The 243,793-nt window shown below is 38.9% G+C and overlaps 3 protein-coding genes across 23 annotated transcripts; 1 reads left to right on the top strand and 2 right to left on the bottom strand.

Moving 5' to 3' along the window:
• Positions 1–2,073: 2,073 nt before the first annotated feature.
• On the bottom strand, positions 2,074–93,014 carry SMCHD1 (structural maintenance of chromosomes flexible hinge domain containing 1). 6 transcript variants are annotated; one of them, XM_037379086.1, is made up of 48 exons: positions 92,729–93,013; positions 81,111–81,186; positions 80,501–80,662; positions 71,332–71,414; positions 71,093–71,223; positions 69,160–69,274; positions 68,915–69,034; positions 65,873–66,039; positions 63,569–63,662; positions 63,138–63,348; positions 62,193–62,310; positions 61,906–62,089; positions 61,206–61,403; positions 60,962–61,075; positions 60,397–60,503; positions 60,078–60,160; positions 59,800–59,913; positions 55,413–55,490; positions 55,210–55,329; positions 46,160–46,304; positions 45,761–45,857; positions 42,574–42,646; positions 40,165–40,304; positions 38,959–39,093; positions 37,871–38,098; positions 37,027–37,175; positions 35,031–35,119; positions 33,796–33,914; positions 32,374–32,541; positions 30,971–31,096; positions 27,533–27,612; positions 25,835–25,992; positions 22,326–22,441; positions 21,869–21,930; positions 19,055–19,142; positions 18,550–18,681; positions 17,212–17,361; positions 13,640–13,766; positions 13,356–13,475; positions 11,905–11,990; positions 10,730–10,852; positions 10,285–10,475; positions 9,426–9,535; positions 8,040–8,110; positions 6,563–6,734; positions 4,383–4,541; positions 3,560–3,677; positions 2,074–2,470 (listed from the first exon to the last, which is right to left on the bottom strand). In XM_037379086.1, the coding sequence occupies exons 1-48, from the start codon at positions 92,906–92,908 to the stop codon at positions 2,362–2,364; spliced, it is 6,096 nt and encodes a 2,031-aa protein (XP_037234983.1). In that variant the 5' UTR covers positions 92,909–93,013; the 3' UTR covers positions 2,074–2,361. The 6 variants fall into 6 exon arrangements, 5 of the variants coding, with proteins under 5 accessions (XP_037234983.1, XP_037234984.1, XP_037234985.1 ...); XM_037379087.1 differs by lacking the exon at positions 92,729–93,013 and adding an exon at positions 82,797–82,946; XM_037379088.1 differs by lacking the exon at positions 92,729–93,013 and adding an exon at positions 82,673–82,775.
• Positions 93,015–107,958: 14,944 nt separating this feature from the next.
• NDC80 (NDC80 kinetochore complex component) lies at positions 107,959–124,895 on the bottom strand. Of its 3 annotated transcripts, XM_037382077.1 has the most exons (18): positions 124,807–124,847; positions 124,051–124,110; positions 123,506–123,611; positions 122,962–123,048; positions 122,072–122,195; positions 121,777–121,949; positions 119,257–119,359; positions 118,327–118,416; positions 117,492–117,585; positions 116,256–116,362; positions 115,267–115,411; positions 114,790–114,995; positions 113,462–113,611; positions 113,100–113,189; positions 112,817–112,909; positions 111,198–111,328; positions 110,573–110,675; positions 107,959–110,228 (listed from the first exon to the last, which is right to left on the bottom strand). In XM_037382077.1, exons 3-18 carry the CDS (start codon positions 123,604–123,606, stop codon positions 110,106–110,108), a joined length of 1,920 nt encoding a protein of 639 aa, XP_037237974.1. In that variant the 5' UTR covers positions 123,607–123,611; positions 124,051–124,110; positions 124,807–124,847; the 3' UTR covers positions 107,959–110,105. The 3 variants fall into 3 exon arrangements, with proteins under 3 accessions (XP_037237974.1, XP_037237972.1, XP_037237973.1); XM_037382075.1 differs by lacking the exon at positions 124,051–124,110 and having other exon boundaries at positions 124,807–124,895; XM_037382076.1 differs by lacking the exon at positions 124,051–124,110 and having other exon boundaries at positions 124,733–124,811.
• A 44-nt stretch (positions 124,896–124,939) lies between these two features.
• On the top strand, positions 124,940–171,202 carry METTL4 (methyltransferase like 4). Of its 14 annotated transcripts, XR_005103438.1 has the most exons (10): positions 125,011–126,149; positions 127,502–127,564; positions 129,943–130,309; positions 132,336–132,405; positions 134,189–134,363; positions 134,590–134,696; positions 135,317–135,405; positions 156,145–156,219; positions 158,914–159,065; positions 160,857–160,920. XR_005103438.1 is itself a non-coding variant. In XM_037382080.1 (9 exons), the coding sequence occupies exons 2-9, from the start codon at positions 125,718–125,720 to the stop codon at positions 141,423–141,425; spliced, it is 1,449 nt and encodes a 482-aa protein (XP_037237977.1). In that variant the 5' UTR covers positions 124,940–125,004; positions 125,641–125,717; the 3' UTR covers positions 141,426–142,542. The 14 variants fall into 14 exon arrangements, 10 of the variants coding, with proteins under 10 accessions (XP_037237977.1, XP_037237976.1, XP_037237979.1 ...); XM_037382080.1 differs by lacking the exons at positions 156,145–156,219; positions 158,914–159,065; positions 160,857–160,920 and adding exons at positions 124,940–125,004; positions 141,280–142,542 and having other exon boundaries at positions 125,641–126,149; XM_037382079.1 differs by lacking the exons at positions 156,145–156,219; positions 158,914–159,065; positions 160,857–160,920 and adding exons at positions 124,944–125,004; positions 141,280–142,542 and having other exon boundaries at positions 125,629–126,149.
• Positions 171,203–243,793: the final 72,591 nt, after the last annotated feature.

Genomic DNA, 243,793 nt, shown 5'->3' with positions numbered 1-243,793 from the left:
CTTGATCCCACTGTCATTGGTGAAGACACTTCACAGTACTCATCCCAATATGGACTCCTGAGGGACACCACTTGTCACCAGTCTCCATCTGGACATTGAACCGTCAACCACTACCCTCTGCATGTGACCATCCAACCAGTTCCTCATCCACCAAACAGTTCATTCATCAAAACTGTCTCTCTCCAGTTTAGAGAGAAGGATGTTGTGAGGGACCATGTCAAAGGCCTTACAGAAGTCCAGACAGACGACATCTGTAGCTCTTCCCTTATACACTGAGGTAGTCACTCCATCGCAGAAGGCCACTAGGTTCGTTAGGTAGGACCTGCCCTTGGGGAAGCCATGCTGGCTGTCTCAAATTGCCTCCCTGCCCACCATGTTGATACGTAAGGGTTAAAAGAATAAGAGACCGGTCAACTTTGGTGAGTTGGCAGTTAAGTAACCTTTGTACAATGTGCTAACGTACGTAGAATGTAGAGAAATACCTAGTTGCTACTTAATTGTGTCTGGGAGCTTAGACTGGGGGCTGTAGAACTGTAAGGGTATGTCAGAGATAACCTTGGACAATGGTAAACAAGCACTGCAAAGGAAGATACAAGTTTTCTGTCACTAGAGAACAGGATGGTGTGTTTCAGAAGAATAGGATAACAAGTTTTTAAACCAGTAGAAATGAGCCATGCTTATGCAAGAGACCCCAGCTTGACAGTTTATGCAGACAAAGACTCCAAGCCTTCACCAGAAGACCCTCAGAGGTGGCCGCACACATGCACGAGGTGGAAAAATATGTAAATAATTTTGGGGAAGTGGTTTGAATATGTATTAGTTTTCCAGGAAATGTTATGCATACGTATTAGATTGTAGCATAAGAACAGTGAGAACTGGAGCCAGGGTGTGCATACTAGGAGGCGTGATTCCTTATGCAACCAGCACTGCAAATAAAAAAATACCTGCTTAATAACGACTCATTATTGAGTTTTATCTTGGAAGCCTGGCCCAGCCACACCTAGCCTCCCGCCTTAGCAAGGAGTGCCAGAAAGCAAGGGGGATCGGAAACTCTGATTTTTTATATCAATGTAGCTTCTAGGACGATCTGTTCTGTGATCTTCCCAGGCACAGAGGTGAGGCTGACAGGGCTGTAGCTCCCAGGGTCCCCCTTTCTATTCTTTTTTTAAAATGTGTGTGATGTTTCCTATTTTCCAGTTAATAGAGTCTTTGCCTGACTGCCAGGACTTTTCAAATATCATGGAGCATTGCTGTTTCTGCATCACCAAACATACACACCTTAGTGAGCTAGACCTGCTCTGAATGCTCACAACTTCGTTCACCAAGGACAAGTTTGTTTCATTCTCCCTGCCCCCCTGTCAAATGACTGGACCAAGTCCCCTTGAATGCCTTCTCCAGTTATGTATTTACATAGCTTCAACTTACAGTTTTATACTGTCTCAAGTTTAGCTTTCTACTCTTCCCTATCTTTTTCATCCAATCAAGCCTATTTCCAGCTGCTCACTCTGACCCTGGCTGAAATTGTATCTTTAATCATGCCTGGCCCTTTTCTGCCCTGCACATTACTAAAATCCTTGTCATGCAGATCAGTAGAAGTGACTTGTGACTCTCCTTTCCTTTTGTTTGGCCTCATTTACCTGTTGACTACTTTCTCCAGCATTTTAAGATTATGTTTCTTAAGCCACAGAAGACTTAAATTTTCTTTAGGTATTTTTAGAAGGAAACAGAATCAAGATTTTTTTTTTTATATATATATATATATAAATTTTTTTTTTAAAGCTGGAGACAGCCTTATAAAGTAAAATTCTGTCCAGGGCCTCAGATGCTGGCTTGTTGTTAACTTCTAGACTCTACAAATGGCTGTGGTTAGAAGTCAGTATGTCACTGCTCGAACCTTCCCTTTTAAAGTGGTATTACCTCGACAGCTCATCCATCAAAAAAGAACAGTCCAGAATGTTCTCTTCCAAGACAGCCTGGGTTGCTTTTTAAGTTAAAATCTCATTTCATGGCACAATCTATTGATTTAATTATTACAATTGATGATGATATTGGCAGTGCTTTGCACTGAAACAGTTTTATTGAAAAGATTGGTTTTTTTCCATAAATAAAAAAGGATATATTTTAAACTTTTTTTTCACACATGAACATAAAAACTCTGAAAGCTTTTAGAAATGAAAATTAACTATACAAAAATTAGGCTATCATCGTTAAACATTTTTGTTACTACTAACTGAAATACATGTATATCTCCTATCAGTATAAAAATCTTCATAGTAATGGGTTATACAACATGAAAATTTTCTTTAACTGAATGTATTCACATTTTCAATACATAGCTATTTCCAACAAGTCTCATCAAGTCTATGCCTTTCTCTTTCGTGAAGTTCCATTAAGTTCTGAAGGGGCTACTGGCAGCAGTTGCTGTTGCAGCTGCTGCTTCTTTTGGGGAGAGGAGATCCATTCTTCTGAGCTAAAAAAAAAAAAAAAAAGCACGGTAGCTTATAAACCAGGCCCTTTTATATATACGTGTATATATAAAGACACACACTTTTGTTTAATTTTTATATTTTTTGGTATAACGGATATAATAGATGCAAAAGCACAGAGCTCCCACTAGTATAACTATTGTAAACCCTGTGTTTGTGTACAGCTTATTCTTGTAAATATTTAGTTAAAATGAGGAATAGCATCAGATTAATATTAAAGACATAATCACTTCAAAAAAACACAAAACCCCCCACACTTCATGTGTACTACATATGAATAAAAAAATGAAAATAAAAAATATAAATAATTGAGATACCTAGTAATATAGTGAAAACTCATTCTGAGATTTGCAGAATACAACAGAGTAAGATTTAAATAATCTAAAAAACACGACCATAGTTCAGCAAAGACAATGACGCAGTCATAAGGAGAGACATGAGAAATGGAAAAGTAAGCTCCATGTCATTTTAAAGATACAGACTTACAGATTTCCCTGATCATTTTGTGTGTGTGTGTGTGTACACAAATACTCAATAGCCACAGAGGCAATGTAGAAGCAGATTCACAGGTAAAGAGATAAATACTGGCGTAAAGTATTTAACACAGTATAGTTAACACAGTGTACTACAGCGTTAACTAGACTGTGTTACTTTACACCAGCTCACCTCATACAGTTCTTTCTCTGTTCATCTGCCCACTATCTGACACAGAACCTTAGAAAAGTTCACAGACTAAGCTATCTCAAGTATTTCTGGGGTGTAACAGAGTTGAATATACCAGAAAATACAGGGAACATGAATGCATAAAGATCCCCATCAATGACTTCATGAAGAGAAACAAAATTAGAATTAGCAAACAAATTTTTTTATCAAGCTTAAATAACAGCAGAAAATGTAATGGAAATAAAAATTACCTTGAAAATCAGCCTTATGCAAACTGTATTAGTTGTTAGTTGCTGTATACAAGTATGAATTAAAAGAAAAATCTCCAATGCAAAAAAACCCCACCAAACTAGTTTTTGCTTTGAATCCAAGACATGGTAAAGTAATGACCAGATTCGGAACAGACTCACCTATACAACTTTTTTACTGAGTCTCTTCGCATTCTTTTGGGAGGGATGGGGGTGTCAGACATATCTAACATTATAGGCTGAAGCAATGATTCAGTGACTTTATCTGATGGAGTCATACCTATGAAAAAGTTGTAAGAAAGAACAATTTTTTTTTTTAAAATATTAATCCTATTGGTTATAAATGAGCCCAACAACAGCAGTGTTGAACCTTTGAAGTTTTAGACATGCCACAAATTTTATCGTTACCTTATATCTGAAACCGAGTTCAAAGATGACAGGTAAAACCATTTGCTTTATTTATGGTTGTCACAGAATAAATAGTTTTTAAAATATATTCTGAAATATCATAAATTATTTGATATTGAAATAAAAACAATTTATAACTCAGAAACACTATCCTTGCAGAATTAGGGGTGCTTCTTTTGTAGTACAATGTTTTGATTGTGTTTCCTTAGCAAAAGCAATTCAGCGTTTTACTATGCTGTCATTTCAAAAAGAATGGCAATGTTGTGTAACACTGGGCCAGCCAGACCAATAGTTATATAATCTCCTATTAGTAAGATCATAGTTTCACGTTCACAAGACACTGACTACATTTTTATTATCTGATCACATTACAGGGCAGTGCTAGTCCAGGTAATATCCACAGCATCATACTACATATAATTTTTCTAGTCTTTCCCTAAAATGAGACATCTCTAAGCTCTTAATTTTAACAATCTTCCTTCATAGTTTGAACTTGTTAGTTTGTAATAGTAGAACACACCTGGATGCAGGTAACACCTCTCTTTTAGGTCACCAAAGCCATAATACAATAACCTACCCAATTTTTGTTCTATTAGCTTGAGGCTTTTCTCTTGTTCGGCAAGTTCCTGTTTTTTCTTTAGCATTTCTGGAGTGTTAAGTGACTGCAAATGTAAATCAAGGTCCTTATTCACACTATCAAGTTTCACCACTGCTGCACGGTATTGCTGAAGAAGATCTAATTGAGAATAAAATACAGAACTGTAAATAAGTGGTCACTTTGATTTAGAAGGCTACCCAATTACAATGCAGACAATGCATAAGATTCAGAAGAAAACATCTTTCAAAAGCAGTACTTAAAAAAAACCCCAAACACCCAAACTTATAGTGGACCAGTGGCTGTTCTTAAAATGACTGTAAAGACAGATTGGGGAAAAAAACCCCAAACTAACTCACATCCAATATTTTGCTTCCTCTTTTCTTTCTGAGCCCTTATCTTAGGTCACAGTAAAGTACCAGTGAACTCTGAAAATTATGTGGCAAACAGGTATTTCTTTACACATGTTGTCACTTGTGTGCGCTCCAAACTGAATTCTCTACTTTGATGCCATTGTGTGCTTGTAGGATGTTTTGCTTTTAGTGCTACAAAGCTGAAGCTTGTATTACTGACTTGAAACCTAGTCCATCCTGTGGACCAGAGAACATTTACTGAGTTTCACTTCATCCCATCTATGGAAATTTCCATAAGGAGACAGCAGCAGACCCAGGTAAACAAGAGCATATTTTGCTGACAAACTTTGTTCCTCTTTTAAGATGGGATCAAGAATTTTTCTTTGTCCAGGCACTAAATATATATGTCAAGAAAGGGTTCAAGCATATTAGCCCAGATTCATTTATTTTACTTTGTCGTGAAGATGAGGTAGCTTGCACAAAGCTTAACTGAACACTAAATTATCTTACGTTTGCCACGGGGTGAAAACATCCACACAGATTAGTTACTGCATACTGAAAAAAGGCACTGTAAATTCTTAGCACAGTTTATTTTAGAAATACCTTGTCAGTGTAATCACAGTTTAAGTAACCACTTTTCTTTTATGCTACAAACATAGAAGAAGAGCAAGTCAGAACTAATGTTACAGCTGGAATTCAGTTCAAAACAAGTCTTGTGCAATGAGGTGCTGTCCTTTATATGGAATTTCACTACTAATTGTTTAAATGCCTAGTAACTATCCAAGTGTAATTAAAACATGCCCTTCTCTACCATGGTTCTTCCTGTACTAAATTATAGACAATTCCAATATAATTCACGTTGGCTAATAATGGAGTTCAACAATGGAAAATGTGTTGATAGACGAACATGAAGTGTGCTAAAACCAACACATTTCAGCCTGTAGCTGAAACGCTTACTGTGTTTTTCCTCCATGTAATATATTTTTACTGAAATGCCTAGGGAAGATCTTTTTAGTCTTTTCTTCTCCTTCAAGGTCAAGGTTTAGTTGTTTGCTCATATATAAAAGCTACTCCAATAGGTGCATGTGTTCTCTTGTTCTCCCCCCACCTCTCTTCATTGCACAGTTCTAGGCATACTGTTACAGAAAAACTAATTTTAAGTACTGAAGAGCAACCTTCTTTGTGAATAAGACTTTTGAATGTTTTACAGATCAGTCAGGTCAGCCGTTACATGTCAGAAGCTGCCATCTTTTGACTTAATTTATAGCCTTTATTCTGAAAGGAAGAATCCAAACACATCATGAAATGTAAATGATCTCGCAGGAAATATAAGGTATCTTCATGCTATGGAAATAATGTAGACGTTGTGCACTACTGATGAGAACAGGAATTTTTCTACTACTGCTTCACAGAGCTTACTTGCACAGTAAGAAATTCTGAATTGATGTATGGTGTTTCTGGGGGAGAAAGACCTGAAATTTTGTTTTTCAAGGATGCTGGAATTTCATCAGCTCAAGCTTCTTATACCTGTTGTTTGAATGTTTACCACTGCTTATACTCTTTTTTTTAATAAGACTAAGAAAAAGGGGGAATATCTCATGATTATTATTTCTTCTTTCAGGAAATATAATAGCTATAAGCTTTTAAGAAAAGGGAAATTCATAAATAGGACACTGTACAGGTCATATTTCTTAAAATAACTTTATGCTAAACTGAAGTTTTCCTTTCTGTATTACAGAAGAGAATAACAAACATAGGAAAGCAATATAATTTTGGAAGTTTTGCATTTTCGTGACTTCATAAACCCACCTATCTGTCCAGAGAGAGTAGAGTAAAGTTTCGGCATGGGTGCTCCAAATACCATGCCTCTGAGTTTGTCCATTGGAGGAGCTTTATTCTGAAGGCCTCCAAATTTTCCATTGCTGCGAATCCTGTCTCCCTCTCTAGTCAGCAGAGTAGGGCAATGTGTAATTTTTACAACCTACACAAGTATAAAAAGAGATACTAAATTAGTAACTCCATGGAAAATCTGAAGTTTTCAACAACACTGTTGTGAAGCTTTGCATCTTTCAACTATGATGCAGCTTGTTCTCTAATGAGAATATCTTTTATAAAATCACATTTCATGTCTTTTACTTTCAAGTAATAGAATGCGTATATTAGAATTAGACAGTACTGTTGGCAATTATGAAATCTAGATTTTTTTTTTGGTTTTGTGTTCTCAGATTTTTAACAGAACTCTGGAGGCAGAATTTAGATCTATACTGCAAAAAAGCTCATTATCAACATACACTATGAAGTAATGGCAATAAACATCAATGATGATAAAAAAACCGTGAGCACTTAATTCAATTACTTGAGGAAGATGGCTTTTGTCTTTTTTTTTAAATGCACAATATCTAAAGCATCTGAATTCCAAGGGATTTATTTCTTATAACATATTCACTAAAACTTCCATATAGTTGATGAAATTTACCTGTAGTGGGTGACAGAAACAACCCGGGTGACAGACTAACCAAATGAAATGACCCAGACCTCATTTTGAGAAATGATGATATACAAACTCCTTTTCCTGAACAGACACAGATGGTTTGTCTCTGACACTAACAACCAAGATCTGACTCAAAACAGGCTACCAATCTGAGATGCCACCAGAGGTTCCTTATTGTTCTCTTAAGTACAAATCTGCACTACAATTTCTTACACTTCTGGGGGCAGGGGGAGAGAATATATAGCCCCAACAGCTTAATGTTTAATCAGCACAGTTCTGTATTCTTCTGCTGAATTATTATTTCGATTCTAGTAAACTCCTAAACTGAAACAAAGTGCCCAGTGTCAGGACTTTCTCAGGGACTCTTGCCTGCTAAAATATGTCCCATTAAACCTAAATAAAACGGGTCAGAAAAAGGTCTAGTAAATTTCACATCAAGATTTTAGTAATCTTAGTGGGTTTCAGTGGATCTGAGATTTCATCATGTGCCTCAGACTACTGTGTTGTATTATACATACAAGGGCTAGGCAAGTACTGAAGAACGTGCATTTAACAGCAAAACTAAAAATGTTTCTCTTTTAAAACATGGCCTCATGCTTCATGGCAACATTCACATAATGGAATTTGTTGAATAGAGAAAATTCACTGTTAAGTACATCAAGACCTACAGACAGTAAGCACACCTACAGCTAATGCAGCATTAAACTTACCAATTATTCTAAGTTAGTGATGTATTAAATATGTAGCTATGCAATGTATTTGTTTTAAAAAATATCAAGAATAATTGAAACATACCTCTTTTCTGTAATGGTTGGCAGCATCCAAGTTATCTATAATGATAGTGTCACCCAAGAGCATCCCAAACACTGAAAAATGTAATTTTTTGAACCATGAAATTTCTCCACAAGAAACTAACTTGAGTTTTGAAAAATCAATTCTAAGGTGTCATTATTACAGCTTTTTAGATAAGTGCAAGGGAAACAGATGTGCAGGATCTTTTTCCAATGAAATTTTATTCTGAGATTGAGATAAATATGCAATCTTCTGTTTTCATTAAATAATTCATAAAGAAAAATATTTAGTATGTTTAATTGCCTTATGGCACAATTGACTGTATTTTCCACCAAAGTACCCTCTTGATATCTTACATTTACATTTATGAAGACACACATAATAAAATTCCAAGTTTTAGGAAATTATATAAATGATCATTATTTTAAGTCCTCCTTGAATTCTGTTCTCAGTTTCTTAATATTCAGTGGGTATCAAAGAAAAAAAAACATTCACAGGCTGATAATCTGGTTGTGTTTAAGACTTTTCTTCTGCTAGTCAAAGACTGTTCTGTACAAAGTCTAACTTGATGTAGTCTTGCATGAGATATGTCAAGCAATGTGGTTTTTAAATTTCCCCAAAGGACATGAAGAATTTAGTCAAAGTCTCTGACAGTATCTAACTTTCTGCAAAGAAACTGGACTAAAAAAAATTTTTTTATTAACAGAAGAGAGGAATATTTCAATATTGAGAAGTTGTTAAATAAAATGAAAAACTTACTGAAGTTATCTCTATTATTATAGAGACTCCAAGACTCCATATAAAAGAGTAGGTCTACTTAATTTAAGAAAAAGTGTAGGAAAAGGTAGGTACTGCAACTTTATCAGGAAAAGTAAGAGGATGATGGTTCCCTAAGCTGAAATCTACACAAAAATTGAAAGCTTATTCTTCCTGTAACTATTTAAGCGTAATGTATTTAGTCATGTGCAGTTTGATCTGAGTGTACCTAAATCTATACGTTACACATTTTGAGAGGAATAGGACTGGAAAAACAGTCTAACAAAAGCAGTAACTTCTGCAATATGAAAATATAAAAACTAATACCATGATTGCCTGTTTCTGCTTATATGAGCTTGGGAATAAGATAACGCTGCTGTAATTTTAAAAAGAAAAGCAATCTAGTAAAGAAAAAAAGACAAAAAGCAGAAGACAGTGGTCATTGCTGAAGTTTTCACAACTGTTGTTTGCAAATACTTAACAGTCTTTGTACCAGCAGACTTCACAAGGAATGTAACATGGGTATTTGCACATTTCAATGAAGATTACTGAAAGGACTATGATTTGCGATATTTCTGTATTTTATTTATTAAAAAGAAAGAAGTTCTGAACAATTTCTTTAATACTATTTACCTGTTTGACAATGCTCTACATTATCTGGAAATGTTAACAGATCTCTGGCAAATACTGGATTTCCAATAGGTCTGAAGAAGATTTTTCCATTTCTTAAGTGAGGTAAAGGTCTGTTTAAAGAAAGGGGAGAGTAAGGGAGAAGAAAAGAGGAGAAAAAAAAGGTAATTTTCCCTTATTTCATTATTACTTCTGGCAATATAGTCAGAAATTTCAAAATTAATTGGATGCATCTTAACACTTCCACACCAGATGCTAAATCATTATCTAAAATGCCAGTTATATTAAAGATGCTTTGGAAACGCTAATTTGTAATAAGACATATACCCAACAAATCCATATGACTGATTTTATGGACAAGTTTTAGTTTTATAAAAACTGAGATTCTGGACCTTATAAGTGTACCTGCACGTCAGATCTTTTCTAAAAGGCATTTTCTAAAATGGTATTAGCAGTCATCTTCATAAGCAAATTATTTTCAGGCACATAAATACTGCATTTTCCTTTATTTTCCAGGAAACCAAACCAGCAGAATGAATTTCTATTACTACAGATTATTTTAGGGAAGGTACTCTGGAACTGGATTTAAGTTAGAATTTGAAGTGCTAGAATTATTTTTAAAAAGTTCCTGCTCTAGAAAACATGGAGAAGTAAAGGAAAAAAAATGGTAGATTGCCTACCTTTAACAGCAGTTAAAGACAAAGTTATGATTTCAGCTAACATTTCAAGTGACATCACTGTTGCTATGATTATGAAGCCAGAAATTTTTTTCTGTTAAAACTTTACTATAAAGTTTAAAAAGAGAAATGACATACGCCAAAAAAAGCTGAAGTAGTATGTAATACAAATGTGTTTTCTCTACCTGTTCCAATCGGGAAGTGTCTTCTTGTAAATAGAATCAAGAGGTAACACTTGTTGTCGACCTTGAGTTTCATCAAAAATAGAACGAGCAGCTTCAGTAGTCAATGTGACTACACAGTCCATGTCGCTTGCCAAATGCCAAGAGATAACTTTTGCTGCTTCGTTATCCTCAATTTGAGCTAAATGTGCAATCTGTACCACAGAAGTTAAAACAGTCAAAATAGAAGCCAAGACCACCTCCCCTTTTTATGCTAATCACAATTATCCTGCAACTTTGATCAGACATTTAATTCCCCTGTTGATGAATCTATTAGAAGAGCTGGTCATCTGATGGGTTGAGATTGCTATCTTCTTTTTAATACTCCTCAAAAATTACTTGCAAATTTTTCATCATTACCACTTCCTGGAACCAACAAAACTCATCTGAAGGCTGAGAGAAAACTCACCTTGCCTAAAATATCCTGGTTGCCTTTTGGATAGTTTGGGAGGGTACAAGTTCGCCTTGGCTGTTTCATTACTCCTTCTTGATCCAACATCTTTTGTTTTATAAGAGAATCCACATACTGAAGCTGAAAATTATAATTTGAAGTTAGTGAGTGTGTATCATTGGGCTGAGCTGCAGAAGTAGTTACTTTACCTGTTGTCAATCAAGTTCCTAACAAGAACCATTCAATAATCTGAAACAGACTCTTAATATATAGGGGACCACTGCAGATAAACTCAGAAAGCAAAAAGTGGCATACTTCAATTGTGACTACAGATTTTTTTATTGCTACTTCTTTTCTTTTCTTTTTTTTTTTTTTTAAGACTTCAGGGAGCTTTCCACAAAGAGCTACCAGAGCCAAAACTGAAGGAAGTTTAAATCAAAAGGAAGAGACAACCACAAATGTACACAAATAAACCATTTTAGAAGGGAATCATGTCCAAGGCCTGAAAAATTTAGCCAGCAGGAAGAACCTGGGTACAGTGATTGCAGAATATATATAATTTAATTCTACTGATTTGTGATTAATGAGTGTAACAATTGTTTTCACTTGATCTAAAGCTAACTTACTGTTTACATGTTTTTTTCCCCAAAAATGTTAGTAGGTTGAAAACTTTGTTTTAAAAGTTTCTTTAAAACATAATTGGATCTTTATGGAAAATTAGCAGTGGGGGTAATTGCCCTGAATCTCTCAAACTCACTTTTACATCAGCTTTAGTAGTAACATATTAAGTTATCTAATTCTCTGAAAGTAAGTGTTTTCCTTTGGTCTGCTTACACCAGAATACATCCAGTGTATATCGATCAGCCTACAAAAACCCATTATGAAAACCAGCAGTACCAGTTACACAACTGGTAACCTTAGCAGAAAGGCAAAACCAAGATCAGGATATAAACTTGAAGTTTTTCTTATACCTCTAGCAGTTTGTTTAAGGGACAGTCACACTACCAGAACAGTAATTTAAGTTTGGCATTGATCCACAAATTTTCCTTGTGGTTTAAATTTTCAGGGTTTTGGTAGTACGTGCTTGTGTATATACCAGTGTGATTCAATAATGTTATATAATTATATCAAATTCATATTAAGATTAATTTATTTTCAAGACATCATGGAGTTTAGGAAGAAATAAGTCATACCGTGTTTGTCTGTGGTAATTCAATTTGATGTTTTTTCAGTTCATTCTTCAGGTGAGTTTCTCTTGTTTCAGCTTCTTTAACCTGACCTGAAACCAATAATATCAACAGGGAGTAAGGAAATATTAGAAAGCAATGGAACACTTCAGATAATTTCTTTCCAGTTTTCAGAATTATGCCACCCTCAGCCAATGCTATCTACTTTTTAATTTCAGCACAGAGTATCAGGATTTGTCCACAAAAATCTTGTAATTTATCCAGTCTCTAAGCAATCTCAGCAGCTGCCATTTCTTTCAGCTTCACAAAGCTACAGGGCCAGTCCTTAGATCAGCTTGAGAATCTAAGCCCTTTCTTCTTTTCATCCTCAATTATCTTTCCAAGTGGTTCTCCAACAGGCAACATGGCAAGAGAGCGAAGGGAAGAGTGGTACCTGGCACTACTCTCTTTTGTCTCTTACACGGGACATAGTTTCCTGGACACCATTTCCTCAACTCTCATATCTGAACTGAAGCAATTTTGAAAACAAATGAGAAAACAGGTGAGTTGCTTTCCACCCTCTCTATTCAAACAGGTTTATATTTGCAAATGCTATTTAAGTATAAAGTGTAACGTTGTGCTCTAACTTACTCTCTAGAGATGTGCAAAAATCTGCAAATAGGAAACAAAATTTTTTGCCTTTCACACTGGAATTTAGGAATTTGCATCCATAACGGAAACATGCAGTAACAGAAACACAGCCCTGTACTAAAATTACAAGAAACATCTTACATTAGAAGCAGCATCTTCTAATTCCAGCCTGCTTTATTTACATTTAGCAATTAAAAGTAAAAATTCAAAATGCATCTATTAAAACAAACCTTCTGAGCAACAGACAGGATGATTCTAACAAAAAAAATACTGTGAAGAAAACATTTCCCTCATTTGTCCCATTTCCATAAACCACTGCACTTACCCGGCTCTGCTGTTTAAGACTTTATAAAGGATTACATTTGCTGAATAGCTACACAATACCTTCGAATAATGTACTTAAGAATCAAATATGGGGGGAAAAAGTAACATTTTGAAAATGTAAGACTAACTTTTTGAAAGAAGATTGGTTTTAGGCAACTGTTGACTTTCCAGATGGATAAGCATTCACACATCCATTCCAAAGCTCAGAGTACAAAGCAGTCATGGAAAAATGAACCAGACCATCAATTTCAATGTTTTATTCCTCCTTTTGACAGTTGCGACACAAAATGCTCTACCTCAAATCAACACCTTTTATAGGTAGGTCCATCCAAATAACTAGATGCTTCCCTTCTAATGCAAAGATATATTGCTTTCTGCTCCCCTCTACTGTATTTCATTATTTCAATACTGACTTTTCTCCCCCTGTCTATAGTCTCAAAATTATTAAAGGAAAAAAAGGTTTAATTCCCAGGAAATTTATTTCTATATTTTAATGAACTTACACTTCATTTCAGTTACAAGCTGATTGGTAATATCAAACCAATTTCTATAAACACCTATGGACTGAGATAACTGGTCTCTCTCCCTTGTAAGCGTTGCCATCTGTTGCTGCTTCTTGAAATCTACAGAAATAAACAAACATATTTAGAAGACAACAGAGTAACACACTTGGTTTAAATATCAGCAAAAATCTATTAAGCTATTACACAGTTCTTAAGAAGTATTATGGACCTAAAAATAGTTGGTTCTAAGGAAAAGCAAGCATTATAGAATAACTGAAACATACCATTGTAAAACATAAAGGACAGACAGTATGGTTCCAAAGGTTTCTTCAAAGCTGGCAGATCTGGCTCAAATACAAGAATATATTCAGTGCTATCTCTTCCAGGACTGTTTTCAGCCAACACTAGATTCTAATAAAACAAACAAGCAAACATACATACATAAGATTACAGTCACACTTCTGGTAACACATAAAACAGACAGACATTCTTAAAATACTAAATCTTATAAGTTATATAATAATATCTATACAATATTGCTACAGTTTTAATTATTGGCTTGCAAATGCCTTTTATAACTATTGAAGGCAAGTAAAATACAAAGATTTAGCAGTAACTACTTTATTATTTAAGAATTAAGATTGTCATTTTACCTGTTTAAAGAGACTTATTATTTATTATTTTTGGCTATAAATTTGAAGAGATACATGCTCAGAAAAAATATTTTCTGCACTGTCCCATAAGCAAAATCTCCCTGGATGTACTTCATTCAGCATGTGAACAAATGCAAACAGAACATTAAAAAGAAAGACCCAATGCATAAACACGGAAAAAGGAAACACAAACTATTCCCAGTGCTGAGTTCAAGTTACTGCTGTTACCATAGAAGTAGACAGCAGGTCCCAAATGAATGAACAATATGTATCCAAACACTTAACATGAACATCCCATTTTTTATCAATTCCTTTTCGAAAAGACAAACTAAATCCTTCACCTTTCTTTACAAACATGAGAAATATTATAAAACCATAAAGAACGGTAAACAGAAATAAAATTAGTATAGGTAATATCTAAATATGTTGTTACTTTGGGAAAGGTATCATGCATAAAATGAATAATGCTTATAATAAAACTCATACTGTTTCCACCTTTAACATGTAGAAATTGCTACTCAACTGGCCAAATCAAGAGAGGTGGTTGCAGCCTAAAAGAAGAGATAGATATATAACCTTCAAAGATAGTCTTCATGGCTTTCAAAAATATTGCAGCTACATATTTAATTAGGAGAAGTCTGCAGTGGAAATACCTTTTCCTTAGAAAATGTATACTAATAAAAATCTAAACATTCTTCTTCATTAAACAAGTTTAGTATTCCTGAACCTCAGCGTAAAAGTAAACCTGACAGATTATCAGTTTCATTACATTAATGCTAATTGCACATAATTATATTTACAAACTAGATGGAACAATTTCAAGATACTTGAAAAAACACTAGTGTGTCCCCTCCCCATTACCAATCATATGAAAAGTACATTGCATCACAACCAACAAATCCTTTTGACACAAGTTTTGTGAGTTTTCTGAAGTCAGGGAACTCAGTATAAGCTAGAAAACTGAAAACTGCCCCAAAGAGGGGAAGAGATTCACTGAAATGGTATTACTTTCTACAGAACAATCAGGAACACAAGTTACTGTCAAAAGCAGTAGGATCTTATCAGATCACAGTAATTAGAAAGCAGAAGAATGCAACCCCTCATCTTCCAACAAACCAGGGATATATAAGGAGAAAGAAAAAAAGAAAAAGAACCTGCTTACAAAATAAATAAATAAATATCCAAACCAAGCCAAAGAAAAAAACCAAAAACATCTCCCAAAAACATTGCATAGCTATTAGCTTAGTCACTGAAGCAAGACTGGAATATTTAGGTCACAGTGGCTCAACAGCAGGTTACTAGTACACAGAGATGAAAAAAAATTGTTACCTCTGCATCAGTGAGGAGCATGAGAAACCATCCAGTGATTTTATCTGAACTCTCAGAGTTCACCCTATGGGTTTACTATTCTCCCCAACAGTGTGAAGCTTTCAACATCTGTTCAAATTTTTATCACAGGTGTAAAAGAAAGATTTGTGGAGAAAAGCACTATTTTATCAGACCAGTGGTTATAGCTCACTCCTCACCTATACTTTTGCACTTTTTCCTACACCACCTGTCAGAGAAAAATGTGTTCACAAACCAATTAATTTATTACTCCTGAAACACGACTGGGGAACAAGAGAAACTCAGAGTGCTCCATAAATCAATTAGTATATTAATTTTATCTGATACTTCTATTCAGTCCATGCACTCTATTCTTGTTTTTCATACATATTTTGTCACTTTTCCTTAGGGATCAGAGTAAATCAGTTTGACAGATTGCTCAGTGAAAAACGTTTGCCCATGTTAACTGGATGTTTCCATCCTTGACTGCTACTGACAGAGGATTATTTATGCTGTGTGATTAAGTTTCCTCTATGTAGTTCCAATAAAAAGAGTTGATGTACTTAATAAAGTGTATTATGAAGAAGTGGGATATGTTGATTTTAGTGATTCTACTGGGGTTTTATTGTGGTGATTTCCAAGATGTACTGAGAAATTTTGTATTTGTTGCGAAGGCAGTGTCTGCCTCCACCTGGCACACACTGATGTTGGTCTACTGCAAAGCTGCTCCCAATGAACGCCCTAGAAAAGGTGGCTGAGAATTTCTTTAAGAAGTTGGATCCTCCTTCAGTACACCTTTCTAACTGTTTGAAGATTTCCATTGACTTCAAGCTAGTAAGATGTGACAACTAGAGGAACCAAATGAAACAGGGGTACACTTTTGCTCTGCAATTCTTATATGATAATTCTTATATTATCAGCAACTTAAATAAATGTATATATAACTATGTCACCATGTGAATAGTCCTACTGACTGAAGTTCTCTGTAGGCTTTCAAGAGAGACATTGTGACCATTCCACTCAAAACAAATGTGTGGCTCTGATCTGCTGGTTTTTTTTTGTGTGTTTTGAACAGTTTTCTGCTTTCGTGTGCATACACATTTTAACTTGTGTCTTTTATATTATATTTTGTAACAACTTACAAATGGAACTCATAGGTTTTAAAAATTCAATCTCTATTTGTTGAAGGAAAAAGTGATTGCCATGACATTACTACAATATGCAGTACCTTCAGAGGTATGCATGACACTACAGCCAGAGATTCAAACTGAAATAAGCTAAACATTTTTAACAGTCAAGGGCACTAATGACTGAAATAAATCATGGAGAGAAGTGGTAGTTCAATCTTTACTTCTTCAAACGAGGATAACATCTTTTCTGCAAAGTATATGTATGCCCAGTTAGCTTGACAAAATGTAAAGAGAACCTGGTAAAATTTAATTACATATATATGAAGAGATCAGGCTAAATGATCTTAAGATATAATAGCCAGACAGTATTATAAATCAAAATATAAAATACTGCTAATATTAATGGTTTAACCATACATCGGTGAAGTGTTATTTACATATGAAATTGCAGTGAGGACAAGACTTCTCCTGCATCCCTCTGTATGTCTCAGTCCTTAACTGAGTGTACTTGTAAACTTCCCTGGCTTGGCAGGGATGAACAGTTTAAAGAATGTCCTCCTTTCAGATTTTCTGAAAATCAGGAACCAGAGATGAAATAGTGTACCTACTTATCTGTAAGGGAAGGCTACAATATATGGTAACCCTCTACAAAACGGGAGGTGTAAGATCAACTTTGAAGCTGTAGGGAAACAGGTCTCATTAGATCCATTGCTCATGGAGCTAACTGTGTATTTCAGCCACACTTACAATTTCAGCTGAGCCTCTGTCAAATGGAAACTCAATTGTACTGACTTTCCCCTGAAACTGTGGGATCTCGATATCATCTTCATTGGGGCTCTTAATTTTTGCTATTATTCGGCCAACTAGATCAATTCCAGTGTGGTTGTTGTACTCATCCTGTAAGTAAAAAAAGACAAACCGGTTAGTTTGGAACCAAGTCATCGATTTACCTACTGCATCGGGTTTACGTGGCAAGGTGCTGGCAGTGGGGGGGGGGGGTGCAGGGGCGGCCTCAGCAAGGAGACGCCAGGGCTGGACACAGCCGGTGCCAGCCAGTTCCCACCGACCCTCAGCCAGAACGGTGGTTCCTCTGGGGAAATATATTTAAGAAGGGGCAAAAATGCACTGGCAGAGAAGAAGGGGAAAACCAAGAGAAACAGCAGAGGACACACCAGGGTAAGAGAAGGAGGTGGCAGGGGAGACGCTCCAGGCGCCAGAGCAGAGATTTCCCCACAGCCCACGGTGAGACCACAGCGCAGCAGGTACTCCCTGCCACCCACAAAGGACCATGGTGGAGCAGATATCCACACGGTGGAGCAGATATCCACAAGGCAGCTTGTGCACTACCCCAGGCTAGAGCAGGTGGGTATTTCCTGAAGGACAGCACCTGTGGAGAAGGCTCATGCTGGAGCGGTTCATGACAGACTGCAGCCCATGGAGGGCCCCACACTAGACCCACAAGCTGTGACGAGAAAGGAGCAGCAGAGAGGAGCTGTCATGGATTGACCACTGCCCCTGCTCCCCAACCCTTGCACTGCTCAGGAAAGGTCAAAGGAGCCTGGGGAATGGTGGGCTGGGAGGCTGCTTTACTCTTGTTGTTTTTGTTTCTCACTACTCAAGTCTTTCTTAAGTGGTGATAAAGTAATTTAATTTTGCACAAGCTGCGACTGTGTTGCCCACAGTGGTAACTGGTAAATGGTCTCCCTGTATCCCTGTGAATGTTCAAATTTCAAGAAACATTTTTTGTAATACAAGATTTCTAAGAGAAACTGTCTCCTGGAAGAAAAATAGCGGAGAGAAACATCTGCTGTATATATAAGCATATTCCCACTAGAATCTATTCTTAAAACATACTTTTCCTGTGGCAACAAGAAATGGGTTTCAATTAAGATGCCTAACAGCAAAGACTGCATGCTATATTTTTGATTATCTGTACGTAAATAAAACAAGATGCACCTGTCATATACTGGAAATCACTTTTTTGTGAAGTTAATCTGCAAAGAGATAGCAGCAATGCCCTACAGCAAAATTCAACATATTTTCAACAGTCCCTAATCACGTTTTTTTTTCTTGAAGTATAGTTACCATTACATGGAGGTATAAATCCTTGACCAGTGTACGGCTAGCAAGAGTTCGAACATTGGAAACTGCTGGAGTAGCTGGTAAAGAATCAGGTAACAAGCGTACAGGGTCATTAGGTACAACTTCAACAACAATCTAGCAGAAAAAGGAAGAAGAATAAAATAAAATAAAACAAAACAAAGACTGATATAATTCACTACAATTCACCTGCACACATGGGTTGCTCAAAAATACTGAAACAAATGCATGTAAAATTTACTGACAATCTTGAAATAAATTATCATGACCATAAAACCAGTTCTACTAGGTTGCAAATTACACAGGTCTTATTCCACAAAATTTCTGCTTAGTTATAAATGCTAACGAAAACATACTTTGAAATCAGTAACTATCAAAAACAAAAATACTTTTGGCAAAGCTTAAAAGTATTGCACTCTGAATTTACAAAGCATCATAATATTTCTCCCAGATGATTCTCTACTACATGTAATTAATTATAGATTCAAACCTGGTCACTGTTGAGCATATTTGTCTTATCCATTGCAAAGGTAAACTGGATACTGTAAGTGCCCACTCTCTCTGGAACCACTTTATCCCTAAATAAATAAATAATAATAAAAAAAAGCAAAAGCGAGTCAATATTGAAGTGACAAGTATGTAAGCATGCTAGCAATTCAAATTCTGAGTAGTCCTTCAAACTAGTTAGAAAGCCCTGTTAAGACCTGACATATTTAGAGTACTCCTCCATCGCACTCCTCTTTGAGCATGAACACCATGAAAGTTTTTCAAGAACTAGCATAAGGCTTTTGGAAGCTTGGATGAGGAAAGTCTCCTCCAAGAGTCTCTCTCTACTAGTTGGGAGGAAGTTTGTCGTGGCCCTATTTAGAAATCTGCAAGTCTACCTCATTTCACTTCCCGTTCAATGACTTTTCATAAAGCTACTGAAGCAGAGTGTAGATATCTGCAATAACAACAAATTATCTCCAAATTTAATCATCTGGCTTGAAGTTACAAAAAATCTGAGTAGCTGATTTCTTCTCTTACTCAGGAGGTGTAAAAATCTGGGTAACTTGGACCAGCTACCAAGGCTGAATATAGCGAGAGACAGAGAAGAGTTTTCATTTTACCTTGCAGCGTTCCAGAGTGCAGACTACTGGCAAAGAACCCCAATACCAAAATATGAAGGGAAGCCAGACCCTATGTGGTTGTGTTGCTATAAACAAAACTTCACTTAGCAAGGAAGGCCACATGGCATCCAGAAGACTGCTGCAGTGTTTAACAAGGGATAGTAGTGACTTACAAATGCTGAGAAACTTATGAGGAGATGCAAACAGTCTCTAACCAAGATTCAGATGTTTCTCTGAGAGCATAACTTGTGGCACTCTTGAACTGGTTTAATGATACTTTTGTTTTCAACATACAGCACTTTATCTGTTTTGTCAGTAACATAAAGCAATTTGTTTCCTCTTATTTTGTTTGGGAAGAAGAAAGATGCAAGATTCCCTGCAACGCTTCCAAAAAACAAAATCCTGAAGTTTTACTTATTTCTAGAACAGACCATGACTTTTCCTTTTTGTATTTTGAATAGAAAGGAAAGAATTCTACCTTTTCTGTATTTTATCTAGCTTAAGATTGAAAGTAGCATCTGCCTTATCAGGATGCATTAAAAAACTGAGCTGCAAATAATCTGCTGAGGATCTCGTGGCTGAAGACCATCTAACCAGACATATGTTTTAGAAAAAGAAGAAACTGCACAATTGTTATGAAAGTTGTAAGGCTGCATTAATAGCTTCTATGTTACTGATCCACATTTAATAGATGAAAATCATTGTAACAGTGACAAGGACAGGAAAACTTGAGAGAAACCAGGTGGTAGACTGTGATGCCGCAGACACTGGTAGGAATGAGTAATACACACTTTCCTACGAGGGCTACTAATGGGTAATCTTTACCATCTGTTCTTTCAAAATTTTCAATACGACTCCCTTTTATTTATTTGGGAGTCTCCTTGTGCTTAGCTGCCAAAACTCAGCCTTAGAAGGCTTCAGAACCTCAAGTGCCTTCAAGGTAAAAGTAGATCTTGGTAATGATAAAAAAAGCCATGCTTAAATAGCATTCTGAATTAGTTGTAAGCTCTTAAATGAAAAGGTTTTCAAATACATTACATTGCTATAGACTATCTGAGAAGCTAAAAAGACTGAATAAACAAAGGTTATATGAACTGCCCTCCCAGAAGGGATAGTTTCTTGGCTGGATATGCCAGAAGGACTTACAGATGGAGGTACATTTGTACTGTGTATTAAGCCGGGTCAGAACCCTGGATTTGAGCCTCCGTTTCCCAGGGGAAAAAAAGTGTTGAAGACTTAATACTACATCGAGGTCTTGAAAGCACACAGATCCCCACGGATTACAAATCGGATGCCTAGCTTCCTGAACTCTATTATGCACCATGAAAGGGAGAAGGGCCGCAGATGAGAGGCAAGTTAGGAAACTTAGAATCATAGAATCGTTTAGGTTGGAACATTGAATCCCCTATCACCTCCTGAAGTGCTGCCACTCAGATGGCTCCTGGAATCTTGAGATAGTTGAGCTGCAGCAGCCTCTGTTCCTCTGATGCAGGAACAAGAATCAGCTGTGCAACAGTGCTATCTGCTGCCAATAAGGTGATCCCAAAGTCTGCCATTCTAAAAGCAGAATGAAAGTCTGTTCCTAGGAGGCAAGATCTTCAATCAAGAGCCAGTACAACTATTTAACTGATCCCATGGCATGCCTGTCAGGAACAGATGTAGAAATGTGGCAGTCACACACCAGCTTATGATGAGCTCTAGTTCTGCTGCCTGTCATCTAAGACACCGTCTCTGAATAAGTAGTCCAAGGAAAGACCACTAAACTGACAGGGCCAAGGTCATGGTTCAGGATTAACACACAGCTACAGAAGGTATTAAATCAGAGTCAAGTCCATTTTGCCCAGCCTGCACTTCTACAGCAGCGATCGTAGCACTGAAAAGAATTAAAAAACGTTACTAGACAAGTGACAAGCAAGTGATGTAGTCCCTTCATTGCTAGCATGTCTCTTCATGTATTCTAATATATTATCTTAGACTCTTCTCCATTCTCAGATTAAACGTCATCTGTATCTAGGGAATAATTCAATCTTCATGTTCATTGCATCTTGCCAGTATCTTTTATCATTTTGTAGCACTGTAACACACTAATTCTGTAACAGATCATTATCAAAATCTAAACACCTTGTTTTCTATTTCAAATGATGTAATTTGTACAGTAAATTTTATCTGTAATTATAACATAAATGCTACTATACCTGAAGTAGAAGAAGCCATCTTCCTTGTCATCCTTCACTTTACTACAGCTAAATGTTGTAACCTGAAATGATGCAAAAAAATTAATGCAACATACTGACAAAATACCTTGCTTGTAACATGCTATCAAGTCTTAATGATTTGCAACCTAGTTCCATAGTCTTAATTGTTAGAGTCTTCGCAAAATTCAGGAGTAGCAACTTCGAATAGTCTTCCTGCTATTAGTTAGCTTCTGCAGAGCGGAAGCATTTTTGTCCTTACTATAGTCTTGATATTTGAACAGTCTGACAACTTGTAACAGGACAGATACTGATAAACAAATATGATTGATATGTAATACTTGTTAATCTAGAACAGGATATTGATCTAAATAAAATGAAGGAAAGTTTCTACTACAAATATGTTTGTCCTATGTCAGCATTTTGATACCCATTTTGAGAATGTATTTTGATGACTTACATCCATTGGTATCTTAGTTCCACTGGTCTGTGTTTCCCACATTTTCATACAAATCCGTGCTGGATTAATATTTTTAATAATGTTGTCATCTTCAGAAAGAACACTAACCATAAAATCTGTAGAATGAAATACAATATTTTTTTCAAGATTATTTTTATTCAGAATTAAGAAGATTGAACTCCATGAATTTGTCTTTCCTTGCATACCTAGAGGAAAAACACACAAAACCTGCATTCCGAACAGAACCCAAACAACCAAAAATCTAAACCAGATATGGAAAACCTTTTCTTCCTAGACCTGTAATTAGACCAGGTAACAATCCTTAGAAAAAAATGCCGTCTACTTTATCCAATGGCTGCTTTAAAAAAACACTGAAATTTCAAGACTGCCTTTCCCAGATTATCATTCTTATCTAAACAGCAAGCCAGGCTGCTTCTTGGTTTCAGGAAAGAACAATCATTAGTGAGTCAAGTAGCTGATTCCTTCCTTCAAAGACAGGAAATCCAGATCTCCCTCTTTCTTCACAAGTGCCTTAGTCGTTGAATTACTGGATAGAAAGGCACAGTAATTGGTAAAGAGACTATACCAACACCACTACCATTTTCCCCATCTATTAGCCACACTGTAATAAAAAGGATGACTCAGGCTATGCTGAGTTTGGCTATTTCTTACAGACTAACATCACATATTTAAATCTGTTAAAAGCAGGATACAGGGATATGTTTCACTCCTCTATTTGCTGTTGACTGGTTCTGCAGTCAAAATGCTTGCCATTTTATACTCTGATCCGAAAAATTTAGATTTTCCTATATATTCCATAGAAAGTTTAAGTGGTCTGAAGGAAACAGAATCCAAACTAAAATAAAAGCTACCCTTCTAGTTGAAAACCCGACCTAAAGACTTTGACACTATGGTTACAGGTGGATTTCACGCATGCAATTGAAACTGCACTGCTAATGTAGAACTGCATTCTGCACTGTAAGGAAGGATTGGGCTTTGATGTGTATGAAAAATTCAGGCATGACTTCCTCCGAGATTACAGTGCCTGCCCTCAGATGTACCTGAGTTCACCAGTAAATCCAATAATCAGGATGTTAATTGAATATGAGGCTGTCAATAAAGAATTTAATATCTTAACTCTGTATCAAAACTTAATGTCATTTATACTACATTACCTTCTGAAGAACCCATTTAATTCTCTTCCTCTCTCAAAACCTGGTTGATTTATACTACACACTACATTTGAAAAAGGTCTATTTGCAAGGAGGTTGGAGTTAGATGATCTTTACAGGTCCCTTCAACCCAAACCACTCTGTGATTCTACAGTATATTTCCTCTAGGCAAAACTAAAATACCTTGTGAATTTAGTCAAGTTCATAACACTGTATGGAGTATTTTAAAGAACAATAACCTCTTTCCATAAACGTGCTGGCTCATCAGGTTATGACAGTATGATTATTATCTTTGAGTATGAACCTTTTTTGGTCAAGAAACAAGGCCCCACACAATAGAGCTAATATTTGTGGGAGGTATTCTGCTTCTCAACTCCTAGTACTAAAAATAAAACCTTTTTGGTCTAGATTTTGAATAGGTGTTGTAGGTATTACATACAGGCTTGGGATACAACAAACGGATTTGTATGAAGCAGATTTTCCAGTTTTTTTGGTCACCTTTGAGATATTTATCATCTGGGAATCTAAAAGTATTTAAAACGGAATACAGAGAATAGGTGGGAAAAATTCAAATGCTTGTGCTGAATTCACACTGTAAAACAGCAACAGAATGGAAAATGTGCCTTAGACAATTTTTTGGTTTTAAGTCCACCTGAAGGCAACAGAAAGACTGATATATACAGGAAGGACAGGGTCCTGTAACAGCTTAAAGAGCCCTTGGTTAAGGAACCTGCCAAAAGCTAAGAATCCAAGTACATTATGTATTAGAGGATCACTCACATTCATTTATCAACTCCTTCTAACACATTTGCAAGACACCACTTTCCTGTACAAGTTACATAGTTCTCAACCTGCTCCCATTTCTACTTTTATCCATGTACTGACTTATATTCTTTGTATCCCTTCCAGCAACAGCCCAGTACTGAAAATGTATCTACTGATCAAAAGTTTCCCTGACCACTCCTAAAACCTTTTGAAAGCTGCAACAGATTTGCCACCTTAATTTATTCCTTTTAAATAAAAGCCAAATTAAATAGAAATTAGCATATTGGAGTTAGTAACTTAGCAATTTATTGCCTAAATTATTTAATAATTCTTAAATGATTAGTATTCAGTATAGAAATTTTGTTAATGTTTACTTCATCAAATAGATCTAAAAGTCATCTACTGAAGACTGAAATGTGATTTTTAAATGTTTTTTTTTTTTTAAAAAAAACAAACCAAGAATGAGATCAAACGGAAAAATAAAATTAGTTTGGAAACTACCTTAGTCTCCCTTCACAGGTACCGCTGACAAAATATAGCAGGCTTCCCAAGTCTCAAATATTATTTGTCTTTTAATTTCAGTAAATTGTTACTGAGTTTTTTTTTGGCCTTCCTTAACGTGGTATTGTATTTAAAGCTACAAAATCTACTTGCTTTCTGTTGAACTTATTTAGACAGGACTTCAGCTTTCTGAAGAATATCTTTATGTTATGGTTTCATAGTGCAAATCGTATTACTGCAAATTAAACAGGAAAATTTTCTGAAAGGGCTAGTAAATTTGTATACCTCACTGGCAAATTCAAGAACCTATCTCCCCTGGTTATCATGAAGATGACTTATTTCCTGAATTAATGGAATTAGTTAGTATAGGTCTCTTATTCATGCCAAAGTTTCCTTACAGGAAAAAGCAGCGGTTTCAAATTATGTTTTGCTTTTAGCAGAAGACATTTCCTTGTGGTCACATCTCACTTTTCTTTCTCTCTTTTCCTTATTGTGAATACTACTGGGATATAAAACATGAGACACTTTTCTTTTCTGACTTGGCAGCCTTAGTTAGAAAGCAAAGATTATACTTTTGTGACACAATACAGCAAGAAATAATATTTTGTATTGTCCCTGGTATATTTCTGCTCATTTTTTGGTTCTTCCTGGCTCACAGCTAGCCTACAATTTCATAGCTACCTTCTTTTTTACTATTCTGCAGAAAATGAGACAAGGGAAAGCATGCATGAACTAGCTCAGGTCATCATCTGGGAAGATCAAAAACTAAAATACGGTATTCCACTAAGGACAGAGATGAGATTCTGTAGTTTTACCATTTATTGACAGATAAAGCCAATAATTTGGAGCAAATAAATAAGAGGTCTTTTGAAATGCTTTCCAAAGATGATGTACATGAATTGTTTCCCCAAGTGTAACAGAGGTATCTCAGATACCGCTGTTACAAATAACTGAGACAAAACAAACCAAAAAAATTTAAGGAAGTATGCCAGGAGAGTCATCAAAATAGCTTTTCATAGGTTTAAAAAGCTCTTGAGTGACTGGTTTCCACCAAAGAATCCTTATACTTACCAGGAAAGGTACCTCCTGCTGGAAAACAAGCATCTTTGTCATATTTAACATTCAAGTGGACAGGTTTCTCAGGATCAGGCAGGACGTTTAATTTGATTATAGGATAATCTAACATGGTCTTGTTGTATGAGGCTTTAAGCTGTAAAAAGTGCTCTCCCCTGAAATATACAGAAATCATAAAAGCCGTTACAAAATATCTCTTCTGAAAAGACAATTTTCAACAGACTTCAAGTCTGAATCATGTACATGAAAGCATGATACACAACATCTGAAAGTTATCAGTAGGTAAAGGGTAGAAAAAAATGGAAGCATTAATGCAAAGTTAGACAAGAAAAATTGTAAGTTTAAGATGTTAAGATATTAGCTTATTAGATTTAATTCTGCTTTAGTATTTCATTAGCTTGATCACATTTCATTGCCTGTAACACACTAGCAACTACAGCCTTAAGTTCCAGAAGACACTAAGGTGGAAAACAAGCACAGCTAATTAAAAAGCTGTCTGACGAGCATCCTACTTTGACAGTTTCCAAAGAGCGAATCTGCACACAACGCACATCTAGCAAAGTGCTTTGCAAGCATATAATTACTTCACTGCTACAGAATAACTGATTTTCTTTACAGTATTAAACCCTTGAAGTCTAAGTATTTAAACAGGCCTGGGAATACAGTATTTAACTGCACAGAGGCTGTATTCTCCAGCCAGTTCTGATTATGCTATATAGATAGTATGATGTTACCACTGAGCACACCTGTTTCTAACCTCCAGTAAATATATTCTTAACTAATACTCATCATCCTTCTACCAAGATGAAGGCATTATAAAATACACTGAGCACCATCAATAGCATTTAAAACTGATCGTCTTCCAAATGCAAAATACTATTATGGGTCAAATCCTGTAGATTATGAATGCAAAGTTTAAGAACAAGTATTTATTGCTAAGCTTCTAAGCTACCTAAAGCCAACCTAGTCTTGCTAGAAAAGCTCAAGGATCCAAGGAGTGGGACTGTGAACATGAGGAAGATATAGAAATAATGAATTTGAAATGTCAGATGGGACATGGGAGTGTAAGGGGAGCCAGGGTGACTAACATGAAGAAGCAGGAGCCACAGGACACACATCTGCAGGAAATGAGACTTCATTAGTTCTATTGCAAATAAGGAAAATTAAACATATATATATATATTTGTATGTGCGTGCGTACATATATATATATGTATGTAAAAATCTTTTGGACACTTTACCTACTCCTTTAAAACAATGTCTAGCATCCAGAAGAAATGGGGTTTCAACACTGCTAAAATGTGTTCCTACTTTGGAAGTACAGTGTCTGGATGCGGTCACTCGAAGGATGTACACTTCAAATATTTTAAGTGGTTTGTGACACCACCTGCACTAGGTACAGGTTGACAATTACAAGCTGTGTTTTACCATGACCAGAAAAAACAGGATTCAGAAAATTAGAGCAGCAGCTTCTCAGAAGACCAAAAGAAGCAGCTATTTCATTTTATCTAGTTAAGCACTTAATTACTTAAAGCTCGCTATCTGGCCTTCCACCGGCATATAAATAATAAATGTTTGACCTTAGGTCTAGATTAATTCTTGGTAGGTACTTTATGAAATGCGCAGCTTAAACGCATCCAGCAAGCGACATTTCTGAATTAATTTTTTTTTCCCCGTATAGTTTTCACTACTTACCTACGTGCATGAATACTAATAACTCCCAGGTTAGCCCTACCATTTTCATCTGTTTTTTGTTGCAGGTTTGAAGGAATAATCTGTCAAAAAAAATATTTTTTATTCTTTCAATGACACAGAAGTAGTATCAAGTCTTAGAATAGAACGTATATCTTATTTGCCTGCATACTGTCTTTCCATTGAGCAATAGCTTCTTTGTACTTTTGCACTCTAAATTAGGGAAAGAGACACTGTTATGAATACAGTATTAGATTTCAGAATTCTCTCTGCCAGTTTTTGAAGACAATCACAAATCTGAAATAGAATATTTTTGTTCATTAATATGTTCAGATATTTTATTAAAGGTATTTCTTTAATTGTTTGAGTATATTTTCAAATTCTAACACCTTCTACAAACTATTTATTCCTTGTTACAGTGTTTCTCCAGTCTGCAGAGATTCCTGCATAGCAAAAATTAAAGAATTATACAACTGGAGTAAAAAACCACATCTGTGTCTCTCTTCCCTTTCGCCACTGTAGTCCCATTACGAAAAAAGTAAGACTGCTAGACAAGCTAGAGAAAAGTGTTATGACAAGTGATGAAGTACAGCATCTTATTTATCAAAAGGTAATAATGATAACTTCTTGTCAGTGTTGTTTTAGGATAACAACCCAAAAGTTTTACAGATCTCCCATTTACCTAGCATATTAATTAGGTCTGATTCCAAGACCTTTGAAGTCAATGGAAATTCTACTATTGACTTAAAGGAAGTCTTACTGAATCCCACTGTTAGAAAATAACTCTCCTTTAACTCACTGGTGTTTTTCAATGTGTGTTTTCTGTGTGCACTCTGTCTTTGCCACACTTAATTTCCTGGCACTTAAGTGAAATCTTACGATTGGCAGTACCATTAAGTCATACTTGCCTTTACACATTAAATGGCAGAGAAGCTATCACTTCACTTTCCTCATCAACCACAATTTTTTGGAACTATAGACTTCAGTGTAGCAGACAGAAAATGCCTATCCTCTCACAGAAACAGGTGTGAATCTTAAAGAATACCAATACGCTCTTAAACAGAAGCTATTTCTTCTGCAAATTTGTGTACATGCTGCCTTAGCCTTACCTAAGAAACATCTCGTCAATGTATCAAAAGAACCTCAGACAGTAGCTTTAAAGTTTGGAGGACAGCAAAGGAAGCCATGGATACATTCTGAATTCTTCTGTAATGAATTCCTCTGTAACGAGGGAAATCAACTTTTTCATTGATGATATAATGCAACAATGTGGTGCAAATGTTTGTCATTATCTGAATAGTGTTTTGAAATAAATTGCTTTCCCTTTGCTGTTTCAGGAGCTAAGTGTCTAGTGTCCACTTAAAACCAATGTTTCTGGAATACTTCAAGTGGGCAATCTTCTTCCAAAAATATTTTCTTTCCTAAATCTCACATAAGTTAAAAGAATGAAACTACTTTAAGAAAAAAAATGTGAAAGTTGATTCATAATGGATCGGCTATGGGGCATGGATTTATTTCACCATGCCACTAGAGAAAAGCAATGGCAAAAAAATGTGGGCTTAATGGTTCAAATGGAAGGCAGCATTGTAAAGATATACTAACAAAATTGCCAGACATTTCATAACATCTTTTGAAGAATATATTCAACTCAACAAAATAAGCCCATATTTGAAATTACTGTACATTGCAGAATGGAAACTTAATTTTTACAGGAACCAGTGCTTTCTGCATTTCAACTATTTATCTGCACACAAAAGTTTAGTGTTTCTGTTCAGCCATACTAATTTAGTTCTAGACCTGTAAGACAGAGAATGGAGTACAGGAAATGCATGCTGCAACTGCAGAATATCAGGCTTAGGAAACTTAAGAGAATGGGATATGAAATACAGACAGACAGATTATCTGAGAACTTCCCTTCCCAGAAGCTTCTCATTTCCTTTGGGAGACTGTGCATACAACCTATTTGAAATGCCAAGGCAAGACAGTTCTCTAAAGAGGTTCTCCAAGATACTCATGAATACTGACGTGACATGTGTTCAGCAAGTATGCAGTGGATTGCTCTGCTAACCTATGAAAGTAACTCTTAGAAACAATACTAGTTTCAGCTCTGGGAGACCACACCGCAATAAACACACTGTAAAAATGATCCACCTTGACTTTCAGAACACTTTCTCCTGGGCACATCCCACTTGGATAAAGAGCATGCAGAATTTCTAAAACATGCTGCTGGTCCTCCCTGGAGGAAGACATAATATCTGAAGAGACACACCATGCCACCACTGCATCTCTTTGATCAGGCAGCACAACCACACAGCGTTACTGTCAAGGCTGTATGATCTCTCAAGAACCACAGAACTGGAAGTCCTAAGAATTGCAGCTGCCACCATAAAGGCAGTAGTTAGGGCAAAAAAACCCCATCCCAAACTATGAGGCAGGCTTCTATGCAAGAGATTCAAGAAAGCCAGAAGAATGTTCAAGATATAAAGAAATTTCCTTAAAAAAAAAAATTCCAACAAAAATAAGTAATAGTAGCATAGTTAAATTGGGGGCAAAGGTGAGGCCGTGGCACAGCTCCTGACAGGTGAGCAAAATGAAGTTCTTGGCTGCTGTGTGTTTGGAGAGAACCGAGGGGCACAAATGCATGGCAAGCGGGAACAAGACCAGCCCTGCATGAAAAAATGTCATGTCCAGAGGTGGATGAATATATCTCGTACGATAATGTACACACTCAATATAACAGTGTCTGCACCAACAGGAATGTTTGACAGTTTGACTTTTTTTTTCCCCAGTAACAAGCACAAAAATTTTAATGAATGGAGTATTCTGTCAAACTCCTTTTCTTCACATAGACCAATACGTAAACCATCTGACACTCATACCTTACTATAGAAAGGCCAGTAACTACTTAAATCAGAGTTAATTTACATCCTCATAATTTTAATTTGGTTTATACTGCCAATGCTTTTCACAGGGATAATCAAGTACAGAGCAAACCTGCTGGCTACCTTTACATACAGAGCTAAGTCACACATTTAGGAACAACAATCAAAGAACCACCAGATAAAAATAATTTCATTGCCAGTTTGGACCATATCATCGTTATTATTATCATCCAGTAAATTACCTCAGATAAAGTGGGGGATGGACTGGGGTGGTATGGCATGAAGAATTTGGAGAAAGGTTCAGAAGAAGATCCAGAATGTGTACTAATTACACTTGGACACTGTACTACAGGAATTTGTTATATTTGTGGTTGTTTGATGAATGAGACCTGAGCAATCTGTCCTGGGAACAGTTTACATTACTTGTTGACACTACTATTATATGAGATTAATTATTCTTTTGTGCCCTTACAATATTTTATTTCAAAAAATGTGAAAATGAGATACAACAACAAAAATTTGTGTTAAACAAAGTTCACGTAGTAAGACCTATGCTTACCTTTAAGTTGTTACTCTTTGTGAGGCTGATTTTGACATTAGGTTCAGGAGATGGATTTCCCCACTGATCACATAGCTGAACAATAATGGGCTTCTGCAATTCTCTACCATTAATCACTGCAACAGGCTGGAAGAGATATAAATGCATTATACTAGTCTGTTCTAGGTATATCAAGACATTCATGGCAGGTCAGGAATCCCCCGCGCAATACTGTCCACCTCTTCCATACTATTTGTCTTCCGTAAAAGCTAGACCATGACAGAACTGTAAAACTCCAGGAAGGTATTTCTAGAGTTTTCCCATCTGCATTCTCTTGTCATTACAAAATGCACTACTTGAATTGAATTGTGTGCGTTACTTGTGTTGATGTAAGTAAAAGGAAGGATGTGCTTATGAAGAGGCTTATCAGTTTCCTTGTTGGAGAAAGAGCAAACGGCCTAGAACTTTAATCTTCTGATATACCCTGACAGCTTTCTAGAGACTGACAATAGTTGATACTCCCCAAGCCTTCTGTTTCACTTTTTCCTTCAGTAACTTCCTTCTCCATTTTCCCAACGTGCCAATCTTTATTCCTGTTCTCCATGCAGAGATCCAATTTTCTTTGACCTGCTTCCACTCCCCTATTTTGCTTTCTACTGCAGCTTCAGCACTATCATTTGAATAGCCTAAGTCAACATTGAAAAATTAAAAAAAAAAACCAAACCAGCAAATAAATAGATGGCATCAAAAATCTCCATCATTTTCATTTGATATATGTTTGATATATCAAGTATATATTTGATATATACTTTCTGACTGTAAACACTTGAAACTAAAGTTGATTTAGAACTGCCTTCCTACATCCTAAATATCAGAAAAACCCAGCAACAAATAAAGGAGAAATGAGCTGCCAACTATTACTACCAGTGAAGACAGTATCTTTGGTGAACAGCAGTGAAGATGGGTGTTAGGATCCAGCCCACAGTAAAATTGCTGCACCAAAGAAAAGAAAAATACATCATCTGTAGAAGGGCAAATGGGACAGAATAAACAACGTAAAACATTAAGGAATGCAGTGTTATAAACACACACATATGAGTTAGATTACACCAAAATAAGTTTACTTTTAAAAAACAAATATAGTTAGCTATTGCATGAAAAGTGTGTCACATCTACAGACCCACTTAAAACATGTCTATATAATTGGACAGATGCAAAACACTTAATTTTGCTTGTGTTATGTTGTCAGGTATAGAATAAAAAAAGTCTCTAGAGCTGTCACATTCTCAGAGATTTTAGAAGTATCAATACTAAGGAACCAGGGTTTTCATCTTAGTATCCTCTGCTCCAAAAAGCTCTGGAAATAGAAGACCTGCTGACTAGTGACCCCATTGCTTCTTTCAAACCAAACCCATTCAACTTACCTTTTCTAACTCTGGCCAATCCACAAGCTGCAATTTAGCAGGGGGTCCTGCAGTTAAATTTACTCTAAGAAAGTCAGAAAATTCTCGCCAAGCGAAGCACAATTCTTTGCTTCCAAGTACACAAGGTTTAAACCGAATACCTTTTACTCTCATTGTCAGAGTACTTTCCTATTGAGAAATAAAAAGATTTTATCAAGAACAAATACATATAATTTATTCGTCTTGATCAATATGGTATTTTAATATTTATGTCCACTAGACACTATTTGCTGTTTTTATTGTGAGACAGTGGACTAATAATTCAACTACAAGTTCTGTATCTTTCGTTAGATTTAAATGGACTTCTTGTGTGAGAAGTGATCAGGAACCTGTTTTTCAATGTATAATAGTTATGTACAACTTAGTTATATCCAACATGTTTGTCCTGGTTTCAGCTGGGACAGAGTTAATTTTCTTAGCAGCTGGTGCAGTGCTGTGTTTTGGATTTGGTGTGAGAACAATGTTGATAGGACACTGATGTTTTTAGTCATTGCTGGGTAATGTTTACAGTAAATCAAGAACCTACTGGAAGCTGGGAGGGGACACAGCCAGGACAGCTGACCCAAGCTAGCCAAAGGGATATTCCAAACCATGGGATGTCATGCAGGGTATATAAACTGGGGGGCTGGCCAATCGCTGCTCGGGGCCTGGCTGGGCATCGGTCAGTGGGTGGTGAGCCATTGTATTGTGCATCACTTGGCTTCTTTCCTCCCTTTCCTTTGGATTTCACTCCTTTCCCCCTTCCCTCCTTTTCATTATAATTGTTAGTGTTATTATTATTGTTGTTGTTCTTTCATTTTTAAAAAGTTTATTTCAATTATTAAATTGTTCTTATCTCAACCCTTGAGTTTTACATTCCTTTCTGATTCTCCACCCATCTCTCTGGATGAAGGGGGTCTGTGTGAGTGGCTGCATGGCACTTAATTACAGCCAGGGGTTAAACGACGACAATATTTTAAAAGCTATAGAATCCATTTTGTATTAAACTATGGCAGACAATATCATTAGTCTGTTCTACAAGGTTCTTCAAAAGATCATAAAATCAACTGTACCATCATAAATAAACACAGAAGACTAAAAATAAGTTAGAGGAAAAGATATAGAATGATGGACTAGAAACAAGGCAAACCTGACTCAAGCATGAACTGAACTGGTCCCCGTATTGTATATATGCAGCAGTGACAAGAGTTATAACAGATGCTGCTGTATTCCTTAGAACAGGATCATGTTTTTAATGCTTTAAGTCTCTATCTTCTCACAGCTTACCGATTAGTTTTTAATTTTACTACCTTTCCAGTTTTGGTTCAACTGTGTGTGACAGAATTGAGACAATTACCATACAAAGGCCACAGAGAAATAAACTATATGACATCTTATAAATACCTGCCAAGATATTTTCAAATTTGATTTATCAAGTCCAGGCCCAGAAACTCCAAGGGAATTTACACATGCAGACGTCACTGTCTGAACCTGATTTCCATACTGATCTGTAATCATTACATCTGTTAAAAAAAGGTGATCATTTAAATGATTATTAACATGATCATATCAGCAGCTGCTTAATGACTTTAACATACAGAATATACATGTATACAATATACACACCATATAGAGAAAATTTACCTGAGTATCACTGAATCACAGAATGGCTGAGGTTGGGAGGGACCTCTGGAGGTCACCTTGTACAATCGCCCTGCTCAAGCAGACCCACCTAAAGTCAGCTGCCCAGGACTGTGTCCACACAGCTTTTGAATATCCCAAGAATGGAAACTCCAAGATCTCTGGACAACCTGTGCCAGTGCTCAGTCACCCTCACAGTGAAAAAGTATTTCCTGGCGTTCAGAGGGAAGCTCCTGTGTTTCAGTGTGTGCCCACTGCCTCTAGTCCTGTCACTGAACACCACTGGAAAGAACCTGGCTTTATCTTCTTTACACTCTCTCTTCAGTTATTTATATACATTGATAAGATCCCCCTATCTTGTGGGTATCAAAAGGGGATAAAGTGTCTGTATAGTCATATCACATATTTGTGCTTCCCACTTTTTCTCAATAAAAACTCTTGCTATAAAGTTAAAAGAAAAACAAACCATAAAATTGAAAGCTGTTTTTCAACCTGTTAAGTTTGTCCTGTGTGCTTTTCTTTTGCTCACACACAAACTTTTAATGTCCCAGAATACTGTAAGAATTTTCAATTTCTTACTATGCCACGTAGCAACCGCCTACAGAAACTGAAGAATGAGAAGACTGATCCCTAACATGTCGTCTTCTTAGGTTAAAGTTAACCTTGAAATGTTTCACTTTGAATTCCATGCCTTTGAAATAGTCTGAACGCTGTTATGGCCTGTAAGATTTCAGAATATATGAACTAGAAAAAATTTACAAACAATTTGAACTCGGTGTGATGTTCAGACTAAGGCAAATTTTATCGAGAGTAACTACAGAATTGTAGAATGGCAATTAGAGAAGTCTGATCATCCTTCTATGAATGAGAATATAAACCTGCCTTTTATATTAAAACAGTTGAAGATAATTCACTCTTGATGACATCTGTATACATAAGAGGTTAAGAAACTACAAAGAAAAAGTATCTTACAAAAAATAGAATATGCAAATACTCACCGATTTCACTTTGTAGTTCTTCACCCACCTGCAGTGTGTTTGGTCCTTTCAATTTACATTTGATGTGCTTGGGTTCATCAGGACGTGGTCTAAGTCAGCATATGAAAATTGACTTATAATCATTCTCAAGAAGGTAATCATTTATAATAGCAGGCATGATAAAGCATAGAGCAGTTATCTCTTATTTGTGACTGGAATAATATTTTTTTTTTAATTTGATCCTTGCATATATTTACAGCATCAAGCCTTGTACGCACAAGTTACATAGCTTTCACCCCAACCTTATTCAGAGCGAGTTTATCAGACACTACTTACACAGCAAACCACAGCAACGCTATGAGATTTTACCTTATCTGTAATAACTTGCCAACCAGTATTTTACCAAAGATCAGATCATTAGCCAGATAAAGCAGAATTCAAGTTTTGAGTATTTTGTCTTGAAAAAACCCACCATCCCCAACACCTATAAGTCAAAGTAACATACAATTGCCTAAATACTAGAATACATCTACTACTGTAAAATCAATTATAATACCACATTAATCTTGATATGTACATACTAAGGTATCATAGTGTCTCTTGCTACAAAAATATTTGCTGACTTCTTAAGGACTTGATTACAACTAACATAGCTTAAATTTTTTGGTGATACAGTTTTTCCTTAAAAGCAAAACAAAACCAGAGCACATCACAAAAATTATGGATAAGATGAAGAACTGTAAAAAAAGAAAAATAAGATTTACATTTCCTCTTTTGCTACGACAAAGCAGAAGTCATCAGCCTAAACTATGCCTAACACCTGTCTCTTGAAAATATTTTCTGGGATGCTTTTAAACAATCTCAGCCTTGCCTTCCATTTACTTCATGAAGGTTAACATAAGTTATGTGCTGGCTCCCCAAATATTTGAGAATTATCTGGCATCTGTAAGATTCTTTTGTGTGTTCTAAGCTAAAAATGACATGAGATCTTTAAAAATCCCATTAGATTTAACCTCCAGTTAATTTTCATAACTGCAGTAGTATAATCCCTAAATAGAAGTTCCCTGATCTGAGACTGCTTTTCAAAGACAAGCAAAATTATATTAAAGATATTAAATCAATCAATCCATTTTTCTAATTCTTTTCAAGAAGGGAGGTATCAATTCAGCCTGCTTTTCTGCTCTTCTTAAATTAAAAAAATACTACTTAACTGAAAAATTTTCTGTCTCTGACAGTACTGCATCATGAACAGCATTTTACAATATTTTAAAGAATCTTAATGCTTGGTCATGTGATTATTCTTTTTTTTTTTCTACTGCAGATCTGTGAAAGGTCTAATTGCTGCAAATCTACCCCTGCATCAGTGTGCTGTGAACCAATTACTTAATTTTAACCTATTTAGAACACATGAAATACATCCAATTCTAAATGACTTTAGTGTATCTTAACAAACTTTACGAAGATACAGTAAGTAGAACTATCTGCCTGGACTCACGAAGAGTGATAAACAGGCAATTTTTAAAGTTCAGTTTACAGCCTGTCACTTTTGATGGACACGAGATGCAGGCATCCAGCATTTGTCTAGATAAATACTATCTTTAGCTTCAAAGTAATAATATCTGTAACGGTAACAATTAATTAATAGTGATATTTTTATTTGGTAACCAGTGAATGGACTCTTCAGTAAAATTAGTTATTCTATAAGCTAATGTTTATTGGAAGTTTTCAAAGATAGCAATAATCTTCGTCAGTGTATGTAGACTACTTACACTACTTACAGAAGTGATTGCAGGGCTGGATAAAAACAGATTGTAATTGACACTTTCACACAGCTAATGTTCTCATCTGTAAATGATTTGCATAAGAAAACCCCTACTCAACCACCCATACCTACGTTCTCCTGTTTGCCAACTGCTTATATTATTTCAGCTTCTGAAGAAAGATTTTTTTACCCCATAGTACAGATCTACAATCCTTTGCCAACAACATAATAAAGAATTATTTCAAATTAACAAACCTGACTGTAAATGCACTCTCCAAAGACACGTGGACATCAAGATAAGTAATTAGACAGTAACGTACATCTTTTACCGATGTTGGTACTTTCACATCAGGTAATAATCCCTGAATCAACTGTTCTCTGTTAATTCTAGGTGTCCAGTTAACCTAAAATTAAAATTTCTCAAATTAATCAAAAGCTAAATTATTAGTGACTAGCTACATAATACATTTGTGGGCATACTCAATATGCTGAATTAACATACAGGCAATAGAAGCTTCCAATGAAAGCCTGGGCATTTTCCAACAGTAACCAATGCTGTCTTCCCAGACACAGAAAACTACTCTAACCCCCCCCAAGCAAAACATATATTGAGTTTCCCTTGCTTAATCTTGAGTTAGGAAACATCCGATTCTGGAAAACCTCACCAAAAGAAGTGTTACGTCTGGTGAAGCTCTACCTTTGTATTATGTACACAAAGGGATAAGATAGGTAGGCAAATCTTTATGAAGAAACATGCCTATTCAAGGTTCTTGAATGTTGGGAAAACCCTACATCTGACGAATCGTAATTATGTCAGAATTATTTTCTTATGTTTAGGAGAAGCACTGGAAATTACTAACCTGCTTTTCATAATACTACCCTGAAGTGTTATTTAACCTTTAATTAAATGCCTTTATCTCATCAAGGACACAATTTTAATGAAATTATTATTAAAAATTTATTAAGCAGAGTGAAATTCCCATGTTTAATAATACAGTCTTGAGGAATATTATTTCATAGTCTGATGTCTATGGATTTTAGAGACTCAGCATTGTATCTCTCAGCCATATTATGCTGCTGTTTACTCAAAAGTACTTGCCTTGATTTTTTCTGCCACAGCTGGAGTTATATGTATCTCCCTTTCTCCTTCATCATACATCTGAAATATAAGGTTGCGCATGATATCACCAGCAACCCAACTAATTTCATCCTGATGTTTAATTTGAATAGCTTTTTGTCCGTCCATACTTAAGACCTGCAGTCTTGCAACACGACTGCTAGGAAGAAGTTTAATAATCTTTTCCACTGGTGGCACATCTTTACAACTCTATACATGAGGAGAAAAAAAATAATTAACATATTAAGTATACTTCTATGCATAAATATCACTCCATAATAACCTATGACACTACTCTGGATTATCAGGTGTGACCTGGTGTCCAAACATGAAATCAGCTTGAATTGTGAAAAGTAAATCAAAAGGACATGCAAGAATACTTACAACTTTTAACAGGTATTAGAATTGATGCTATTTAGAAAACATTTTCTGTTCCAAAAGTACTTTGCTATACAATTTACAATATATGTTTTAAGAGTACTCGTAAATATCCTTTCATATAGGTCGTCTTGCCATATTAGTATTTGTTTACACATTTTTCAGTACGTTTTCTCCAGCAGCATGGCTCTACAGACTACTCGAGAACCGGGATGTTCAACAACATTTAAAAAATTCAAAATTCCAAGAGCTTTAAGACTGAATTGCTACTCTTGCAAAACTTGATTTTTAACCTCTGAAAAAAATGTATCTCTTCTTCACTTAATTTTTGGGGAACCCATTGCCATACCTATTTGGGCTCTAAGTGTTTATGCAACGAAGGCATTTGTTAGAAGGATCCAGGGAGTAAAAAAGGGAAGAAAAATCCCAGAAATAATGCATATTTCTGAAATATGCTAGGGATTTTAGAAATAAAGAGTAAGATGTGAAGAAAAAAATGGAAGAAATACTTTGCTTTTTTATGATTACCCAGAGAGGAAAAAGGGCAGACACCGATTATCAGACTTATGGTAACTAGAACAGTAACTTTTGGAGGTTAAGTTCATTCATAAAAGACTTCAGCACACTAGCAAGACAGTACAATAAACTGTTTTCAATCTTTTGTTCAACCAAACATCCAAATCAATACTTACAGGTATTTCAATACTTGCTTTCAGTATCTGGTCTTTCTTGATATTCTGTACATGTATAACTGTACCAGTTAAAATGTTTGTTCCTGCATTACTGCAGTCCACAGAATACACAGGAAGGTCTGAAGCACCTGAAAACTAAAATGTAAAATTAAACTTCAGGTTTCCTTCACAGAACCAATAGGATTATTCCAGAAATTATTCTTTATATAAGTCCAAATATACATAAGATTATGTACAGATAATTTTGATAGATTTCAGTCTTCCAGAAGCCTGCAAGATCAACACCTATGGGTTTTTTTCCACAGGTTATAAGAGATGTGTGGGAGAACCGAAGAAGTTATAGAAGTAAGAATTAAAATCCACTCAACTATTTTGTATTAATTCATAAACACTAGTCTCTTAGCCTCTCATAAACATAAGACACCTATGAAATCTCTTTTGCCACTATGGCAATAAATTAACTTAAGTTGTCAAATAAACCTCCTTTTCATTAATTTTCAAAAAAAACCCACACACCTTAAACAGAATTTAAATATCAAGTTCAGTATGTCATCATACTACTGCAGATCCAGTCTACATGAAGAGTAGGTATGTGCATAAAGTGTAAATGGAATGCAGACTATTTTGCAGTGGGAAAAGCATTTTTTTATTTGTTTACCTGGTCTTGCTGGAAGATTGATTTCAGTAGAATTGGAAAAGTAATTTCCTTGACTTAAAAAAAAGCACCCTAGGTCCAAAAGGGTAAAAGTTTTTTTTACTTCTACAAGCCACAGTAACACCTGCATTCCCTTCTGAACTTAGGTAAATACTTATGATTAAGTCTTATCTGATATTATTTTTAGGCAATAGACTTGCATTTTCATCTTAAAAAAAAAAATAAAATCAAAAGCAAGCTGTATGAAGGTTTTTTTTTCCTGAACAGATGTCAGCATTGTATGTCACAAATCTGACCTAAAATACCTTAAAATTGTAGCTATATATGCTCACATAATTTTCTTTTCTATTTCTAAGGCCAGGTTCCTCTGATTCTGAAACTTACTGAATGACTCATAAAGCAAGAGTTAGTTATGTCTACCAAGCTATAGAAACTTCAAAAGCATTATTAAAGGTAATAAATTCTATCTAGATGCCAAAATAGGCTCTTTTGCCAGCCCTTTAAAAAGCAAGTATCAAAATTCTTGCGAGACATAATGAAATGCAGTTTACCTTACAATGAACTATCAGCTTGGGCTGTGCTGTTATATTCCCTGATTCATCCAGTACTTCAACCTGAAAGGGGAAGGCTGTACCATTTTCAATCTTTAGAATCTCAGAATCTGGTTTTACTTTCAATTGACAAGGAGGACCTGTTAAAATGCAGGATTGCAGAACAGTGGTTATATTTTAGATAACTTGTGAGACACTGAATTTCAGTTTTTGCTATCTCAAAAAGTTTTTAAAGCCAAGCTACCAAGATTTCTGGTAACAAACCATTTAGACTAATCCAAGTGCATTGCTTTATGCAGAGAATTTCTAGACACTTCCTGGCTTTCAATACATACTGCCTGCCAATCTTCTGAATTAATTCAGCAAGAGACAGTTAGACAAACATGATGAACTTCAGCACATACAAGGTGTAAACACGTAACACAGTGCTATTTACATAGTATACAGATCCATTCATCAAAAAGAAACTTGGGTGCTTTCTCCTGACCGGTTAAAACCAAATATATTAATGTTGAGACACCTGATCAATTGATGGGCAGCAGTTTAATTACCAAAGCCACCACAGCTACAACTTACATGGAAAGGAAACGAAAAGAAAATGTTGTTGGCATTATTTGGATAGTAAAGTGAACCTATTCAAGTAAGTCTACCCCTTGAACATGTAACTAACCACCTTAAAAATAGAGAAAGAAGTAACAGATTACTATTAAAGGAAGAGTTCTGAAGGAACAAAGAAGCCCATTTTTCAGAAACATCCTTTATGCATCATTCATTAAAACTTCCATTTCAAACTCACTGGCTGAAGAACAGGAAAAGACTGAAATAGCTTTCATTCACTCCTTCCTTAAAAAACAGCTTTAAGAGCCAAGGATAAGTCTAATGAGAAGAAAGAGGTAGCAAAGCATCTCTACATTGCCAAAAGCGAAAGATTCTAATGAAGGATGAAGTTGCCTCCAGCCCAAGGTAAATACTAAGCAATATAAAAGTCAGATCATTCCACTCCATTTTACACATGAAGCTGTAGCTCCTCAAGAGATAAAGAATAATGGAATAAACTGTGCATTGCTGCTCTTACAAAGCTTGAAGTACACAATTTGTCTGCAAAATGCATGGGAAAGCCTGTAATTTGTAATCTGGGAGACCAAAAATCAGCCTTCAAACTATACCTTATATCCGAAATCCAGAAAAACTCAGGTAATGAAGTAATATGATACCTGTTATCCCTCATAAGGGAATCCTTAGAACCAAGGCATCCACAAGACATAAAAACCTGGTAAGGGCAGTAGACTTGCATGGGTCAGGGCAATCCCAAGCACAAATACAAACTGGGCAGAGAATGGATTGAGAGCAGCCCTGAGGAGAAAGACCTGGGGGTGTTGGCTGACAAGAAGCTCAATATGAAGCATGTGTTTGCAGCCCAGAAAGCCAATCTTATCCTGGGCTGCATCAAAAGAAGCATGACCCGCAGGTCGAGGGAGGTCATTATCTCTCTCTGCCCTGCTCTTGTGAGACACCACCAGGAGTACAGCGTTCAGCTCTGGGTCCTTCAACATACTGACATGGACCTGTTGGAGCAGGTCCAGCAGAAGAGCCACGAGGATGATCAGAGAGCTGAAGCACCTCTCCTATGAAGTCAGGCTGAAAGAGCTGGGGCTGTTCAGCCTGGAGGAAGACTCCAGGGTACCTAAAGGGGGCCTACAAGAAAGCTGGAGAGGGACATTTTATAAGGGCATGCAGTGATAGCACAAGGGGTAATGGCTTTAAACCAAAAGAGGGTAGATTTAGGTTAGATATGAGGAAGAAATTCTTCACTATGAGGGAGCGAGGCACTGGAACAAGTTACCCAGAGAAGTTGTGGATGCCTCACCCCTGGAACCGCTCAAGGCCAGGCTGGATGGGGCTTTGAGAAATCTGGTCTAGTGGAAGGTGTCCCTGCCTATGGCAGCAGGGCTGGAACTAGATGATCTTTAAGGTCCCTTCCAACCCAAACCAATCTACAATCCTTAAGTCATTCACAAGATGTTCTCTACAGGAAGAACAGGTCAACAGAGATTACTACAGGTTAATGGGCTCAATTCTGAACAAAAATGAGAAGAAATTAATTCATTCAGTGGTCAAGGTTAGAAAAAGATCTCCAATAATTAAAACAAAGTGAAAATCAGTCTCAAGTAAGCAGACAAATTCCAGTTGCTAGAATGACAGACAAGACTGGGCTGTGAGTTTGATTTTATTCCCGCTAGGAAAGACATGCCCTTAGCTTTATTTAGCTTCACTCACTACCTGGATGAGCTACAATATCCTTTTTTATGCCTCAGTAAATGTTTTATCTTCTTGGGAGAAGAAGCATTTCATTAGTAGTGTCAGAATAATTGTCAACAGAAATTCACTAAATATTTTAAGGATGCTTACCAGGCTGCAATCTTATTTTAAAGATTTGTGTGTCTTCTTTCAAACCAGGAAGAGTAACCTTCAGGTTAAAGTTCTAATGAAAAGAATATTTAAAATATTAACCTTAAACAAAACAGATCATAAATCATCTCACATTGTCTGTCAATTCAAATACATTTAAATTTCAGAAGTCTGTCCAAATTTTATCATACTGCTACATAAATCAAGATTATTTTTTTTTCCTGTACTAAGATCTGTCTTTTTCATATTATTCCCAGAGATGTTCAATCCAGGATTTGCATGTTAAACTACACTGTTCTGAAACCATTAAAAGCAGCTATCATAACTAGTGGGTTTTAGAGAAAGGGTCTGCAAGTTCTGTGTTCATTATTCCTTAGCCAATTGCCTGAAGCAAGGCACCACAATTACTATCCATGTCACCTTTGAAATAAGGCCATAGGAAAAACAACTGCATCATTAAAACCAATTTTCACATTAAAATCAAGAGAATGAAGCAGTCTAATCCATGAGCTTAAAAGCTCCAATTGTAAAAGACTAGTTGCATTGCAGATATGAGAATTTCATATTTTATATATTTGAGAATATTTCATTGCAATTCATGAACTGTCATTTGTATGTGTTCAGAAACGCTGCCTCTGGAAAGGTTCAGTTCTGTAATCCTGGTTTATGCCCTTCCCATGCCTCACAGGGTATATGCAGCATTAACACCTTGTAGATTGGATGAAAACAATCAGGCAATTGTTTTGGCTTGCTGGGTAAGAGAAGCAGAAAGTACCATGAGGCCTGGGCAGGTGCATCACAACTGCAGCCACATCAAATAAACTCGCCAACTGATGGTTGGCCACACAAACGCATAAAAACTCTCCAGCTCCAACCAATCAGCCAACCATGCTGGTCTGCCTGCCAGCCAAGGAGCACAGATCAGCTGGAGTTTGATTAAAACAAACAGGTGAATCACAAGAAAAGGGGAAGGCAAAATACACTAAAGGTACATGTTGGGGGACTTGGGAAAAATAAGGTAGGGAATAAAAACATATGAAACCAGTATAGCTGACAGCTGACATTTAATGTCAACAAGTCAAATTCTTCAGTAATTCATTCAGTCAAGCTTTGTATTCAGTACTAGACACTCCTCCTATGCTCCCCTTCATTTAGTTTCAACCCCTTTACTGCAATACTCAATTTTACTTATTGCCTTCTTAATACTGCACTATCTTCTGCCTCTAATTAATCAGTTTACATCTTTAACTTCACTCCTTTTAATCTTAACATCTGTGTCATCTAGGTAAGTTCCTTCCCCTTATCCTTCATGACCCCTGTTATCTACTTTCCTTTGGCATTCAAGTCTGGTTCTATGTATATTTTAGTACTTTAAAATGTAAAGAATAAAGAGATACTATTTTCCTTTTTTAAACTCTCTTCTTCACCCTTCTCCTGACTATTAAAAATCCTACAAGGCAGCAGTCCGCTTGATATTGCTTACACACCAGACTTAAAATTTTCTCTTTGATTCCACCCACAATCAAAACATACTTATCTGTCTTGACTGGTTTGGGTGGAATTAAATCAATGACTACAGAAGTAAATGAAGTCTGCTTTCTTTTTCTTCTCCATCAGTGTTTCCTTCATTGACGACGGTGATATTTTTTATTTATCTCAAGTTTCTTGTCTCCATTTGACATGATTACTCCTTCAACATTTTCTCCTTAACTCTTCTGTCAGGAAAACATTAATTTTTCCCATGCTCTCAATTCCTCTTTTTGTTCTCTCATTCTCTTTCTCCTTCTAAATTCTCTCCAGAATCCTTATTACTAGCTGTCGCTCTGAGATACTTTAGCTGTTCTACTACAATTTCAAAATCAACTTTTAAGGTGCTGAAAATTTCTGTATTCTTCTTTGCTTCTCATTTTAAAGCACTGAAAATTACACTGTATTTATGATTTAAAATTATCTGCTGTTTTTACTCTGTTGTCCCACCACCCTGCTTTTTGTCATTATTTTTCATTACCATCTTAAACAGTCCTTTTTTCATATAAATTAGAACCACTACTTTCAGTGCCAGCTCCTGAACAGTCTCTGAAATTTTACACAATTAAGCAACATGAGAAAATAACACCTCTTCTTTTTCATTATTATATTATGGTATTATTTCTGTATGGCAAGCTCCTTAAATGAGTCTTGGTCTTAGCCCTCACCACATTTATGTCTTACTACAGCCTGGCGCTTTTACTCCTACATACCTCTCCCATGACCCACCTCTATCTTCTGTCATTATTCTTGTTCTTCACCTTAAAGGCTGAGCTTTGCCTACAAAACTTACTACATTGAACACCCTCCAGTTTTCAATAAACAGATATATGCTCCCTCTTCTCTTTACACACCTTTCCACCAGCAGCATTATTTGCTTTTTCCTAAACAACAATATCAACAGTGTAATAAGGTACATTCAGCTACCTCAGTTCCTAGCTTTGTCTTTACTACGCTAGACATCAAATCTAAATGAAAGGATTAAGACCTGGTTAAAATACGTGTAAATATACCATATACATGATTTTAAAATTATTTTTTAGGACTATTTTATCATGTAACATGGTTTTGGTTTTACAGTAAATTAGAAGCTTCAGTAGGTGCTGAGAATCCATCAGTAACAGGTTGCACTTGGATGACATATTTGCTACAGAAGTGAAAACAGCATTCTGGAAACATCTAGAGAAGTTTAAGCAGTTACCACGCATATTAACTATTACTACTTATTATCTCAAATACAAGAATGAAATACTTTAGTGCTCCCTATGCTATTTCAGCATGAAAGTCACCAGGATGATTTGGCTTAAACCAATTTGAGCACCAGTTTAAACTAAAACTGGCTGATTTAGCATGCTGGGTACACTACCACACACCCATGTGTTGCTCAGCTCCTTAACTCCAGTCCCCTCAGCTAACAGAGTGCAGCTGTGGGAAAGACGAATTGCTCCAGGTAGAGCTGCAAGAGATCAGTTGAAAATATCCCAAGAACTACCTGTAGTCATTAGCATAGACCAAACTTCGATAACACTATGTGACAACTCATTTTACACAAAAATCATTTGTTCTGTGGTTTGGTGGTGGTTTGTTTTTTTTTTTTCTTTTTTTTTTTTTTCTTTTTTCCCCCAAATATGCTACTTCAAGTTTAAATTCATAAGCCTACCTTGCCCTGGCAACTATTTACACAGCCTTTAGCAGTAACACCTTTAATGATGCACTTTGCTCCTGTAGTTACTTCTTCATACTGCAATGTCAATCCACTAGGAAAATATATAGAAAACAAAACAGAATCAATTTAAAAATAAACACATATACATTATTTTAAAAAAAATTTATTTTAAAAATAATAACACACACACCCCAAATTACCTTGTTTTAATATACAAGATAATTTCAGATACTCTTATGGAAATAAAAGCAACAATGTCAGTTCATTTATGTGAAATGTATCCAGTATATCACTCAAACAAACTCCAAAGAATTACTGTATTAATGTCACATGAGGAAAGGACAAAAAAAACCCAACGAAAAACCAAAAAAACAAATGAGATGGTTGAATTACCTAGCTTCAAGAATTGGTTTAATATCAGTTGTCAACTGTGTTGCATGACCAAATTCATCCTGCAGTTCCAAAGGAATATTAAAAGGTACTCCAACTCGAAAAGGAAGCTCCAAAAGACCCACTGAAAATTTCTCTGGTTTGCCCTCTAAGAGAAAAGAATAACACATTTTCAGAAGGAATTACATGTGTTTACTGGCTTTTTCTTAATTAAGGCTGCAATTGAATCATGTTGTTTTCAGTCTCAAAGTAAATAGGCTGTCCAGAATATTGTTGTAATCAAATTCATGGTTAAGTGACTGACCCTGCTTTTTTAACTTACACTAATACAAACCCAATAGTTGAAACATAACAGCAGTAGACTATGGTATAAGAAACATAACAGGACAGCTAAAACTTCCAGAGTAGTTAGAGCATCAATACAGCATCTGAAAGTGGATAAATTCCCTGTGGACAGCTTTTCTTAAACATTTAATTGCTTTAATTCTGTTAAAATAAGATCATTCTCGCAACAAAACATCTTTATTCTATAACTATTCCAAATTTGAGAGACAAAGATGAGTAATGATAGCATTTGAAGAAGAAACATGAGTGCATCCTTCCTGTGAAATCTGGTCCCATTAGACTGCCTCCTCCTTGAAAAATGAGACCACAGTGGTACAAATGGGAGCTTGTAAATCAAGAGTAATGTTCTCAAACTGTCTTGACCAAGTGGCCTTTGAAAAAAGAAGCAATACAGTGTTATGCTAAATGGTGGCTAAATATCCTAGCAAATAGTTTTGGACTCAAATTAACAGGTACTTTCACTACCTACAGGTAGTTATCATTATCAGGGAGTTTCTTTTGCACAAGGTATGTAAAAATCATGGGGGGTGGCGGTGGGGGGGTGGGGGGGAGAGAAGGAAGATATTACTTGTATTGGCCAAAATTTTGTTGTTGTTGTAACCAATACATAAAGACTTTAACCTTACAGTGTTTAAAATTTTATTTACAAGTGAACAATAAAATTATAAAATGATTTCACAAAATAACAGTAAAAGAACTTCTGCACTGTCAAAGTGAGTAACTACCAAAACAACACATCTAAACGAAACCCACAACACTTAAAAGATTGACTTGGGAAGTTCAGTTTTAACTGGCATTTATGGTGATTTTTTTAGCTTACCAATAACTGTAAACACTGAGCAACAACCTGCTGTTAGAGAAATAAAATAATTTGTTTCTCAGACAAAAAAAGCTGTTGATCTCAATTCAGATTTTAATCATTCTTTTCTGGATTTTTAGTATCTCTATACATAAAAGGTCTCACAAATGTTAATATTTTGAGATATCGAGTGTGAGGATTTATGGCTGCCTCTGAGACAAAACAAAACACTGCAAAAATAAAGACTTGAAATATTCACTTTTCAAGACTGAAGATATTAAAAATGGCAAATTATCTTCTGACTAGATAAAAGAAAAAGCAGCAACAGATAGCAAAAGTTGTTTTTGGTACCACTGTGTTAAAAGTACCAAACTATTAGTTCATTAGATTTTTAGAGTATATATTCCGTTCCAAGGAGAACTGTTAATTTCAATTGTTATAGCCAAAGGAACCTTTAACTGAAGGCTGCCATGCTGCGGAAAGTACAGTACTATTGAAAAATAATTTTAAAAATACAGAATGTAACTTTGCAACTCTTAAGATTGTCTTTTTGCTTTGATAAAAAGACTAAAGAAGCAGCAACACAAGGTTCATTTATGTATTAATTCAGAGAAAGATTTTATTTTTTTTCCTTTTCTTGGAACTTCACAGAAGTATCTTCAAACTTCCATGCCAGGTTTTCAGACATATGTTTAAATAATTACTCTTCTCAAGTAATGCCAAACACTTTTTCTGTGTTATCACACAAGAATACCTCTTTCTGTTCTGCCAATAGTACTTTTGCAGAAGCTTTTAGAAGAATATGCTACAAAGAACTCTTTTCTGCCTAAAGGGTTTGAATGCAAAGCCTCTAGTTTTGTGGAAAAAATAGGAGGCTTCTGAAAGCATTTACTTTTGTCTTCTTCTTCTGGACATTTTAGCTCTACCTTCTGAACTTGTGACAAAAATATCCATTTTAATATTAAATGCAAAGGAGCTAAGTATTTTTGCCTTCCCCCCAACACTCCCTGCCCCATCCTCCTTATAGATAAAGCTCAGAGAATGGCTGAGGTTGGAAGAGTTCTCTGGGGGTCATCTTATCCAATGCCCCTGGCTCAAGCAAGGCCATCTACAGCCAGTTGCCCAGGACCATGTCCAGATGTTTTTTGAATATCCTCAACAATGGATACTCTGCAGCCTCTTGGGCAACCTGTGCCAGTGCTCAGTCACCCTCACAGTGAAAAAATATTCCCTGGTGTCTGGAGGGAACCTCTTGTGTTTCAGTGTGTGCCCACTGCCTCTAGTCTTCGCACTGGGCAGCACTGAAAAGCACCTGGCCATATCTTCTTCACACTCTCTCTTCAGTTATTTACAGATCTCTTCGAATCTTCTCTTCTCCGAGTGGAGCAGCTCCAGCTCTCCGAGCCCTTCTTCACATAAGAGATCATAGAATGGTTTGGGTTGGAAGAGACCTTAAAGGTCATCTAGTTCTAACCCCCCTGCCATGGGCACAGACACCTTCCACTAGACCATGTTGCTCAAAGCCCCATCCAGCCTTGGCCTTGAACATTAATGGGGATAATGAAACACTAACCAGGGATGAGGTATCCACAACTTCTCTGGATAACCTGTTCCAATGCCTCACCACCCTCCAGCCCCTTCATCATCTTTGTAGCCCTTTACTGGACTCTCTCCAGTATGTCCATATTTCCGCGTTGTAATGTAATGTGCTCAGGACTGGACACAGTACTCCAGCTGTGGCCTCACCAGTGCTGAGTACACCACCTCCCTCTAACCTGCTGACAACTCTCCTCCTAATGCAGCCTAAAATGCTGCTGTTCTTTGCAGCAAGGGCACACAGCTGGCCCTTGCCCACCAGGAGGACCCCCAAGTCCTTTTCTGCAAAACTGGTCTCAAGCCTGTCAGGTGCCAGCCTGTACTGGTGCATGGGGTTGTTCTTCCCCAGGTACAGAACTTTGTACTTCCTCTTGTTGAACTTCCTGTCTGCATTTCTCCAGCCCACTGAGGTCCCTCTGGATAGCAGCACAGCTCTCTGGTCTCCAATCAGCCACTCTTCTCAGTTTTGTGTGATCAGCAAACTTGACCTCCAGCTAGACTTCGTGCCGCTGATCACCACTCTCTTGAGCCAAGCCTTCTGCCAGTTGTCAGCCCACCTCACTGTCCGCTCATCCAGCCCATACTTCATCATCTTGTCTATGAGGATCTTCCAGGAGACAGTGCTAAAAGCCTTACTGAAGTTTAGGTAGACAACATCTACTGCTCACACCTCGTCTACCAAGCTAGTCATTTCATCATAGAAGGTGAATCCATGCTAACTACTTCTGATAATGACCTTGTCCTTCATGTGCCTAGAAATGGTTTCCAGGATTAGTTGCTCCACCACCCTGCCAGGGATCAAGATGAAGCTCACTGGCCTGTAGTCCCTTAGGCCCTACTTGCCCTTTTTGAAGATAGAAGGGATATTCTTTCCTCCAGTCATTCAGGCAGTTCTTACAATTGCCATGATTATTCCATTACTGAGAGTGGCCTCACAATGAATCAGCCAGCTTTCTCTGCCTCTCCCCACCCAGATCCTCTTCCACCAAGGGTATATCTTCCTTGCTCCAGACCTTCCATTGGCCTCTGAGGCCTGGGATTCCTGAAGTTCTGCTCTGCTAGTAAATATTTAGGCAAAGAAAGTGTTCGGTATCTTGGCCTTTTCCACATCCTGTGTCCCCTGCCTCATTCAACAGTGGGCCCACGTTTACCCCAGTCATCCTTTTATCACCTCCGTATTTATAAAAAAGCTCATCTTGTTTCTGACATCCCTTGCCAGGGATTCCAGTTTCAATTCCAATTAGACACTGGCTTTCCTAACCTCATCCCTGCATGCTTGTATAGCATCCTTGTATTCCTCCCAGCTCATCTGTTTCCACTTTCTATACACTTATTTTTTGTGTTGAGTTTTGCCAGGAGCTCCTTGTTCATCCATACAGGCCTCCTGGCATTTTTGCCTGGCTTCCTACTCATTGGGATAGACTAGAATTGAGCTTGAAGAAGGTGGTCTGTGAATATTAACCAGTTTTCTTGGTCCCCTATTTCGATCCAGGGCCTTATCCCATGGAACTCCACCAAGCAGATCTTTGAGGAGGCCAAAGTCTTCTCTCCTGAAGTCCGGGGTTGTGAGCTTCCTTTTTTCAAGACTGCCTTGAAACCACATGCCGAAAAAGCCCCTCTTTGTTTGCAAGTATGAGGTCCAGCAGAGCACCTGTCCTTGTTGGTTCCTCTCTCACCCGAGTCAGGAAATTGTCATTGATGCACTCCAGGAATCTCCCAGATTGCTTATGCCCTGCTGTGCTGTCCCTCCAGCAGATATCGGGGTGGCTGAAGTCCCCCCCAAAGACCAGGGTCTGCAAATATCATACTGCTTCTGGGTGGCTGTAGAAGGTCTCATCCATTTGTGCTTCCTGATCAGGTGGCCTATAGGAGACACCCCACGACAGTGTCATCCGTAGCGGTTTGCTCTTTAATATTTACTCATAAGCTCTCAGTTGGTTCATCATCCAATCCCCAGGCAGAGCTCCATGTATTCCAGCTGTTCTCTTAAACAAAGGGCAACTTCACCTTCTTGTCTTCTTGGTCTGTCTTTCCTGTATCCATTGCAACATTCCAGTTACGTAAGCCATTCTACCACATCTCCATGACTCTAGGAAGATCAAAGCCCCATTGTCTTTAACTCATCATGTTTATTCTCCATGCTGCATGCACAAGAGAGGCACCAAAGCATTCTGATTTCCCAGAAAGGGTTTTGGTGATTTCTCCATAATGGTGCCTTGCATACATGCAAACGCTGCAGGTGAGCCCACTTCAGCACCATTTTGATTTTGTGATTTTTCTGTCACATCACTTCAGGCTCTTTGCTAGTCTGTCATGTCTATCACTCCCTCACAGGGCTGCTGGTAACACTCTTCCTCCCCCATCATTCCTAGTTTAATTGCAGCTTGGGTTTTTGCCACTGCAGAACAAGGCAAAGGCACAGCATGGCAAAAGGGTTGAACAAAACTTCCTTTTGAACTGGAGACTGACAGCCAGAGACTAAGAGAAGATCTATTTTTTTTTAATATATGTAGGACACATATTTCCATTCTTATGTACAAGCACACTTACATAAAAGGGTGAGTCCTGCTGATAAGAAACTGGAGGATGTATAATCTGTAATTAGCGTATATTTTAAATTAATTTAGTGAATAAATAACTACAGATTTTAAGATGAATTATGATTACAGAATCAGAAGTAGAGATTTTTTTAAAAAATCCTATGAAATCTCATTTACAGATAACATATTACTCCTTTATAATTTACAAACAAATCGTGGTTCATACTTCTGTACAGAAAGAGCAACTTCAAGCTAGTCTACAGATTTATTCTTTTCATAAATATACGCCTATTTTCCCTGGAAATGAAGTATATTCCAAAAAAAAACCAACCCACTTCTAGAATCATTTAGGTTGAAAAGAAGCCTTATGACCATTGAATCCAGCTGCTAACCTAACACTGCCAAGTCCATCGCTAAACCACGTCCCTAAGCACCGCATCTACAAGTCTTTTAAACATCTTCAGGGATAGTGACTCTGCCACCTCCCTGGGCAGCCTGTTCCAATGCTTCACCATCCTTTCAGTGAAGAAATTTTTCCTAGTATCCAATCTAAACCTCCCCTGGCACAACTCGAGGCCATTTCATCTTGCCCTATCACTTCTTACTTAGAAGAAGACACCAACACCCTCCTTGTTACAGCCTCCTTTCAGGTAGTTGTAGAGAGCAATAGGTCTCCCCTGCATCTCTTCTCCAGGGTAAACAACCCCAGTTCCCTCAGCCACTCCCCATAAGACTTGTGCTCCACACCCTTCACCAGCTTTGTTAACTGAACATGCTCCATCCAGCACCTCCACATGGACACACTCCAGCACTTCAACATCCCTCTTGAAGGGAGTGACCTAAAACTGAAAGTATTCAAGGTGCAGCCTCACCAGTGCTGTGTACAGGGGGACAATCACCTCCCTTGTCCTTCTTGGCCACGCTGCTGGCTCATGTTCAGCTGGGCATCAACCAGCACCCCCAGGTCCTTTTCTGCCAGGCAGCTTCCCAGCCACTCTTCCCCAAGCCTTAGTGTTACATGAGGTTGTTGTGACCCAAGCGCAGGGCCCAGCACTGAGCCTTGTGGAACCTCATGCAGCTGGCCTTGGCCCATCGGTCCAGCCCGTCCAGATCCCTCTGCAGAGCCTGCCTGCCCTCCGGCAGATCAACGCTCCCCCACAACTTGGTGTCACCTGCAAACTTACTGAGGGGGCACTTGGCCCCCTTGTCTAGATCATTGATAAAAGATACTAAACAGGACTGGAGCGAGCACTGAGCCCTGGGGAATACCACTTGTGACCAGTCCCCAGATGGATGTGACTCCTTTTAACCCAGTGTAGAGTACACCTGCCCAAGCCATGAGCAGCCAGTTTCTCCAGGAGAATGGTGTGGGAAATAGTGTCAAAGGCTTTACTAAGGTCTAGGTAGACACCATCCACAGCCTTTCCCTCATCCACTAAGCGGGTCACCTTTTAATGGAAAGAAATCAGGTTCATCAAGCAGGACCTGCCTTCAATAACCCCACGCTGGCTGGGCCTGATCCCCTGGTTTTCTTGTACATGCTGCATGATAGCGCTGAGGATGACCTACTCCATAATCTTCCCTGACACTGAGGTCAGGCTGACAACCCTGTAGTTCCCTGGATCCTCTTTCTGGCCCTTCTTGTAGACAGGCATCAAATTGGTTAACCTCCAGTGAACTGGGACCTCTTGGTTAACCAGGACTGCTGATAAATGGTGGGAAGTGGCTCGGTGAGCACCTCTGCCAGCTGCCTCAGCACTGTTGGATGGTGTAGCCAGTTACTGACCATTTCCCCTTGGATTTTGGGGGCTTCATTCTGCTCCCTGTCTTTCAGTTCAGGGGGCTGGGTACCGGAGAACAACTGGTCTTAGTATTAAAGATTGAGGCAAAGAAGGTATTAAGTACCTCAGCCTTTTTCCTCATCCTTTGTTACTACGCTTCCTCCCAGCATCCCATAAAGGATGGAGATTCTCCTTAGCCTGCTTTTTGCTGCCGATATATTTATAGAAACATTTTTAATTGTCTTTTACAGCAGTAGCCAGATTAAGTTCTAGCTGGGCTTTGGCCCTTCTAGTTTTCTCCCTGCATAACCTCACGACACCCTTGATAGTCCTTCTGAGTTGCCTGTCCCTTCTTCCAAAGGTGGTAAACTCTCCTTTTGTACCCGAGTTCCAGCCGAAACTCTCCGTTCAGCCAGGCCAGTCTTCCTCCCTGCCAGCTTGTCTTTCAGCACATGGGGATGGCCTGTTCCTGCACCTGTAAGATTTCCTTGTGGAAGAATGTCCAGACTTCCTGGACCCCTTTGCCCTTCAGAGTCGTCCCCCCCAAGGGACTCTGTCAACCAGGCTCCTAAACAGGCCACAGCTGGCCCTTCAAAGTCCAAGGTGGTGGTTCTGCTGATCCCACTTCTTACTTCTTCGTCAATCAAAAACTCTGTCATCTCATGACTGCTATGCCCAAGATGGCCTCCAACTGTCACATCACCCGCAAGTCCTTCTCTGCTCACAAACAGGTCCAGTGGTTCACCTTCCCCTACTTGGCTCAGCCATCAGTTCTGTCAGGAAGGTATCTTCCACACACTCCAGGAACCTCCTGGAATGTTTCCTCCTCGCTGTATTGTATTTCCAGTGGACATCTAGTAAGTTGAAGTCCCCCACAAGAACAAGGGCTAGTGATTTTGAGACTTGTCCCAGCTGCTTATAGAGTATTTCATCTGCCTCTTCATCCTGGTTGGGTGGTCTACAACAGACTCCTACCATATCTGCCTTGCTGGCCTTCCTTCCGCTGATGCTTAACCATAAACACTCAACCCTATTGTCACCATCATCAAGCTCTAGACAGTAAAAACACTCCCTAACATACAGGGCTACTCCACCGCCTCTCCCTCCTTGCCTAACGCTTCTGAAGAGTTTATAGCCATCAAGAAGGGCTTATAAACAAAAACTAACCAGCCACTAACAGATAAATGCACACAAATAAATTAGGAAATAAAATTAGTATCTTAAGAGGACTAGAGAAACAGGACCAGCAAGGCTGTACCAGAAATGTGATGTTAACCATACACTGTACGTGTTACAGTCTTCAACAGTGTCATTAAAATCAGAATCTATTAATTTTCTGGGGAAGGTATGACCAGTCACATACTATTTTAGGCCACATACATACATACAGGAATGTATGGCAACAAAGAGTAACATCAGACATATTTAACAGTATTATTTCTATTCTGGTATTCCAGTAAGTATTTTATGATGATTAATCCAAAGACACACATCCATTATAATTGAATATGAGTTTAGTTTTGCACAAGATTAGTCTTTTAATTAAAAAAACCCCAAACTTCAATCTCAACATGCATATTTTACATGCATAACCTGTTTTTGAATTACTTTCTGTGGTTTATGCATGAAAACTGGCCTAACAAATACTAGTTTTATGAAAGTATGCCAATCACAGAAGGAGAAAGGGTGGTTCTAGTTAAGTTTTTTTTCTTAAGTACATTTAGGAAAGTTCACATCAGAGAAAAGCTTTTCATTCCAACAACACTTCTTTTGTAAAACTGAATGTATAGCAAAGCCAAAACATTACAAGCTAGATAAAAACCTACTAGGCAAAAAAATACTTTTTTGTGAAAATACTTCATATTTGAAATGCAAATGCTACCTTTTCAGTGCTGAAAATTACCTCTCAACTAAAACATTAATAACTTTGTTATGCAATGAATCAAACAAATACTAGAAGTAGAAGAAAACTGGCATGACTGGAATTCTTACCTACGATAGTAAATTTAAATACTTTAGATGGTAGAGGCCTTCCTGCGTAAGTGTCTGCATTACTTTCATTCAATACTACTTGCAGTTTCAAGGTATAGTTCCCAAGCTTCTGAAGATTTTCTAAATAGAAACACAAATACAATCAGAAAAAAAAAAGAAGTAAAATTATAAATAAACTGAAAATACTGCATATGTGAACTTACCCATTTTCTTAAACCAGTATGGCCATTTGCCTCCATGCTGACTGATATGGGAAATTACTTCTTTATTCCCAGTAGGTGCTGCAAAACAAATAATTAGCTACATGTATTTAGATTTAACACCATAAATTGTTGATTTTTTTCAAGTATGACTATCACTTGTTATTAAGTACTATTATCACTTCTAAATCTAATAAACATAACTCAGCTTCACAATCAATCATGTTGATCATGGCTAAAAATATATATATATATATATAAAATTCCCTACCTTATCCCATTTTAATTAAAAATTGCTAGCCCCAAACACATTAAATTGAAAGCAGCAGGTTTGTTAAGTTGAATTTTATTAGCTCTTTTGTTATATGTCCCCTGTTAAGTCTGAGCACTTGTAGGCTGTGCACTCCACATTGGCAATTAGGCAACTTGACAAATGACAATAACAAGTTAGCTTAAATGGGAGCAATGGTTTAAAATACGCAGCTGACTGAAGGTATAATTGGGGAAAAAAGAACATTCCTTTTTTGCTCTAAATTATTGTATCTGTCTTTATAAACACTTCTGCAGCATTAACATATCCAAGAATAGAACACGCTGAAACTTTGAGGAAATTTTTTAGTGACTTTCTGTAACCTAAGATAAATACAGGAATAAGATTTATTGTTTGAAACTCCAAGAGACATTAATGTAGTATTTTAAATATAATTTAGAATAAATCCAGAATGTGACTGTAATACGACTATATACATAAAAAAACACTGCAGTACAAATATACATTGTTCTATAGCTAAGTACACCTGTTTCAGGCCTTATTCTTGCACCAAATTACCCATGTAAGATAAAGTAACAGTTGTACAATTTCATCGGTGTATCTTTTTGAATGTGTAATTCTGGAATATTGGGTTATTAAAATAAATTTTGATGGAGTTTTGTAGCAAGAACTTATAAAATTTTCTAAATCGGGGTGTGTGTGTGTGTGTGTGTCCACCTTTGCAATAGGAAAAACATGCTCACATGAGAAGTTGTTTTCTCACTATTATTAACTACCAGTGTCAACTGCCACCAAGTTAAACTGCAAGTCTGTATAATGCAAGATGCACACCTTTGTTCTTATATTGCCCCAATATAGATAATCTAAGGTGGAAATTTATCTATAGGAAGCGAAGAATGTCTAATACTTCTGTGCATGGTGATACACAAAAGATGACAATAAAACAAATAGGATGTTGGAAGAGAACAAACAAGAAAACATAACAGCCCTGCCTTTAAAAGCCAGAGTTCTGATGTTCTCTTCTGAAAGAGGAGACAATCCCAAGAGCAGTTCTGTGCAAGAAAGTTATCAGGTATGCCCAATGTTGTGGTCTCTGTGATGAAAAAACATCCTGAAGTTTTATTTGAACAACAGACTAAATTATTTCAGTGGAGCCACATGCAAAGATTTAGAACTTTCTTGGGAATTTCTCCAGTATTTCCTGTAGTAGAGGAAAAGACCTTCAAATACTTTGTATTAGTAGTGATTAACTAACTCTCCTCTGTTGTTTTGCTAGAAAGCACCATTAGGACTTCCTAACCACCATGTTCTTTTCTTGCACTTCCACAGAAACATATTTATTAATATTACCAGTATCCCTACAATCACTGCAATATTGAAGGCTGCACTTGGTGCAAACTGTGTACTGCAAATAGCACAGGAAACTAAGTTTTTATAGATGCTGTAAGGGTATTGGAAAAAATACAAACCTGAGGCTAAATTATTAAACTGTAGTTGTTTCTCCTCAAGCAGAAACAGAAAAGAATTCTCATTCATTGTTGCATTTATTTATTTATTTTTTTCACTACTGTTTGAAACCTTTTGGAAACAAATATTCTTCTAGAGATAAAAGGTACCTTTTATTCACAGAATTACTATGGCACCAATGGTTGCTTCTCAAAACGAACAAGGTTTCCATGTATAATATTCTGAAAACAACAGATAACTAAATGTCCCTGCTATGGTATAATATAAATCCATGGAGGGTACACAGACAGAGCAAAAACATCCATGATTTTGTTTCAAATGACACATTAATAGCCAATAGCCATAGCTTTCCAGAACTGAGAATTCAACGGTGCATGTGTGAAAGACACTCATCTGAACAGCATCTCCCATTGTGGTTTACAGGAGGGATGTGGCAAGGTAATTGTTTGGTCAGAATAGTCAACTAAGTTCTAAAACAAATACTTCAGTGATGAAAAGAGTTTGCTGAAGAGCTCAAAAACCTGTAGAGATGCCTCACTATTGCCACAGATTGTCTGCTTCAAGTATGTTAATAGAGGTACTTGCAACTTAAGTGAGTAAACAGGAGTGATTAAAAAATAATCTTCTAAGACAGAAATGCTTATTTCTCAGCCTCACCTTAGACAAGAACCACCCAGGCATGACTCTGGGGAAAAAAAAAAATTCCCAGAACCCAGCTTTCCTGACAGCCCCCTTGCATCAACCTTAACCTGAAATTTTACTGTGAGCCTTAGAGAAACAACCAGGAAAACACCCAACACATTGAAACCAGCAACTCCCGCAAAATCCTCACAGCCCTGTTCTGGCAGTCCGTGCCTCCCTTTGGCAGACACTTTATCCTACTCTTTCATTTGGTAGCCCCCTGATCCAACTACACCCTTCAGCTTTCTCTCTCAGCTCTAATCCATAACCCCAATCTTATTTTTTTGCCAAACCTTACAAGCCCAACCCCATCATGGTCCAGATAAATATTCCAGCTGTCTTTCCAGCTCTTGCTTCCCCTGGCCAAAGCCTGAGCGAGGCGCTCCTTCCACTGCCCAGACAAGAAGTTTCTCACATTCTAGCTCTCCTGATACCCCATCCCTTCCTTTAGCAGCTCCTTTTACCCTTAATGGACCCCTCACAGTTTTATCATTCTCTCAACCCTAATTCAAATTCTAGTTTTGAGTTGAACTTTGTATAAGGCTCCCCAGTAACAGGCCAGATAAAGTTTCTCATAGTTTAACTCTTGGCAGTCCACAGAGTATTTTGCCAGGTATTCCACTCTTCAGAAAAGAGGAGAAATTTCTTGTACTTTAAGATATTTGCTGTTGGCCTTGATACAGGTGTGAGCTTTACGATATAAGAATATGCCATGCCCAAACTGTCATTTACAGGACATATTCATTGTTCTGGTGAACAACAGGGGGATTACACTGGTGATTCCTCAATTGACTGGAGACAAAATTTAAGACAAAAAGCAGTAAAAACAGTTGTAAGTACAAATTTCTGTCAATGAATCAAAGTGGTCAGGAGACACGAAAGGTGTAATGATTTCACTGATCAAAGGCAAAGGGCAATTTTTTTTTTATTGCTCCTAGCAACAACAGAAACACCATGCCTCTTTCAAGTTTATACATCCTGAAGTCAGGATGGTCTACCTTAGTTAAGGTTGCAGAACACTGATCTGTCCCCCAGGCTGTTGGCAAATACAATCTAATAATCTGTATTATGTGAACATGTTTTTTTTCAATTCCAACTTCTTTATGTCCCAGCACACTGGACAGGCACAGCAGACAGTCCCATTAGAAGTGCCATTAAAATACCACGTGTAGTCTTACGACTTTTATACTAACTGAAGCTAAGATACTTTCATTTGATTTCTTTTGACGTGTATTCACTACAGTAAACTCAGTGCTTCAGAAAGGTATTTTTACAACTCTCATCAGATAAAGGAATTGGATTTTCCTATCGTATATGGAAAATAATAAACAAGATCTTAAGTTTCTACAAATTTCAGATGTATTTGACATATGCAAGACTGGAGTTTTCAGAGCATGTAGTGTTCTAATTCTGTGTTCCAACACACAACTGTGTAATTTCAGCTGCCTCAGACAGAATGTAATTCTTCAACAAATGCAATGTAAGAATATCAAGTGAGACTCCCATAAAATGGAAACCACAAAACAGTAACTCACAAGAAACTTGATTTTTTAAAATTCTGAAGTGTCTTTACATTAGATACTAAACGTACCTGGTCCCTACTTTTAGGCAGCTCACATGAATAGCTATGTTAAAGAAACATATCCATTTTAATCATGTTCTTATGCATATTAATGGATGGCCTGAAATTGATAGGCCCTCCTTACATGTGACAGAAGGTACAATCATAATGTAGCATTAAGACATTAAACATTTGCGATTGAAGCAGCCATCATTTCATGAAATGTGGCGTTGCAGTACTAAATATTCCGATGGGTTATTGTTCTTAATTTTATCAGCTATATCCAACTATATAGCAAGCTCTAAAATGTATTTTATACATACATACATATATATGTAAGAAAGAAATACATTACCCATTATGCATTTTTAAAATTATAAAGACTCTGTTAAATATACTGAAATACTTACAATGTAAAATAACCTTGAGTTCAACAAGAAGTTTCTTTGAACCTCCGTGGCTTGTACCTGGTAGTTTTTGCATTGCTTCTCCTTTTTTATTCAAAATTTCTATTCTTAACGCTCCTGTATTTAAAAGGAAAAATGATGGACTTTTGAAATATGCTGTGTATTATAAGTGATTGGATATTCCTGTATGCTTGGGGTGTTTTCTTTTAAAAAAAAACATAATTTATTTTTAAATTGACATTTCACTTTTTAGTATTTGGAAGGAAAAAAAGAAAACATACCTATTGGAGTACCAGCAAATCTTGTTTCATTTGGTAATAACTCATCTCCTTCAGGCCATGTTACTGATAATTTGTCAGGAAGCCTAGTGAAAAAAAAGCATGAACAGTATTTCTGTGAGTTTAAAAAAAACAGGGTAATTTTAGTAGATTTAGTAGAATGTACATGAAATTACTTTTTTTGGGTGTGGAGGGTAGGGGAAGGGCACGTGTGTGTGGGACCCAAACTACTACTTGGTTTAGAGTTCCTTTTTTTTTTTGTTTCTGAAGTAATACTAAAACTGTTAGGAACTCTATAGGTAAACAATGACTTATAGCTTACCTTGCCATTTCATCCTCTATGTATTTTTTAACAGCTTTATCAGACACTGTTCTGTCAAGTTTTGAGATTGGAATAGTTTTCATTTCAGCATACAATGCCTGAGGTTCCTGAAAAAAAACCACAAACCCAAACCTGAGTGCAGTTATAAACAGTCGGATTATAATACATCAGAGAAGAAATAGCTCTCTATCAAGGGACTAGACAAGTTGGATTAGACATAATGCAATATGCTAACAAATACTACCTGATGACACCACAAGAGACACTTCTAAAAATTGCTGAAATCACAAGGGTTAAGAATGGACACACAGCATAGTACTAGTACCGAATGTGACACTATTTTATATGCAAATGTAAATAAATCAGATTTATTTGTGAACAACAGTTTTAAGATAGTTACATTAGTTTTAATGTAACTGAGTAGTTTATTTCTAGATTGCTGAATCTCAAAAGAATACCATAATTTTCTAGTTATTTAAAAGTCGTTTAAGCAAGTCTAACCCAGGATTATGTTTAGATTCCTCAGGCATAGCAGGTGCACGAATCCTTTCCATGTTTGTCTTACCAAAGCAATTTGAACCTCTCCTCCAGTGGCAAATATATCCCCATCATGGTCTCCATACAAAAAAAATTTCTCAATACTTCCATAAAATATTGGAAGGGTCTTAATAGTTTTCACCTGTAAACAGAAGACAACAATTAACACCAATAAATTACTCCTGCATCAGATTTGCATTTTCCTTTTATAGGGTTCACATACTCTGTTACAAAACAAACAAAACCCCAACATCAGTGAGCAACTAACTTACCAGCTGTCCAGTTTTGTATGTTTTCCCATCCCACTCTATCGCAGCATACACTGTCCAAGGGCTCTGCATTCTTTTGGATGGCAAATCAGTACGTGTAGTTATTCCTTTAAAGACTGTGAACTTTATCTGTTTGTCATATTTTTCATGACAGTCTTTGAGCCACAAAGCAAACTCTCTGTCAATTTTCATTCGCTGCTCCTATAAAAGATTACAAAATAAATACATATTATTAATGTATTACAAAATTTAAATCTGAATTCAGAAGTATGAACAATTGTAAGAGTACAGTGGTATTATACTAACAAAAAAAAAAAAAAAAAAAAAGGATTCTTCAGCTTGGAAACATCACAAAATTCTAGTGAAGCTATACTTAAAGCCAGAGAAAGTGTTTCCCCCAGCACCCATACTTCTCTATGAAAAGGCCTTCCAGAAGAACTGTCATGTAAGAACTAGAAAAAATCATTGTTTAAGAAAACAAAAGGAAAAAGACTAAATCTTATTTTTTCAGATTTCAAGAGTCAGCTTTACTACTCACTAAAAGTGAGAGAAACATCTGCTACAAAGTCCTGCCCAAGATGAAAGTTCTTCAGCAACCAGGCAATATTCAGTGACATGAACAAATGACCGGTAAGTAAAGGTGTCTATATCATATCCATTAATTTTTTTCAAGAAGAAATACTTAACAGAATAAAATTATTACCTGTCCATTGAAGATTCTTGTGAACAAAGTATTCTTATCTTTCAGCTTCAGCTCCAGATCCATGAAAGTGAGTTTGTTCGTGCTGACCTGAAACTTATCATTGGTAAATAATGCACCAGAAATTCTGTTGTAGCATTCAATTGGTGCCAATCCTCTCTTCTTTGGAGGAGCACACCAGTCAAATCTTAAAACAAAAGGAAAAAGACATTAAAATTCCTTTTTCTTAAAGAGAGGTTTACATTATAGAAACAGCCTGGTTTACATTGTAGAAACAGACTACCACTTACTCTTCCACAGTTGTGTATGGTATTAATCTTCCATTCCAAAAACAATCAAAAATAGGTCTTTTTCCTCTGGCACCCTTTTCTACTATAAAGCAGTCTTCTTCATCATCATCACTTAATTCTTGATTAAAAAAAAAAGACATTCTCCATGAATAAATTTATTTTTAAAACTAATTTAATAACAAAAACCAGAGCAGCCTAAATACGGATTATCTGTATTCATTAAGTTAGGCACAGTAGCAGTACACAAACCTAGGTATATATAATAGGAAGACTAAGATTTTTTTTCCTATTTAAGAAATACCAAGCAGAAAACCAAATGAAAGCTAAGGAAAAATTTAAACCAGGGTTGAGCAACATTATAAAATCTACTAAATTTGAAAATATCAAATTTGAATAAATATTACTTTCTCCTCTTAGTTCTTCTAGTATCATAAAATCATAATTAAACTCAAGATTTCTTTTGTCAAAAAAAACGAAACATCACCACCAACATATATTACTTTAAAACTCTAGCATCTGAAAACTCATCAACACTGTATAAAACGAATTTTAAATTAAGGACTTGGACTACATGTTGTCCTCTGTGATATTCTGATGTTAGAATTTCTTGAACCAAACTGCTGGTGTTTCACTGCTTTCTTGAAGCAAAGATCTAAGAGTCAGGCAAGTGGAAATGTTTTAATCTGATAGCATTCCATAAGAGTTTATAGTTTGAAATCAAATGGCATTATGTCAAAGATGAGGTTTACATGAATGAGTTAGCACAACAGTCTACCTATTCACAGGATTTGTTCATCCAGAAGGATGTGAACTTTTCTGTTCTGCCGCAATGCAAATTAGATAATAATTTACACTTAAATTGTTCTAGTTTCTACTTCATTAAAACATTTCGAGTAGGACGATTGCCTATAATAGAACTGAAAAGCAGCAAAACATTTCACTCACTTGATGGAAAACATGGATCATCAGGGTATGTTTCTTTATCGTACAGGAAGGGATGATATCTGATGATGCCCTCCACTATAGCTTCTCCTTCAGCATGTGCCTTAAACTCAAAACTATCTGCTGCAGTATTTATATACAACGTCTGCATGTCATCTTTGATCTCCCTAAGATTTACAATCTTTGGTATTTTTCCTTTTTCGAACATTGAAATCTGGAAAAAAACAAAACAAGTTGATTTTCCTTAGACCAAAAACCATGCAGTAATCAGCATGCGTAACATGTATTTTAACTGTCAGCAAAATGAATTAGTTCCTATGTTGCAATGATAAAAGTATTACTTTTAAAAAACAAAATTACATTCCTATCTTAAAATGCACGATTAAAGAGAAACAGGCACATTATGAAATAAGTTGCAGTATAAAATATCTTACCTGAATGTCGATGTTGTTGAAGGGGCTTATGTCTTTTGTTACAGCATTAGTTTCATTTCCTTTTGGTCCATGAATATAATAGTGATAGATATGTCTGAAATACATTTTAAATTAAACATAAACATCAGAAAGTGAAATCTAAAATCTGTCCCTTATAATTTTTAAAAATCAAATAAATTTCTATTTTTATTAAAATGTAACTGACTCATTGCATTTTTATATACCAACTCCATGACAACACGTACACTTGGTACAGAAGATTTACTAATGGGAGCAAGTGACTCCTTTTCACTCCTTTCAACTCTTACCTCCTTCGTACACCATCATAATAGGATTTTTTGATAAAATAATTAGAAAGATTACAAATTGGAAAATAATACATAAACAAAAAACCCTGACTGTTACATGACTACAGATTCTTTATATCAAAGTGCAAGCTAATAAAATACTGTAATTTGTTCTGCACACTGGAGATTAAAAAGAACTAGAGCCAGAAAACTTTCCACACTGTTTCTGGTATCAGTTTAGTATTGATCATCTAATAGTGATGGAAGCATTTAGCAGACAATCACCATCCTTAAGTTATTTACCAAAAAAATACAAAGCCCACATTCAAATATAGGCAAATATAAATAGTCATGAATGTGACCTGCATATTAGAAATAATTTTCCTATTTTATAATGGCACTTTTGCTCATCTAAGAAACTCTGAAAAATCCACATGGTCAGATAAGATTGCTTCACAGAATATATAGTTTGAGAAAACTGAGGAACTTAACCCCATTTACTACAACTTTTCAGCAAGCTAACTAAGTCTTCTAACTTCAAAGACTGAGTCCTTAAACCTCAGGGTGGTAGTTTGCAGAAAAATAAGATTATACAAGTCAATGGGACTGAATGCATGAAGGAAGTTAAATGCACCGGCAAGTGTTTATAATTGCTTTGCTTCTGACATCCACTGCACTAAATGCACCCCAAGGACAAATCTTGGTTCCCAGACAGAAGTTCTTCACAGTCTCATTGCTCAGGACTTTAGAGCACACTGGTATGCCCAAACTGCTTAACATTTTGTCTGCATTTCTTTCAGACTTCAAAAGGTGCTCTCATGGCATTAAGACATAATTATTTTGGGGGTTTATCTCCCCTCCCTCCACTTCAAAGCATTCAAAACAATATTAGGGCTCTGCTGTAGCCTATTAAAGCAGAATGAAACTGGTATTATGCATGTGTGGCAAAAGGCATGGCAGAAGGGTATGTGGTGTTAGAGGGGAAAAGGCCATTACAGCTGAAATAGCGATGCAGGACTGCCTAGCACTAGGAAGGTAAATCTGATTGGTTTTACTGTAATAGCTACAGGGCATATAATTGAATAATTGCACCTGGGTTTAATCTCAAATGGAGGCAGTTCTTCCACTTCAAGAGATCGCTGGAATGAACTAACACACAACTAAGTGTGGGTGTTTACCGGAACAGCACCTAGAAGCTAATGAGGGGCTTAAGTTCTCTGTCAGTGTAGATGTACCCCTACGTTTTCATGAGGTTAAAAAGGGTTTCAGCCACCACAAGTTCCTACGTGCAACACTGAATGATGTTTCATATAATATGGTATTATCTAATCCTTATATTAATCCTCATATTAACTATTATCTATTATTATTAGATTACAGGTACCAAATATAAAATTATAGCTTGAAAAATCAAGTTCTACGGTTTGTCAGATTTCAATTCTTAACAGATAGACACACACAATTCACAGGTATCAGAGATTTTCATATCTCCAGGCTCTGCAGGCCCACTGATGATGCTACTATGGTACTGAGTGGACAGTATCATGTATTGTTCTCCCTCTTAAAATGGGATGAAGTAGCAGCTTTTTTGTTGTCATTTTAAGAAACTCAAAAAATCAAAACAAAACGCCTGCAAATACAAAGCTACATATCAACGTTAGGAGCGCAGCTTTGAGAAAAGTAACTTATCAAGTTATTAATAATTATGTATCTAATTATATTAATCATAACACTGTTAAATTTAATAGGTTATTAATAATTAGATCTAATAATTATGTGTCCGTTATCAAGTCACATTGAAACTGATGCTTGTCAACATCTTTCTTTGGATGGGGGGCTCCATTCAGTTGTGCTAGTTTCCATAAAATCAGTTAGCTAGGAAGACTAATCGTGGCATCAACAAAATATGTATCAATAGCCTTAACAGGGATAAAGCCAATGACTAAGTACAAAAAGGAAGTATTCTGACTTTGTTAGTAGTCCACTTTTAAATCAAATCTTTTAAATCACAACTTACGCCAGCTGCCTTGTCCAAAGATGAAAGTAGTTTTTCAAGTACTGCATGTGGTCTGGTTGTACACCTGTAATGACAACTGCTGTGAAACTCTCTTTATCCCTTTCTTCTAATATTAGATTATGAAGAAATCTTTCATCATCACTTGTGATGTGAGTAGAGTCAGATGGCTGCAAATAGTAAAATAAGCACATAAATAACAAGAGTTTTGAAAAGGATTGAAAAACAGAACAGGAAAATAATACAGAACACATGATGCTAAGTATCACAAAGGATTAATGCTTAAAATAAAAGCGTCCAAATTAAAGTCAACGAACTGAGAATCTGACATCCCTGATCCAGTTAATTTTCAACTCACTTTCATCACAGCATTTGAAGTGTTCAGTCTAGAAATGCATTTAATCATGTTTAAAAAAGCATTTAATCATGTTTAATGTGACACTGTGTGATATCCATGTTCCTGTGCATCAAATGTAACTATTATGTGTACAAGACGTATGTCTTTTCTAAGAAAACCAAGCCAGGTAAAAAAAAAAAAAAAAAAAAAAAGCTCTTAAATGGATAGGCTACTTTCTGTAACAGAAATTGAAGTGGAAAAAACATGCTTTTGCTATGAAAGAGAACAGGTGAATCCTCAGTTCTAGTTGAAATATCCAAGTAATCTCATAGAAAGAGGAACTCCTGATTCCAAAAAGTCCTGATTGTCTTTTCCTGGATACATGCACTTTGCTCTTATGATAGGTTTCTAAGCTGCATAGAAACACAGTGGTTGATGTCATGCTTCATTCTGGACCAGCAGACAATCCTTTACATTTGGTGCATCCAGAAAAGAAGCTACATTTAATATAAAGATTGAGATCTTATAGCAACTGCAGACAACTGAGAAGACATGCTTTTCCAAGCTGTAGTGAATGCAGCCTCATGCTTTATTTTGCAGGAAAGCAGGCAAAAAGGAAACACATCAGTAAGCTGTGAAAGGCTATACCTACTTAACTGCAGGTGGTGAAACAGTTAGTCAAGGGTGTTAAGACTTTCTCTCCCCAGGGAAGCAAAGAGCTCTCCTTAACCAACAGGATAAATTTAAGCAGTTGTGGGAATTTTCATCAAAACAGACTGCAACTCTTCAAATACTTTTACTGCCCAAGCATAGCCTCTTTTAAACCTACAGTCTTGCTGATTTCATCCAAGCAAGGGGCTGTTTCTATGCTAGTGATGAGATGGCAAGTAATAAAAGCCAGAGCTGCTCATTCCTCATCTCTATGATTTGACCAATGACCTAGAAGCTACACGTTGATGCTAAACAAGTGCTACAGATGACAAATTACCATGGCACTTGCCTCTACATTCCTAGCATCCACCTAAACTAGTAGTATTTACTTGTGTCAATATTGAACAGTCCAAGGAAGTGAGTGCAGTAAAGACAGGTGCTTATTATCATCCATCAACAGATTTTGATAGACTGGGATGCCATTTCCCTTCAGTGTTTTGGCCTTGTTCTAGAGTGTCTTAGGTTTGATATTTATTGAATCTTGATTTCTTTGCAAAAGTACCTTCCTTTACCAACTGAGTGCCTCCAAGATTCAGTTATTGTTCTCACACTGCAGTAATCCATTACAACTTCTATTTCTGCCATAGTATTCTCTTGCTCACTTATGTGCAATGCAGGCTATTTTTCAAGACATTAAATAAACAAATTAACACATTTAATTTCACATGAATATAACTAACTGGCCTAGCCATTTGAACCATTTGTAAAAATTTCCTAGACCTGAGCTGTCTATCCATTACCTCCACACTTTACTACTTCAGTGCTTCACATCATTTCTTCCCTCTTGGATATTTACAAGTTATTTTCTATCTCTAGTAGAACATCACTTGCATTTTTTTTTAACTGCATCAGCTTAACTTTCATTTTATACTATCAACACAATTTTTCAAGTACTTCATTGCACCACTCTTAAATTCTTTAGTAGCATATCTAAGCATCTCAGCTAGTTCTCTCCAACTAATGTCTGTAAGCTTATTTTCTACTTTTCTATCCCTCACCCCGTTTTTAACATCAAATGGGGGGGGGCAAACCATTTGTGCCCTCTACAAAAAACAGTCTGCTTTTATTTTCAGTTTCTATTTCTGTAACTCCACCTTCTCAACAATATTGCACAGAGATTAAAAACAGAATTTTTACATTCCTAGCAATTCATTCTTTGTCACATGTCACTTGACGCAAGACTTGATAAAACCGACTCAAGACTTGATAGAACTGACCCATGGTAAAAACCTTATTTACCTCCCATTCCTTTCTCACCCATACAAAAGGCAAAGAACACTCAAGATATAACACACAAGATATGGGCCATAATCAAGGTCTGATTACCTCGTCAGGTAATCAGCAGCCATTTATGCTCCCATCTGAACCCTTAGCTGTATCTGTGCCTTTTATATTCTTGCTCAAAAATGTCCAAAACAGTTCTTTTCAGTTTTCCTCCTTAACTTACAGCTTTATCTTGAGCTTTTCTTCTTCTTCATGAAAACCATTAGGACTGTTCATTTTAGTTTTCACTTAAGTAGTCCATTTCTTTACAAAATTAGTGAATAACTGTGAAACAACCGAGTTTTGTTGATTTGGCTGGACTTTTCTCCAATATACAGGTTAGTTCTTCTACATAAGCACAGCTTGCTTCCCTAATTTATTACTTACAGCTTCTAGGAATGGACATTTTATTTCACGTTTCATACATAACAAAACAATTCCTGTTCTTAAAAGGTATTTTGAAATATTTTTTCTTAACCTAGTATAACAAACTATATGGCATTTCTGTCCTTTAGGCTAAACTGAAAAGAGAAAAAAGAAGAATCACATACAAACAAACCTTTATGATATAGTGCCTTCAGGTTTCCCATTACTTCTTTTTACACACCAGGGTGCAAATGATTCAGTAAGATGAAGACATCCCAGTTAAGTATTACAAGTATATTACATAGTGAAATCATGTTAACCTAGGAAGGACTTCCAATTAAAAAAGAGAAAGTATTAAGGCTATTTACCTTTCTGTTTCGAATGTATCCGCTATATATTGCTTCTTTGTTTTTCTCCTTCTTTTCAAAATCCTCTTTAGAAAGGACAAGTTCATGAACATCCTGAGATTCTGCAGGTTTGCTTATCATCTGAGTTTATGAAAGAAATTGTTTAAAATCAAAATAGGATTTTAAATGGACGTAAAATAGTTTAATATTCTGATTAAAACTAGGGTAATAATAATCTGATAATGCAAAGACTGACGTTTACTTACTCTGGCAGACTGTCCAACGAAGAACACCGCTTGTTTGCCTCCAACTCCAAAATATGAGATATCACTGTTTAGACTACGAGGCAGTGGCATAGGCCGTACATATCCTGAATGATCACTGAGAGTAGAAGTGCCTTTACTAAATTTTCTCAAGACAAAAGTAATTTTAAGAACCGAAAGACATTTTTGACCTGAGCAGCTTGTGTTAAATTCTTCCTGCTGTCACTTTATTCAAAAATCCTTCACCTTACACCTACAATTGCAATGTTAAAATATATGTGCCTAAAATTCTTGATGTATTCTTTTTAAAGGAATGACAGAGTAACTCTTTTCCTAAGTTATCTTATAGGACTTTCTGTCCCTTCTAGCAAACCAAATATTACTCAGTCATACAAGTTAAAAATTTTCATCTGAATAACTCGTTTTGCTTATTACTATGTACTAGTTTTACACTGAAGTTCAGATCAAAGAAAGGAAAATATCTGGCAGGGAGAACCCAACAGAAAAAGAAATTATTACTCTCTAAACTTTTCTCCATTGTTAACTGCAACAGGAACATGGTCAACAGGTCTGCGCAAGAGATACTGTGGTAACAGCAATTATACACCATTTTAATGGTAGAAGGTAAAAGGTGAATCCCTCAGTGCTCTCCCTTGGACCATAGCAAGATACTAACTGTGAAGCTGCTGCAAATGAAAATGGCTTACAAAGCAAGCCTGATCTTTCTGACATCACCCTTTCACAGAAATACTTTCAAGTCAGAATGGGAAATAATGCCAACTAACTAATAAACACAGTTTTGGAGAGACTACATATACCATCAATAATTAAATTCCATGTCTTTTAAGTTAGCTTTGATGTATGAACAGTCTTACCTAGTTTAAGTAAATAGTAGGACAAACACGTTTTAAAATCATAGCAGTCCCAAATGAAAACAAAATGTAGATGTTATCCTGGTATAATTTACAGCTATGCTCCCATTGAATGGTATCAACCCATAGTTTATACAGGTAGCTTAAAAATACTATACATTTCTACTGTTCCTAAATTCACCTATAGCAATTTCAAGAAGTAGTGAATTTTTTTGCAAATTACTAGACGACCCAGAATCACTTTTTACACACTTATCTCCAGCTGTTCTACTTGGAGATGCTTCCAATATAAAAAACCATCCTCCTCAGCCATATTATCATTTTCCACTACCCTGTTACTTTTTACACTAGTTTTTTCATAGGATAAATCAGTTATGTTTGAGGCTGTGATCCTCATCTTCATTTACTGTCCTAGGCTTAAGGCATTTAAAAAGTGACTAAAGTTCAAGAACCGTACATAACTGTTTCTCTGGAATTTTCTGCACTATAGAGTTAAGTCTGACTGTGCAGGTAGAAGATTTCTTGGGAACAGACTCAAAACTGTAAAATGAATTCATACAAGTAGCAAAATCTACCATATACCTCCACTTCTTCTTTAAATGCAAAGCATTCATTCTGCCTAGCCTCCTTCAAAAAATACAGGCATCTTCAGGTATAGTTATGCACTACATTGTACATGATCAAGATACAAAAACCCACCCAAACCCAGCCCTAAACCAAAACCCTGTATCCATTATAAAACATTCTAAATGTTACAATCCATTATAAAAAAACCTCTGCAGAATATAATGTCCCTAACAATATGTAGGCAAGTGAAAGACAGCTTAGAAAAGGCCACAGGAGTAATAAAAAATGTTCTCAGAGTATCATAACATTAGAAAAGCAGTTTTGTGTTATGAAGCTTCTCTTATTTCCTACCTAAAGAAAGTACATGTCTATTTATAGGTAATCATAGAACGACAGGTTTTAGCAAAGTGTTGGAATAGAGATTTGCCTTAAAATGATATTCTGTGAGCCTTTGCATAGTTTGCTAATCATTGTAAAAATGATGAAAACTTTCTAACCTCTCGAAGTCACCTTGTCTTGTAAACTTTGACAATCTATATACAGCCCAGTTGTTAAGCTGTTTAGAAGTCATTCCTCTTCCATTATCAATCACAGCAACAGCTGGTTTTCCTTGGGAGTCATCAAATAACTGTTTGGGGGGAAAAAAACAACAAACAAAAAACCAAAAAGCAAGGAGCACCAGGAAAAAAAAAAATACTGCAAACTATGCCTGAAAAAAAGTAAAATTCCATCTTACCAATTTTATCTGTATGCTCCGAACACCAGTATTTTGGGACGTGGCTGACAGAGAATTGTCAACCAACTCAGCAAGGGCAAATGCTAAAGAAATTGAAGAAAAATAACTCTATTAACATCTTGTTCTCAAAAGACAGCACTCAAAAACCAGACACACACTCACAGTAGCTTCTTCTGAGCAACCAGGATAATACATTCCCTAAACACAGATAAGAACTAAGCACCATCATACCCATCAAAATTATACAACATCTTGATTTAAAAAAAAAATATATAATTTGCATATATACTTTATAAATTGTTTCATCACTTAATCTCCTATTTCTGTTGATGGCAATAACACAGTTACTGGATGGAACAGTGATGAACTAACAACAGGCTCCTTACCACAAAACAGACTTGTTCTTTTCCATGATTAGGAATAAATTTGTATAATTCATATGAAAGTCCAAAGTGTGTCAGAAACTGACTTTGACTTCTTAAAATACTATGGGGAGAATTAACTCACTGGAAAAAACTGAATGAAAATATTGCGCAACACTCCATTCCAAAATAATGGTTATTTATTTACAAACCCCCCACAAAATTCTAAAAATGGTTGAAGAATTTAGTGAATGGTAAATACAACCAAAATTCTGTCAGATATGTGGCATTACACAGCAGAAATAGTCAGCCAAACTACTTGCAAACTTTGCTGTTTCTAAACATTAACACTTGGAGCCCTTATGTAACTAAAGGTAGAACCACCAAACTTCAGTGAAAAAATGCATTTAATTTTGGACAATAGCATCAAACTGGAAAAAAAAATACAGCATGTTTGGATTAATTCACCATGATTGATCAGCCGTAGTCAAGAATGTTTCCATGCAGTCTCTCTGATAAGGAAGTTGTATTCCCTACAATGTGCAAAGTTCTTCAGAATGTTACAGTGCAAGTTACTCTGGCCATACACTTCAGACATGCAAAAGAAAACCCTTGGGTATTAATATTATACAGCAACACTGAAGCATTCGCCACTTCCCTCAAGTTGTTTTTGAAATGTAAGTACAGTTCTCAGTTTCTTTGCAAATTTCTTCACTGCTAACAACAGGAGTTGAGCATCAGTTATGTAATCCATACCTACTATTTATTCCACATCAAAGAACAATGGCCCTTCATCAACACGTGAAACTGGTTAAGCATGCCCTTAGATGATGTAAATAAAGAGCATCAGCTGCAGTACACTTACACTCAAAATTGTTATTTGTTCTTACAGTCAATTCTAGTACATAATAAACAAAAGTAAACCGTTTGATGTAGCCGTTTTGCGCATTTGAATTATTGGTGTGTTGCAGAATCTCATAAATTACTTCACTAGGGTCTCAAGGAGAGCATTAGTAACACATTCGGGAAAAAAATATAGCAGCAATGTCATTACAGAAATGGATGTAAACATTATTCTGTTTGTAGTCTTGAGGATTGTAGTCTCTTTAGGATTGAAGAGTTATGACCACAAATAGTACTAGAACTTTTGGACCATTTTAAAGGCTTTTGTGGTAGCAGTATGAACACATGTAGTACACTCAGAGCAGGAACCCTCCTTTTCTCTGTGTCACCTATTGCAGAGTACAGACAAGATCAAGAATTGACCTAAATGCTTATGAAAGATTTCTCACAAACACCTGAAGCTTGTTCACTCTCTTTTAGAGAGAATGATCATTGAAAACACTATAGCAAGCTGCTTTAGCAACAACATGACACAGTAAAATGTAGGAAGAAGTGTATTTTTCCCTTAGTAGTAGTAAGTAGCTCTACTACTAAAAAAAAATATCAATGGACTTCAAAAAGACAAGATCCCATATTTAAATCACTTATCTGACTCATCATTAAATATGCTTTAGGCTTTTGGGCAACAGTATGCAGAGAGAAAACAGCAAATCTATGTCAATGATACTGCCAGATTGACCCAAACAAATGTTTAAAGTGTTTTTAAACTACAGCAAGTTATAAAGAAACTTTGATAACTAGGCCCACTGATATTGACAGGCATGATCAAAGTCTTTTCCTCTCCTGTGGGTATACTTTCTTCCTGTTTCAATACTTCTGGAACACAAATAAATCTGTCAAAGATGCTGCTATCCTGTACATTCAAACCATATCGTAAAACACAGTATTTTTAAGTGTGGATGGCAGATTTGACCCTGAAACAAAATCTCTTGTGTTATTCAGAGGTCATCACTGAAGTTATGTAAAAGGAAATGATAATAATTTGAGGCAACAGAAGTGAAAAATGTCTTTTACGAAGAAAAGGAGGGGGAAAAAAAAGAAATTATGTGAGTGATGTAAGAATTATCTACTGTAGAAAAGAAAAAAGGGAAAAATGTAAATTTCTATAGTGAAAAACAAGAAAGAATTTGTAAAACTGGGGAGGTTAGTTAAATCCTTACAAACAGTTAATAAAATACAGCCTTGGGAGAAGGAACAGCACTATAAATAGGTCAAGGTGGGGCACAACAAGATAAGCTCAAGGAGAACCAAAACTGTTAACAAAACCAAACAGAAAATTACTTGAACTATGTATGAACTATCCTAATCAGCATACTAAAGATCCACCCCCGAGAAAAAAAGAGCCCCCACTAACAAAGTCCCCTCCCCACAGGACATGCACAGTGAAAAAAAAAAAAAAGAACACTGTACCTTTAAATGGAGACAAGGCTTGGAAGAACCAATGAGAATTAGTGTGACTAAACATAATTGTAAACAGTTTTTCAAAGTGTATAATAACTTTTACTGTGTGTTAAGAGGTGTGCTAGCTTTGCGGATTTAATACCTAGCACCCATATCTGCGCAGACATGCAACGAACAAATATCAAGACCATGTGTGGATTGGCTCTTGTACACTGGATGAAGAACCCAGAGTTGAGATAACATGAGGAACTAAAGGAAAAATTAGTATCTGCATGCATTATCCTTTTTCATCTCATATTATTATTCTGAAGCCTGTTGAGAGAAGGAAAAACAGGTTTTCCTACCAAGGGAATGCTCAGCATTTCATGGGAGATAAGTGGTAGCAACAAATTATGTGAACACTTATAAGAAGTGCATTATTAAATTACTTCATATTCATAAAAGTCTTATGAGATGTAACAGTTAATTCTGTTTGTCAAACTGTTTGATTGCAGTACTGTTTACTACCATGAAAAAGTGAGAGTCAAGATTGTGAGGCAAATACTGGGGAATTTCTGCAATGTAGAAGAGTTACAGTCCTCAGTGTATAGTAATTTTATTTCTTGATTTAGTAATTTAAATTTTGCTTTAAAAAAACCAAATACCAAAACAGCAACACCGAAGCCAAAACTCTTTAAATGTGTAAAATATTTATAAACCAAAAACATTTGTTTTCTTGGCATACGAAACCATAAAAACAGAAGGAACTTCTTCAAATTCTACTGTTGACCTTAATGACCATATATTAACTTGCATTTAACTCTCAAACCTGTTTGTTTAAATGCTACCATAAGTAAAGCTAAATGGATAATACTTGACTCTGACTCTAAAAATACTCTTTTTATTCAAAGATGAGACTTTTTTTTTTTTTTTTAAATAGAAGAATAGGGATTGGGTGCTTTGATAAAGTTATAGAAAAACAAATACAAGAAACACCTGACTACATATACCTCAAAGTTTAACAGTTTTAATACAAAGTGGTTATGGAAACTATAACTATGATAGAGGGCTAGATTTCTTCAGTTTTCTACCCTTCATTTCTCCATTCTTGCAGTATAGGCCCTTGCTCCCTGTATTTCAAGCTCTCATCATCTTCTTTGTTCCACTAGTTTTATTGTGCTAGTATTAGCAAAATAGTATTAACTCCTTGTCTAGCAATATTAGATATAAAAGAGAAACATGATGGAAAGTAGCAATATCCCTTGGTTTTGCAGCTAAATATCAAACAGCAGAAGGTTCTGTGTCCACACTGTTGCACTCAACACCTCACATCATCTTGACAACCCACAGAATGAAGTTTTCTTTCTGTTTGTTATTTTTCTGTCTCCATAGATGGGATGCATGTTTTTTGGTATATTTCCTACTTAAACCTTCAGGCTACTACTTACTCTGTGACTGAAAGGACGGAAATGGTTCCAGTTAACATGAATCTGGCAAAGCTAACCATATTTCTACCTGCAACTTTTGAAACATACGCATTTACCTAAAAATGCTACTACCATCACACTTTTCCCTCTATGAGTTAGCATTAATGTCTTGTAAACGAACAATAATCCATAGCATCATAGAACAATCCTGGTTGGAAGGGACCTCAAGAGGTCATCTGGTTCAACCTTTCATGGGAAAGGGAGCCTAGAAGAAATTATCCAGCACCCTGTCCAATTGCATCTTGAAAACCTGCAGTGACGGTTGTTCCATGAATGGTTGTTCTCACTGTATAAAGTTTCTTTCTTCCATTAAGATGAAACCTCTTCCCAGTGCAACTTGTATCCATTACCCCTTGTCTTCTTCATGTGGCTCCTTGTGAAGAAAGGGCCTCTGTTCTCTTTGTAGTTGCCCTTTAAGTACTGAAATACTGTGATGAAGTTTCCCCTGAGCCTTCCCTTTTCCAGGGAGAAAAGACCTAACTCCTTCAGTCTTTCCTCACCAGGCAGATTCTCCAACCCTTTGATCATCTCAGTGCTCTTCCTTTGGACCATTTCCAATCTGTCCCCATCTTTTTTAAACTGTGGGGACCCCAGAACTGGACACAGCACTCCAGGTGTGGCCTGACCAGTGCTAAGTGGGATGATGACATCTCCATCTCTGCTAGTAACACACCTGCAGATGCAGCCCGGGATCTGATTTGCCCTTGTTGCTGCAGCAGTGCTCTTGCTGACTCAACATTCAGCTTGCTGTCCACCAGGACCCCCCAAGCTGGCAAAGCTGCTGCCCAGCCACACAGACCCAAGCTTGTATTGGGCTCTTTGGTTATGTTGTCCCAGGTGCAAGACTTTGCACTTGTCTTTGTTAGAATTCATCAGTTCTTGCTTGCCCACTCTTCCAGCCTGTCCAGATCGCTTTGTAAGATGGTTTTCCCTTCCGATGTGTCCACCTCACCATCTAGTTTAGCATCAGCAGCGACACTGATAAAAGTCACACAAGAGAAGTATTTCATTCTACTATTTTTGTTCTTATTTCTCTTGTAGCCTCCATCATATATGGAAAACCACAGCTTTTTACAACAAATAACTTCAAAGTCCCTTGAACCTGAGATGAGAGTGGAGGAAGAAAAAATACATTTGCCAATAAAAAACAATCTGACAGGTAAAATTAGCAGAAAAGTCAAGCAGCTAGAGATCAGAGTAGCCTAAGATAAGATACTAACCAACTATCCCAGCTTAACCTCAGCATCCACAACATGCACCTCCCAGTAAGCCACAGCACATTTCAATGAAACACAACAGAGGAGCTAGGGGTATGATTTTACAGCATTTCATTTTCAGCAGAAAGAACTACTACTGCCCAGCTTGAAGATCTACCAGTGTGGCACAAATACAATGAGGAGGTATGGTATCTGCCAGCTTCATACGGTTACATTCTCCAAATAAACTGCCCCACTGTTGACAACTCTTTGCTATGAAATCAACAATCTTACGTGCATGAAGAGCAGAGGGAATAAAAAAGCTCTATATATCAAGAAAAGGAAAATGTAGGTTTGACACACACAAACCACCCTGATCCATCCACCAATCCTTATTTATCTACACCTTTGCAGCTTTCTCTTTTTTACTTTACACCCTTTTGGTACTTTGTTCCTCTGTTACAAGTTCTTGCCTTTGGTGAGCGTTTTCAGTAGTTGCCCTGGATGTCTCACAACAGCTGGTTGATCTCCAAAGACTACATCCTCAAAGAATAAAAGGAGTTCGCTCCACTGTGTAGAAACCCAAGTACATGTGGCAGAAGGCCAGAATTAACAAATAAGACTCCTGACCAAGTTCAAATGCTGATGGGAAGTGCACATAAGGCTGAAGAGGGGATGGGGTACCTAGGAGGAATACAGAGATACTGTCAAAAGTGCTGAACAACCAGTCAAGAGTAGTCATTATTCCTCTCTATCCAGTCCTTATGAGACTGCACTCTGAATACTGGGTCCACCATTAGGTTTCTCTGAAAGAGACACTGAAATACTGAAGTGTGTCCAGAGGAGTCCTCCACATCATCAGAGGTCTTGAGCACCCAACATGCAACGAGAGGCTTGCTGAGGGAACTGGGATTGTTCAGACTTTAGAAGAGAAGCCTAAGGGAGACCTTAGTGCTGTCTTATTGCTAGAAGGGTGCAAAGATAAAGCCAGATTCTTTTCAGAGGTGTACAGCGATAGAACAGGAAGCAACGGACAAAAGATGGAACATGGAAAAATTAATTAGACAAAGATGTATTTATTTTATAATCAAATAGTAGAACGGGCTACAGGTTGTGGAATTTCTGCTCCTTCGAGATACTCAAAACTCAACTGGACCTGTCCAGCCACCTGGACTTTGCTTTGAGCAGCAGTTAGATGGCATGACCTCCAGAGATGTCTTTTGACCTAAATTATTCTAGGATGCCATATAATAGTTCCACATGTCCAAGATCAACCAATATTTCCCTGGAAAGTCCTTGGATGGCTACTACAGATAACAGTTACCATACACAGGCCTTCATTTTCAACAACATCAGGTTCAGCCATCAATTCAGTGTCACAAGGAAATGAAGTAGTAATTAGCCTTCCTTTACAAAAGTCTTGAGCTGAGCTAGAGAGGCAGAAGCATCAAGCTCAATTTAAGAAACATACATAGACAAGGAATGCTTAGGCTAGTTTGCACTGCTATACCTCAGTTTTGTTTTTACTTTTTGAACAAAATTAATAACAGCCTTAGTCAAGCAGAACCAAATGTATATGCCTGGAAAAATGAACTCCTGAGATCCATGATTAGCATAGAAAAAGTGAACAAGAGATAACGGACTCCTAGAATGGTTTAGGTCAGAAGGGACCTTCAAAGTTCATGTAGTTCCAACCAACCTGCCATGGGCAGGGGCATCAAGTAGATCATGTTACTCAAAGCCCCATCTAACCTGACCTTGAATGTTTCCATGGATGGGAAATCTACCATCACTGGGCAACCTCTTCCAGTGCCTTACCACCCTCATAGTGAAGATTTTCTTCCTTTTGTCCAATCTAGACCTACCCTCTTTCCGTTTAAAACCATTACCCCATGTCCTCTTAACACAGCCTTTGATAAAAGTTTTCTCTCTACTGTTCTTATAAACGCCCTTTAGGTACTGAAAGGCCACCAAAAGGTTTCTCTGGAGTCTTGTCTTCTCCAGGCTGAACAACCTCAACTCTCTCAGCCTGTCTTCATAGGACAGATGTTCATGCACTCTGATCATTTTCATGGCACTCCTTTGGACTTGCTCTAATGGGTCCATGTCTGTTTTTTGCTGGGGATCCCAGAGCTGGATGCAGCACTCCAGGCGGGGTCTCACGAGAGTAGAAGGGAAGTATCACATCCTTCAACCCGCTGGTCACGCTACTTCCTATGCAGCCCAGGATATTATTTGGTTTCTGGTCTGCAAGTGCCTGTTGCTGACTCACATCCAATTTTTGATTGACCAGAATCCCCAAGTCGGCCTCTGCAGGGCTGCTCTCAAGCCATTCAGTCCCAGTCTGCACTGATACTGGTGATTGCTCTGAGCCAGCTGCATGATCTTGCACTTGGCCCTGTTGAACTTCATGAGGTTCACACTGGCCCACTTCTCAAGCCTGTGAAAGTCCCTCTGGATGGCATCCCTTCCCTCATGTGTATCAACTGCACCACTCTGCTTGGTGTCACCGGCAAACCCTCTGAGGATGCACTCAATCCCACTGTGTCATTGATGAAGATACTAAATAGTACTGGTCTCAGTACAGACCCTTGAGGAACACCACTTGTTAGTGTTCCTCATTTGGACATGGAGCCATTGACTGCAAGTCTCTGGATACACCCATCCAGCCAATTTCTTACCTGTTGAACAGTTCATCCGTCAAACCCGTAACTCTCCAATTTAGCTACAAAGATGTTGTGTGGGACCATACCAAAGGACTTACAGAAGGCCAGACAGATGACATCAGTTGTTCTTCCCTTATCCATGACAGTCACTCCATAGTAGAAGGCCACTGGTTTAGTCAGGCATGCTTTCCTCTTGGTGAAGCCATGCTGGATGTCTCTAAACACCTCCCTGTCCATATGACTTGACATAGCTTCCAGGAGGACCAGTTGCATGACCTTACTGGGTACTGAGTCAAGGCTGAGTCATCCACAGTACCCAGAGTCCTCCTTTTTAAGAATGGGTGTGACGTTACTCTCTTTCCAGCCACTGAAGATTTTGCCTGACTGACATGACTTTCCAAATATCATGGAAAGTGGCTTAGTGGCTACATCTGCCAGCTCCCTCTAGACCCAAGGATGCATCTCATCAGGTCCCAAGGGACTTGTACATTCAGGTTACTCAGACACTCTTGAACCTGATTGTCTTCTACGAAGAGAGGGACTTCATTCCCACAGTCCCTGCCTCTAGATTAAGGGACTTGAGATTAAGTGGGAAGAACAACTGCAGTGAAAACCGAGGAAAAAAAATTTAGTACTCCAGTCTTTCCCATGTCAGTTGTCACTAGGTCCCCCCCTTTCATTTATTGGGGTGGTGGTGTACAATTTATTTTGTCCTCCTTCTCTACCGTACCCATAGAAACCCTTGTTATTATTCTTCTCATCCCTTACCAAATTTAGCTCCAGCTGTGCCTTAGCTTTCCTGATCCCATTCCTACATTCCCAGGCAATATCCCTATATTATTCCCAAGATGTGTGCCCCTGCTTCCACTGCCTATGCATTTCCCTCTTGTGTTTTAGTTTGACCAAGAGTTCCTTTCTCAGCCACGCTAGTCTCCTGCCTTCCCTGCCTGATTTCTTGCACACAGGAATCAATAGTTCTTGTGCTCTAAGAAGAAAAAGTCTTTAAATAGCTGCCAGCTTGCTTCTGCTCCTTTATTCCTCAGGGCTGTTAATTTTTCTTTTCTAGGCAAGACTATGGGTTTTTTCACCAGCTGTAACTAAAAAGTTAAATTGCTCATAATCACATTGCATTCATATAGACATCATTTACACAAGATTATTTGGCAAGTACTTACGCAAAGGATTTTGCCCTTCACTGGCATAGTACTCATACATGCCGCTTTTAACAAGTGTATCATAGTGGGGCAGGAAGTCAATTCGCTCCTTGGTTGCCAAAAGCAGCATTTGGTCAACTGACTGTAGCAGATACAAAGTAACTCCATCTTGAACAAGTTGGCCTGTAGTGAACATGAAATACAAAGTATACTGAAGAGCATTGCACCAGGCAACTCCTGCTCTCAAAGCCAGTTCAGGTTTAGCCTCAAGTAATCTATTTTCCTAGACATGGACCAGTCAGCATCCCAGCAACATTTAATTTAAAATCTTTGCACATTTCCAAGCTTAGTAATGCAAGTTCTCCCAGGTGATATATATTTACATGTATTTTTCCCCTATCATTTACAGAATTTGTGATGGAAGATAAAAAAATAACCTTGTATAACTGTCATCATTACTAATGAGTTGTTGTTAAAAACTTGTTCGTGAAAGTCAAATTTGCACCAATTATTGGAAAACTACTCTAAGATTTGTACTACAAGTTAATTATTGCACATCATAAACAATCATGTGGTCTTTACAATCAATATAAGACATATCTGTATTTATTTTGCCATCTAAGATACTCACTGAAGGTGTGTTCTGTAATCTCCTTCCTGTTTGTTGTGGTGATAACAAAGTTTTCATCAGTAGCTATGCCAAATGCCTACAAAAAATTGGATGCGATTCAGTTACGATAATTAAGTACTCCATAAAGTATTCATATATATATATATATAAAACCCCTGTCTTTCTAGACATTTTGCCACAAACTACTGAGATTTAACCAAGTATTTTTCTTGTATTAACTCAGAACACAGTTAATTCTAGAACTTCACTTTACTTGCTTTCTCAACTCAGCCAAAACTGCCTGTATGAGAGCAGTTTGGTTTTTTACCTGCTTAAAATATATCCTAGAGAGAAATATCAATTTTAAGGAGGAGGAACCGTCTTATGGGTAATCACCCTGAGGGCTGAAGAATGAGACTGAACAGCACTTCAGACTGTGCAACTACAACAGCAATAGTCATGATTTAGAGGGTGTCCCATATTTAATCGCAGTCTTTTGACATGTTCAACCAACCAAAGCTTCTTAGTGTTGGATACACATTTAAGTCTTTCTTCTTCAATTATATGACATATTTAAAGAGAAAATAACAAAGATTTCTTTTAGAAAATTCATTACCATTAAAACACTTAAGTATATTCTTCTAAACCTAAACAATCTTCACCACTTTGCTGCCTCCAACTTTTCAGTAAGTTTCTGTAGCTTTGGAGTTTTTCTCCTGCTTTCTACATACATTTATATGCCCCTACACCTGCCCTTATTTTTGCATCCTGACATCTAACACTGACCTCTTTCTCAAAAAAATAAATATCTGTATTTTTCTTGTGCCTTTCCAGATCTTTGAAACTTAAGTAAAAGTCAACTCTGGTCATACCTAACTCCATCAACCCCTTCAGTCCTGCAGTCATGACTCCAACAGGTGCTTTCTGCACTTTTAGTCAAGATTCTTCCCTGAAGCTCCTGCATTCCCTGTTGCAGTCTGCCCTCATCATTTTCCACACCTCTTGCTCTCCATCCCTAGTACTCAGATTCACAAAAATATTTTTAAAACATTGCTTTAAGTTTCATTAGAAGTCTGCTTTCCATCCTTCAGTTACTTTCTCCCTATCCTTCAGTTACTTTCTCCCTAGCTGCAACTATGTTAAATAGACAGTAACTATCAACAAAATTGTCAAATTTCTCATAGCACTTGGTGCAAGTGAAACAAATGGAGATAGCAGGAAGAGACTAGTGTACAGACTTAAGAGTCTGGAGTAATTATTACTTTTTAACTTCTACATTCAGATTACTTCAATTTAAGCTCTCACATTACACAAATTTCCACATGGCAAACCTGCACAGAAAAAAAAATAAAATTGCTCAGAGCAAGAAAAATAAGCAATAAAAAACATGGCAACTAGAAAACTAACATCCTGCTGTACCATTCGAGGTTAACGGTCAATACAGAATAACTGGAGAGTTTCACACGTGAAAGCAAGGATAAGCATCTTCCCCCCCCCCCCAGGCATAATTACAGTTTCCCAGTTTTCTTTACCTCCCAAAAGCTCTTCCACCCTCAAAACCTTAGGAAGAATGCAGTATTTACTTTAAGGCAGCAAGAAGTTACGATGAAGTAGTGCATGCACAAGACAGCAGTCTGCTAACTGAGCGGAGGCAGCTCCTCCTTCTGGTCCTTCCCACATTCCAGGCTGAGCCTCAACTAAACCTACCACAACAGCCTTGCAGGCAGAGCTACACCTGCATTTCTTGGGGGAGCCCAGCATTACTGCGTCTACTTGCAGCAGGTCCTTTCCACTTAGCAACAAATGGCTGCCATTTCGAGATAAGCTACTGGGCAGGTTCATGGACCAAGTCTGGCAGTCCTAACTACAGATAACCTGTTTTTCTTGTCTGTGCCAGAATTTAAGAGGCAGCACCCCTTCTAAACTTTGGTCGACTTTTGGAAAATTTCTCAGTTTGAAAGCTTCACTTGTATATGAGACCTATTTGTTTTACTTCCTTCCTCTCTCTGTCCTACACTCTTAGTTATCCCAGCCCCTGCCTCTTCCTACTATGCCATGTAGAAGTGAGGTGGCAGCACAGTTGTCCCATTACATGGATGTGGTCTTCAGGAAGGTGAACTGGTCATTCCTGAATAAAAGTGAACCTAGTGGGTAATTTACTTGAACAGTTGATGATGTTTCATTTAATTCTGACAATGTTTGGTCAAGTTTTTAATTTCTCACTAAGATTCTTGCATGTAAGAGACATGGCATCTTCTGTTGATTTGATATAAAATTCAGGTTTCACTGGCATTGTGCCCTTTTTCAAATAAGCACTTAAGATGCACCCAATTCTTGACTTCAGAAAACTCACACAACATTCAGATTATAAATCTGTTGGTTATTCTTTTTCAAATTGTCTAGATGCACAATCATGTCTAGCTTCTGATGTCATCAAAATCTTGACAAGTACAATAGAATCACTATACTTAGAAAATGCCTCTGCACATTCACAGTGAAAGCACGTTCGAAGGTTATTGTGTTAAAACAGCTAGGCAGAAAGCTTTTGGTTTTTTGGATACAAAAGAACAAGACTTTGGGGAAAAAAGAGAGGCAACCTCCAAATTAATCCACAACCTAGGTGAAAAAAAATGAATAATAATTGTATGTTCTCTAAAAACAGACATCAAAAGTCTGTACCAAAAGTACATCAAAAGTCAAGGATTCCTACGCTATTGGTTACATATGACACTATGTGCAAACACAAAAGTCAAAATGTTACAAAGATGAACAGCTGTATGCACACCAAAAGAGAAAAAAGCTACCTAAAAGCTAAAAAGTATAGATGATGAACCAAATTTTTGAATAATCTGGGAAAACACCCATAGCTGTTTAGTAAAAGCCATTCAATTTGTTTGCTAAGGTACATTTGAAGGTGTGGTGAGTTACACTGCAGGGTTTTGGCGCCAGAGAGCTGTAGGGGTGACCAGTGCAGGAGGAGGCCATGAATTGCCCTGAGCAAGACACAGTCAGTGCCAGATAGTGCTCAAACTGATGGAGCAGCCCACTGCATGCCAAAATTTCAACCAGAAGGGCACATGGTGCTTCTGCTCAAACATACTGGGGAAGAAATAAATGAGATCATGGAGAAGCCACAGAGAAGACACTGCTTGTGACAGACAAATGGAAAGGATGTGCTCCATGCTAGCGCAGGGATGGCCCCGAAGGTGCTGGGGCCCATGGTAGATCCATGTCAGGGCAGGGAATTTCCCTGCTCTGTCCTCCTATTCCCACAGGGCTGTGACCTTTGGACAAGCCACCAGAGCAGAAGAAAACTGGTAAAGAGCAGCACAGGAAACCCTGCACGTGGCCACCCTGACCTCTTGTACTGCCTGTTGCCTAACCAAAGGAATTGGGCTTGACTGAGCGTTGTGCACAGGATGAACAAGGGAAGCTTAGACTAGGAATGGGGGGAGAGAGATGTATGACAGATTAGCTTCCCCCCCCAATCAATAATCAAAAGTTTGTGTTAATTTACAGTCAGTTAAATTAAGAAAAATTCCCTGAGTCAAGCCTGTTTTGCCACAGCAGGATGTCAGTCATCTTACCTATGAAGTGATACATTAGCCAAAAAGCTGTCTTTGTTCAAACAAAAGAAATGCATTCTTTATAAACTGGAGGCTCAGTCTGGAGCGCTGCCTATATTTCATGATACATAAATAAAGCTAATATCTCTCAATTTGTTGGTGGATGTTTATGACACGAGATCAAGATAATGCTATAAGAGCTTAAAACAGCCAAACAAATGCCAGATGCCCAAGAAGCTTTCAGTGAAACAATTTACAGGTACAATGTATGACAGCATGAATGAACTGTAATCTTTCTAACCCTGAAATCTGAACCAAGAAGCAAGGTTCAATTTATATACTTGCTTCAGTTGCAGGTTTTCTTTATAAACTAAAAAAACCCCAAAACTCTCAAAACAGAACACAAGCCCACAAATCACAGACAACTCCTCAGCAGCTAAGACTCCTTCCCAAGAGGCCTCAGTTTCTTTTCGCTTTCACATATGAGCACATAAGCACCAAAGCAAATTTTGCTGCTATTTGATGTGAACACACACTGTGAGGCTTACCTGGCTAGTAACCCAACTAGAACACTTCACATGAAGTCAGCATAGATTTCACCTCTAGATCTACCATCTATTTTTGTTCAACAACCAAACGTTCAACTTCACGTGCATACCACCACAGCTTGCAATAACATGGATAGGCTTGAAGTAGTAAGTGAAGTAACACAATGTAAGCACAGAATCACTGGTCTGCTTCCAGTGGTCCTCCAAGGCTATTACCATGAGCTAGTAATTTCTGGTGCTGACTTTTCAAACTGAAGGAATGAACAGTCTCACACGTGACTGACACAAAATAGTGAAACCAAAAAACAGTATCTTTAGAGAAAACATTTAACCCCTTGCAATCCAAACTTTTCCAACACAAACAGTTGATCCCTACAACAAGCAACTTCCATACGTTTAAAAATTCTCTGCCTCCTCCTCCTATAGTAACCGTTCCCAGCAGGCAGATGCACAAGAATGTTGTAAAGAATGTGCTTCAGAGCTTGGTGAGGTAACCAAGGGATAACAGAGAATTAACAGCCATGCAGCTGCCTTCCACAATGTGGCACCTAGCTCCGAAATAGTTTTCTGGCTAATATAACTGTATTGCCAGTGCAAACCTCTTAAACGGGACCTGAACTGTATTAGTTAAATGGACAGCATTGAAAATGCCATTGACAGATTTCTTTACATTACAGCTGCTCATTTTCACAAGACTTATCAACACAACTCAGCTACTTAATGTGATAAAAAGCAATACAGCTTTACTTGGAGTATTTCACTCCTTTGCAGGAACTTGTTCAGGAATCTAAAAAAGAAACCTAAATACCACATACAAACTCTAAGAGGCCTGCAGCCTTCTGTAACTTTGTATGTGATTAACTCAATGTCCCATGCTATTTGCTAATTTTTCACCTAAAGATACACATTTATCAGTTAGCTATACTGCTTTATGTCACATTTAAAATTATCAGTTCAGATTTAGAGAAAACCTCTTAGATCAACAAATTAATGAAACTATAAGGAAAAAGGATTTTATTCTCAAATCACAGATTTTCAAACCAAGAACTGTCTTTCAGTAGTGCTTGTGGATACTGAGATATTTGTATCATCTCAGTTATTCATACAACTACATAACACTAAAGTCATTCACACAAATCAGCAAATACAAAACCTAAGTTATAAGCAGATAGAGCGGAGACAAAAACTTTGCTGGAAGTTGAGAACAACCGAATGTAACTCATAAGAGTGCTAATTAAATAAACTTTTCCAGTCCACTGTTGGGTCAGCTAGCCTCAACATGACAATAACCTGCTGAGGATCTGGTAGCAAAGATCTGGTACTGAGCACTCATGGCAGCAGAGCAAGTATGATAACAATAATCTTTAATCATAATCTGAACGAGCTTGCCTAATGTCAGAGCACATGATATACACAGATATACACAGAGTATATGATCTTTGGACACCAACAGAAAGGGGATCCAAAAGTGTCTAGAAAAGCAGTTGTATTCGAAGAAACACAGAAATTATTTCTAAGCATTTCTTGGAGCTCAAAGCAAAGAGCTGTATATTACAGAAACAAAAGAACACCCAGTAGCCCTTTTCTTCTGGGCACATGGTCACTAGAGACAACCTACAAACAAAACCCGGTAGTGAACACCAGTGTTCTGAAACATTTTCCAGCCATCCTTTATTGATGGAGTCATCTCCATCTAATGAACTAATTACAGAAGATGACATTTGCAGAACTTTTATGTGTCATCTTCTCTTGTCCTACCTAAAAGCTTCACTACTTTCAGAAGTTCAGTTGATACACTTCTAAATATTTACAAAAAGATACCATGAAAAGGTGTTAGGATGTGAACAGATGGTTCAACAGAAACACTAAGAACACTGCTGCCTGTCACATGATCCAGTAATAGAAGAAGTTTTTATGCAGTACCTTAAAGTAAAGCTTTACGGTAATTTTGGTGGAAAAACGGGGACAAGAAGAGAGGGACATTGCATCACAAGAAGCCATATAACTCATTGTTCTGGACAAGATTTCATAGATCTAGGTAACTCACACATCTTTTCAAGATTTGCAAGACTTAACAAGTAGAAAGAAGCTGGGCACCCTAGAATTCATGCAAAGAGCACGCGGTCATCACTAGACTTGTTCGGAGTCTAGACAAATACTTTCACAGACCTTCATAAGCTACTGTGTCTAAAAGCACAACCACAAATATTAATGAGTGCAGCTATCAGCCAAAATTTTGACATCAACTCCATACAGTTTCCACCATGAAAATACTTTGTATGGCATCACTTTAGTTAAAATTACAAGAATTCCAAAGCCACTCTTCAAAAGCAAAAAGTATTTGGTCACACCTAAGAAGGTGCACCTGGGTAACTAATGCTGAGGGAATGCAGATACTCTGCATTTGACCATACTGCCAGCACTCAGATTTGAGCAGGAACTTAAGAACAACAAAGCTTCCAAATCAGTAAGCACATAGTAAGATAGTAACTAAGTGCACAAAGGTATGCAAACTGCATCTTTCTTCCCACAGAAATGTCAGTAACAAACATGACAATACACAAGCATTCCAGTGAAGCCTGAAATACAATACAAGTTTTGGAAAAAAACTCACAATATTGTTGCATCTTACACTTACCTTACAGTACCTCCAACAGTTTATTTAAGAATCAAGGAAAAACTTGTTTCCTGCACACATGTAATGTTTACAAATCTATTTTTACTTTCCAATTATACAGAATCTTGGGAAGTGAGTAAATGAACATAGGTTCATAATATAAAAATATAATTATTGCAAGATGGATTGATTTCATCATTAAGAATGGAAGTACTTTTATTGAGCAAATTTATCAGAACAGTTATCTCAGGAAATAATCTGAATACCTCAAATACATTTAAGAGTTACCCTCTGGTGCTACAAACACCAGAAGTTGCTAATATCTTTTCACTGATCTCAAATAATTTCATTAGACATTATTCATTAGGCACTGGCAAGCAAATATTCACAAAAAAAATATTTACACTTATTTCTTGAGTTTCCACCACAGCTATGCTTCTTCTCCATATTCCCTCAATGAACATCCTTTTTTGCTTCTTAGCTTACTGATATACTGGCAAGATCATCTGTTTAAATACTAGGTAGACTGTTAGGATACAATGGGAATCTCAACAAAAGATGTGACAAAAGATCAAAAGCAAAATATTTTGGTTTATTGCCATGTCTGAATTTTGAGTATTTACTTGAATTACAGTTATTTACTTTCCATACAAATTACAGATCTATACTTCCTATATATTTCTTCAAACAAGGAGGTCACAACAATGATGAAGTTTCATAAGAATTAAAGCAGCATTTAGCAACGCGTTCAATTCCCATTTAAGTAGTAACACCAGCTCTCCTCAGACTGGTACTTCACCTCAAAGCCTCCCAAAACCCCCTTCACACATAGCAAAACTTCTGTGCTGTTTTCAACACAGATACTTTTCTGCTTTAAAAGGACTATGACTTCTCTTAAGTGCCTGGAAGGATTCCTATGAGCTTAGCAGCAAACTGGAATGCACCAGCTTCACCGTGTACCTGGACAATGTGAGCAAAAGATCTAGGAAAAGCTGCCAACAAAGTTTAGCTCCATTCTGCTCACTGCAGGTAAGTATTTTCCAGTTATATGCTCAACATCAGGACAAGCAGTGGGGCATATATCTAATACAAGACAACAGCAAGGTGTACAAGCAATAGCAATCCCAAGAAGAGATAAAACTCCATATTTAATTCACTTATTCACTTAAACTTCATGGTTCTGTGGACTGAAGTTACATGACTGTGCCACATATGCTTGACAGTGCTCAAATGGAATAATCAAGCACATAGATCATTGTTTATTAGGAGGTTTCTGCTTTAATATTAAAAAAAAACCCACTAAAAAAACCCAACAACACAACTTACACACACACACACACACACTCAGAAGGAAAGGCTAATTTCTCAGTATATAAAGCTACATCCAACCACACTGCCATGCATGAACTTGTTAAGGGGCAGTGAAAAAATTTCACAAGGTGACAGCTATTTGCTTCCAAAACAAAAAACCCCAGTCTCAAAAATTAATAAAGACTATTTTAGTAATAATGGAGTAACATTTTATATGACTACAGAGAGGCCACGAATCACTCCTAGATCAACCTCTCAGTGGCCGAATCTCTTGTTCTCAAGAATCAGTTATTTTACTACACAAACAGGAAAACAGCACCCTAAGACCATGCCTTCAGGCATTCAAGTTATTTTCAGCTCAGAATCATCAGATACTGCCATCAGGTTTAACTTCATTATTTATTCACATTTACATTCTCCTTTGACTCCTACACATCTAGTTATATCCAAAGGAATTCTCTTACATCACAGGAAGTTGTTCACAGCAGGAACAGTTCCAATAGCTTAGTATTTCTGGCGCCCTTGCCAGAAATTACCACCCCCACAGCCTGCTGGCAGACAGGAAAACATACACACACCTTCGCTACTACAGTAGAATCATTCAGTCGCATGATGAACTGCCAGTGAAAGTTGATTTAAAGCTGAGCCTGTAGTGAGGCTGAGCCACCAGACAGGATACTCATGGAAACAACCCTACTAGATATGCAGCATTTGCCTGATCAAGCACTCAGATGGTATCTAGTAGCTTTAATTGGAAAAAAGCAAGTACAACATTCCACTTCATCTCTGAACAGTTCAAAACTTGCTTATTAAAATAATCTTTCTTCCTGAACTTTCATCACTTCTCTGACACATTTTCAGCACCATGAAGTGGGGAAAGGCTGTTCCACTCAGGTGCCTAATGCGTTCACCATGTTTTTTCCTGGAAGTAGTTAGCAGCAACTTTCAAGATACCAGAAATCCAGCACTTTGGAGTACAACACACTGAGAAACACAAATGCACAAAGCTCCCAGAGGTATCAAGATGCCAGATCATTCTTCAAGAAGCCTAATGAGAACCTGTACACTGCGGGTGTGGGAGACATCAAACTTCCTGGACCTCAGCCTGCATACTTTTCACTGTACCAGCACTTACTGGTCTTGTCAAACCGTCTGTCCCAGCACACTTTCAGAGTTAGATGCCCCACATATAATGAAATCTCTTAGGCACAGAGAGTCACCAACTGAAATTAGATGCCTCTGACTGAACTCACAGATAGTCAACACGATACCGGTGAAGGCCTTTCTCTAAGGGAATGATCATGTGAGCTTCATGTTGCACAAGTTCATAAAAGCACTGACTATTATCCTTAACACCCCAAAACAGCCACCAGGACTGGCAACAGAGATTATGGTGTCGACATGGTAAGAAACTATACTTAAAATTTTACTGTCACAGGCACCAAATCCAAACACATCAAGCTCTGCTTTGCAGTGCCAGACTTCTCAAATGCTATGTTGCACATCTGAGCACTCTGGCTACTGGCATTAAAGTACCGACCTCACAATGTCAGTATGTTTTTAAGATAAGAAAACTCTAAAGCTGTTTGTACCCAAGATTTGCTACATCTTGTGATTACGGCTTATTTCTGTACCAGACTGCAAATATGCCAAATGCTCAGTGAACTACTGAACACCATGAGGATGCGTAGAAACAGAAGTCACTGGAGTGCACAGCATATATAAAAAAAGCCACGAAAAGAAAGACTCCCTTGTCTGTGACAAGTTGCAAATCAGTGTTAACCTCAGCCCATCAATTAATTACAAAAGCTAAGAAAAAAGATGGGTTAATCATCAACGTATTTTCCCTGAATACTGAAAATATGAAGTATCTTTGCAATTCATCCACTAGACACAGTTGAGATGGGATCCATTAAGGCAACTCTTGGAGGAAATCACATAATACTCATATTTCCTCATAGGAGACACCAACCCTACAATGATGCACCATTAAATAGGAAGTTGGTTCTTACAAGGCCATGAACCCACCCCACTAACTTCTCAGAATGTTACACTGCACTGCATAGAGCAGGGGTCCTCAAACTACAACCTGCGGGCTGGATACGGCCCCCCAGCGTCCTCAATCCGGCCCCCGGTATTTACAGAACCCCCCTGCCCAGGGTTGGGCGGGGGGGGAGAAACCAAGCAGCCGCAGATGGTTGCCTGCCACTTCATCTGCGCGCTGGCCCCCTGGTTAAAAAGTTTGAGGACCCCTGGCACAGAGTGTACCGATTTCTTTATTTCACTCAGTTACTTGTTTCTTCCAGTCTTCTGAACTTTAGGGCTGCTGATCAGATCAATGGATGCGCTAACACTCCATAGCCATGTTACTGCCGAGTAACAGACTTGGCACCTCTAATGGAATATGAATATGCCATTTTGAAGACTGAAGCAGAACTGTGCAAGGAGGCAGTCATGTGTGACAGCTACTCCTGCGGACATTGATAACTCAAAGCTTACATGGCAGTAGGAAACCATTACATGAAACTCTATCCAGACATAGAACAAGTGAAGCAAATTCCCCCAAGAATTTACATCCTAGACAACAAAGTGCAAATTACACTGGATAAAGAAACTAAGACAGGATGTTTTATCAGACTAAATCAGCGCATAGTTGACAGCTGATTTTCCTGTGCGCTTCACAATATAAAACACACGCAGGCAACGAGCAGCTTTATAGCATTTATTACTCCCTCAGAAAACTAAACCATGGCGGGAAGTGAGCGATGCCTACTGGTATCACTAACAAACTAAAGCAAACCGCCGGCGCGCAGAAGGCGACCTCTACCGCCAGGAGGCCTGAAGACAGGGAAAGTTCTCGCTGCTCGTAACGAACGCAAAGGGGACTGACAGGGTACGCGAGCCCGCAAAGACCCGGCCAGGGAAAGCATTCGAACGGCTGCCACGGCCGCCGGCTCCGCAGAGAGGCAGTTACGGGGCTCAGGGCGGGAAGCGAACGGCGCTCATCGCCGCCGCCGCCAGCAGAGCCCCCGCCGGTCCGGCCCCCGCCGCGCTGCACCGTGCCCGAGGACGCGGCTCCGCGCCGCCGCCGCCAGCTCCCCGCGCGAGGGAGCTCGCGAGCCGCCCGCGCTCTTCCCGCCCGCCGCCAGGGGCAGCTCCCGCCGCCGCCCCGCACGGCCGTTGGCGGCGCGGCGGGCCCGGAGCCCGGGGGAAGGGGACGCCAAGGCAGCGGGCGCGACCCCTCCTCGACGTCCGTCCGCCCGTCCCGGCAAGAAAGTTCGGGGCAGGGCGGCGGGCGCGGCCCGCGCCCCCCGCCGGCAGGCGGAAGAGGCGGCCTCTCCCTTCCGCCCGCGGCCGCCCAACGGCCCCCGGCCGGGGCCGGGCCCCCCTCGCACGTGAGGCGGCGGCACGTGCCGGTCAACCCCCGGCGCCGCGAGGCCCGGCCGCGCACACGGGCGGGTGGAACGTCGGCGGCGACTGTTAGCGCCCCTCGGCCGCGCCTGCCCCCGCCGCCGGGGGGGAGCGTTAACGGCGCGGCCGGCCCCGCCGTCCCGCCCGCCGCCGTCGCCCTTGCCGCGACCCCCCCGCCCCCTGCACCTGGCAGACGGCATTGCGGAAGCCGCGGTAGCTGTCCTTGCCGTAGCTAAGCACTTTCTCGTCGGGGTCCGCCTGCTCCTGGCGCCGGTCGAAGAGAAACACGGTGCGGTCGCTGCTGCCGCGAGGCGTCAGCGACACCGGCCTGCAAGCTCCGCGGCTGCCTCCCGCCGCTGCTGCCATGTTGGGAAACCGCGGAGACGGGGAACCGTCCCGTAGTGATAATGGCGGCAACGGCGGTACCTACTGCCTGGCCCGCGAGCTCCCCCGCCTGGCGCTGCCCGGCGCGCGCGCGGAAGCCCCGGCTGGGGAAGGGGGGAGGAGCCAGGCGGGCGGCCCGGAAAGGGACGGCGGGGGCGGGGCGCGGGCTGCAAGCGAAAGCGCTCCTCAGCGCCGCGACCTCGGAACGAGTTCCCGCCCAACGTGTTACGTCACTTCCCTCGCCGCGGGGCGGGGCGGGGCGCATTTGGGGCGCGGCGCTGCAGCTGCAGGCGTGGCGCAGGCGTGGCGCAGGCGTGGCGCAGGCGTGGCGCAGGCGTGGCGCAGGCGTGGCGCAGGCGTGGCGCAGGCGTGGCGCAGGCGTGGCGCAGGCGTGGCGCAGGCGTGGCGCAGGCGTGGCGCAGGCGTGGCGCAGGCGTGGCGCAGGCGTGGCGCAGGCGTGGCGCAGGCGTGGCGCAGGCGTGGCGCAGGCGTGGCGCAGGCGAGTGGGGCCGCGTGCTGCGCCCGAGCCGGCTGCGACGGTTGACGCGCCTGAGGCCGCCGCCCGCTGCCGTTTCCGCGGGGCGCGGTGAGGGTGGCCGTCGCCTGGGGGGCGCTTGGAGGCCTAGTTCGTCTGCCTTAAAACAAACCGGGCGATCGAGATCCATGAGCCGTTGGTTATTCTTTTTGGTCTTTAATGCGTGAAGCACTTTCCTCCTCTGAAGGAATGAGTTGGTGTAGTGTCTTCAGTCTTAAATTTAAGACTTCAATTAAAAAATGTATTTAAAACGTGAAACGCGGTAAAGTTCTTGAGTATTTTTGTATGTGCAGGACCCAAATGACTTTTCTTGTGCCACTATAGAGGAGCAGTAGGAGTAGAGTAGCAGCAAAGCTGCCGTTGACATAAAATCATTCAAGAAATACAGTCTTTACCCTCTTTAAGCACCAGCAAAACATTGTTATCAGGAAACTCAGGATCTTTTGATGTGTTACTCAATGTAGGGTAAACTAACAACTTTTCCTCTGTCGTAATAGGGACATAATTGGGGCATACTTCATAAACGAGCTTGGAGAAAGAAATTCAAAAATTGTGATTTATGCGTTAGGGTTTTTGGAAGGTGCAGCTAATGCTCCTGAGGTGGTTAACTCAGAGGAACAATGTGTTCTCAGTTTTGTGTGTTCTTGTCATACTTGCAGTTCATTCTTCCCTGCTGTGTTCTTACATGGAGTTTATGCATAGTCTTCCAGTACTGTCAGTTGTGTGTAACAGTTAAAAGAGTTGCCTCAGTATTCGCTGTCATTTCTGAGAGACGCCTCTGGTCTAAGAATACATAAATGTTGTTAAGTGGCAACATTTTTATTTGTAGTCCCTCTTTAATTCGAGGGTGACATTTTCACTGTGATATAACTGCTTGTACAGCTTGAGATCTAGAAGACATATATGGCTGGACACTTTGATCTTTGACCTTCAGGCCCTCTAAAAAGATTATACACACGTACACCCCCCCAGTTGTAAATTAATTACTTTCAAGCTTTCTTGGTGCAAAATTGCATGTTCATTGAGCTCTCATTTAGTAGTGCTCAAGGGGTACATAGGGTGTAGTCTTCTTACCATATGAATACAAAACGAAACAGAAAACTGTCCAAAGGAATCCAGTCCTCCTCCTATGTACTCTGCCCTGCTTGTCTAGAAAAGGCATGAACAGGAATGCTCGGAAGAGTGCAGCTGCTTCTTTTTTAAGGACACTTAGCTTTGAAAGGGAAGAATTGCGATGGCATGTGGGGGAAGTTTGTACAACAGTCGAATTGGTGAATAGCAGAAAAAAACCCAAACAGAAAAAAAAATGCAAGAGCAGAGGTTCATGGTGACTTGTGGAAACATCTCACAACCCGTGGAAGGTTGTAAAGCAGGTCAGGGGGATCGTTCCTCCTAACTTGCACGCCTAGTTCAACTCACGGTGCACATTCGTACACTTAAGTTGGTTAGTTCTGCCCGAAGTCTGCGCCTCCTAACTCATTACTGGCCAGTTTCTTTCCCGCTCCGATGTAAAGGTACAGCTCTTTATTAATCATTATGCGTGCTCCCCGCGCGGGGCATCTGCTCCCCTCGCGGGGGCCACTTGACGAGGAGGTCGCGATCTCCCACTACCACAATTACCTTTACCCTTCTTTTACGCATACTCCTAGTATCCTTGAGTCTTACTTCTTCAACCATTCGTTTCTTTTCACAGTTAGCATGTCTTTGTCAGAAGGCTCCTTATCCCTGAGCTCATCTGCATCAGTGCTAACAGCCCCCTCCTCGGACAATGGGGCTCCTGCCTGCCTACTGATGGTTCCCATTGTCGGTGCCATTCCTACTTGCGGCAGAGTTTGAGGTCTTGTGACAGAGTTTTAGGTTTCTTGCTACATTATTTTCCGTATCGGTGCAGTTACACGATAAGAAAGGAAATTGCGTAGTGGAACTGAGCACTCTGGAGTTTTGTGAGAACAAAGAGCATTTCTACTACCCGGTTAACAGATGAAGGATCTCATGAGAGTTTTTATACAGGCTATGACTCAGAGCCCCTCTAAGCGGTGACTTGATGAAATTTGGAAGGATGTATCAAACCTCTTTAAGAGTTCGTTAAACAGATTTTTGTTTTCCAGCGTATTTGTAAAGTATTTCTGGACTTGAGATAGCACTTCCATTTTAGAATGCTAACTGCTTCGGGGAAAAAAACCTGGTGAATTATTGCATCTGATTTCAAAATGAATACACCAAGCGGGTGAGGATGGTTCTAACTGAAATGCAGGCACTTCACTTGCATGGAAATAAGGTCCTCGTTATTCAGCCCATCTGCAAGCTGGCTTAAAGAGTGCCTGCAGTTGCAAAGTTCTAATTCTGCATTATGAAGTATTTTGTTCTATATATACTCTATAACTGAGTAATCCATTTCAGTTCTTATGGAGAATAACTTCCTTTGCTGGAAAAAGGAAAATTGCTTATATTGATCTGCTGGATTTTAAAGTCATATATCATGTTATTTTTCAACAGTAATAGTAGCAGTCGAGTTACCAATAATTTGTTCATCTTGCCATTTGATATTTCAGATGATGCTTAGGAATGTGGATTTTTTGTGTGTGTGAGAATGTGTTTACTATTATGTCCTGCTGTTACCAAAAATCATAACCAAGAAAACTCTCTAGACCGAATGATAATTTAGAAAGCTGATTGGTTTATTGCAACACTGGGTGCATGGGGGATTTTTCCTCCTAACATGTACATTGCGCTACTTGAGGGTATACACTATATACCTATATATATATATAGTAGAGTATTTGCATATTCATAGAACATTGCATATTCATTTTCATTCACACAGGATTGGTTACACATTTCTTGCTTCTAATGCAAATTAGTGCACATCCTTGGAGACGGCGCTATTGAAGCTTTTTACTAACTATGCAGGTGGGATTTTGCCCTCTTTCGTGGGGGGGGGGGGAGTGGAGGTGGGGGGGAACTATTTGAGTTGCAAGTCATGATCTTCCACTACCACAATTACTTCTGTCGTGCTTTCAACTAATGTTCCATTAGTGTTTGTGGATAGCGACACTTTCTCAGCTCACCTCCTCTTGTGGCCAGAATTTCCTCACTTGAAAGCTTCTTTTGCATGACTTATCTTAGTGTTCTTTTCACTGTCTGTTGTTTCCCGACCTTGTGACATCAGCAAAAGAGTGGAGGATTGTTCTTTCTTCATTCTAACTAAATTGTTTAAGTCTTTGGTATCACTACTTGTATCTAATTTTTTCATTCGAGGAATAAATTAAGTATCTGCTTTCTTTGTATTAAGGGAGAATATGAACTAAGTTCCAGCACTGGACATTTTTAGGTGGTAAGTATTTTCTAGAAATGTAATGAAAATCGGTGTCTTCACTCGAATAAAGCACACAGCCCTTCTAGTAGGTGCAGTGGTACAGTCTATTGCGTGATGCTGGATGCTACTGCCTATGTATGCTTAGTAGGTACAAAACTACAAATTCAGAGTTCTCTAACAAAAAGTGCTGCTCTTCCTTAAGGTAATAAAGGTTTTGTATCTAAGAAGAGGAGGCTGTGGCATCTAGCATTTAGAACTCCACAGACCTTTAACATGGCCCCTTACAGAAAGTACCTCAGTGAGAACCCCAGAGGTATGAAACAAAGTGACATCACTAGAACTGCTGAGGTGCAAACCAGCAGCATCATTACTCATAAAACTGAGAGACAGAAATCATAGAATAGGAACAAACAGTAAATTGTCATCATAATGTGCAAGCAGAGGTAGATGTGGAGAAGTGGGTTACTGAAGTGCTGTCTAGTTTGGGGGGTGGTGTTTTTGTTGTTTTTTTCCATTTACTTCTCAGTAACTTGAAAAAAATGAATGAGCAACTAAAGTGACAAAATTTGTGAAACACAATCCAGATAATCAAGTTGAGAGGACTGTAAAGACAGTCCATGGTTCTGAGATATCTGACCAACGTGATAACAGATTATTTTTTTTTTTAAATCAAGGGCAATACAGGGAGGAGGGGGAGGGACAAAGAACCATTCATTCACCCTCCTATGGTCCAAATTAACTCTGTCAGCTGGGCTTTGTGAGTAAAACTCATGTAAATTCTTACTGTTCATTGTGTACTTTGTTAACAAAAATACAATCTGACATACTGATTTAAAATCTAATGAAATAATGTCTCCGATGACTACAGATAGCTAATTGTGGAAAGTGTGCCTAACATAATTGGGATTTCTGAACTAAGAAATTATGGTTAAAAGTATAAAAATAGGAAAGATAATCCAGAATTTCCAATCTATCTTATAAAGCAAGAAGAATAGACATGTAGTTGTATTAAAAAACATGCAGAACTAATAGGAAAATATACTTTTCATAAAAAATTTCACTGAACTGTGAAATGTTTTCACGTAATGAGATTTAATGATTCAGTGACATTTCAAAACCATTTTTTCTTTGTACGAATACAAAGGAGATAAAGAGCTAGAAAGAATAAATAAAGAAATTATTACCATGAGACATACAAAATCCAAATATTACTGAGTAGGAAGAGTTTAAGTTGGAAAACAAATAATCCCATATCTGATCATTGTTGAGTTTTTTGCATTGTTTTCCAGAGCCATATTTGGAAGGATATCAGACTAGATGTGTTACCAAAATCTCGGAATGAAGAACTTATCGACACCAATGTGATATAGTTAAGCAGACACTTCTTTATTGACGGCCGGGTGCATGAGTGAGTCCTCTCACAATCAACGCACACCAAGTCTCAAAATCAGACACCATATATAGAAGTTACTCATACATATTCATTAAATATTCATGCATAATCATAATATTTCCTCTAAATCATTAACATATTCTCCTCCCATATCCGATTCTGTGCAGTAGAGCTTAGAAAGGTCCAGAAATGGGTCTGGGGTATGATTTGGGTAGGTGGTATATGAGTCGGTGGTCGCGATCTCCCCCTGCTGGAATTACCTTTTACTAAAGTTCACGGTTTCTTGGCAGGTAACTACAAGCTGTTCCAGTCGACTCTCCCCAGTTTCCATTCATCTTATATTCTGACATTTCAATACACTTTCTACATACAGAAGACTAGTCAAATACAAAGAAACCTTTCAAACCCTAAATTTATTACCTAAGTTTTAACAATGATTCTAGCCCATTCTTCTGGCCTTGGTACGAGACTATACAGAGGATCTCATAGCAGCTTTTACTATATAAGTTTCATTAAAATATATTTCTTATCCTTCTGTATTTCTATTCTATAAAATGATTTTATAAAATAAAATAATCAATCAAATAAAGTCAATCAATCTTAACTTATTTGCAAATCTGTAACAGATGGATACTTGTAGGATTGAGCCTGGCAGCTCTCCTAGGACTGTTGCAGAACTCTTTGGGGGAAAATGTGGCAATACCAGGCCTCTGCGAAAAGCGAACTGCGAACTAGCAAGAAAAGCTTTCCATTCATCCACTAGGGACAAATGGCTGCAGCCAAAAGAGCAGTGGTCATGAAATAAGTTTGATAGCAATACACTGCATCTTGTGAATACCAGAGTCACATCTCTCATGGGAAATGAATGAGGACGGACCAAACCTTAAATATGTTCTTCCCCTGAAAGACGAAGAAACAGGAATGATTCTTGAATGAGTACATGAAAACATGTATCTGAGAAATACATGTTGGGAGAAAACAGTTCTTCATTTGTGGAAAAGCTGTTGGAGTATAAGATTAATGTCTTCAAGCATTAATATTTTAATAGAATACTGCTGCTGTTATGCTTGCAAAGTTTTTTTTTTTAAGACCATGTCTGAAGAACTCCCTCTAACCGCACTCTTACAAGTCATAAGACTAGTCATTTGGCTAACTGGGAGGTCCCAGATGACTGGAGGATAGCCAATGTGACATCCATCTACAACAATGGCAGGAAGGAGGATCCAGGGAACTACAGGCCTGTCAGCCTGACCTCGGTGCCAGGGCAGGTTATGGAGCAGGTCATCCTGAACACCATCACGTGGCATGTCAGGACACCCAGGGGATCAGGCCCAGCCAGCGTGGGGTTATGAAAGGCAGGTCCTGCTTGATGAACCTGATCTCCTTCTATTAAAAGGTGACCTACCTATAGCGGATGAGGGAAAGGCCGTGGATGTGTCTCCCTGGACCTTAGTAAAGCCCTTGACACCGTCTCCCACAGCATCCTCCTGGAGAAACTGGGTGCCCATGGCTTGGGCAGGTGTACTCTGTGCTGGGTTAAAAGCTGGCTGGCTGGCCGAGCCCAGCTGGTGGTGAATGGAGTCACATCCAGCCGGGGACTGGTCACAAGTGGTGTTCCCCAGGGCTCAGTGCTGGGGCCAGTGCTGTTTAGTATCTTTATCGATGATCTGGACAAGGGGTTCGAGTGCCCCCTCAGTAAGTTTGCAGGTGACACCAAGTTGTGGGGGAGGGTTGATCTGCCGGAGGGCAGGCAGGCTCTGCAGAGGGATCTGGACGGGCTGGACCGATGGGCCGAGGCCAGTTGTATGAGGTTCCACAAGGCTCAGTGCCGGGTCCTGGCCTTGGGTTACAACAACTTCATGTAGCACTAAGGCTTGGGGCAGAGCGGCTGGGAAGCTGCCTGGGGGGTGGGAAAGGACCTGAACATGAGCCAGCAGCGTGTCCAGGTGGCCAAGAAGGCCAACAGCATCCTGGCTTGTATCCAAAATAGTGTGGCCAGCAGGACTAGGGCAGTGATCGTCAGTCCGTCCCCCTCCCCGTCCCCCCCGCCCCGTACTGGTGAGGCCACACCTCAAATACTGGGTTCAGTTTTGGGCCCCTCACTATGAGAAAGACATTGCGGTACTGGAGTGTGTCCAGAGAAGGGCAACAAAGCTGGTGAAGGGTGTGGAGCACAAGTCTTATGGGGAGTGGCTGAGGGAACTGGGGTTGTTTACCCTGGAGAAGAGATGCAGGGGAGACCTATTGCTCTCTACAACTACCTGAAAGGAGGCTGTAACAAGGAGGGTGTTGGTGTCTTCTTCTAAGTAAGAAGTGATAGGGCAAGATGAAATGGCCTCGAGTTGTGCCAGGGGAGGTTTAGATTGGATATAGGAAAAATTTCTTCACTGAAAGGATGGTGAAGCATTGGAACAGGCTGCCCAGGGAGGTGGCAGAGTCACTATCCCTGGAGGTGTTTAAAACGTGTAGATGCGGTGATTAGGGACATGGTTTAGTGATGGGACTTGGCAGTGCTGGGTTAACAGACTTGATGCTTTTAAAGGTCTTTTCCAACCTAAATGATTCTGTAAAGAATCATTCTGTCCTGTAAGAGGTGTAAGAAATAGGAAAACATCGTAAGTATGTTGTCACAGAAGAAGTCCTACTACATATGTGGGACATTACACTTTTCAATTCAAGTTGATATTGATTCGATATTACTTGCTTTTTCTCTGGAAGACTGCTTCCTCCTTTTACTCTTCCTATCACCTTGGCTTTTAGCACTTTCCCCTTACCCTGGCTGCTTTCTCCTGAACCATCAGGGAGCGCCTTCATCACCAGCTCAAGTAGCAGTGGCACCATGGAGTCCAAGCCAATCGGGCCAGGCAAGACCAGTTGACTGCTTAGTCATTTAGATGTCTAAATGGCAAGGCATCGCCCCATACTCCAGATTTTGAGATGGTGTCACAGTAACCAATTGGCCTGTTTTTCACACTGTGGGCAACTTTTTCTGTAAGCATGCGTCACAATTTCTGCTGTAGCACATGCAGAAGAGCTAGGGTTTAAAGAGCTTTTAGGCTAAGCATTTGTGTGCTCAGCACCTACTATAAAATGCCTGAAGAATATCTTCTGGGTAATCAGGCAGGTGAGATGTAGTAGCATAGGGATGTGGCGATGCGGAAGATCACGTGTTGTGACGGAAACGTAGGAACTAAGTAGAAAACCACCCACGAAGGGGCTGGCTCTGTTACTTGTATATAAGTGCCTGTATCTTTCAATAAACTGCCATTTAGCCTTCCTCTCCATGAGAGTCTGAGAGCTGATGGTCCCTCAGGTGCGGCGCTGAGGTTTGGACATGTCATAAGCTACATCAAGTGGTGACCCTGACGTCATCCTGGGAGGCAGCGCGCTGGATGACACTGGACCTCCGGAGGGGCAATGAAGCCAGAAAAAGATGTTGATGTTGATTCCGTGGTACAGGTATTGAGAAAAGGGGTGAAGGAGGCAGGGGGAAAATGCCCGCGGAAAGATATAACGGAAATCATCCTATGGATGAAGGGCAGAGGGTTGATTGTTAACCCACAAGATATTATGTGTTGTGAACTGTGGGAAAAATTTGAACAAGAAATTTGGGAATCTGAGAAAACGGGCACGACGGCGTGGGGTTCAACCTGGGGTAAGATATGTTGTGCTATGAAAAAACCCCGTGAACAGGCTCAAATATGGGCTGCGAAATATGGGAGCATCTATGTTTGGTACGGAGCGTCCTCGGCTTCCGGGAATACGTCGGGAATCGCAGGTGGGCACTTCAATAGCAGGGGACTCTAAACCTCCTAGTCCTCCTCCTAGTCCACCGGGTAATCTACCGGACAGCCAACCATCAGAAAGAAAGACGGAATGCTATCCGGTAGAAAATAAGAATGCAAAGCGGGAACAAAAGAACTTATACCCAACAGATGACTTGGCAAATTTAATGCGGAGATTAAAAGTTGAGGAACAAGAACAGCAGGAAAGGGGTAAGGCAAAAGAAAGTAGCGTGCGGGATAGAGAACATAAAGGACGGTTGGCAGAGTTAGAAAAGGAGCAAGGACAGAAGGAAAAGGATTGGATATCAGCAAAATGGTTACAGGAGGCTATTAGGCAAGGCGAAGACAGATTGCGCAGAATAGACAAAGCAGGGAATAACACCCAAACATGGTGCCAGCGAGAACAGCCGCTGAGTTATTTGGACGTGGCAATTCCCCCTTCATCTAGTTCAGATGAAGAGGAGGACTCAAAAAAGTGTGATAACGCAGCCAGCAATGAACTACCTGACGTAGACTGGTTGCCTAGGCACATCAGCCCAAGGGGAGCGAGATCAAGGACACACTCAGCACTGCTAGATAAGGAAGACAAGGGTACAGTCTATCGAACTAACAAAGGGAGGACTTTAACCGACATACAACAGGGAAAAGGAGGGATCCGAAGTTTTTTAGCACTGCTACTGGTTTTGGTGTCCTTGGTCAACGGTGACTGCCTGTACAACTGGACACTGATACAACTTCAAGAATCGCAAATACTACAATCTATAGTGACTCTGGGTGCTCCCTCCTTCAATGTCACGGTCTGTCAGCTGATGGGCCCAGATCTACTGGACGGTTGGCGAGCCCCAAATTGTGCTAGTAACAGTAGCAGATGGGACACTGGGGGTAGGAATACATATTGGTGCCCAAGTTCAAATCCCGGTAGAAGTTATTGTAATTCCCGTGGTTATTTTTATTGTGCCTACTGGGGTTGCAAAACTATTGCCACAGCATGGACTTCGAGTCAACCTGATAGATTTCTTATGGTAATGTGAGGTCCCTTTGGCTGTAAGACCCCTTCTAAAACTGATGGTGGGACGGTATGGCATCGTGGGAATTGTAGGTACCTCTGGATAAACATCACTAACCCGTCCAATCCAGCTTGGTTTATTGGCAAAACTTGGGGAGTAATGCTTTGGACATCAGGTACTGATAGGGGCACCCTTATTAAAATCATAAAAGAACCCCCACGGTACACCCCTCAATCTCAGCCCCTAGGCCCCAACGTAGTAATCTCAGGGCTTCTACCCCCACAGACCTGCACCCCTGACACAACACCCGAAGCGACTGACCCTTATCCCCTTTGGTCCATGATGCAGATGATGTACTTGACCTTGAATGAATCTAATCCAAACCTCACTAACCCCTGTTGGCTCTGCTATGACATCAAATCCCCATTTTATGAAGGTATTGCTTGGAATGGCACCTATAATTTATCTACGGAGGATGACCCCAGTTCATCTAAGTGGGAGAAGTCTAGTATCGGCCTCATGATGTCAGCGGTCAGGGGGGAGGGAACCTGTCTGGGCCAGGTGAAAAGGAGCTGGGTCTCGTTGTGTGCTTATAACATCTCTCAACAGTCCTTTAGTGGAAACGTCAAATGGATTATTCCCGGAGAAGGAGGGTGGTGGATTTGTTCCAGGAAGGGCCTCGTACCGTGTGTATCACTTGAACTTTTTAATAACATCACTGATTTTTGTATCCAAGTCTTAGTTATGCCAAGGATTCTGTATCATCCCTCGGAGGACATATATGCACACTGGGAAAAACAACCATCACCTGTCCGGGTCAAGAGGGAGCCGATAACAGCCATAACGGTAGCAACCCTCATGGCACTTGGAATCACCGGAACAGCGACTGGCATCACCTCCCTAGCTCAACAATGGAACGGCTGGAGCTCCTTGCGTGCAGCAGTTGATGAGGATTTAGAAAGACTTGAACGATCTATCTCAGCCCTAGAGAAATCCCTATCCTTGTTATTGGAGGTGGTCGTACAGAATAGGCGGGGCCTAGACCTTCTTTTCTTACAACAAGGAGGCTTCTGTGCAGCCCTGCAGGAAGAGTGCTTTTATGCGGACCACACACGCATAGCTAGAGATTCACTAGCAAAATTGCGTGAAGGTTTGCTACAGCGCAAACGAGAACGTGAGGCGCAGCAAGCAGGGTATGAATCCTGGTTTAACCAATCACCCTGGCTAACCACTTTATTACCTAGTCTTGCTGGTCCTCTTATTCTGATGTTGCTTTTAACTTTTGGACCTTGCATTTTTAATAGACTAGTAGCATTTATTAAGTCTCGCTTAGACACAGTAGAGGCACAGTATGTTTTGCTGGCTCACATGACTGACCATCATCACCAATGCACTTAATGTTGTATCTTTGCTAGCATGGAAGGGGGGAATTGTAGTAGCATAGGGATGTGGTGATGCTGAAGATCATGTGTTGTGACAGAAACGTAGGAACTAAGTAGAAAACTGCCCACGAAGGGGCTGGCTCTGCTACTTGTATATAAGTGCCTGCGCCTTTCAATAAACTGCCATTTAGCCTTCCTCTCCATGAGAGTCTGAGAGCTGATGGTCCCTCAGGTGCGGCGCTGAGGTTTGGACATGTCATAAGCTGCACCAGTGAGAAAGTTTGGGTTTTGCTGGTTGCTGGAAGAGAGCCTCAGCAATGCTGAATTGCCATTCTCTGGTTTCTTGTTTATTCCTGTACAATTTTATATCTTTCAAGGTGGTAGTTTTCCTCTTAAAAACCTACACTTGCCTGAACAGTGCAACCTCTCACTGTAGTTCTCCTTGTCTCGTGTGACTCTACTCTGCAGCTTTCCCTATGGCTTCCTTACAGCTGAGGGCCAAATCCCTGGGAGGGGGAAAAGGACAGTAAGTCACTATACATTATTAGTCAAGTGAAGCCCATTACTTTGGTGCCCTCTCTGCACTTCAAATGTCACGTAATGCCCCTTGCTGAACTCGTGACTCCAGACGCTCTTTTCCAGGCAGAATAGCAAAGCACTTTCATCTGGGTGCACAGTCACCTGTGTGTGCTAGCGCTGTGTTCTCAGAAGGGCCATGTGTTTCCTACTAATACAAAGGCATTCACTATTCTAAATAAATATGAATTCATTCATATGAATTGTATGAAGAGTGAAACAAAATTCCATACATCTTGCTTCTTCCAAAATATTTCTACACATTCCATCACCACCTGTCTTTCCATCTGCTTTGGACTCTTGCCAAACTGGTAAATATTTCAATGAAGGTGAAACTGGAATGACAGGCAATTTCATTTGCCTTTTAAATCTTAGCCCTGTGCAAAGGGTTCTTAAGACTGAAGTGCTGATCAGGTAAGACACTGCCAATTACAACTGATCTCATGCATGAGGTGCTAGGGAAAACACTATACAGACCACACATCACAAAGACTCCTTGTTATCATGAAGCTGTTGATGAGGACTTTTGGAATGGAGGGACAAGACAGTCGATGATCCTGTAGACAGACATGTGATCCGATCTGCTTCAGGCAAATACTGGAACTGGGAGACCCTTATGAACTGGAGTTCACAAGAGGTCCACTCTCTGGAGGCGAGTAGGGCACAACAGACCTCGCACCTGTAATGTTTTATATAGTACCCTACGGCCAGACTAGTACTAAGGACAGTCTCAAGTATGAATAAATCATCTAAAGCATTTTCTTTGCTTGGCATTTATTACTGTTTCCTGACCTGTGGTAAGTAACAGTTGCCTTTTATTCCTCTTGTAATTTTTTAATCTGGAAATCTGAAAAAAAACCAGCAAAACTGCACACAGATACTCTTTTGCCAGATCTTGCTGTTGTACTGATGCGAACTGACATCTTGAAAAATCCTGTAAACAAGTTCTACAGAAAAAGCCTGCAAAATTAAGAATTTTCTCATGCTGACTGAGCAGCCTCTGCCAACCTCCTGATACAGGACTGAAGATGTCAGTGCACTTCCCCGAGATATGACATTGACTAAGGCATCAACAGTCCCTCATCCAGTGAGAACACAGGGGCTCCTTTTTAAGGAGTGGATACAATCAAAAACATTCAACAAGCACCTAAAATATAAAACTCCAATGAAGATACAATAGTCCTATATGGAATATTGCAATATGGAGATCTTTGCAAGGTAAAAGGCCTCAACAATACATTATTTCATCATGCCAGGACCTTTTCACAGCCAAAAATCTGGAGAGCAAATGTTGAAAAAACACGGGTCAATTCCCTATTCTATACTAGTGCCAAAAGAGGAAGGTTAACTGACTTGAAAGGAGACATTAAGGTTTCCAAGTTATTAGGAAGTGACAGTGCTCCCCAGAGAAGAGTGGAAAGAATATATCTAGTCTTTTCAGGTTCTTTGCAGTGTTCAAAATACTTACATACCAAATAATCTGTGGAGCAGAGATAGGCAAGTAGTAGTCAGTACCCTTGTTCACAAAATCTGTTGCTTCACCTAGAGTCACTTGGCGTGAAAGACCATGGACTTCCTTTTTACTGTAAAGCATTGCTGCAGGGAGTTTCCCTTCTTACTGAAAAGGGAATGTCCTCAGCTGTTGGCCTTTTCTATTGTAGTCTTTCCAGAAAGAAGAAAAAAATATATATATGGTTTTTCGATTCTACCACAAAAGGTGGAGCAGGGATGAGAACTCACCTTAAAAGTCAAAGTACACAATATTAGAACTATTACAGAACCAACAAAGATCAACAAATTGTTATCCAGCTTGGAACTACAGACTTGCATAGGACATGCGGTACTGTACCTTGGCAAAACCAGCAAGAAGGGTCCTAGTAGCCTCATACACGAGCTGAATGGTCAGTGCAAAGTTAAAAAAAAAGCCTTACCAGGCTCACATGATGCACTCAAGGAGTACTCCAAAAACAACTACCCAGTTCATGACAGTAATATGAGTTTCTGACAAGAGAATTTGAAAAATAACACACTCTAGGGAAGAGAACAAAGCTATACACAGAGTTCTATCATGCTTCTACAGCATCAAGTATTATTTTTTTAGAAGCAGGTAAAAAAAAATAATCAGATAGAGTGGTCATGTGGAGTAGTACCCTTTAATGCTTAAGCTAGCAAATGGTTGCTTGGGAAGATTAACGCCAAAGGCAAAATGCGCATAAATCAGTTATCAAAGTAGCCTGGACCTTGGTTTCTTAGAGTTTTTAAAAAGCCACCTATTTTGAAAAAGTTTAAAACTATTTTTATTCCTTTCAGTTTATAGGAAATAGATGTTTCTATGTTTACATCTATTTTTCCTTTATACTATGCACATTTAACAGCAAGGATAGTAAGGGGATTAGTATTTGCTGCTAAGATAATTACCTAGTTCCTCCAGGAAAAAATCACATTAATTGTAGTTTTTATGTCATGTTTCTATACTTGCAGCAATAATCTATCTTTCAGAGAAACAGGTTTAAGAAATTTTATTGAGTATAAAAATGACATAAATATGAGGCATATTAACTAAACTGTACAAAAGATGCTCTAGCAGGAAATAAGGGAACTGTATCCATATAAAAGCCAAAAAATTTACAAACTACTCTTACTACTGAAATGTGTAGGTGCCAATGGTACATTCTCATTAAGATTTTACAGTCTGGTAAAAAGAAACAAACCCAAAATCAATAGCAGTAATTATTGTTCTAGTGCCTATTGTCTAAATTTAAAAGCCAGAATACAAATAAAAAAATGGCTACCTGACTTCTGGTATCATACAAGAGGAGGTATATTCAAGAAGCATTGAAAAATTCCCTCAATTTTAAAATGTCAAGATGCACTACCTAGTAAAAAATTGACTGATGTTAATCTATGTTATATTACAACATAAAAATCCCCATTGTATTTTATAGGACCTAGGTCAAGGCCCAAGCTGGTTCTAAAGTCAATTCAGTTTAACTGACACACAGACCAATAGTTCAGCCCAATAACAAAAACACATTGCCAACATTACAAATGTGAACTTTTCATTACTCAGACTACTTCAATTTCAAAATATCACATTTGCCAGTACATGAAGGAAGGTCTTTGTGAACCTTGATTCTTTAACCCATTCCCACTGGGTTAGTATTGGTCCTTGGAAATTAAATTTATTTTGCTTTCATTTACTCAAGTCAAGTGACTAGTCCACATGGCAAAGAACCTGCAGATACTAATAAACACAAGAACAGCTAGTTACAGAAGCAGAAACAAACAGGTATCAGGCAGCCAAGAGAGCATAACCCATAAATAAGCACATATTTAAAAATAAAGTGATTATTTTGTATGGTTCACAGTTTTGCTTTATTAGAATATTGCTTTAGATAACAAAAATATTAGAAAGATCACAAAAAAGCTTCTAAAGAGAAGGAACACATTTGATAATGACTAGGCTGTAACAGAAAAAAATGTAAGAGTTTGTACAAAAGAGGACAACAGAAGAAAGCAGAAGTACTATCCACCTGTTAGAAAACTTTCATAGCTGTCATATTAAACTTCTGGAGTACAACACAAAAGAACAGAAAGTTAGAAGCTATGATAATAATGGCTTTAATTAAGTATCTGAAATAAAATACTCATACCAGAGCCAGAAGGTTCACACACTACGTTAAGAACAACTGAGTTTTATATATGCTCTGCAAAAATAGCCTAGAATTAAAGACAATCCAGTTTTTATTTGCAGCCTCTGTTCAGATGGTTCAACTTAAGTTTGTTGTAGGGGTCTGCGTTTCATTCCAATTCTATAGTTATACGCAATATTAAGGACAACTTCATTTAGCTATCAGCTACTAAGAACTTTTGAACAGACTGCAAAGTTGTTTTTATCATTGTATATTTGAATCAGTGATACTCATCACTGAACTCTTTAAAAACACTCACATACTTCAATACTTTTATTAGGAAATACCTCATAAACTAAACTATCCAAGACTTAAGTGTCTTTTTTTTTTTTTAAAGACAAGGTATATACAGAGTAGATAAGAAGGTACTACTTCCACATAGCACTGAACAAGGGAGTACAAGTTCAAGAGATAGTGTATGGGGAGCTTCATTGCAAATACTTTGAAAAAAATGTAAACCTAATTTTACTGCTACTTTCCTGAAGGAGAAAAAAAATAAAATCAAATAGAGTCTGTTCAACTGGTCTAACAAGAATGCAGACTCATTGTAGACCATTTTGATGTAGATTTGGCTAATGTTGGATACAAGTGATTAGCTTAATTCCCAGAATTTATATGTTGTTCTACTTAGAGCTATCTCTGATATACATATTTAACAAGTACAGTGAGTTTCATCTGGGCCTGTGAGCAGTTAAGTTAGAGGCAGGACTTTGCTTTCAAACTGTATAACTACTGCTAGACTACTGTATAACTGCTGCTCATCTTTTCAGATAGGTTTTTGTTAAAAAAATTCTTAACTCATGTAAGAGCGGTCTCTGGGCAGTTTCATAGATTCATGGAACAAGCAGAAGACTGAGACGTTTATATTTGGTGTTGCTACTAAAAGAAAGGCTTGGGGAAGGATGTGCACTGTCATGCATGTGCACTAAATAGGTACATATATTACGAAATACACAAACTGTACTCCAGAAAGGAAAGTGTAACTTCTTCAGCAAATCTTACCTGTTTACAGAAGTGTTTAGCAATCTTAATGTTTACAAAACCCACTGGTTATTTTTAAGTAGCAGTATTTCAGGTTGTCAGTACCCTCTGCATTTGTGCTGTCACTTGCAGTTCTGTTTTTAAGTCCACTGTCTTGTTTTTTTTTTAACAGGTTAACTGTAGTCTTGTCTTACTAATATTCTTAGAAGAGCACAAATTATTTGATTATAAAGAAAAAATGAGATTCAGCTTTTCCCACAGTTGTCTTGTCACAAATGTAATTATATGTAATGTATTGCAAGGAGGAAGTGTAAGCAAAGCCTTTTTTAGAAAAATGCAAATATATAGTTTAATTCTTAAATGTATTTGTGTCAAAACAAAAGGAAGTTTATAAACATTTCCTTACACTTAAAATCAGTTTCACTGCTAAATGCAGGAAGTACCCATCTTTTTAGAAGGCACTATACCAGAGCTTCAGAAATGCAAAATTTTCATTTTCACCCTTTTGGTAATCACAGACTTTCAGCCTTCTTTGTATAACTGTCTAGAATTCTGGTCAAGGTTGACAATAGATCTTCAGACATGAATTCTTCATAGTCTCTGTCAATTTTTGCATTCTGTTCATCTAGATATTTCTAGAAAAGAGTTACCAAAAGTTCATTAGAACTATCATGGTCTCTACTGTACTGGTTCTGTTAAAGCATTTTAAGCAGTCATTGCACATGTTAAGTGATTTCAGTTAAACACTTCTCCAAAAGATGTCTACCAGAAGCAGATTAAATCTGACAGGATGTTACTGCTGAAATTTAACAATCAGTTCTGATTATTTATACCAAAGGTTTTGTCCCACAGACTCAGTGCAGCAGCACTAAATAACTGATACTTTATTGGAAGGAATAAGTTCTAATTTCCATGTGTTTAACTGCAGTTGCAAATACGTCTAGAAAGATTTCATTCTGAATATCAAATTTTAGCTTACCTCTATAGATACTACATGAGTAGCAATCACTTCTAAAAGACGATTCAAGTTATCACCAGCTTTTCTGCTCTCTTCTGTTGTTGTTTGCATAACAACTTGGTATCTAAAAAGTAAAGACATTCAGAAAGTCATGTCTGTAATTATAAAATTCCTGACATCTAAAACAATCACTTCACCAAGTCTGATATATCATGTTTAACATAATATTTTCATTAGTATTAAGCTGAACCAAGTTAGATTTGTATATTAATACTCAGCTTAGAAGAAAAAGGAGCATATGGTGCTAACTGGTAAGAAACAAAGTACCTTAGAGTCCAAATAGAGTCAGTATAGTCTTTCCAGAGTTTAGAGTGTAAAATGTAGCTGTCACATACGTTTGGAAACAAACTAATTTCCTTATTACAACCACATATATGAAAAAATTATGTGGAAAACTATTCTGATGCAGCAGATGTATTCTAGCAAAATATAAAGTGTCAAAGAGAAACATCTTTCAATTGCGAATTTGTATAACTAATATACTCAGATACATACCTGCTCACCAAAGAATTTTATGTTAGAATTCAAGAAAATGCTTTTGTCCTTAAAACACAAAAAACCTAAAACTTGAAGTTATGGGCCTTACTGTCGTTGAAGATCATGTAATTCATTTGTGGCTTCACTGAGACCTTCATTGACACCACTCTCAAGTAATTGTTTATGCTTCTCTAACAATTCCTGTTCATTTGCACATTTTTGCTCTTCCTCTTCTGCCTCCTGTAAACATCAGAGGAAACAAATAAAAATAAATTGCATAAGTCAGGAATAATTAGGATTTTTTTCTCCTTTATATTACCTTATTACATCCTAATACTTGAATTCAGAATTCACACAAGTAACTCCAAACTCAGAACTAAAAAACCCCCAAGGACACCCCCTCAGACCTAATATTTCAGTCATTTTCTGTATCTTCCACCCAAAACTAGCCTAATCTTCCCTTCAATTCTCTAACCATATTTCAAGGTCTGTGTTACAGCTATTTTCCCTCCAAAATTCATCTCAAAGTGTTATTTACATATTTTAAATAGCTTAGAAATGGAACATCAAGAACAACTGTTTCTAGCTTTAAAAAATACAATCACATTTGAGTAAGAAAATTGTTTTTCCTTTTTGTGTCTGAAAGATAAGGACAAAATGTAAGTAAACATCTCTCAGAGGAGAATGACACTGTTAACACTACACTTAACACAATTAAATGCACAAAACCAAACTAAATTCCACCATCAAATAAAAAAGAAATTCTGGCAAATTACTGAAACATCGTAATTTAAAAATAATTTTAATACTGAAGTCTTATGGATAGCATTTTAACGATCATGTCTTCTTATAATCATCCAGTTGCAACTGGATATTCTATGAGCTCATCTTAAGAGAAAAGCCTATGCAACAGCCCAGATCAAAAGCTAAATTTCAGGTGTTTTTGAAAGCAATAAACGAAATGAATTGCTTTCAGCCACCTAAGCAGGTATTAGCAATGAAGTAACCCTTCATGGTTATATATAACCATTCATGGTTATAGCAAAGGAGTTTGGATTTGAAAGAGCAGATCTATTAAATACAAGCTTAGTTCAAAAAGCATTTTTCTCCTGGGCACCACAGCCCCACCAAAACCATGGTGTTAGAGAAGCCGGGAGGTACTGAAGCAGCCACTTAGTTGTTAACTGAGAGAGCCGTATTTTGTTGTTAAACTAGAAGTGAGGAAAAAGACAGGGTCAGCTCCTGCACTGGGGAAAAAACCCAAAGAAAACAACAGTTTTATAGCTTTAAAACATTTAATGTGCTTTTAGTTAAATAATGTTTTCCTTAGTTTTTAATGTGATTAAACATTAAACTGTAAGTGTATTTATTATATATGAACTGAACAAACAGGGCAAATTCTGTTAATTTAAGACCTCCTTCAAGCCCATGCTTTGAGACATCCCGAGGTAAGGAGATGATTGCCACTGCTTTTATTACTGGATATAGTAGCTTATGATTTACAGGATTTGCCAAGGTATGATGCCAGATTGTCTTAAGAGAAACTGAAGACTGACTCACTTAAGGTAGCACTCATATTTCTGAAAAGAATGAGAATCCTGCAAAAGAAATGAAAGGAAGCAAGGGCAGAGGTCCAAAAAAATGAAAATACAAACCAAAAATTTATGTATATATACAAAGATCAATATAATTAAGAATTAATTGTCATCAAACTGAAAGAAGTTCTACCTTAAGCTTCTGATGGTAAAGATCATCCAGTTTTTCAGCTTCCTCTTTCAGCATTTTCACGCTGCTTTTCTTGTCCGCTACCATTACATTCACCTAGAATGAAAACATGTCCAAGAAAATACAATTCAAAAAGAATTCAAACGTAAATCCGTACTGTCACAAACAACACCTGGTAGCCCAGAAATATTTAAACTGGGCCAAGCTGGGATAGCATTCACTTTCTTCATAGCAGCCATTGGTCACATTGTGGTATCTTAGTCCTAATCTTCCTTTACTAACACACCTGTTCCAAGGTTTCTTCCAAAGACATTTTCCGTTGAGTAGCTTTCCCAATTTCTTCCTCAGTCTGGTTTAGGATCTCCGTAAGGGAAGTCTGTAATACACATACAAGAAAATCTGGCTAATGCAGTTTGTTAGTTTGAACTAAGATGTACCCCAGTACGCCTTTTCCCTCTCCCATTTTTATTTAGGCTGCTGTACCTTCCAATACTGAATTTCCTTCCTATACTATAATGTAGTTATGATAATGAATCAAGCTTTTCAATGAAGTTTCATGGGAAGGTTGAGAGACCTTTCCAACATTTCTAAGGAAACACATTTTTTTAATGAGTGGTAACAGAAACATTCAGTGTTAAATCTGCTTACCTTGATCTGAGTGCATTTGACTAGGCAATTTGGTCCTGCCTCCGGATTAAACTGAATCTCAAAGTCATGGCCTTTGGAATTCTCTGCACTTACTGGAATTAATTTCAGCTTCCGAGCCAGTTTATGATACTCTGCTAGCTGCATTTCGATCTGTTCAGAGAAAAGGGCAAAAATCATAGAGGAACTAAAGTGAAAAGCTTTGCCAAAAGTATTCATATAGTACTTTAAACAGGTTTGAGTTACATGATTCCATGTCATGCCACAGTATGCAACAGCTGTATGTATTGACAGTCCAGCAGTTTGCATTGTTGGATTAAGTGTTGGTTTATGATTCTTTCAGAGTTTGCTCTGCAAGGTTTCTCAGTGTGAATGGGTGAGACTGAATGGTTTCACCTGTGGTTTTCCCTACTCATCTGCCATATTTTTTCCTGCCTTAACTTTTTGAGGATTAGTTGATAGGGAAAGAAAAACATGCTTGGAAAGAATACAAATAATTTAAATGATCAGTCATCATGTTGATATGCATTCTCTCATTAGTTTTGACAGGAAATGCCACATAGCCACACATCCTAATACAAACTAACTTGAACATACCTCTAAACAAAGTTTATTAAATGCTCTATTTTCTAATTAATGAGTGTCAGTTATATGCAAACACAAAAAATATAAGTATTTTTTCAAGTTTTTTTGTGCTTCAAACTTGCACAGTATAAGGAATTTAATATTAAGTGCTTGGTAAAGGGTAAACCTATCAAATGCAAAACATATTTGAAACCTCTTTAGTTTTCCATCTAGCAAAGCAGAAGCTTTTAAATCCCACTACTTACAGGACCACATCTTTTAATTCTGTTTGAGGGAATAGAATTTGACCTTAAAATCTGTTAGAACTACATAAGGACCAAGCTGGCCCCAAATGCATGCAGAGATACTGATTCAAAGCACTAGTGTTGCATTGCTTCCTTGCTATGAAATTTTAACACAGGTAATTTCAGGCTAATGTTATCAAAGTAATTTCAAAGCTAATGTTATCAAAGCTCTTGATGCTCTAACAGTGAGAGCTGATAGTGGTGCTGTCAGCTGTCCCCCTTATGATGCAGAAAAAAACCCGAACACATTTATATTATGATTATATCAGAAAAGGGGCAACTTCCCCCATTTTTTCAGAGACTGTAAACAGAAGACATGCTTGTCACTTTAGCCTGCTAAGACATATCTATACTGTTGTTAAATTATTTAGGAAAGAAGTTAACAATAATCCAAATGCCAGGTTTAAGCTTGCATCATGAAAACTGATAGCCATCTCTCGGTGTTGTAGGGTTTTCACATACCGTCTCTTTATTTCTGGCATATTTTAGCTCTTCATTCCACAGCTGATGTTCTTCTTCTTCCACTTCCTTAGTCAGCTTGTTAATGGTTTGCTGTAATTCATTTCTCTCATGATTTATTCTCTCTATGTCCGCAACAGAGTACTTTTGGTTATCGAAGACGTGCTGGAGCCGGGCATTCTCCTGCTTCATTGCTTCCACTTCCATTTCTAAGTTCACAAAACATTTATATAACATATATAGCTAAACTTAATATCTCTGTACTTTTAGAAGTAAATGATGTGTGGTTCATTACTCTGGTGTACAAACAGCTATCAACCAAAAAAAAATAAAATCTCTTCACTAGCAATCCATTTTGGAAAGTTTACTTGCAGCACGATAATACACTAAGTATGTCACTCTGTCCTGAATCGGAGAATTACAATTATTTTAAACCTATTTCTAGTTTCACTATGCCATTTGCGACTGAGGCCTTCTTACCTGCTCTCTCAACTTCTTCATTAACACCTTCCATTTTTTGATCAAGGTTGGCTATAAGAGATGCCAGATTAGCCAAATAAGCCTGGTATTTCTGGACATCTCCTTGAAGAGATGATTTCAGCTTTCGTAATGATACTCTACGATCCTAGTAAATGGTGGAAAGAACAACCACTATTATATTAATCTAAAATAATGATCTTACCTTCCAGACAAAACAATAAGGTAATTTATTAACTTCAATGATATAAATATAAAATTAAAGAACATTATTAAATGTTTATCTCTGTGAGAGCTAAATCAAGTTAAGCATCTTTAAAATAACAAAAAAGGCTAAAGGATGGTTTGTACCTTAATTCTTGCATTTCAGCATTAAGTCTTTGATTTACATTAGGTATTGCATTAAGAAAGTTCTTACTACAGGTAATTAATAACTTCAGTATAGTAATACACAAAAAGTAGTTAAAACTAAGGGCAAGGAAAGCTGGGAATACAAGCAGCACATTTTGCACAGTAGGCAGGAGTCTCAATTTGTCAGCTGCACAGCCACTAAACCATTTTTAAACTTATGATATATTAAAAGCAGAATCCATCTTCTACAAAAATTTTTTTTCTAAAATACATTGTTACCACTGAACTCCATGCTTTCATGCCCTATGAAGTTCTCATACCACCTTTGGAAAGATAATGTTGAAGTTCAGAGAAAAAAAAAGTGTTTCAAGTATTTTATTAATATTTCTGTCAATGCAAGATCTCACTACCTGAAAATACCTTCATGATATCAGTGCTTAAGACTCCACAGTAAAAGCCTTGTACTGTAACAGTACAGAGTCTGCAATAACCCGGCTTAATTAAAATATCATAGAGCACTGGAAATAATTTTCCATTTGTTGTAATGTATCATCAGTATGTTCATGTAATAATGACAATTATGGTCAAGAATAGAAAATTCAACTCGCCATATAAACAAAGCATAGACACAATTTACTAACCGGCTCGCTTTCCTTTTCTTTTTCTAGTCTTGCGATTTCTTCATGAAGTCTTTTGTTGTCAGCTACTAAACCTTCTATCTGGAATTCATCTATATGAAATAAATCCTCTGGGGGAGGGGGAATATAAAAAAAAAGGGTGTGTGTTTACAAATTAATCTCATTGAATATCATCACCTAATCTGAATATCTGCGCTTTAGCTTCACCATAGTAAATACCCATTATCTGGACAATTATTTTAAACTAAAAAAACAACACCCCTCCACCCCCCCACCCCCCCACCCCCCAACAAACCCATAAAACACTCACTTTCATTACAAAGAAAAACAAGCAAAAAAAAATAGTTTTTTCAGTCCTTGTATCATAAAAGAGCTCAAAATCACTCCTGCAAGGTCAGTTTCTAAACTGTCATACAGTCCACACTACAGGGTAGTGATTGTTAGGTAAGTGTCATCTGTTCCAGCTTCACAAGGTAGTCTGATTTATGTACTCCTTTCTCATCCACATACTTCCATGCCTCTTGAGACATCTTTTCCCTCACTTCCCTCAGTTTTTGCCAAACATTAGTAGGAAAAAGTAATCACGCCAGTCTCTAGTAACAGTCATAGTTATGTTTCATCTCCAGCTGATGGCTCCAGCTTGCAACAGAAGTCTCCTTAGTCTGGCTTTTTACAGAAGGGCACAAAAAGCAAGAACTACTTTTCCTCCTTGTTCTCATATTCTGTTTGTATTTCTGTGGGTGATGGAAATGAATGACTCAAAGATTTGTAATTTTCCACCTGCCTGAAGACAAACACAGGTGCATGCCAAACCCTATGTGGGAACCTTCACAACAGAGTTTGGAACTCTTGCAGACTGTTTTCAGACCTTGTAGAAGCTGAACTTTCTTACTCATCAGATGTGCATTCTCTGGTAATACTTTTCTTTTTCTAATGGCTAACTTTGTCAGACACAGACAAGAGTCACCTGCATAGATGGAATTTCTGTCTGAAAAACTCTGTACTGCTTTTCTATCAAAGCACCACTTAAAACAATAAGGTTGCACAGGTACAGCTCATAGAGCTTGACCCATCTGTCTACTAGTAATAACGCATAAAAAATAAAGTCAAAGTAACAGAGATACTTGAGAATTTCAGGTTTCTTACCTTAGATCACTTTCACTTGTAAACTGAGCAAAACTGATGCTAGGAGAAAAGAAACCAGTAACACAAATACTTTATTAAAACAGGAAAACTTACTTAATTTTGACTGCACTTCTGCATCAAATTCTTCAAAAGTATCATTCCCTTTCATGAAGTGCTCATAGCACTTCACAGAGTAGTCCATGAAAAGCTGAAAACAATTTTAAAAGTATCAGTGTAAAAGCACACATTTACCTTAAAACCATTTTTACTTGTTAACTGTCAGGTTTGTAACCTTAGTTCAAAATTCTGATTTAGTTTGATTTTTGCAATTATCCGATTAAATATTCTGGCACATCATACAACTCATTCCAAACATCTGTTGTGGGTTAAATCTGAATAGTACTAATAATCTATGATAAATTAGAAAAAAAGAAATCCGCTGGATTTTTAAGTACCTGAATTACATTGCCACCCTGTTTTGTGGGTTGGAAATTAAACGTAATGACCAATTTTCAAATGGTAAACTGAGTAGATATTGGCAGGAGCCACCACGTTTATAATTAAGTCAGTCTTTACACTTTACTGCTATTAACCTTAGAAGACTCAAATGCTAAAGAGAAATATACCTGATACCCTACCAAATCAATAAACAAACAGCATAATGACTCTTTCTCCACAAAGAACAGAAACAGTAGCAGCTCAGAGAATAAGGCATTTCAGTTTAATACCCAGTCTTCACCAATGGACTGGCCATGATGCCTACGCAGGAAACAATTTGATCAGGCTTTTTATGTAATGCTACTGTACTTCCTAGAGAACTCTGTGAATATACAACTGAACAGAACATACAAATACACTTAAAATTGTGTTGTATATTTAAATTCTTTTGTTACAGCATACAGCAATATTCAGTTGAACAAGTCTGATGATAGTTTACTTTCTATGGTACCTTATTATGTATAATTCCATCATCCGTCTCACCTCCCCAGTTCTGGCCATCATCAAATGATGGTGAATTTTCCTTCATGGCAACATACAACTGAAAGGAACAGGTGTACATACAAAGAACAAGTGTGAAGATCTCCATTAGTTTTCATATTAGTTTAATGCTAATGATAAACAGCAGAGCAACATGGGATTAGGATTTCAGCAAGCATTGTGCAATGGTGCTGCTTCAGAATGTGACCAATCACCATCAGGGTAATAAGCTTGTGTTAAATTGACTAAAAGCACAGATGAAGAGGCATTAACTGGACATTCAACACTGCCAAACTGCCTTGCTGAGCCCAATGTGTCTCTTCAGTATAAAGGATGGGATTTTCATGTGTGCCCTATTCAGCAGTGGTGAACTTCTGTCACAGATTCCAAACTTTGCTCAGACCTGAGCTGGCAGCAACAAAGAGTTACCACTATTAAAAAAAAACCCCAACCAAACAAAAAAAACCCAAACACAACCCTCCCCACTCTGTACAATTACAGGACTCTTGAATGATTGCTATTGAAAATTCCATCCTTAGACTTCAAATTTATGAGAAAATAGTAGATGTCACAAGAAGATCTGCACTGAAAAAAATACATGATTACACCCTTTAACATTTCATATTTTTATGTGTGTATAAGTCATCATTTCCCCCCCCTTTCTCATACACAAATTTATCCAGTGCACGGTTTTTTAAAAAAATTACCATAATGTAATATTAAAAACTCAGTTTAAAAGTTGCTAAAAGTAAGGCTAAGGGCTAGCTACCAGATGGCAGGTAAGAACACACACCTTTCTTCACATAAACATCAAAGATTTTTAAGCATTTGAGATATGTATTGAAACTAACATTCCAGCCTGAAAAGTGGAAATGCATGGCTTAAAGAAGACAAATGCTACCTTGACACAATCGATTAACCAAACCAAAGCTGTCACAATCTGAGGCCACGTGTGTGGTGCTCCCACTGTGTACATGGAGCTTTTTGACAAAGGAAAGGGGTACCTACAAGGGCAAAGAAAACACATTTTTAATAGCTGTGGCAAACAGTGATGAAAAACCAGCATGTTTTTACACACAGATCAAGGCATAGAAGGAAGAACAAACTCAATTGTACTTTATCCTGTACATCAAAGGAGATCAGCTGAGTTCTTATAGCACTATTGTATTGAATTATCATGGGTTTCTCATTTTGTGATTCATAGAATATCTCAAGTTGCAAGGGACCATAAGGATCATCATGTCCAACTCCCAGCCCCTCACAGGACTACCTAAAACTAAACCATATGACTAAGAGCATAATCCAGATGCTCCCTGAACTCTGACAGGCTTGGTGCCATGGCTACTTCCCTGGCAAGCCTGCTCCAGTGACCAACCACCTGCTTGGTGAAGAGCCTTTCCCTAATGTCCAAACTGAACTTCCCCTGACACAGCTTTATTCCATTTCCTCATATCCTACCACTGGTCATCAGCAAGAGATCAGCACCTCCCCCTCCACTGCCCTCCTTGAGGAAGTTGTACACTTCGATAAGGTCATCCCCTAGCCTTCTCTTCTCCAGGCTAAACAAACCAAGTGACATCAGCCACTCCTCATTATTCCTGCCCTCAAGACCTTTCACTATCTTCGTCACCCTCTGGACACATTCTAATAGTTTGATGTCCTCCTTATATTGAGATGCCCAAAACTGGACACAGTACTTGAGATGAGGCCACACCAGAGCAGCACAGAGTGGAACAATCACCTCCCTCAACCAGCTAGCTATTGAAGAAATGATTAAAAGAAAGGTACTGGTTTTTTTGCATATCCAAAGATGAGGAACAATGAAGGTCTCATGCAAAAAAAAGCACAAACTATCCCTTCATATGCTCCTTAGCCCCGTCCTATTCAGCTTAGTATGTTGCCTTGGTTTTGGTAGCAGCCAGATCGGTCTTTCTCTTTCTGAAGCTACTATAGGGGGAGAGATGAGCACTGCAGTACTAAGGAAAAGAAGTGGGTGCCCTGCTACCATGAGGTGATGCATGGTAAGGGGAAGACCTCAAAGGCAAAGCAAATACAAAAGAGGGAGTAATAGTCCAACGGATCATTTTTAGACATCCAAACTGGGTGTGCGAGCCTGAAGGATTTCTTAACACATGAAAACAAACTGATACATAGGGGTTTTGTTCTTAGAGGGCAAGAATCTTGCTTATTGGGTCAAATGCACTTTGAAAACAGAAAAGCAGCTGATAATCAGCTTAATGTCATGCAATTACAGAAAATAATTTCAGAACAGCTGCATATCAAAGTATTAACACTACCTATAAATATTGAACACACAAAGGCTATAAAAGTCTATACTGCTATTTAAAGATGTTCTCTCAAAATCTTTTACAGATCAAGGAAGACGTAAGTGCAGATTTTATTCCATCTTTAGACTGACAGCTGCCCAAAGTTAATTTAAGTACATAGGACAAGAAGCTACCAATAAACTAATAGTTCTAAATAAGTACTCATGAGCCATTTGGCCTAAGAATTTTTTAAAATTAATGATTTGGATACATTTTCTAGCTCTCAAAAGACAATTTAAAGAGAGTTCTCAAAATAAGTCTTTTTATCCAGGGTTACATTATTGGTACAGCAGAGTAAAGTCTCTTGAGAGCAAATTCCTTTTCAACATTTTGGCTAGGTGGCTAGGTCAGCAGCTTCAAATGTCATAGATTAAAATACAATTTTATTAAGTTCTGAGAAGTCAACAAAACAGATTTATACCTACATATAAGGAGCCCTAGCACTTTGACACTATCATGGGCTCAAATCTACAGAAGCAACACACTTTCCTTTAATGAGATTGAAAATCACTGTTATCAACAGGCAAAGGATTTTCTTTCTTGGGAAGTGTAGGTGCATTAATGATTTCAAACACTTACTGAACACGAGAAAAGTAAAGCAAGCAGCTAGTTTGTGTTTTTTGCACCTTAGTGGTAATTTTTGTTATTTCCACCCCTGCTTTGAAAGCAGAAAGAAAGAAATCACAGGAAAAATGATTTTTAACTAAATGAACTGGATCCATCATCCTGAAATTGGTTTTTAGTTCTTGGATTTTAACAGATTGAATCAGAACAGTCTGTCAAAAAAAATATGTGTCTGTCTTTCAAAGTTTAACAGAAATAAAGATAATCAATTAGATTTTACATTACAAAGCAAGCTTCCAACAGCCCATGGTTCTGGAAGTTCAAATATAAAGTGTATAGTAGAGTCTGAGAATCAGAGAGTGAACTTAACAGCTAAACAAAAGTGAAACAATAATCACAACATCGCAACTTCAGAGTCTTATCTGAATAAAGAAGCCTATTCGTTCTCCTCAGGTATCATGCAGAATTCTTAGCTTTTAAATTCCTAACTGTACCCATTTAGCACAACAGTCTAACAATAATGATCTTACCCAAGCTCTTTAAAAACTCTAGGAATTTCCTCTTCAAATTTTGAGTTAGGCAGTTCATAAGAAGGGCAAAGAAATCCATAGATAAAAGTGAAGATTTTTAAGAAGTCCTTAACTGATGGAGACTGTAGTGATTTCATCGAAATATTATGGACGTAACCATTCTCAGCAAGAAACTAAGGAAAAGAAACATGGCATATTAGTCACTAAAAACACAACGTTGAAATAATGGAAAAAAATATTTCAATTAGTATCTTTATGCCTTACAACATACGTTTAGAATATGTTAATAAGTTACCTCACAAAGCTGCTTGATACACTGTTGGATGAATGCCTTGTCATGAAGTGGCCTGGGGTCCTTGATCTTTTCTGTACCAAACACACCATACTGACTGTTGCGTGAACCTCCAGCCCCACTAGTTCTAAGAACAAAAAATAAATACAGTTTTTATAACAATATGTATAAAGAAAAACTCTCAATGTTTAAGTGACTACAATTGCTATTTTTATGTTTCTTTTGCGTTTGTCATGCAAAGAGATGCCTGAAGGCTTCTTTTTATTTAGGATGATAGGAAAACCAACATCAACCTGGAAACCATGATGCACACATACAGAGGGATTTTACTGCAACCTAGATAGCATTTTCTTGAGTTTATTGAAAGAAATGGAGTTTTACAGAGCAGAATAATGCCCCAAAGATGAAGAAACATAATGATATAGGTGACTGAAAATAAGGACTAAAATATTTAAGGAATATTTAAAAGGAATAGATTGCTGCAACAGCCGGGTCCTAGGAAAGAAGATAACCTGCAAGACATCAGAACACAGAAAGTCATGAACTCAGCTGAAAGACTGCAGAATTTTGGAAGGTTTGCATCTCAGTGAGAAGAGGAAACTAAGGCAGAATGTACTGGAGATATTGTTCTTCCTTAAACAGGCAAATGTATTGAGGAGCATTTAAGGTCTGCAGTGCATATCATTCCCAAGACGAAGAACAGCTCTCAAAGCAATTCCTACTCCACAGCATTATTGTTGAGTAATCAGAGTGGCGAAAGGCAGACCTGAAGGTCTACTGGCCTCAAAACCATCACTCCCTATAATGAAACTCTGTCAAGAGAGAAAAATTAAAAATTATGCAGGACTGTTATTGTTTTAATTTACAGTACAGAGATCTAAAGTTACCAATACCTCTTCCCAAAAAAGCTGACTTTTCTTTCTGAAGTTCCAGATGTAGGTTTGCTCATGCTCAGCTTCCCAAACGTACCTCTGTCCTTCCTGAGGGATAGGGAGAATGATTCAAGTGACTATTTCTATAATTTCATCTTTTGGTCATGTAAGAAAACTATAAGCACAAGCACGTAAGCCTTATAGCCAGATCTTCAGCATAGCAGTGTCTTAGAAAAGTCAACTGATTTTAATGTATTTGCCCATTATCAAAACTATTTCTGCAAGAAGCTAAGTATACACTTCATACACACATACACTCACTCACCTCCTAAGAAATACGTAAAAAACCAAAGCGTTAGAATTTGGAATGTGTCACAGGTATACAAACAGATTAAGGAAGTTATTTGGCAGAACCGAAGCACTTGTGCAAATATCCTTTAGCGCAAATTTTCTTCTCGCTTTTCCCATTTTTTTCCAGCTGCTACTCATACACTCAAACACACTACAGTCTCTTCAGAATTAGATTTACATACTTATTCTTAGCAAGATGATCAGCAGCACTTACATCTGAGGTGTTTGAAGGCCCATCTTGTTGCTGTCCTGCACTCTCAGTGCCATCATAGATTGACGACCGCTGCTTCCGGCAATAATTGAGCTTCGTCTCATTGTGACTAAACCATAAATCACAATCTGTCAGTATTGGAAAATCCAGGATCCAAGGGTATTTGGTTTTTTTTAAACAATACAATGACTTTTTAAAGGGTCAGAATAGGCAACAGGGCTGTACTTTGGACCAACCAGTGTGACAGACAGTATCCAGAAATATTGGATAGCGAAAAAAAGTGAATAGAAAAAAAAAGTTGTATGTCAGACTCCAGAACTATGTAGCAACAGCTACAGCCTTTCAAATTAACAGTTTTATTGATGAAATTGCCAGTGCTTGTTGCAAACTTAATGTTTTGCCTTTATTTATACCTGGTCATTTCTAACCTACAGGTTCCAAAAGCAAAACAGCTTGACAAGTTTTTCAGCCCAGTCAGCTACAAGGAAGGTCACACCAAAATGACGACTGTTTCTAACACTTCAGCCACCCGCCTGGTCCTTACTCACTAATTCTGAGCCTGCTTGTTGACTTTGCAAATGATGTGTCACAGTACCATAGCACAATAACTGGAATAACACAATAATAATCACCTATTCTGAGATGCTATAGCTTCAAACTATACACACAAAATATAAATCAGTCTGGAAGTACTGAACTGTTACCACAGTGGTATCAAGTAGGATTTTGAAGCAAATACAATCAACTCTGCAAAAAATTCCAGCTTTTGCCCTCTACAGAAGATCTATTTTATTTGTGGGGTGGGCTCAAGTAACTAGATTATAGCTAACCAAAAAACCTTTAGTACAAATGTTACCAAAACACATTATCAATATGAATTGCGTTTCAAGACCACGCTTCTAGTTCCACTTCTTGCAGACCACGACAGAAGTTTAGTTCTGGCCCAACTCACTAGGCAGTTTATCCAAGGCCTCATTTTCCCTGGGGAAGATGCCACGTTCTTCCATTACTTTACCAGGAACCCACCGCAGAGGGAATTCTTGTTATAAATATGCCAAAATTTTAGTTTAAAAGCAGAGTTTGCTAGAGTCAACGCGCCAGCAGAAAAAGAGAAAAAGGTAGGAGCGCGGCAGACCTGGGCACAACTACATCCCCCCGCATTCAAAGCGCGTTTGAACAGTCAGTTTTCAGCCCAGCGCCCCTCACAGCTCCGGCTCTGCCCCGACCCACCTCACAGCCGCCCGACCCCTCGGCGGGAACGCCCCGCGCCACGGAGAGCACCATCCCAACAGCCCACCCCTCACCGTTAACGGCGCCGCCACCTTCCTCTCAATTTCAAATCCGCCCGCCGACTACGTCACGCAGCGCGACCGTCACAGCGGAGCGACGAAGGAGCAGGATGAGGAGTGAAGGGGCACGGGGGCCTGTCGTCACTTCCGCCCGCCCGCCGCCCCGCGGGCCCTTAGGCGCTGAGCTTGGGGCTGGGCAGCAAGATGGCGGTGGTAAGTGTGTGAGGTGGTGCCGCGCTGTGGCAAGCCCTGGGGTTTTTCCCTGCCCGTAGCGAGGGAAGGTCGGAGGACAGCCCCCGGCCTGCCCGGCTCTGTAACGGCTTGGGGCCGCCGTGCCGAGCCCCGCGCACCGGGTTCAGAGCAGCCCCTTCGCTGCGGCTCGGCGGGCCGCGGCGGTGAGGAGGCTGCTCCCCCCTCAGGCTGCTCGTCCCGCCGAGCAGCGCAGGGCCGTGGGACGGGGACGGGGAGGAACCCGAGCTCCCAGGCCCTGCGTGCTTGCGGGCACCGGGGCTCGGCCTCTGCCGGCTGGTGGTGCGGCTGCGCCTGTGTTTGTGTTGCTGCTCCTGGGTGCTGTGGTATCAGGCCTTGTTTTATACAGTTGCAGTGGCGTCGTGCCATTTTCTAACTTGTTAAATGGGTCAGCTTAAAGTGTACTATATGAAATTATAGAACCTTAGTTAAAACTTGCTTACTATAAGTAAGTGAAATAGAGATGGAACAAGTCATAATGGGGAAAACAGCTGAAGTCAGAAGGGTTTTCAGTGTGTCCTGCATGTGCATGGAACTGCCTGTGGAAACATAGGTGCGATAATTCTGAAAATTGAACTCTTAAACAAGTTTGCACAGCAGGTGTTTGCTCCAGGAAGTGCATACGGTTGTCAGCAACAGTTTCAGGGAGTTGATTTTTCTTCCTGAAAAGAGGACCCATGATGTCTGTGGTACATCGGCTGACAGCCGGGTGGCTCGTGGATCATCTCTCTTTCATCAACCAGTGTGGCTATGAGATCTGTGACTCCTTTGCATACCCTGATGATGCCAGGCACAAGAATACTTCTGGCACATCTACTGGAGATTGTCGTGCTACTTCTACCGTTGCTACCACCTCATCAAGAAATGGTCCTATTCCTGGACCTGGAGATCCAACAGAAACAGAAATTAAAACTGTAAAAATGAAATATGTGTTTCGGGAGGAGTTCTTTGATATTTCTAAGCCCCATATAGCTTCAGCTCTTGAGGAGCAGCTGTGGCAGGGGTGTCCTGAGTTGAGTCTCACAAATATTAAGGCCAACAGCAACAGAGAGGAACACCAAGAAGGAACCAAGAGTGGCATTGGAGATTCTGTTGCCAGTGCTAGGAAGGTATGTTCTCTCTAATGCAGTAAACTGCAGTAATCCCCTGGTAAATAATATACTGCTAACATTTTCTTGCTTATTTCAATGTCCAGAGGTTATGTAGGAGAGCAGGAACTTCACCGCAGTAGATTTAAAGATGCACCGAAAATGTAAGCACTGGTGAGGATATTCTTGTGTCACTTGTATCAATAACATGCATCCCATTGTTACCCCAAATCTGGGTTCTTCACCCAGTGTGCAAGAGCTGGGCCACACGCAGAGTCTAGATGCTTGTTTTCTGCATAGAGATGGGTGCTAGGTATTAAAACCACAAAGCTAGCGCACCTCTTAACACATAGTAAAACATTTTATAGGCTTTGAACAATTGTTTACAATTGTGTTTAGTCACACTGTTTCTCATTGGTTCTTACAAGCCTTGTCTCCATTTAAAGATACAGTGTTGTTTTTTTTTTTTTTTGTTCACTGTGCATGTCCTGTGGGGAGGGGGCTTTGTTAGTAGGGGCTCTCTTTGCTCAGGGATGGATCTTTCAGTATGCTGATTAGGATAGTTCATACATAGATCAAGTAATTTTTTGTTTGGTCTTGTTAACTGTTTTGGTTCTCATTGAGCTTATCTTGTTATTTCTTAGCTTGATTTATTTGTGGTGTCTGTTCCTTCTCCCAAGGCCATGTCTTATTAACTGTTTGTAAGGATTAACTAGCATTCTGTTTTTCGAATTCTTTCTTGTTTTTCACTATAGATGCTTACTTTTTTTTCTTTTTAAAAGTAAATAGCTCTTGTATCACCAAGACTTGAAAGCAGTGATTTGCTCACAAAATCTTCTGACATTGGTTGTGGTCAGGGGTTTAGGCTGAAACTGTGGTAGCTGTCAAGATTGTACAGATTAAGGAGGAGTGAAGGACAGTATGAATTTACTTTCAATATGTTGATTGTTCAGTACTGTTTCTTATGGACCAAAATAGGAGTTGCAGGTCTAAACCAACAAATGTAATTGTGAAGACATAGTTAATTTTCTCCTGTTATTGGTAAACTGCACTTGACAGCTGAACAAACACTTTCTAGTATAGGCCTGAAGGAGGCATGAATGTGAACTGTGGTGTGCACTAGATACCATCAGATCCCAGTGCCATGAGTGACATAGCACAGCTTTAAGCCTGTGTACCTTGAGTATGCCTACAGCAGTCTTGGCATTTGAGATCATCTTTTTACTTATTGGACTTGTGATAGAAAAGAGATGGAAAGCTTCTTCTGCTTTTAAAAAAGTTAATTTTTAAGTTAGGCATGTTTCATTTTTTTTCCCCTTTAATCATGGAGTAATATGGGTTATTTTTTTTTTCATTGTTTGCTCATTCTGCAGAAACGTAAAAGGAAAAGTGTATTCAACCAAGGTGAACTGGATGCTTTAGAATACCATTCAAAGGTAAGTGAACTAAGGTATTATTTTGTGAGTACGTGATACCTGAATTTGGGCACATACAGAGTGCAAGATGTGGTTGCAAACAACAATTTGTGTTTTTGTACCTTGTTCAGCTAACAGGAAAGCCATTTCTCCAGTTCTTAAATGACTAAGTGTATACAGAGAATGTATAATCCGTGTAGATACATGTGACACAAAGTAGACCTAAAACTGCAGGTGAGACATTTCAAAGAGCTGGAAACTGCGTTCACAAAACATCTTTTACTGTTATGGATAACTGAGTGTCGTATAGTGAGGAGCTATTAGTTGAACAGGAGGTGACTGATTTGAAATAAGCAGTGTAACCTGTTCTGAAGACAAACTCATCTTTAGTATATCAGGATACTGTACTGAAGTTGTTCAAAGCTTCTCTGACCAAATGTGCTCCAAGATGTCTTCTGCTAACAAGAGTGAGTTTTTCCTCTAACATTTTATATTGTCATACTTAAAGCATCATGAATGATTTAGAATTCAAGCCTCTATTTAGGCTCACACCAGTGATGTACTGGTAAAGCTGTGACTGAATTAAACTGGGGCATGCTAGTCAATCCTAGAAGTGTAATCTTCGGATGGTGTTTGATATATTCTTATTCATTTCCTAAATAGTGACATGAACCCGAACTATGGCTTAAACTTGCTTTCTTCCCTGATGGCGTTAGTCATTTTGGACTTCTTGTTTAATTCTATTCCTCTTGGACTATATTTAAATGACTAAATTTTCCTTCTTTTACACGACAGCAGTTTTGTAGTAAACATGTACAATTTGCTATGATACAGTGTAGAGATCCTGTAATTATTGTTGTGAATAAGCTATGCATGTGCAGAATCGTGCTGAAGGAGAGAAGTTTGAAATTCAACATCAAACAGGTTTATGAGTATGAAAATATTTAAGCCAAAATACAGGCATTCAACAGTAGGAATGTTGGAAGAAATGAAGATAAATTTGACGTCTTAGAGGCCTGTGTAATTCTAAATTATTTTTGGTGAATATGCAAAAAAGACATAGTTTTGAAAAATCTGTCATCCCAGTTAGCCTCTGATACCATTCACAGATTAGAATGTATCGGGTTTTTTATTGTATTTGTAGTGTTAAAGGTTGTAGTTCTGCAAGTCAATTCAGATTATTTTGGCAGTTATTTGTATCTTTAGAATAGTTTACAGAAAAAACCCAAATTTGTGTTTGCCAGTGAAAGCAGGTGTTATATCCACTTATGAATAGGGAGCACTACAAAATATACTGAATTCCTTCAGCAGCCATTGTTAAAACTACTGTTTAAATTACTTGACAGTCAAGAGGCTTTGTCCACCTGCAAATTAACACATGGGTGTAGGAAGAAAAGCTTTCTGCATTAATTCGACTGTACGACTTCTAGCATTTCTAAAGGTATCTTTATTAATTCTGTTAAAGCAGTATAAACTTTTACTGTCACAAACCTAGGTAGTAAAAAATCTCAGATATGTAGATGGTGGCACTGTTAAGGAAATTATTACAACTTCAAAATTAATAGGGGTGCAGGGTGCAGTGCATGTAACAATTATAGAGTATTTTGTAAAAACATCTTGTAAAGTTGAGGATTCCATAATCAGGAGTTTTAGAAACCGTGATAAGTATTTGAAATCTTTGATAAAGCCACTGTAACTGTCAGTATTGCTATTGTGAATGAACAAAATTGCCTGATAATTAAAACTCACAGAGGCTCAATAATTTAGGAATGAACTAGGTCTCTAAATTTTGCAAAGGGAGGGTGTGGAAGTGAATGAGTGTGTATATAGATCCAAGAATCTTGTCTTCCTGGTCTCACTGGCAGATTGTTTGAGGGCTGTGTCACTTATAAAAGTTTCAAAACCAAATTCTAATTTAATTTGATTTACTGATTGTACTTCTGTAGTACTTTTAAAATGCACAAACTACTGTTTTTTTGAAGTGAACTAAAATGTGGGAAAATACTGATTTTTGAATTCCAATATATGTCTCAATTAAAAGTACAGTAACTTGAAATTGGATTAGAATTTTAACTTCAAATTATTGCTTTGAAATTTATGTTTGTTTGGAACAACAATAATATTCTACCTCTATTGGTAGAATATTGGTTTATTTGGTAGTCTCTCTTTCTTTCTCCAGGTATCTAATTTTTATTTTTTTTACAAAAAAAACCCCAACAACGAAAGTTAGCATACCCTTATTGTCATGCCCTTGTAGATTTTGTCAGTGATCTCAGTGTCTGGAAAGCATCCTTTTCCCACTCTGCAGATTGAAAAGTTTTGGTTTCTCTTGCATTCCTTGATCAAGAAGATACTTGAAAGATCATTTCTTTTTCTCTTGATTCTGTATGACCATACAGGTCAGGAAGCTCATTTGGGAAGGCACTTTGCATTTAGTCCAAGAAGGACTCAAAAGTGGTTTTCTTCACCACACTACGGCAGAACTGAATTGCAGGAAGAATGTTGTTCCTGGACACATTGGCTGTGGGTTGGCTGAATTATGTGAAATGGCAAAGCAGTTTCCAGATGTGAATGAAAGTGACCATCAAGCTGTACATGTGCTAGATGATGAAATCTCGATTCCAGAGCAGGACCTGCTTTCGTGTGTTACAGAAAACAGCTCAAACTGTGCAAAGATAGTTGTGTTAATGGGGCAGAAGTACTTGGTGCCACCAAAAAGCAGTTTCCTCTTATCTGATATTTCATGTTTACAGCCCCTGCTGAACTGTAAGTATCTTTAGGCATTGGAATTGACCACTTCTCTCATGCCTGAGAAGGGCAGTTAATGTCAAGATGGCTAAGGACTCTGTGAACAGATTTTAATATACAGCATCAAACTCATAGGAAATGCTGCTGCAAGCTTTCAGTTGTGCAAATAGGTGAGTTTTCAAAGGAATCTTGAGTGGTTAGGAGCTCAGGAAGCTCCTTTAAAAATCTCAGCCAAAATATGACAGTTTGTGAACATGTTCTGAGTCCCTGTTAGTATAGAAGCCATGTAAATGCATAACATTGGGGCTTGCTATGCTGCTGGGTCTCTCCACAGGGTGAGGCTTTAACATGGGTAAATCCATGCATGCTGCTGGGGTGGTGTTCCTGCTGTCTTGGTTTTTAGCTAGATTAGTCCATGGAAGAGGGATGCTATTATGTGCCTTAAAGCAAGGGGTCCCTTAGAGATCCATCCTGTTCAGTGGCAGGGTCTATTTAGATTGGCATAAACTGATGGTGAAACCAAATTCAGTGTCCCCCAGAGAAGATAATAATTTGAGAGGCTGCTGCACCCAGCTGAAGGTTAGTGACACTTGAGCAAGGCCATGAGTAGCAAATGTGAGTTGACTTCTTAGCTGCTACGTTTCACAGCTGAGAGTACTGGCTTAAGCCAAAATCAGTGACAAGGAAATAGTGGGATTTTTTAGAGTTAATGATTACTCTGTAAAAGTAAATCAAAAGTTATCCAAGCCAGTATCCCTACCCTTAACGGACCATACAGAAAGCTTTAAGCTGACAATATGTGGCAGTCTTTGCTGTACTTCACAATTTCATTAGCTTTCAATTTGACCTTTGTTGTTATTAACAGCAGCAGCTAATCTGCATCAGACAGTCTTACAGGAAAGATGTTGCCTGTGAAAAAGAGCTGAGGATTACTGCTTTGCTCTCTAATCAGTAATTTTAGATTTGCTGCTTACATGTGTTTCCTCCCTTCTAATATGCAACTTGTATATTCACTTATTTTTTTAAATTTTTTTTATTAAGGTGACATGCAGAAGGTGGAATCTTATTATCCAAATAATAATTTTATATTTGAAGTCTGGAATTTAAGCAGTTAGCTGTTTTCAACGGTATGAAAGAAGGAAGATCACCATCCTGTGCTATCGCTATGCACAGCTTGCATACAGCAAGTTTGGATTCTTCCAGAGGTCAGAGAGCAGTCCAAGAAATCTGAGAAAATGTTTTTGAAGTAACCAACAGTGAGAGTTAATATAATGCCATGACTTTAGACTTTTGTTTTTGAGGAATTCTACTGTTGGATTTTAATATAATTTTTCTTCTTTCCTTTTACCTGCCAAAAGATAGGTATTTCTTGCTGGTCAACCCACCGTGAGGATATCACCTCCAATGTTAATAAAGGAATAAGACGTAGAAAGCACATTAACAGGCATTAAATATTAAGCTGTTGTATTTACTAGCTATTTAAATATTTAGCATCAGACTCAATGAAGGAACAAATATGTTCTGTAGAAAAAATAAAATTGGAGAGTCCTGTTTTTTCGTGGATATGTCCTGTATCTTACTACTTCCAACTTAAGTAAACCCATCTTCTTCCATGAAAACTTCCAGTTCTCTTCTCCATTAATTTCCATTTCATATGCTGGATCTTGCTCTGTCTCTCTTCACCACCAATAGAGTAAAACAGTTTCCCAGGGCTGGTATGGAGCTCTGTGTGTACCAGCTGGCCTGCTGAAAGATCAAACAGGGCAGGATCAGCCTTTCACTCAGCTGGGTGCCTTGTTACATTGCTTACGTTAGGAACCTCGGAGAAATTTTCGTCTTTGAGGCTTGCACTGTTACCAGTTTTTTTCTGAAAGTCCCCAAGATGTTCAAATTCTGAATTAAAACAAGCATGCTAGAAGCCTTTTAAGTTCTTATTTGGAAAGAACAGAAAAAAGTGGCCGTTCTGCTGCATATCAGTTTTAACTAGTAGATTTATTTTAAAACTAACTTACTGGCTGCTTTTTTTTTTAATTTTAATTCTCAGACAAGAAAAAATATGACGTAATTGTGATTGATCCACCATGGGAGAACAAGTCCATTAAAAGGAGTAACAGGTAAATTTTGTAGTAAAATAAAATGTCATCTTAGCTTATAAGGGGTGATTAATATTAATACAATCCAGGATCGATATAACTGTGAGACTGTAGGTTAAACTACCAAATATTTTGTCATGTGGCTACCTTCAGGTCTATGAAATGATTTTTCACTGAAATGGCTTGGATACTTTGCATACAAAATATTTGCAAGAGTAGATCTTAAATTACCTAGCCGGTGAGAGAATGTTAGTCCTTGAGACTTATAAGGAAAGTCTGGAGTCAACTGTTTTGTAAGGCCCAGATGGTGCAGGTATTAATTTGAAATTAATATGGTTCGTCTAGTGGGGATAAAGCTAGATAAATGAAAGTATTTCCAGGACTCGGGTCCTATCAGAAAGTTTTAGGTTTTAAATTTTTTTAGTTTGAGCTTCAGTCTGATGGGTAGAAGAAAGTGATAATGCAGCAGTAAAATCCTCAAGTGCAATAGGAACTTTGAGTACTGTACTTTATGAAGTCATTAACTTAAAATTTTATGGGCTTTCTTCTCCACTGAGTAACATCAGGCTTATGCCAGTGGAGCTCTCTTGATTACCACAGAATTGTATCCATGTGAAAGAAGGGCAGACAGGAAATGCAGCCTTACAACTTTCTAGAATAATGTCTTTGGAAGCTTGTTATGAAGACTTAATTTGAGGATGCAGAGACTGATTAGTAGGTTCTACTTTGAAAGCCCTACAGAAACCTTTAGAAACCCCTGAGTTAAACTCATTCTTAGTGTCTTAAGTGTCTTAACTACGTTAAGTTACCTAGAGGAAAATTCTAGTTATTCGCAAGCATGAATTAGCTAGAAAGACCCTCTCTCCCTTACAAAATAAAGGCAAAATGTGGAAGATCTATCTCTGCTGTTGGTTACCTTGTTGATGGCTAATCTTTGTTAAGCCTTTCGCATCTGTGCTGTGCATCTTGTTTTCTCTGGGCATTCTAGTCCAGGAGGTATTTTTAATTTTATCCTTGTTACCTGTTTCTTGCTGTTGCATGGTACAGGGATCCCAGGTACACAGATGGTGGCTGTTGATTCCAGGAGCATACCAATGTTTTTGATGCTGCAACATGTACGTTGTAAGAATTGCAGCTCACTAACAGTGTAAAGTAGCATCATAAGAAAAATGGTAGAACAGAGCAGAATCTGGAAAACATACTGTATTCACCAGTGTAGCATACAGTTAGCTCAAAAATGTGCACAACTGTTCTGAATAACCTAGAGAACTTTTACCATAAATGGTAATTTAAAAATACTGTATAACTTCTGCAAATAATTCAAGAGTGATAACTCTTTTATGACCTTTTAACTTGCCAGTGAAATTATTGTTGCACTTGTAAATGACTCACTTGTAATTTTCATTCAGAAGAGAGATTGCTTTCTATGAAAAGCAAATAATGTTACATAGACTACAGAGCTACTTTTCACTAAATAGCTCTGTTCTGGTTTAAAGATGAGAGTGTTGAATTACATATGATAGTTCTTAAACTAAATGTGAGCTTTTAGACTTCTTCAGAATCACAACTCATAATACTTTATTTGGGGGAACAGTAGAAATGTAGTGAAATTTTCTGCTCAGTAAAACTTAAGTACACTAATAATTTTATATCAGAACCCATCAGATTCGGCCACTGGGTGTCAGTCTTGATGCATTTTTATTTTTCCTTGAAACATCTTGCCTGTGTAACTTCTGTATGTGTGTTGCTTTTCAATTTTTGTTTGGTATATGCTAACTTGCTTTCTCACTGTATTGCCATATAGATACAGCCACTTACCTTCATGGCAAATCAAGCAGATTCCTGTACCAGCACTAGCTGTTCCAAATTGTCTTGTAGTCACATGGGTGACTAATAGACAGAAGCACTTACGTTTTGTTAAGGATGAACTTTATCCTCATTGGTCTGTGAAAACGCTTGCTGAGTGGCACTGGGTAAAAGTAAGTTCTCGGTTTCTCAGTTTGGTTTTGTTGCTTTTTTGGAGACTGAGAGGGCTTGCACTATGATGCTTTGTATTCTTATAATTTGTCTGCTTACTACCGTGTGCTTTTGTGTTTGAAAGGTATAGTGTCATCAGTATCTTCCTTTTTATAAAAAAAAAAAAAAGTCTTGAAAAAATTGGATATGAAAATCTTCCACTGTGTATTTTTAACTCCTTTGTGTCAGATCACTAGAGCTGGAGAATTTGTATTGCCTTTGGATTCTTTACACAAAAAGCCGTATGAAGTTCTTGTATTGGGGAGAGTTGAAGGAGATACAGAAGAAGGTTTAAGGTATGCCAGGATATTTATGGTAAATGTTTTGGGTTTGGTTGTTGTTTTTTTTTTTTTTTTTTTTTTTTTTAGGCTGCTAGGTTTGTAATACAATATAATTGTCCCCAGATCTTCTCTTGGCATCATTTTTTGGCTGATCACGGACTTAAGAAAAAAAAGCCTTAGTAGCTTTGGGATAAGGGAGTGCTTTAATGAGATTAAAGATGGAAACCTTTGCGTGTTTTTTATATCTGTCTGTGTTGAGGAACTGGCTCAGAGAAAAGTGTGGACAGGGCTTCCTTAGCTGACAGGTTCTCTTGGACCATGAGTCCTTGGTGTAGGCTGATGCCATTTTGGGGATGCTGGTGCTTTTATACCCAACAAAGCATTCAGGACTATATGTATTGAGTTTGTTCTCAATGGCTTTGTATGGCTGTTGTTAACTGTGTTTTTTCTAAAGCCTCAGTGGTTTCATAAACTGTCCTTTTATATATTATGGCCAAGCAACATTTAACTTCCCTTAGGCAAACTGTAAACATTGTGTGTTAGCTCCCATCTGAAGTAGCCCTGTGAGAGCTGCAGCATTGCATTTGCTGGTATTCATTCTCATACTTCTCTCCTTGTTTTGATTTGTACAACAGGAAACCTGAAGATGTACTTCCAATTCCAGAGCATAAGTTAATTGTCAGCATACCCAGCAGCCTGCATTCACATAAACCCCCTCTTACTGGTATGTTTTGTTGTGTAATGTTTCTGTAGGTCCTTGGACTTGGATGTCTGAAATGATGTACCAAAAATGGGATACCTTTATATATAAAAATGCCTTAATTTCACATATGCTAAGCAGTTTGGCTCAACAGGACTTGTGGTTCCTCAACGTTTTTAAAAACGTTGTCAGGCACCTAAGTTGTGGTCTATAAAAATAAATATGAAAAGTAGAACTTCAAGCATTATTCTGTGAGTATTTTGGGTAGACATGTAAAAAAAAAGTTGCATTTTTAAACTTTGCTTTTTAAATGCTGCAAGAACAGTTTACAGATACTTAGGTATAGTTATGCCAAATGACCTAAAGTACCTCTTAATTATGACATCCTGAAATAGATGTGTTTATTTCTGCATGAGTTGCTTATGCACCTGCAGCACAGTTGTGCCTTTACACCAAAAAACTTGCTTATTGTTAAAATTTTCAAAATAACTAACAGATAAGGCAGCTTCTTTCTGAGAAGATACTTAATTTACTGAAATTAATACAGTAATGCCAGCCAGTCAGTGTGGGCATGAATTCAACTTTTCAGAGTTTAGTCCAAAGGATTTGAAGATTTCTGTGTGATACGTTACCTTTTGCATGTTGTTCTGGAGCACCCTGACTAATTTCATCAGTAGAAAGTTGTACTGCTTTCATTGTTATAGCACCTGAATACCTTACAGTGCTATGGGAAGAAACATATTTTACCGCTTATTCATTCTCTGCCAAGGGGAAAACTCATGATGAATCTGCAAATATTCCAGGTGCACATGGTGCTATGTAGTCGCATCAGAAAAGGCTTGTAGAAGAAATACATGTTGCTGTTGGAGAGGAGAGGCATCACAGGGTGCTTCAGTGACAGGCTTTCTTTCCTCTTTCTGTTCTCAAGGAACAGAACAACTTCAGTTAGGAAGCTGATCTGGACAGTTACACAAATTCTGGAGCATCCCTGAATGCATTTTGGGCTTGTATATGTATGTATGTTAATTTAATAAATACCTGTTCAAATAGTAGAAGACACACACTTTGGTTAGCTAAAAAAAAGGGGCAATTTTAGAAGGACCCTTTTGCAGTTCTGAAGCCACATCTTTAAGAATTAGGGTAACAGCAGAGGGAAATACGTGTTGATTTTAAGTTAGGATAGTGATTTGTGAGGCAGCCACCTAGGGCCTCTTCAGAAAACCAATATTTAGCAGTGCACTCAAACACAAACAGGAAACTTGTGAGGTATCCAAGGGTGCAAACGCGCAGTTTGTATGTATTACACAGAATTCTCATGCCAGAATGGCCCTCCAGAACAATTCTTTTATAGGGCAGAATCTAGAAACCATATTAGGGATTCCTTTATAAATGATGATCCTGAATGGGTTTTGAAAGAAGTTGTTTGTGCTAGTTCTTGTGTCTCTTTAGTCTTTTGAATGCTGGGATTTGATACTATTGTGCAGCATTTATGTTTCTACTCAAAAATTGAATTTGCTGTCAAGCAATATCAGTGCTTTACAGCATTTTTATAAAAATCCACGTGTATCCTACAGTTTTGGCAGCTCCATTCAGAACATGGTTATGGAATGGAAAGGTAGACCGTAATACAAAAGCTGATTGCTGATGCTTTGACTTCAGTGTTGTAAAAGGGTATTGCTTTCACAACCGGACAGTATTCTCAGGTGGCCAGTAGAGAGCAGCTGAGCCATGCCTTGGAGTAATTCAGAAGAAATTTGAACAGAAGCAGAGATTTGGCAGTGGGGGTGAAGGACACTTGATGAGTCACACGCATTCTTTATGCTTTGTTTAAGTAGTTACAAAGCCAAAAATATTAGTATTTACTGATGCTCTCTGGCACTTTATTTCTTATTACTACTATAAAAGTTGTGCGCTGGTACATATATAACCACTTAATGACTGATTATAACAGTTTATCTCTCTGGGGGAAGAGAAAAATGTAAATTAAAGTAAGCCATTGTAAAGAGACATTTGGGTTCCTATGGTGCATTTAACCATGAAATTGTGACTGTAGGGGCTTTTGGTGATGCATGTGCTGTGTTCAGTGCTTAGAGCTTTCATATGTCATTGTAAATGTACTTAAGCTTCTTTATGTAAATGTGTTAAAATGAAATTTTATTACTCCTAGTTTTGATTCAAATAACAGCAGGTTTTCTTCCTAATTCAATTCAGTGTTGCTCCTAGAAGACATGGAAGGTATTCTGTTACACAGATGAAGTAATGTAGAACTTCAAACACCTTTTTTACTTTTCCTGTTTTATAGATTCTTCTTGTTATAGCTATTTCTCCTTCAGTTTTTAACTATGTATGTTTATTGTTAGAAAATAATATTGTCTTATAGGAGTATGCCTAAAAACATTGACATTAATTCTTGGCTATGTTCTACCCGCTTTGCGTATCTCCTGCAGAAGAGTGGAGTGGGGGATCTTGGGAACTTCTTCCTCCTGTAGCAACACAGGCTTGTTAGGCCATGTTATAAAAGTGTTCTTGGAAGTAAAAAAAGGCCTTTTGTTTCCTTGTGCACCTTGTGAGCCCTTACTGTCAAACTAATTGATGGTACATCAACATCTAGGTTTAACTAGAATCTTGGGGAAGATGCAGAGATGTAAAGCCAACTTTGTGCTGAATTTCAGATGTTTTTCTGGTCCTACTCTGTTCAGGGATGAGACAAACTGGGCAATAAGGACCTTTACATTGCAAACTCTTTGAAAGGTTACCATGAAATAAGTTCCGACATGTGCTTTGTGCTTTGCATGGCTCACAAATCAGGCAGTGAAAAGCTGACAGTCATTTTCACTTTCATGTATCCAATTTGCCCTCCAGGACTCACCATTTAGGTAATGGAAGTTCAAAAGATATGGAGAAACTGTTACTTGTTTAAAAAATGATACCTCCTTTTGCTTATTTAAACATTTTTAGCAGCATGCATCTTCAATAGATGTTTGGGATTAAGAGTAGGCAGGCATGGCATGACTGCTGGATTGTGCTTCAGAAGGAAGTGAGTTTTCTGGAAGGCTAGTGCCAAATGTACCAGCCAGCTTTGTGCTAGCCTCATGTGTCCTAAGGCATCAGATGTTCAAGTATAGGTGCCTGAGTTGGTGTCATAGTGTTTGACACCTGCAAATGATAAAGAACAACCTATTTATTTTCTGTTTAAACTTTATTGTCAGTGGTATCTGTAAGTGGATAGTCATAATTGTCTGGTGGTTTTTTGTTTAAATCTATTCCTATAGTAGAAAAACTTAAATATTTAATCTTTCTACTGATGTAGATCCTGTAACCTGTTTTCAGAGAAAAGATCCCAGAGTTTGCTTAAGGACTGCAAATCAGATCCATATGTGCTGAGATAGCCTTCTGGTGACATGAAATCCTAACAAAGAAGCTATAATTTCTAACTTGAACATTGACTTTCTGATTTTAAGGAAACCAGTGTAATGAGATTTCATGCCAACAAAACACAGCCACATTATTGCCCTCTTGATATGGTAATTTCCATTGCAGTGCAAGTTACTGCCTGATGTGATTATGTAAATACCTGTAACCTAGCAAGAAAAATTATGTTATGATGTGATCTTGAATTAGATGTAACCTGTCTCTGTGTTTTAAAAAAAACCCTCTGACTTTAAAATAAAGATCCTCTGTCTGGCAGCAGGAGAGAGGGAGATTCCCGAGACCTCCTTTTTAAGTTCTTCAACCAAATTGATTGAAAGATTGGCACAAGCTTCCTGCTTCTGATGAACTGATGTGGTTTTTGGCTATCTCTTTTTTGCTTTCTGGTGATGCAGTCTTTTGAGGTTGGTTGAATCTCCTATGTGTGCTTTTAAAATCGGTTCTTTTAGGCATGGAAGTTTTTCGTGCTTAGTAAAACCACTTTTGATTGGACTTAGTGCTGTAATGATAATTTTAATCGATACTTTTTAAGAAAAAATGTCAACATTAGCAATGTGCTTTTAATGAAATTTTGTCACCTAAATAATGGCTTCCTTTATTTGGAAGCCTATGTAAAGCATAAAATGGTTCATTCTTGTTTTCACGTAGAAGTTGGGGGAAGGTCATATGAAGTCTGACTCTGCAGTAAGCTCTGCATGCTCTTTTGCCCATTAGGGTCAAAAAGATACCCTACAGGTGGCAGGGTCTGCTCCCAGAGAGCTTATTGAAAGCTTTGGAGCTTTGCTTTGCACAGTCTCTCTTCTGTGGAAAAAGTGCAGCCTCCTACAACATGGGTTTTCTTAGATGATCAGCAAATAGATTTTTGGAAGACCTTTGTTAGTCATAGAATCATAGAATGGTTTGGCTTGGAAGGGACCTTCAAATATCATCTAGTGCAACCCCCCTGCAATGAGCAGAGACTTCTTCAACTTGGTCAGGTTGCTCAGAGCCCCGTCCAGGCTGACCTTGAACATTATCAGAGGTGAGGCATCTACCACCTCCCTGGGCAACCTCTTCAGTGCCTCACCACCCTCATTGTAAAGAATTTCTTCCTTATATGTAGTCTAAATCTACCCTCTTGTAGTTTAAAATGGTTACCTCTTGCCCTGTTGTAACATGTTAGTAAGAAGTCTGTTCCAGTCTTTCTTACAAGCCCCCTTTAGGTACTGAAAGGCCACAGTAAGGTCTCCCCAGAGCTGCCTTTTCTCCAGGTTGAACAACCCCAACCCCCTCAGCCTGTCCTCATAGAAGAGGTTTTCCAGCACTCTGATCATTGGCAGCAAATTGTGCACCTTACTTAAATAGCGCATGGAAAAAGAACAATAAATTTTGCCACATTTTTTTAATATGGTGGCTTTGCAAAATTGTATAAAAGCAGTTACTCATAAGTGATGTCTAAATAGATAAACTGACGCCAAACAGCAGTGTTCAATGCAGCAAGTTTTCTGTTGATGTACGTTTTCCTCTAAACCTCCCAGAGTCTTCTCTGCAAATGTTAGATTTGTTTAAACGTTTTAGCTTGCCTCTAAAAGAAGCAGGTTTTTAGAATAAAATTCCTGCTGGTAGCAGTATTTTTTAGATTAAAAGCTGCCTTGGTGGTAACCCATCTGAGACATTAATTTGACATTTGTTAAAGAGTGGGGGAAGGAGAATAGATGTATATGCCGTGCCAAAATACAAGAAAGTCTGGAAACACCTATTACAAAATATTTATGAAAAAGTTTTGAATGGATTGAAGCTTCGGACGAGGTGGCCATGTAGGTAGGAAATGCATCTGGGGTTGTTTAACACTACTAGAAAGTGAAGTGGATGATCATCTTTCTGCAACAGGAGCAATCCATGACAGGATGATCTGGGGTCTCACACAGGGGATCTGTGACTGGCAAATTTGATGTAAAAAGTCAGAACTTGGATTGCATCAAGAAATGCTTTTACCCCTTTAAGATGAAGAGGAAAAGAGTATGGTCTTAATTAAGGAAAGGTTTTTATTTATTTTTAGGAATGTTGCCTCTGTGTTATAGGAGCAAAGTGACTCTTTAGGAGGTATTTGGTTGATATTAGTGAAATATTCAGACCTCATTGATGTGGAGGCTGAAATAAATCCTCATTCCCTTTTTCTAAATGAAAACCAATAAATCAAGGCTATTGAAAGCCTCAACAGTATTGTTCAGAATCTCAAGGGCATTTATTTTAAATGACTTTCTCACTATAAATAGTCCAGCTGTTTGATGAAACCCCTGAAATTAATTTGCTGTCTTTCCCTTTTTTAATGAAACATTTTGTTTTTTCATCCACTAGCAGCACTGGGGAGGCTTTATTTGTTTACTGGTGTTGCTTGTACCTTTGTTGCTGACTTTTTTTTTTTTTTTTTTTTCTCCCCCCCCCCCCCTCTCGGCACCCCCCCCCCCCCCCCCCCCGCCCTTACCACAGCAGTTCTAGCAGAGTTCGTCAAGCCAGATGTGGAATGCTTGGAGCTGTTTGCTCGGAACCTACAGCCTGGCTGGACCAGCTGGGGAAACGAGGTTTTGAAGTTCCAGCACACTGATTATTTCACTCTTCTGCAGAATGAAAACTAAGTTGAGTCTTGTGGAATTTCAGAATTAAACTACACCTTCCCAGGAGGCTCACAAACTTGTCTTTATTACTGATGGTGCACTCAGAAGGTAACGGAAGTAAAACCAATTGCACATCAGTTAAAATTCTTGAAGTGACAGGATATCTGTTTAATGGTATCTCCATTTGTACAGGCTGATCCTTTGTTTTGATGATCTTGAGATACATAGATAGTGATGTTAGAGTGTAAGTCCACCCCCGTTTGGTTTGTTTTTTTCAAACCACAAGAAAAGAAAGCTGTTTTAAAGTATTCTCACTGCAGCTATCAGATCTGAGCATCATAAGTGGTACAGTGTTGCTCTTGTATTATTTTAAAAGAATGATAATGTATTTGTAAAGAGTGGCAATGGAAGTAAACAGTTCTGAATTACTCATTTCCTTAAGGAAGATTGGGTTTTGCAAAACCTTGGATTTTGAGCTAAAATAACAGTGAAGGCAGTGTATCCTACCTGTTTGTATCTGTCTACGTCAGGAAATAAAAAGCAGTGCTTGTGTTAATTGACAAATGCATTGTTCATTGACCACATTCTATGTAAAATTATACTTTTAAAATACTTGGTAATTCCATCTTTCTCTATATGGTATTCTTTGAATACTTTGTAAATATCTGTCTCACCATCTTATGAATTCTATATATGAAGTTGTTATATTTGACTGAAATTTTATCAGATAAGTATTGTAGAAATTCCCTTAAGTTCCTGGAACATGAAAAAGTTGTGTTGGTGAGCTGTATTTTTCAGGTAGCATTAAAATTCTCTGGGGTTTTGTTTGTTTTTAAGAATGATACAGTTTGTGTGTCCTTTGCTGTCTTTAGATTTGCTTTGAAAAATAAAAACCAGGAGGCTTAATGAAGCCTCTGCCACTTATTTGAGGCAGTAGAGGCAGAGCTGCTGGACAAGCTGATTTGCCTGATGGCAAGCTCCTGAGCTCTTGCTGTTCATAATGGAGAACAAAATACATAACTTCCTTACATTCATTTCCCTTTTGTAGTCTGTTCTGAGCTGTGAAGGTTTTTAAATGAAACTTTAAATGTTAGCAGTTTATTTTTTTAAATAATTTTGTAATAAAAAATAAAAACTTGCCAGTGTCCTATTTGCAGACCTAGTTTCTATATGACTGTTTAATTTCATGTTTTGCTTATCGGAGCAGTGGAGTTAACAGAAGGGGGAAGATGGTTTTTGCTTACCCCTCTTGCCCCCAACATACACTTAAAATAAGTAAATAATGTAACAGTGAAAGCAGTTACCAGGCAAAACACTTCTTGCTGTGTGATTTCATTTAGCCTACATTTTAAACTCTGTATGTAATCAACCTTACCTACAACTATAAGGGGATAAGAAGTTTCTTTATTTGCTTTCAGTTTTACAAGACATTCCCTACCTGGAGCTTCTCGGTTCCCAGGCAGAATACCATTGCCCTTCCAGGATGGTCTCATCCAGCGCCAAATCAGTGTATGAGACTTAAATATGGAATAAATCATAACTGGTGCACCTATCTTGTTTTCCTTTGTACTCTGTAAAACAGCAAGAACTGATGATATAGTCTGTTCCACATCCAGTACTATGAGTGGCTCTAGGTTATCTTTTAATTGCAAATAAAGGAAGGTGTTGAACACAGAGATCAGGAAACCACCTTTCTCCTCCCTTGAGCTGGGCAGCAGAACCCTTCTAAGGGAATGACCCTTGAGCTGTTTAAGAATTGATGACTTAATCTGTCTTTTCTGTGGAGTCTCTTTGCAAGGTGTGGCCTTCTAGCCCTGCCTGTCTTCTGAGCTACTGCGCTCAGAAGCTGAGCAGCTAATTCCAGCACCTGGGAATCCAGCCTCCTGACTATGGTTTGTATGTGGAGGGCATGTGCAGGCAGGCTGTAAACTTCTCAGATTGGAAATCAAAAGTTGGAGATTGGAGTCTAAATAATACCTGATCCTGTCATAAACAGTTACAAAACATTGCCTTGGATAGCGGTTTGCTCTCCTACTTTTCCAGTACTCTGGCTATGAAGAAAACCTTGAGAGTATGACATAAGTGATGTTCTTTATCTGCAGCCACCCTGGAACTATTGGGTTTTCTTAGGAGGAGGTTTAGTATCTCAGTTTGTGGCTAACTCAGAAATCTCATAGTATTAGCAGTTGGTAAGAGTCATCTTTTAAACATAATTATTGGCCCGTTATGCTTAATTCATAATTTGAATAGCCTTTTACACATTTCTCGCTGTCCGAAATCCCAGCTGTCCCCAACCAGCCATCAGATCTTTCAGTGTGAGTCAGATGATTCCTCTGAGGCAGAATCTGAAGCATACTGAAAAATCAGTGACGAGTGAAGCCAGCTGATATAAAAGGACAATTTAAGATCCACTTCCTTTTTATAAAAGAAAGTATCTATATCAATTGTTCTGTATTAGTTTTGTGGTGGAATGATGCCCTCTGTTGTGTCAAGCCTCAGATAAAGAAAATTGTTCTGCTCTGAAGAGTTTATGGACTTGCTAAGAAAGGGAAGAACAAAGGAGAAGGTAAGGATGGAGGAACAGTAATGAGATGTTGAGGTGAATAGAGTAAGCAGCAGTCTAGGATACGTGCATCTTCAGTGTTCATAAGAAAGGTAGGTTGTTTCCCCCCCATTTTTCAAGAGATTTTCTGCTTTTCTATTTTGTTATGTTAAAATTCACGTATTCTAAGGAAGAATAGGTGAAATATATATTTTATTAACAACATTGACAAAAGTTTTTTTCAGTTTTAAATTATTTTTGTGGGAGTTTGGTGAAGTAAGAACTGTGTGCGAAAAATTTTTGAGAATACTTTATTTGGTACATCTGCTGTTATTTTAGCAGGACAGTGATAAAAATTATTTGTCTAGGTGTTTTCCGTTACTTAAGCATTTCAAACTTATGTCTCATTGCAAAAAAAATCAGTTCATAAAGCAGTAAGAAGTAATTTTAAGCTGCTCCTATATGTAGAGTACATCAAGTGTCATAATCATACTTACTTTTATGAAGCTTCAGGTTTGACTATGATTTTGAAATGTCAAATTAGCATATGACCTTTAGTTGTATTTTTAAACTTCTATAAAGTAAAAAGAATTATACCAGTAAGATATGTTTTTGGAATAGTGATAGCTAGGCGTGAACTCCTGTGGAAACAGAAAAGTTTCTTTTGCAAGATTAAACATTATTTAAAAAGTGAAGTGAGCATCTCTTGCCTCTTTATAGGATTCATTTCAGGTAGGTGTCAGCAGCAGCAAAGATTTGACTTTGAAAATCCATTTCCAAACTACATAAACAACTGTAAAATTACAGGAGAAAAACGCTATTATGCCTTGAGAATTATGGTCATTAGCCTCAATGTACCATTTAAGACTTACCTATGGCTTATTTTGAGTTGTACATAATAGTAAAGGAATGGAAAATGGCTAATAGCCAAGGGACGAGGTGATGAGGTTTGTTCAAGTTGCTGAAAGAACTCTTGTGGTGTCCCAGCTGGGAGGTGTTTTCATAAAATGAGAATAGTTTGGGTTGGAAGGGACCTTAAAAGGTCGTTCAGTGCAACCCTCCCTGCAATGAGCAGGGCCATCTTCAACTTGATCAGGTTGCTCAGAGCCCCATCCAGCCTGACCTTGAATGTTCCCAGATATGGGGCATCTACCACCTCCCTGGGTAATGTCTTCCAGTGTTTCACCACCCTTTGTTGCATTAACAAAGCTTGAGCCTGCAGTTATTAAACACTTAAACCCCACCATGCTGGGAGGGGTGAGTGGAGATTTTGGTTGTCAGAAGCAACTTGGCATGGACCAGTCTAGAGACTTTTGGGAGGGGATGCTCCTGCAAGACGGTGTTCCTAAACTGGGTCTTACAGGATGTTCCCAAGGGGAGAAGTGAGCCTCATACAGAACAGTACGATGGAAATGATCTCACCCAGAAAGCTGTTTCTGTGGTTCAGCCACAAGTGCGCTTTGCTGCTGGAGAAGGCATCTTGGGTACTCCAAACTAAATGGTGATCACCTGAGAAGAGCACAGGTACAATCTTGTTTGTGGCCCGCTGTCAGATGTGGGAGGGCATGGCTACAGATGCCAAGAGTATGGCCTGGTTTGAGAGAAAGCGTTTTTAAGGCTGTGATCGGGCAGCGCTGGAGGGGTGACTGCTCTGCCAGTATTTTGTAGAGAGAATTGCGTGTGTGTGTGCATATTTGTGTGTGCATGCAAAGCTGGTCTGTTGGAGTAGTGTGAGTCAGGGGTATACTGTCCTTTGAATAACAAGCAGAGTTATGCATTGCTAGAAATCTAATACCTTTGCATTTTTACTTGTCGGTGCCCTATGTTACTATTTTGTGGGGGAACAATATTTTTTGTTTGTTTAGAGATGCCCTGATAACACACATGGTTAAAAGCTTGCCTGGGGACTACATGACGGTTATATTTTTGCTTGATGTTTTCCTGAAGGCCTAACATTGACACTGATAAGTGAACAGCAGAGCAGCTGTCAAGGTGGGTTCCCATGGCCCTGGCCATGTCTTGACAGTGCCAGAAGCACACAGACGGTTGGGCAGGTGGGTGGTTTCACTTGTCCTATGGCAGCTGCAGTTCACCTTAGCATCACTAAAATGCCATCAAAGCAGCTCTGACTTGGCTGGGTCACCTTGCTGGGCCTAGCTATAAGGATTTTCATTGCTGGCATAAAGGAGGTGAGGCTATGACCTCATCAGGTTTTTCTTTGGGTGGATTGTAAATTTTATGGAAAAAAAAAATTGTTTTAGCTTGCAAACATTTTTTATTAAACTTGTTGAACTCCACTGGTGTGCTGCAGAGCCTGGGCTTTTAGCTTTGAATGTGAGCCTGCCACATGGGCTGTCCTGGGATTAAGGAGTTATGGCCCTGCTCCATGGGGCTGAGACCCAAAATGCTCACAGTTTCCAGGCATCCTCTTGGAAGCGCTCTGGCTGCCAAACCGCAAGTGGTCCCCCTCAGAGGTCCTCCCTTCCGGCTTTTTAGGTTTTCAGCTCCCTCTCGGTTCTATGAGAAGAAGGGCTGGGAGACACAGTTGACACTGTGGTCTTGGCACTGGAATCCCTGTGGTTTTTTTCTTAAGAAATGTTGCGTTTTTAATCTTTTCCTTGTGATGAGAAAATCTGAAATTTATATTACTTATTTCAGCATATTTACATATTTCAGTTAGTAGTTTGCCATTTACTTATGACAAAATAAGTTTGACTTTCCATAAGCTCTGGTTATTGCTGTGTAGTTCTGCTTCCTTTCTCCTTTGCTGTCTTCTGTTTCTCAACTGATTTGCTTCGAACAAACATCCATTTACACATCAGTAACTTTATTTTGTTACATCAGTCTCATTAGTGTTATTGGAATCGCCTTAGATTTCATGTAACTGTTGGGAAGGCTTGGCCATAAAATTGTGTGGTTTAGGAAAACCCAATTTGAATTGATCTGTTACCTGTTCACTCTAAGAACTGTATGTAACTGAGTGTAGCATGGGGTTGGAAACAAGTAGGTGGAGGTGAGAGAAGAAAGAGGGGCTGCTTAGTAAACACAAGCAACAGCATCATTGATTATGCAGCAAGAGCCATCTTGAGACATCTGAAGTACCACGTGGTCACACTCTTGGAGTTTAGGATTTGAAATTGTAGCAATAGTGAAATTAGCGGCTGTCACAGGGACATAAAGGTGTGCAAACCACGTGAGAGAGATCTGTGATTTCTCTGTTAATCATTGTGTCGCCTAATTCGTAGGTATGAAGATAGAAATGAATCAGCAGTAGGTGAGATAAACAGAACAACAGTACCATAGCAGGATTGTTTTCAACAATTGGAATTTTATTTACCAGTTTTCTGGTGCTACCTGTTTGATAACAAAAGAACAAAATGAGGCCTTATTTGGTGACACTAATGGAAATGATAGCCCTGCCTCTGAATACAGATGACTTTTTTCAGCCCAGCTAGGGAGATCATATTCATGATTAACATACTATTAATAAAATGCTATGAAGGCAAATATTTGAGTAAGATTTTTCCCTGACATTCAATACACAGTGCTATGTCTTCTTTTTTCCCCTGTCAGTAAGTAAATTGTCTTAAAATAAAACAGTGTATTGCTTATCACTAGTTGGAATATTGGGCATCCTTATCCAGTTTTCCTTTTCTTTTGTAAAAACCAAAAATTTTCTGCTGAGGGAAAGGGAGGTCAGTCATTCTCGGTTTATCTGTAACATTGCCTCTATTTGCCTCAGATTAAACCTTGTGAAGCTGACAGTCCCATAAGCATCTGGAACTGGTAGGATATTCCTCACCTTGGCCTGTCTTAGACCTCCTCTTTTTTCCATTCTCTTTCCTTCCTTAAACAGCATTTCTGTTAATGTGTGAGAAAATGAGGGACTGTAGAGAGGAAATATTGCAGTGGAATAATGGGAAGAGAACTGTGCACTTCCATAGTCTAGTCCACAGCTAGCGCCACTGCAATACTCACGACTCTCTAAGCCACCGTTGTGGACTAGCTCATACATACGTTTGAGACTTTACAATCTGTAATGATCCATCTCTTAGCCTTTTTGGAGATGGTGTCATTTTTCAATACAGAAGCGTGAGTGTAGTTCCACTGGCCAGCATCTTTAGCACAGTGGACATTGCATGGTGCTGGTTACAGGTCAATTGCAGAAAGTACAAAAATGTGCATTTAATTTCTGACCTTGTTTTGTCTATTATGTTTTCCTTTTTAAAAAACTATTTTGCTTAAAGGAGGACCCAGGTAAACAATTGTGTTATTCGTACAAATTGCAAGATGAGGGTCAAAATGTGAAAAATGTCATTGTTTTCTCATCTGCCTAAAGGACTGTAGCGGTTTAACCCCAGCTGACAGCTGAGCACCACACAGCCGCTTGCTCACTACCCCCCCGCAGTGGGCTGGGGAGACAAGCAGAAACACCATGGATACTTCAAGATGTACCTGCTCTGGTGTGGACATACCCATGGCCACAGATGCTTCGGAGTCTCCTGCTCCCACGTGGACTCAACCGCAGGTCACAGTCCCTTCAACTCGAGCTCACACTGGAGTTCCAGCCTGTCCAGTACAGAAGCCCAGAAACAGCAGCGATGCCCTGGCCACCTGCCAGCCCCAGCGCATCGCCATGGCTGCTATCGAAATGTTCCCAGACACAGCACAAGATGAGAACCAGTACTGCCGTATGGCAAGCAGTGAAAGCAAAAAGCAGCCACTAGCAACCACTAGACTAATAGACACTAAGGCAAACAAGCCCCATGGCAAGCACAGAAGCCTGCCGATTAATAGCTAAACAGCAATAACAGCTATAAATCTGAACTAGCACATTCCAAACAAACCTATCATTATCTTGAACCCTTTGAGCCCCATGTTGGGTGCCAAAAAGGACCGTTGTGGTTTAACCCCAGCTGGCAGCTGAGCCCCACACAGCTGCTCACTCATCTTCCCCCTGTGGAATGGGGGAGAGAATGCAAAGAGTAAAAGTGAGAAAACTCATGGGTTGAGGTACAGACAGTTTAATAAGTAAAGCAAAAGCCACACACACAAGCAAAGCAAAACAAGGAATTTGTTCACCACTTCCCATTGGTGTTCAGCCATCTCCAGGAGAGCAGGGCTCCATCACATGTAACTGTTACTTGGGAAGACAACATCACTCTGAACACCTCCCTTCTTCTTCCCCCAGCTCTATACACTGAGCATGACGTCATATGGCATGGAATATCCCTTTGGTCAGTTGGGTTTGGCTGTCCCAACTCTGTCCCCTCCCAACTCCTTATGCCCCTGCCCCAGGCTGCTCGCTGGTGGGGTGGGGTGAGAGGCAGAGAAGACCTTAGTTCCGTGTAAGCACTGCTCAGCAGTAAGTAAAACATCTCTCTGATACCAACACTGTTTCCAGCACAAATGCAAACCATAGCCCCATACTAGCCACCATGAAAACAATTAGCTCTACCCCAGCCAAGCCCAGCACAATGAGGCAGAAATTATTATATACGTCAGTAACTGAAATAATTGCTAACAATTAATAGGCTAAAAATACCAAGCAATGTGGATCATGATTTTACAGGATCATTAACTGAAGTTTGTAGCTAAATTTTACTGTTTTGTTTAATAGTACTTGTGGCAGTTATACACTATTAATTCAGGAGACAGCTTATTGAAAATATTTTTATGACACTGTTACTGCACTCAAACTTTTCAATGTGTGGTTTTAACTATGTGACCTTTGTATCTTTCATTACTCTGTGCACTCCAAAACTTAGGCTGAGTTCAGAAAATATGTGTCTTTTCCTAAGGTTCATGGTTCACCTGTCAGTTCACATAACTTCAAAGAGACAGTTCTGACATAGATATACTTTTTCCCACATTAAAGTGACCCAGTCAAAACTCTCATCTAAAATTTTATAAGGCCTGCAGCCTAGCTCATTAAAAAACAACAAACCCCCCCCCCCCCAAAAAAAAACCCCAACACAACAAGAGGGTTTAGATTGCAAAGAACTATTTCTGATCAACTAATGGGCAGGAAAAGTTATAAGGATTTCTAAATTTCTAATAAGGTCAAGGAAGTGCAGAACATAAGAGCAATTTGAATAATGTTATAATTTTCACCGTGTGATGCAACTCACACATATAATTCTTTGGTCCTGTGATCTTCAAGGTTAATTGTGATAACCCTCAACTAAAAAATGCAACAGGAATCAACAATGTTAACATTCCTCCTAACATTACAGGAGGAGACTTCCTGGTTTTCTAGTGCTGAAAAGCCTCTTTTACAGAGACTGGGAACTGTCTTGCACGACAATTTCACAATTTCATTTTGTTGATACAATCATAGCTTTGTATAGCCATTTACATAATGACATTATAGGTCTGTAAAAGAAACAGGACTGCATTATTCCATAACAAAGTTACTGAGGTTTTGGTATTATAATAATACTAAGACTTTGTTTTTACATAGGATTTTAATGAGAATGCTTTTTAAAGGAAATGATTTAACCATTATCACATTGCTTTTTTTGAGGTCTTAAGGCGACCTCAAAAGCCTAGGCTTTTTGCAGGCTGTCTGCTGGCAATAGCTGGCAATTTCACTCCAAATCACTAGGGGGAATGAACTATTATTTTAAATTAGTGGCTTGTCTATTCTTGTCCTCTGCATACAGGTGTGAGAAGGTGAAGCACAATAAAATTGCATATGTCTTTGTCACACGTGTTTCTTTACAGGAGGATTTGATTATTGTACTAAGCTGTGTGTGCAAAAGAAGAAGATATCCCACAGATTTGGAGAGGAATGATGGGCAGTCAGTAGTGACCAGACAGTGGGATTGGTCCTCTCTGTGGGGTATGCACTTCCTTGTAGTTGATCTCTCCATAGTGGCGAGTACTCTGCTTGGAAAGGTTGCGTCAATAACAGGGGATTCACTTAAAATGAAGGTGTTGCCTCTGAGTTGTTAAGTCATAAGTCTTTACCGGAAATCTAAATTAGCACTCTGAGTTTTCCAGATCTGAATGTTATGCAAAACCTCTTTGTTGACAGTCGTAGCAAAACCAAGTAAAAATAAATCCAGATGCGCCGGTAGAGTTAAGACTCCCTTTGCAGCCCAGAGATGTGAGACTATATCTGTTGTCTTCATCATTTTTTACTGTCTAGCCATTTATGAAATGCTTACCCAGTGAAGATGTAATAGTTTTAATTTAAAATCTTGGTACTAGATATTTAGTCTGAGACCAGCTGTGACACTTAAGTATTTCCTGCTTTGATGAACCAGATGATGAAATAATCTAATTAGTCTCCTCATGAGAAGCAGTCAGAAGTATGATAGCTTTCCTATTTAAGAATCAATAAAATGGCAAGATGGTAAAATCTGTCAGGGCATCTGTAACATGAATGTTTTATTATGAAAAGATGGAAGCTTCATACAGATCTGATTACAGAACATGGCTTATCTTCCTTTGCAATAGCCAGAGATTAGCAAACAGTCCTTATCCTTTTACATACTCCATGTATTTGTGTGTGTGAGAGAGAAGGGAGTATTTTACAGATACAAGTCCTTAGTTTTCTTTCTCCCAGTGGGTACTGCAGATGATTACTTCATTTTTGCAAGACCTGTATTCTTCCTCATCTTTCTGTATAGCAGTTATTGGAGGTACATGTGTTGATCCTCAGCTCGTATGCACTTGGGAAGTTACACTGAAGTTGGTGAAATTGTGCTAGTTTACACCAGCAAAGCCATAGCCCTTTACCTGACCGTTCCCGGTGTCCACTTTCCCCATTGCTGATGAACCCTTCTGTGAATTTCTCAGCTTATTCAGACTGTAGAAAACAACAGACAGCTCCCTATAAGGCAGGCGTAGTGTTTTCTAAACCATCTGTGACTATTTTTTGACTCATCTTTTTCCACATGACCCCAGCCTTTTCACTCCCTGCAGCAGAAGTAGCTCCTTCCATGTCTCTTGCAGGGGCATCAAACCAAGCCATAATTACAGGCTGCATGTGTTTAGACTTAATCCTTTGCCTGGAAGGAACTGAGCTGCTGCTAGCAGTTACGGGTACTTGCAGTTCCCTGTCCTGTGAACGTTGCAGCCTCGTGTTATAATCTCCATTCGTATCCCACCTGCTGTAGAAATGAACTACAGCTGCTCTTGCTATCTATCATTTTTAACATCTTTTATGTCTTTTATTGACCTTTAGAAACATCACAAACTACAGCCTTAGAAACACTGAGCTAAGTATCTAGCAATTCTCACTTCTAGGTCACACGGTGTGTTGGAGCTATGCTTTCTCTTTTATGGTAACACTTTCACCTGCAGACATTTCCCTTTTATCTGCTTGTCCTAGTATAGCTTGTTCATGTGGAAATATAAATCTGTTTAATCTGTTTAGATAGAAAAAAGACCAAATATTTCAGGAGTCTTTCTAAAAGCAGCCAAAGCATTTATCTACTTCAGTTACAAGTATTCCAGCTATACCCAACTGAGCTCTATGTCTGGGGAGAGCTTAGTATCATACAGAGTTCTCCAACTGGATGGGGATCTTTACTGTATCATTTGTGAGTAGTAAGTCTCTTCTTTGACATTTACAGATGGTGTTGCCATTTCTTACCTTCTAACTTTTCCAGGCAGTGAGTCTTCCAGGAGGGCCTGAGCTGTCTCAGGCTGAGGCTCACTCGCCTCCTAAGGGAAATTGTTTTGCAGTTTCAAATACCTCAGCTATTCATAAAAAGGCAATGCGACTTTGCTAGCCTGAAGAGTACATCTGTCTCAGTGACTCACCACAGAGATGCTGAAAACAAATCCACTTGCCAGTCCTGATAGCGGTGCTTGGTTAGTTGGTGATTTCATCCAGTTGGAAGGACAAAGGTAAGCCTTCTCAGGAAGGGCTTTGGGCAGATGGGTCAGGCAGAGGCACCCAGCCAGGACAGCAGCTCAAGGGGAGAGAGAGCTGAGGGGTGCATCATCTGGTTCATTAGAGGAGGAAGCACTTACCTGTTACGGGTGGTGTCAGACTGAATCTCTAGCACCTAGGAGAAGAAAGAGAACTGTTGGGTATAACCAACAGGGACTCTAGGAAGAGGTGACTGGTAGCATGTAATGGGGAAGCTTTGTGAGGACCTCCAAGAGAAAAGTAAGAAGTCTACGTAAAGTCTGAATTCCAAAATAAAGGGTCAGTATAAAGGTTAGGATTCCTAGTGAAAACTTGCAATGCGCTACTAGCCTTTAAAATATTTAATGAACTTTTCACTTATTTCTTGAAAATTTTACCTGTGACGAAGATTCTGTTTAGCTTGTGTGGCCTGAGCTTGTTTCTGAGTTAGTTTCTCCTCCCGGTTTATGTTGGCAGTACGCTCAGCTGTGCATGATGCAAAATGCTTAGCCGTGTATAATGGAAAAGATTGGAAAGGCAACTCAGGCCTTCAGCTGTGTTTTTTAAAGAATCACTTTTCACATGCTCATTACTGAGTAAGAAGCTCAGTTTCATATATGCTAAGTCACTTAGCATGGTTTACTAAGTCACAAAGATGGTTTACTTACTCCGTCTTTGGCAGCAGGATAGTAGGTGAAAAATGAAAATGGAGGGTCTGGAATAAGATGAGAAAAAGCAGAATCAATGGTTTCAGAACATTGTAATGAGGGATAATGTGTAAAATAATGTAATGTAAAGGGTCAGCATTCTATTAGACAATGTTGTGGTACGTTGTGGTGTTCACAGCAATTGATCTCATGTCATGCTAGACCTAGATCTGCTTGACATTTATTTATGCTTTCACATGATTTTGAATGTCACAAAACAGTCACCTGACTCTTGAAAATCCAGCTGAGACAAGAGTATTTTATTTCTTTAGCTCTGAATAATAGAAATGCTTAGCAGGTACAGTTGGTACTTCCTCAGCCAACTAATAGAATAGCATAAGACTTACTTTGAGAACTTTATTTTGTTCAACAGGTAATATAGCCATCAGTCACTCATTGCCAGTCTAAGTGTGTATTTGCAGTGTGCATGGGTTTTTAAATGTGCTCTCTGTCTGGGATAGGTTTTGTTTTGCCAGACAACCAAAATGGATGCATAGTCTATTATTGCTCAGTTCAAATCTGACTATTGCTTACAACGACAACAAAAAGATCACAGCAGAGAAAATGGTCCACAGTTGTGTAAAAGAAGATGTGCTAGTTACTGAATGAACTGAAAGCAGAGCTAGATGTCACTGCCAGTTCTTTTCCTGTGTGCTAGAGGTGAATATCCCGTGGTCTCCGGTCTTACCTAGCATGTTCTTCTACAAACCCTCTGTTGCGGAAAAGCTGGTTGTCAACTGAAGAAAAGCAGCAAATACTGAAAACCACTGATGGTGGCACTAGAGGCCTATCCCTGTATTCTCCTCTCCAGAAAGCTAATAAAGAACATCAAAAATAGATGTTATCAGGCCATCAAGAATTAACAACATGCAGCAGATGGTAACACCTACCCTTTGCTATATACCTAATTTTAGCCCAGACTATTTACCAGCAAGCTGTGGCAAAGGTTAAGGAATCCAGCTCTGAGGAGTGGGAAGCGAGTAGAAGACAGGAGGGAGCGGAGAGGTTCTCTGTCACTTCTGGCCCTCTTTTAGGTTACCATTTTAATCAGTGGCTTTGCACACTATTATTACTCTCAGTGAAATGAATGAAGGTGGTTCCTTCAAACCCAAACTATCAACTGATAGTTTACAGCCCACAAAATCTATGACACACCCAAGAAACTGGAGCTATATGTTATGGCTGAAATTGAATGATCTTCCTGAAGGTCTTGTCAAGGGAAATGCAATTACATTACGCAGTGTACGTGTATGTGCATGTGCTTATGGATGTACATATGTATTTTCACTCATCGTGTTGTGTCCTTACCTGGCATTTTCCCTCTGCTTTATTCATTTTTCTTTCCTGACACTATCAACGCTGTGATTTAGGACAGTAAATGTGCATTGATGCATGTTGGATGCGCCACCTTTGTGATGGATCATCTAGACTGAGAGCATGTTTTCACTGCCGGCTTAACTCAGGTTCCCACCCACATTTTAGTACAAATCTGTCTGTCAGCAGTGCACTTAAACTTTTCACCTGGGCTTATCTGAACTCTGAAAAGATGTCTGCTGGCCCAGCAAAGGGCACAGGCTAAAGGCAAGGTGCTGCTGAAAGGCAGTCTCTGAATGTCCAACTCATCAGTGCAGCTCTGCTGTGCCCAGTCCGGCACAGGGAATGAAAGATGTCGAGAATTCTCCCCCTAGGATGAAGGATGCCACTGGTGGGGTCAGCAGGGCCCGCAGCAGATAGGTTTGATACCCAGGTGGTCTGGTTTCTCAACTAGAGGAGAAGCTGGTGCCACTGCTGGAGGTGTCCACCCTGGAGGCTGCAGCCCCCTGGCAAGTGACAATTGGCATTTAACAGCCTCACCTGTGTGCTCTGCACCACCGAGGCCAAACTGTACCGACTTTGCTACAGACTTAGCTCATGGGTGTGCATGCTCACATCCTGCAGTGCAAGACCATCGTCGTTATGCTATCCAAGGGACTGACTGGATGCTCTGTCCTAACCTGCACCCTTTTATGGACCTTTTCTTGCTCAGTCCCTGCTAGGTGTCTTGGCCATAGGCTTAAATTTGCCCTGAGTCTGTACTGGGAAGTTGCAGGGAGGTCTACAGATTAGAAGAGCTGAAAACTTCTGAAGGAACATGTAAGCAATGGCAGGGTTTTCCCCCAAACATCAGAAGAAAAAAACCTTCCTTTGCTCCTCCTTTGAGAGGCTTATGTATAGATTTAATTTCTTTTTTTGTTTAATTGCCATATCACAAGCTGTGTTTCCTAATGGGAAGTTCGGTGCACAAGATGTTTTTCTCTGCTTTGGATGCTTTGTGTGAATAGCACTTCAGTGAGAAACTGCTCTGAGTTGCACAAGTGAAAAAAAAATGTCTCAAATCCCTGGTTCTGATATACTGACTAACTACTGTGAATTGTCTGTATTTTGTGCCTGGTTTGAAGTGCCTGAAAGTTATTGGGTTTTATATTTATTATTTAACAGACTTCTCCTGGGAAGACAGTTCTGGCCTCTCTAGTTGGTTCAGCCATGCTTTTGAAGACTAAAAAGCTTACAAACCTGTTCATTTTGAAAGTTACATTAATGGAAAAAGGACTTGATTTTTTTAAGGTTCTGTTTTCACATTTACAGTTGGAGAGATCATTCATAAGGAATTGTTTGAAGAGTTTTGCCTTTACATTTATAGACCTGCTGGAAATTTCACAGGTACCTGCATTAAATTTCTGTGAGTACTTCAGCACGAATATTTTTTGAGAGATGCAGATAGCCTTTTGTGAGTAGTCAAAATGTGAAATGCTGGTTGTATTAGTTAGGTAAAGCACAATTTGTTATCCCTGAGTGAATCTGATAGCACTGGTGATTACAAAGTACGCAGGAAGCCCCAGTGATGCCAGTAATTCTTGCGTGAGTAAATGCTAACCCATAAGAGCATTTAAGAAGGAAAATTATTAAAGTAACATAACTGTGTATCCCTGGACTCCCAGGGCTTCAATGTCTCTTCAACTTGTATTTGCATAACATCAAGTAAAATCAGTTGCTGGCAAATGCTGCTGTTACAACCAAGCTTTTTGTTGTTTTTTTTTTTTCTTGTTACTTAGTTAATGCAAAAAGTTGAGAAAACAAAGAAGAAAAAAAACCTTTAATGTTTCTTATTCCCATGCCCCTTTAATTAAGATCTCAAGAAGTTAATAACTTGTAATAAATTCTACCAAAAACACCCAGAGAACATCTGGCATTTGACTTCATAGCAAACCTGGAAAACAAAAAGACACATTTTTGTCATTATCCAGCTGACTGCACCATCCTTGGGCAATAAGCAAGAAGCCAGAGTCTGATCTGCTTCCTCTGCTGCCTTAAACTGCAACAGGCCTTAAAAAGAGACTTTCTAGTACTAATAGTGTTGAAATTAAACTTTCAGAGGATTCATTCAAGTTGAAAGTTCGATTATGTTGACACACAAAAGACAAATGTCCTTTCTCTAAAGGACTTTATTCTGCGGCATGCTCAGGAGCTAGCAACAGCCTTGAGTTAATTGAATGCAGTATACGAGAGAAGTATAACATAGAATCCAGATGCAATACAATATATTCAAGTATTTGTCCATATGTAACCAGTTAATTGATTGTGTTGCTAGGAAGCACGATTCAAGGTTATTTTATTATCTTTAGCACAAAGCTGTACAATCACAACATCATACAGGTTGCAAAATACATTTAAGGGCAAGGTAGGCTTAGCTACAATGTTGAAAATGACAATGAATATTTTTGCTTGTTTCTATCTTACTGTACCCTTCATAGCTCAGGGACAGCATCTGGTGCTCAGTGAAATCCTCATTCTATTTAGTTTTTCTGCTAGGAGGAATGACGGTGACAGAAATTGTGTGTGGCTTCCAAGGGCATGCATTCTTGCTAAAAATGGTTCACATTTAGAGTCCTGATTCTTGACCAGTCCCAACCATTCATGTATTATGATTTAAGCCTCTCAAAAATACAGAGATGTTAAAAAAACCATAGAAAAAAATCCTACACAGGAGTTAGTTTCTTTGTCCTCTCTTTCTAAACCTTTTAAACACCTTTTTCTCCATTACCATGAAGTCTAGAAACTTATATAAAAGCTGAGATTCTCCTGGAAATCGTCCAAAGGTCTGGGGAAGTGCTGAAATTTCCAGACTTTTAATGAAAGTGTGGGAGCTATATACTCCTATTTCTTCTGCCCAAGTAATCATCTGGACTCTGTGAAGCTGATGTGAAGACAAATGTGAAAGTAACACTGCATCTTACGTTGCCTTTCTTTAGGTCCAAATACACCAAATCAGAGGGGTCTTGCTGGGTTAGAAAATTTTGCATTTTTGGGCTGGATTTCCTATTTTTTCTCCTGTCAGCCACCAGTGCAGCTGCAGGCAATGCTGCCCTGGATGAGGAGCAAGCTGGGGCAGTAGGTGGAGGGCAGTCAGCACCACAGGGCATGTGGATATTGCACCAGCCTATGTCACCCTTGAGGTACAGTGGTGAGGAAGGAATGAAAGGGTCAAGGTGAAGGTTTTTTAAGTTCAGGAAAAAGCTAAACCTCATTAAAGGCGTATGACATCTACTGGCCAAGTGAACAGCACAAGCTTACTTTACCACCATTCCTGTGCAAGCACATGTACACTTCAAATTGTACAGTTTTTGTGTGTAGCTGGGGGAAATGACATAATGTAAAATTTATAACTAGCTCTAACTGAAAATGATGAGGTAGCTATAAATGCTGTTACACAGTATCTGACATCTTAATTCCTTGCTATTTAAGGGAGACAAAATGTTTGTGAAACATCTGAAAAAGCTGTTATTTTTAACAAGTGACAGGCTGATCCTAGAACATAATGGCCAGGAGCTTTTTAGCAAATTAAATAGTATGATGTTCTTAGGATGAGTGTTAGCTAGAAAAAACTTCCCAGAAACAATTATTTGAGGGCTAAAAATGGGATTTTATTGGGGATGTCAAATTATTGTAAATTATGGGTAGCTTTGGAAAAGGGATTTCCATGCAGAAGTGTTACCTTACGTATCTTATCTATACATTAGATGTAGTCTGATTGTATCCAAGAGAATGAAAGCACACCCTCTATATCTTCAGTTACAGTGTCTGTGTCAGCTTATCTCCTTGAGAGTGCTAGTCATGGTTTCCTCTAATACATTTAAAAAAGAATATGGATTGCATATTACTGTATATATTCTTGGATTTCTTTGAATTTAGTAGAAAGTTAGAAGTTAGCGTTGAGACCCTGAAGCACTGTACACAAACTAAGAAGTGATGATATCTAATAAGAAAGGAAATTGACAAGTTGAAACAGAATAATAAAGGAAGGAAAACATTGATGCCTGCATGATCCTGGAAGATGATTGTTATGTTCTGTTACAGAAATTAAAATAACTTCAGCAAGGATTTATTACTGAAGAAAAGTAGATGTGGGAATAAAACCCAGGAAAAAAAGCAAAACCAAAACACCACTGCAAACAAAAAGCCTTTGGCAGAGAAAGGACACCAATCAAGACACAAACTGAGTTTTGAAAGTATTGGTAATTAAAATGCTTCATTTAGTATGGACAATAATAAAAGAGAAGTATATTTGAAATCCAAAGCAGGTTTATTACTATAGCAGATCTTCTAGATGCTAGTTAAGAAGTTATGATTTATAATATCCAAAATTAACCCAGCTATAAAGAAATCTATCTGTTAATAGTTTTGCTACTGCATCTGCCATTTTGGTGCCTGAGCACCATTTGCTCTTTTTATCCGGGCTAAAAAACAGCAATCAAAAACCTGTGGAGAGTTTGCGTTTTTTAAGGATGTTCTAGCCCAAGCTGGTTTGATACAGCCACCTGCAGTAATTGCCCAGCTTGGTGATTCATTAACCAGTTGTTGAATTTTGTTTCCATGACAACTTCCTATATTGTATTATCTTATAAACTCAGTAGAATTCAACCATCAACTTAAAACACCTAAATGTTTCTCCGAGATGCATCTCTTGTTTCCTTGGCAACTTCCTTTCAAGTCACCCTAGGATATTTCAAGGCACCCAAGACAAATTCCATCACATTGATCTTTTTAATGAATTTACACTGACCTGCAGTATACTCATTGTACCAAACTTAAAATATTAGATGACAGAATCTTTATTGATTTCATTCAAATGCTGCTTCTCAGATGAAATCCAATTACTTTGACCCAGTGCGTACATTTTCCCCATTAAGGCTGCAAAAACAATGCTGTAAGGCACTATCTATATATATATACAGACCAATTTGAAGATTAAAACCAACTTTGCATACTAAGTGCAATATTTATGACAGAAACAAGGACACGTTTTTCTGCTCCAGAGTAATGTATAATTATTAAGATAAATTTGAATGAGACAAGGTGAATGCAGAAGAAAACACAAGAAGCATTAACGCTTGCATTCTTTCTGGTACATTGAAAATGCAGTAGTTAAAAAAATCATAACAGAAGCAGAACATCCCAGATGCTAAATCCCCACCCCCCAAAGAAAAGAAAAAGAAAAAAAAGGAAAGATGTAACACTGATGTCATCCTGGTCACAAAATATGGCAAAAGTTGGTGATTCAGTAGGTCTTCCCTTAGTTCTGCACATGCTATAAATTGTGCTGCCTTGGAGCAGCGTAAGATGCTGAAACAAACCAGATGAATCTTGCATCTTTGCTGCAGTCTCTTCCTCCAAAGTCCCTTAAGGAAACAGTGACCAGTTCTGAGCCAATATTTAGTCTCTACAGTGGGTAAAGGCTATTTTCATCTCCCACTTTTCTCCTTCCAGAGACTGGTCCCACAGCTTAAAGAAGTGAGAGCTGGATCTGTGACAATTGAATGAAAAAGCGGAAAGCAGATCAGACCGTGAAAATTAATCTCTTCTGGAGATAAGAAAGAGCTAAAAGTCTAAGATCCAGGCGCTTTAGTCTTATTACCCATCTACATTATTTATTCCTACCATCTCGGTATTCCCAGTGTAAATCCATATCCTATTATTTCTGAAACTGGCCTACCTTCTTACATCAGCATCTGTACTTTGCTGACCTCAGCCCTGGTTTAGCATCTTCCTGTTTTTCTCATGGCTTGCTTTCATCTGGTTTATTAAGTATGCTTCACTCTAAAGTGACCCAGACAACACAAGTGCACAGGCTGATTTAGCCTCTGTGCAGATGGATGCAGAAACCATTAAAGTTAGCACCTGCAGCATCCTTTGCTGACATGTTTTTCAGATCTCTCCTGCAAGGGTAATTTGCTGCTTTCAGAGATGTTCTGGAAGCTTTTGCATCTCAGTTTGAATGTCTCCAATTCACTGTTTTTCAGAGGAAGAGAGATGTGAAGTCGAGAGAGTGCTCCGCAGCGCCCGTGCTTGCTGCTTTGCCAACCTTTAGGAGCATCTGCTTTTGGAGCCGGAAGAAAATTTATGTTTGTGCTCATATTCGCAGAAGCTCAAGGTTTAGGAACAGGTGTTGACTCTGGTAGGATATTTCAAACTTGTTCTTAAAATTTCTTCACAAGGATGAAATAACCCTTCTTACATGACAAGAACAACTTCCTTTTCTGAATCTGTGTTACCGAGATGAGCTGGCTCAAGCAAGAGCAACTTTCTGAGTATGTTTGAATCTGAGGTTTTAATCTGAACCAGGTAGCCTTACCCAGGAAAGACTTGGGGGTAGTCTCTTTTGGTGAAGATCCTTTGAGTCTAGTTCTGTCTGGTGCACATGAGATCAGAAGGGAGGGAAGAAGCAGTGGAAGATGAGAAGGACCATGTTTTTACGGCTGTGGGAACTGGCTGTCATGGTGTCAAGAAATACAAATATTTATGTAAAAGAAATAGAATTGCTGCTGGCAAAGAGATGAATGAAGGATGTTTTAAGAGAGAGAAGAGTAATTTTACTGATTTGAAGTTAGGCTTGGTACCAAGGAGAAACCTAGACAAAATTAACTACTTTAAGCTTTTAAAAAGCCGATCAAGCAAACAGACCTTAGCAAAGCCTTGAATCACATTAATGCTAATCGACAGATGTGCAACACTTGAGAAGAAGATGAGACATAGAGTTATATATAAAAACTAAGTAACAATAGTTTTGTAAGAGGTAACTGGAGATGATTAATTCACACCTTAAAAAAAGAATTAGCGAGTTCTTTGTCTAAGCCAGAACGATCATTCCTCTACCTTGTATCTGCTGCTTTCTTACTTTCGCCTGGCAGGAAATGATCCTTTGAAGACATAATGACTTGTCTAATTTTCTGCATGTTAGAAGTCTCATTAAGTATAATAAATTATTAATGCCAAAGAGATTATGGTGGAGAGCGTTTGTTGGATCAAAGATACAAGTGTTAAGCCCTTCTGGCAAAAGCTGTGTTTGTCTATGTCTGTACAGTACCAGTTTACTGGGACCCCAAGCTTGATAGCCTGATAGCTTTGGGTAGGATAAATAATAACAACATTTATAGGGACCAGATTATATGATGAATGTGTCATTTCAGGCAAACTTCAAATGCTGGGCAAGTCAAATGCTATTAAACTTCCTTGTCTCTTAAGCTATATTATATCTTTTTTTTAAAAGAATTGCACATGCTCTTTCCAAATCTCCAATGCATTTCATAGTGTTTGGTAGATGACTTGCACTGCCAAGACTTGCTGTTATGCAGAATGCACTTTAATTAGGATTTTAATGGATTTCTTATGTCACCATTCAGGGTTATAATATGCTGTTTTCTCTGGTGTTTTAGCCTAGTGGTAAAATATTAATATAAAATTTTCAGTAGAAACTGCTCTTTGAAAGTATTTTTTTGTTCTTGCTTTTCTCAACTAATTGTTCTCTGTTACACAAGTATTTCGACTTTATTTAGGTGGGTGTATCAATACACGATAGACTGATTGCTGGAGGAGATTAAAGGACTAGGGTCAGGAAACACAGTAAAAGTCTTCCCAATGATTTCAATTCACTTTGGATTGTGCTGGAGCAAATACTTTAAAATACTACAGTTCCATATTGACACTAATGTTATGGCAGGTTCTTAGTAAACTAAGGTATTTTCTTTCTGAAAATACATGATGCCAAGACTAGAAAGAATATTTCCTGAAAGTGATCATCTGTTTGTTTTAGTCATAATGTAGCTCTGAGCAAGAAACACAAATGTATGTGTGTTTGAAATAAAGAGCATTTGTTGTACATATGGAATCTGTTTTTTGAGGTAATACCTTACTATACCACTGCTTTCAAATCATTGACAGAACTGTGGATATTTTTGAAGAGAAGGAACAATAGCAACAGCAGCTATATTTACTCTGGAGACAGCAAAAAATCCCACAAGGTCAGAGATAGGATGCTGATCTGTGCGTGTACTTTGGGTGTAAAGGAATGTAAAATATACGGCCTTTGTTCCATTTAGTTGAATTCCTGACTTTAATACAGGAGGATTGCCCGAAACAACAAAATGCTGCATGACATGGTGGTACCTCTTTTGCAGCTGGGCATGTGCCAATGACCTGAGGGTTACATCTGCTTTGCATATGAATTTGCACAGTATATTCATCAGAGCCTAATGGCAGGGTTAGCCTTTATATATTTGTATGAATAATAAAGCAACTGCATAAAATATGTTTCAAAGGCTGCAGGGGAAAAGGGTATAAAAAGGAAAACTGACACTTCTTGTGTCCATCCCTCTCTTCATGCATTATTTAACACGCTTTCCACTGCCAATATCCATCAAGCTGAAATTCTTCAGAAAAAAAAAAAAGCTAAAGCTTTGTTTGGAAGACAAAGAACCTCTCAAGGCAGATAATATTTGTCCTGAAGCTGAATGTTCACTTTGCTAGGTGCAAAGCAACATCAGAATAAAACAAGAAGATTTTGGTGCCAGCAGCACCCTCAAGTATATGTAGGAGTGTTGGAATCTCGTCCAAAACTGCCCAGCCAGTGAAGTGCACCATTCACCCTTATTCCCCATTTACTTTTGATTTCCCTGGGTGAAGTCTTAAAGCAGTGAAGACTTTGGAGTGCAGTTTTCAAATGATATTTGGCCTTATAAGGCCCAAGTTTGGGCTTCTCTCATGCCTGTAAAACCAGAAGGGTTTTCCACCAAGAAGTTCCTGGTAGCTGAGGACCCTTCTTCTCTGCCCATTACTTTGGACAGGGACTGTATGAGAAGTTATGTTGAGGAAGAAGTGGCTATGACCATTTCAAGTTGTGTTTTGGTCATTTGAGGCTTCTGCTAAGATTTATTTAGAGAACTTTCTTCTTCCCCATAGCATCTTTTTCTGTGCTCAGAATTGGCACTAGGGATTCCTCAGGGAAAGTCTGTTCTTTGACTAGGAAGCTCAACAACATCTAATCACTTTATAGAGAATTTCACTTCAGAGGCAGAAAATGTAGGCATTTCCCTCTTATGTGGTTTTTTTTTGTTTGTTTTGTTTTGCTTCTCTTAATTTCTTTTAAATAAAACTTAAATCTGCCTCGGCTGGTGAGGTCATCATAGACAACATGGGAAACAAATGAAGTATTTTCCAATAGCACATTTTAAGGCCAACAACCAGACAGACCAAGGGCCGTGCAGTCTAACAACATGTTAACAGAGAGGGACTGAATCTTCCATTGCACTGGTACAGCTAAGGTCAGCAGAAAGTAGCGTGCTGTCCTCACATATAGTCTCTTTTGTTAAGAAATGGCAACAAAAGTAAGGTTGAAGTGTCAGATTCTGTGCTTGCATCTGTGTTAGAGCCCCCCTTATCTTTGTCACAGACAGCTGGTGGGTGTGCGAACGTTCACTCTTGGTTGTAAATCAGACTTCAGCCCCAGCTGAGATCTCAGCTTAAGACCAGCACCCCTACCTCAGGCCCACCATAGTCATGAGGCCTGAAGAAATGGATAGATATATTCACTACAACAGAGTCCTGCTGACGTTAAGGCTGCACGTGGTATGGGTTTGGAGAGTTCTATCTGAGTCTATTATGACCTTGTCAAATATTTGCCTTTCACTTTGAAATAGTGCATGCCCGCTGTCAGCCAAGGTCACTTTTTTTTTGTTAGCCAGGAGGTTCGAGCCGTAGCAGATCTCCTTTTCTGCGGAGAAAATATCATTCCCCTAAACCACCCATATTATTGCTGTGCTAAATGTAAAGCCCTAGCAATTTAAACAGGAAAGTGCCTCATGGTTTGGAACAGACACTGTAAATCTGATGGGAACCAAGGGGCTTGGGTTACAGGTGTGTGACCCAATAGCCTGGTGAAAATCCATTTTAATTTGTCTACTTGTAAGGGTTTTTACATCACACTTCCAACACAGGTGTTCTTTTTTAGAAGACAGAAAACCTCTTTCTCTTTTAAACCAGTGATGTACCAATATTGAATGAATGTGAGCTCTATCTATATTTGACTGAAGCGCTTTTGTCATGGTCTGATCAATCTTTCCTGAAGCTCACAGAAGCCTTTGAGCTGGCTTTACTGAACTTTGCACTGTCTTTACTATATGACTGTAGTTTGTACGGGAAGGATCCAGAAGGCTTTGCTTACCTTAGATATTAATCTGCCATTTAGATACCTTAAGAGTTATTTATTCACATGACTGTTATGTCATTTTTTTTTAAATCCTTGCAAAGATTATGATTTATTATAGGTATGGTAACAGGACAATTTTTTATAATATAACTAACAAAATTGTTGAAATTGAGTGCCTTATTTTTGCAAATACTCTTGACAGATAATTCTGTGCTTGCTATACTTTTTATTACATAAATTAACAGCATGTACAATGATGGAGGATATAATCTAGTGACTCCAAATGAATATTTGCTTAATCAGGGACTCTAATCAATGTAAAAGTCAGAGGGTTTTATCATGAAAAGTTACAAGTAACTTCTGAATTTTATCTGTTTCTATTCCATGACTGTATTTGGAAAGTATCTATTTGCTATAGAACAATTATAACTGTATAGTCACAAAATTCTGTTGTAATAGGTGGTAGACTGAGGTGCTGCATTTACCTTCTCATGTGCCAAACAACTCCATGTTTTAAATCTCAGCAGTATATTTTTATTTGTCTGTCCAATGTAGATGTGGATGTGTAACTAATATCACTGAAATATATGCATACATTTCCATAATCAGAGTCTTGTGAGGATAGATTTGGATTTAATGGGGGGTTCAAGTCTTAAATGTCTTGCAAACGGCAATATATTGATTAATACTGTCCTCTCAACCAGCACTTAGTTTAACCTGTTTCCAAAATTAATTAACCTGTTTCCAAAAAATCCAGAAATCCACAACTGGAGTAGCCTAGCATTTAAATCTGAAAGATAAATAAAGTTAGATGGGCATACGGCAATTACACTATCCTTCTAAAAGAATATTATTGAATCTGTGGTTGGTAAACGTTTGGGAATAATTCTAAATATTTTTATGCAGAATGTATTCAGTAATTAGAATTGGCCCTTCAGGTAACCTTTCATACAGCAGCGATATTATTTCAAAGTGGAAAAGTGGAATTATTAAATGACTTAAGGGCACAATATTTACCAGATGTAATCAAAGTTTAAGAATGAAGAACAACCAAGACTTGGTTTTCTGTATAACTGCTTCCTGCAGAAATCACTTGAGCTGAAACTGAAACTGAACTGAAATCAGAGTACATGTGCTGGGCAGGGGAAGGTTTGCTTCCATTGGTCCTCCTTAATGAAATTCTCCATGTATGCTACACTGAAACTGTAGTCACCCAGAAGGAGCAAACATAGACAAAAGGAAAGTAAGAACGCTGTGGAATTTGATACCAATTCTGTTTCTATTGGGCTTGCCTTTGCACAGCGTGCTTGGAGCCCCATCTCTTTCTTAGGGAGAATCCATCAGCAATTATCAGAGGATTATCACTTCTGAAAGAGGTATACAAGAGGAAGAAGAATGAATGTTAATAGCCAGAGATTGTTTGTTTTTTGTTGTGAGAATGTCAGTCAAATGTTAGTAGCCTGTTACTCTGTAATGAAGCAGCTGCCCAGCTTTCTTACTATCACTTTGGCTATGTATCTCTGTGTCTCAGTTTGATTTTTTGGGTGGAAGATTTTACTCACCTATTATTTCATAAGGTGTGAAGAAAGTCAGAAGAAAATAATTACAGAGCTAGTGCCCTGCCAGGCAATAACCAGTTGATTTATTGATCAGGCTTGTGAGGGCTCCACTGGACCAGAAGACTTTTTATGCCTGAGTTTGCTGCCGGAGGACAGTGTCTGGAACAACTTCTGTCTGCAATAGAAGACAACATTACTCACTTCTTTTAGCAAGGTGCCTGCCACTCAAAGGCTCTGTGAGAGGCATGTCTACAAAGTTTACCCATGTCCTTGAACCGGCATTATTTGTTCTAAAGTGACTGAGTATGAATGACCAAAATTTCAGAAGTAGAAACATTAAGCGCTTTTCTTCTGTTTTGTGAAAAGCACACCAGAAAGAAGTCTGAAAACAAAGTTGTAGAATTCCATTTGAAAATACTTTCCTATCAAAGTAGGATAAAGAAGCAAACATGTGGTGTATACAAAGTCTGCAGGAATTGGCTCAGACCAGTGATTGTCCTTAAGCAGCAACTGAGCCCCCCTTTTGAGGGCCGCAGAGCAGTGATTGATTGCCTTCCCCTTCCAGACAGCTGGCTTCCCACACTTTATCTGATTGTCAGGATTGAAAGAAAAGGAGAAAGGATTGCAAGGGAAAACTAATATTTCTCAGATCTAGAGGTTTCTGTGTTCTTTCATGCCTTGAACTTTCTTTAACTTTATGGCTACACCATCTGTGGTCCTGTTGCTAACTGCTGCCCATCAAAGTTCATGTGTGGTCACAGCTCTCAGACTGTCTCACCTCACACAGGGAAATGCCTTCTCCTGTTCTGCTGTCGACCAACTCTGAACTTTATTGAAAATCATTCTTCAGGATCTTTGTGCTTTTTCCAGAACTTCAGAAGACAAATATTGGTATCTTTCTGCACATTTTGCAATTTACCCAGAAACCCACAGTTTTATGTCTTTGCATCTGCAGTTCAGGAATCCAGGACACTGACAACAATTGAAAAGTGTCTCAGGTGGTGTGGTAAGTGTGGAATGAAAAAAAGTCATTGCCCCAACCACGAAGATCCTTCTGGTATTGTTACAGAGAAGATTAAACTAAACTGAAAACATTGCCCAAACTGCAGACATTTGTGAATCTGCTTGGGCATTACCATTACATGTGGAGGTGACATTGCTCGGGTTGTAGAGGTAGGGAAAAAAGAGAAACAGCACAGGACACTCCAGTCAGACCCTTCACAAACATTGGTACAGCCCTGAGCCAGACGTGAAGAGAGGGAATACTTTTTGTTCAGACAGAGCTTGAGAGATGCTGGGAGCTCAAGGAGAAAATCTCTCCCACCTGATTCCTCTTGCAGCTCAGGAGCCAGGCTTTGTCCCCCTGTCACAGAGAAAAGCTCTGTGTTGGCAAGATCGAACTCCACCCGAAGCTGTTTCTCCTGGTGAAAAAGGAAACTTGGTCCAACAGTTGCTTTAAGTGGAAAATATTACCATTTTACATGTCTAGTCCTAAATATGTACATGCAATTAAACTTTTTTTGGGTGTATATTCTACAGTGATACCGAAACAGCCTCTGGCATTATGGGAATGTAATGGCAAAGAACTAAAGCCTATTTCATAGTGCTGGGCAGGACTGCTATTAGCCAAAACCATCCCTGGCACTAACCTGCATCTCTCTACCTCTTTGCTGAGTCTCAGCTCTGAACTTTGCTTTTGACCCTTCCTATCTGGTCCTCATACAAGTGTGAAGACAATGTACAAACTTAGTTTTTCTTAGGCCTATAACAGGAACCTACTATTTTCAAGTGAAACATTATGGCCCCCACCCCTTATATAAGAATTTTTTTTTTTTTTTGGCTTGTATATGATCAGCCAGGGGAACTTCATCCATAAAAAAGTAATAAATCTGCTAGGAAAGCTCATTAGTTTAATTTATTCTGATTAAATGCAAGGATTGATCACTTCTCTGTTTCATCAAGGATTATAATCAAGATTTTAAATGTGGCCAGAAGGGACATTTCAGCTAGTGATTCAGTCTGTAAGATAGAAAGCACAGTTAAATATGTAAGCACAGTGTGTCTGTGTGTGAATTTGAAATACAGTTGCATAAGAATCTCAACATTTAACATGAAAAAATTCTAGGAGGGATTCATTTGGGAGTGGGAGTTGAGCACCATTATTTTTCCTCTTATTAGTACTGACTTTAACATATAAACTTTGAATATGAATATGAGGAAAATAAACAGTTAATTCTTTGCAATTCAGAACTCACTGGACAGAGAGGTAGGTTTTAGGGAAGACTTTTTTGTATATTTCTTGAAAGACCTAAAATACTTCCAAAAGCAAATTAATGTTTTGAGGGACCTTTCACATAGCAGTTCAACTAGCTAATAATCATCTCTTCTAAAATTACTGCTTATAGTGCCTGTGACTCAGCATGTGTTTTCTAGCAGTGACTCGTGAGAGAAATGATCTTTTGCATCCTTCTTCCTTACACTGTCCTTATCTATTCCCTGAACCTGTGCGTTGAATTCACTCATGGTTTTGTCCTATCTTCGGTTTTTTTTCTTTTCATCTTTTCCATAAAACTTTCCCCAAGTCATTTGTATTCCCCGCCTCCCCTGCGGGAGGAAGGTATCAGCGAGGCAGCTGTACGCCAAGGGCTGGTGTTTTACCGATTGCCTGTGCATTTCTGTAGAATAACAGAGGAAATACAGGAATTGCCAGAACGAATCAGACCTGTGATTTCTCTAATCTGCTGTCCTCTGACATCATATATATATTCCTCTGAACCATATAAATTCTCTGTACTGGTTTTCTGTTTTCTCCCCCTTTATAGAGGTCAATTTTGCATAGTCTGTGGGTACGAAAACAAAGATATAGTAGCAGAATAGAATAGGGTTTCAGTTGAAGGAGAAACGTATTTCTGGGCTGTTCCATCTTCATAATAAATGTATGAAAAGGGATATCTGCTGAAGCCTGAACTGTATAATGAATAGTGCACAACACTCCTTCCACTTTACAAAGCTAGTTTGGGCACTTACTGCTGGTGAGTGTGTGAGCACAAAGTCATTCAGGAAACACAAAGTGGAAGCAGCATGGAAAGCAACATTACTATGGGATTTGAGGCAAACACTCTGACCTGTAAAACTCAAAGCATGTTTCCAAAATGGAAAATCATATTTAACCATATTTAAATAGAGGGAAATATGGTAGAGAAAAATGTAGTTATTTGTTGAATGTCACTTAAGAGGACTTAAGACTGAAAACGAGCAAAACTTGAAGAGAATACCCATATGGGAAGAAGGGAGATATTACATTTATTATCAAATGGAGCACATCAAACATCGTTTGTGTTGCAGAGGAGAGCTGGCAGACCAAAATCCCAGAAAACAAAAGTTTGCTGGAAAATGCAAAAATTTAGTTTGTGAAAACTAAAATTTGGAGGGCGTAACTTAAACCTCCACTTCATCAAAGCTGAAATTTTTGTTCTAAACTCAACTGATATCCCCAGATACCTATTAACTTGGTGATTAGGCTACCTGGGAATGGGACTTCAGGAGTCAATCTCTCTGCTGGATGCTTCAGGCTGGTGGCTTCAGTGTCACAGTCTGAGGAAACCATTTTCTGTGGAGGTCTGGGGCAGGAATGAAGTGGCCACTGCTGCAGAGATGACTTCTGGGCAGCCAAGAGCCGTATGATTGCACCGCTCCCTGCGTCACCAGGCACCTGTGTCCTGCGACAGTGCATAGTGTAGCCTGCCATAGGGTACAGAGACATGCTGCCCATCCTTCCTTGTGAACAGCTGTACTATGTCTTTCTGCTTAGACTATACAACTTCAGTAGCAGGACCTGTGCTCAGCCATCTGTCTCAAGCCCCTAGGACTGGGAAATGCGGCTGCATTACTGTAGGCTTTTTAATCACATGGAGCCAGGTGGCATACCTTCTATTTCCATTAAAATGCAATTCTTTTCAATGAACCCTTGCATACATGCAGGGGCTACCACACTAGATCATTTGCAATTCCTGCCACCATCTGGGATTTATGTTGAGTGTTATTCAAATGGTACACGGTGGAGCTTCAGGAAAATAACAGCAGTGAAGAGAACGTACATTGAATGCATTCATCTACCCTATTCTATCTGAAGAAATGTGGTCATTCCCAGACATTTTCTAATGCTAGGAGGAAAAAGAGAATCCCTTAGACTCTTTTGATTATAGATTTTTAAGATAATGATTGCTGAAAAGGAATTATGTGCATTAAAGTTCATTTTACAAGAAAGACAGAAAGTGTCATGAATATATCGGTGAATTATTTTCAGGTTTGGCCCATGCATCTGACTGGTTAAAGAAAGCTTGAGTTTTTCAGGCAGTCTCACATGTGATGAGGTGGTTGTTATGGAAACAATACATTTTTTATGAGTTATAATAATGACAGAGCAACATCTTTTAAATTACCAGGATTTAAAGTTACAGCTGCTTTGTTTTGTCTTTCATGCAACCCTTGAAAATACTGAAATATTTTCATGACCGTGTGGCACCATCTGTATACTTTTCTTGAGTATGTAAATAAAGAGCTTTAATAAGGGGCAAATAACATCTCAATAAATGAATAACAACTTTCATTGTGCCTCATGAATATTCCTTTTTTTATCCCCTCTGTGATTACTTTTTACTATTTTTCTAAACAGGCAAGTTTCTCACTTGCAGTGTGACAGTCTTAAGTGTAGCCAAAGGGCTGGAAAGATTGCTAAGTGTTCCCAGAATTAATATTGCTGCTACAGTAACTTTCAGTTAAGCTTGAAGGTAGTAGTTTTTTGGGATACTTATGGGAAGTTCAAGAAGCATTGGACTTCAGTGATCCTCGTGACTCTCCTAGATATCCCTGCTGGAAAGATCTGATCTGAGGTGTATTCCTCACTGCAGCCTGCAAGCATGTGGTGCATGAACACCAGCCCTGACCATGACCACTGCTCTCACCAGAAGTCCTGATGATACTGAAGGAGTGCAAAGACAGACTTTTTTTCTAAGAGAAGAAGGATTTTTGTCCTCTTCAACAGAGAGAGAACAGGAATGACATTCACACATAAGTTGCATTTATCACTGCTCATGCATTAACTAGAAATATCAAGATATTTCAGTCTTTAGGCTTCTTTCAGGCCCAGTTGTCCTTAACACATTGAAGTCATCCATTTGAACAGGCCATCCTGCTGTTGTTATTGACCAGCCTTTGGATGAGCTAGACTGTACTAGAGAGAAATTGTGAGTAGTAGCTTCAAATTAACCATGGTTAGGATATTTCTGGAGTCAATTTTTGAGACATTATTATCTGTTCTGGAGTGTACTCCATTCACAAGCAGGACCATGCTGAATGCGGGGCTCCTCTACTTACAGCTTGAGAAGCAAATGTTTCAGCTCAGTGCTTCTTCTACTAATGTTATCGGTATACCAGAAAAAAGGGTTGTGGAGGAATAACACAAATGTGGATTGTCTGTAGAACTGTAGAAAGAACAGAAGTGGGATCCAGGAAGAATTTATTCATCCCTCACTGTTAAGGAAGGCACATGCCTAAATTGTAAAAAAATACAGTGCATCATTTGCTTTCTGTACATGTCTTGTGTGTCTAAGAAAATATTTTGTTTATTTCTGAAAGTGTTTGCAATAATACTTGGTCGTCTGTAACTGTCAAGCTTCTTTACCTTCTTGCTGACATCTGCCTTAGGCCATTTGCTGACAAACATCTATGTATCATTGCTTCTAAACACCTAAGAGACCATTTTAAATGTTAAAAAAGCCCTTGCCCATCTGTCCTTTGAATACTTTTCAATCAAAAAAAAAGACATTTTCATGTAGAATTTGACAATCAGTAGATGGTGCTTTGTCCAGTGCTAATAATTAGCTTTTCTCTTTTTTTGCCCCATTTGAAAGTGAGGTCATCCTCTGTACTCACCCCCCTCTTGGCATCTAAAGAAAAGAATTGCTCTTAAATTGAATGAGAGGTGACTGAAAGATTACTTTTACAACATGAGATCAATCATCATATGAATGAAAAAACATCCATTACATGTTTTTATTATGGAAGTTTTTCTTTTCTTGTACTTTAGAACAGCTACTGCAGCAGCACATAAACTGCTTGAAAATAACCATTTTCTCATTGACTTCAAGAGACTATCCTTCTGACTGGAAAATATCAGGAAAGACTTTTCTTTATATGCAGTTTGGCGGTGGAACAAAATATGTCTTTGTCTACATAGCTCTGGTTTTAGATTAGTTGTCAGAACGGGATCAATAAATATCATTCTAGCATGCCTGATTATTTAATTTGGTATATATATATATGTCATATTATACACACATGCAACATCATCAGTTTGGGATTTTTTTCTCCTTCCTAGACATTTTTGAAGAAGGACTGCTCAAAATACGAGACTAAGATCTGGAAGGACTGCAAAGGGTTATCTTCGGAGGAGCGCCGCATAAACTTAGGAGTTTACTAAATCTAGAGTTCCTAAGGATTTCAGACTTGTTGAAGGATAGGATTAGAGTTTTTTTTAATTTTTTTCCAAATTAAAGGAATGATTTAGAGGAAACCAGAATTCAATTTAACAAAGAGATGCAAACATAACTAGGGATAGTCATGTACAGACGCAGAATGGAGAGTGATGGCTATGCAGAAGTACTGCGGAGAAGGCCCTTGGTTACAGTGGCTCAGAAGCTGAACATGAGTCATGGTGTTGTGGCAAAGCAAACAGCACATTATGATGTATATAAACTAATGCATTACCCCTAAGATATATGCAGTAATACCATCCCATAGTGTACGGGCACAGCCTCCGCTGCAGAGCTGTGGCTTGTATGAGTGTTGAATTTAGTAAGAATATGAATGACAAAAAAATTAAAAAGACATATATATATGTAAACTGTAGAATCAGGCAGATGTAAGACTGACCAGATAAAGACATGAAAATTAATATTTCTCCTTTCTTACAATCTTCATTTTTTTCATGTTCCCACAGGTCACCATTTCAAAACTGCAAAAAGTAGCTACAAAGAGGAACTTAAATTCTTTTCTACATCTCTTGTTCTTCTAAGATGGGGAATACTAAATTGAGGATTTGACTTCAGGATGAGGAATATTCTTTTAACAAAGCAGTGAAGCGCTAAAGTAGATTGCCAGGAGAAATGCTGGAATCTGTCAGGTTGCCTTTAAGAACAGGTTGGGATATCTGTCAGAAAAGACAGTTGATCCTTAGGGTGAAGAAATAACCTAGATAACCTCTTCAGCTCTGTTTTATAGATCTCTCAGAGTTTTGCAGTGTTGTGGTTTAACTCTAGCTGATAATTAAGTACCAAGCAGCTGCTTGCTCACTCACACTCACCCAGAGAGATGGGAGAAGAATTGGAATGGAATGTAAAACTCGAGGGTTGAGATAAGAGCAACTTAATAATTTTAATCAAAGAAAAATGAAAAGGCAATAATAATAATAACAAAATTATAATGAAAAGAGAGAGGAAGAGAGGAATGCAATCCAAAGGGAAGGGAGGAAAGAAACCAAGTGATGCACAATACAACCACTCACCACCCACTGACCGATGCCCAGCCAGTCCCCGAGCAGCGATCGGCCCACCCCAGCCAGCCCCCCAGTTTATATACCCTGCATGACGTCCCATGGTATGGAATATCCCTTTGGTCAGTTCAGGTCAGCTGTCCTGGCTGTGTCCCCTCCCGGTTTTTTGTGCCCCTCCAGCCCTCTCGCTAAGCTAAACTTTAAGTCCTAAACTTAAACTTAAAAGTCCTTGATTTAGTATAAACATTACCCAGCAACAACTAAAAACATCAGTGTCTTATCAACATTGTTCTCACACCAAATCCAAAACCCAGCACTGCACCAGCTGCTAAGAAGAACATTAACCCTGTCCCAGCTGGAATCAGGATGTGCAGGATGCTGTTTTGACCTACAACACAATGCCATTCATTGCCTGTATAAAGCTAAGAAGTTTGTGTGTTTTGATATTCTTCCACTCTCCTTTCGTGTGAGTGTTCCAAAACAGCTAGTACACTCTGTAGCTGGTATTTCAAAAGACTGGGTAAGCAAACTTTCAACAAAACACTGTTTGAAAAAATTGTACTCATTAAATCATACTAAGAGTTTTGCAATGTGGTGATGCAATATAACTACAATAAAATATTCCAGTATACAGGTATATTAGCTTTAAACTGTAGCACCTTGGCTACTCCATGGAGGGCATTAGTTAAGCATTTTTTGGCTGATTTCAAGACTCCACATTTCTTAGCATCCAGGCATGCGTAAACACGCAAGCTCCTATCCCACAGTTGGAATGCAATAATTTGCAATAAGGGTTTCTCTAGAGTGCTGAAGATGTGATGTGAAAAGTCCTTAAGGTGAGTGGAAATACCTTATTTCAATTTTGTCTATAGTGCCTGTCAGATAGGGCCAGTGCTCTGTATGATTTCGTGAACTTTCACTCACTCTCTTTGGTGACCAGTTAATCAATTCCACACCATTTATTTTAGTAGCACTACTTTGTCAAGTAGCTCTTCAATGGTTTGGGCAGATATTAAAAATCTGGCTCCTGCAGCACCTGGAGGGCCAGATGCTGATACCTTTTTCCAGCAGAACACACGCTTTCCTTCACCATCATCCTCCTTGGAATCTGTGAAACCAGGCACGCTGCAAAATCAGTGAGTTGATCTTCACATTTTGGAGCCAGGGCACAGGCTGATGCCCTGAGATAACTGTGCGTCCACCCTAACAGGTGTAGGTCTGTGCAGAAGACTAAGGCGTTGGCTTGCTGGCTTGACATCAGTCCCACATTTGCACACTATACAGATGACTGTAGAGGATGGCAGAAGGCTGTACAGGAGCATCTGGTTGCTGATTTCCTGGACTGGAAGTGAAAATCTTTTGGGTATCTGCCAGGTGGGAATAGCATCAAGTGGCAGTTTCCACAGACTCCCAAGTGCAAAGGTTTGCTCAAATGTGGTGGGAGTGTGATGGCAATCGGCCCCTTCTTGGAGGGCAGTGTGGCCATAGGTGTGCCTGTGTCTGGCCAAAGCTGCTTCTTTTTTCTTCACCTATTTTGTATTTATTTGTCATCTGTTTTTCCTCTCCATCTTTCTGATTATGTATAGAGGTACTTTACTCCACCTTGGTGTTTGTATTTTCCTGCAAAAAAAATCTTTCTGCTTTGATTTGTATCTCTATAGCAGATATTGTTTATAATTTCTATCCTTTCACTTTTCTGTTGTTTTTCCAGTTACCTCCTAGTATTTAATAAGATCCTGGGAAATTCAGACCATAACTTTCATTTTTTATGGCAAAACTTTTGTTCCTAGCTTAATATAAATGTTTTTCAATGTTTTTTTGTCAGTGGTAATGATATAAATGCATGGGTTTATGAAAATACTGGTTCATCTCAATGAAGGTAATGTGGAAAAGTTTAAAAAAAATGTTGCTCACTGTGAAATTATTAGTAAGAGACTGTTTACAGATGGTGATACATATCTGTTCTCCTTCAGTGATCAGGAAATCCAGCTCATACTGCTACCTGATAAAAAGTGTGTACAGAGGTTTCTTCTTATCTAAGTTATGTGTCAAAAGGGATCAAAACTGACTTGTTCATTACTCCCAGCATTTAATAGTCAATAATGTCTTGGTTTTAGGTTTATCTTTTTTGAAACCATATGTAACAGAATTTAGAATCTCTCAAAAATCTTCTTTCATTAGTAAAATAAAGATGCTATCTGAAAACAACTTTTCTCAAAAGCCTGGAAAACATTTCTATAGTCCTAAAAGTTCTGATGTTAATCCAGCTTCTTAAGTATTTTCCTCCTACCAGGGAACACTTTTTCAAAGTAGCTACAAAATAATGAGTCAGCCAATGGCACATGATTTCTCACGCACACTGAACTGAAAATCTCAAAAAAAGTTTCATGTTCCTGAAAAACAGCAAAACCACAATGTTCTTTTCAAATTGTATAATTTATCGCTCTCATTTTTTAGCCCGCAGGCAAATGATTAAAAAGTCAAGTTCTGTGTACTGCTGCCTAGGAACTACAACTTGCAATTTGTACTGTTTCTAACATCTGTTTTACCTGCATAGGTAACATGTTTTGTAGAAACTTCTTATTTAAAAAGCTCTTTCTGCTTGAAAGAGCTTTGTGCTTGTAGGCTCCTGGTCACTAGTATTTGCAGACGTATAAACAAAAGGGAGATTTTCATCTGTAAGCCCATGAGGCGACTGCAGTTACAAATGACTGGCTGAGGAAAAGGAAGACTAAAATCCAATCTGATAGTCAAGAAGTAATGCCTCTGGGAAAATTAATCTGAGCTATCATTGGCAGTGATGGATATATTAGTAGCTACCACTCAGGAAAAAAAATCTTTGAACTGCTGTGAATAATTTTCTGAAGGTGTCTATTAAGCCACATGGCCTAAGTGCAAAGAGTTTTTCAGGAAGACCTTAAAGCTCTGATTGCCAATGGTTAAGAGCATATCAGAGGACAAAACATTCAGTATTTACTTTAGTTTTTATACACATTTCCTTAACGACTGCAATTAACCACTTACAGATTCAAGGCCAAATGATTTGATAATCCACCTCCAGACATAATCAATTTCTATGAGAAAACTTGCAATAATGTTTTACATTGCTTGTAATTACATTCAGGTTTTGTTTTTTATTGCTGCCTTTGACTTCTGAAGGTGGAAGATGTCTTCATATATTTTAACCCTACATAATATGACAAGAGAATAATGAAGAGTAACACTAAGAAACTGCTGTGGCTTATAAGGGATGCCACTTCCTAGGGTTACACAGGTATCAAAACAGCAGATTGCAGCCTGTTGGGGGTCAATGTTCCAATGTGAGTATACAAACACTTATTTAGGAGAATAGGTGTGTATTTAGCCACATATTACGATGTGTAAATGTCATTTTTTGCAAATGTCCATACATTTGGCATACACACCTCCAATCTCTTTTCAAAACTCAAACAGGGTGGTGTCATTTGTGAAGAATTTTAGCCCTAAGTGCATGAAGACACTAGAATTCAGTGTGTACACCTGAGGTTTTCCACAGCCCTGAGGATGAGATGAGTGGTCATGCAAATAATCTATGTACTGTTACACCTTTGGCTGCTGCTGGGTCTGCTCAAAACATTGTCCTCCAGTCATTACTGCCTACATCTGAACTGCTCTTTTTTTGAGGATGACTGCATATGTGTTTTCATTACTGTAGCCACCATATATTAGTTTTCCTCTTTCTGGTTGAGGGATTCAAGAGAGATGTCAGTTTTTCATTAACCTTCAGTTTGACACTAGTTTTTGCACTATTTCAGGTTATTCTAGTGGGCCTGTCTGGACTGCACCACGGTGATGCAATGGGCACAGCAGCCTCAGCCTAAGGTAACCAGGTTACTGAGAGTTCATTACACCTGCCAGCCAGTCCAGGTCTCTCCGTATGACTTGAAATAACCTCTGCCTGCCATATATATTACTGAAGATCCTGGGACTGACCTGATGAGGCAGCAGTCCTTTCTTAATTCTTAGTGTTTTGATTTGATTTGACTGCTCTCTTCCTAGAAATACATTAGTTTCTATCCTTTCTCTTGCATGAATAAAACCTTCTACCACAATTATTGAATTCTGGCTCTTATATAGTATTTGTCTTTGGAAGATAGTCAAATATTCTATCAACTTCATTGAACGAAGCGTGAATGTTCCTCTGTGAAGCACCAGATCTACTTTGGTAACGATACTTAGAAAACCTAAAGTGCTGCAAACTATAATTTGAATGAAACTGTAAAATGAGTTTGTAGCAAAGCGAGAAAGAATGTTTGTAAATCCTGACTTGTAAACCCCTTCTTGGGTTAGTGGATAATGTTTCTTCCGAGCTGGTGGCAGCTACCAGCTTCAGTTAAGGTGTAGTTAGATGTGCTCTTGTAACATGATCCATGGGTTTAGGAAATTATTATCCTGACTTCCATTTAATTCTTTTTGTTACCAGCTACCACTGCATCAAGTTAAGTCTACTAACTGAGTGTGTTAAGTCCTCCTTAATACTAGGCTCACAACTTCTACTTCGTACTGTCATGTTCCATCTCTGGACTTGAGCTTCTCCCAGAAAATCAAAGCAAACCTCACCAGCAATAAACAGTTCCTCCCAAACACCTCTGTTGACAAAAGGCCATTTACATGCGGTTGCCCACTGCTGTTTGCATAAATACTTGGTGTGCCCTGCTTAGCAGTTTAAGTCCATACGTATCTATTTTTCCCAGCCGTGTTTGTGCATAAAAAAGAGGTGAAGTTTTAAAACTTCTTCAAAATAATAAAACCCGTTGACTTGAGTGTGATACGGGGGCACAATCCCTGGAAGATTCAGTGTTCATTTTCATTTTGATCACATATAGCAGTGTGTAGAGATGCGCAATGCATGGTACATGATGAAAATTTCAGATGACTTGTTCAAGGTGATCATATAGGCAATATCAGAGAAATGGTTTTTAGGGAGAGTAGTCATCAAAACTCTGGCCAGTAAGTCTGTAGACATTTCACTCTGTCCTCCACTGTCATGTGGTTATCAAATTGGTGAAGGGTTGTGGGTAGCCACAGAACAGCTGCTCTTCCCATTGTCCAGTGTGGATGTTCTGAGTTTCCTGAGTAGACCTGCCATCTCACATCACTGCTGCAGCTGTAAAAACACATCTAGATACAAAGAAATGTTCTAGTGCAAGAAACAGGGACTGACTTTCAAAGGTGCTGTGTAGCTGAAAGTCAGGCACTGATGAGGAATCATGAAATTAAAAATATAAAATATTAACCTAAATCAATTGTCATAAGAAGCTTTTTTTTCTGAAACTGAAAATGTGGTGGTAGTCCCAGTGTGCTGGAATAATGCAACATTTGAAAACTGCTGTACTGAGACATTACTTGTGGTATGGAAGCTGGGATTATGCTATGGTATTAGTTTTCTAAGCATTTCTTTGATGATTTGTCAGCTACTGAAGCTGTGGGCAACCCAAAGGACACTTCTTGGTGACCTTAGAGGCATGGAAAGGTAATTAATGAAAATCTCCAAGTGCTGAAACAATACAGCTAATGAGATTTTGAAAGTTTGAATGCCTGGGGTCAATACAGGTTGTTTTGACCTTTTTCAGAAAGCTAAGAAGACAAAAAGGATTAAAGCTGTAAGGAGTGAGAGCACCTGACCCAAGCAGACATGAGGATTTGCCTGCCCATATCTCCTAGGGGACCAAAGAGAGCAAACTAGCAGTATCAGGTTTTAAGAAAGGCTTTTCTGTAAGATACTGGCACTATGCTTTGCATCAAATCTGGCTGGTGGCTGAATAACAACTGACACTGAAAGAATAGGCCAGGTCTGAGCTAGTGTCAGATCTCTTGCAAAGATCCTTGCTGCAAACCCTGGGGCAGCTGCATCTCAAAAATTCTGTTATCTGGCAGGAGTGGATCATGGGGCTTCATTCCTCGTCCTTCCACCAGCAGCAAGAAGGAAAATGGCCACAGCCTGGGAAATGAGTGGGATGCTTTGCACAGGCCATGCGTAAAAATACATATTTTGCTGTCCTGCGGTTCATTTAGATGTTGGGCACTTGTGCTACAAAATTACAATGATTTGCTTGAATGTCATGATAAGAATATGTTTTAATCATAAAAGTGACCATAAAAACTACTTATGATAAAAGAAAAACTCTACAAAAAGGTCAGATAATCACTCACTAGAAAAGAAGTGTGACAGCCATAAAGTCAGATGTTGAAAAAGTAGATATATTTTAAGAAAAAATATTAGTTTTAGCATAATTTGTTATACAGAGCTCTTAGCCAAAGATAAAGGGTAACTTATCCATAGATGAGTGTACCTTCATAACTCACGCAGCAAAATCAAAGTGATTAATGTATGTATGAATTCAGAATGCTTTGGATTCCAAATATTAGGACCTTAAGTAATAGCTGAAACACATTTTTATTTTTTACAGAAGTGCATTGACTCAAGAGAATAGCATGACATTGTCACCACAGGTACTCTGGTGTTCTGAAAATCTGAAGGGACATAATTTTCAGTCATCAGATAACTTGGATTTGTGGATTCTGTTTATGTCTAGGTTGTTTCCACCCCTTCATACCCTGGGGGTACTGAGAGTCCTGTACAGTACTGAGGACAGCCTGCGATTCCTGACAAATACCTGCTAGTGCCAACAGCTGGAACAGGCAAAATGTGAACTCCTTGAAATGGAAAGTCACCCAAAACCATGCTTCCTGCATCCCAACTCTCCTTTACTTCCTAGAAGCTAATTAAATACTTGCCAACAAAGTGAATTTGTAAAAGGAAGTTAAAAGTTAATGTTGATGATGTGCTTCACATACTCCTCTATGCAGGCTTTTAAATCTGTCCCTTATGGGCAAGAAACAGCTGGACCAGATATTATTTCCACAGTAATTTTTGATGTATTTTTGTTATATGACAAATATTCGTTGACAGTTTGTAACAGGTTGCCATTGTGGTCCTGTTGACTTCCCATGGAACTGCAGAAGAGCACCTGAGGAAGGAAACTGGAGATCTAGAAAATGTAACTGCTGTGGAAAGATTGAATAAACTTGGTTAGTTTACATGGAAGGCTTGGATGGAGATTGTAAAGGTCTTCAAGTATATGAAGAGTCCTTGCTAAGAAAATAAGCATTTTCTGGTACAGAATTTAAGCTACAGCCATGTGTGGTGATGCACTTTTCCCCCTTCTCTGGACTATGCTATGAACCCAGGAGTATTGACTAATCCTCAGCACCTTGAGTAATGAGTCGGGCAGTTATGCACCCCTTAACTGTACCAGCATCTCTTACTCAGCTAAGGCAGAGAATGGCACTGTCCGTACTGAAACTCCTGTTGACTGATCAAAACAGGGAAGAAGAATGGAAACAGTTATTCCCTGACAACTCCAGAATGCTCCTGCTGAATCATAGCCTGAGTGGTAACCTAATGATACATTGTTCCTGGAATTTTTGAGAAAATTGCCAACTCAGGTTGCAGTCAGGATGGAAATTTGCCGATCATCTCACCACCTTATAAGCAGTGGTCCTAAAGTGAGATCCTTTTGAGCTCTCCTGGACTGCAGCGAGCTGTGACCAGCATCTCTGTTTGAACGGAATGCCACTCAGAGTTCACAAACCACTAAATCTGTGATACATTGACTGTCATGGAAGGTTGATGATGGGGTCTGGGGTGATACCCCTGCTCCTCAAGGCTCAACCCTTCACCCACTGAGGAATGCAAAGGCATTAGATGTGAGTATTTCACTGAACTCGAGAGGAACTTTCAATAGGTATACCTTTGCTGTAATATACATTGCAAACTTGAATTAGGTTAATTGCGTAAATTTTGTGATTTAAAACAAATTGTATTGATTTGCTGCTAAAATCTTATGAGTAATCTTGAATTGTGAACAAACTCTCTGTCTCTGTCTCCCCCCTTTAGATCTAATCTGTTGTCCGAGTCTGAGACTAGAAATAGATCTAGCTGCACCTAAACTCTGAGAGTTTAGAAAGGAGGGGGTCTATTCTGAACCTTGTGACTCAGCAGAAGGGTCTCCCTTATTATTTACTCTATATTTCTCTCCTTAGACATAAACCATTGACTAAGTCTGCGCCTAAGATTGGATATGGCCACACCTAAACTGTGAGAGTTTAGAAAGTAAGGGGGTCTATTCCAAACCTCATGACTCAACAGGAGGATCGACTTTATCCTCTTACGCCTTTGATCTTCATAAACTATCTCCAACTCCATTCTGACTCATTTCAACTTGATTTATCTCTGTGCATTTACTCCATGTAATAAGTAATGGAGTGAACCTTGCCATCAAATCTTGTGAAGTTGCATTCCCACAAATTCATATTGAACTATTTCACTCAAACACTTTGGTAGTAATTCTTGAAGTGACCTGACCTAAATCACCCCTTTCACGACTCTATGGTGATTCAGTTTAGGCATTGATAAGACTTACATTTATTAAGTATATTTAAATCTAACAATAAAATGCTTAGCAGACCTGGAAAACCTCCATTTGAGGAGTTTAAGGAGCAGTTTAGATGATGTGTTGCTAAGACTTCCATAGATGATTTGAACTAGGTAACTTCTCAGATTCACTTTGAGCCCCAAGTTTATGTGCCTGTGATTTTCCTCTGTGATGTCCACTGAGCGGTTATGTGTTATCAATATTAATTAATGAACTGAAGGATTCGGGGAATACTTTCTTGTAAGTAGCAGCAGATCAACATCAGATGAGAACTTCTCAATCTCTTCAACTGTTAGTCTCATCAATGGGCTGCTTACCATGGTATTAAAAGCACTAAAGAAAAATGCAGAATAGTATGGGACAAGGGATATTTCACGGAAGACCTGCAATTTTCCATTGTTTTGCTACTTGGCACCTTACAAACCAGAGCCTTTAAGCTGTAGGAGAAAAAATATGTTCAATCATTTTTATAGAAAGAGAAATGTGTAAGTTAGAATCAAGGGTTTTGCTGTTATGTTTACTCAAGAAGAGAATATATGGACATAGGTTTTCTTCCTTCAGTGGTAAGAGATCAGCTTGGTTTGTGGCAACTAATTCTCTCCCCATCTAACAATATGAAAAATTCCACATTACTTTCACTGTTAGATTCACTGAACTCATCAGAGCCAATGGCTCCTTTCAGGCCAATGTCATAATTAAAGAACAGCCTTATGTTATAATTTTATTTTAATCTTGTGAAGAGCTGAAGCAAATATATATCCAAGGCTGATTAGGCCTGCAAAATTCTTTAATGAAATGCGGAGTAGAAAAGTATATATATTTGCAATATATTTCAACAGAAGCTATATGTTCCAATGCGATTTAGATTAAGTTTTTTAAAAATGTATTACTATTCATTTTAATAAAGAAAACAGTACAGTCTCTTAGTCATTTAATCATTAGTAGTTCATCATTTACAGAAAGGAGAGTATAAAGGAAGAAAACAATGATATCAGAAAGCTGACTCATCTCTTTTACACTGATACAGAGGCAAGAGTCCATGGAACTCAATGGAAATGTCTAGCAAAAAACTTGTGGAAGACATAAGAAAATCAGACCTCAACTTATTTGGGAGTGCTTGTTGACCTAAGCACTCATGCAGCTATTTGTCAGCTTATGCAAATGGCTGTACTTGATTTTCCCACAAGGACAATTCATTTATGTGGCAAATCTTGTGCTCAACAGACTAAGTGTTCTAAATTCACTGCATGTATTAATTATGTACTTACCTATTCACAAACAGTCCATAATGAATTTTAAATTGTTAGGATACTCTGGGGAAATGGGAGATGGTAAAGTTTGCTCCTGGAACCCTAGGGAAGATTTCTGTCTCTTCTACTTGAAGTAGCACCACGGTTTGTTCCTGAGAAATGGTAAACAGCACTCTGCATTGCTGAGAACCCTTTTCTTTCATCAGGTCTTAACTGGAGCTCTTCACATTTCAGCAGTCCTAAATAAGTGGAATGGATTTATCAGCTTCCAAAAGACAGGAAGCAAATGAATCCTGCAGATAACTCCACGTTTCTTGTAGCCTGTGAGCACCAATATATTGAAGAGTCCAACTGGGGTGTTTTAATTGAGTAGAACATCCCAAAAGTGGAAACCCTGGATTTATTTCCTCTTTGGATGTGACATTTAACCACAATTTACTCCCTGTGCTGTTTTGTGTTGTCATAAAGACAACTGGGTTTTTTGTTTGTTTGCTTGTTTTTTCCCCCAAGAGCCAACACTGCGTAGTTAAGTTATTGGTATACTGAGTACTTCTAACTGCAGCCTTCAGCATGGGCTACCTCTATCAAATAGCCTTAGTAGCATTACAGAGTAAAAAACTCTTCAGAATTTTTTAATGGTTGAAGTCATGCAAAAGACTTTGTCATTTGTCATTATAATCCAATACAGCAAAACAGTTACCTTATAGGGATGAGGATGGGAAAGGCTTTTATATGATTACATCACAAGATGATAAATGAGAGCAATTTGTGTTCATTATGAGAACAGCATCCCAAAGAGAATGTTGTTATAAATTTTGTCCTGCCCTCCCTTCCTCGAACAAAACTAGAATACCAGCTTAGAAATAAGCATGCAGGCTCTGACAATGATCCAGACTGGAGAAAAACAATGCCAGTGAAGATCTGTCTGCATTTTACTTTAGCAAGTACATTAAGAATTAAAAAAGTAATAGAGAAACACAGAAGTATACTTAGGACAAATTCTAAAAATATAATTCCCCCTTTTTCTTAAATAAATAATATTTATTATTTTTTTTTTTTAGTAAAACGTTTATCCTGTGGAAAAAAACTGACTTGCTTGAGAAGTGGAACAAAATTATGTTTTGCAAAGAAGTCAATGAAAACATTTAATTTGATAAACTGGAATTACATCAATTTGTGCTGGTTTTGGCTGGGATAGAGCTAATTGTTTTCATGGTGGCTAGTATGGGGCTATGGTTTGCATTTGTGCTGGAAACAGTGTTGGTATCAGAGACATGTTTTAGTTACTGCTGAGCAGCTTACACAGCGCCAGGGCCTTTTCTGCCTCTCACCCCATCCCACCAGTGAGCAGCCTGGGGGGGCACAAGGAGCTGGGAGGGGACACAGCCGGGACAGCTGACCCCAACTGACCAAAGGGATATTCCATACCATATGACGTCGTGCGCAGCATATAGAGCTGGGGGAAGAAGGAAGGGGGGATGTTTGGAAGGACGGTGTTTGTCTTCTCAAGTAACTGTTAGGCATGATGGAGCCCTGCTCTCCTGGAGATGGCTGAACACCTGCCTAATGATGGGAAGTGGTGAATGAATTCCTTGTTTTGCTTTGCTTGCACATGCAGCTTGTGCTTAACCTATTAACTTGTCTTTATCTCAACCCATGAGTTTTCTCACTTTCAGTCTTCTGATTCTCTTCCCCATCCCACTGGTGGGGAGTGAGTGAGGGGCTGTATGGGGCTTAGTTGCTGCCTGGGGTTAAGCATAGAAACTGAACATTTTAGTATGTTACTTACAAATTTGAATGAAAAATAAGTTTAAAGTATTATTATTTCTATTTTTATTTTTTTTTTAATCCAGAGATGTCAGTCTCCCCCAAGCAACTATGGGTTGACCAATCTGAATTTTCAAAAGAAAAAACATTTCATATTTAGAGGGAAGAGGGAAGTTTCTAACCCACTGTGTAACTGAATGAGTAACAAGGTCAGCAACTAGGTAGTCCTTCCTTCCTTTCCCCATATGCATCACTGCAGCAGCAACAGGCTGGAATGAAATCTGATGCATTTGTTTTCTGTGGCCTGGTAATTGCCAACTATTCAGCCATGCTGCCTTAGTTTGTGTCTATGCAGCCTGGATTCTAGGATTAAGGTCAGTGGAATTCAGTCTTACATCTTTATGTACATTTAAAAAGACATTAGCAGATCTGCTTTCCTCTTCCCTCCCTTCTTTTTCTTCTCTCCACCACTTTAACAACATCTCCAACCTCCCTGTATTACCTGTGATATTTAACAAGCTGAGCATGGAAAAAGCAATGCAAACACTCTGTGCTGACAAAGAAAAGATGAAGGGTGAGCTCAAACACCTGTGTATGTGTGACTGTGTATATGTGACATGTATGTGTATATGTCCACACAAAAATTGTTCAACTTTAATTTTAAGAAACAGAGTTGCAGGATACAACCTACCAATTATTGACACATTTCATGCAATGTTATTTCATGCCAGTAATGATGATGATATACCAGTATTAATGAAATCAATCCCTTCATTGACTTGATTGTATGGGTGCAAGAATGATGTCTAGAATGGGCTTGATAAAAGTAAAGCTCTTCCAGTGTCTTCCTAATAGCTGCCAAATACCATGATTGGTATTTGGAGAGGTGACTCCTGATATATAACAAAGAATAAAAAAGATGTTAAGGGCAGCAGGAGACTGTCTTGTATTATGTTACAGATCAACATGGGATATCTACTTTAAATGACACTTTCAAGAGATGAACTTTTGAGAATGGGTTTTATTTCTATTATTATTCTAGTAATCACTGTCTCATCCTTTGCATATTTGGAGAGGTGTGCTGGGGAAGTGATGCTTTTCCCTCTAAATATCTTGGACTAGAGGAGGATAGTTTGTTTTCCTGAAAGTATTGAGAAAGAGGAGGAATTACCTAAACTGGAGTGAGTTATGGTGAGTTATGGAAAGACAAATACTTGTTATGGTGAAGAAGAGCTAGTAACAACCACAGAATCTGAGATGATCTCTCTAACCAACTTTGCTCCTATCTTAGAGGACTTGCATGTAGTATTTAGATGATGAATATTTAGGATGTAATTGAGATTTTTGGGAAAACAGTTACTATTAATAGTTTTGATTTTGTTGATTGTTGGAGAGACTGGAGATCCCAGATATACTTTCTACAGAAACTGCAATACAACAGCATATTTGAGTGTCTGTGGCAAGGTGCTGGCTGCAGAGGTGGCCTCTGTGAGGAGAGGCTGGGGCTGCTGTGTGCTGGACACAGCTGGTTCTAGATGGTTCCAACCAACCCACCACAGGGCATAGCTCCACCCCTCACCAAAGTGGTGGTGCCTCTCAGAAAACATAGTTAAGAAAGGGCAAAAAATGCTGGACAGGAGGAGGAGAGGAAAAAAAGTGTGAGAAACAGCCCTGCAGGCACCAAGGCCAGAGAAGAAGGAGGGAGAGGAAGTGCTCCAGGTGTTGGAATGCTAGAACAGATTGACCCACAGCTCTTGAGGAAGACAATTGGTGAAGCAGGTAGATGTTTTCTGAAGGAAGCTGCAGCTTGTGGAGAGCTGATACTGGAGCAGGGTAAAAGTGTGAGAATGAAAGAGCAGCATAGAGGACTGACCTTTGGACTGATCACAACCCCCGATTCCCCATCCCTCTGCACTGCTTGACAGGAGAGAGGGGCTAGGAGTGGAAGAGTGAAGTTCAGCCTGGGAAAGGGGGGACAAAAGATGTCATTTTAACATTTAGCTTTGTTGGTAACTGCTAAGCAATTTCCCTGTCTTGGCCCCAAATTTTCTCATCCTAGTGCCTCCCTAGCCCACTAAGGCAGGGGGCGAGCGAGCAGCTGTGTGGGTATTTGGCTCTTAGCCAAGGTTAATCCACCACACAAAGTCAGCTGCTGAAGTTTATTCATTCCTCTAACATATGGAAGTGAAGCTGGAAAAAAAGAAACATTTGAAAACTCTTCAGTATGAAGTGGCTTCAGCATTAGATACTTCAGGTTTCCATTTTTTCCAGGCTTTTTCTCCTTCTAGCCAAATACTTTGACAAATTACAATAGGTGGTTTTTACACCTGCAGTCAGAGTAGGTGCTGTGAATTTTAATAGCAGTTGAAACACTGGTAGCTGACAACAGCTGTTTTTTATTTTAATCTTGCTTTTGTGTGTAGGTTGAAACTGCCTACACAGCATAGTTTATTAAACATCTACTTGTGAGAAAACTCTAACATCATAACTTTATGCCAGACTTTGTAGACCTAGCCAAGCAAACCTACTCTAATCATATGCATCACTATTGGCCTAAGTGAGTAAGTTCACTTTTCTATTGCCAGCAATATATTCGCTTGTAACTAAACATTTTATTTATTAGTACTTAACATTTTCCAGTGTTTCTCAACATTGGAAGGAGTTCATGTATAATCAAATGATTTCTTCTCATTGTAGTTTTAGTTAAACTCACTAAGCCTAGCAATATGTCACACCGAAGGTTTTTCCTGTGCTGTTACTGCATACACCCATGTATATTATGAGCTATCCTTCTCATAGCAACATTATTATATCTTCTATTTGGTGGGTAGCAAGCAGCAAATTGTATCGATTATACAGCTGTGAATTCTTCCAAGCCTCCCATCTTGGTCTGTTTTCTTTTACCTTCGTTTTTCAACAGAGTTCTGCTGAAGGACTTCCCACTTCTCTGTTCCTTTCTTCAGTAGAGTCCTCAGCTTTGCTATTTTAGTTAACACTTTATTACCATTACAGTATTAGGCACTCAGCTAAAATATGTTCTCTGAAACATCTACCTTTCTTCTAACCTTTGGTGAATGGAAATTAGTTAACCCTTCTGTTCCCTGTCAAGCTAACCTATTGGTGAAGATGGAGAACAAAGAAGGTGGGAGAACCTTCAGTTAAGGCTGATGGTTGAAATCTGGAGATACAAAAATTTGTGGATCCCTTAGGAAAATAGGCTATTTGTAATCAAATTTAGTTGCTTTTTATTCTTCTTTGAAGCTATTTCTAGAGCTCACATTTTCAGTAAATTGTGTCTAGGTTTATTCTTTCATGCAGTGGAATAATTAAACTTCCGTTTTCTAACTTGTTCTTAACTGTATGGAGGGGAAGAAGAGAAGATTTGAATCTTGGTCAATACTTCCAGATTACTGAGGCATAATCTACTGATGTTAAAAAAGGTAAAAATTGGGAACCACATCAATATGACAACTTCAGAGATGGTAATTCATCAATTTTACTATGGTGAGCTCTGTGAAAACTTGGTGCTGCTCTGGATTACAGACATATGAAATGCGAGTGCTGTAAGAGTTTGGGCATCCAGTTTGTTCAGGCTTGTGCAGTTTTTGATAAAACCAGAAATCCTTCCCATATAGCTACTAAAATTATTCTTGTGTTACATTAAATGTATTGCTGTAAAAGCAGTATCATAATTTATGATACCCAAGTTGTTTCAGGTTTGTTCCAGTTTTCCTTTAAGTATTCATCTCTAGTATTCATCCTTCCTTATTTTACCTGCCACTCACGTCTCTGCCTTTATCTTTCTAAATATAGACATTCATATTCTTAATATTATAAAAACATGATTTTGGAATGTGCCTTGGAGGTAGAAGTTGGGGATCAGTAATCCCAAAATGTTAACACTGTTATGTCTGGCTTCAATCAACAGCCAGTAATAAGTGACAGGTAAGTCTTTTTTGCTGTTTTTAACCTGTATTATTTTGATCTGTAAGTTGATATAAACTCCAGTAAAGGTGCCTCCTACGCTGAAGAATACCAAGTAGTCATCAAAATCTGACAGGAGACTTTTACATCTTACTGATGAAACACAGCAATCATTTATGAACAGGTTAGGGATGTAAAATGGCTCTAAGTCCAGCCGTGGCTTTCACATTCATAAGTAAAAGAAAAACTTTCAATTAAGATGATGGCCGAACCATTTCTTGGTTTTTTTGTTGCTTGAAAGAACAGAACAGATTTTCAGGATAAAAATTAAACTGGTCTAAGCCTTCCCAGAGGTCTCAAAAGGGGAAACTGATAGGAGATGTGATTATAGGAGAGATGAGGCAGTGCAGCAACTGAAACCCACCTTGTCAGAAAAGAAACATGAAGTCAGCTGGTTGAGGGAAAGAAATCTTTCTTACCTAGTCAGGGTCTGCAGATTCAGCACAATTCTTCTATTTCTTCTTCTGTGTCTTTTATAAACATTTATTAGTCTCTCCTGTAAATTGTATGAAAATGTTTGGTTTTTTTGTCTTAACCTGGATGGGATCAAATATGAATTGAGGTATAAAAGCAAAATTTTCTTCACCCAATGTAGTGGTGAGACTGTCACTGGGTCCCTGAAACACCTGGCTCCTAGGCTGTCCATGGCTGAAGCCAAGGGGCAGCAGCGTAGGTCCCCACGGGAGGGGAGCTAAGAACGCACAGGTTAGTTGAATGAGAGTCCTCTCACACCAGTTTCAGCTCTCAGGTGTGTGATAGGAGGCACATGCTTGAATTTCAGTGGTCAAGAGGAGAATGCAGTGTTTGTGTATTGGGTAAGAAGGCACCACTGAGAGGACCAGATTCAACACTAGAGAGGAGCTTTTGTACATTAAGCCTCCAGCTTTAGGTCTTGTAAAAGTAAAACATAAATTGTTTTGAAAAGACAAGCAAAAAGAAATAGCTCTATTCAGTGCAAGTTGTAAAGCATATTTATAGCATGTTATTTACCCTGGAGTAGTACCTGGTAGTAATGGAGCTACCCCAGGAGCAAGGCAGCCTTCTCCTTGATGTGTTCCTACAGTCTAAGAGCAAAATGTAACTTGGATGGTGGGAAGAGTCTTGTGACTGACAGGTGAATGAAGAAAACCATGGTTTGTGATTATAACTGATAGTAGGCTAGCTGTGATACTCATGATATATATTTTAAGTAATTATACAATATTCACAATATAAGGTAAATATATTATATATGGTTATATACAGTATAATATATATGTTGTTACCACCATTGTCTTCTTGCAGTCCCAATCTCTTTCTTACCTCTTTGTTTCATCCATAAAAGCCTGTTTTTGTCTGCACTTGTGGGCTGCTGCTTATTACATCTGTGTAGTGCTCTGCACAAGACTTGCCATGACCTGTTGGGAAGCCTCAAGGCTTTATTGCAATTTGTAATATGATAGAATTGGATTCAAAAAATAAAATCAACCAGAAACTATCTGTAAAAGTAAAACGGACTAGTCTAGTTTAATAGTGCAAGCTGGAGGAAGTAAACATCTTAGACAGGGGAGAGTAAATTAGATTCTTTAAACACTTTCAATTTTAATAATCTCCTTACAACATAGGCAGACCAGTTTGTTAGAAAGTGTGATATTTAATCTGTCAGTGTGCCTTTAATAGTCTACCTATACTTGCTGTTGCTGCCACCGTCTCTTTGCTACTCTTAAATGTCACTGTCCTAAACATGCCTTGCTCTCTCGGCTGTATTGGGGGTGTTGCTTCCCCAAAGTCCATTTGCTGCAATTTTGGCTGCAAAGCTCCCACTTCTCTCCCTCTTTTTCTAGAAAAGAAAATGGCTAGGCTAGGGACTGGGCAAAGCCAATCTGCATTGGGAATTCATGGCCGCCTGTCAGTAGCAGCAGACTCGGGTCATCTGTCAAGGGCACTGATGGGCCCAGAGCTTCAGCTGCCTCTCCTGTCAGATCCGTCTCTCTCATGGGGCAGAGGCTCCTCCCTGGGTCCTGTTGGCTCTTTAAAATGCTCATGAGTTTCCTGGGGTGCCGTGTTATCAGCCAGCCATTTCACCTCTCCATTTCCTAAAAGCTGCTGTATATACGTCCATTCGAAAACCTTAAACTATGTAGACTCAAGCTCTTGTTTGTCTTATAACGACCCCAGATTTTTCTCCAGAAATGTTTGTACATTACAGGAAGAGTTAATCTCCTGCTTTCCTTCCATTCTTCACTCTTTGAGTTTGAGTATCTTTTGTCCTGTTACCACTGTCACTCATAATGTTACACAAGGAGAGAAACTCAGGCTGAAAAATGTAAGAGGGCTACAAGGCTCTGTGTGTGACCTTACACAGGGTAAGAGATGCTCACCGGATCAATAAAATTTCAATGGGAAAGCTCACTGGGCAGAAGGGAAAGGTGGAAGACCTGGCCTTGAATATACAGCCCCATGGGCAAAGCAGCATTTCTGGGAGTTTCCCTGTCTAAACTGGGTGACAAGTGCCCCTCAGGTGGGCCTTCATCCTTGGGGATTGCTGCTGCTTTGTGTAGACTTGGTCTGCCTTTTTTCTAGCTCATCAGACCTTTTGAAGTATTCTGTCAGCTGTGTTCTTTAAAAGCTGCTGGGGATGTTTTACAGCAGGACCTCATTCATTCAGTGCAGCTTACATCTTTCTTTCTCATTTCTGCAGTATCTTGACAACACAGCTGTCGGAACAAATCACTCAGCAGATCCACTGTATGCATACACACAGATAGTTACAGTTTTTGTAAGTATCCCCCAAGAGCTTATTAATAATATGACAAAAGAATATGTGGTAAAGCAGCAAATACAGAGCTAGGAGAGAAACAATGCCCATAATGAGAATATATGTCTGTTTTCATAAGGGAGGGAACAGAAGGGAGAAATAGAAGAACCCTCATCTCATGCAAACATTAGGAATAGACCTAAGCACCAGTTCAATTCAGCTGTCAAGCACGTACAATGTGTGTAATGGTTTTTTTTCTCTATTATTTTTAATGAACAAAGTATTTTTAGAAAGGTGACAGATTTACTATTTGAGTGTCATTTATTAGGAGATTAAGGTCCCACTGTGTGAAGCACTGTAAACATGTATCATAAAAGGCAATTTCTGCTCTGCCCTGAGGCCTTTGCTGCCTACAGAGATGAACAAAGGGCTGCAGAAGGGAAATGCAAGGTTCAAAAAGGAAAGCAGAAATGCAAAACTGAGGCAAAGAGAGATATCTTAGAATCCTACTCCCATTACAGGACTTTGGCAACAGCCGTATTTCAGAATTTCTCCGATCTAAGCCTTTTATCTGAGTCGCTAATGAATTCTTCAGTCTTTCACATTTCCCACATGAATTCTTTCAGAAATGTGAGCAAATGTCCTGTTACAATGTGGTGAACTTATGACATGTAATGAATGATTGAAAGACTGGTCGGTAAGGTGGCTTCTGGTCATTGGAAGACAGAACTCCTTCACTGGACCAAACCAGATTTTGGTGACTGAGAAGCATCTGGGAAAATGTACCTAGGTCATGCATAGTAACACCTTGTAGTTCTGTAAATTTTGTAATAATCTCTTGGAATTCTAATGGAGAGGCTATTTTGGGGCCATTGGTTTGTCTAAATGTTTCATCACTTCACAGGGAGCTGCCAGTATAAAGCAATCCAAACTGCTAAAGGGACCTTGTGACATTGCCAAATTTTGTTGACCAGGCCAAGATTTACGGTAGTTCAGGGCCTTTATTAGATCCAAAGTATTTAAGGAAAAGATGTTTTGAAATTTATGGGAATTTTCACACAGAAGCATGCAAAAGACATTTGTTTTCCAAGTAGGAGGTCGGGAAATGTCACCATCATTTTATGAGATCCTCTTCCATGCAGCAATGTCCTTCCTTAGTGCTGGCTGTTTAAGGAAAGTCAGTGCTGCTGGAAGATAATTAGCCTTGTAAATCTTTGTATGGAGTAGGTGAGACATGATGTCTCCACCGAAACCAGTGGTGGCTTGTTGCAGCACTCTCCAAACTATCAAGCTGCAGCAAGGTCTTTTACCATCTCATACCAACATACTCTTCATGCCAGTCCCTCTGCTGCCTTCTCCTCACCCAGGGCACACGTTCTCTCTGCTTCTTCCTCATCTCTTCATTGGCTGCCCAACCACTTAACAGAACAGGCCCCCCCCCTTGAAGCCAGCCCACAGCTGTATATTATCAATGCTAATTAACCCAGCTTCATCTCTCTAGAGTGGCTTGTCTGCTGACTGTGTGCATTTTTGTCCTGAGTGCAGCCTATTATCTGAAAGAATTTGATCTGTAGACAGAAAGAATCTAGAAGAACAAAACCAGAACAAAATTTGAGAAAGAAAAAAATCCAAACCCAAATCCACTGAGATCCACAAGGAAATGGCCTTTCAGTAAGTTTCCTTTCTCCTTCCCTATTAATATTACATAGTTTTATTTGCTGTACTTTGTACAGTCTGAGAAAGCTTGTACTACGAAATATTTTACACATCCTTTACTTTCCTCTCCCCCACTGCTAATGCCTCTTCTACTGCCTCACAGAAAATATTCAAATTATTTAAATATTTCATGTTGTAGGGCCTAGTAGGACAGTGCAATATATGTAGATACCATTGGGAAATGGATTTTAATATTACTTTTAGAATCATAAATTATTCATACAGTGCAAATAAACTGGTGGAGAGCACAATCTGTGATAAAAGCACTTGCATTTTTTTAACATTTTCTGGGGTAGTTGGAGTTGACAGATCATCAGATGTTTAGTGCATTATTTATTAAATGTTTTAACATAACTTTAAAACATTCAGTGAACACTGAGCCCACAAAAGACATGGCTGACTGAAGACGCAGTGATGCTGATGATGGAAGCATGTTGCATAGTTTCCACTAGTGCAATACGCAGTTTGTGTTTTATAAGGGACTATTTTTGTCTTGCTTGTTTTACTCATACCATCCAGTTGGGGGGCTGTGGTTTATGCTTCTCTGTTGACAACACAAACCAATATTTTATGGAGCACTATGCATGGCTTTACTGTATTTAACTGTGAAGACTAGAAAACATTCAAAGAGTTGCACTGGTTAATGTACCAAAACTAAAGTTGAAGGAAATGCATTTTCTAGTCTAATTTATGGTTTTCTAGGAAAGCAAAATGTGAAGAGCCAACAACTTAAGTAATTTAAGACAATGAAAAAATACACAAGAAAGTAAGATAAAGTGGAACATGTCTTTCAGTATAGAAACGTGCTCTGCTCATTAGTTTGTGCTGGCACACTGAAATGAATAGACTGTATACTTTTGAGAACATAATCTTTTTAATTTAATCTGTCTCTGAGTTCTTCAGTATTTTATGGCATTTGGAAATTGTGCCAGAGCAATGTTTAAGAACTACTTCAATATTTTAGGAAGCCCAGATCCCAACTGTACTGTTCACTCTTTGTTAAATTAAATCCCTTTTCCCACCAGATTCCTTGTTTGAGGAAGAAAAATAAGCATTGTACTTCAGGTTTATTTCTGGCGCTAATATGATCTGTATTGTGTGACCATCGAACTATGACAAGCCCAAAAGTTTGGTAGGGAACATTAGAGAGGAGATGCAACCAAAAACAGCAGAAGAGGAATCCCAGGGTTATGGGTTTTGCTCCTTTTGTGAGTACAAGCATTGTTGTAACCGGAGCCTCCAGCGATCACTAATTCAATTCCTAGTGCTGACCAGACAATGATACCGGAACTGCGTAGGACAGAAGGAAGCTTTGGTCTGAAATGGTTATGTGCGTAATAGTGATGCATGTCTGAGAGATGCATGCCCACATCAAAGTTGCTTATTACATCAGTCACATTGAGTTACATTCTACCAGGGAACCTCCTACAATCATGACTAGTACATTTAGATGTGGTGCGCTGCAGCCTAGGAAATTAAGAGCCCTGAATCTGAAGAACTAGTTACTTTATTTAACAGTTAGTAGAGAAAGCATTAGATAGAATTCTCTGTATCCAAGGCATTTTTTTGGTTTTGCCTCAAGAACAATCAGCTTTAAATTATCTTTACCTGGCCAGCATAACCATATAAAGAATAATGAATAAATGAACTCCCTCAGAGAAGCAATAGCCGCAGCAATGCTATAAAACACTGCCGTAGGTCTTCTCTTACTATAAAATTTGCAATTTGTGAATTGAGTTCAAAGACTCATTTCCAAGGGGATATAGGCATAAAGCAAGGCACAAAATACTTACCAATAGTTGAACTTCACCTAAAGCTAGCCTTCTCCTTCTCCCTCCCCTCCCCCCCTCCCCCTCCCCTCCCCCCCTCCCCCTCCCCTCCCCCCCTCCCCCTCCCCTCCCCCTCCCCTCCCCTCCCCCTCCCCTCCCCCTCCCCCCTCCCCCTCCCCCCTCCCCCTCCCCTTTCCCCCTCCCCTTTCCCCCTCCCCTTTCCCCCTCCCCTTTCCCCCTCCCCTTTCCCCCTCCCCTTTCCCCCTCCCCTTTCCCCCTCCCCTTTCCCCTTTCCCTTTCCCCTTTCCCCTTTCCCCTTTCCCCTTTCCCCTTTCCCCTTTCCCCTTTCCCCTTTCCCCTTTCCCCTTTCCCCTTTCCCCTTTCCCCTTTCCCCTTTCCCCTTTCCCCTTTCCCCTTTCCCCTTTCCCTTCTTGACAGATGTCAAGTCCTCACAAGGCTGATTCTCTGTTAAAAGAAAAAGTCTCAGTGATTCAGATGGATGCTTTGTTAGCATAACCTGCATAATTTCGCCTGTTGAAAGAGTCCTTGAAGTGTGGTTGTCATACAATGTATAAACCAATCCCAGTTTAAATACATTCAGCGAAAATGCCACGATTTTATTATCAAGAAAAATTCTATGACTAATCATAGCATGGAAATAAAAATGAAAAGTATGAGAATGGAAGGTTTCAACAGGTCACTTAGTCCATACCCTGTAAAAAGATGATAAAAATTATAAAGAATGTCCCTAACAAATGTCAACCTAATCATTCTTAAAATCTCCAAAGGAGAAAATTCCTCAATCCTGTTGCATGCATATATATGTATCTGTGTGTGCATGTGTATGTATTGCAGTATATAATTGTATTTATCATTAAAAAATGTTTTGCAGCAGCTAATCTAAACCTCCTTTGTTTTAAATCCAATTAGTTTCTTCCTGTCACATCTCCAGTAAATCCGAAAAAAAACCCCCTCTGACATTTTTTTTCACAGAGGCTTTTCCAACGTTGGAATGAAATTAGTGTTCTTTCCTTCCCCTTCTCTTTCCGAGGCTGAGCAAGTCCAGCTCCTTCGGCCTTTTCTCCTGAGCTGTGCTTTTGAAGTCTGTTATCATTCTTCCTTTCCTCCTAGATAACAGGCCCTAGAGGTGGGTCCTAAATAGCACCAAGTAGAGCAAAATGATGACTTCCACTGTGTTTTGGGTGTGCCAGCTCTGTTAATGCAGCAGAGCATTTGATGCTTTGACTCTTGTGCTGTGGAAGAAGAGACAATGTTGTTGCTTTCTGCAGCTCCCACATCTTCTGCAGATCTGCTGCCCGCCTGGCCATACCATGCTCTATGCTTGGGCATTTGGAATGTGAATGAAACTGAGTCAGCCAGATCTGTTTGGTTCTTGAGAACCCCTGATGGGTGAATTTCTGTAACTTTATTATTGTCTAGAGGCTTTCAGGCCTCATGGTTTCTAGTATCTTGTATCTAGAAACTTGGAGTTAGACTGACTAGCATATTACTTCTTTTGCTCTCTATTTCACTGTGCTCTGATTTAAGTGTGTAATATTTAAGTGTTCTCTGATCAGTGCCTGTAATAATCAAGCCCCTAATGGTATTTGCTAACATCAGCTTTGGTAGCATTTTAAGCAGGAGTGTATTTGAACAGCCCATGCCATGCTGAACACATCTGGCGTTCTTGTTGTTGGGTTTTTTTTAATACTTTCAAACCCATTTCAAAACCTGTTTTAGTCTGTACGACATTAAAATTAAGTGCACTCACAATCGGTATATATAGTGAATATAGAAGAAAAGAAGACATGGTCTATGTTGCTTTAAGCTCTTTAGCAAGTTATTTACTCTCATTTTCTCTTTTGTATGAGTCCATTAACATCTGCAGGTGCTTAGGAAGTTCCTAATACAGTCATTTTGCTCTCCTATGATGACTTCCATCTTTTCTCCACATTGGAATGATTTAGCCTTATAATTGTCTTATAGTCTATTTCTGGGTCTTCACCCCCCCCCCCCCCCCCCCTTTTTTTCTGTCACATCTCTCAGGTTATCTTTCCATCTCTTCCTGCTCCCTCAGTTGTTGAAGTCTGCTTTCTTGGAAGCCCATTATTTTAGTTGTCTATTCTGGCTTCTTCCCATATTTAGCCTTTTGACAGAAAGCAGCCCCCAGCCCCCACCACGGCTGCTTGAGACAGCTTGTCAATAATCCTTTTCAAAAGAGTAGCAACAACAAAAACAGGTTCTTATTTCTCCAACAAGAACAGTACTAGCCTAATTAAAAAAAAACAACCCACCTATAAGTCTATGTGTGGTTTTGCCCCTAGTCATTTCTGCCCTAAAATTTTACTTCCTTTTATCTTCCAAATTCTGTGTGGTGCAAGGGTCTCTGCTAACAATCTACATGTATTTTGTAGATGCTTCCAGACATTTCTGGGAGTTTTGATGACCAGGTTCGAATACCTGGAACCTTTGTGCAGACTGATATTTTGATTTGGATTTTTTGACTTGGAAGGCAGTTGGGACTCAAGAGGGATGCAAAGGGGAAGACGACATAAAAAATGAGAGAAATTAATGCCAGCAATCCTTGAGTGTTACTTCTGCTGCTCATTCCTCTCTCCGTATCTCCCACTACGTCCAATAGCAATCAAGGACCTGATCTGATATTTCAAGCCCTGACCAGCAGGTAAGATGATGCACATGGAAGGTAGGAACTAGCATCAGAGTCTGGGCAATGTCATGGGACCCAGAGCCAGCCAGACCCTTGAGGTGACTCTGAACAATTAATTTAAAGCAACATGTTAGCAGCACCAGATGGCCTTTGAACAACAGGAAGAGGGTTTTACTGGAGCACACACTGGAACACTGAGCACTTTAATCCAGAGAAAGATCTGGCTGAAACAGAATTTGAATAGGAGGGGGCTGCACAGAAAACAACCGCTATGCCTTTGTGAGATAGATCCACAACTCCAGGTGGTTCCCAGGCTGGTGACTGCATGAGTGTCTGCAATGCAGCAGCTGTTTGTTGCTACAAATGCTACAGAGCTCATACTCCGGGTCACAAGGACACGGCTTTCCTCCCATACCCAGGATCTGCATGTGTGCTGTCTCCCTGCTCTGCCTAGCAGGCTTCCAGTCCCTGCCTCTGCCTCCCCTGCTCCCTCTCCCTGCCTGCCTCACCCTTGCTTGAGAGGGGTGTGGGTGGGTGTGTTTCTCCACCAAAGGGAGGAAAAGAGGAATCGCTCCTGTCCGGCAAGGCAAAGGCAGCTTTCCTCCCTTCTGCCCATGCATGGCATTTTGGCAGAAAGGATGCAGAGCAAATGCTCTCCTAAGCTTAACAGGGTGTAGGACATAGAGCAGACATTGTCCACCTTATCCAGCAGCAAATATCTTGTGCTCACAGCAAGACAGATGTTGATGTACAGCTATGTACCAAGTAAACAGTCAGTTACAGACTTGATATGTCACACTAACAAGTATTCTGCTAGTGGATGAAGAGGCACAGATGTCTTACACATCACCTGTGCAATGTCTCCAGCCTCTCCTGCCTGGTGGCCTGTGCAAGGGGTGCCTTGCTTTCTGGCTAGTTTGGAGCACTGTGACTGGCCAGACAGCATTCACATGCTGCTTGGTCAGCTGGCTGCTGCCATCCCCTCAGTGGGTGCTCTAATTTGGTACCCACTACTGGTTTTATGATGCCGTTTGTCAAATTTGACTGAAAGAGGCTAGTGGGCTCAAAAAACAGTTGAGGAGGAGGGACTGAGAGGCAGCTCAACAGATGAACGGGCAGATGGACGGTAAGTGTCACTGCTTAAGCCTCTCTTTTGTAGGAAGTCAGTCTGAAAGTAGTACAAAGTGAGATAAATGATTCCTTTTCCCCCTCCCAAAGATATTACATAAAAATGAACAACTATGAAAACCTGTCTCTTTTTATGCTAAAGAAACAGATATTTCAAGCCAGAACAGTACATTCATTTACAATGAAGTTGATGAGTTGGCTTTGAGTTGCCACAAATGATACCTTTGCTCTGTGTGATCACAGTGTAAACTACTGAGAAAACTACCTTTCTTACCACTGTATCACATGCCACTCTACTTCTGCCTGGGAGAACTTCAGTGAAGCCTTGACATTGAGGCAGAGAGTAGAGAGGAGGGACAGGTGAATGATCAGGAAGTATCTGGAGCTCTCTCCAGTATAGAAATATAATTTAAATGGAAACCCTCAGATTTCTTGAAGGTTCAATGAAAATTTCTGTGACCTAACAGCATGAGTTTGGTACTCCAGCATGTAGGTAGCCTGATTGTATTCCTGTTTTAGATTTTTGTGCAGTGCCTAAATGCCAAAAGCAGTAATTAAAATTCATATAAAGATTCTGGTCTTATCTAACAGGGATGATTCACCAGCAACTGTGGGACCTGTCAGAGAAGATTGATAGAGAACTTTCAAAGACCCTGAAGTATCCTGAGCATTGTACAAAGGATAGACTAAGACCTTTCATCTGAGGCAAAAAGAAATACATTACGTGCTGCACATTTATTTCAATTGAATGCTTTAATCTATGGGAGTTCTAGGCCAGTTTTGAGCTCCAGGATTAAAAATATCTGCATTTATCAAAGATCAAGGTTTATCAGATACCAAAAATGCTGTCTGTTCAGCCTGTATGCTTAATTTCACATCACTTTTCTTTCCTCCAGTGACTTACCTGCAATTCAATGAAGTCAGTAAAGACATAAACGTCTTTTGTTTCAGTATATCCTTCAGCAGCACCAGGTTAGGAACCTGCTGCTCAGCCCTGGGAGAGGTGAATGCACCAGCTCTCTGCTTGGCAAAACGAGGAACGTTAGTAACGCTGACTACTCGCAATATCAAATCTCCAGTATAACAATAATCATACGAAGGAAGACATAGTAGCACCTGGCTTTTTTTTTTTTTTTTTTTTTTCCACAGAAACCCACATGAATAAGCATAAGCTGCTTATACATGGGATCAAAGGTAAGTGAAAATTGATTGTGGCAATGTAATTGATTGACACTATCTTTACACAGATCTTTCACTGGTGTTTTCTGTGTAACCTCTAGACAACAAAGACTGGTCACACATGGAAGTGGGCTGGCACAGATTCTTTATATAGCTCTGTTAGGATAAAATTTATAACCCTGCAGGAAGCTTTGGTGGTATCTAACTGAAACATAGGATGGGAAAAAGAAGTTACTTTTGAGGATCTTTCAAAAAAATATCTTTGCTAATATATGCTATTGCCTAGGGGACCACTGAACCAAGGTCGTTAGCCTGTCAAAGACAACATTACTTCAGTTAAAGTTGCTCATAATTCTTTGCTAAGGAGAGATTTTTGTGCAGTATGCCCAGGTAGCTAATACCAGTGGTATTTACAAAAATTAGTTTCTTCCTTGAACTCCACCTGTCTTTTATCATATTTATTTCCATCCCCTTTCTTTAATTTTCCTTTACCATCACCTCTTCTAATTTTCCCAAGTCACTTGATTTATGGCATTTCAATAAATCTTTGCTGAAATGAGTGTATTCACAGTGCCTCAGATTCCTGCTGCAGTTTGCAGGGCCTGCATTTTGCAAGCACAAACACGGTGATCGAATGGGTCACTGTGTATCATATGCCATTGCTCCTGGGCTAGGAGAGAGGGCATGGTTTGACTGGTACTTCTTGCTGTACCTGCCAGAGACCTGCTCAGCTCTTCTGGTAACACCGTTTCCAGGTCTCTTCATGGCATGTGAGACACTCAGAATTGTCTGTTCAGTCATTTGTGTGGAGACTTCATGACAACAGATGACAAAGAAGATGTATGAGAATTCCTTCCTTCCCTCTTTCCCTCCCTCCCTCCTTCCTGAGCCAAATGTTGCAGAAATACCATGCTGATGATGAAACTTCACATTTTTTATCAGCGTGACTCAATTTGACCTCCTGAACTTTCAGAATGGTTATAGAAAATACATAAAATGGCTTCAGACACCTGGCAGAGATTTTAAGTCAGGAAGGATGGAAGAGGTATATTGTTTTACTTACAATTTGAGCGTATTTCATGTGGGAATCATTGAGAGGCAATAAACATAGAAGCTCCTGTGGTTATCGTCAGTCACTTTTTGGGCCAGAACAACAGTCTGAGCCTGATGCAAAGGCTATTGACTTTATTTGAAGGAGTATTATAGATCTCAATGAGCTTTCAATCAGACATATGCAGTGTTATGACAAGAGGGGTTTGTTTGGAAGTTCCTCATGCAGGTCACCCAGTGTTAGCTCCAGAGGGGGAATAATAATGGTACAAACTCAGACAATATGTAACATGGAGGATGAGTAAAAGCAGGATTGTTTCTCATTTACTTCCCTTGCAAAGCCTACAAACTGTAAGAGGAAGAAAGAGAGAGAGAGAGAGGGAGAGAGTGTGTGTGTCTGTGTGTGTGTGTCTCTGTGTGTGTGTGTCTGTGTGAAACGATGCCAAACTACATTCCCTTATCTTTGCTCCCATGTTTGCAAACCCCCCAAAAAGTAGAAAGAAACTCCTGAAATGTTCAGTGAAGGAAATCAATTAACATTCAGAAATTTGAAATGGACTTTTTTAACAAGATGGTTTGTAATCTCAAGGTTTCAGAAAAAAATTACTTTTCATCATGAAATTCAGCCATAACTAGAAAACACCTCTTGCGGAAAAAACCTGGAAGCAAGAACAGGCTAGTTAATTGTCCTGCAGTTTTAAAGAAAATTAAGTCTGTGCAACAAGAAGGGTTAGTGAAGGAAAGTGAAAGTTCCTGTAGAAAGCTGAAAGAGAAAGAAAGGCTTCTTATCTTTTTGTCAGAGTTGGATCTGTTTAAGGATGAAGGAAGCAATCCACAAAACAAACAGTGTCTTCTAGAGTTCTTTGCGCACGGTTCTGCAGACTAAGTTATTTGAATCTGGGATATATATTTTTTAATATGTATTTTTCTCAATGGAATCAGTTTTACACTGTTACCATTATTCATGCAGTATTATTGCCATGAGCCATTTATCTATTAGACCAATTGCAGTCACCTACGTAACCTGTTAAGCAGTTCTTAAGCTTTACTGTCCCCTGGGGTACTCTGCTTGTGGTGGTGTCATACTTCTGGACACCTGTCCACTTGGATTGCAGCTGTGTGGACTCTTAGGTCTGAGCCAAGCCAGGTGGTCTGGGTATGGACATTATCTTGTGAGCCACAGACTGGAGACTATTAAAGTAAGTAGATTCAAAACAAGATAGATTTGGAGCCAACGTGACATTTCCACATTGTGACACTGTTCAAGCTTTGTGTTTAAGAACGCCCCACCCCTGCAGCAGTCTGTGAGACCCAGCTTTTTAGACATTGAGTTTTTCAGGACAGGGAATTTCTCTTTGGCTAAGCCTGTTTGGAAATTAAATTTGCTGAGAATTGCTTTGTTGTCTGAAGCCAAACCATCAAGAAAAGGTGTTGACCCATACTTGAAAACCCTCAGCATCCACAGCAATCTGGCTGCTGGTGGCTGCCTCTTGGGACAGCCCTCACCAGTCCTCATCTGCCTTTCTTTACCAGTTCAGATGTAGCCACAGTATTTCTTACAGCAAAGCCCAGGGCTTTTATTTAGCTGTGTTTGTTCCTGTAGGTCACAGTCTTGCCATAGCACGTGGCTGGTATTATATCAGCTTAAAGTATGGCTTATTGTACGAGTTTTACACCAAAGTCTTCTCAAATATATTTAAATGTACTTTGAAAGTGTAATTATCACAAAGGGGCATTGCCAGTATGAGTAGTTGTTTCTGCACCTGTATAGATATTGTAAATGCTACTGGAAATGAGTTGTTGTTCACAACTGCTTTTGTGGTTCACACACATCACATCCATTCATTTAAGCTGTAGTAGCTGGGGTAAAGGGATGGAGCAGGTTGGAGAGATTTTACAAAGTGACCAACATAATCTGTATGTAGTGGTTTTTTATACTTATGCTTCTAAGTTATTTTGCATGGTTTAAAATAAGAGACCTGATTGAAGATCTGGATTTTCAGAGCTTTCTAAAGAAACAAAGACGAAAACAAAAGGGACACCCCAAAGGTTAATTTTGCTGACTTGATCACAAAAAAGGAGACTTCCAATATCATCTTACAGATGTGGTTGTTTTGGGGACTATACATCTGTACTAACTTCGAGCCTCTCACATGGGTGTCCCAGTTTGGAGGTGAGTGTCTATGGGCACTGAAGGCAATAGAGGGAGGGAAACAGTCTCTCCTTTAGAGTGGCCCAGAGACTTGTGTACCTACCTGGGATCCCTGCTTCTCTGGGGAAGCCTTTTCTCCTTTCCCAGAAAGACATTGAGGAAACTAACCTGAGGACTTCAGATAAATATTTAATAGCCACTGTCACAAATGCTTCTTATGCTGCTTATTAGCAGTGCAAATCCAACACAGCCCCCAAGTTTAAAATCTTCCATGGACTTGCCCTTGCTTGTCATCCGCATCACTTCTCTCTCCCAGCCCTTGCCCTGTCCCACTCCAAACTTTGCTGTGCTGCAGTGGGGCTGCCTTTCCCTGCAGCTTGGGCTGCATGGAGCAGCTTCATACATTGCTTTAGCATCTCACTGATGTGCCACTTGCTGTGGGGTCCCTGGCATCTTTCCTGCTGTGCTTGTGCCTGGGTGACTCTGAGTCTACGCTATTATTAATTTTTTAACTTGGGAAATCAGTCTGAGCAAGTTTACATATCAGATAAAATGGCACTGTATTGCCCAAATATTAATATATTTTCCTATTTGGTTTAAGAGGCAAATCTGTTTGAACGATCTGATGAAATGTACATAGAAGGAGGTCTGAATGCAAAATTGAAACTGCACGTAGGATAATATCTTAAAAGAAAGAAAAAGAAGGAAATCTCAGCGCAGGAGGAAAAGATTTTAAAAGAACTGCTTAGACCAGGTCATTTGATACTAGATGTAATAAAGCACAAGAAACAAATTCTTACAGTATATTATTTTAAATTACAATGGTGGGAGACAAAGAAAGCATGTATGTTGACTGGAGGAAGGATGAACAGTTCATAGAGGACAATAACTGACACAGAGTTTTGGCTACATCTTGACCTAACTTATTAGCACTTCCTTTTTATTCTTAAGACGTGAAAATAAAATCAGATGCTTCGATTCCAGACCCACCGTGCCCAGGTCTGGCCCTGGAAATTTGTCTGAAATCCTATTTCCCTTCTGAAACTTCAGTCTTTGTTTTTCACACTGTATTTCTAAGGAGGGTCTAGGGTGCGTGCTTTTGGCAAGCCAGTATTTCCAGCTGTAGTATGAAGAAACCGTAGCCACCACATCTAATGTTAGAGAGCTGCACAAGGAGGAAGAGCACCGGGAGGAAGAGATATTGTTTGCTTAAAGTCAGGAATTGGCATTTGGGAAATGAAGAGACAAAGCCTGTGCCTTTTGTTTTAACCTTTCCTTTTGCAGGAGAAACCTTATCATGCAATGGAGCTCCTAGAGCTGGGCTTCAAATGGAACAACATATACCCTGGGGCCCTCAGCTGATTTTAACTTCCTTTGTTATCCATTACTTCGACTTTTAATATACAGATGCAAACTTTAGGATGAAAATCCAACATACCCCTCAAATTTTATTACACTTGGGGTCTTCCTTTCAACGTTATGAATTCCCAGAGAGTTTTCCTTTTGCTACTTTTTAAAGATTTTGATTACTTCTCCTTATGTGTGTTCAATAATGATTGCATGTTTTACTAAGGGCTTGACTAGAAGATGTGTAGGGGTTTTATAGGAAGAGTGGAGGAGCTACGATTTAGTAATGTTTTAGAAGATCTAATTTTTTTTCCCCAAGGACTTGCAGAAAATTTTTGTATAACCTGCTGAAAGACCGTTAATGTTCTGGAACACAGGATGGAAAAATATGCTTTAATTGTGGAACAGGAGACACTAGCAAAACCAGTTTTGCTGTAATTTTTTGTTGTGCAGGGTTATGAAACTGTGCTGAGAGACAAGCTGATGCAGCTGAATTTTGGGCCTAACTGATGCAATTTTTTACCTGTAGCACTACAGATTATCGTAGGAGATTATACCTTGTTGGTTGTCATGTTTCTGTTTCATGCATTTTCACATCCTGCAGCATTTTTGCTCATAAATTAAACACCAGACTGGTGTTTGTCTAGCAATTGAAACATGATCAAGAGTAAATGATTGTTTTGGGTGGCCAAGCATCCAGAGAAAAGAGAATAGACAGCTTCAGGCATAGCTACAATCAAAAACCTGATTGTCTAGAAATGACGTCATTTCAAATGAAGCTCAGTTACCTGCACTCAGTGCGAATTATTTTGTTCACAACATCCCAGTTCCTACTACTTTGTAAAGCAATAGTATTGCTGAATCAGCAGTGTTTTGAAAGGCAAGCTGAAAACTTCACTGGCTCATATTTCTTTGACAACATTGGCTTCCAGCTGGAGGGATCTGGTCATGATGTGCGCAGAAGGGAAAGCTTGTGGATTCTTCTTGTGTCCTGCCTGGAGAAGCCACCCATGGCTGGGCCACCAGCGTGGAAATTACTACTGGTCAGGCCAGTGGTGTTTTCCATCCAAGTCCAGAGAAATTATATTAGCTCTGCTCTGGCCCAAGTGGTCTAAAGTCAGCTATGGACATGGCTGTAGGTGATGAAACTGCTCTGAGTTGCACAGATGTATTCTGTCTCAAACAGAACCTGTGTTTTATAGGTAGAGAAGTAGACGCCTGGGTTTTGCTGCTGAAAAAGCTATCTAAAGAAATGTGTGTTATTTTAATATATTATACTAACAAATCACTGGAAGTGTGGAGCCATCAGAATTTTCCGGCAGCCTTGAGCTAACATTGATTGCTCCCTGGTTATGAACATACATTGCATCCCAGCATGATATGGAGGGTACTGCAACTTCCCTGTGCCAAACCAGAGGCGCGGGAAGTTTAAGCATAGAAGAGCTGTCTTTGTCATCCTCCTGTGTTCTCAGATCTAGCAGTGAGTCCATGGAGCTATGACAGTGCTGGGAAGCAAACACCTCTGTCTCGTCGGGGCTGTTTGCATCTCATCAAACCCCCAAGAGTTTTATTCCTTTGACAGCCTCGGAGTGGGATGGTCTGCCTGGGTCTGGATGTCTGGCCAGGCCTTTTGGGCTGCTTTATTCCCTTTACCACGCAATATATGTCTGGCTTTTCTGATAAGTGAATAATGGCTGTTACAGTGATCCTTGCTGAATAGCAGAAAGGCTTTTCACTGCGTCAAGCAGCTGTAGAAATACGGCATTAAAGTAAGAGAGAAAACTACGAACTCTAAAAGTGTAAACTGATAGTGATAGCCTTTATTATCCCTTCAGACACTAATGGCAATTTTTTTAACAGCTTCTTCAGTTGGCTGATTGCATGAAGTAAAGCAATTACGAGCTAGGTAGCATTCATGGCACAAACAAAAATCTCAGGGAAATGGTTTGTTTACTGCTTTCAGCTTCTTTACAGAACATAGCAATATACTCAGTAGAGGTGAAAGGTGTAGTACTAAAACCAGAATCAGGGAGAAAACAAGTTCACACTGTCTTGAATATGCATGTTATTGTAACAGAAAATATAGTCAAGCTAATTTTTAATTTGTAGGCATCTGTGCAAGGCTTGTGGTTGCCAAGAAAGAAAATATAATCAAAGTGTGAGCACACCTAAAGAGCACTGACAAGGAGAATGTCATGTAGATATGAAAACAAAGCTCCTAACATCTCACTTCAATTCACAGTAAACAAGATTTAAAAAACAAAACCAGAAAGAGGTCTGAACTGGAGATGTACTGCTATGAATAATGAGAACGGTTTTGTCCAGCCGTGGTTTAAACTCCCCTGCACTGAACTGACCTATGAGTACTCACATGTCATTGTGGAGAAACAGCTTCCAGGAGGAGCTGCAGCCAGCAGCAGGAGGTGGTAAGTGCTTAAACCTGACCCACAAGAGCAGGTGGCCTCGTCCAGCTCACTTTACCCACATGTGCCGGCGGCGGGCAGGGCGCATTACCCCTATGTGCTGCCATCAGATAGGCCACGCTTTGCTTTTCACCCATCCTGTGTCTATCAAGCCTGTATCAATTTTAAGCTGGCTGAGCACCAGTGTGTTTGGTCCCGTTAGACCAGTGCCTATCATGCTGGTGTTCGTTCTTCACCTGCCCCAGGTATGAGTGGCATAAACTCCAGCGGTGATAGAGGCACAATGGGGTTTGTGGCAATGGAGCTGAGAGAGGCTCTGCAAGAAAACGGCTTTGAAAGTGAGCAGAGGGAAATCCAGACTGAGGGTTAGTTTGGTGATGGGGGAAAACAGGCTTCTATAATTACTTCTAATGAATTATAATAAACATAGAACAATATCTCCCCAGCTTCTGGTACTGAAGGAGTAATTAAATCTGGAATAAGCCACAGTTGAAATTCTGACTTAAATGCAAAGGATTATTTATTTTGTGAAGGTTGAGCTATGTCAGACTGTGCAGCTGTCTTAGTGACCAAGGAAATGGTCATTAAATGAGCTAATACTAGCAGAAAGGGCAAGGGAATCAAATGTCATATTTCCTTTCAAAATATATTAGGAATAATATGTTGGTGAGTCTTAGGTTAGCACCAAGTAAATAAGGAGAAATGATGATTAAGAATAAAACAACTAAAGAGCATGATATCTTGGAGGATATTGGTAGGATTTCCATGGTAGAAATTTATGCCTGGGTAATGTCTTTTAATTCTTTGGACTGCTCAGCAAATAATCAAGAACAGAGAATTAAGCTTTCAAAAATCCTTGGCCAAAGGCTTTCATAAGAGATCATTAAAGACACTAATGATTCATAAGGTGAGATGTAAAGTTTTCCTGCTGGATTAACTACCTCTACTAAGCTGCTGAATTTAAGTGGACTTTTGAGGAAAAACTGAAGCAATGGTTATACAGACAACACTAACCAGAAGAGAAGCAACTTGTATCAGCCCCTCCCCTGAATTGCATCATATCCCTGTTACATTGGGGAAATTTATTATACCTGTCCTGTAATTACTTGCAATATTTGCAACTATCATGCTTTCAATTATCAAACTATGTACAGCTGCTTTTATCTTAGCTAAACTCTACCTGTCTGAACTGAATTTCTTCATGCTAGTTATCTACCTGAGGCAACATCTTACTGGAAGGTTTGAGCTGTAATGTTTTTTGCTGAGAGAAGAGTTGAGGAAGAAATATCTCCTTTCTCTGATTTTTAGCATACTCATTCCTGTAAAATTCTGGAAACCCAATGCTTTAGCACCAGTAATTACAACTTGTCTCAGTGGGGGGTTCTTCTTGGTCAGGTGTTGCTCAGTTTTGAACAAACTGTAGCTTTTCGAGGGTAAAGATGTGAATACTAATTGTTGCAGAGACCAGACTGGTGTACTTGGAGCCCAGCCCTTCTGCTCCCTTGGGCCTGTGCTGGGGTGAAAATATAGATAGAGCTACTTTGGCATGGTTAACCTAAAATATCTTGTAAAATTGTAATACTGCTGTGACAACTCTGCTTTTATTTTTCTGGAACACTGTAAATATATTAAATTTTTAAAAAATCAATGCAAAATTTTAACACACTCTCCTCTTATGATGAGTTGTCTACTTTTTCTTACTCTTTATTTTCTACCATCTGGTCAAATTCTAATCCAATTCCAGTGAGTATTGATATTTCTTTTTTTGACATCAGTTTTGTGTACTTTGTTTATGGAAACAAAGCCCAAACCAAACATCACTGAACCTCCACTTCAAAAAGTATAGTTGTAAGCTTTCCTTGCGGTAAGTTTAGAGTGGATCTTTTTTATTTTAAGGAAGCTTCTTTCACAAGTTCTTGGAAAAGCTAATAAAACTAATAAACTGTCTGCAGTGAATTTCTAGAGAATCATTAACCAGCGATTTGTTGCCGTAGATACTGAGACAGGTAGGTAGCCTACTTAAAAAAGAAAAAGAAAAAAAAACCAACCCAAACAGTCCCACAGACACAAAACCAACCCAAAACAATTTGACCTCATCTCAAAAGTAAGCTGCAGCAAATTTTTCCTCTTCTAACAGCAGATGTTGCAGTTACAGAGGAGGTGAAGAAATACGAAGAAGAAAAGTGGTAGTGAAGTAATTCTTAAGGGTTGCTTCTATGCTAATATAACGGCTATAACACAATCCGTGCCAAAAAAACTCTAGCAATGAAGTAAACCATAAGTAATGAATCAATCTTTTACAAGTCCAGAGGTTTTGTGTTTGTCACTGTTGAGGGGAAAGGCCTTCATGTATGCTGTGTTATACAAATTTAAAAGTAACTCTGACAATTTAAGGGGGTTCCTTTTATTTTTTTGTTTGATGTTTTATGGTTTTCTCTGCTAGGGATTTTTAAGCCATCGTCAATATGAAAATGCAAAGCAATGCACAAGAAAAGAAAAGACCTTGTAGAACCAATTTCAGTGACAAATACACACAAATTGCAGATGGCTCCCGAGCTCTGTCTGCATCGAGGTTCAGCTCCTGGAATCAGTGGGACCTGCTCTGACAGCGGTGATGGCCCGAGTTATTTCTCACCACAAGTGCAAGGTGGGATGGAGAGAGAGGGTGGCATGTCCACTTTGGGCAGGCTCTTTCAGGTCACCGCAGAAAGCTGTGGTCCTGGAAGTGGGGTCTGCATTCATCCCTGAGGAGGATGAAGTGGAACCAGGAGAGGCATTTTTTGCTTGCTGGCTGCCTCTAATGAAGGGCAAGCCATCAGTGAGCCAGCTGGGGACCGGGCTGCTCCCCTCCCAGTGGGGACAGGCAGGTTCCCTCTATGTGTTGTTGCAGGTTTCCTTAAAAGTCTTTTCCATTTCCAGCTCTTACTTGAAGAGTTAATTAGGGAGACAACCACATTTCTTCTTCTGGTAGCACTTAATGATCCCCAAAATGCAAATAAAAGAGAGAGGTGCAGCTGTTTAAAATATTCCTGCTGCTGCATTATGAAGTACAAGGGGACAAACGTAAGGTCAGGAAGCCTCTGATTAAGAGCAGGTTTGTATGGCTATATGGATGTGACTCAAATATCAATGTTTTTGGAGCTCAGTGCTGGTTCAGTTTTACCCCTACCGATGAGGCCAAGCTTGTGCCTGAATGTTTCATACGCCTGTGCTCTTTGAATCAAACAGGATGCAAAATACCTCTGATGTAAAGTTTTTAAGGCTGGTATTTATTCTATTGACATAAAACTGTGTTCGCTGGGAAAGACCACATGGTGCCATAGACTCAAGAGAGTATGGATGAGCGAGTGATACTGTTTGGGACTGAGAAGAAATGGAATGAACTTACTGTCTCCTCTGTATTTGCTGTATGTCACATTGAATGAAGAAGCAGACTAGGAAAAAAAGTATTTTTCTTTTTTGAACACAGGTCTTTTTTAAGTGTCTTCTTGGTTACCGCTAATTAATGACAGTAACACGGCTAGCACCTTGGAAAAGAGGTTTAGTATTCCTGTTTAAAAAAGAGAAATGGAAATGGAAAGAGCTTAAGTGGTACAGGAGCTTGCCTTGGGCAACTGTGTTTTATGACTCATGTTTGGATGCCTATGTGCTATCAGACTACAAATACTGTAAATCCCATGTTTTCGATCATCTTGGCCTTTCTGCTCACATAAAATATATCTAACTTTGTTAACAATGAAATAACGTCAAATTCAGTCAGCCACAAGCAATAAAGGTGAGAAAGGGAGACTTTGCCTTTAGCTAATTCGTATATGAAGGCCTGGAGAAAAAGATGCCACGTTTCCTCTTCCTAAGGCTAGTCTGTACTGTAATATTAAAATATAATTTCCTATGACACTCCAGGTTAGCCTGGGAGACTTGAGCCTTAAAAGACTCAACTCCCAAAAGACACAGGCAAAAAGTGAAGTGTTTTGAGGAACGAGGTGCTGGGGGACCGTGGCTCCTCTCCCGGATCTGCTTGGCTGGTCTGTCCTTTGGCATTATCAGTATTTATTGCCATTGCAAGAAAAGCACCTCCTGCTGCTGGGATTTATACAGAGAGTTTGGTATCCTTTCAAGGCTTTGCTACTTACTTACAAGGCTTAATAACAAGGGTAGCGTGCCTACACTTCTTTTTTTTATTGTAATAAACAATGAGTCTCATCCTGCTGAGACGGCACTCAGACCCTGAGAGGCAGAGCTGATGCGGGTGGTGTGTGCTGTGGTTGTTATGTACATGTTTCGTGTTGTTCTGTGTCACAGGTATGACAACATGGTGGGTTACAACTGCTGTCCAGGAAAGTGGCAGCTACCTGTCAATATAGCTAAATGTGATCTAATCAACAGCTTTCTGATGAAACTTGGATTTACATTGTGAAAAAGGCTGACAGCCAGTTTTCTGCACAGCTTTCTGTGCTATTCCTGTGAGTGCTCCACAAAGTTTGTTGGAGTAAGAAATGAGCATGTTTTGCAGTGTTAAAGTCAATATTAATGTAGAAGCCTTTATTAAAAGTAACAGTTCCACGAGGAGTGCACCTTTTGGTCAAAGTGGTTTTGGGAAGGCAGCTCCTGGAGGGGTTTCTACAACAGCTGGAAGCAGGTTCCAGCAACCACTGGGCATGGCTTGGTCATGCAATAACAGCTGCTGTCCCGGTCAGCGCTACCCCTGTTCATCCAGGCTGTAGCGCCCCACGGCACACTGCAGCACCCCATAGAAGTGCTGGCTTGTACCTGAGCACGTTGCAGTGTGCCGATGGGGTTCTCCCAGCGTGGCTTCTGCCTGGGGCATCGTGCTGCACAGCTGCAGCAAAGTCACTTGGGCTGCTGTGGTCTTTCACCTTTCCATCTCAAGCGTTGCTGCGCAGGGTGGACGCATCTGTCTTAGTCCTCCTTTTAGAATCATGTAGCTGTGAATCAGAACACATTACAGCAGATAACTAAAGTCACTGTTGTCAAGTTGTGAATAACAAATTCCTAACAGCAAAATCTCTGTGCAAAAGTCACAGCAAGTCATACTGAGGCCATTAAAAGGACACAATATGCTAGCATAAAATGTCACTCTATAATATATATTAGATCATGAAATTACAGGTTCATAAAAACTCTGACGAAAAAGGACTAAAGCAGTCTTGTGTTACTCTCTGGAAGTTTTTTCCTCCTTATGCTGCTTTCATCCAGACTAATTTCATGTGCTCTTTAACACTTTTTCCTTGGTGCTGTAAGTCTAAAATTTCAGTACAAAAAAATAAACCAAAGGAAAATACATCCCTTGGTAGCCTGACACACAAAAACACAGAAAAAACTTCTCTGGAGATTTGTTTCGCTGCTGGGCTGTTAATTTAAAGCCAGTCCAACCTATAATTACTCTTCTTTGTCCAGTTCCAAAGCTCACTGAAATCCGTGGCAAGGCAGGAGCTAATGTCTGACAAGGCTGAAAAGCAGTTTGATGGTTCATCTGGAATTAATGTGATGGTCTTAATCAAGGTTTTGGGTGACAAGCATTCAAATTGCAGAGACGGCTCATATCTTGTGTTGACCAGACCCACTGGCCCATTACACAGGCAGTGCAGATACTCACCAAGGAGGCTTTGCAGTGGGGAGCACATGCATTCTTCTGGGACTTCCTGATGAGATCTAGTCTGGGACCATTACCCCTTCTTGAAACACTGTGGAAAACATGGAAGTGCATGAATATATCTTGTGCCTGATCTCCTATATCTGACATACATTAGCTTTTGTTCCTTGATAGGTATTGGGCCTCTTCCACCTTGGACTGTCTATTTACGGTGGCAGAGAGCTGTGAGGACCGAAGTTGCTGTGTGGAAGCAGTTCCTACCTGTCTTGGAATCACTCTGGTGGGTGCTTCGAGGGCAAGGCATAAGGTCCAGGGGTTTTCTGTATGTCATTCAGGACTTTTGTCATACCTGGAAACATCTCCATCTTTTGATGTTGTTGCAGTGGGGCCAGCAATCTCCATGGCCTGGTGAGTTTACCTTCTGTTTTGGAGAAATTATCACTATGGTCTTGCTTCTTGTCCATGCTTTTGCTCTGCTAATTTAGCTCAGAGTTCAAACACGCTATGAGGCTGCAATGAATTTTTATAATTGCTTTGCGGGGATGAGGGTCATCCTTTTTGTCAAGAAGGGTGATGTGGTGGGAAATCTGAATTTAACTCACAAGGCATGACAACCACTACCTCAGCACTGCTGATACCAAAGTGAGTCTGAGGCCAAGCAGGAATTGATGGCTGCTCCAGCCTTGTCTCCAGCATGTCCAGGAGGAAACACTGCTAAAAAGGCGCTAGACAGGGTGGGGTAAGAACAGGCACTGTAAAACATTATTGCACAAGCCGATAAAAACTCTCTGGTTTTGACTGAACCTGAAATGCATCTCCTTGCTGCATCCGAGTCTGCTGTTGAGCAGTCTGCTCAATAGCAGACCCTCCTGCAGCCTAAATGGATGAAGCCATTCAGTCATATATAGGGTGCGGCCAGCCTTGCCTGTGTGGCAAGATTTTGTGTTGCAGCAGATCTTTCCCTTTCCTACTCTCACTTAAGATGGACCATAGTACAAGCCATTTGTCTGTGAACCTGAAAGCCATGGAGACTGAGAGAGCAAGGAAACCGTCTATCTGATCACACTGACATCTTTTGATACAGCAACTGGGGAAAAAAAATAATCCTCACTGCAGGTTAACTTCTGACAATGGGGAGGATTGGTTTGCTGAAGACTAAGAGTAAAAGCAACTAATAAAGGACAAGAGCCCTTACATAGTTCCATTATCCCATCCATCAAAATGCATCTCGTGGGCATTAATGAATCATACTATAACATTTTACAGCCATCAAAGACTTCAGCAATGCTAAATAAGGAACTGTTGAAGGGTCAGTCTTGGGGCATTTGGAGAGGCCAGTCTGGGCACTTACGTAAGACAAGATGATGAATATGTGAGCAGCAAGAGCTCGCACTGAGTCCTAGGCTTATTCCAGGCTATGACTTCAACAGCCACTGCCTAAGTGGCATTTCTGAACGGTTTCTACACATCTGTCCTGCCATAAGGGATGGAGCTGAATGGCTTTTCTCTTGTGAAGGAAAGAAATATGAATGTGTCACAGCTGGTATAGCAGTTACTGAAAATATGTATTTTACCTCTGCTTTTGTAATTTTGGCACAGCCTTCTGCAGCTGATTCTTCCTGGAGGTTTAAGACACAGAAATTTCTGAATAAGGGTGGACTGAAGGAACTGTGTAGCTCAACAGGGTGCATGAGCAGAAGAATCATATGTGACCAAAGTTTCTGCTGAATCTGGTTGCTAGCAGGGAAAGCATACCAAACTGCATCCTGGGTGGCTCTCTAGAAGATTTAGCACTAGTTTTGTCCCCACTGGGGCAGGTATGACAGATAGTCACGCTGTTACTCCCCCACACTGGATGTCAGGGGGGAGGCTCCTGTGTGGGGAGTCTGAGGGTGAGCACTCCATCTGCCCCCTGCTCCGATGCCCAGGAGTGTCACAGCTCTTCTCTGGCTTGCAGTGGTCTTACTTGGCTCATAGCCTGAATGCTGTGAGAACATTTACTTCTGTGGGGCAGGGAGGGAGAAACTTGTGTAGGCATGAGCATGGCAAAGTCATTTTCGCTGCCCGAGATGCTGGTCCTGCTCCTTGCAGCACGCTGCACGGAGGATTTGTTTGCTTGGCAACTGACTGGTTTGACTCTTTTTAGTACATGCCTGCCCAGAGCCTCAGCTCCTCAGGTTGTCATACTGAACCACGGTAGCCTCAGAAACCTTCCTCTGAAGCAGCTTAGGAACAAAACCTTAGGGGAATTTCTTTCACAAAAGTTCTCTGAGTGTCTAGAGGGGACTGGCTGGAAAGCGAGCTAAAGATCCTTTTGAAGAAGAACAAATCATGACCTCCCCACTGCACAGTGTAGGCACAGTTAACTTATGTTTTAGGTAAAACATCAGCACATCCTCACAATGTGAGGCATGAATCCTGTGAATCTCTCCTGCAGATCCTGATACAATGCTCCAAGCATCCTGCCCAGAGCCCTCGGTAAGGCCTGTGATGCTGCAGTAACTTGTATCACCTGGGAAGACCTCATTAGTAGTGAGTAGAAGTCCACTGATATCACCTTGACACAACATTTTTCTTTCAGGGAAAAAACCTCTCAGGTAAAGCAGCTAGTCCATCACTGGACCTGATTCAGACCAGCCACTTGAACCTGCGTTTCTCATCATTAGCTTCATGTGAGAACCTCATTAGTGAGATCCCTAAGTTAACAAGCTTATTTTCTCTCTCCCCCCCAGCCCAGTGATTGTTCCCTGTGTTTAGAGCTGCTTCTATGAGTTCATGATCCTTTGCACTTGAAGTCACAGGCTGGTAGGAAAGTATCTCATTTACTTAACAATCTAATTTCTTCCTTTTTAGTCCAACAAATTGAATACCTTCATGAAAATGCCAAAAGTAAACAAAAGAAAACCAAACAAAAAAACCTCCCCAAAACCCCAGCTCACGTTTTCATAATGATGCTGGTTTAAAGCATACATGGGATTCTGTATTTTATTTTAATTACAGGTGCACCAGAAGAATAAAATATTTATATTTGTGTGCACTTCCTTCCTTTCTGACAGCAGAGTGAATATGATAAGCTTTTCTGAGACTGTAACATTTTTCATCTTATGTTTATATGCATATGATACATATTCATCAATACCTTCTTATTATAGTCACTGAAGATCCATCAAAAGTGAAGGAAGTAGAAACAAGTATAGGTCTCAAGCATTTCTCATGCTAATGGACATGTCTGCAAAATATACATAGACACATTGCCTAAGAAAAAAGGGTGCTTCAGAAAAGCAGAATTTCTCTGGCTTTTTCACTAAATCCAGTCATCTTGGGCAACATAGCCATATAATTTCTCTTCCAAATGGAAAAAAAAAATTAACTCTCAAAATTCTGTGTAAAGTCTCATTTTCTTCTTCCTAACATCATCACTGTCTGGAAAGACAGATATATTTAATTGTCATTCATTTTCAGTGTTGCATCTCACTACTGGTAAACAGGAGAAAGTCCCCTGAAGTTTGGACTTTCACCACATTGTCTCCTTGATTGCAAAGGAATGGATTCTCTGCAGCAGAGGGTAGTACTGAGAATCATTAAAGAGACAGCAATGCAGTGCACAGTGCCATTTAATCTGTGTACAATTTCCTTATTCAGTTTAGAGTAAAGATCAGATTAGAGAGAAAAAGCTCTAAAACCTTTGTACTAGCATGTTAGAACTATAATCTTGCACCCAGTCCCCTGGAGTAAATACATGTATTTGCAATGATTTCATTTGAGCCTTGTTGACTTATACGGAGTAGAGCTCTGAATTCTTTTATTCCAATTGTTGTTATTTTTCATAAGACTATCAGATCCACTGAAATAATTTAGGGCATCAGAACCATGTAGCCCTGACTATACTTTCAGAGCCACGTGGTGCAAATGAGAAATATCAATCAGTTAGGAGTAATGGTGAAAGGGAGTGAAAATCAGTTTGGCATGCTTACCGATAGCCTTGCATGTTTTCAGGAAAAATCAACCATATTTTCCCTTTTTAATAACTGTGATTACTTGCAGATTTATGACCTTTTTCCCAAGGCGAAATCAGAGGAAGAATATAGAAAAGGCACCCCCCCCCCAAAAAAAAAAAAAAAAAAAAAAAAAAATTCTGAGTGCTGGAAAAAGGCAAAGGGATACTTTTTGAATCCTTGAGCTGGTCAGCTGAACTCCAACCTGATCTGTCTCCTTTCTCGTCTGGCTGTGTGTCTATTTCTGAGTCCTAACCTGCCACTAGTACCTAAATTAAAACACCCATGTTGAAGGGAGTACAGGCTCTGAATCTCTGATAAAGCTGCCACCAGTCTAGCTAAGGCTGTCTCCTGCACAAAAATGATGTAGATATATATTCTGCCTTTGATGTGGCTGGGTTGAAAATTACAATTCTGTCATTATTCAGATGAAGTGTATTTCTAGTCCACTTGTGCCCATTATTCATTGACAATAGTTATTTATTTTCCTCACATGAACTATATTCCTCCATCCAAAGACTGTAGAGTGTAGCAGTTTTTCCCAGACACAGCAAATGGCAAGAGCCAAATGCACAAGGCTTCCCACCAAACTCCCTCTCTATTACTAAAGACACTTGTTTAGGCCTATTTTATCTCTCCAGGGCCTTCCTCTCCAAGTTACGCCATTCCAAGGCTGTCAGGCTTCTTGTTACTATATTATTTCCAATACAGAGTGCTTTCAGTTTCCTGGCTTCCTCAGCAGTTGAATCGGTTGCCATCTGTCAAGCAGTCAAATGTGTACATTTCAGCAGTAATATAAATAAATCAAAAAGCAACAAGCAAGGGGGAAAAAAGGAAATAGCAATTCTTTTTTCTTGCTCGTAGAACATCCTTAAACATTTCTCCTAGGTATTTTTGTAAGTGAGATAATTAAATTGGCTAATGTGCAGTTAATACCTGTGTTGCTAGAAATGTGTATAGAGCTGATTCAGGCACAGGAATTTTACAGGAATAAAACCTACAAAATTTAACCACACTGTAATATGTTTAATACAATAAGGATGTTTAATGTCTTAGCCACTACGTAAGCTATACTATTTCACAGATGATAAAATAGAATTGCTGCTCCCTTGGCTGATCCCCACAGATAGGGGAATTTTAAACCATATCATAGCTATCTATTATTTTCAATTGGTAATTTTAAGCTTTGTGATTACCTGCAGCCTCCTAAGAACTTGCTGCAGGAGGCACAACAAGCATAACTGCGTAACTGCTGAGGTCCACCAGAAACAGTACATGGACTCCAGGAGTCCACCTTACCACAAGCTGAAAACCACAAAGCAAATAGGACTAACCATGGCAATGAATTAATAAGAAAGAAAAAAATGCAGGCATCAGCAACAAGGAAACACCAGCCTGATCAGAGTGGGTGATCTTTAATTCAATGGCTTCCTCCTACCTGTGATAACTGGCAAGATTTTCAGAAGACAATGTCAAATGAATCATAAGGGAATGCTGTTCAGGGGAGTTTCCTAAAACTCCTTATTTTATGCACTGAAGTAAAAATGTTTCCTCCGTTTTTAATTTTTTTTTTTGTTATTTTTTTCACTGTAACAACGTGTGCATACATCACCAAAATAGCCTGAGCCTTCTAAATCTTTAAGAAGGCTGCTGCACCTGAGCTAAGTAAAATTTTGTGGTAAATGAGTTTGACAGTCCAGTCACACATTTTAATGGGGAAGGTTCTTTGCGATACATATACATTTATTACCTTTCACTTTAGGGAACGGCTTCATACTGTTACATTGTGAGAAAGGAAAAAAATCTCAGTGGACATCCAGTTTTGGTTTGCGCTGGAAGTCAGGTTATATATATATCAGGTATATTTTGAAAATCTATATCAAATACTTTCCATCTTTCACCTGTAGGTCAGGGACAGCAAAAGCCTGACTGAGAAGAGATTTAGCTAGGATTCTGCTCTTCTAATTTCCATTCAAATCAGAAGTTATTCTTTCTGGTTATTTCCACGTTTTCCCAAACATTCAAGGAAAAACACAACAGGCACAGGAAAATAACAACCTCTTTTAAATTCTCCTTGGCATGACAGTACTGAAAGTTTCATGTCTATGTCTTATGACTTTATTATCCTAAGCACAAACTGTTGACCTTGGTTACCAATGCACCGAATGCACTTGATTTGCTGAACAGAATAATAATTAATCCTTGACTTGCAATGTGGAAATTCAGGCACCTATTCAACAACTGCGTGACTACAGTTTAATAAGACAAACTTTAGTCAGAGGAAATTAATTCAGCTTCAGTTTAATTGGTTTACTCAGGTGCTGGAACTCAGCATGTCATGAAGGGTTAAAAAAAGAGAATGAAAACATTAATTAAAACATACTATGCAACTGTGCTTCAGCACAATGTGCATTATAAAAGAAAATATGTGTTTCTGTGCATCATCTGTGTCTCAAACAAGCACATGCTTAGGAATGGGCAAATATGATTTACAGCTAGAGTGAAGTTAGAGTACCGTTAGTTTCTTTAACATCTCAAATTCTGGGCAAGAAGAACAGATGAGACTTTTTATATATCATCCATTCAAATTCTACATCCTACATAAGCTCACAATGGGAACTAATGCTGTTTTCAATCAGAAAAGGGCCTACTGGCTTGATTCATGCATGCCTGATGTGTGTTTTGTTAGGTTTGTGAAATTGTAATTTCAATGGGAGTAGACAATCTGCTAGAATAAGCATGAGAAAATTCCTTTTTTAGCAGTATTTTTGGCATTAGAACCGATCCCGAAAGTACTAACAAAGACAGGTCAGAGCTTGTCAGGAATTTTCCCTAGAGAGTGCTGATTCATCAAAGCTGAACTGTTTCAAAGTTCACCTGTTTTGACAAACCTGGTGAGAATTGTGGTTGGTTATGTCCTGGGTGTCTGAACATTTCTGTGGCTCTGATGTTGCTTTTGTCAGCACAATGGTCCCAGGTCTGACAACTCTGGAGTTTCCTGGGGTCTGGAGTGTCTCTGACATCCAAATACAGTTGCTCTCCAATGCTTGGCCCTGTAACAGGGAACCCGGAGGGTACTTGTGTATCTAATACTATAGCATCTTGTAAGTAAGAGTTATGAATACATCTGCATACACTCCGGTATGCTGCTCAAAAGGGTTTATGGAGAGGTTCACAGAGAAAAGAAATCAGTAACCACCAGGGTGCAAAGGATTTATCCTGTTTCCAGGTAATAAGACCCCAGCTCAGTGGTGAACACAGTTTTATCTTTGGCTTCAGTCAGGGTTGAGTATGATCCACAGTGAAGCAGAAGCCAAATCGAGGAAGAGTAAACAGAGATATGGCCTCAACCTTAAATAAGAATACATTCTGGTTTTTATTCCAGTGAGGCGTCCCTTGAAACAGATGGGACTAACTGTGAAGGAACGGTGGTATGGGCTCCTTTGCTTCCCCTGGGCCCTTTAAGCTCTGCTTGTCAGTGTTCTGAGATGTCTGAAAAATCACATAGAAATCTTTACAATGGCCAAAAAAAAAAAAAAAATAGGCAAAATTTGGAACCTTATTTTTTAACAACCATAACTACTAGGGATATCAACTGGGAAAAAAAAAGTGAAAAAAATAGAAGAAAGAAAAAATATCAAAAGCTGAGAAATCAGAGAACAAGATAACAGCTTGAGAGAGGTGCTGGTTTGTTATGCTGCCACAAAACAGATCAATCCACGCCTTGAAGTGAACACCCATGTGTACATCCTTTTCCACTGAGGTGTCTGCAAAACTTAAATAGATCTTCTGCCACATTCTGCTATCACTGATCTCTAGCCTCTCTCTAGCTGCTTGTGATTATATTAGAAATATTTTTCAGGTCCTAGTCTTACTTAACTGCCTACAGAGCTAACAGAGAGTTCACAAACACATGTTCAACAATTACAGAAGTAAGGCTGCACCACTAACTGCTAAACATAGGTGTCAGGACTTCCAGAAGTTGAGATACGGCTGCTGCTGAAAACACAAGTATGCTCCGGCAGGAGAAATCATGAGCACCTCCCAGTGCTTTTGTGGTCCTGCTATTGACATGTCATCCATGCTGTGAGCACATAAGGGGAAAGAACTTTATGTTCACACCCTGTTAGTTCAACTGACAGGTGCAGTGCACGCACCCTGTAACGACTGATGAATGTGATATCCAGCACAGTACTATTCTGAAAACTGGCTTGGTAGGAAAGGCTCCACCTTAACACTGTGATTAATACTACCATTTGGCTTATCTATAAAAGTGAGTCACCCACCCCTCTGAGTGGTGGAAATCTACCAGATTACCTGATACCCAGCAGCTAGACCTCTGGTAACAACATGATACATCCTGCTGTGGGCCTTCTACCCTGAAACTTCTGCTTTTGAATGTGCCATTTTTGGTGAGTCTGAGGCATAACCTAATCCTCCTTTCAAAAGATGAATAAAGTGGGATTTTGGACTTTTGTGTTACTGAGTGGCAGGTCTGTTGTCTGAGTGCTATCTGTTTCTTTCAGCACGCTTCTGGAAGTGTGGGAACAACTGTTTTCCAGCAAGTGCTGCAGGAATGTCATATGCATGCGCTAGAGTTTATATAATCTCTAAGTATGTTTTATATTCCAATGCTTATTGAGTTCTTTTGACCAAAGAGTCTTCCTGGGAGCTTCTCACACCTGAGTATCAGCTATATAACCCCCAAGAATTCCCCAGAGGCACAGACTGTGGCTCAGGAGGGCACCCTCTGTCTTCCCAGCCTCCTCTATTTTGGAGCTAGAGGTAAAGCAAGTCATCCTGATGTGACAGCATCTTGATATGTGCAGAGGCCTGCGCCTTTCTGAGATTATTTGGTGTGTAAGGCAGGAGAGATACCTCCCTTGATTTTTGTACTGCTTCAAGTACCTAATAATACTGCCTACTAGTGTCTAAGAAATAAACTTCCTAGGCAGGTATTTTTGAGAGAGAGACACACACACACACCTGCCCCAAATTCACTTTTTATATCTCAGTGTCATACTTCTGCAACAGCAAAAGCAGAGTTCAGTTTTGTCTTGCAGGCACAAGAAAGATATGTTTAATATACATTATGCTGCTTATGCTAAGGCAGAGTACTGGAAAGAAGGTGTATGGCAGAGATCTAGCTCTATTTGCTAGATATGACTAAACTCCCACTGAAGAAACGTTACTACATTGAACAGCCCAGATTCTCCTGGAGGTAACCAAATTCATTTTCATGGTTAGTCAATATTCCTGAATATTTAATATATGGCTTCTTGTTCTTAACAAGGATTTTCATAGAATCATTTAAGTTAGAAAAGACCTTTAAGACCATCAAGCCCAACTGTTAACCCAGGACTGCCAAGCCCACAACTAAACCATGCTTCTAAGCACCACATCTGCACATTTTTGAACATTATAAATACAAACTTCTAAAGAGACAGATACCATTTTGATAACAGCACATAATTTTTTGAGGGTTGCTGCCAAAGTTGCTGCTAGGAGCAGTGAAAGATTATTTTAGGGAAAAATCCCTGGTTTTCTTTTTCCGGTCAGAAAGGGATAAAAGTGCTTGCCCTACAAGGCTGTCCATGTTCTCTTTTGATCTTCTTCGACCTTTTTGAAATCTTTGAGCTGTATGTAGTTCCAGTGAGTCAATGCTACTGTTGATGTGCTGTCTGTATATTTTATGTAAAATACGATTTTATGCTTCAGGTAAGATTCTGGTGCTATTTAGACCCGCAGAAAGTTTTGGCTTCTGTGAAGATTTTCCTTGGAGTGTTTTCTTAAAATTTTGGAATAGTAAAAGGCTTTCAATGAAGACATAAATGCTTATGTTGTGAGAAAAGTATGTTACATCTTTAAATCTCAGTCTTTCTCTGTGTTTGCACATGCACAAATACACATATGATTTATACATTTCAAACATGAAAAAGAAAGGCTAGTGCCTCTACTGGAGTACATAATATCATTGCAGGAGCATAATGGCATTTTTTTTCCTTGTACCGGTTTATGTCATGATCTGATGAATTCCTCTTGACTGCAAATGTTAAGCTGGGCTCCTCTTGAGCAACTTTAGTTCACAATATTTGAACCAGCATTGGGAGAAAGTAGAAATGGCATTTATAACAAAAACCATAACTGAGAAAACTCTTTTGAAAGTACAAAGGAAGTTCTGAGGAATAATGACTGCTTGTCTCAGAAGTCTAAAAATGTCATCAGTTACAGCTGTTGTAAAATAAGGTACAGGCAGGGTGGGTTTGATCCTGTAACAAGGGTGAAAAGGAATTGATTGAAATTGACATGAAAGAAATTCCTTAACGGTTCAATTGGTATTGTTTTCCAAGAAATCTGTGATAAAACCGTTGAAAATCCATTAAGAGTCAGTTGTTACAATTTATAACACAAAACCAAGAAGGAGATTGAGAGAACTAATTAGAGCATAATAGTGATAGCAAAACACTTTAGGTAACATCCTGTAATTGATGTTGACAATTAAATTAATGCTTTAGGCATGGTATGCTACTTGAAGAGGAAAATTCAGTCTTCTTAGAGATGTTCTGAAAGAAAATAAGGGAACTCTGTCTACATCTGATAATTAACACTTTAAAACTCTGTACAGTGTTTGTTTGATAATGTTTTTATCTCCTATATATTTGGTTACTTCTAATCCTAAACTTGTTTCTTTGCTCACTGAGCATTTTTAAAGGCATAAAGGCAAAACATACAAGTACGTGATTAGAGCTCTTGCTTAATGAGTCTTATACACTTAACTTTATGTAGACGCTTAAATGCTTTGCTGGCTTCAATCCACAAGGCAAGTTAATGTGGTCAGGAAACCAATCCATTCAGACTATTGGACTTGTTGATTATTCTTTTATGCAGAAAAACACTGGCAGTTGGTACAGAATTCACTCTAGTCTCTTCAGGCTGCTGAGACTGTTAAAGGAAACAACACATATTTTCAGAAATTAGTTTGACATTGTAAAAGTTCACCTTGACAAACTGGGAGCCAATTAGATGTGTGGCAATAGACAGCTACATGAAGAGACAGACCAAACTGGGTGTTTCTGAAAAGAGCAAGCATGATGTGTAGAATATAAAAATGCTGTTCTTCACGATGGTACTACAACTAAGAAAAAACACAAAACCATATTGGTGCAAAATCAAATACATGAAAACTCAGAAAGGACTGTCTAATTTTGGTCAAAAAATGGTTAAAGGGGGACAAATTTTTGATAAAGCCAAATTACAAGCTAAAATGGAAAGAGAAAAAAAAAAAGAAATTATCACTTATATTAAAACTAGTAACATACTCCAGCAGAATTCAAGTAATACCAACAGTAAATCAGATTCCTAACGTTATAAAAGTCAATGTATGAGTCCAATCACAAAATGACAGTACAGTTTTGTGAGGTTCTGTTACCTTGCAAGGTCCCTCTGGACTGAAGCTCTGTGCTTTGGGGTCTCAGCTACTCCCTGTAATGAAGGAAGGCATTTTCTGGGACCTCCTTTCCGTCTCATCATGTACCTCATCAATGAATATATTGAACAATACTGGTCCAGGTTTTGATGTCTGAAAAAAAGATTGCTCATCTCCAGCCACCAAATGCATGTTGCCATCTTTGTGCCTGGTGGTCTGGCCAGATTTGCAGCCCATCTAGCAGTCTGTCCAGCCCAGGATTGCTTGGCTGCCTGCTGGTGAAACTGCTGAAGACCAGGTCAAAAGTGGTTGAAAGTTAAGCCATATGACATGCATCACTCTCCCTGTGCCCTCAGGCTGACCAACCATGATTTGCCTTTGGTAAACCCACCCTGACTGTTTCTGATTGCCTTTTTGTCCTTTTGTGTTTAAAGGGCTAGGATAAGGCTGATCAGTCTACAGTTTTCTGGATTCTCATTTTTCTTAAAGATGGGTGTATTGTTTACCTTTTTCCAAACATCAGAGACCTCACCCAATAGCCATTTTTTTCAGAGATGGTGGACAGTACACCAGTCATCTTTCAGCACCCTTGGCTGGATCCCACTTGGCCCCATGGATCTGAACACATCCAGCTTCCTTACACTGTCACTAACCATGTTGCCCTCCACTACCAGCTGCCCCTCTGCTTCCCAGACTGGACTGGGAAATAAGATGTTTGACAACAGGCTTTGGCTGTGAACACTAAGGCAAAAAAGACATCAGACATTTATTCATTTCTGTATCAGCCATTATTAAGTTGGTTTTCCGTGTTTCTCAATGGACGAATATCTTCTCTAAATTTTTCTTGTGAGCACTCCATTGGAATCTCTTCCTGTTACCCAATATGTCCCTACCTATTTTTAGCTTCAACTGCATGCTGGCTTTTCTGATGTTGTCCCTAAGTGCTGGAACAATGCTTTTACATCTTCCTTTGTTGTTTGTCCTCATTTCCGTGGCCTGTATGCTCCTTTTTTGCATCTTAATTCACAGAGGCGTTCTGTAGTCAGGCAAGCAGACTTTTCAGTGAAATTCCCAATATTTTTGTCCAATAGGATTTTTTTTTCCAGTTCTCTCAGTAAGTTTTCTTTATAAAATCAACCCAATTCTCTAAGGCATCTATGTCCTTCATGGCTACTTTCCAGGGAATTCTGCTTAGAAAATCTCTAACAAATTCAAATGTTACAAGTTCAGACTCCAAACTGTTGTCTATAGCCGCATCTGCCATCAGTTCTTCCTTGTCTGTGAGCAGCAGGTCAAGTACAGCCTTAATGCTGATGACTCTGCTGACATTTGTCTTAGGAAATTGTTACTGATATACCCTAGGAACTCCTTGGACAAAAAGTTTCAAATATTTTCTTATTAAATTTACTTGGCATTGGCCTTCCAAAGTTACATCTTTCATCTTTCCTCATCATCTTTTTTTAAAAAAAGTAAGATTTTTTTTTAAGATAAGGAGTAAGAAACAACTAAAGCAGCAAACCCTGATTATAACTTTTTTCTTCTTTTTTAGTTTAACAATATTATTCCAGTCTTGGCATATCTGAGGACAACAACTAAATCTTGGGAGTCAGTGAGCTTGCTGATATTTTGAAATTCCTGCTGTCTCTGTTTACAGACTTACTATTATAGATTGTTAAGCTTGAGTGAGATATTCAGAAATGCATTCAACATGAGTAAAGACATTTCTTGCCATGGGGAGAATTAAGTGTGAAAAACCACACAGATGAAATAAGATGCCTTGGGAAATCTTGAGGAAGGAATTAATACAAAGGTTTCTGTAGCTTTATTTTGCCTTTTCTGTTCTCCATTTTCTTAATCCCACTCTCAGAAGTGGGATTGTTGATCGATTTTTTGATCAACAATTTTGACTGTTGATCAACAGAAGCATGTTGATACTGAGGCGTGGTTTGTGATGTCATGGAAAAAACAGTAATGGAAAACAGTGAGTTTCAGAAAGGATATGAATAAAAAGATTGTTTTGTCTGTGAAAATGAAAACAAGATAGGTAATAGACAAACAACTTGGGCAAGGAAGTGAAGGAAGGAAATTAATGCGCTAGGGTTATTAATACAGTCGAGGTGAAGAAACTCTTTTCTGCTGGGTAGTCAGATGGCTTTTTGGATCCCAGAATAAACAAGTACTAGGAAACAGAGCATACTGTGCAGGTCTGAGTAGTGCAGGGGAATGACCTACTACAGATCCACACCTGTGCTGGGTCAGCTGGTTTAGCTGTCTGACACACAGCCAGCAAGCCAATGGGCTGTTCTGATGCTTTACCTGGGTTGGCCAACCCGGTCTTCAAGCTAATAAACCCAGTCAGAGTACTCTGCTCTCATGGCCATAATTCTTACGTGCTTCTGAAGCGCATGAGTTGTGCCTACCTACCACTGTGCTGTACACTACAGATATCCCATGGGAGATTTAGGTTAGAAACATTTGTGAGGGTGCAGATTTCTGCTGGAGAGTGCATTTCAGGAAACAGATCCATTTGGGAAGATCATACCAATTTTGTGCATTAGTGATGTGGGATTATCAAACCATTTTTTCAACACAGTCAAAATATCTGAATTGGTAATACCCCAAATTGTTGTTTTGTCCCTTTTCCACTTGGACTTTATCATAGCAATGTCATGTTAATCAAGCATGTCTCAGTATTTTTTTGTGAAATTCAGGACAATAAGTAAAAATGTTGCCAACTACATTTCTTTTGATGGGCTTGTAGGGAAATGTCTCAGAAATCAGGCTTCACAGTAGTGTTTGAATTCGCATTCTAAATTGACATGGAGAGGGACTTTTGAAGTATTGGAATCTCATGAAATGTCACATCTTTTTTCCATTAGGTCTCATTCTGACCTTATTCAAGAAGAGAAGGTCTGTGATACTAGACTGAAAATGTCCCACCTATTTCCTATGAATCTTCTTCTGAAATGAAGAAAACCATTTTCTGTCAACTCTGCCCTTTCTCCGATGAACATGGCCCTCTAGATACTAGTATAAGCAGATGGCACAGCTAGAGTAAATTCTACAGAGTTCTTGTGTAAATGGTGTGCAGCTTGCAGGGCTTGTCAGGTTTCTCTTTTTTTCACTTTTAAAGGTCATTGTTGCATGTCAAAAAATTTATGATGCCATTGGAGAGGGTTCATCTGTGTGTACCTGCTTAGAAAGAAGATGGTGCAACTTGTAATAGATGCAGAAGAAATACTGTATTCTCTTCACCAGTTTAATGCAGAAACAGGGCAGATCTGCTCATTGTAAGCACTTTTTGTTATTTAAATTGTAATTTTTGTCCCTTAGATTGGACAGCTAATATAGTGTCCACTCAAAACAGTTCAGGACTTGCAGTTGCCTCAAGGCAACTTTTCTGTACTCTGCAGATGAAGCTGCAGCACTCTCAAATCATGAATCCACAACATATAGTACAAAGTACTACAGAGTATAGAGAGGTGGTACCACCTTCAGGCAGGAAAACCTGAGTCAACTGACTTTAAAGCTTTCCTATCTATAGAAATGATGGCCTTTCTGCTGGCAAAAGCAGGTCTTGCTCCATTATCTTGTTAATACTTTGCCAGCTTATACCACCTGAACTTTTACCTCTAACCAAGCACTTCAATGCTGTCAAGCATTTCTCAGTAGTCACTTTCCACAATAGCTATTCCTATGAATAAATGAAAATAGCTAAACCAGGTAAATTTAATCTGTCAATGGAAGCATGAGAGAAAGAAATACCTGTGCACCTCAGTGTTTGATATCTCCGCTTTTCTCAGGAAGCTAAAATAGTTTGTGGTTTTCTTGGCTCATTTTATTCCCAGTCTTCAACGGACTGTCTGACAGAGTAAGGAAAGGATAATGTCAAACCAAATGAGAAAGGCCAGAGGGTATTTATTTATATGTAGAGACAAACAATCTCTTTTTTTCTAAAGAGAATGGGGTTAAAGCCAAGGAATATAACATCATTGCTACTTATCTGAATGAGGTTCTTGTCGGGTTATTTCCAATCTTTTTTATATTTTCTACACTCTTTAAGGCACATGAATATCCAAGCAAAAAGAGAAAGGGGAGGGGCGGGGCAGGGGGAAGAAAAAAGGGCACTGTTCCTCTTTTTGACTCAACCGGAATTATTTATATTGATGTTATACATCCCCAAAGAGGCCATGTCTGTAGCTGAAGCCAGGGAAGGATTACTGAAAATGAAAATCACCAATAACAACTTCCTCCAAATCGCAGCTAGCCATTCTACCAAGTGCCATCCTAGGAGGCACCAAAAACACAGCTAGCTCAGAACATAACTAGCAATTACTTTTATAATTCTCCCCTTATTTACTCTTGTAAAGGACTCATTAAACTGAGGAATGACAATGTTTCCGTACTGAGCCTTTTTGATTACTTTCCTTCCCAACCTGAATTTATTTCTCATGACCTTTAGAACTATCAATTTAGGCTTTTCCCTTTAGTCATTTGGACTTGTGCTTGATTGAAGCATCCTTCTAGCTGTGAACGTGCTAGTGCAGTGACCTGGTGTGGCCCCTACATTGGCCGACTCCATTTAAAAAATCTGACACTGTAGAACTGTCTAATCCAAAATCCAGAACAGATTTCTCATTTTGTGGGATATTTATCAGCCTAGCTTGCAAAGTAAGAAGTTTAATAAGGTGCTTTCCCCCCTTTACATTTTAGTCCTTTTTCTCCCTGTCCATGAACTATTTGAAGAAAGGGTAGGTCCTTCAGATGAATGTAGCAGGGAGAAAATATAAAAGGCTTGTCAGGCTCCAGTATGAAAGCCTAAGCTTGTTGATCTGAAGGTAAAATGTCAGTCCCTTGTTAATTAAAACCCCAGAAGTCTACAATTTCAATCTGAACATGTCTCTGGGTGATTGAGCTCATGAATATTTTCTTTGTATCTCTTTCTCTTCCCCCACCCTAAAGAAAATAAAGATATTGCTATGTTACAGACTTGTTCCAGGTTTCAAAAAAGTAAATGGATTTCATTCATTTCACTCCTGGGCATTGATTTTGGCCTTCCTTTGGTTTCGCTTGGTTATTTCTACTGCTGTCTTCATACAACATTGTATTCCTCCACATTCATATTCAGTAAAAAATGAACTAAAAAGTGTGAAGATGAATTATGATGTCACTACTCAGTGATACTGTTAACATAACAGCTTAGGATAAGGTTGATCAATGATGGCTTCTTCCTATTATGGTATAAGCAGCATTTTTGTAAGAAAGTGCATTGTTCCAAAATATGAATGCTTAAAATCTATAGATCATTTTTCTTTCAATGATAATTTTTCAGGGTAATCTTTGTCTGGAAATGGTTACATTTATCACTTTTATATTTTATCAGCATGAAAAATATATTCTTTCTCTTTTCTTCAGAATTTATTATTATGTTGAAGTGGCCTTACCAAAAGAATTGAGATCTTTGAGCTGATAAACATATTACAGTATTTTAACAATGTTCTGAGAGTCTAAATTAGATAGTTTGCCTAATATTTAGAAATGCCATGGGACCTAATCCTATCTGAGACCTGAACAATAGACAGATCAATACACAGTCACATATCTTTGATATTTCATTGTACTTGGTACCACAATAAAATACACAACACCGTAACAACAACTTTAAATGTAATATACAAATTCAATGAAAGGTAAGTTGAATTTAAGGAAAACAAGACAGTTTACATTCCCAGGCAAAAGGCTAATGCAATATTCAGGAACTGTTTTAGCTGCTGTAACCCACATGTACCTAAAACAGGTACAAAGACAAGCATGGATTTGAATATTGCTTATTTACTACATACCTGAGAACACAGCTATCTGAGAGTAGAGCCCAGACAATAATTATAAAGTGATAATTTTAGCTCCAAGGAAATGTGTTCCCTAAACCTGCATGCCCTCGGGCTGCTTGGGTTGCCTGTGGCTCCTGACTGACTGCTAAATTCCAGCTGCAGCAGCAGATTTCTTTACACAAATTACTGCTTCTGTCATTTTCTTCCAAGCTGAAATCACCATCTAGCTCTACATGGTTGTTTCATGCTCCATTTTATTCCCTTTTAAAGCAGTTGATTGAATTCCACGCTTCACAGTGCTTGGTGGGACATCTTAGTTAAACAGAGACATTTTCAAGGACCAAGACTAATACCATTCAGTGGAACATCCTTTTTTCCCTGCAGTATTGTGAAGTTGGTGCAGAAATCCAGATTCATGAAAGTCAAGAGCTTTTTTCTTTTTCACCTGCCTCCAGCACATTCAGAATTTTATCCATAGTAATTAGTACCATCTGTTATTCTGAGTTTCAAACCTTAGTACCAAGAACAGTTAATTCTGAAAAAGAGTCCTTTCACCACACAAATTACATCTGAAACTATATAGTATGATCAGCACCTACTTTCTTGGGTTACTTTGCAAAGCAGATGAAGAAACACCCTAGCGACTGCCTAATACTTTGTTCCTCCTGCCATGTGGATTTGCTTCTGCAGTAAATGCTGCTCCCTGGAAAGAACAAATTCAGGTTCACACCTGAGTCCAAACATAGCTCTAGGATACCAAGCAACCCTATAATACACTTGTCAAAATGACCTTGCTGGTGCACTGATAATTTTTTCCTATCATTCTTTATGCAGCTTGCGCTGATGATTACTTGCACTAGCATGGGGATAGTAAAGGAAGCAAGATGATTCCTGTTCTGAGTGCAGTGTCTCTCTACTTGGGCCCATGAATTTTGCAGGATAAGCTGGCTTTTACCAGAATTTCTCCCCGTAGCCAGTGTAGTCAAAGCTAGTAGATATCAAATAGAAGGCAGGCTCACACAGATCTCATGTGAAAGCATAAGGAAGAGATACAGATGTGGCCAAAGCAGTAGTAGCTAACTAAAGGACAGCAGTCTGATGAAAGCAGGTCAATGTGCTTTTCAGGAAAATTGCCTTCTTTGACAAAAGCGTCACTGCAGTTATTTTTTGGATAAAATTGCACATTCAGTTCTCAAAATGTGTTTTCATAACAGATTCTTGCAAGGGGCGCAATATAATTCAAAATTATTTTCAGAAGGAAAGGTATGAAGATAGCGTATGAATATGTAATTTTAAGAGTTAGGGCAGTGGTGCTTATTTTACTCTACATTGTGTTTTTTCCTCACTCAGTGATATAATTATATGTTTATTCACACGGTACTTTGCTTTCTGGAAGAAATTTTTTTAATCTGGTAGTACTCACTCATACAAAAATTTTCTAACATCATGTGTGTATTTCTCATTGGACCAGAGGGGCATTAGCAGTTACTCCAGTTTGAAACATAGTCATTGTTCATTCCTTAAACACCTCAGTAATGTTATTAGTTACTTTAGGTTTCTCATCTGCTTTTTGTTTTGTTTTGGGTGGTGCTTTATTCACTGGAGCATTTATATTGTCAAACAGACAAGTGTTCATGATAAATGTGCTTCCAAAGCACTTAAGCTGAACACAACTCTCTTGCACTACCTATGCTGTTCTCTGTTTCCTGATGAGTAAGACCTGTAGGTGAAATATCTTCCATGCAGTTCAGCCATGCAAACATTGGTGATTTGCTAACAAGGAGGACTTTTTTCTGCTACATTTTAATGAAGGCTACCAGTGTCTTCCCACATTCCATTTCCCTTCTTTCAGATACAGCACTGCTTGCCAGGAAGAGTCCTTTGAAGATACAGTGAGTGTACATATCAGAGCTCTCCCACTTTGTTTGCTTCCCTTGTGTCAGACTAAAGAATGAACAAGCTGGAAGTACTGGTCTGTTCTGCCTGTTGGCCTGCACTGGGCTTGGACATCACAGGTTCTGAGCAAATTAAAAATGAAATGTCTGAAGAACAAAGAATGTAGCTTTAGGTTCCTGCAATACCAGAAGAAGGTAAAATAGTCAGTCGAGTTTAGCATTGAAAAAACTGTGTCTGAACTTCACCAAGGAAGATACATATAGCATACAGGCAGTCTTATCCAAGCTGCAAAGCTTCCTCATAGCTGCAGCTGAGAGTGAGATCATCACTTCTGCCTGTATCATGAAGTATGGCCTCAAACGGTGCCCAAGGATTTTTGCTAAGCAATTGGCAACACCACTGTCAAAAACAGATGAGGAAAAAAAGGAAAAAAAAAAAAAAAGTAAGAGGAAAGAGGCAAAACCAAAATGTGGGTTTGGTGAAAATAGCTGGATTCTGTTATACATCTAAAAGTGATGAATAGGTTTCATGTGGGGGATGAGAGTCTGGTAAAACCAAATTTAAAAATTCCCCTCAACCTAAAGGTTATCTTACAGGAACATCCGGTGTTAAATTAGGATATGAATGTTGGGTACCTTGGCTGATGGCACTACCTGAGAAACAGAGAGCACAGAGTTATGGCCATTCAACTCCAGTTCAAAGCAAAGCATCGCTGTCAGAAAAAAAAAAAAAAAAAAAGTATTGCTAGAAGAGCATCTGAACATTGTTTAGCATCAAAGTGGTCTCAGCACATTATAAGCCTGGTCTTCTGGTTTTCCTTTTGGTGTCTCACAGCGATTTGACTTCCTAGCACACAGAGTGAGGTGGGAGTGTAGGATGCCTGAGGACATGGTAGTGCTGTGCAACTCCACACTACTTTGAATGATATGAAAATGAGGTCTTGAAACATCACTGCAAGAAGAAACTGGGTGGTGAACATGCTCTCATGATAGTCAAGCTTCAGAACAGCATTTTTGATTAGCAACAGCTGTTCCACAGTGGCTGAGTTCAAAGTGCATACTTGTCATTTCGATTTTGTGAAAGATGCTGCACTCTTTTGTCACCTCAGTCTATTGAAATGCTACTTGCAGGCATCCATGAGAGACAGAAATCCACAGAAACACAGTCTGGAAGAATCATGCATTTTTATTGCCTTTCCAAGCTGTTACCTTAACAGAAGTGGACCATGTATTACAAATGTGCTTCAGACCTGAAAAACAAAATGCCAGCGGTGTAGTTTCAATTTCAACAGCTCTGTCAAATACTGGGTATGTCAGTGGAGAACATAATATCTACTCAAGAAGACCTAGCAGCTATCTGTAAATGTAGCCTGATATTAAAAAAGAGATTGAGAAGGCTAATAGCCCTCAGTTGCCTCTTTCTGTTGTGCCCTGCTGAAAGCCAGCACAGCAGGGAGCAGCAACTGTATGAGAGGCCAGGACTAGCTGTTCTGGTCAAAATGTCGGCATTCAGCTCTGATGATACAGCTGAAAGTCTTGTGCAGTCTTGGACACTATCAGGTCTCATTATCACTCTACAGGGGACACATTGAGCTGGCAGAGTTATATTATGAGAAATTGAATTACCCACAATGCAGAAGTCCTGAAGCACTGCAAATTACTACTGTGTGCTCAATAGGGAGCCTAAACCCAAGTAAGCTTTTCCATCGAGGCAGTTGGTACTGGGGAGCTATGGTCATCTTCATCATCATCATCATCATCATCATCATCACACACACACACACACACACACACACATTCACCCGCATTTGCAGCTGTGGAGAGAGGAGGAGCTGTGTGCTCAGCCAGACTAACAGATATGGAGAACTTTATCAACCTTTCTTGCCAGTCACTTTGTAGTGTGTAGTGGGTATAGAGGGACTGACATTCTTATGGAAATGGTGCAAAGTTGGTCTTTTCAATAACTATATACTCATATCAGTTTTGTACTTTGTACTACTCTCAGGGTCTCAAGAAGCAGAGCAGATAATTGCTTTTGCTTGCAGCTGCTTCTTGAAATCTCCAAGAAATGGCTCTAAGCAAACATTAGGATCACAAAAAATTAGTCTAGGACAACTTCAATATTTCCTTTTCCTTGGAACTATTGCCAGGGAATGGAGTTCAGACATCTCCCTCACAAGGGAGAAGCTCCAGTCCCCTCATCATCCCCGTAGGCCTCTGCTGGGCGCTCCCCAGCGGTTCCCTGTCTCTCCTGAACTGGGGAGCCCAGCACTGGACACAGCGCTCCAGGTGCGGCCTCAGCAGGGCAGAGCAGAGGGGCAGGATCACCTCCCTCCACCTGCCGGCCACGTTCCTCCCGATGCCCCCCAGGCCCCCATGGCACCCCCTTTGCTGAACTGCATTCGGTCCCCCCCGCCCAGCTCTCCAGCCTGCCCAGGCCTCGCTGAACGGCAGCGCAGCCGCTGGGGTACCAGCCGCTCCTGCCAGGGCTGTGTCACCGCCAGCCTTGCTGAGGGCTCTGCCCCTTCACCCGGGGCGCTGGGGAGCCCGTTGGACAGGGCTGGGCCCAGCGCTGAGCCCTGGGGAACCCGCCAGCTACAGGCCTCCAGCTGGGCTCTGCGCTGCTGGTCACAGCCCCTGAGCTCTGCCATCAGCCAGCTCTCGATCCGCCTCACTGTCCCCTCATCCAGCCCGCACGGCCTGAGCTGACCTCCGGGGCTGTTATGGGAGACAGTGTCAGAAGCCTTGCTGCGGTCAAGGTGGGCAACGTCCACCGCTCTGCCCTCATCTACCCAGCCAGTCGTTCCATCATGGAAGGCCATCAGGTTGGTCAGGCATGATTTCCCCTTGGTGAATCTATGTTGACTGTATAATATGATTCTTATACTATATTTTGTATTACTTCATTGTTACAAATCCATTTAAAAGCAGGAAAAGAGAGGGACTGTGGGGGACATCTTTGAGAAGAACTGGAATTTCTGTAGACTGTATGTATCTGTTGTAGGCAAACTTCCCTAAAAGTGTTCTTGCTGCTCCTGGAGTATTCAATAAAAATAATGTTTCTGAAGACTATGTTAACTTTAGTGCAAAATTTTACTTTTGCTGGTTTGATGAAGAAAGCAAAAATAAAGCAGCTTTACCAAAATTAGTTACCATAGTAATGAGTACAAGTGTATCTTTCGTGTCCTTTGGTTCCTAAAATACAATCCAAGTGTTTTTATTTAGTGTACAGTACCGATGAGAAACCTTTTGTTACCTTTTGTTCTTGTCTTTCTGCAGGAACACGGTTTATACACCTGGAGTCTTTGTTACAGAACTGTTTCTAAATAATCAACAGAAGGAGGTATATGAAGATTTGAGGAGCCTTTATCATGTGAATGTTACAAATAAGAGCAAATCGATGGTATTTGTTTTCTAACACCAGTTAAACCCAAAAATGACTGAAGCAGAATTATGTTACATTGTCACTAAATTATCGTATGGCCTCTTTAATTGTGACATTAATAACAGAAGCATACCCTACAACCCAACAGTGGAACAGACCTCAAATTACTCACTGTGTGTCAGGCACCATTACTGCACAAAGAAAAGGAGGAGAACAGATTCATTGCATGGGCATATATTGTAAAGGGAATGTCCTATATGTTAAAATGAACCACAGTCCCATGACAATATGATAACTTGCTCCTTGACTTTTTTTTTTTAATCAGTCCACTATATTCCTAGGCAACATGGTCTCTTGAGAGCTATAAATATGAAGGATAAAAAAGGATATTTTACTGAGCTGTTTTGCCTTCAAGGTCTGCTTTTGATTAATGACATAATTGCATTTCTTTAAAGAATGCTATGTAAATAAGATTTCCCTTCTGACATGATGGAATGGGGAAGGATTTAAATAATTTTAAAAACCTCTGTCATTGCTGACTTTTCATGGCTTTGGTTTTGTGGAAAATGTCCAGTTGAAATCTTAGGAAATACCTGGACTGATCAGTAGCAGTCAGGGACCTTGAAAAGTAATGAAGAAACCAAAAAAATATATAGCTTTGAAATACTTAGAAAAGTGATTGGACACACTCATGGGGCTGCAGTCATTAATAAAACGTGGACTCTTTCATCAGTAGGTCATCATACTCCTATAGAATTTTAACATAGTATTTGCACAAGTATACATGTAGTTAAAATACTCGAGGTTAGCTCTGCTGACTTCAAAATTAATGCAACACTTTAACACCTAATAAATGGTGCTGAGTGAAAATTACCTGTAATAACACCATTTTATTGAAAATGCGGGTATTCAGTTATGGTGAATTCCTTATTATATGAAACAATCTTTTTATGAAATTGTCCAAATACAATTATTTCTCTCAGGGAACTGGGAGGAAAAATGTTTCATATATTGTTAATCTGATTTTCCAAATTTTTTAGATGTTTTGAATGAGTTTAAACATGTTTCTGTTTGAAAATTTTAATTCCATTCTAGTTAGAAGAACTTTTTATTTTCAGTTTGCTTCTCTTTTATCCCATTCCACATCAATGGGCAAAAGTATGGGAAAAGCCACATTTCCCTCCTAATTTAAAAATTAAAGTTTGTTTTATGAGGGCAAACATTTTGCTTTGTAATTTTGGACCGCTCTATTGGTTGGTAGCACAGATGGGTTTTAGTCTTTATCCAAGGCTTTTTATCACCAACTTTAAATCCTACATTTCAGTTGAATACAGCCAGGTCACTTTGTACTCCAAAAGGTATGGTTATTGCACTGACACTTTGCAATAATATGCAATAGAAACAGTCAGAATTTGCTTAAAAACAGGAGAAATATGTATTAATGTAGCTGGGTTGTTACTGACTTGGGAAGCTTCCTCTAAGCCTGCCCATTCCCTCATTGATAGTACACAGCATTCCAGATGTAACAGAGAAGTTTGCTGTTGATCTAGATATTTCCGTTCTTGGAAGTATTGTTAATACTGTTGACTTTCTTGTTGTTAGACCGTAAAGGATACAGATACACATAAAGGGGTCCAATTCTCCCATAGTCTTATGTGCAAATAGAGTTCCACTTAATTAAAATTCTCTCTAAGCCATGGATTTAACTCTTACTAATGTAGCAAGATACATGTTACAAACACATTGCTAGCTTTCTGGCATTTTCTTCCTATTACAACAGGGGAAAACATATGCTTTTCATCTGTAACAGAGGTAATACTCCATCTACTGTACCTCCAAAAGCTCTGATTAAAACTGTTTCAATTCTCAACATGGTTGACCTGGTGTTAGATTAGTATGAAATACTATTTTTTCCTACAGTGTGAGCTAAACCAAGAGACTAAAAGTGAACAAGCCATATATTCTTCAGATCAGGTTAAGCACAGTATTGATTGTTTTCTTTTTCTATACGTCAGTGCTGTGCTTCCACATATATCTCTTAAATCCCAGACATTCAGGGGAAAACACAAATAAGAAAAACCAGAAGTTAAATTCTGGGAACCTTGCCTCCCCCAGCATATATTGACCCAACAGGACTTTCCGCTGCTGTATATGTCTGAGTGAACATTGATTTTGATGCCTTACCTCCTGGTGGGCTCCTCTAGGCCACTGAGCAGAAGCCCTTGCTTTTACCAGCAGGACTCTGTCCCCTAGTAACTGTTAATGAGGAATGGCAGAAGAAGGAGCACAGTGCAGAGGAAAACACTCTTGTGGGGGCAAACCTCTCGGGTTCTATTTTTAAGGATAAGTATTGTGCCTTCCTTTCCTGTTTTCTTTGCTCATCTGCTTTCCAGAGCTTAGCCCAAACGCTGCAAGGCAGGAGATCTGAGGTGGCTTTAGTGTGGTAAATTAAGTTAGGTTTTCGTTGGCCTCACTACAGGTCCTCACTTTGTCTCAAGCTGGACTGATAAGCTTGGAGGGAATGGGAAATGAGGAAAGCCATTGGAAACTGACGTGACAACATTGGCGTTTGGATCTCCTGAATGTCAACGCCTAGATGAGCAAACCTCATTAAGAAACAAACATGTTTCCTAAGCTTGCGCTGCCTCCATGACAAGTGAATATAGGGCTGCACACAGTTTTGGTTGCATATGTAAGTTAACCTCTCAATTATTTTTGAGGTGCCTCTGTGATAGACGTTTTCAATTGGCTTTATAGGGGAGGGATGCCACTCTGGTTGACAGCTGTTGTGAAAACTTGGTGGTGTCGTTGGCATATCAGAGGCATCAGAGGAATTGCAGAGGGATAGCGGAGAGAGGGACAGAGGGGTAAGGTCATGGAGTTTTTGATCCACTTAGTTTGATAGTACTGAAGTTAATAATCTATAGATATAGTAACCCATAGAAATAGTAATGTTAGACAGAGACAAGCTAGTAATCTATACTCTACATAGCAAGTTAAAGTAATTGCAAAAGAAGTCAATGAGGGAGATTGAATGGGATCATGGAATATGAGCTGCAAAAGTTAGACAGATATAAAAAGAAAAGCTTCAATTTCCTCACTAGAAAAAGGAGAAATTACAAAAGGTGTTTTTGTAAGCAATTACAATATTTCAGGTTCATAAGAGAGGGAAGAACAGGCACACAGATCTGACAGTTCATTGTGTTTCAGTGCACTGAATGAAAAAAACCGCTGTGTCTTGACTTTTAGTTTAGGACACTCCAACACAACTGTCTGCAGAGGCCCCATGGTCTTTAGTGTGTTAGTAAAAACAATGATAAAAGTCCCTTTAAGATGTCAGTGCTTTCTGTCTGGATCTTGGAAAGTGTGCTGAGGCAGGACAGCCCAGCACGTGAGTCTGCTGCTTTCCACGTATCAATAAATTATCAAAATACAAAACTCCTATCAGCATCTCTGAGTGCCCAAATGGCTGAATCTAGGTAGTAAGCAAATAGGGGTGTAGCTCAAAAAAATCAAACCAAGGTACCTTCAAGGACTGTATGCCAGAAAAAAAAATAAAAATCTTTCTATTGTAAAGATTTCTGCTTGTTATGACCTCATTTGTGGTGCAATTCATTGCATTACGAAATCACTTGATCTAATTAATAAAGAAAAAGTGTGTCATAGACAGTGCCAACACAGCACTTAGCAGCTCTGCGTGGAGGTCTGGTCTGCAAGTGATGTACTGAGACAATCACCATGCCCTGGTGACTACAGCCATACCACTCTCACACCAGTGAATGGAGGACTACCAGCAGCTAACCAAAACACACGAATAGGCTGAGCGGTGACTATGTGAGCTAAACTACCAGTGCCTCCTGGAAAGATAGATATATCAGATATGGATATCCTTCCCCCAAGGATATATGAAAAGAATAATTTTTCTCATTATACTTTTTCACCTTTTTATTGTTTTCATCAACCGGCAATAGTAGAAAATTTGTGTGTTCTTTCAAAAAAGAAGTTTAGAGTTAGCATAATATTTTGTTCTACAAATGGAGAATGTCAGAAGGATTATTGTATTACTTGTAAATGCTTATTTCTTGGTTCTGTGCTGGAACTTATGTATATATACATAAAAATAAGGAATTTGAAGGCAGTTATATTCTCTAACAATGTTGTTTCTGTAACAGTCCAGAACCAATATGCTTTTTCCCAAGAATAAACAACAACTGATGAATTTTTATTAGGTATCTTAAGTTTTCTCAAGAATATTCACATCAACAACACTAGGTTCTGGATTGCTACTAATTTTTAATTGCTGAAATTTCTATTACCCCCGCCCTTGCTCTTTCTATAGTTTACTTTTGCTCACTCTGTATGGCATGTTTTAATTGCTTTGCTAGATACTCAGTTCCTTGTAACAATGGCAAAATGTATCATTTCAGATTTTGCTTGACCTCTGCCTCTCATCCACACATACCCAGCATAAATGCTTTTCCAGTGCCTCATTTAAAGTTTAGCTCATTGCATTCCAGCTTTTCTCTTTGAGCTTTTTTCATTCCAGCTTTTCTCTTTCTCACTGTAACTTTGGCTTTCACAGTTACCTGGTCCATGTTCAGTGAAACTCAGTAAGTGCCTCAGAGTTCAGCCTGCTGTTCCAGTGTCTGGATATAATTTGAATTTTTTTCCTGATAGATAAGTTGCTAAAATTCTCTTCCTTGCTGCTGCAATATTATCTACAGACGAGTATAAAAGTTTTGCTCCTTTACAGCTTTATTTTTTCATCTTTGTTTTCGTAAGACCATTCTATTTCCTGAAAATACAGTGAGAAACAAAGGCTAAACGCTGCTTACTTCTCAGTTTATTTCCAGGCCATATGCATGGGGCAAAGTCACTCCATTTGCCTTTTGTAAACTTTGCTTTGGAATTAACACTTCTGTTTTACACTTTGTCCTTTGTTCACCACCTGTTTATTGCAGCATTAGATGATGTGTTTGATTTGTCTTCCCATAAAAATTTTAAATCTTGTCCAGATACGCTTTGCAGATTGGAAAAAGCCCACTGTTTTTAACATTAAATTTGGACTTCTGAAGAGTCTGTAGGAGCTGCAGGAAAGCAGGGCATTACTTTTTCTGTTCTTATTTGGCCTGGTCCCTCTTGTGTTAGCATCTCTTTGCTTGTATGTGACCATTAGGCTTTTGTGACATCTGTTAAAGAGAGTGTTGATTTATGGCAGACAATTACTTTAAGAATAATTTTTTCAGAGGAATGGATTGGCACTGCAAATGATGAATGCTAAAGAACCTGCAGGTATTTTAAAAAATGGCTTTAAGTATTTGTAATAGACATTCAGGGTAACCATTCACCACCTGCCTTAATAGTCTCAGAAAGACTTCACTAGGTTGACAGACAGCAGGAAACTATTTCACAGGACCTTAAACCAGCCATTCCTTGGGAAAATATGCAAAATTAATATCTTTCTCCCAAACATCTTGGTTATAATCAGATTGCCATATTAAAATATAAAATGAAATTTCCCCTGGATGGCAAAAAATATTCATATCAGGCACTTTTTTGTCCCTATTGAGCAACTATCCTGGACAGAAAAAACTGACATTTAAAACTAATAAAAATCTTTACAGTGTCCTATGTAACATGTTTTCTGAATGGGACAGACCAGCAGGTTCAAAGTGTTATCTTCTTCAGGAGCCTTTTTGGCTCATGTCATTTTCTATTAGTGAAATATACGAAGAGTTATTTACACTGGGTTTGGATGATCTCCACCAGGTCATTTTTGACTTTGGTTCTGCTTCTTCACCTGTTCTCTGACCTTAGTGGAATTATACTAAGTTATATTGATTGAAGACCATGCCCTTGTAGTTTGACAGGATTTTAGTCATGAATCCTGGTCAACTGATGCTTTAAAATTAATCTCTGAGTTAAAAGAGATCCCAGGACCTGGGATGGTTTGACCACTGCAGCCGAATGAGCTCCCTTTTCCCTCTACTGGTGAATCAGCCAGTGCTGGATGAGGCTGTGCTCTGCCGCTTAGCTACTGGCATAAACCCTGCCACATTGATTTCCTCTGGATATGTTTTAGTTTTCCCATTAAATGTAAGTTTATTCTATTCTGTATTCTTTATTACCTCTAAAGTAATCGCTAACCTTTTCCCAAGGCAGTTCCTTGCACTTGCACCTACATTTACCAGGTGGTACAGGCTGCTGTGAATGCGTGGGGCACTAGTGCATGCTCTGACACCTGAAGAGCCTGCCTAGGAGAGAACACCTGGAGAAACTCACATTCACCCTGCATATGGTCTCCCCATTTGGGGAGCCATGAGGTGATTCTCCTTGGGTGTGGTTAAGAGTGGTTGAGCACTGTGGCATGTGCCAAGCTGCAGGATCCACATTGCTAGAGACAGTCAAAACTCAGCAGGACAAGGCCATGAGCAACCTGGTCTGGATTTGCAGCTGACACTGTTTGCAGCAGGAGGATACTTTAGATACCACCAGAAATCTATTCCAGCCTATTTCTCCTTCCCCCACCCCTTCTCCTCTCACTTTCTTTTGCCCCCTATCTTTTTCTCTGTTTCCTTCTTCTCAATGGAAACAAAACCTGGCATTTTATCCCCAGACACTGAAAAATTAATTAATGGGCAAAATCAGCATTTATTAAAATCAACAGTCAAAGAAAGGTACTGGCTGACTACAGTAGGACTGGACTCCCTGCTCCTGAGTTTTAAATAATAAACTAATTCATTGGCAAAAGATAGCTGAAGTTTGAGTTGTTTTTTGCATCTGAAGTCACACCTGTGACATTGTACTTTATGAGAAAGCAGTGTTTTGGTACTGATGTGTAATTGGTAAAGGACAGACGGTATAATTAAACCATGAAAAAGACATAAACATGCAGCCAAATGACACTATTTATAGGTCACCCCCTACTTGTAAAAAAGGTTATTTCAAGTGAGGTGTAGAAAGACAAAATCCAATTGTTCTACCAATAAATCTTTACCCCAAAAGCTTTCCATCTGATACTTGTGAATCTGCATTTCATCCTGAAATACACCTTTTTTCCCTAGTCAGCCTGTTAGCTTGAGTTCTGAACAATTGGCTTCTTGAAATTTTAATTATTTTTTCAAGATGTTTCTAGTGCTAGCCCTCCATCGTTAGATCATCTTGTATAGGAAAGTATTGGAATTTTTTGGATTTCAACAAACATATTCAGCACACATCTCACCAACTCTCAGAATATTTTTCACACAGGTTATATCACTTTTCCCCTAGAGGAAATATAGCAGGTGACTTTATTACATCAATTCTTGATTTAATAACACCTAGACTCATTTTTAAAACTAAGATTAATAATTCCTTGGAAGTTGTACTGCCTCAGGTAAATTCATTAGCTGGTCCTAGACAGACTTTCATTTCTCTAAAGCCTCAGACTTTATTTTCTCTAATACTCTAATAAAAAGAAAGATATATTCCAAAGCAGTTTCATAACAGACTAACAATTATTAAATACAATTTAACAGGAGAAATTTACCCTGATCAGCCTGGTGATTATTTTTAAGGCATTCTAAAAAATTTCATTTTAAGTAAGTACTGAGGAAAGCTGATCAGTGCTTGCAGGTATTGAAGTGTTATTCCCTTTGACAAACAGATTAATGGTAATCCAGTTTGAGGGTGCTTCTCTCTTAATTTTGAAGATGGTGGCTGTGCATTTTGGATACCAACTAATACATAAATTTAATAGACAATTCATGAAAATAAAGCCCTGTGTCTGAGAAGAAATGTCATGAGAAAAGTCTGTGTTGCTTTTGCTGGTCATAGGAGTACAAATAGATTCACCTTTTATTGGAAAGTGGTT

The sequence above is a fragment of the Falco rusticolus genome, chromosome 3 (assembly GCF_015220075.1).
Source record: "Falco rusticolus isolate bFalRus1 chromosome 3, bFalRus1.pri, whole genome shotgun sequence".
Taxonomy (NCBI): Eukaryota; Metazoa; Chordata; class Aves; order Falconiformes; family Falconidae; genus Falco; species Falco rusticolus.
This window is presented reverse-complemented; position numbering and strand designations above follow the sequence as displayed.

Bases quoted from the DNA above. Each gene is read 5' to 3' on its own strand.
- SMCHD1 (XM_037379086.1), bottom strand. From the start codon at position 92,908: ATGGCAGCAGCGGCGGGAGGCAGCCGCGGAGCTTGCAGGCCGGTGTCG. The intron at 62,311-63,137 runs GTGAGTGAAATG...TTTTTAATCAAG, and splicing joins TGATCCATGTTTTCCATCAA to AATTAAGTGATGATGATGAA. The intron at 4,542-6,562 runs GTGGGTTTATGA...ATTCTCAATTAG, and splicing joins TACTCTCTCTGGACAGATAG to ATCTTCTTCAGCAATACCGT.
- NDC80 (XM_037382075.1), bottom strand. From the start codon at position 123,606: ATGAGACGAAGCTCAATTATTGCCGGAAGCAGCGGTCGTCAATCTATG. The intron at 122,196-122,961 runs GTATTGGTAACT...TTTTGTTCTTAG, and splicing joins GTCAGCTTTTTTGGGAAGAG to AACTAGTGGGGCTGGAGGTT. The intron at 111,329-112,816 runs GTAGAACTTCTT...TGATGTTTACAG, and splicing joins TTTACCATCAGAAGCTTAAG to GAGGCAGAAGAGGAAGAGCA.
- METTL4 (XM_037382080.1), top strand. From the start codon at position 125,718: ATGATGTCTGTGGTACATCGGCTGACAGCCGGGTGGCTCGTGGATCAT. The intron at 126,150-127,501 runs GTATGTTCTCTC...CTCATTCTGCAG, and splicing joins CTGTTGCCAGTGCTAGGAAG to AAACGTAAAAGGAAAAGTGT. The intron at 134,697-135,316 runs GTATGCCAGGAT...TTTGTACAACAG, and splicing joins GATACAGAAGAAGGTTTAAG to GAAACCTGAAGATGTACTTC.